The 259,125-nt window shown below is 41.7% G+C and overlaps 1 protein-coding gene across 6 annotated transcripts; it reads right to left on the bottom strand.

Moving 5' to 3' along the window:
- Positions 1-29,801: 29,801 nt before the first annotated feature.
- OSBPL3 (oxysterol binding protein like 3) lies at positions 29,802-204,447 on the bottom strand. Of its 6 annotated transcripts, none has more exons than XM_058724797.1 (24): positions 204,136-204,447; positions 157,578-157,699; positions 116,691-116,929; positions 95,297-95,413; positions 95,063-95,116; positions 93,973-94,086; positions 90,504-90,671; positions 89,825-89,948; positions 87,862-87,965; positions 87,581-87,673; positions 86,380-86,536; positions 75,934-76,064; positions 72,295-72,402; positions 64,784-64,918; positions 63,779-63,872; positions 59,904-60,154; positions 56,824-56,961; positions 47,058-47,121; positions 42,827-42,905; positions 41,276-41,420; positions 37,973-38,117; positions 36,156-36,282; positions 34,168-34,290; positions 29,802-30,247 (listed from the first exon to the last, which is right to left on the bottom strand). In XM_058724797.1, the coding sequence occupies exons 3-24, from the start codon at positions 116,781-116,783 to the stop codon at positions 30,151-30,153; spliced, it is 2,661 nt and encodes an 886-aa protein (XP_058580780.1). In that variant the 5' UTR covers positions 116,784-116,929; positions 157,578-157,699; positions 204,136-204,447; the 3' UTR covers positions 29,802-30,150. The 6 variants fall into 6 exon arrangements, with proteins under 6 accessions (XP_058580780.1, XP_058580781.1, XP_058580779.1 ...); XM_058724798.1 differs by lacking the exon at positions 157,578-157,699 and adding an exon at positions 136,287-136,461; XM_058724796.1 differs by lacking the exon at positions 157,578-157,699.
- Between the last annotated feature and the right edge of the window lie 54,678 nt (positions 204,448-259,125).

Raw genomic sequence — 259,125 nt, 5'->3', positions numbered from 1 at the left:
ATGGCTGGAAGGCAGCACTCAGCTGGGATTATCAAGCATATCTCCCTACATGTGGCCTCTTTATCATGGCGGTCTCTGGGAAATTAGACTTCTTATATGGAGGCTTGGGGCTCCAAAAGTGAGTGTTGCAAGAAACAAGACAGAAGCTATGTTTTATGACTTAGCCTCTGAAGACCTGGAATGCAACTTCCACAACATTCTACTGTTGAAGCAAGACTAGATTCATAGAGAGAGCAATTATACCTTACCTTTCAATGGGAGAAACAGCGAAGAATTTCCAGACACCTTCAATATATCACACTTGTATTTATGAAAGAGAATGGCATTGGGGCTCCAGGGTGGCTCAGTTGTTTGGGTGTCCGACTTCAGCACAGGTCATGATCTCATGGTTTGTGATTTGAAGCCCTGCGTCAGGCTCTGTGCTGACAGCTCGGAGCCTGGAGCCTGCTTCGGATTCTGTGTCTCATTCTCTCTCTGTCCCTCTCCCACTCGTGCTCTCTCTCTGTCTCTCAAAAATAAATAAATGTAAAAAAATCTTTTTTTCATTTAAAAATTTTTTTCTAAGTTTATTTTTTGAGAGAGACAGAGCATGAGCAGGGGAGGGGCAGAGAGAGAGGGGGGGTCACAGAATCCAAAACAGGCTCCAGGCTCTGAGCTGCAGGCTCTGAGCTGTCAGCACAGAGCCCAATATGAGGCTCGAACCCATGAACTGTGAGATCATGACTTGAGCTGAAGTTGGACGCTTAACCGACTGAGCCACCCAGGCACCCCCCAAAAATATTTTTTAAAAAGAAAGAGAATGGCATTAAATAAACAAGTTAGTAAACACTCCTATATTGTTGTCTATTTTTCATATATCCTTATCAACATTAGAGATTTGCAGTGAAGACCAGGAGTCATCCACCAAGTGTCAGGTTTATAGAAACATTCAAGAATGGTGCAATTCAGCTGTACAAGCTTTTCTCACCCCATATCATTGTTCTTAAAGATTGTCCAGCATCTAAGTCAGCTACACCCAGGACAGAGAAAGGCAAAGTCCATGCATCCAACATTTTGTTACTGTAACAAATATTTGTTAAGGATGTACTATATGCCAAGCCCTATATTAGATACTGGGGATATAATGGTAAGAGGGAAATGTAGTTCATGCCCTATTAGAGCTTGGGAATATATCTGGGAAGGCAGACAGATAAGCAATAAGGATAAAAGATGAGAAGTTCAACAATCAGGTACCATGGAGGGCTTGGTGAGAACATCTAACATGGTGGAGGGAGAAAGGATCAAGTAAAGTCAAGTAGGATAAGCTGAACAAACAACCCCCTAATTGATAATGGCTCAAAATGATAGTAGCTTAGTTTTTTTTTTTTTTTTTAATTTATTTATTTATTTTTTTATTTTTTTGGTCAATGAACAATTAAAGACAGTTTCAGAGTCTGGGAGGTGGTGATAGAGGAGGGTAGTCTCTGTTCCTTCAGGAAGGTGCTGCCATTTTCAGCCCAATGGTCCCCACATTGCTTGGGCACGGACATCTCCAGCAGGCAGAGAAGGAAGGAACCTGGAGACTCTCTCATGGGAGGTATTTCATGGGCCTGGCACTTTTGCATACGTTCTTTTGGCCAGAAATTAGTCATAGGTCCCTCTAACCACAGGGAAGGCTGGAAAACGTAATTTTTGTGCCCAGAAAAAAAAAAAAAAAAAAAAAAGAAGGCAGTTGGTTTCCAAGAGCAGGAGCAGACTCTGCTTCTAAGTGCTTTTAGAGGACAAACCGGTGTTGGCCATGTTCCCAGTTCCTAGAAAGAATCCTAGTAAGGCCAACCCAGACAGCTAATAAACCCGTTTTAGTTTAGATAATTTATTTTCAGATTATACAACACATACTATGAAAAAAGTCAAACCTTTCTCAATCTACATCTGGTTTAAAGGATATCTAAGAAAACAGGGAGAAACTGATGATAAAGTGGGTGAGGGGGGATTTTCATCTTCAACAGTTATTACTGATAAAACTTCTTTGCAGAGTTTTAATTGAAGGGGGAGAATGGGAATTGTATACACACTTTTTTGTTTGGTAAGGTTCTTAAAAAGGCTAATTACAATGGAAAAAGCAATTTGGCAAGAAAAAAAATTATCTTGGCATCTGACTCAATCTTGACTGAATACAATAAATTTGTTAGTCTGAAAAATAGAAGAGAAAATAGCTTCAGAAGTTCAGCCCCTGCCAAATCTGTGCACCTTTCACACCATGAAAGATTTTTACTTTGTTTGAAACTGTTGAAACAAAGTTTCTACAGGTTTTTTTTTTTCTAACAGTCTACTTTGAAATCTTCAAGCTTCACTTTTCCCCCAGAAGAACTGTACCTGTCACCTTCCTGCAAGGCTAGTTTTCTCTGAGGAATTAGATGGCCAGTAGGACACAGCTACATGGGTACTTCATAACTCAAGTAGGGCCCACTTTCTGAAAGTAAATCTATCTTCCTCTACTAAAATTCTCATATTAAAAACAATGAAAACATCAGGGGCACCGGGGTGGCTCAGTCGGTTGAGCATCTGACTTCAGCTCAGGTCACCATCTTGCGGTTCGTGAGTTTGAGCCCCAAGTCAGGCTCTGCGCTGACATTTCAGAGCCTGGAGCCTGCTTCAGATTCCGTGTCTCTCTCTCTCTCTGCCCCTCCCCCCTTCACACTCTCTCAAAATAAACAAACATTTTTAACAAACAAAAAACATCAACACTGATGGTTAATTTTATGTGTCAGCTTGACTGGGCTAAGGAATGTCTAGAGAGAGACATTATTTCTGGATGTGTCTGTGAGGGTATTTCTGGAAGAGATTAGAATTTGAATCTGTGGATTGAAGAAAGTCGATGCCTTCATCGGTGTAGGTGGGCATCCACTAATCCCTTCGGGCCCTGAACAGAACACGAAGTGGGAGGAAGGGTGAATTTGCTCTCTCTGTTTGAGTTGGGACATCCATCTTCAGCCCTCAGACACTGGCTTTCCTGATTCTTTAACCATTAGACTCTGACTGAATTACACCACTGGCTTCCCTGGTTCTCTAGCTCATAGACAGCAGATTGTGGGACCCTCAGCCTCAGTAATCATGTGAATCAATTCCTAAAATAAATCTCCTCATATATAGATATAATCCAGATGTCTATATATAGAATAAAACAGAACCAATAAGGCAGAACTATATACATCTGTAGTTCTATAGAGTTATACAGAAAAATTCCCCCCCCCCCAAATTTTATATGTCTATACAAATATATATCTATGTATATTTATGTAGATATATAGTTGACCCTTGAACATGGGTTTGAACTGGGCGAGTCCACTGATACACAGATTTTTTTCAATAAATATACATATGGTACTATAAATATATTTTCTCTTTCTTATGATTTTCTTAATAACATTTCCTGTAGCTTACTTTCTTATAAGAATACAGTACATAACACATATATAAAATGTGCATTAACCAATGGTTTATGTTATTGGTGAGGCTTCCAGTCAATAGTAGGCTACTAGTTTTTGGGGAGTCAAGAGTTATTTGCAGATATTTGACTGTGCGAGGGGTGAGTATCCCTAGCCCTCCCTGCCACCCCCGAGCTGTTCAAGGGTCAACTGTATCCTATTGGTTTGGTTTCTCGGGAGAACTGTAATACACACACTAAAACCCAACCAAATAAGCATATCCCACTGTCAGTTTGGACAGCTAATCAAGAGGCTTCAGAAGCTCACAACTATTAGAGCATTGACTTGCTGGAAAAAGCTTTTAAAAGAAACCACTAATTCTGATTTGGGAGGTGAAGTCATGTGGAAATGTATTTTGGACCAGAACCTTGCAGAAAAGGATCCAGAGAATCCTGTATTTCTTCTATCTCCCTCCACACCAGAACCCTTGCCTGTGCAAGGGTAGTGCCAAACATTCCCTCCAACAATGACTAGCCTCACATTCTAGAATTAGAAATAGGCCTCAATGCAAATATCCCCAAGGGAATTCACTCTGCAACAATCACATAAGGCATAAATATTGATAACGGAGTCTTTCTGAATAGCAGGGTTTGAGCAAGAAGTTTAAAGATACATGGAAGGGTTAGGAAAAGGAAACCACTAGTTATTTCACAACTTGGCTACTTTTAGCTTAGTTAGAATGGTGGGCACCAGATTAGATATGCATAATTGCTACATCCTTTGAAGGCTTACTTTGTGTCCAGCATGGTCTTTTACGTACATTATTTCAGTAAGTCTTTGTACAACTCCGTAGAGTATTATTATCCCTATTTTATCGATGAGAAAAACTGAATCCTAGAGAGGCAGCCTGTAAGTCCGGCACAGTTGATATTAGGATTTAACCTCAGGTCTGAGTCTAAGCCCTAACTTTTGACTGCTGCCTAATGAGTGAACTTGGGGAAGAAGTCAAACATTTAAACAAAATACTGAAAGTTCGCCTTCAGGTAAATTAATAATCAAAACAGCTTATTACTTCTGTTCCTAAAAGTTGTCTGGAATACTGACTCCTAAGACAACCCTGCAGGCCAGCCTAGTGATTTTGATTGCCCTGATAGTAAAATGTAGAATTTTTTATGTTTTCTAGAAATCTCTTTTTCTAGGAAGTGGGCAAACTGGGTCACCTGGCTTTGGCTGAAGTTTTAAGGGAAGAAGTTGTAGGACCTCCCTTTTGTTTATTTTAAAGCTTTTGTCATTGCTTCTAAAATTGCCATATAATAGTCAATGTAGGGCTAAGAATTCTGGGATAAAACTAAGTTTAAAATCTTTATTATCCATAATATCTACAAGAACCTGAAACATTCTTTCAGATCACAATATAGAGGCTGATTTTTCCTCTTTTATGTCTTGTCTGATAATTATCTATTATTAGGGAGTCCCGAAAAAAATTGTTTTTGATGACTCTCAGGCATGTTTGTATAATACTTATTATTTATACATTTTAGTAAATGCCATCTGCTTTTGCTTTATTGATGTTTTATTAAGGACCATCTGGTAGTTGCTACAGATCATATAGGCTCTCCAATGAGTAGGTTCTCACCCATGAATAAATTATCAAGTGTCAGGATTAGCAAAAGAGAGATTAAACCGGGTAATGGAAAGAACAGGAGACAGGACACACCCATCCCTAGGCTGCCCCCAGACCGTGGACAGCACCATCCCTCTACCTCTCTGGGCTCCATGCGTTTCAACTAAAAATTGAAGGTTGGACTCAGTCTCTGAGATTACTTCAAAATTTAAAGAAGTAAAATGCAGTGCTGTGGACCAAAAACCCAGGAACACAGGAGAGGGGATACTGCTGGGGTGGAGGCAGCGGTGGGGGGGGAGGGGGGAGGGGAGCCTGGTAAACACTTCCTGGCTGTGGCCTGGGACCTAACAAATTCGGATGGGTAGGGAGAGGGAAGAGTAGAAGCAAGCACGTGTAGCATTATGTAAGGTTTGGGGCAGGAGTGGGGAACCGAGACTGGAAAGATAGGCAGAGAGCAGATTGGGGGAGGGCTGATAAGAAGAATTGTCAGTTGGATCTTTACCACCATTTTCCCCTTTCTTGACCTTGGCTCTCTTTAGTCCCTGGAAACCATTCAAATAGGTCTATCTAGCCAAACAGGTTGGTCTCTTTAGTGGGTTGAATACTACCCTTAAAACAGCATTTTCCAAATGGCACAGCATGTGGTGATGAGTGGACCTAGAAATCAAGACCTTCAGCCCTTGAAATGAGTCACTGGCTGGTTATTACATACTTGGTTTTCTGTGTGTGCCATGGTATGGTCTAGACTGGGAGCACTACCCTGAATTAACCGGGTTCACCAAATTAATTTGCTCAGTAAATGTTTTTCATCAGCAGTTCAAGCATAAACAGCATTTATATTAAATTGCATTATTGCTTGTATCGCTATACAAGCAATTATACAATTGTACAATATATTAAACTGTGTCATAGACTGAGTATTTGTATCTCTCCCCAAAATTAATCTACTGAAACTTAATTTCCAGTGTAATGGTATTTGGAGGTGGGGCCAATGGGGCCTTTGGGGGTAATTAGAAAAATGTTCTACTGCTTCCAGCAGGGAAAGGATAAAAGTAACCATCTAAAAATACACCAGGGCATCCCATTCTTCTTAACATCTTAACTGTCTTCAAGAGAAACTCTTTCCCCAAAGCCTAATCTGTTGAGGCTTTATCAGAGCCTAATTGACCTGTGTAGAGGAGAAACACCCAATTTCAGCCCCTCTAGCCATCCTGCCCCACCTTAGGGGGTAAGGAACTGGGAAGCTCTTGTGAATTTCACAGCCCATGTGCATAGGCCCACTAAAAGACTGATATCTAATCAGAAGTATCCAACACTTGCCCTCACCCACACCTTACCATCACATTACTAAAGACCTATTGACCACAGTTTCTGTACCCAGTACATACATAATGACCAGCTTTAAACACAAAAGCACAAGACATACCAAAAGGCAAAAAAATCAAAAACAAAAACCAAAAATCCCAAAAAACCCACAGTCTGGAGACAGTGCAAGCATCAGAATCAGACATGAATATGTCAGGGGTGTTTGCTATGAGACCAGGAATGTAAAATAACTATGCAGGGCACCTGGGTGGCTCAGCTGGTTGAGTGCATGACTTTGGCTCAAATTATGATCGCATGTCATGGATTCGAGCCCCATGTTGGTCTTGGCGCTGACAGCACAGAGCCTGATTTGGATTCTCTCTCTCCCTCTCTCTCTAACCCCCCTCCTCTCTCTCTCTCTGTCTCTCTCTCAAAAATAAATAAACACTAAAAAAAAATGAAACAACTATGCTGAGGGTTCCAGTGGAAAAAAAAGTAGAAAATGTTCAATAACAGATGAACAATTGTAATTTAGGAAGAAATATTTGGTCTTTGTCGCTGGTTGCTGGTAGAGAACTCCTAAAACTCTTGGAATCTCCTGAGCAATGGGTATCTCTGGTGTGTTAATGAAATGATTCTTGGTTGAGGAGCTCCTAGAAAGCTTTAGGATAAGAGCTGGTCACCAGAAAAACCATACCATGTGGTTAAAGGGATGGAAAATTCAACCCCACTCATGATCTCTGGGATTGAGAGAGGGACTAGAGATCATTTCAGTCACCAATGGTTGATCATTGGTGACCATTCAGTCACCACAATGGTTTAATTATGCCTATGTAATGGAACTTCCATAAAACCCCATAAGCAACGGGGTTTGAAGAGCTTCCAGGCTGGTGAACACAGTGAGGTGCTAGGAGAGTGGTGCATTGGCCAGGATGGAGGCTTAGGGCCCCTTACCCTATACCTTGTCCTGTGCGTCTCTTCCCTTTGAATGTTCCTGAGTGGTATCCTTTATAACAAACTGGTGATAGTAACTAAGGTGCTTTCCTGACTTCTGTGAGCTGTTCTAGTGAATTATCAAAACTGAGGAAGGAGTTGTGGGGATTCGCAAATTTATGGCCAAGTCAAACAAAGGTATGGGTAACCTGGTAATGCGATACTTGTAACTAGTGTCTGAGGTGGGGGGGCAATCTTGTGGGATTGAGCCCTTAACCTGTGGGGTCTGTGCTACCTTTGGGAGTTGGTGTCAAAATTGAATTGAATTGTGGGACACCCAACTTGGTGTTGAAGAACTGGTGAACTGGTTGGTGTTAGAAAATAATCCATAAAGAATCTGAGAGTAACATAAGCAAAGAGATGGAAGCTCTGAGAAAGAATTAAAAATACTAGATACCAAAAACATTGTGACTGAGATGAAGAATGCCTTTGATAGGCTAATTAGATGGACATAGCAGAGGAAAGAATCCCTGAGCTTGAAGATATGTCAACAGGGGGCGCCTGGGTGGCGCAGTCGGTTAAGCGTCCGACTTCAGCCAGGTCACGATCTCGCGGTCCGTGAGTTCGAGCCCCGCGTCAGGCTCTGGGCTGATGGCTCGGAGCCTGGAGCCTGTTTCTGATTCTGTGTCTCCCTCTCTCTCTGCCCCTCCCCCGTTCATGCTCTGTCTCTGTCTGTCCCAAAAATAAAATAAAAAACATTAAAAAAAAAATTAAAAAAAAAAAAAAAGATATGTCAACAGAAGCTTCTAAGACTAAAAAAGCACAGAGGAAAAAGACTGAAAAAAAAAAGGAACTGAATGTTCAGGAACCATAGGACAATGACAAAAGGTATAATATATGTGAGAATACCAAAGGGACAAGAGAGAGGATCAGAAGAAATATTTGAAGGAATAATGACCGAGAATTTCCCTAAATTAATGTCAGATACCAAACCACAGATCCAGGAAGCCCAGAGAACATCAAGCAGAACAAATGCCAAAAAAGAAAAAGAAAAAAACCTTAAAAAAAAAAAAACAACAAAAATAAACAAAAAAAGAAAACAAAACAAAACAAAAAACCCAAACCAGACAAAGAATAAAACTGCATCTGAGCACAGCATACTCAAACTGCAGAAAACCAGAAAAAGAAAACAATCTTGGAAGAAGAAAACATAAAGCATGTTAGGTAGTAGCAAATGCTAAAGGAGAAAAACATAAAGAAAGGACTAAGGAATTATATGTGGAGGAGGGAGAAAGGTTTGCGATTTTCCATAGAATGGCCAGGAAGGCCTCCCTGCAATGGAGACCTTTTAGTCAAATTAACTGTGAGCTTTTGAATTCATGGACACAATAATAATGCTTTGGTTTAGGGGCGCCTGGGTGGCTTAGTCAGTTGAGCATCAGACTCTTGATTTCAGACTCATGATTCCTGTGTCATGGGATTGAGCTCCACGTCAGGCTCTGTGCTGAACATGGAGCCTGCTTAAGATTCTCTCTCTCTCCCTCTGCCCTCCTCCTTCCACTTGCATGCTCCCAATCTCTCTAAAAGAAATAAATAAAAATAAAAACAAATAATAATGCTTTGGTTTATTTGGAGTCTCTAACAGTCCCCTTGGTGCAATTGGAGGAGTATAAATAGACTGATGTCCTGGTTCTTACAGACTGTGTGATCTTGGGCAAGTTACCTGACTTTCTGGGCCTCCAGTCCACATCTACAGCTGAGCTCCTTTCTACAGGACCTACATCTGCAAGGACCACTGTGTCCCCAGCTCCTCGTGTGGCTGCCCCTTGCTTATCTTCGGGTCTCAGCTTAAACTTCACTTTCTTTTGGCAGCATTCCCTGACCCACAGCTTTAATGAGGTCTCTCTTAATTATTCTCACATCTTTCTTCCTAGTGATTTCCTTAATTGCAATTAATTAATTGGTGTGTAAACTATCTCATGTCTGTTTTTCCTGCTAGAATGTAAGCTCTGTAACAGGGAGAGCCATGCCTACCTCTGCTCACTGCTACATTCCCAGAACCTCTAACAATGTCTAGCACAGAGCAGGCACTCCACAAATAGTTTCTGAATGCATAAATGAATGAACAACCAAGTACCTGTTGCTTAGAGATAACTCTAGGTTAAGCAAATGATACAGTTAAGCAATTGGCATATATTTGGCGTCTGATAAATGATAGCTGTTGAGTTCATGGGTGTATTTCTCAACAGATGCTAGTAGTTCCTACGACTAGCTTGGTTTTATGTCTTTGCAAAAGCTGTTGGGATTTTAGGACTGGGTTTCCATATAGTTCAGTAATTTTTCAGAAATCCAGGTCACTAGAATTTAGAGAGGTGTTCTTTTCTGGTTTGTTGCCTCTCCTTCTGTATGCTAATGTCTCTTATTAAAAAAAAAAAACCATGAGAAGAAACTTAATCTTAGAAGATAAAGACTCCAATAGCCAGGAACTTGGGTTATTTCAAACAATAAAACACCCAATAATGTTCAAGAACCTGTGGGGATGAGATAGAGGCAGACAGTAGGTGCAGGTTAGGTCACAGGATTTAACTGTTATAGGATACCATGCTCTTGAACCCTGAACTGCCTTTGTGGTCCGGGAGGCTACAGTCAGCACCAGTGCAAGACAGCATTCAGCAACAGAATAAGCTTTTTCTTTCCTCACCCCCATTTCTGAAGGGCTTGTCTTGAGCCCCCTGGAAACCCATTAGCGATAATAAAAACATTTTTCAGGGCATCTGGGTGGCTCAGTCAATTAAGCCTCTGACTCTTGATCTCAACTCAGGTCATGATCTGATTGTTTGTGAGTTTGAGCCCTGTGTCCGTCTCTAAGCTGACATCCTTGCTTGGAATTCTTTCTCTCTGCTCCTCCCCCACCTGCTCAAGGGAGTGCATGCACGCTCTCTGCCTCTCTCTCAAAATAAATAAACATTTTAAACAATCTTTTTCATCTTATTTTCTTCACGAACTCAATTCCTTTCAGGCACTTATAAGTTCTTGGGTATAAATGAACTCGATGTTTAGTTTTACATCACTTTGGAATCATTTGAGCTACAATTCTGTTTTATGATTTAGACATCTCAAGTTATATAGCCAGTATTGAAGCACATTGAAAAAAATTAAGTTTGATAGCTTAAGATAAAGTGCTATTATTATTCCTTCATATTTTAGTGCAAATCATAAATCCATATATCCATGGCCTTCATTTTAATGTAGTTTATGACTAATTCATTTTAATCGTGTTCATCTTTGATGGCAATTCACATTGTTCTGCCATTTACTGATTTGTAATTGGTTCTTGTTTTCGTATAGTTTATGGAGACTCTCAGCTTCAGATATATTATGCAGATCTAAAAAATTTTTAAGACTATCATAGTCATATTGTAATTTGTCAGTATAGCTCCCTCTCTCCACCACCTTTGAAAGTTAAAAGCTTTAGCAGCTTTTCTGTTCCTTCTGAAATAGTGATGTCATGGGCCCTTGGGTTTTGCAGAGCCAGGGAGCTTGCGTATATAAAGACAAAAACATCTCTTGGAAGGAACAGTTTCTGAAATCCAGTACATTCCTTCTGAGTTGGCATAACCCCTTTGTCGGCTGTGGAAAGCTCTGTGACTCCTACTTCCTGGGGTTTCCAGAAGATTTGAATGCCATAGCCACATTTCTTGTTCCCAGTGCAACCATCCCCTTGCTTTTTCTTCATGGTTTCTGATCTCTTTTTATCTTTTTTTAGTTTATTTATTTTGTCTATTTTTGAGAGAGAGAGAGAGAGAGCACAAGCAGGGGAGGCGCAGAGAGAGAGAGAGAGAGAATCCCAAGCAGATTCCGTGCTGAGAGTGTAGGGCTCAAGCCCACAAATGGTGAGACCATGACCTGAGCTGAAATTGAGAGTTGGCACTTAACCCATTGAGCCACCCAGGCGCCTCCCCTTTTTATCTTTTAATTTTTTTGTGTTTACATAGATGTGTGTCTCAGTTGCACAAACCTCTTGGGAAAGTGTGTGGGATCTAGGTTATAAACAAATCATCCTGCTTTCTTTTCTTTTCTTTCTTTTTTTTTAAATGTTTATTTATTTATTTTTGAGAGAGAGCATGCACAGGGGAGGGGCAGAGAGAGAGAATCCTAAGCAGGCTCCACACTGTGAGTGCAGAGTCTGACATGGGGCTTGAACTCACAAACCGTGAGATCATGACCTGAGCAAAAATCAAGAGCCAGTTGCTTAGCCAACTGAGCCACCCAGACATCCCCATCCTGCTTTCTTTAGGAGGTGAATACTCTGTCTTTCTGAAAGACTCTTGTCTTGTAGCAGTCTGAGTATTGAGTGGCTTCCGGGCACTGTCCATCCTCTGTCTCCCCCATAGCTCCACCATGACTTCTTCAGGGATGCTCTCTGCAAGTCATTTCCTGGCCGCGTCACTCATTTGCCACTTGACACAAACAATATCATGGTCACTTGCTTGACTTTTTAAATGAGTCATATTTCACCTGGAACCCTCAAGCCAGAAAGAAGCAAGACCTTCCAAAGATTTCACGCATTTCCCAGGATTTCGATCTCATTCTCACATCTGCTTCTGAGATCCTGGGTCTGCAAACTTGCTTATGCTTAGCTGTCTTTGGAGGTGATCCAGTTACGGAAGTTAGTCCGTGTCTTTCATTTACACAAATACCACCCCACAAGGCATATGTGTGCGGAAGATGCTACTAAAGACTTAGGGAAATTAGAAGAGCTTACAAGAAAATAAAACAAGCAACTATAAATTATGCAATAGTGACCCTGGCATTTTGCTATCTTTGTGGTGTGTCTTCTGCCAAGCCATACTTTTGCTGTGTCACAGTATTTTTTCAAATTAATTTTCCCAATGAAGACAATTAGCCTCAGTAGAATTCCAATACCAGGTTTTATGGTGATTGTTCTCTCATCCTGTTACACAATATTATATGGACACATTATCTTCTTGCCTCTGTTTTAAGTCTAGAAAGGTAAAGACCTTCTTTCAGTTTTCTTAATAACTCAGGAAAAGGGAAGGGCATGAATAATGGCCACCCACTGCGTGTCAGACATCCTGCTTGAGAATTTTTCATAAATTGTTTTGTTTACTTCTTATCTTCATTGCACTGACTTCACAACCAAGGCTCAGAGATTAAATAATTCGCCTAAAAATCACATTGTTTAGAATGCAAAATTGATACATTTTGCGAAACACCTAGAAATCCGTGATTCTTCAAGCTTGCAAAGGGTTGCTCAAGGTTGCTTTGCCCTCCCTCCACTGACCCCAACCTCCCTCTTGGAATCTTTGCTAAGGATGCCTCGTGGCAAGAAAGAGCTCCTGGGTGCTGGCCATGTTGGTCGTGGTGATTAATCTTATGTGACTAATACAATAGTCATGGTAGTGGTGTTTCTGAGAAAAGAGAAGTCTCCAAAATGGGAAGATGGCAGGGTTTGAGTCAGATTTTGTCTCTCACTGTAAGCAGTTCCTGAGTTTAACTGTTGCTTGTTTTAACTTTTTATTATGAAAAATATGAAACCTTGGGGTGCCTGGCTGGCCCAGTCAGTAGAGCATGCAGCTCTTGATCTTTGGGTAAGTTGGGTGTAGAGCCTACTTGAAAGAAAAAAAGAAAGAAAGAAAGAAAGAAAGAAAGAAAGAAAGAAAGAAAGAAAGAAAGAAAGAAAGAAAGAAAGAAAGAAAGAAAGAAAGAAAGAAAGAAAGAAAGAAAGAAAGAAAGAAAGAAAGAAAGAAAGAAAGAAAGAAAGAAAGAAAGAAAGAAAGAAAGAAAGAAAGAAAGAAGTCAAACTTCTATTAAAAAAAGATAGAATATGGGGCGCCTGGGTGGCGCAGTCGGTTAGGCGTCTGACTTCAGCTCAGGTCACCATCTCGTAGTCTGTGATTTCGAGCCCCGCGTCGGGCTCTGGGCTGATGGCTCAGGGCCTGGAGCCTGCTTCCGATTCTGTGTCTCCTTCTCTCTCTGCCCCTCCCCACTTCATGCTCTCTCTCTGTCTCAAAAATAAATAAAAATGTTAAAAAAATTTTTTCAAAAAAATAAATAAAAAAAATAAAAAAATAAAAAAAGATAGAATAGTATAATAAACTCCCATATCCATCAACCAGCTTCATTGATTACCAACTCACGGACAATTTTGTTTCATCTATATCCACCCCCGCTCCCACCCCGCCACCTCCATTTTATTTTAAAGCAAACCCTTGGTTTCATTTGATAACCAGGTCTTCACCACCTCACCAAGATTTGCTTTTAGGTCATTAAAAATTTCAACTAAAAGCAAAGCCTTGGGGCGCCTGGGTGGCTCAGTTGGTTAAGCATCTGACCTTAATTTTGGCTTAGGTCATGATCTCACAGTTTATGAGTTCGAGCCCCATGTTGGGCTCTGTGCTGACAGTGCAGAGCCTGCTTGGAATTCTCTCTCCCTATCTCAAAATAAATAAATAAACTTAAACTGCTATTACACAAAAGAACCCATGAGGTAGACACTACAAACATGCCTTGTCAGCTTAGTGCTGGCCTCTCTTTACTGTTTCTTAGGTCACTTTTCTCACCTTCTGCCCCAAAGATGATGATTTACTTCCCAAACCAACCTGATGCAAATTGTGTCCTTTTATTTCTTAAAAGACCACAGATTTATTTATTTGTGTGATACAGAAATGTGTATAATAGAAGTAGTGCTAAAAAGTGAAAAGTTATATGCCAAAACATTAACAGCATTGTCTCAGAGTAGTATAAACTCAGGAAATTTCCAGTTTATTCTTGCCTGTTAGCTTATAATCATTTAAATTTTTTTCTATTTCTAGAATTGTTTTTAGGATTAGAGAAATGAACAAAAATGTCCACCCTGAAGAATATAAATCCCAAAGAAGCTTTTATGGAAAAGAAATATATTGGGCTCCCTCCACAGGTTGAACGCTTCAGAATACATGAAAAATGGAAAAAATATTTTAATCCATCGACAAAATGTGGACACCCTGGCAGTTTTCTGCAGTTCTGTGCTGTGCTCATGGAGAGATCAAAATGTGGCTCTGCATGTTATCTGAACTAAAACCATAGCCGTGGCCTGACAGAGGCCCCTAGGATTACTGTAGGGAGCAGGAAGTGATGGAGGAAATGTAGTTGGACGTTGGAGGAATCCCACCATTGAGAGTTTGGGGGTTTTTTAGATGGCCCTTTGGGACAGAGGATAGGATTCTTGAAGCTAGGGCTCTCCTGGAAATCCCAGAGATACAGAGGAGGGTCACTGACTTCTGTGGGGCCATCCCTGCAGATAGCTTCTAGAAAAACAATGTCATACTTGTCTGTGAGCCTGAAGGCCTCTACTGCCAAGAAGCATAACTCCCTCTCTCACTCCCAAATAACCAGAGCAGCTCAAGTACCTTTGATAGGAGAGTGGTAGCAAAGGAGATTAAATCCTAATGAGCTGTATTTATTGTTTGCATTTATTTTGTCTTAAAAAAAAGTTTATGGAACCAAACTCCATCTTCTAATTTTTCTTTTTTTTTTTTTTTAAATTTTTTTTCAACGTTTTTTATTTATTTTTGGGACAGAGAGAGACAGAGCATGAACGGGGGAGGGGCAGAGAGAGAGGGAGACACAGAATTGGAAACAGGCTCCAGGCTCCGAGCCATCAGCCCAGAGCCTGACGCGGGGCTCGAACTCACGGACCGCGAGATCGTGACCTGGCTGAAGTCGGACGCTTAACCGACTGCGCCACCCAGGCGCCCCCATCTTCTAATTTTTCTACAAAGAACATGTATGATGTGATTTAAAAAAGAAAACAAATTTATTTTGCCCTTGAATCCACTTCAGCTTCCCATCTGTTCCCCACAAAGGCTCCCTCTGAAAGGCTGAGTATCATAAAAGGGTAAGGGGATGAGAGTAAGAGAAGAGGAAGAGAGAGAAAGAGAGAAAATGTATATGTGGATGTGTGTGTAAATTCATGTGATTGTGTGTGTATACGTGTGTGTGTTTATGTAGGGGAGTTGGCCTGGACTAATCGATAGGTTTCAAAAAGTCACTTCCTGCTAAGAAAGGTAAAGAGAGGGACAAGATTAGAGCCAGAAGATGATCAGGCCTCAGCCTCCCCAGGAGGCTCAGTAATGAGAGACTGGACATGGGCAGACCAGACAACAGGGTGTGGGAGCCCAGCCAAGGAGCATCAGACCTCAGGTTGAGCAGCAATGAAAAAGTGGTCAACAAGGATCTTTAAATCAAACATGTCTGTATTTATTAGGAGACAGGAGAGGGTGATGCAGACAAAGAACTCCCCCCCTTTACCCCCAGTACAGTTGTTTAATCAAGATGGAAGGATTTTGCTTTTTGTTTGTGTTTTGTTCTCTCTCAAACAAGAGTTCGAGTAGGTGCTCCAGAGCTGGTGTAGCAGCTCGACGGAGTAGGGTGATCAGCTGTCCAGGTTGTCCAGGACTCTAGAGATTCCTGGTTTGCAGGACTTTCAGTGCTAAAATTGGGAAAGTTTTGGGAAAATCAAGATAAGTTGGTGATCCTGGGTATCAGTATTGACCTTACTGGTTTGCCAACATGCAGTTTCCACCTTGAAAGGTAGAATAGCTGCTCTAGTTGTCATCATTATGTCTATGTGCAGCCAGCAGGGAGGCAGAGGGCACATTCCCTCTTAAAGACACATCCCAGGGGCGCCTGGGTGGCTCAGTCAGTTAAGCATCTGACTTCAGCTCAGGTCATGATCTTGTGGTTCGTGGGTTTGAGCTCTGCATCAGGCTCTGTGCTGACAGCTCAAGCCTGGAGCCTGCTTCAGTTCCTGTGTCTCCATCTCTCTCTGCTCCTCCCCTGCTCATGCTCTATCTTTCTCAGAAAAAATTAACATTAAAAAAAACAATAAATACACATCCCAGATATATCGCCTCTGCTCACAACTTTATAGTCAGGATATAGTCACATGGCCGTACCTAGCAGGACTCTGGGAAATGTCATTAGCTGGTAACCATGTACCCAACAAAAACTTCCACTTTTTGGATTAAGGGGAGAATAAATATAGGTAGGACATCTAGCAAACTGCCATAGTACTGAGCAGATAATACTTCATAATGCCTGTTATAGTCCACACCCCTCTTCTAAGTGGTTTTCTGCATAAGTTGTCATACTGGTACCACGTGACCCTCTGCCCAGGCTCTCTCTGAGTAGAGGAGGGCTGGGCCTATGACCCAAGTATGGTCAGTTATAGTGTCGTCAGTAGTTGATGAGATGGCCTGAGGTGACAGTCTTACCCACCAGGATGTGACCTTTTCTAGAAAAATTGAATTCTGGATATATTTAGTTGCAGAAGTTGAAAGATATATAGAGAGAATTTAGGCTGTACAAACTGAACAAGCAGACGCCATGAGAGAGAGAAAAGATAGTCAGGTAAGAGGTTGTTGGTAATGTTAGAATGGCAGGTGTAGAGGCAGAGAAGCGCTCAGGAGGGATTCACTTGTCCTTGAAGAAGAAGAGATGATCTTATTTTTTTTTAACATTTATTTATTTTTGAGAGAGAGAGAGACAGAGCACTAGTGTGGGAGAGCAGAGAGAGGGGGAGACACAGAATCCGAAGCAGGCTCCAGGCTCTGAGCTGTCAGCACAGAGCCCGATGCGGAGCTCGAACCCACGAACTGTGAGATCATGACCTGCAGTCGGACGCTTAACTGACTGAGCCGCCCAGGTGCCCCAAATAATCCTATTGATGAAAGTAGGTGGGATGCTGTATAATCTTCCAGTTCCATAAATAGGTTCCAGTTTCTAGAGCCCCAGGAGTAAGCTTGCTCCTACATTCCCTGTGACACCTTAATTTCAGTTTCCAGGTTGGGGAAGTGACAACATGGTATGTTGTGTTTGTGTGTGTCTGCGTGGGTGGGGTGTCGTTCGTGTGCATTCAGCTGGAAAAAACAAACAACAAAAAATGGCCTAAGGTATAAGGACATCTGTCATTTCACACATCAAGATGTACAGAGATAGGGCAGCTCCAGGAGGGCTGATTCAGAGACTCGACAACATCATCAGCAGCCTAAGCTCTGTCTGCCATTTCTCACTGCCAATCTCCGCCCCCTGGTATCATCCTCAGGCTCACCTTTTCCTGGCTCCAGGATGACTGCAGAAACAATCCACACAAGTGATGGGCCAAGGCTGGAAGGGTCCTTACTTTACTCCCTTTGTCAAACTAAGGAAAACATTTCTAAAGCTGCCAGCAAATCCCGTCCCTGCCTCATCTCGCTGCCCAGAACTGCATTCCATGTCCATTCCCAAGACAGTCACTGGAGGAAGAATTGCCATATAGACTTCACCTCATCAAGACACTGGGGCCAGGGATGGGGCTTGGCTTCCTTTCAAACACAAGGCTGCCCATATCAAAATAGAACCCAAGTTCTGTTAGTAAGTAAGAAGGAGGATGAACACGTGACTTTGGGAAACCATCCATAGTGTGTGCTACGGGTCTGAAGGTCAGATGGCTCTTTTGGCTAGCCTCATGGGGGAAAGCTAACCTTCCCCCTTCACGTGTCTTGTGAAATCACATTGAATTCCTTAGTGTTGCAGGTTAGAAATGTAATTTTGCCACCTGATACTGTCTAGAGTAATTGACACATCAAAGGCCAGTATAAAACTTGGGATATCAGTTAACTTATTTGTAATGCAGAATGCACAAAATGTCTCTCCAATGGCTGAAAAACTCATGTTTACTATCCAAGACAGAGTAGCTAAATATAGCCCAATTAATATCCAGAAAGTTTCTTGGTTGAGCATAACATCAAAGCAAAGGATGCAGGATGGTCTGTGTCCTTCTATATCTGTGCGACATGCTTCCATGTTTCTTTTCCATTGCACACATTATTTTTCTTGCCTAGAACACCCTTATTGTCTTTCCCTGCATAAAAATGCCCATTCAAATCAACTCCAACATCACATCTTCTGTGAAATCCTCCCCAATCCCCTTCCCAATAGATCCAAACTCCCTTTGTTAAGCTTCCATATGTGGCCAATATTCCTTCTAGACCATTTCCTCTCCCAGTGTAGTATAATTCGTAGTCATCTTTGTCCGATGGCAGAGTGGCTCTTCTGGAACCTAGAAGTATCTAGAAGAGCGGTTCTCAGACTTTCGTGTGTATAAGAATCACAAAATCAACACAGGACTTTCTTTTTAAAAATCATATCCTTGGCTAGAATATCCACTATACACTATAAAATAAAATAAAACTGGCTGTCTTTGACATCTAAGCTTATTTCTAGTCCAACAAATTAGGGGAAACAACCTACAGCTGACATACAAACCGTACCTATTGTATTAATGATTGGTGGCAGTTCGAAGAACATATTTATAGAATGTAGTACTAAATACATTCATATTTTTCTACACAGCTTTATTGAGATGTAATTTCCATTCAATAAAATTTGCCAAAGTAAAAAGAAATCATACTCAGGGGCACCTGGGTGGCTCAGTAGGTTAAGCGTCCAGCTCTTGATTTCAGCTCAGGTCACGATCTCACAATTCATGAGATCGAGCCCTGTATCAGGCCAACACTGAGCCTGCTTGGGTTTCTTATTCTCTCCCTCCCCTTCTCATGCTCTGTCTCTCTCTCAAAATAAATAAATAAACATTAAAAAAATTTAAATCATATTCTTAGGTCCTATTCCCAGAGTATGACTCAGTACATCATGGATGGGGGCAGGAATCTGCATATTAACATGTACCTCAGTGATCTGGTAGCCAGAGTCTAGGCCACATTTTGGGAAACACAGGCTTGGCTGATGATCTTCCTTGCATATATTGTTCTAGTGATGGAGAAATCACTGTTCATCCGGAAGGAGGCCTTTTTCTCAAGTGTACTGAACGGGCAGTCACAAATCTTTCTCTGTAAAACCTTTCCAAGGAAATCAACAAAATCTCCAAGTTTCTGCTCAAGTCAGTGTGGTTCAGGGGAAAGACCACTGGACAAGGAATTAGAGCAGGAGTGTCTAACTCAAGACAGTCATCTAAAAGGTGTAGCTGGTTGAGCTGAGGCCTCAAAGAGAGAAGGTGTGAGTTTGGTAGATATGGCAGAGTATCCAAGGGCATGGGGACCCAAGGTTGCACATAGCTCAGGAGAGAATAGTGCATGCAGGGCAGTGATGAGACGACTCAGGGAAGTCACAAGTCGGCAAATCTGTTATTCATTTACAGAGTCTTATAAAATAGTAAATGTGATCATTTACTGAGCCCTCGTTCTCCATTAGACACTGGGGTAAGCAATGACATATATTCTGTACAGCTTAGTGCTGTGTTTCTCAACACCAAATTTGGTCTCAAGACCAAATATGCTCTTAAAACCGATATGTTCTCCAGAGAAACTTTATACTCTTGAAAATTATAGAGAAATCTAGAAAACTTATATTTATGTGGGTTATACCTATTGACATTCACTGGCAATAGAGAAATTTAGAAATTTAGAACTGAGATATTTAGAAATATGAATTAATTTAAAATATCAACAATAAACATACCGTATGTTGACCTACAAACATACTTCCAATGAAATAGAACTACCACTGCCAAAGCAAACAAACAAACAAATACAGGGAAGAATAGCATTGCTTTACATTTTTGCAAATATCACTAAATATCTGGCTTAATGGCAGACAGCTGGACATAGCATCGGCCTGCTGCATTCTCATGTCTTGTAGCTTCTGGAAAAGTCCACCGTACACTCATGAGACAATGAGAGTGAAAAAGGCAAATGGTGTCTTAATATTATGATGAAAACATAAGATCTCGCACTTCCCCTGGACGGGTCTTGAGGGTCCACAGGGGGGCCCAGACCACTTTCAGAGAACTGCTGGCTTAGAAGCTAAGAGCACCTGAATCCTGGCTTTATCGAGTATGAAGTTGTGCCTATACTCTAGTTACCTAACCTAAGTCCCAATTTTCTCTTAGGTAAAGCAGGAATGCCAAAGGAGAGTTGAACTAGTGACTGGCACAGAGTAAGTGCTCAGCAGACGGCAGCAATCTGGAATCCTCATAGCTGCCCTGGGGGTTGACTCCAGTTTAGAACTGAGGAAGCTGACACTCAGAACAGCAGAGTCCCGGGCTCAAACCCTAGTCTCTCTGACCCCAACGTCTGGTCTTATGACCACTGCGTTACACACACCCCATGCTGAGGTGTTCTGAGCAGAGAAGGATTATAAAGAGATTAATGATATGATCAGACTTTAGAAAAATCACTCTCTTTGCGGCTTGGAGGATGGATGGGAAGGAGTTGGGACTGCAGACAGGGGCTCTGTTTGCCAGACCGGAACTGACAAGAGCCTGACCTGAGGCAGGGGCAGTGGGGCTGAGGACGAAATTCACAGGTAGGCTGGGCAGGACTCAGTCTCAATGTGTGGGAATGAGGGAGACGGTGGAGTCTAAAATCTCTTCCAGTTTCTCAGGGAACACATCCCAGCAACTGTGTGTCAACATATTCAGAGTATTGTCAACCAGGGAACTTGGTGTCCAGGCTCAGTCCCAAAGGCATGGAACACCCATGTAGCTGACCGTGGTTACTTAGTCTCTGACTTGCCCAGAGGTCAAACTGATACAGCGTAACCAAAGTCCCCACTATATAACATTTTGAGCATTTAGCAGGGCCAAGGTCCCAGGTATACAAACCACTCTTATCAGGAGGGATATTCCAAAGGCTTGGAGGGCATCTCCCAGGAGATGGGCAAGGGCCAGTCTTTGTTCACACGTGCAGGGTTTAAACAAGCCAAGCCTGCTGCATTACCCTTTACCACACACCTATATCCAGTTGCCTACTTAAGAGTACCTCTTGGAAAAAATCACCGCCTAACTTTTTTTACCAGAGCACCCAGATCGACTCTGTCCCTAGCATTCCTTATCTCAGCTCATGGCAACTCCATCCTTCTAGTAGATCACAACACAGAACTTGGAGTTGCCCTTGACCTCTCTCCTCACACCTCCCAAATCCAACTCCTCAGCCAGTCTTACTGATTCTATCCTCAAAGGATCGCCAGTTTCTTACTGCTTCCCTCTACCTTCACCACTTCTGCCCTGGTCCTAACCACCACTGTCTCTCTCTGGATTGGGCTCTTGGTTTTGCCTGTGCCTGCTAGTCTCCACCAGGCAGCCAGATCATAAGTTAAATCGTGTTCCTCTGCTCAAAACCCTTCACTGACTTTTAATTTCACTCAGAGGAAAAACCCAAGCCCTCTGATCCCCAATATCTCCCAGCCCTCATTTTGACTTACCATCCTGCCCCCTCCACTCATGGCTCCACCTGCACTGGCCTCCCTTGCCACTTCTCCAATAGCACCAGCCACAGCGCCTCGCTTCAGCCTTATATTTGCTGTTCCCAGAACTTTCTTCTGCTTTTCCTCTGCATTCACTTCAAGTCCCTTCAAGTCCTGGACTAGTGAAACCCTCTCTCACCACTCCCTGTAACATACAGTAGTAACACCCTCCAGGCTTGCCTCTCTACATCCTGGAGAATCTTGCTCTGCAACACTTTCGTGTCTGTCGCATCACACACTTGTCCATTTACGTGCCACCCCCACCCTCTGCGCACTAGACTCTAAGCTCCAGGAGAACAGAAACTTAATTTTTTCTCTCTCTGCTGCATTCCCTGTATTGTTGGCTGGATGAACATGTAGAGACAAAGGACCATCTCGATAGGTTTGTGACAACTGCTCACTCTTGGATAATTTTGATTCTACAAAAGCATGATGATTCAGAAGCTGGCAGCTTTTGCTAAATATGTGATCATCATTGTTCCATACAGCCAAATAATTCCCACTTTCAGGATAAAATAGAAAAGAATATTTTTTAAATGTTTATTTATTTTTGAGAGAGAGGGAGAGAGCATGAGTGGGGGAGGAGCAGAGTGAGGGGAAGACAAAATATACAAAGTGCGCCCTGCGTTGACAGCACAGACCTGATGTGGGGACTCAAACTCACGAACCATGAGATCGTGACCTGAGCCGAAGTCGGATGCTTAACAGACTGAGCTACCCAGGCGCCCCCAAAAAGAACACTTTAAAACAAATTCTGCAATTTGTAGGTAAGCTCTATGAGGACAGGGACTGTGTCTGGCACCTATTTGGTGCTCATGGATATTTGTTGATTGACCAAAGAACATTTCCCCCTGTTCTTGAGACCACACAGTGGCAGCATAGAGAGAAACTTAAGAATAATCTTTCCATTTACTGTTGGTGTTGAAAGAGACTTGTATAGGGTAAGTGACCTACCCAAGGTCTCACCACTAACCAGAATTAGGTTTCCCAAGTCCCATTCCACGCTTCTTTCCCATCCTTGAATTGCCTGTGTCAGCCTCAGAGACCTGAGGAAAGCTTTGGAGAACAAGTTCTCATTCTTGGAAGGGACAGGGGTGTTGGGGTCCCATTGTTTGCCTCTCATTCTGTAGCAGAAGGAGCTGGATTCAGACCAGAGCTTGCTTATGTCCCCATCCTGCTATTAACTACTTGTGTGAGAGTTTGGTCAAGTCGCTTAACTTCTGGTCCTCAGCGAACCATTCTGTTACGCAGGGATTACCTAAATGGGGCTGCCGTGAGGCTTCTGCAGTACGGCTGCAAAACTGTAACCCACGCTTCCACTTACAAGTGAGGAAAACACAAGGCTTTCATCTTGTCAGTAACTGATCTGGTTTTCCTCATGAGCCCTTCAGTGATTCATTGGCAAGAAAAAATTAAGTCAAGATCCAATTTTGTGTAAAGCTTAGTTTAAATGGGTACAAATTCCAGGACGAGACAATGAAAAGGTTCTGGAGATGGGGAGTGGTGATGGTCTGACAACATGAATGCCCTCAATGCCACTGAACTATACACTTAAAAATGGTTACAATGGTAATTTTTATGTATATTTTCCACAATAAAAAATTAGAGGCGCCTGGTGCTCAGTGGGTTAAGCATCCGACTGTTGATTTCAGCTAGGGTCATGATCTCACAGTCATGGGATAGAGCCCTGAGTCAGGCTCCATTCTGACAGCACAGAGCCTGCTTGGGGTTGTCTCTCTCCTTCTCCCTCTGCCCCTCCCCTGCTCACACATGACCTCTCTCTCTCTCTCTCTCTTTCAAAAACAAAAAAAACAAAAAAAAAACGCTTTATCTATTCAGATAATTCACATGCTCTACTCTGGTAATGCTTAATCACTCTTGGAAAGATGATCAACCCCTCAGATTCCTCAGGCTTAGGCTTGCTTTCCCTCACTAAAACTGTGTTTGGTTATGTAAGTGGGTGAGTGGGTGCGGGGAACCACTGGAGATGGCAGCTTACGTGATCTTGCAGCAGAGGAGGAAGAGTGAGGTCCTGGCATATGACTTCCTTGGCCTTCTTCAATCCCCGGGGGTCCCTGGAGGCTGCCTGCCAGGGCTCACCACCCTTTGTCTCATAGCTCCTGGCTGAGGAAACCCCAGATATTGCTACACATCAAAACTTTCACTGTGGTGTTAGTTGGGAAGCTGAGTTGTGGCTTAACTGGCATGGAGAGGAACCGTGAGTCACATGTGTCATTTTCCCCACCCTCCAGCCTCCACCGTTGCCAAGTCCTCTCGTTTTCTTCGCTGTCTGAGGTCTGTCCCTCCTCTCAGGGCACACCTGCCGCTCCCCTAGTCACTTGGGCATCCTCTGTACTGAGCCTTCTTAACCACACTGGTTGTTGACTGACCCACTGGCTTCCCACTAGACTGGAAGCTCCAAGGTAGAGGGAGGACTGTATATTCCCAGTGTCTGCAACCATTCCTGGCTCAGCAAATGTTTTTCAAAGAATCCCTCACGGCAGCTGCTGGTTGCTGCCTCTGTGGAAGCCCTTTTTAAAGCACCCATCAGGTGTCACAGGAGAAAGAAGTGGCAAGGCCCTTACCTTTACATTTCGAAGAAGGTATAAAAGCAATATACAACATTTCGTGAAAAGAAACACGCAGCTGTGGGCCACCTGGGTGGCTCAGTTGGTTAAGTGTTCAACTCGATTTTGGCTCAGATCATGATCTCATGGTTTGTGAGTTTGAACCCTGCATCGGGCTCTGCACTGACAGTGCAGGCCTGCTTGGGTTCTCTCTCTCCCTCTCTCTCTCTCTCTCTCTCTCTCTCTCTGCCCCTCCCCTGCTCATGCTCTCTCTCTCAAAATGAATAAGTAAACTTAAAAAAAATGTGACAACAACAAAAAATATCACAGAGAACCAGAGTTGTTACAAAGCATAACTAACCATAATTCATCCTTGGTAAAATAACTCAGAGTCAAAATGATTTAATAAATTCTATCCTCTCAAAAAAGAAAAATTGGCTCTTAAGCCTGTTTACTTACTGAAAATTCCTCCGAAAGCCCAGATGTGAACTCCTCCAGTGAATATAAGGTCCAGGTGCTTGTATTTCTTTTCTTTTTTTAAAATGTGTATTTATTTTGAGAGGGGGCGCTGGGGAGAGGCGGAGAGAGAGGGAGAAAGAATCCCAAGCAGGCTCCTTGCTGTCAGCACAGAGCCGGAGCTCATGACCTGAGCTGAAATCAGGGGTCGGAAGCTCAGCTGACTGAGCCCTTTAAGGGCCCCCTGCAGGTGCTTGTATTTCTGTTCGCCACTGCCCTCCCCCTGCCCCAGCAGCTGAACTCTAAGAACTGGGGTTGCCTGCTTGCTTGGGTTCAGCCACCAGGTAGGATGGAGGCCATTGGAGACTGAGGTTGGGACAGTTCTTCCTTCCTCTGGGCTGGATCTTCTAGCAGAGCCATCCCTCCACCACAGCTCCCCATGGCCCGATGGCCCCTCCCTCCTCTGAAGCTTCGGCTCCCTCAGGGCGGCAGTAACAACTTCCTGCTGTTGCTAACATGCCTTTAACCTGTGAGAAGCCCTTCAAGTAACCCCTTCATTTTCGTCTCTTTAAGTACTGGAATTAGATTTGGTTTTCTGCAGGGACCCTTAGTAATAAGTCCATAATAAGAAACCCTTACCTGAGTGTGCAAAGGACAGTGATGTCCTGAGGTGCAGGGCACTGGTGTCCATTCATCACGTTAATGCTGGTATTCTATTGGTACAGCTAGAAAATAATAGGACTAAGTTTGTAAACCAATGGCCTGGAACTCGTAGATTCAAATTTTATTGCCTCCTTGAAGTCGACACTTCTAGATGCTTTAAGACCTATTTCAGCAATGGCCAACATGTTAAATGGCCAACATGTTAAAATATTCTCAGGTTGCTTTTTAAGATTTCCGTTAGTGTTCATAACCCATTATTTTGAATAAGGTTGGTAAATAGTCCTCCTTTGATGGCAGATTTGATTCAGATCAACAGGCAATATCAACAACACATATTTGAAAATTAGCAATAATTTCATTAGACTTCTATCCAATTTTCACTAATTATCCTCAAAATGTCTTTTATAGCTTATTTTTCTTTTAAGCCAGGATCCAACCAAATTTCATAAATTGCCTTTGGTTGTCTAAGTATTTTTAGGGATACAGAGATGTGAGTTTATGCACATAACTGCGATCCAGTGCCTTGTGTAACATGATGTATTTATCTTGTCAGTGAACCAGGTGGGCCTTTAGTGAAGACGAAGAATGTTCCTAGCATTGCAAAGGACACAACTTGGGTATGGGAGGAGGAGAGGAGCCAGTCACTCATAAGGGCCGTTAAATTGGTGTAAGCAGTCAGCACTTTCCTTTTTCATGTTAGGGCCCGCAGAAAATCTTATTTCCATAGTGTGCTGGGGTAAACACAGGGCTCCCTTGTCCTGAGGGCTGGGGGACCTACATTTGTAGTACATCCTGAAAATGTGCGGCAACTTTTTGGGTTCCCAGTTTATGTCTCAGGGTATTCTTATTTCAAATCTCTATCATTTTAGGTAACCTGGTGTGTTTCTTCCTCCAAAGAACCTAGTTTAGAGTCTTACTCTGTCCCTTTCAGCAGCCACTAATACCCATTAATCTGGAAAAACAAAGACAAAGTTGGCCTTTTTCCATGTTGTTTATTCCCAGTCAACTAGCTACATGAGGGGGATAAACAAATTAGTAGGAGCTTTGTGGAGATAATGAGGTATGGGTGGAAGGGTGGGATTTAAACAGAAAATAATCTTATACACAGCTAGATATAAGATTTACAGACATCCTTTTTTTTTTTTTTTTAAGTATCCTCTGAGGGTAACAGAGGAAGATAAAACCATCATGAGTAAAATAAATTAGCAACTTTTTATCATTGTATAACCCAAACAGAAGTCTCAGGAAGTGGTTTGCATTTTCTGTCATGATTTACAGATCCTTATGTGATACATATTTCCAACACAGGGAAATAAAGACTAACACCGAATAACAGATTCATATATGCAGCATGAAAATAGCTATCATCCGGTAGCAAAAATAGATTTATGCTGATGTTAATATCAAAATTAAAGACATTCAAATAAATTATGCCAATACATTGGAACTATTATTCCTAACATCACAAGAACAACTTTATTGCTCCTACTCATAACTTTAAAAAAAAGGTCTGAGAAAATTATACGATAGTTTGAGGGCATGATAGAACTTCTGGAATATGTTAGTAAGCCTACAACAAAATTCAACAGCGAAATAAAAACTTTATGGTTTTTCTTTTAGGGTTGACACTGTTAATGGTCGAACAAGACCACTCATCATAAATCTGGAAAATACGGATGAGGGACAATACTTGAAGTTCAAGTAAATGATTTACTGATGGTAATTATAAGCAGAATGTGAGAAAGGCAGCAGCTCAAATGAAATAAACAATCAAGTATTTTTGAGGTTTGTTTTTCTCTTCCAGAGAGCCCCACAGGAAGCAAACAAAGATTGTGGGCTATTGGGGTACTTTCCTTGATAGATAACTGGACTGTTGTCCTAAAGTGAACTCTGGTTAAATTAGTACCAGAACTGGCCTGACTTTTGGGAGGCAAATGGCATGGAGAGCCGCCCTGTGATTCTGATTATTACATTTGACTCGGGAAATACCAGACTGTACTTTGGGGTCAGCAGAGGGAAGCCATGTGCTGTCTGGATACCCTGGAGAGTGCTGGTTTCTTCCTGAATGAATCACCTGCAACTTGGGGTAATCGATAGTGGCCATAGGAACTTCTGAAGTACAATGTGGTTGACGGTGCAAAGTCCCATTCCCAAGAGTATCTGTGTAATTCCCCGTGGATTTGGGATAGAATCATCAGGAATAAAATGGAGGTTGGTTACAGCATATCTTAGATGGTGCAGTGACTGCAATTGTTTAATTGGGATTTTCAAAGTTCAGAAAGTCAGATTCTACTTCAATTCTTCCCAAAGAATGCCATGTTTGTTTTCTTTATCTTAAAAATATGAAATACCCTTGAGCTACAGATGACATGGGAAGGTGCTTTTGAGAATAGGGACTAAAGGAAAAAAGAAGCCATTTCCCCTTCAAGGTACTTTTAAGATTATAACAGTATGACTCACTAAGCTGTTTAAATTTTAGAAAAGCCCTTTACAGATGCTGGTACTAATAGCTTTTTAAATTTGCATATAGTTCTGTACTATATTCTAATTCACCTCTGTTTCCATCTCAAATAAGAGGACTACAAAGGTGATATTTTGTCCATTTATCTTTGTGACTCCAATATAAAGCATAAAATCAATTGAAATAACAGCACGGGGACAATGAAAAAATTTCCAAATACTATATAACAATGCTGCACCCATTCAGGCTGCCCATCTTGGTTTTGTTGTTGTTGTTTCTTTTTTGAGCCAGCCTCTGGAGGAGGCCTATTTCATAGTGGGTATGGCTAAAAGTCCACATTTTCCTTCACATTGTGAAAACTAGGTTTGTTTTCCCCTAGAGTAGTATCCTTCCATCTACAGCCTGCTTCTTCCTCTCTGCGAGCAGACTTTGGATATATGCTTGAAAAGAAAAGAACAAAGCACGTACCAAAGAATCTGATTGTGTCCTTTAACTGCTTAGAAATGGAAATGACATTCACATTGTGTTCATCTTGACTTCTTGATAAAATGGAATGAATGAATGTAATATTTAAGGAATCATTTGTTGTTTTAAAATGCTAATCATCTGCAAATTCCAAAAGGCCACGACTCACTTTCAGTAACTGTACATTTTGAAAGAGCAATACTGTCCAACTAGTTGATTATCTGGTGTAAACTGAAAAAAATCATGTGTTCTTTTTTTCCCGATACTTATTCTCCTTTTCATTCCTGGAATTCTACATGCTCTGAAATTATTTAAATATCTGTAAGTGTTTTCTGGCGAAAACTGTTTAACACACCATTATACTTGATATTCCATAGGACTGTTATGGACAATAGAGTCAAAGACTTAAAAATTACGCTTTGGTTTTAATGTAATCTGGGCAGAAGTTGGAACTACTTTGATAACACACTTCAACTACTGCACAGATTCTATTATCGTACTTTAAAATAACATATTTAAAAAGACAAAGTTTCCCCTTTCAGGAGTTATAATCTGTATTATTCAAGACTGCTGCAAGACTCACAAAAGAGGGAAATGAGTAAGAAGAAAGTGTAGGAAAGAGATAAGACAAAGCTTCATCAGAACACAACACAAAGGAAGAACATCAATTCTCTACATTTGTCTATAAGGCAGATGGTCAAACTTCTTATACAAGATCTAAAATATGGTGTTATTAAGAGGTAGAAAATACCAAAACAGTATTTAAGAAAAAACTGTTGAGTTCTTGAAAACAATCAGTTATTTTGCTAAACTTTTAGAAAGTCAAACTGCTGTGTGGAATGCACCATATGTTTTATGCTAAACTGGAACATTCCATACTCAACAGAAAAGTAGGGAGTGGGGAATCTAGGGGTGGGGCTGGGGGGAAGCAGAAAACAGTTTCTTGTCAAGAATTTGGTTCTCACTAAGGAGAGATTTCCTACTGTGTCTCTGGGATGCCATTATAGTGTTTAACTAATGGGCATTTCTCAGATTGACAATTTCTCTGAGTAACAGGTACAGTTTTGCACATAAGGCAATAAGAACTCTAGGGAGGGATGAGCTCAAATGCTTTTCCTCTTCAGGAAGGTGCCGTATCTATGTCACATAAAAACGTACATCCTACTAATCTCCTACCAGCCTCCCAACCACCAAAATGGAAGTATTCTTCGGACTCCAGCACCAGCAGAATTGTTCTGGATGAGCAATTCAAGAGCTGTCGGAGGCAAAAAGATATCTGAGCTACCAAATTAAACTTGGGTAGCTTACGCATGAGTGAGTAACCCTGGGTATTCTTAGTTCTTAATGCACCTGGGAGAGATAAATTTTTTTTCTCCAACGTAATTTTATTTTTTTCAACGTTTTTTTTTTTTTTTTTTTTATTTATTTTTTTGGGACAGAGAGAGACAGAGCATGAACGGGGGAGGGGCAGAGAGAGAGGGAGACACAGAATCGGAAACAGGCTCCAGGCTCCGAGCCATCGGCCCAGAGCCTGACGCGGGGCTCGAACTCACGGACCGCGAGATCGTGACCTGGCTGAAGTCGGACGCTTAACCGACTGCGCCACCCAGGCGCCCCTCCAACGTAATTTTATAAGGCATGAATTTAATTTGAATTTTCCTAACCTTTGGAAAATTAGTGTTAAAGCTTCTTTTTTAACCCACACATTAACATTCAGTCTTTCATTTTTATTAAATAGCTTATATATAAAATGAAATATCAAGGTGTTCTACATTCATATAAACAATTGTGATAACATTTGAAATTATAAAGGAAACTATTGAAGAAAATACATACTTAAATACAATGCTAAGCTAAGCACAGGTAATCATTCTAGATAATTTCTTTTAAATATATAGACACAGGTTTGTGGCTTCAGAAAGCAAACACAGGAGAAGTACAGGTGTATCATTCTTCTTTCCTTTTTCACCACAAGACAGGATGGTCCAGTTTGGAAAAACCAAGATCTTTTCTAAGTTCCAAATAGGTGCCGTTGCTCACCCAACAGTCATCATTGGATTTCCTGTGAAGGATAAAAGAATTTCTTGAAGGCTACTGAAAACACTGTCATATTCTCTCCTTCCCTTTCCCTCCTTTCTTCCTCCCAACCCTGGGCCAGGCTATCATTCTTACAGACATACAATGTCCCTGATAATCTCATATGGGAACTATGAGGGAACAGGAAGGCTGGAGGCCATTTTGTCACTTCTGACTTTGACTTCTCAAACTTAGAGGCTGTGAAAAAATGGTGCTTGAGGGAAGCATGGATAAGGGAACAGTTTGTCATATATAAAACATGGCTGGGATGACAGCCACACCTTGGGTGTGACTATGGAAAAGCTACAAATCAACTAGATTGTTCAATGAAGTGATAAGTTAACATTAAAAACAAAAGGAATTGGAAGACATAAGAGTCAGGAGAGAATAGCCTTGGTTCACTATCCTTTGAATAGATAATATATTAAATAGATGAAAATTCAAAAGGTACAAAAGGGTAGATAGCTAAAAGTTTTCTTCTTATTCCTATCTCCCAGATTTCCAGTCCTTTTCTTCAGAGGCAATGATGATCTTATAAGCTTCATTCTTTCAGAGAAATTTCATGCATGTGTGAGCACGCATGCATACACATACATACTCCACTCCTCTCCCATTTCTTCCACAATGACAGCACTCTATGGTGTCCTACCTTTTGAGTTTTTGACATAACAATATATATTGGAGATCATTTTCTGTTGTCACAGTAAGTTCAGCAAACTACAGCCCAAGGGCCAAATCCAGGCTTCTGCCTATCTTTGTAATGCTGTTTTTTTTTTTTTTAAGTTGAAGTATAATTAACATAAATTGTTATATTTGTTTTACGTGTACAATATATTGATTCAACAATTCTGTACACAGCACTACATCAGTGGTCACCATAATAAGCGTAGTCACTGTCTGTTACCATACATTATTACAATATTATCAACTATATTCCCTATGCTGTGTTTCTCATCTCTGTGACGTATTTATTTTATAAGTAGATACCCTTTAATCTTAATCCCTTTTTATTGGAACACCACCATGCCCATTTGTTTAACTGTTGTCTATTGGTGCTTTTATGCCGCTCAGTGGGATGGAATAATTACAACTAAGACCTTATGGCCTACAAAGCTAACAATATTTACCATTTGTATTTTATAGTCCCCAAAAGTTTGGGGACTCTGTGGCAATAGGGAATCCTGATTTTTTTTTTTAAGTTTATTTGTTTATTTGTTTATTCTTGAGGAAGGGGAGGGGCAGAGAGCAAAGAAGAGAGAGAATCCCAAGCAGGCTCAGCACTGTCAGCACAGAGCCCGACCTGGGGCTTGCACTCACAAACTGTGAGATCATGCTCTGAGCCGAAATCAGGAGTCAGATGCTTAACTGACTGAGCCACCCAGGTGACCCTGATTTCTTTTTATTTTTTTTTTCAACGTTTTTTTATTGATTTTTGGGACAGAGAGAGACAGAGCATGAACGGGGGAGGGGCAGAGAGAGAGGGAGACACAGAATCGGAAACAGGCTCCAGGCTCCGAGCCATCAGCCCAGAGCCTGACGCGGGGCTCGAACTCACGGACCGCGAGATCGTGACCTGGCTGAAGTCGGACGCTTAACCGACTGCGCCACCCAGGCGCCCCGACCCTGATTTCTTTTTAAACAGTCGCATGATATTCCATTGTAGAAATGGACCACAATTTAACAGGTATCTTACTGGTGAGCCTTTAGGAGGTTGTTTTTAATCTCTAGCTATCACAGACATATGTTAATAATAATATGATAAACATATAACAATATGTAATTTTATACATATGTGAGTATAGTCACATTAAAAATTCCAGTAAGTAGAACTATGTCAAAGAGGGTGTACATTTATAATTTTGACTGATATTTCATATGCTTCAAAAGCGTAAGTGGAGAGTGCCTGTTTCTCCAACCTCCCAGGAACAGGGATTCTTACCACACTTGTTTCCCTATTCTAATAAAGGGATGTGTCTAAAATAAGCCAGTCTGCATACCCAGTACTTGACTATGAAACAGAGGAGCCCAGTTCTATAGGAACTGTAGTTGCCACTTGGAATTTCTGTGGACACTTCCCTTGTTCCTACATTCCTCTGTCACCTCTTTGCCAGGACCACTACTGCTGAAGAATTCTTGCCTTTTCTCCAGCTCTTTATTTGCCACATCTAATAGCGTGATAATTTAACAGACAATCAAGAGGAAAAAGAGCCACCTGGCTGCATCCATGTTCTGTCCTTTTCCATTCCAGACATAATTCTAGATGGTTTCAACAACAGCTTAGATAATGGTTTATATTTTGCGTTTAAATGTTAATTTATTTCCCATAGAGCTCCACAGACTTTGTGGACTTTCACATTAGGTAAAATTGATGAATCTCCCTACCTAGTTCTTGAGACAGTTTAGTTACCTACAGTTTTTAATGATCCTGAATATACTGCAATGAACATCTTTATAAATGTAATTTCCCTTGTTTAAAAATGACATGAGGTGCGCCTGGTTTGCTCAGTGAAGTGTCTGACTCTTGATCTCAGCTCAGGTCTTGATCTCAGGGTTGTGAGTTCAAGCCCCATGTTGGGCTCCATGCTGGCCGTGAAGCCTACTTAAAAAAAAAGAAAACAAAAAAAAACCAGACACAAGACCCTAGATGATTTATGAAAGAAAAAGAAAAAATTAGCCTACTTAAAGGTATATGTGTATATCTATCAATTGATCAGTAAATCAACTGATCAGTCTGTTAATCTATCCATTTATCTATCTCTTGCCTTTAAAAAATAGTTAAAGATGTCTTGTTTTTAAAATATTTAAACAAAGTTATGAATATTCTGGGATGAAACTCTGGTTGATCTTCATTTGCTTATCTCCTGAGTCTGGGGAAATGATCAAAGGGATCTGGCAAAACCCACATTGACTCTAGGGGGAAAAAGCATTATATTGTGGGGATGAATAGTACTTTTTGCTATTTTGGAATACAGACTTTATTTCTGCTGCTGACAGATTAGTAGCTAATTCCTCCTATAAGTGTTCATGTTATCCATTAAAACACAATGGCAACCAAAACAAAACAAAAACAGAAAACAAAAAACCGAAAAACCAACCAACCAACCAACCAACCCCAAACAAAAAAACCCTGGCTTTCCTGAAAGCAAGACTGGGGTGGAAGGGGTAGGGCAGAAGCCTGTGGCTTTTCTATGTGCGCCTGTTTTAATGCTGATTTTTTTTTTTTTTTTATTAAACCAATAAAAAAGCCCCTAAAACCATACAAAGCCCTGGCCAGTAGTCAGGAGAGCCAGGTGCCAGTCCAGGACATTTCACTGGGGCCTCCTATGTTCCCTGGGCCTTTGCTTCTGCCCAGTTAATATAAAAGAGGGGGTAAAGGGCTGATGATCTCTGATGCCCCTTCTAGATCTTTAAGTCTATTTTTAACAGGACTTTAATGCCAAGTTATTTTAAAACTAATAGTAAATGTTCCAAATCCAAACTGAAGTGTTTTGTAACTTCTGCAATTCAAGAATTAGACCACTTGCAGGGCACCTGGGTGGCTCAGTCCGTTGAGGACCTGACTCTTGATTTCAGCTCAGGTCATGATCCCACGGTCATGAGATCGAGCCCCATATTGGTCTCTGTGCTAAGTTTGGAGCCTGCTTAAGATTCTCTCCTCTCTCTGCCCCTCTGCCCAACTTGTGCTCTCTCTCTCTCTCCCAAAAAAAAGAAAATAAAAAAAAAGAAAGAATTAGACCACTCAGAATTTCCATTTTCCAGGGGAGAAGTTTCTGCACTCTGAAGCAAGAAAAACACCAAGAAGGCTCTCCTTTGGGGAGGGGACAGCCCATTTACTCTCTTCATACTGGAAGCATCAGGTGTCACCAGTACCTATCCACCAATGACCCACACAATATGTGCACACACCTGAAAAACCGCGGCTGGTGTTCCACATTATTTTCTTCTAAGACCCGTCGCCTTTCTCTCTGTAGCTGTTCAATCCTCTGCTTTTGTATTTCAGCTTCTTCCAAGTTCCCTTCTTCTAGGAACCTGAGGCATTAGGGAAAAAAAGCAACACAAATTCCGAGAAAATACTGTAATCATTACTTCTAGAATTCTGTATCTAAGACTGGATATTCAAAATGCTTCCCTATAGGTAAGAACCCCCCTTCAACCTTTAAAACAGTATTTTGGGGTAGTTAGGGAAGACATCATCATCATATTATTATTATTATTATTATTTTAAATGTTTATTTATTTTTGAGAGAGGGACAGAGAGTGAGCAGGGGAAGGGCAGAGAGAAAGAAGGACAGTGGATCCAAAGTGGGTTCCGCACTGACAGCACAGAGCCCGATGTGTGGCTCAAACTCATGAGCTGCGAGATCATGACCTGAGCCAAAGTCGGACGCTCAACTGACTGAGCTACCCAGGTGCCCCAAGATATTATTTTTTGAACTGGTGACATATACATGGCTCAAAAAATCAGATCTATAAAAAGGAATTTGTCCCTTTCATCCCCATCTCTCATCCCACCTGTTTCCTCACCATACCTTTTGCCTGTAGCCTCAGAGTACATCAAACTTTTGAATCTTGCTACCTGATATATTAAGAATTAGTATGTCTAGGGGCGCCTGGGTGGCGCAGTCGGTTAAGCTTCCGACTTCAGCCAGGTCACGATCTCGCGGTCCGTGAGTTCGAGCCCCGCGTCAGGCTCTGGGCTGATGGCTCGGAGCCTGGAGCCTGTTTCCGATTCTGTGTCTCCCTCTCTCTTTGACCCTCCCCCGTTCATGCTCTGTCTCTCTGTGTCCCAAAAAAAAAAAACAAAAAAAAAAAAACAAAAAAAAAAAAACGTTGAAAAAAAAATTAAAAAAAAAAAAAAGAATTAGTATGTCTATATATTTTTTAAAAATATGCATTTCTTGGGGCACGTGGGTGGCTCAGTCGGTTAAGCATCCAACTCTTGATTTCAGTTCAGGTCATGATCTCACAGTTCGTGAGTTTGAGCCCCGCATCGGGCTCCATGCTGACAGTGCAGAGCTTGCTTGGGTTTTTTTTTTTTTCTTTTTTTTTTTTCTTCTCTATCTCTCTGCCCCTCCCCTGCTTGCTATTTCTCCCCACCCCAAAATAAACTTTTTAAAAAATTTTTGAAAATATGCATTTCTTTCAGTGGGACTAAGCATCTTTTCATATGTTTAAGGGATATCTGCATTTCCTACTTTGTGAACAGTTCATTTTCCTATGTCTTTTTTTTTTTTTTTTTTAGTGAGTTAATCTTGATTTTTGAAACTAATTCATGAAATGAGTTGAAATATAGATTTCCCAGTTTGTCGTTTGTCTTTTTGACTCTGGGTATAAAAATATTTTTTTACTTTGCCATGAAGAAGTTTGGTTTTTTTTAAATAAAGTCAAATATATAATTCTCCTTTTTCCTTTCTGGGTTTTGAGTCTTAATTAGGCCCCAGGGCAGAGATAATTATTTCTATTATACAGAATAGGAAACTGAGACTAAGAAAGATGACACAGCTTGTGGCCAGCAAACCTAGAATGAGAAGTTAGGTTTTTATGCACCAAAATAATTTAAATCTGAAGTGTAAAGGAATTGGGTGTTTTTCACTCTTTCAAATACACAGTTATAAGTTCTATATTATTATAGGCAGTAAAACTCTTAAAAATAAACACTTTGGGGGGATATTTCAATAGAATTAAGCCTTTACTGATGAATAAAGGCCAGGCCACACATAGAATTAAGCTGGGCTCCATACCTCCCATGACATGATTGTTTACAGTCCTCCTAGACCTCTACTCCTAACGACATTGTCTCTCTCGGGCTCCTCTGATGGCCTGGGAGTTGTTAGTAAGACTCTTTATAAAGAGTTTTACATCTCTGGAGATAAAGATCTTTAAAAAGTCCTTACCTTTGGTCTGGTCTAAATCGAGTGTCAGTAGGTGGTAATAAAGACTTTGACAATGGATCCATTTCATTTAATTCTAGGGCAAACTGTGTGAAGCCATAATATTGCTCATAGCCTTTTGGCATGGGATCTAAAAGAAAAAGAAATCATTCATTTCCAACTTCCTTTCATTTACATTACATTTTAATTCCTTCACCTTTTTCATCTCAAACCAGCTATTATTTTTTCTCTCTCAGCTCTACATTCTTCCATTTCTATTAAAATATTCTGGCTAACAAATAGGTGTTGAATGTTCCTCCATAAATCTTTTTCTCTGTAAGTTTTCTTCTACCTACAAGGATAAGACCTCTTTTGTGTGGTCAGATAGGGAATTTATGTAATGCTGTGAAGTTTTTATACTGTGCAAGTTATAAAAATAATTTGTTACAAAAATAAACATGTGAAAAAGAACTCTGGGTCCATGTTTTCCTGACTAACAACACTCTCACTCTGGAGAATCCATTTTTCATTTAAGAAATGTCAAATCCTCCTGGAACTCTGTCTAGTACCTAAAATAGTGTTGAACCCATAGCAAGTGGTCAGTGTTATTCTTTTTTCCATTCCTGCCCTTCCTTTTACCAAGTCGTGTCCCTCCATATCTTACACATTTATATTTAAAACTAACTCAGTGGAAGCCGGGAATAGATGTGGGATTATACCGGCAGAAATACCACCAGCTGGATGTCAAGGGGACCGAATGAAGTAAGGCTGTTGGACCACTGGCATTTTACAGGATGCTTCCATCAAGTTACCCAGCTGCAAACATGTGTTAACCCTCAAGCAAAGGGAAGAATGAGTGGAAAGGTGATTCAGAGATCATCAGGGCTACCAATGCCACCACAGGCCCAGACAACGAGGCCCAGTGGGGGAAGGATGCCTCCACCCTTCAAAGGATGGGGCCACTGCCACAGTTTCAAGCTGCCAGGCTGCCACCACCCAGAGCCTTGGGCCCCTGCAATGTATCACTGCTACATTGGGAGTGACAAAATGTGTCCTCAATGGTCTGTGCTCTTGACACAGGTAAGTTGCCTGTATAACAAACACAGGCCCATCCTACCCCTTCCTTGTTAAGTAATAGCACACATCCTAATGATTTAAGTCACTATTAGAATGGTTTTGTTTTATTTTGTTTTGTTTTGATCAGCCCAAAGCATTCTCGTGGTGGTATCTCAAAATGATGGTTTTATAATATGACCAAGACTTAAAAGATGGACAAATGTCTTAAAAGGTTTTGGGGGACATATTATGAAGGTTTGGCTTCCCTAGCCCTTTCTCCCCACAGCTGCTCAAGGGCTATTTTTCTAGAATTACAAGAGACATCAGAGTGGTTAATGGTATTGAGTGAATCCGGGAGACCCCTGACTTTTGTAGAAGCCCCAGGTCACTCTTCTTGTCTAATGACAGTTTCCTCTTTATTCATTCTTACTCTAGAATGACTTCCTGTGCTTCACTAACACTCCTTAGTGCCCAAGATAGGCACAGGAGTGATGTGTGTGGCCTGGAAGATTTCCTCAGAGAGAGTGACCACGGATTAAGTGACCAATGGCTTTGTTCCAGGATTAAGAACCCAGGACCTAGCAGGCCAACTGAGGTGTTGTTGAGAAGCATAAGGATGAGGCTGAGATAATGATTACTGAATGAAAGAAGGGCTGGCTGCTCGAATGGAGTTCAAAGCAGGTAGAGGCTAGAGGTACGAGACAGACACTGCTGCCAGCCCGCCTGCGGTTCCTCTGGCCATGTCCCCCACCCCTGGCCCAGAATTGATTAACCCAAATACTAACTTGCTCTCCAGACACAAGTGGACGAGGAGGAGCCCCCACAGTAGATGCTTTCGTGCCATTTCCCGAAGAGCCGATGCACGGCTTTTCCATTCTTGTCAAATACCGTACCTTCAATCTCACGGGCATTAGTGCTCCAGTATTTTGCCTAGGATTCAAATATAAGTTATCTGTTTAGTACTTTGGGGTCAACTTATTACAGATATTAAGAGGAAAAGCAAAGGAAAGAGAAAAAAACCACAAGAATGATTCTGCATTAAAAAAAATAATAAAATAAAAAAAAAGAATGATTCTGCATTGTATATAGTGTGCTGGTTCTGGGTTCTGGCTTTTTAAACAAATCATACTTTTAATTACTTCATAGAAATTAACAGCTTACTCTTTATTTACAGTGTGCAACTGAACAAGCAACATTTGTGAAAGATACGGGTTTTCTCCCTACTTCTGCTACATGCAACGTCAGAAGGAAAGTCTCAGGTCTCACACTTTGGCCAAATAAAGCGGTTGGCCTCTAAGCCCCTCCTCTGGAATAGCCATTCCCTGGATGTCACTGTGGCTCTGACTACTGCAATTTAAGAGAGAAATAACTTGTATTTTTTTATTTTTCTAGATGGGAACTAGATAGCTTTTTGTAAACCAAGAAGGAGGCTCCTTAAAATTGGTCATAATAAAGCAACCAATTTTCAGTTTCTCCGATTATTTCTCCCCCAAACTAGATTTGTTTATCCAATCCATTGGAACGTTAGGCAACCCTTATTTACACTGTGGAATGGTCCTGGGCTGAGAGAGCAGCTCAGCTCAGCTCAGCCTTGTGGGTTTTATACAGTACCACAAGGTGGCCAGCAGAGGGTGGTCTAACTCCCTAGAGTTGTGTGGGTTTTTTTTTTTTTTTTTAATCTCCCCATTACCTGGCTGCCCCGAAAAAATCTCTAAGAAAGAACGGAAGGCATTACTTCAGAAATCAAAACTCCCAGTGCTATTTTCAGCCAAAACAGAATCCATATTTGGAAACCAATAAAGCTGAGTGGCATTTTGGGGCCATATTCTGGTGGTTTGGTTTCCCCCTCCTGTGTCTACGAGGAAGATGGAAGGAAGGACAGAGTACAGCAGCATCACACAGCTGAATCAGAAATGTAAACCTGAGGTCTCTACTCAGGTAATAATGGAGGAAAGTGGCAACAGATACCGTCCAGGCTCTTAAGTGTATTCTGAAGCAGAAGTCTGGTTTTCTATTATAGACATTTGCTGACAAATCCCATGCTGGCAATACAAGGGGATGCCACAGAGGAAGGGCTGTGCTCCATTGGGAAGGGCCACATCTGCTTTCAGATTCTCTTTCAACACCAGAGGTACGTCCAGTGTGCCAATCCCCTCATTTCTTGTAGCCACAGAAATCTATTCTCTGGCCCTAAGTGTGTGAGTACTAAGTAGATAGTAGAAATGGGATTCAAGCACATTTCCTTGGGGAAAGTGCTGAGAAACAGGTGGCCTTCACCTGGCTCAGGGTGTTGAGCTACATGAAGTTTTCAAGGCAGAGTCATTTTTATATTACCTCAAACATTACTAGTCTGATTTATAGGATATAATAAAGACCTCCATCTATCTCTCCATAATATCCCCTACAGGCTACAGGTGGTGTAGAGAGGTCCTGCATGAAATGCCACAATTAGAGCCTAATCTCTTGGCTTCTGATTTTTCAACGTTTTTTTTTTTTGTTTTTTTTTGTTTTTTTTTTTTTAATTTTTGGGACAGAGACAGAGCATGAACGGGGGAGGGGCAGAGAGAGAGGGAGACACAGAATCGGAAACAGACTCCAGGCTCCGAGCCATCAGCCCAGAGCCTGACGCGGGGCTCGAACTCACGGACCGCGAGATCGTGACCTGGCTGAAGTCGGACGCTTAACCGACTGCGCCACCCAGGCGCCCCTCTTGGCTTCTGATTTTGATCATAATTAAATGCAAATGTTCCTTTAAGACCATGTTAAGTACATGATAATTTTAAGGGGAAGAGGAATCTAAGGGAATTGAGGCACTTGGAAAGGTAAGCAGACTATTCCACACTTTTGCCTTTGGCCAATCTGTTCATTTACCCTATGAATGTTCATGAGCCTTTCCAGACATCAGCCTACAGCAGTGAGCAAGATTAGACCAGGCTTTTGCTTCTCCAGAGTCACGGATGGTGAGGCGGGTGTGGGGAACAGGAGATGAAAACACACAAGTAAACCAACAGTGAGCAAGCTAACTATAGATGGGAATAAAAACTTTGAAGAAAATGGGATATGATAGAGACTGACTAAGAAGACAGGGCTGATGATGAAGGATCTGTGGAGAAGGGCTCCAAGCAGGAGGAAATGGAAAGAGAGAAAGGCCAGTGTGGTCAGAAGGGGAGGAAGGGTTGGTGGAAGCTGAAATCGGAGAGGAATGAGTGGGTGTGTGTGTGTGTGTGTGTGTGTGTGTGTGTGTGTGCGCGCGCGCACATATCCATATAGAGGCAGGTATGTGTGCATGTGCGTATTCATATATGTGCGGCCAGCTGTGTGTGTGCAGGTGTGTGTGCATGCAGGTGTGTGTGCAGGTGTGTGTGCATGTGTGTGTATGTGCCAGTGTGCGTGTTTGTGTGCATGTGTGAACATGGTGGGGGTGGGCAGTGCATAGTGCACAGGGCCTTGTGGGCCATTGTCAGGAGGCAGGCTTTTACTCTAGGAAAATACAGCGTGACTTTTGTTTTTTTCATTCTAGTAAAACATAAATAACAAAATGTACCATTGTGATCATTTGTAAGTGTACAATTCAGTGACGCTAAGCACATTCACTATGTTGTGTAACCATCATTATTTTATATTTCTAGAGCTTTTTCATCTTCCCAAACTGAAACCGTGTATCCATGAAACACTAACTGCCATTCCCCAACCCACCAGCCCCGGGCATCACCATTCTACTTTTTGTCTCTATGAATCTGACTGCTCTAGGTACCTCAAAAGTGGAGTCACACAATACCTGTCCTGTGTCTGGCTTATTACACTTAGCATAATGTCTTCAAGCTTCCTCCATAAGGTAGCATGATGAATTACATTGTATAAGAGTCCCTCTGGCTGCTACAGTTGAGGACAGACCACAGGGGAGTAAGAGTGGAAGGAGGGAGGCTCGAAGGGGCCACAACCCTGGTCCAGGTGAGAGGGGTTGGGAGGGGGGAACACCAGGGATCCCCCGGCATTGCTTGCCTGATGGCACAAGGGTGAAGGTGAAAAGTTCCCTGGGATGTCCTGTGCCCGAGGCCCTGCTCTGCCAAGGCCTTTCTGGCGGTTACCTTTATGAAATTCACTTTGCAGTGGCAGGAGTCATCATTCAGGTTCTTGATGACAATCTCCCCATAGTGCTCAATCCATCTCTGCCCACTTAAGATGTTATGGATGCAAGAGGTCACTTTGTTCCACTCAAAATGATCTCCAAAGCTAAAAAGGAGGAAATGGTGGCATTAACAATTCCCAGAAGAGCCAGCAGCAAATGCAAACAGATGTTGCTATTTAAAAAAAAAAAAAAAAAGTCACATAATGAATTACTCCTTCCTTCATTTCCAGAACCAACTGGGTGCCTAAGCCATGCTGGGCATTCTGACTTCCACGCCCCCAGGAGTCATCCGTGTCACAGAGGGGAGCAGCAGTCAGAGACGGCCACTCTGGAAGCTGACAGGGCCTTCACTGGAAGCTGGTGATGTCCTCGAACAACCCACTCTCTCCTTTGACAGAGGAGAAAACTGAGAGCCAGAGGTGACTTGCCGAAAGTCACCAAACTAGAAAACGGAAGAGGCAATGGGGAAGGTGGGGGCATCTTCTACAATCTGCTCTCTACACACATACGCACATGCATACACACATATGTGTATATATGTGCACACACATACATATGTGCAAAGACACATATCTATGTTATAGATAAATCTTTCTTTAAAAATTTTTAATGTTTATTTATTTTTGAGAGAGAGACAGAGCGCAAGCAGGGGAGGGGCAGAGAGAGAGGGAGACAGAATCTGAAGCAGGCTCTAGGCTCTGAGCTGTCAGCCCAGAGCCTGGTTGCAGGGTTTGAACTCACAAACCACAAGACCATGACATGAGCGAAAGTCAGATGCTTAACCAACTAAGCCACCCAGGCGCCCCTATTTTATATATAAATCTTACACGTATCTTAAATCTTTTTACAATGAGAAAGTATTCAGACTTACAGAGTCATATAATAATTACGAGGATAATGATAATAAGACCAAACACTTACATGGCATATACTATTTGCCAAGTACTCTTTAAAGTGCTTTATGTACATTATTCCTTTAATCTTCATAAACCCTGCAAAGTAGGTGGTTTATTTCTCGTGTTTTATAGATGAGGGAACTAGTGATCAGAATGATTAAGTAACCTGCCCAAGGCTTTGCAATTAGTAAGTGGCAGGGTGAGTACATGAGTCCTATTAGCCCAGTCCCAGAGGCCACACTCACAGCCATTTGGCTTTATAAATGAGTACCAATAATCTCTGTAGGATCAAGTCCATATCTTTCTTTAAAGGAATTCTGACAGTTAGGTAGGACAACAATGTTAAGGCAAACCACCATTCTTAATTTTGTTAGAAAGTGGAAACGAGTTTTAAAAGAGCTTTTGTTCAATGAACTTTGGTTTCCAGGTGGCATTTCTGTTTGAAGGAGAGAAAATGTGAGCTTGTCAAAATGAGGTACATTTGAACTTACTGTCAAACCAATGAAAAGGGAAAAAACATATACTCAACACCATGGGGGACAATGGGAGTCCCATTCCTAAAGCTGTATCTTGGCCCTAAATTCTATAAAGTTCCTAAGCACAGAAGAACTTACGCTGGCAGAATCACGTGGGTGGTGCCAATGGGGACAATTTCCATGGATTTGCCCCAGAATTTGTTTTTCCATCTCACATCTGAAATGAAATACCAATTAGTACATATTTAAAAGGAGAGCCATACAGATCAGAGAATTCTTAGGCTGCATGAATGATCAACCACTATATAGAACCTCTTCATAATAAAATTCATTATTATACAGGATAAGTTTTCATTCAATACATGTACCAATTGAGTATCTGGAAGAGAATCGGGGAACTGAAATTATAAGGTAAGTTCCTTCCCTTAGGAGAACTCACAGTATGAAAGGGAGACAAAAGTGAAAACAAGTAATGCCCACAAAGAGAGTCACAGGCTGTAACTGAGTATATTTAAGAAATGGAACCATAGAAGTAGGAATGACCAACATGCTTGGGGGAAAGCATCAGAAGAGGCCTGTCTGAAGGGGGCACTTAGACTGGGCTCCAAAGAATAAGCAGGAGTTCACTAGGCAGGAAAAAAAGCAAAAGAAGGCAGAAGACAGCTTGTTCAAAGGGAGAGAGGTATAAGAGAACATGGTGTGGTTCTGTCCCAAAGGTCTTGGATTGTTCAGCAAGACGAGCTGAAAGACAGACTGAGTACAAAAACAATGGGCTCTAGAAGCCAGGCTAAGACATCTGGTGTGTATATGCTGGGGGAAAATAAGATGTTTGGTTAGACAGAAAACTCATGCGATTAGATACAGACTTTGCAGAGGCAATTGGGACCAATACAGAAAATGGACCAGGAGCACAAAAGATGAGAAGCAAGGTGACAGGTTACAAGGTTGCTGTAATTGCTCCAAGGATAAGTGAGGGTGAAGTGACCTAAGGCCATAGCAGACAGAGTAGAAGGGAATGATCCCAAAACCAGGAAAGAAGTAGGAATAGAACTAGCTGACAAATTGACAAATTAGATGCCGATTGTGACAGACAGGGAGAATTTGTAGATGGTCTCATAGTTTTCTCATTTGCATAAATGGTGGCACCAACTGGAAGACACAAATGGAAAAAGAACAGAGTAAAAACAGAATTTTTAAAAAAAGGAATAGAAAAACAATGGCAGAGAGGGTAATCCCTCTGACTGCTGCATGACAATACACAGACCATAGGGGAGCAAGGTGAAAGGAGGGAGGCTGGTAGGGGGCCATGGTCATGATGCAGGGAAGTGATAGGGCTGGGAGCAGGCAGCCCTTGGCCACATGATTTCATGTCTGTAAAATATTCCTAATAGGCAAATCCATAGAGATAGAAAGTAGGTAAGGGATTGCCTAAGGATGGAAGAGGTTGATGGAAATTAGAAGCTGGGGTGGGGTAGGTACTGGTAGGTAGGTGGAGGTGGTTTCTTTTGGAGTGATGAAACTGTTCTGTCGGTGGGAATGCAAACTGGTGCAGCTGCTCTGGAAAACAGTGTGGAGGTTCCTCAAAAAATTAAAAATAGAACTACCCTACGACCCAGCAATAGCACTACTAGGAATTTACCCAAGGTATACAGGAGTGCTGATGCATAGGGGCACATGAGCCCCAATGTTTATAGCAGCACTTTCAACAATAGCTCAATTATAGAAAGAGCCTAAATGTCCATCAACTATGGATGGATACATACAATGGAATACTACTTGGCAATGAGAAAGAATGAAATCCTGCCATTTGCAGCAACACGAATGGAACTGGAGGGATTATGCTAAGTGAAATAAGTCAGTCAGAGAAAGACGGATACCATATGCTTTCACTCATATGTGGATCCTGAGAAACTTAACAGAAGACCATGGGGGAAGGGAAAGGTGGATAAAGTTACAAATAGAGAGAGAGGGAGGCAAACCATAAGAGACTCTTAAATACAGAGAACAAACTGAGGGTTGATGAGGGTGGGGGAGAGGGGAAAGCGGGTGATAGGTATTAAGGAGGGCACTTGTTAGGATGAGTACTGGGTGTTGTATGGAAGCCAATTGGACAATAAATATTAAAAAATATTCTAAAATTGATTGTGATGGTAACTGGACAACTTTGTGAATATACTAAAACTCAGTGAATTATACTTTTTAATAGGGGAATTGTATGACATACAAATTTTATCTCAATAAAGTTGTTACCATAAAAAGATAATTGGCTGTTTAAAGCAAAAACAGTAATGTTGTATTGTGGGGTTTATAATGTACGTAAATAAAATGTTATGTTCACAGTAGCACAGAGGTCACAGGTTAGGAGAAGGGAAATGGAGGTATACTTTTGTAAGTTTATTACACTATATGTGAAGTGGCATATTACTTGAAGATAGGCTATATTAAAGATACATAATATAAACCCTAAAGTAACAACTAAAATAATGAAACAGAGGTTTTAGCTAATAAGCCAACAAAGGAGGTATGATGGAATCATAGAAAGTACTCAGTCCCAAAGAAGGCAGAGAAAAAAACAAGGTGAACAAAGAACAGATGCAACAAACAGAAAACAGATAATAAGAGGCCACATTTAAACCCAACTTCATCAATAATCATAATAAGTGTAACTGGTTTAAACAACCTGATTAAAAGGCAGAGAAATGTCAGATTGGGTTAAAAAGCAAGAGGGGCATGTGGGTGGCTCAGTTGGTTCAGCGTCTGACACTTGATCTGGGGTCAGGTCATGATCTCACAGGTTTGTGAGGTCAAGCCCCACATTGGGCTCTGTGTTGATAGCATGGAGGCTACTTAGGGGATTCTCTCTCCCTCTCTCTCTCTCTCTCTGCCCTTCCCCTGCTCTCTCTCTCTCTCTCAAAATAAATAAATAAACTAAAAAAAAAAAAAAAAAAGCAAGATTTGGGAGTCATGAGCCTATGGGAATAGGTGGGATTGCCCAGGAAAAGGCTGATGAGAAAGGAGAATGGAGGCTGAAGAGAATACTGTTGTATAAGGTAAGGGGCACACAGAAACTACTTGGGAGAAAATCCTTCCCATCACATAATACATCACATCATCATCATCATAATATGCTTCCGTGGTCAGTGACTCTTAGCAATTAGGAAGTTAGAGATCTTATAAGAATTCTTCCCAGAGGGTTTCAGTGAAAGTTAGAGAAGTTTCTAATCAAGCTTCAATTCTAAACTTTACTGGCAAAGATTCCGAAAGGGAACTATGGTACTTGCAACCTAAAGCGTATTGTCTCCAGAGAGAGGAACTGAGTGGCTGGGCGTTGGGGTGGAGGGAGGGGATTATTATTATTATTATTTTTTGCAAAATATTCTTTTATATCTTTTAACTTTTACAGAGTTTTTTTGAAAAGGCAATGTGGTAACTCAGGTGTTATCACTGTGAACAGAGAAAAATGCTTTAAAAACTGATGTGTGCTCATTGTTTGAAAATCATTGTTTGAAAACCCAGGATGTTCAAATTCTCCTCCTAAAGTACACTCTGCCTTTTGAATACATATATAACTTAACAAAATTAATTAATCCATTTAGGAAATATTTTCAGTCTTATTTATTCTTCAGAACAACCCACCCTCCTCCCAAATCCAAAATATAAACTGAATATAGGGACAATAACTCCCCAACTAAAAAAAAGTCAGAAATATAAAATGTGATGTTTAGGGGTGCCTGGGTGGCTCAGTCGGTTAAGCGTCCGACTTTAGCTCAGGTCATGATCTCACAGTCTGTGAGTTTGAGCCCCATGTTAGGCGCTGTGGTGACAGTTCAGAGCCTGGAGCCTGCTTCCGATTCTGTGTCTCCCTCTCTCCCTGTCTCTCCCCTGCTCATGCTCTGTCTCTCTCTGTCTCAAAAATAAATAAAAACATTAAAAAAATTTTTTTTAATAATAAAATGTGATGTTTAGAAAAAAAATTAAATTTTTCAAAAGCAAAAAGAACGCTGTTGTCTAGACTCATAAATGCCTGTAAGTATTTAGTGTCTCTTGAAATACACAAGGCATTTCAAGTGGCTGTGGAATTAGAGAAAAAAGTTACAGGAATAAAATGGTGGTGGCCTAGACATAGATGGAAAAAAAATTTTTTAAGGGAACAACTTAAATTATCCTCCTGAATCCTTAATTATGAAGTAGACAAATATCAGTAACTGTTCAGAGATGAAGGCATGAACACCAAGTGGTGTAAATCCATCTGACAAAGCCCAAGTCCAGGGCATACTTTTGATCTTAACAAGCACTTGCCATAGTTCTGGTTAAAACAAATCTATAACATTACAAAAAATGATGGAGGCCAAATATATTAGCACATTACCTTGCCAGAAAACAAAATTTCCAGACTCAGCGTGACATGCAGAGATAGGTGGATGGTGGCTGACCTAATGGAAGTAAAATCCAGAAAACAAAAAATTAATTGACTTTCGTGTCTCATAAAATCCATTCCTTCACCCTTGGCCTTGAGATGTAACAGTGTGCAGTGTCAAAGCGAATGAGAAGTTTAGTTTTCCTTCAACAAGTCTGTCCTCAAGAGGGCGCTCCTGATACACTCAGCCCTGATTTGCTCAAATTCCCCAGGCCTAAGAAGAAATCAGGCGATGGAAGCGTCTGGAAGCTCTGGGAAAAACAGCCAGAGAGGCAAATGTTGAGGATAAAGAGATGTTTTGGAAAGTGTGAAGCAAAAGCAAGGCATGCAAGGGCGCCTGTTCATAAACCATATAATCTGACACTGGCTACCAATGTCAAAATCTCTATTAGCTGTTGCGAAAGTACCTGCAAATGTCTTAATTAAGATGTCAGATAATAGATATTTTAGAAGGCTACTTCTGAGCCACACTAAAATGTCTGGCTCAGATTTTGCTCCTTTGAAAGCTCTGTATCACAAAGCCCAGCCTCTTTCCAAATCACCTAAAAGACTGATTGATCCAAGATAATTTTTTAAAAGAATAATGTTTCTATAAAAAAAAAAAAGAGCCAGGGCACCTGGGTGGCTCAGTCGGTTAGGCATCTGACTTTGGCCCAGGTCATGAACTCGCAGTTCGTGAGTTCGAGGCCTGCATCAGGCTCTGCGCCGACAACTCAGAGTCTGGGGCCTGCTTCAGATTCTGTGTCTCCTTCTCTCTCTGCCCGTCGTCCCCTGCTCTGACTCTCAAAAATAAAACAAAATGTTAAAAAAAAATTCTTTTTTAAAGAGCCAAACAATCATTGAAGAAATGTTAGCCAACTGCTAAGATACACATTTTATTCATTTTCTGTCAAGATAAAAATATCTTCAGTAAATAATGTAATTTTGTTCTAGGAAAGAGAATCCCCTGGAATGGAGACTATGGCACATCCCCCTGTGTTCTGTCACTGGGGTCATTATTTCTGTTTTATTCACTAATGAAGAAGCTAAAGGAAACATGGCTCCTGAGTTAGATTTCCTTGTTATCTTAGTAACTCCAGGCATGTGAGTGGCGAATGTACCGTTACTAGGATTCAGTACCAGTGAAACCAGAGTTATATATATAATGGAGTACAACTCGGTATGAAAATGAATGAAATCTTGCCGTTTGCAACAATGATAGAACTGGAGGGTATTATGCTAAATGAAATAAGTCAGAGAAAGCTATCCCATGATTTTACTCGTTTGTGGAATTTGAGAGACTTAACAGATGATCATAGGGGAAGGGAAGGAAAAAGAAGATGAAAATGGAGATGGAGGCAAACCATAAGAGACTCTTAAATACAGAGAACAAACAAAGTTGATGGGGATGAGGATGTGGGGGGTGGGTTAAATGGGTAATGGGTACTAAGGAGGGCACTTGTTGGGATGACCACTGGGTTTTATATGTAAGTAATGAATAAAAAAAATGTAGCCCCACTCTGTGCCTATGGGATTTTTCAGGTCAATTTTTACTTCCAGCATGCTTTAGAAGCCTAACTCCTAAAATGCAACTCTCTGCTGGCCTTCATTGTCTTCCTTTTTATTTTTTAATATAATTATTTTTTTAATGTTTACTTATTTTGAGAGAGAGAGAGAGAGAGAGAGAGAGAGAGAGAGAGAGAGAGAGAGGGAGCGCGCATGAGCAGGGGAGGGGCAGAGAGAGAGGGAGACACAGAATCCGAAGCAGGCTCCAGACTCTGAGCTATAAGTGTAGAGCCCGACTCTGGGCTTGAACCCACAAGCCTTGAGATTACGACCTGAGCCAAAGTTAGATGTTTAACTAACTGAGCCACCCAGGTGCCCCATTGTCTTCTTTTTTAATTGAACTCCTTTGGAGATACTTTTTCTCACAAAATGTTGCAAACCCATCCCTTTTTCTCCCCACTGCTTCCACACCCCTGCCGACCCCACACCCACTCCGGACTATCAATGAAAGCAGTGGAGTTAATTTTTAAACCTTGGGATCATAGAAAACTAAACGAGGCAAGACAACACCCACACCCTACTTCTCCCCTCCCTTCCCCCTGTAGCAGGTGAGGAGCTATGGAATGTTCCCCCCTCCCCCATAACGTAGGCATATGTTAAAGTAAATTATTAAAAGGCGATCGTATTTATTCCTGCAGAAACAATGTAGTAAAAAATGTAGGATTCACAGTCTTGATCAAGAATTTGGCATTTTGTAGGTGGGGCCAAATGTAAACATTAAAGCAAAATACAGTATATACAAACTATAAACCTCTTCTGTAATAATTTTAAATCCCAGAAAACAGGGATAAATATACTGTCCACATGAATTACAAAAGAAGCCCTATCAGTCCATAAAGCATATATATGTCCCATAAAAAGGCAACCTCGACCTTTTAAAACTATTATGTCAGATACATGAATCAGGGCTTCGCAGAATGACTTTACATGGGTTCAAAGGATGTTTCCTGAATGACTAAATCTCAACATTCACAGTATCAATGATTTTGCTTATTTGTTTTTTTTTCTGGCTTAAAAAGGCCTTTGGGAGTGATTTATTTGGTGCACATTTCTTTTAAGAAGTTTACAAAGCTTCTCAGGAAAATGAAATTGGTGTCTTCGTCTTCTTCGATATATTTCCTGACAACAGGTATTTATTCATGAAACATTTCTGGAACATCTGCCATGTGCTACACTAAGTGTCAGGGAACAAGGGAGCACTTTTGGGGTTCCATAGATATAGGTCCTAACCAGGCAACATCATCTACTGGCCGAATGGCCTTGAGCAAGTTTTTAAACATCTTGGGCCTGACTTACCTCATCTGTAAAATAGGACTAATGCCAGTGACTTTGCAAACAAAAAGAAGACACAATTAACATGTCAGGATCATCCACCGGTATGAAGTGGGCGGAGACTAAATTTTAGCCATTTTTCATGAGTAGTGTTTCCACTTAGTTATCATGGTAACCTTGTGTCTTCATTAGCCTTATTTTATAAATTAGGAAACAAAGGACCTGTCCAATGCTACACAGTTACTAAGTGACAAGGGGTGGTGCTTTACACCAAGGTCTTCTGATTCCAAATCCAATGCTCTTTGCTTTATGTCCTAGCTGCCTCTCTATGGCTGTTCTCAAGGCTGAGCTCTGGTCACTTCCCAAAGCCTCCGCACACCATTAAGTTCCCATCTCGAGGATATTTAGACAAAGAATCTTTGGAGTCTGACCTTCTATTCTGAGTCTCATTTATTTCTTCGTAAAATGAGGTTTGAGGATCCCTCTGACTTCAAAATGCTCTAAATCTAACATCTATTCCCAATGTCTTCTTCAAATCCCAGCATCAGTGGATGTCAGCCAAATGGAAAAAGATTATACCAAGTCTGAGACTAACTCAAAGGGCCCATGGAAAGGGGGTAACTCAAGGTTCGTAATTTAATCTTTGTTGATGGCAATCTTTCTAAAATCTACTGGAGTAGAGAATGATGGGCACAATCTAACCTTAGTATGGGATTTGATTGAGTTTCTATTCCTGTTATATCTTAACCCAGATGTAACCCAGAAAGGCATTGGATTTTGAGTTTCAGTCTGAATTGACCCAGTCCTGAAGCAGACACTGTCCTGTCTGTCAGGCTACTGGATAAATCCAATTTAAAGGGGTTCTTATCATCCCTCTCCACCATCCCAATCAAATAAGAGCACTTTCTAATTGGTAAAGCTTCTCAAACATTCAGGAAATTAGTATATATGGTTTTTATTGTGCAGGTATTTATATGCATCTTTCTTTCCACAAGCCCAAAACCAGTGAGTTCCCCTAGTGGTTGAAGATTCTTATAATTTATCTGTATATCTCAAGACTTACCTAATCATTAATCATTTCTGATTAGAACCTAATCATTTTTGATTTATGTTTTTAATGTACTTTATAGAAGAGGCAAGTGGTATGGGGAGAGGCAGATGGAGAAAGAGTATATTTCAATATTTGTGTATTTTTGTAAGTATATCTTTTTTAAATTTAGAAAAATATCCCTTAGATACATCACTTCTACAGCTGTCCAGAGACCTAATTTTTCAGTCTTCCTAGCTCCTGACTCGCCTCCTATCTTGAAGGTCAGCTTGTGAAAAAGAGGACAAGTGCTAGGTAAGAAATCATGCAGAGAGGGACCAAGTGGCCATTCTTCCCACAGCATTCGTCATTTACTAATCAGTAAAAAGAAAGAAAAAAAAAAAAGAAAATGCATATGATATGTCAGGCACTGTCCTAGTTAGTCACTGGGGATACAATGAGAAATAAAAGAAACAAAAACCTTCATGATTGCAAGATAGATAATAAAGAAATGAGTACATAATTTTTCAGTTGTGCCATGCGTTAAGAAGAAAGCAAGGCGTGAGGATGGGGGGATGGTAAGCGGGAGTGCTATTCCAGACATGGTGGTAGGGGCAGGACTCTACAGTGGAAGTGTCTGGGGCTAAGAGAAATAAGGAAGTTAAGCACGTGGAAAACTGGGATAAGTGCATCCCAGACAGCACGGGCACTACTCAGGGCTGGCAAACACTCCGTATGTTTGAAGAGGGGCAAAAAGTGCCTGGAGCTGAATGAGCAGAGGTGGGACAGGCATGCTCTCTGGAGCTAGCATCTTGGTGGGGCTTTGTGGGGCCATGGCCAGGAGTTTGGATTTTATTACAAGTGACAAGGGAAATCACTGGAGGTTTTAGAGCAGGTGTTACTTGCATTTTGAAGCAATCGCTCTGGCTGTTGGGTGAGGAATTGGCTATGGAAACAAGAGACCAGTGAACGAGTCTATCACAACAATCCCAGTCACTGATTGCCTTTGCTTGGGCTTGGAGGCTAGCCCCAGTGGGGGAGGCAGTGAAAATGGCTGGCTTTGGAAGGAAGACCCCAGGATTTGCTGATAAATAGGATATGGATTCTAAGAAAGAGCTATTAAGGATGACGCCAAGGCTGCTGGCCTGATCTTTGGGAGAATGCAACTGCCAATTATTTTCTCTTCCCCCATGTTCAGAGTTAATCACCTGGTTTGACAAGCACGTGGCTTCTTGCCAAAACAGAAACAAAAACACGTGAAGCGAGGACTTGACCCAGACGTGAAAAGCACTGGTTTACTTGCCTTGTATTCCATTTATTGCTAGTTTTATTTGAACAGCCTGAATTTCCTTTCTGATAACGTCTTTAAATAAGATGCCACTTTAATCAGTAGTAACTAACTCTGCCTACTAGTAGATCAAAGAACCACTGAGGGGTGACGGGCAGGGAGAGAAGTGATAGGAGTGGTATTTATAAGTCTGTCCAAGAATGTATGTTCAGGGTTCTCTTGATGAGTAACCGAAAAGCAAGAAGGGCTGAGTCTGGAGATCAAAGGAAAAAAGACTTCATTTGAATCTCTTACATTTTAGTAACCTTCAGTAACTCCATTCAGCTTTTCTGTCACGAACTCTCAACAGTACATGGCTGGAGGAGGAGGGTCCGGGGGGTGGGATAAATGGTAAAAATGACTCGAACAGTGATCAGACAGCTGAAGTTCCAGATAATCAGGGATAGCCACTTTTAGGTAATAGCTTAACTGCATATGCTTTAGATACCAAACCTCTCCCAAAGGTATAAAAAGAGAAGCAAAGTTAACTGAAACAAGTTTTCTGACCTGTCCAGTCCCTGATGAAGCCCTGAGCCAGCTTGCTAGCCCTTTGCCAGGCAGCAGGGGAACTGAGTAAGGAAGAACCTGCCAGCAGGATGCTTAGTCCCTGAGGAGAAAAAGGGGGAATTCAGAAAGGACTTCAGAAAAAGGAAGTCATTTTTGAATTCCCCTTTTTCTGAGCTTATTTAGACAACCGAGGCTGAATCACATTTCTTGGCACAAAGCAAACTCCTCCCCAGAGAAGGTAGAACTGCCAGGGGTTAGAACACAGGACAGGAATGTTTATGACTTACTCCTGAATGTTGCTCATTCACAAAGGCCACTCCCCAGACCACAGTGGGAGCTGGGAACAAAGTCCTATGTGGGTTTGGAGGATGAAAGGTGTAAGTGACAATGGCAGGCAAAGTCCCAGAGTCTGATCGGCGCACATAATGCTCTATTCCCATTGGTAGCCAATGGCCTTGGCAGCTCTGAGTAATTACACTTACAAGAGACTCCAAGAAAGGTGAGGCAGGGAGGCCACCGGAATGGAAACATTCCAACATTTCTGGTGCAGGGCACTGGGAGATGCTAATGTTCCAGGCCTCCGTCTTCTTGCCTAGAATTGATCCTCACCTCATCTGCCACACAGAGGGTACTTTGAAGATCACATAAGATCCTGCACAAGTCTGAAAAGCATAAAGCACTCCGCAAACCTAACAGTTCATTTTTCTGAGGAAAATGTGAACAGCAAATGCTTTCTCTGGTTTCTGACCCCATAAGTCATTTTCATATTGCATTTGGGGGTTGCTTAGGTGAGAAACAATACAGAGGAGCAAGCTGTGATGCAGCCAAACTCTGCGAAGTAGCAATTACTTCAAATTTTTTGGCCACTGACTGGGTCGAACATCCACACCCCCAACCAAACCACAAAGCAACAACATCCAAAGGCTTCCGGAAAAGGACAGACACTGCTTTTCAAATCTAGAAAACTCAGTGGAAGAGCTGAGTTACCCTAGTTTCCTTCCAGGTCCTTTCACTTGGATACATGGTTTCTACCGAGGTCCTTGTTAGAATAAACTTCCACCCTAAAATACTCATTTGGAGGTCCTACCCAGTTTATTAATCATTCGGTAAACTCTACTCACTGTGGAGAGGTGTAATAAAGCAAAGAAGGCCCCAAACTCTGAAAGCTGACGTATTATCACACGTATATAATGCATGACGGTAGAGTCACGCTGTCTCCATAAAGGGAGACTGTCTCCTAGGCCGGAAGCAGAAAGGGCCATCCTGGCAGGTGCCGGCATGAGACACAACAAACACCCTGGCACCCTCTTTAGATGTGTTAAATTAGGTCTTCTTGCACAACGGGTCAGCTGGTCATCATAAATAAGGGTGAGAGGGGGAGTGCAGGAGGCTGAAATGAAGAGTCTCCTGGTGGCCCGGAAAAGGAGCCCTGGACAAAACCCTTTCCACTCCTGGGGCAACAGGCAGCAGAGCACATCAAATTCCACAGCCACCTCCCCTTCTTATTGTACACATACCTGGTGATTAAATTCCGGGTTCCCAAGTGATCTGTTTATGGCGAAAGTATGCTGGGTCATGCGACCAAGGCCCTCTGATCCCCGTAAGAGGTCTATTTTTTTATAGTAAATGCACAGAACAGCACTCTTGTTTATATATCAGTTTCCTAAAGGATTAGCTAGAGTGAGTCTGTGCCTGAACGACTCATCCATTCTTGGGTATCTGAGGCCATAGGCTAAATTCCAGACGGGTGAAGTGGCTCCATCATGAGCAGGACTGCTGGTGCTACCATAGGGACGTCAGCTGTGAGGACTCCCGGCCGCCTCGTGGCTGACTTTCTGTCAGAGACTCGCCAGTGACAGGATGCCCTCTTCAAACCACTTGAATTAGTGGAATACAGTATATCTTATTTACTATTCTTGACACTGCATATTAGAAAGCACTTTAAAAGTTGCCTCTAAATATGAGAGCAATAACCATGTGCTGAACGTTTACTGTCTTCAGTGCAAGTATTTTATATCTCAGTGTATTATTTCACTAGAGCCTTACTGCGACCTATGAGTCGCAGCTAAGCACAATCATTCCTATTTTATAAAGACGCTACTGAGGCTCAGAAAGTTTAAGTAGCTCGTACAAGGCCACACACAGAGCATGTGGTGGGGTTAGGGTTGGAAAGCGGGTCTACGTTACATCGAGCACACCTTCTGCTACTAGCAATGACTAGATCTCTTTCTTGCTTATTTCTTTGGGATCCATTTCACGGAACCAAAGACGAAGTTCTGTAATGCTCTTTCTGTCTTTGTGCCCATGTGCCCAGGAGCTCTGCTTTCTCTCTCCATGGCACCACTGGAGGTACACAAGCAGATCCGGAATTTGGCCCTGCCCTGTCAGGGGCTCGTGGGATTGAAGCTCAGCTTTACACCAGCTCACGTTACTAACTCTTTCCTTATACCGCTCATCCTGTCCTGATTGTCTGCTGTAGTCTGGGCTATTTTTGGCCTTTATTTTTTCGCATGAACGCATATAATGCCATGGTAACCAAATTATATTTTCATTTATTCTCATTCCATTTTAGCATTAGTATTTAAATAACCCAGTTGAATCTGAATCTAATTATCTTATCCTTTTAACTACTGATTTAACCCCCCACATCCCCAATATCAGTGTTTAATTTCCTGTTTTAGCCTCTAATTGGCAATCTACTAAAAATGTGCTTTGGGATTATTGCATATTCATTCTCCTTTGGGTTTCAGAGAACACTGCTTGTAATTTCTAGTGGAGACAAGCACCATACTCTTAAGTCTGTCAGCTATACCAGCTTTCCTTTCCTTTCCTATCCCCCAAATGCAAATCCACTGATAAAGGGGGCAGCAAGACAACAGGAAGGAAAGCAATATTCTAGCAACCCACCCGCTTTTCCTCAGTTTTCTAAGAACTGGGAGGAGAGGAACGTAGCGAAGCAACTGTGTTTCATGTTCCTGGGCTAACATTTAGGGACATACAGAGGGCAGACGTGTCCAGTCGCTGTCATAAGCAGGGGTGAGAGGATTATTTTTTATTTTCTGTATCAATGCATCCTATCTCAGCGAAATAATTCCATATTGACAGATCCTTGAGAGGTTCCCAATATTCCGCTATTACCAACTACGCTGTCATGATAATGACAGCAGACACTCATCTAAGGCTTTATACTCCATGTATCAGACACCGTTCCGAGTGCATTGTAGAGAGTATCTCATTTAACTGTCACAAAGCCGTCTGAGGTCTGTACCACTGTCACTATTTCCACTTTAAGTAGGAGACTGAAGCTACGTAATTTGCGCTGGGTTACAAACAAACCTGTTGAGAGCTAGAGCTGAGATTTGAACCTAGGCCAGCACCAGAGACCCTGCTCTTTGTTCCTAAATATTATTACCTGCTAATGCTTAGGTGGGCAAGTCTCATGGAACCTCAAGGAACTCAGGCTACATAAGTATAAAGTATGTTCATCTATTAGAGGAAGACTGACACTGACCCCAGCCCCCAGCCCACTGCAGTCTCCCCACACCTGGAACAAGGCTGGATATGTGTGACATGCTCGGGAAAGATTCAGTGATTAAATAAATACATGAATGAATGGTTCCTCTTAAATGGGATCAAGAATAATGCCGTTATTTGATGCTATCCATTCTGATGGGGGCATTCATCCTCTAGAAGGACAATGTCAATGAGTAAGGGGGCATCTTACTTTAAACCTTAAATCACAGTTTGAAAAGTTGCCTCACTATGACTTTACACAAAGGGTGCTGTTGATGCCTATGGTCAAAGGCTCGCTCAGCTCTGCTAGTACCTTCATGTGCCTGGGGGCAACTAGGTTTCAGGTGAAGGGAAATCGTTCCTTCTCTTTATGTGTAAAAGCACTGTAATTATCTAAGTTGCTTAAAGCCAGTGAAAAGTGGACAATAAATATTTCAAAAGCAGATGTAATAGAAGGCGTAAGCGACTCCTCTAGCACCAGTGGACGAAAAGGGTGTACATAACAAACAGAAAGGGTACATATCCACCTGCTCTGAGAAAAACCGGAAGCCTTTGTCCTCGCGGATACACTCATAGGTTTCTCCAAGAACAGGATTGAAGGGCTTGCTCCCAGCTCGGAAATAGCTAGATGCATATGCTGATACAGCAAAGGCTGCCACGTACACCTGAGGAGAAGGAAGAAAGAACTTTATTATTTCTTGGTCTCCAAGAAATCGTTTTACAAACACATGAACAAAATAAAACCTTTATTTCTCTCTTTATGGTTTGTTTTGGAAAGCCAACAATTTGTCTCTGGTTTAGAGACCACCAAACCAACTTTGGCTTAAAGTTGCAGGTTTAAATAATGTCCATCTTAGCCTAGAGACCAGTGAACCAAACATTTTCAAACTGTCCATCTGTTCTGATGCCCAAAAAGAGGCTTTCAAGAGCATGATATTTATCAAGGGATCTACCCTGTTTTTGAGCTGTTAAGTTCAGTACCTCTAAACCTGATGAAATCTGAGAATCCTGATTTTCAGGAAGGAGAAAGAAGAAGAGCATAAAAAAAGCCAAACTTCCCCAAATCCAGGAACAAGCAACCCTTCCTAATTTGATACTGTAGAAACCTACAAACTCATTTTGACAAAAGAAAATCTGTGATAGTAATTCCCTGTCTGGGTAACAAGTCCCAGGACAGGGCACAGTGCCTTTAAAAGTGTCTTGCTTTCTGGGAGGAAAAATGAAAAATCAAAAGATAAAGGAAGGAAAAAACTATAGGTAAACATGAAATAAGCACTCACCGTGAGGCTGTCACCATCAAGTTCTCCTTTTGGGGCACCAAGGAGACGCGTTATTCTTTTTGCCTTTTTTGGCAAAGGGTGGGGTGCAGAACATTGAACCTAGTTAACAATCCCAATGTCTCCCCTTCCCAGCACATTTCATGAGGTTTCTTATATTGTGGGGGGGGGGGGGGGGGGGAGGGGCTGGGGGAGGGAGGGAAGCTGAGTGTCTTTCACTAGTCATATAACTTTTCTTAAGCCTTCTGCAATAGGACCCACCTTAACCACTCACAGTATAGAATACTGCAGAGCATCTGGTTAGCTTATAAAAACTCAGTTCAGGAAGCTCAATTCTGTCTTTGTTCTCAAAGTCCAGGTATCTGCTCTTCTCTTTGCTTCCCCATATGTGTTCTACTGGCTGAAGAAAGTTCACACTGTCTCTCTGGAATGTTGGACCGACCCTGAATCACCTTCACAATTTAAAATGTAACAACAATGGGGCGCCTGGGTGGCTCAGTTGGTTGAGCATCCGACTTCAGCTCAGGTCACGATCTCACGGTTCATGAGTTCGAGCCCCGCGTCAGGCTCTGGGCTGATGGCTCAGAGCCTGGAGCCTGCTTCTGATTCTGTGTCTCCTTCTCTTTCTGCCCCTCCCCATTCATGCTCTGTCTCTCTCTGTCTCAAAAATAAATAAACATTAAAAAAATTTTTTTTAAAATAAATAAAATAAAATGTAACAACATTTATGACAGAACCTCGTGTCATCCATAATGCTGGGTCGGGGGGAGAAGTGAAGGAGGGAACAGGCACAATGAAGCATCCTCCTTTGAGGCAACATGAGAGAGAATCTATTCAGGGGCATGAGCTGACCTGCAGGGCAGTAAACCACCCAGGGACGGGGTTGCTGCACAATGCCTTCCTACACTTTCCCTTCCAGATGCATTGTACTTGAATGCAAAGCCTTCCCTCAAACTCCTTCTCAAGGTCAATTCCACCAATCAATCAGCTGACATCCTAAGGGGCTCTCAATCACCACAAGAATGAAACACCTTGAAGAATATTTTCATCTTCAAAGCCAATCTTTTCTTTAAAGAAAAGAGCTGTCCACGAATGTTGACTTTTCACACTTGCTTTAGAAGCTACTTGCCTCCCTTTGTTCAGCAGAAATTCTCTGGGAAAGGGTAACAAAGAAGATAAAACACACACACACACACACACACACACACACACACACACACACACAGCTTGTTTTTTTCTCTCCTCTTATTATCATTAGGATCAAGAAAGTCTCTTTGATGGAGAAGTCCCTGGAGACTGTGGACCTACAGCAGGATGTCTCTTTCATCCATAGTTAGATTTCCTCTTCATCTTCAAATCACTAAAATAATGAAGTTTTAATGAGGGTCAAAACTAGGGACTGCTTAGAATTTAGAAAAGAATGGTGTCCTCCATCAGTGCGAGGATGACTTAGGGTTAGGTCCATGAAGCTCAGGGGGTGTGCCGACTCCGATATGGCCCATCAGTAAACACCCAGGACAGAGACTCTGCATTTGGGGGAAGACACTGAAGTCCCAGCCTCCCATCCAAACAATGACCTTACTGTGGAACAGGTAACATACAAGGGAGCAAAAAGAGGAAAGAATACTCATTTTCAAAGAACAAATTCAGCTCGTCACAGAAAGGGCTGATTTGGCCATCATCTTATAACCATGGTCCCCTTATCTCCACCCCATAAGACAGGAGAAGGATGAGAGACACCACTGTTTCTAGGCTCTAAGTAGAGCTTTTGAAAAAAAACAAAAACTTACTCTACAGAATACGAGTGGGGGTGGAACAATGTTTCTTACGTAAAAACCCCGAATGTTATTTTTCAAAAATCTAGTTGCTAGTGGGACAACTCCCAAAATAAAAACATTCTCAAGGGAAATTTATCCTGGAAAAGAAAAACAGCACAAGAAATTAAATTCTGTCCACCCGGGATAGTAAAAATAAACACGCAGACAGCCCTCAAGACAATGTTTTACAGCCAGGCATAACAGAACCATCACTTGGAAGGTTCTGGAGAAAAAGGAAGCATAAAACCACAGAGCAGAACTACCCACAGGCACCAACTGTCACAGAGAAGCTCCCCCACATGGCAAATCCTATCGAGGTGACTGAAAATAACCAGGCACAGGGGAACTAGATGTTGGTGAGAAATGAACCCATTTCAAGGATAATCCAAACGAAAACCAGAGGAGCCAGGGAGCTCTGACCCTGCCCATCTTAGCTTTGCCGGGCCCCCCTCGATGGGCCGGGTGACTCCGGAGCAGGGGCCAGACAGCACAGCCGGAAGAGTGACTCCTCACCATCCTTTCCAAGGCGCTGGGGACTTGTGCGGCCTTGTCCAGAAGCTCGCTGTACTCCAGCTCCTCGCAGAGCCGCTGCAGGGTGTTCAGCGGCTCGTTCAGCTCCACCGGCATGGCCACCTTGGACAGGTCCTTCCCTATGTTGTTCCTCAGGATGTTCCACAGGCTGATGTTACTGGCATTGGGACACGGAGCTGGCAAGCAACTTCTTCTTTTGGACTTTGCGTCCCCACCGCTTTCAAGCACAGGCCCTGAAAGGGACATCAGCCTCACTGTCTCTAGAAGACTTTTCATTTTATTATTTAGGTAAAATCAAACAAACTAACAACAAAACAAAACCGTGAATAAAACCTGACCCGACAAGTACTCAAGTTTACTATTAATCTCAGTTATCTGGAATATGACCAAACGTCAGAAAATAAAAAGAATTCTGCACGGCTAAATGAAGTACCCAAAATTACACGCACTAAAACTCACGGAGTTTATTCGCAAGGGAAGTCTTCAAGTTCCTGCTCAGACGCTAGTGACTCACCGCTTATATACACTTATGATAAAACTGGAAACTAGATTTCTATGCTCACAGCAGTTTACTATTTATACCTTTAAACTCTTTAAATTTTTAAAAAGCACTTGAAACCCTGCTTAACAACGCTTTTAAGCTCTTTTTAAAAAATCACGTCCAATTCTGATAAAAAACAATTGTGCTTACTACAGAAAAATGATAAGGGAACTAACAGTCATCCATTATCCCACTACCTGCACATAATGGCTGTTTACGTTTTGGAGTGTTTTCATGTAGCATTTTCTCCATCCATATAGCTCATATAGCACGTCTAGTTTTATGTTCTGCTTATTAACATAACTATTTCTCCATGCTATTCAAAATTCTTCCAAAATACCATTTGTAATGACTGTAAAAAAAAAAAATTCCATGCTATAGATATGCCATAATCGACTGAATCATTCATCTACTGTTGGACTTTTAGATTTGTTTCAGTGTTTTGCTATGATGCAAAAAAAAAAAAAAGTATTCAATATTTATATTCTTGATATTTGATTATATCTCTGAGTATTTGCTTAGGATATATAGACATGGAATTACTATGTCAAAGACTATAAACATTTTTAGACATCTGATTCAGATGATCAGATGGCTCTTCAAAAAAGGTACATTGATTTCCTTTTATCAACAGCATATGTGTATCTATCTCCTGAGGCCTTTTCAGGCTTGTCATCATTCATGTTGAATTTTTGGCAAATTGTTGGGTGGACGGTGTTATTTCCTTGCTTTAACTTGTATTTAAAAATTCCTAGTAATTCTTTCATGAATATTTCTTCTTTTCTGCATCATCTGTTTTCCTATTTACATATTAAGGCATAAATTTTTTGTTTTTATATTTGTTTTACAATCAAATCCCCATTTGACACTGATCTTTAAATTTGGTCCATGTGGTTACCTGACACATAAAACACTTACACTTTAGGTATTTACATCTATCAATCTTTTCCTTTGTAACAACTTCCATTCACTCAGGCTCTGAAATTCTTTTCCCATCCCAGCTGAGCCTATTTTCAAATAAAATCTTTTGCATTACGCCAACACATGAGAAACAGGCATTTTATTTCTACATATTTATTTATTTAAAATGTTTAACATTTACTCATTATAAAGCCAATCACTCTGAATAAAGAGGCTGCTCTGAGGAACAGAAAAGTATGAAACTGGGGTCACACCTTATAGTCTCATGTTAATCTAAGCATCCAATTAATTGTTGAATTGGTGTAAGCAAAAGTCTGATTTACCCAAGTAAACAGCTGCAAATGATGGTAGTTTTTAAAAACATTCCATGTAATCTCAAAATAGTTTCTTTGATTCTGCTAATCCAGATTTTGAAACAACACTAGATGAGTGACTACTACCAATGAATGAATAATACCTATCTAGCAAGGCTTCAAGCATTTTACATATATTATCTATTTTTACATATACTTTACATACATTATCTCTTAAGTAACTTGCACTAGAACACATAACCAGTGAGTGCAGAGCTGAGGTTAACCAAGGAAGTCCGGTCATGAATCTATATTCCTAACCCCTGAACCTCCCACGGCACCCATCATGGTGATAGATCCCAATATTTGCCTCCTGATTTGGGGAGGAAGAAATTAACAGGAATCACTCTAAATATCTAGCATTTACTATAGGTTCAGAGAAACTCTAACATCATAAATTATCAAGAACTTGATCCAATCCCTATTTCCTTTTGTAGGCAAAGCTGTGTCGTATGATGCTAAGGTTAGGTCTACATCCAATCTTTTCAGTAGAGTACTGATGTGTAGAAATCTAATCTTCCACAGAGACAGTTAAACTGAAGGACACCTATTTTGCCTCCAAATTCTGCTGACGAAGAAAGCTGGGTTTGGCCCAGTGTTTGTTGAAGCCAAGGCAATGCACTGATCACCATTCCAGCCAAATGGCTGTGGAATAAGATAGAATGAGCTTTGACTTCTATGCTTTTCCTGGCTGATGTCACCTCAGCACAGCTGGAGTCTTAGGGCAAGTCTTCTGTTTCTAACCTTGACCTCTGAACCTTCTATTCCTGTGCTCCCCTTGGCCCCTCTCTCAGGCCTCAAAGAGAAAAAGACTTCAGCATTTGTCCATCTTCCTCATCCATAGTGGGAGTGCCATTTTAGTGTGTGTGCTGTTTGTCAAAGGGGTGTGATGTTTCTTGATTTCTCTTTCAATTCACCTACTTGTTTTTCTAGAAAAACAAGGAGCTCCTACATTATTGGTCTTCTCCTTTGAACCATTGGACTTTTCCACCAAAGTTCATCTCTCTGGAAACATTTCAAGCAAGATAGAGCAAAATGAGCATCAGACTTCTAACAGATATGATGCTAAAAGGATGTACTTCCAGAAAATGGTAAAATTACCTGCCTTTTTTGTGGTCCCCAAAGTGTAGGCTCTTTGGCATTCATATAAAAATTCATCATCATATTTCACACATACTTTCTGAACTGGGAAGCACTAAATTACAAAAAGCCCCGACATGGTCCCTATCCTCTGGGTATATATGAAAATAGGTGGTGCTCTGGGTACCCAGTATGTGGCACAGGCCAACCTGGAGACCCCGAGGCACACTGAGTACCAAGACTGGGAATGTCTGATGCTACAGGACCCATGCAGAAAACTGTCCAATGGGCCAATTCTTCTTAAGCACATTTTCTGAAACAGACTTCAGTATGCTTACTGAACTCCTAAATCAGAGCTGTTTGGGGATAGGCAGACACTCTAGGTACCCCACAATGCAAACTAACATTTCCTCGGCATTGTTTTGCTCTTGGGATCAAACAGTAATAAAGGGATGTCTTAGATCCCCTGACAGCCCATCCCTCCCTTCTAGGAGGTAGCCATTTGTTACTTTTAAATGTGTTATCTTAAAGAATCTGAGGTTGAATCACCACTTAGATCAGGTGTTCTTATTACATAAGCCTTACAGAATTCCTAAAGCATGAAAACCACTAGATATCTAAAGGCAAAAAGCTATATTGTAATGTGTTTGCTGAGAGAATGTTTGACCATATTAGGGGTATCTATTGCACTAATTTTTGGTATTTATATGATAACTGGTATACCCTTACTTTATAAAATCAAATTTTTCATGGGCAGACAAATTTATTTGAATGAATATATATTTCACATGTCAGTGCTGATTCCCCACCTAGATTATATAAACCTCAAGGATGGGGACCATGTCTTAATTTTCTTATATAAAACATGTTACAGTTCTATACCTGCAGAAGATACTCTATTAATGCTTATTAGTATTCACTGAAGATGCAATCTTTCAGAGATCAAATAATTTAAATCTTACCCAAGGTCTGTCTCTCATTATCTAAATCATTACTGAGATTGTCTAAGGAAAGGTTATCACTTATGTCACTGACATAGGAGTCATCCTCAGAAATCTATGGGAAAAGAAAAATACATTTAAGTAAGAATAAACAAACCAGATTTTCATTAAACCTTTACTCCAAATCATCAAACATTTTGAATCCCATGTTAAAAACCTACAGAAATAATTTTGGATTACTTTCATAGAGGTCCAAACGCCAGTCTGCCTGAAAGCCGTTCACGGCAAACACCTGTTATTAAAATTTTTATACTTTCTTGAGCAGTTATCACAAAGAAAACACTCAAGATCTTAGTTATTACAAAAAATTCTTATTATTTCAGACTGCACTTTCAGAATTTGCTAGTGTTTGCACAGAATAATTATAATTTGTCTTTCAACTATTTGTGGGGGAGAAAAAGGATCTTCCATGGAAATTAAATAAGATTAGTACTTCTATATGAAAGGTGTAAAATTATCAATTCACATTTTCACAAAGCAATGCCAACTATGATACTTGCTTATTTAGGAAAGTATGATTTTTATGCATCAATATAAAACCGTATTATTATATATTATAAATTAATTATTATAATAGCCATATTAAAATAATTATAGTAAAATAATTGCATGTTATAAATTAATATTGGTCAAATTCAGTGATTAAAAAAATAAGATACTAATTTCCAAACCTGTAGTAGAAATATTACATTATGAAATAGCTAATAGTCAAAATCATTAACCACTAATTGAAAAGAGGTATAACAAATCAAGAAACAGAAGTGAGGAAGTACCCAACACCTTCTACTTTTGCAACCTTTTCCCTGAGGTCTTGTTATCTTTTCATGTTCTCTGGGGGGGTGGGAGTTACAAGAAGATCCTCAGAATGAAACGGCAGAAAGAGCCCACCGAGTTTAGTATTTCTAAACAAATGAGTAAAGCAACAAAAGAGATTTTGAGGCACCTAACTGAAAACAGTGCTCAAACCTCATTTTCTGAAGAGCTTGGAGATAACAGAACTTCCTGTGCATCAAAAAACTCTGAAAGGGAGTCAGTGATGGAGAGTCTACTTTCATTGGAAAGCTGATGGACCAGAGCTCGGTTGTCATCTCTGGAGTTTTCCTATTTGAAACACAAACACAAAAATGCATATAATTAGAAACAGTCTTAAGAGAAGCAAAAATAAACAAGTGATTTCGCTGCATGATACACAAGGTCACAGGTACATGCAAACAAGCAGCTCAAAGCAGAGGTCAGCCCCAAAGTCAAGGAGAAGCAAGCCTCACACAAAACAAAATGAAAAACAAAAGTGTCCCCCACACGGACACCTCACTTTATAGGCACTATCACTGCTTAGGCACCTGCAACAAATCTCAAAGCAAAAAGAAACTGTCCAAGGTCAGTCTCGGTTCCAGTTAAGAGGGGGAAAATTCTAACACTCTCTGAATCATATCCTCTTATTCTCTACCACTGCAGGATGTTTCTTTTCATCCTAAAATTTCCTCTGAATTGTACTCAATGTATGTCCTTGCGTGGCTGATTTGCAGCCACAATGCCTTTTTCTGCCTCCACGCTTTCCCAGAAGCCAATATGCTGTTCTCGAGGCGTCCCTTGACAAATACACAGCGTGTTTTGGTCCAGAAGTGCCCCTGGTGGCAGATCATTCATTATTCATGGATGAATGAGATAAATTCTCTTTGTCTCTCTCCAACCACAAATGACTCTGAGAGGGATGGAAACTCCCAATCCCCTTTATAAACCTCTCTACAAACAACATAATGGGGTATCATGATTTTTCCATCTTGCATGGCCCTCCCTTCCCTACTTCACTGGGTCTAAACTTCCCCGAGGGGAAAGTCCTAAATACTTTGTTTGGAAATGTGCGTTCTATTCAATTTGCAAGTGAAAATTTAATACAACTCAACAAATTGAGCAACTGCTTTATGCTGGCTTTGGAGAGATATAAGGATGCACTGGCCTGAAAGAGTGGCGCAAAGAATGCACTCAACACATGAGACCAAGACTGTAGAAGAGAGGGAACTACAGAAGGGAAGAGGAAGGTGAGGCTGATTCTATTTCGGGCTTTGGTCTGGAGGGAGAGGTGACACCTTGAGGAATGTTCCCCAGTCTAAATTCCTTCAATTCAGAGAAGATTGTTGCCCTGAACTTCCCTACAGTTCACAATTCTCATGGGGCTGATAAAGGAACAGCTTCTGCATCATACGTATGTCATAAAGGAGTCTCAGAATATTTGGAGAGCAAAAGTTACAGCAGATTATGTCTTTTCCAGAAGTTTTATGAGTTCAGGATACGCTCTTCCGTCTCATAAACAAATTATATCCAAGATGGGGGTGCGATAACAGAAGGACCATAGCAGATTTTTATAATTAGTAAAGGACAAGTGGTCCCTTTATGAAATGTTTACTTCAGGAACACATTTAAATGGGTATCCCTTCCTCTTGGATTCTTCCTATGTAAGACACCTGGTCATTCAAAGGTCTTACCCATTTTAATACCCATAAAGCCTTGCGAAAAGCAGGCTTCTTTTCTGCCCTGACAAAGAGACCGCATTAGGCTCTATAAACAAGTGCCATAGCTGTCACCTTCAAGGGAAAGGAATGTCTCCTCAAAACAGGAGACACCATAGTGAATGACTGAGCTCCTTTAATGCTCACTGAAACAGCAGAATCTTCCTGTGTCTTTTGGTGTGTCGCTGCCACATAAGACTCTAATGATTTATTTACTTGTTCTGTTCATTAATTCATTACTAGTCGCTCCTGCTCTCTATCTTCCTTCTCCTAGTTGGATGGATCAGAAGGATTTCTTGGCTCATCAACAATGAAAACAATATACCTAACGTTAGCCCCTTCTGACGTTCTACCTCCAGAAACGTCCTATCAATACCCACTGAAAAAAAAAAAACTCAGTGGGACTGCAGCAGCCCCAAGCCTCAGCATACTACCTTACACACATAGGACCGCACTTGTTACATATCAACCTGCTCGGTTCACTTCAACAATTTCCCCACGAGGTTGGAAGGCCTCCATGGTTGTCTATCATTTTTTTTAAATCAAGAAAAGATAAACAGAAAAAAAGGGAAGGAAGGGAACACTCATAATCCTATCACACTAAAACTACTATAAGCATTTTTTAAGGAAATATAAACTTGTTATTTTTTAAATTTTTTAAATTTTAATTTTTAAATTTACATCCAAATTAGTTAGCATATAGTGCAACAATGATTTCAGGAGTAGATTCCTTAACGCCCCTTGCCCATTTAGCCCATCCCCCCTCCTACACCCCCTCCAGCGACCCTCAGTTTGTTCTCCATATTTATGAGTCTCTTAGGTTTTGCCTCCCTCCCTGTTTTTATATTATTTTTGCTTCCCTTCCCTATGTTCATCTGTTCTGTGTTTTAAAGTCCTCATATGAGTGAAGTCATATGATTATTTGTCTTTCTCTGACTGACCAGTTTCACTTAGCATAATACCCTCCAGTTCCATCCACATAGTTGCAAATGGCAAGATTTCATTCTTTTTGATTGCCGAGTAATACTCCATTGTGTATATATACCACCTCTTCTTTATCCATTCATCCATCGATGGACATTTGGGCTCTTTCCATCCTTTGGCTATTATTGATAGTGCTGCTAGAAACATTGGGGTGCATGTGTCCCTTCAAAACAGCACACCTGTATCCCTTGGATAAATACCTAGTAGTGCAACTGCTGGGTCGTAGGGTAGTTCTATTTTTAGTGTTTTGAGGAACCTCCATACTGTTTTCCAGAGTGGCTACACCAGTTTGCATCCCCACCAACAATGCAAAAGAGATCCTCTTTCTCTGCATCCTCGCCAACATCTGTTGTTGCCTGAGTTGTTAATGTTAGCCATTCTGACAGGTGTAAGATGGTATCTCATTGTGGCTAAAACCACTATAAGCATTTTGATACATTTCTCTCCCATCCTTTTTATACATATAGCTTTGCTTTAAAATAATTGTGTGTGTGTGTGTGTGTGTGTGTGTGTGTGTGTGTGTGTATAAACTTATATAAATATATAAAACTGGGGCAAATGGAACTGAGTAGTGAACATGTTCCCCAGTCCATTGATTTATATATAATATATATTTATAAACTTTCCCTAAACAACATTGTACCATAGTCATTTTTTCAAAATTAACATTTATCTTGAGGATAAGAGTAACATGTTTAAAATGGAAAATAAAGAAAAATGTAAATAAAATACCTATCACTTAAAGCCTCATTGCCCAGATGTGGCCCCTATTAACCTGTTGGTGTATTTTTTATTAAAACGTGTGTGTGTGTGTGTGTGTGTGTATGGTACATATATGTGTATGCGTGTATATATATTATATAAAGATACAGATTTAAGTTTGAAAAACTAGATCACACTGTAGTCTTTATATAGTCTGCTATATTCATTTAACATTATATTACGAACTTTTTCCCAGGATGTTAGCTTCTTGAGGCATTAACTTTAGTTCATAGATAATACTTTGTTATATATGTGTCACAAAGTGACACTTCTATGTATTAGAAATTAAGGGCATTTCCAAATTTGTAAAGATCATGAGCATGTTTGCAAATGTCTCTTGTAAACAATGAGATAATACTTGTATCTCACTATTTCTTAGAATCAGTCCTCAGAAGCAGAATTATTAAAAATGTTAGAGGTAATACATATATGATTTAATCACATTAACACAAGAACCTCTGTTTTCTCCATATCTTTAAGGGCATAGAATACTATAATTTAGAAAAGCTGTATGTTAAACAAATTGTTGTAATTTGCATTTCTTTGTTAAGAATTAGGTCTAACATTTTTTTCTTAAAAAAATAAAAAACCTATAGAGATGTTGACATTAGGGGAGGGTACATCAGGGTGGATGGGACCTCCCTCTGCATTTCTTTGCACTTTGTTGTGAATTTATAAGTATCACAAAGTCAAAAGTTTCAAAAGAACTGTATGTATTTGGGTTTTTTGGTGAATTGGGTCCCTTTCTTCATTTGTTTATTGGGGTCTTAAGTTGCTTATTACTTATTAATTATTTACATATTAAAGACATTATCACCTAGTTAGCATTATCTAAGTCTGTCATTTTCACTGAAAGTATTTTTCCTAGTTTATTATTTGTCTCTCATTTTTCCATATACACCATTTCTTTCCTAAAACAAAGGTCAGATCTCGTTAATGTGTCTTTTGCAATTTTTCTATTGCTCCCAAATTTATAAAGTCCTCCCTACTCTAGCCATTTGATAAATATTTACGTCAATGGATTTCAGTTTGAGTTTTTATATTTAACTCCAATTCACTTACAATTCATTTTAGTGTGCAATGTGAAGATTTAAAGTGCTCAGTCAAAAGATTGCCTTTGAGCTGTGCCAAACAAATTTGTTGAATAATCCATCTCCTGCCCATTGCTTTTTTCATTGCTTTTATCATGTGTTTGTTTCTTTTATGTGAAATGGTGTTTACGTCTGAGATAGTTTTTCAGTCCATTCTCACACCATCCCCAGCATATTTCCACTACTGGCCTGGCACATTTCCTCACTATATAGCAGGTGTGATGTTATTGAGAAAACACTGTGCTTTGGGCTCACCAGATGTGGACTGACATCCCAGCCAGGTCTCTTATTAGCAGTGTGCCCTGAGGGAAGTTATTTAACCTCTCTGGTTTCCTTGTCTCTAAAATGAAAACTACCATCACCTACCTCATAGAATTGTGGTTAGGTTTTCGTGAGTTAACGCATTCAAATGCACATGGAATAGAGCAAACAGATAGGCAATTGAAAGAATTAAATTCCCTGCTTCTCTTTCAGATGTATCTTCAAAGTTCTTGCCTACTTAAGTCTCTGAAATGGACTGTAGATTAAATAGAGTATTACCACCCAAAGTCACCTAGCCTTTCATTTGGAACCTAAAATAATATAAGAACTAATAAGCTGAAAGTATTAAATATTCACATTCAAAAAGATAAAGTATGAGAACTTACTAGAATGTGGGAGTCATTTCGATGGGAGATGGGTAATCTGAGCAACTCGAATGGAAGGGAAGGGAAGGGAAGTACAGAAAACAGAAGGTCCTAGGTTGACCTCACTGTGGGGACTGCCATTCCTTAACAGATTGCTTGGGGTGTCTGTGAGCTACCTAAGAAAAATAAACAGGAATAGAATTTCTAAGCTCTTGGGGCGGCCACTTCCAGTCACTCTCTGGTTTCCTGAAGACAAGAATGGCTTTTCCATTTCTGGGAAAGTGAGCCTGAGTCACTCAGTGAAAAGCAGGATAAAACATGGAGAATATAAAATTACAGAAAGAGGAAACAGCAAGGACGACATGCCATCAATTCAAGACTTCAGTCTAGTGTGGAAAGTGTGAATTTGGGGGACACTACTGCTCCTCCTCCAGGACAGTTTACAGCATTTAAGCCTTCGGGTACATTCCTTGCGAGATCAGTTTAAAAACATGCATTTAAAAAAAAATTTTTTTTTAACGTTTTATTTATTTTTGAGACAGGGAGAGACAGAGCATGAGCAGGGGAGGGCCAGAGAGAGGGAAACACAGAATCTGAAACAGGCTCCAGGCTCTGAGCTGTCAGCACAGAGCCCGACGCGGGGATCGAACTCACGGACCGCGAGATCATGACCTGAGCTGAAGTCGGCTGCTTAACCGACTGAGCCACCCAGGCGCCCCAAAACATGCATTTTAAAAAGACTGATTCTGGTTTCCTTTCCAAAACACAAATAGCCCCAAGTATGTACACTGAGCATAAGTACATAAGAACCATAAATGAAGTGTCAACTTGCTTAAATAAATGTAGTTGGTGGAAATGCTATTTAAAAGGTAAGCACTGGGGCACCTGGGTGGCTCAGTCGGTTAAGCGTCGAACTTCAGCTCAGTCATGATCTCATGGTTCGTGGTTTCCAGCCCCACGTCGGGCTCTGTGCTGACAGCCCAGAGCCCGGAGCCTGCTTTAGATTCTATGTCTCCCTCTGTCTCTGCCCCTCCCCTGCTCAAGCTCCATCTCTCAAAAATAAGTAAATGTGTAAAAAACTTTTTTTAAATAAAAATAAAAGGTAGGCATTGCCTCCCAATAGACATAGAAACCCCACAGAATGCCAGTGTTTGGTGGCAAAGAACACCCATGATGGCCAGTCGTGGAGACTGAGCCCTGCTTCAGCTACTGTGCAGATTCAAAAGAAAGCCCAACTGGGGAGCACATTTCTTTGCCCAGGCCTAAAATGAATGTCACCACAGGTCATGTTCGGGTGCTCAACTTTAAAGACCATTCAGTTCAGGTATGGGTTTAAATGGCTGAGAAGATCTCTTGGTGGGGAGGGAGTATGTAGAGGAATGTCGTGGTCCACCACTGACACACATCTCAAAAGTAGCAGCAGGCCTGGGAGCCTCTGCAGAGAGAGGGTAGGTCCCTTGTCAGAGAAGAGGGTCCCCTTGGCATGCAGCCACATGACTGCGGATGCCCCGGCCTCACCCTCGGTGCTGACCAATTTCAACCCCTAGTCTTCTCATTGCCTGTACACATGGCTTCCCACAGAGTAAAGAACTATGTGGGGGTTTTGTTTTCTTTGAAGACAGGAAAAGGAGGAAGAGGGATTAAGCTTCAACGTTGGAAACTCCTTTTATTAATTTACAGACAACACTCACGTACACACACACACACACACACACACACACACGGACATACACCCCTTGTATATTACCTTCCTCCCCTTTTATTTCAAATGTGCTCAGTCCAATAGATTTGTTAATAAAAAATTTAGCAATTCTGAGACAGGCATATAAATATGATAGCTAAAAGCAGTTTTAAGCCTTATTATCCCTTTTTTACTTATTTTCTGAATAATCCATTTATATTTTTCTGCAGTTTCTCATTTTAAACCTTCAAAGAACATTTTAGATAAACATCCTGTCTTGAGAAAAGACATTTTTAACATACTATTAGTGGACCAAGACACTTCAACTGTAATACAGTATTTTCTCCCTCAGAAAATACAGCTGTGCTTTTTGAAAGACAAAAAAAAAATCACAGGAGAGGGAGAAGGGAAAGCCACAAAGAAAGGGGAAGGGGTTCTCACAGAGGGAGCAAGGGATACTGGCAGGGAATTAAGATACCGTAGGGCAGAGAAAATTAGGTCTCTTCAGAAGTAGCAGGAGAAAATGTTTGTCTTTCCCCATTCCAGCAAAAATCTAGTAAAAGGTGATACTTAGGAGGAAAATGGGGTAAAGAAATACAAAAGGAAGAAGACTTCTTGGGGTAGGGAGGGGAGGAAGCAGTTTAACAATGCAGGAGGCACATATTCCAGAAAGCCTTCAGGGGCTCCCAGACCCTGCAGCAGCTGCCGGAGGTGGGCAGAGATGTGAGCACCGCTCCCGAGAGGGAAACAGGGGCGACATGACAGAGGATGTCAGGTGAGGGGGTGGCGGTCGTGGAAACATTCCCAGACGAGAAGCCTCACCCACCTCTGCCAGACTGTCACCCGACTTGGCAGCAGCAGGGGAATCGAGGAGCAGAGACTCAGCATGGATTCTGCATAAGCGTTCTTTAAGGTCTGTGTTTTGTGCTAGGGCCTGGAACATGTTAAAAATAGTGGGGCTCTGTTAATAAACGGATGTATCAGAAAAGCACAGCAGTGGGCCCAGTGGGATGGAGCCTTGAGTGGGGCACTTCCTGGATTTTCTCCTTGAATGCTATCCCACAGGATACTCGTTCGGAGATGCGAGGGGGATCAAAGATACTAAACTTTGGGGGCGCCTGGGTGGCGCAGTCGGTTTAGCGGCCGACTTCAGCCAGGTCACGATCTCGTGGTCCGTGAGTTCGAGCCCCGCGTCGGGCTCTGTGCTGACAGCTCGGAGCCTGGAGCCTGTTTCCGATTCTGTGTCTCCCTCTCTCTCTGCCCCTCCCCCGTTCATGCTCTGTCTCTCTCTGTCCCAAAAATAAATAAAAAACGTTGAAAAAAAATTTAAAAAAAAAAAAAAAAAAAGATACTAAACTTTGGAAGTGGTGTCCCTTCTCTAGTCTCACTTCTGGGGATGGAAGAAAGGGTTGACGAAGCTTTCCTTTTGGTGGAGAAGGAAATCACCAACACCTTCAGCTCTTACTGAGGCCAGGGGTTTCGTGGCCCCTCATCCTCCCCAGATCTCTCCCTATGATCCCACGCTTCTGACGCTGCTCCCACCCCTTTTGATTGGATGTCTTTAAATGCTATCTAATTTTCACACCAGTTTTACTGGATCTTGGGAAGTGTGCTTAAAAGCAGTATTCTGAGGAAGATTAATTTTATTATTTTCCAATACAGGTGATGATGCTTTTCTTCATTCTTCATGACTAAGACATTTTATTGAAAACAACAACAATGTACTTTCACTTACCTGGATAAAGGCTAGGAACCAGGGTCCTGGGAATGGGGGGAGGGATGTGAGCACACACAAATCCACCCCTGGGCAGGTCTGATTCCCTGTCCTAACCTCCCAGTGGGAAGCAACTGGCTTGAAGGTAGAGGGAGATGTTTCCAAATGATCTGTCTTTGGAAAGGAACAAATGTGCCTGATTGTGACCCCCAGACACTCCCACAATCAGCTCCTTGGGTGCTTGCACAAAAATCGGTCCTGTCTGTCTGCCTTCCAAGGCTCTATTCCAAGAATCTCAGATCCTTTCCCACCCATTAGTGCCCACAGGGTCTACCTGCTGAGACCACCAAAGGATATGGCACTGTCTGGCCTACTGCCTGGGTCTCAAACAGGAGGTTGGTTTTATTTTTTAATACCCAGGAATAGAATGGGCTATTTGGAAATACTGAGTAAATGTTCTTAATTCACCCAAGTACATGTAACAATCTCTATGGGTAGTCCCTTTTTCCTGACCAACATGTTGCTGGTATCTAAGTGTAAGTGGCTAGAATCTATACCAGTGGCTAGAATCTTAGTATGGCCTGAAAAAAAATGTGTTACTTTAGCAGCTTCTCTTTCCTTCATAAGCCACGGGCAGAAGGAGTATACTAAGACTGCATATACAGCCCAAACATATCCATTCTGATAGCCTTGAGATGGCACTAAAAATTTTATTTTTAAAAAACAAGTCTTGGGGCACCTGGGTGGCTTAGTTGGTTAAGCATCTCTTGGTCACCAAGCAACTCTTGGTGTTGGCACAGGTCATGATCTCATGGTTTGTAAGTTTGAGCCCTGTGTCAGGCTCCCTGATGACAATGCAGAGCCTGCTTGGAATTCTCTCTCTCTCAAAATAAATCAATAAACTTAAAAAAAAAAAAAAGTCTGGAATCTAATCCAGGATCCAAGCTGAAAAGAGGAAAGAAAGGATCATTCTGTTATATCTTAAGTTTCCAAAATGCTGGACATGGGGGAGAATTCCTTATCAAAGGTAACAACTTTGGCCTAGGATAGCCTGCCCACTACCAGACAAGCAGACTAACAAGATGAGGCTAGACCTCCAAGGGAGGAGGGCAGGAGAGAGGAAGACCACAGTGAAAGGAATTCTGGGGAGCCCATTAGAGGAACCTTTTGAATGCATGAAAAGTCAACCTACCGGGAACAGCAAAAAAAGCTTTTTAGCAGTAAAAAATAAACTCAAAAGAGAACTCACTTTACTTTTCCCAAACCAGAGTAGCACCCAGTATGGCTGTCCACTACAATCCAAAAGGGGGTGTTTCTATTTCTGACCTTAGAAAACCCAGAGTTCCTCAGGGTGGATGACATTGAGACTCTCTACATAGACTAAGCCCACATTATTTTTTTTATTTCTTTCAAGGGTAATATACTTGGAACTTCCACCGGCTAAATATTCCTCAAGTATGTTTCAAGAATATGTACTACTGCTAATGTATTTCCTATTAATGTCACACCAAAATCATTACTTTACTTTTCTCAGTAACAAGATGAATGGATATTTTCTAGTTCTCTCAAAGCCTGAATTAGCCTCTGAAAACAGGATCCTAAAGTCCATCTGCCCAACCTGACCCTAAATAAAAAGTTCAGTATTGCTTCATCTAGTAATTTTCACTTCAAAAGTGCACACACTTTCTCTTTACAATAGGAATTCTAAAGGACAGCAAAGATCAGGAGCAAATAAGTATGTAATTTTAAATTTTCTCCAGCTTTTCAATAGATACAGAGTGAGCAACCAGACAACATCCACTATTCAAAGTAAAATCCTAGAATACCGTGCTTGAATGGAACCCAACTGGAATCAAGGGGAAAAGTAGAGAGAGTGAATAACAGAAGGGCTTAGTGAAAAACATCTGAAGCTTGGCAGTGATTTTCGTTGTTACGAAAACACAATGGTTATCTGACATTCCATATGACTCATCTCTTTGTGCCTGTACAGGAAAAAGAAGCTAAATGTTTTATATTACCCAAATCAAATAAAATAACTTCCAAATAACTTTGAAAGGGTGGTAAACAGGATGAGTGCTGTGCAGCAGAAAACATAAAAGTGAATTCGAAATTGTCCTTCTGCTATCTGTCATTTGCAAAGCCAATCTAAGCATAAGAAATCTTAGGTACATTGGGCCCCTGGGTGGCTCAGTCAGTTAAGCCTCTGACTTCAGCTCAGATCATGATCTCACTGTCTGTGGGTTCGAGCCCCGCTTTGGGCTCTGTGCTGACAGCTCAGAGCCTGGAGCCTGCTTCCGATTCTGTGTCTCCCTCTCTCTCTGTCCCTCCCCTGCTCACGCTCTCTCTCTCTCTCTCTCTCTCTCAAAAATAAATAAAGATTTAAAACAATTAAAAAAAGAAAAAAAGAAATCTTAGGTACAGAAATCTCCAAACTGTCGGATTTTATATCAACAGACAAATGTCTGTAAGAGTCAAGCAAACACACAACAAAAGCTTTACAGAAACAGAAAAAAAATCAAGATAAATAGAAGGAAACCAAACTTAAAGTATCTAATGCTCAATGAAATACTAGCTACTAAGATTTGAGTATACTCAGTTTTGGTATTCAGAATTAGCAAATCTGATGAAAGGTTAAAATATCATTTGGATAATTTGTTCGGTTTTCTCATGAATTTTCAACACAACCATGGAGTTGGAAAATACAAATAAATAAATAAAATCATGAGCCTGGCCACATGACATGCAACTTACAGATGACAGGGCGTGCTTCAGACCAATGACCTGGGCCGAGGGGGAGGAGGAGACATCCTGTTCCATCAGCTGCTTGAGTTTTTCTCTCTCCGTTGATATGGTATTAAAAGCTGACCTTAAAGTGAAGTAAACTATAAAGATATAATCATTATAAAAAGGAATAAAGGAAGAGGCTTAATTAAAAACAAGATAAAGAGAGATGTATTTCTTTTTTTTTTAATTTTTTTTTTTACATTTATTTATTTTTGAGAGACAGAGCACAAGTCGTGGAGGGGCAGAGATAGAAGGAGACACAGAATCCGAAGCAAGCTCCAGGCTCCAAGCTCTGAGCTGTCAGCACAGAGCCCGATGCGGGGCTCAAACTCACAAACAGCGAGATCATGACCTGAGCCAAAGTTGGACGCTTAACCAACTGAGTCACCCAGGCGCCCCAAGAGATGTATTTCTTACAAAAGAACTTAGAAAAGTAACAGCCCTGAATAATGAACTGAATTATGCAGCAAATGCACACTAATTGACTTTTAAGAAACACATCTGGAAGGCACAACACCAAGTGGGAACTCTAACTTAAACTATGGACTCTGGGTGCTAATGATGTTTCACTGTAGGTTCACCTGTTGTAGCAAATGGACCATGCTGCTGGTGGAATGTTGACAGTGGAGGAGGGTGTGTGTGTGTGTGTGGGTGGGGGGGGGGGTGGTATATAGGAACTTTGTACTTACTGCTCAATTTTGCTATGAATCTAAAACTGCTCTCAAAAATAAAGTCTATTAAAAAATTTAAAATCATACACATTTGTCAATTCCAGCCCCCCTAATCCACTATAAAATCCCAAGAATTTATGATTTATCAAGCTATTTTGAGACTTGAAAGATTTAGTTTTGTTTGTATTCCTCAAGACTGCAAATATTTGAAAATAAAGCTCATTCCTTGTTGGGGGAAATGGTGACAATCCAGCCAAGAAAGTAGACAGCACCTTAACCAGGTGACCAAAATTAATCTCCCGTGAGGCTCAGCTGGACTCCAGGTGTAATATCTTGAAAAAGATATACCTTCTTTTTTGTTGTACAGCAACCAGGGACAGACAACTCCAAAATGAGGAACACCTTATTTTTAAAAATTGACCTGATTCTCCAAAAGTATCAATTTCACCAAAAAAAAAAAAAAAAAGAAAAAGAAAAAAAGGTTGAGGAACTGTTCCCAGTTGCAAGACACTGAAGAGACATGACAATTAATGCAGTACATGATCATGGACCAGATCCTGTACTGAAGGGGAAAAGTACCATTAAAGGACATTATCGGGACCACGGACAGCATCTGGACATGGAAAATAGAATAGACGAAAGTATTGTTTCAACATAAAATTTCACAACTAAACTGTGGTTAAGTAACAGACTATCCCTATTCTTAGGAAATATACACTACGGTATAAAGGCATACAGAAAGATATCATGTAGGATTCCTACTCTCACACGGTTCAGAAAAATAAACACATGCACGCATGTGCACATATCGTGTGTGTGTGTGTGTGTGTGTGTGTGTGTGTGTGTGTGTGTGTGTAAAGAGAGAGATAAAATATATGTGGCAAAATATTAACAAATGATCAATTTTGGTAAAGGATACATGGGACTTCTTTGTATTCTTCTTGCAACTTGTCCGTAAATTTAAAATTATTTTAGGGTGTTACCTACCCTCTTTCTTATCAGTCTTCCAACTGCTTGACCCAGAATCCTCCAGCTCTAAGCCTGGCATCCAGCCACTCTGTTCACTTTAGTGAGAGCTTAGCACCTCTAGGAGCTCAGAGGCCTGAACTAAAGTTTTTAAAAACCGCTAACACATATGACAAAAAATTCGTCAAATTTTGACCACATTGAGTTATCTCCTAGGGATGGGGAACCACCATCTAAATTATTGATCATGGATACCCTATTTGGGTATTATCTTTCCAGTCTCCTTTACTATATTTTGTTTTAGAAAGGTAGCAAGGAAGAGACAGAGACATACTTCTTCTCAGATGGCCTGGCATTTTATTGAATTCCACAGGGTTGCATTTTTAGAGGCATTGTCATTCAAGAGTGGCCTATTTAGTATCACAGAAACTAAATACGTATTATTGACTTACTTCCCTCATTTCACAGCCACAAGGACAACTGCACCTCCCTATAGGTTGTTGCTGAACTTGTCTGAGGCTGTGGTGTTCAGGGATGGATTTAGACCATCTTCATAAAGTCACGGTACAAATAAGCAATTTGTTTAAACACACACACAGTTTCCTAGGTCATTAGTACAATTCATGTCTTCTCTTTTGTCAACAGAAGACAAGGTAAATAGGTACTAAAGGCCAATAGGCATCAAGTTTTCTAACAATGTCTACGAAACACACTCAACTCTGATTTAACCAATTTCGCTGAGCAAAATAATGGGCAGTACAAGCAAGTAAGCAACAGTGTGGGCTCTGAACCAGCCCTGGATTCTTCCCAGCTCTATCACTTATTCACTGCATGACTCTGGACAAATATATGCCATTCCCGAACCCCAGTTTCCTCATTTGTGAATAAGGGTCATAATAGTGTTTACTTTGTAAGATGATTATGGGGATTAAATAAGGTAATGCAGCAAAAGCAAATGACCCAATGGATAGCACAGAATAAATAATCAATGTTGCTGCAATAATAATAGTGATGGCGATAAAAGCAACATGGAGGCGAGCAGTGGTGACTGCATTCTCTTGAAATATGGCAGCAGTTTTAAGGGAGTCCTTGGGTCTCTTGCCGGGGCAACACTGGTAAATAACTGCACACAGGGTGCAGGGTCTATGAATGAGGGAATGACCAGCGTCTGTTCGGCAGAAGAACATTCTCAGCTGGCGGGCAACAAACCCCACAAGTAACTCAGCATTTTACGTCCTAGTAGATAGACAAGCCCCCCAACACACACGCTCCAGAAGACACCCACGCCCATCTGAGAGGGCCCCCGGGGGAATACCTCTTCACTGTCATGGTTTCATTGTTGTGTTTTGGTCTTTTTTTAAGATTGATTGGTTGATTGATTGATTGATTGATTGAAAGCAGGGGCAGAGAAGGAGAGAAAGAGAATCTGAAGCAGGCTCCACGCAGCACAGTGCAGAGCCTGACACAGGGCTCGAAATCATGAACCACGAGATCATGACCTGAGCTGAAACCAAGAGTTGGGTACTTAACCAAGGGAACCACCCAGGTGCCCCTGTTTTTTTGTCTTTGGCCTAAGTTTCCTTAATTTATTATGACAATTAAGTTGTTCTCTTTAAATTGGGGTATAACTAACATCAACATTATATTAGTTTTGGTGTATACCATGATTCGGTATCTGTATCCACTGCAAAATGATCACCACAATAAGTCCAGTTAACATCTGTCACTTCACATAGTTACAGAGGAAACATTTTTTCCCCTACGTCACGTGTAGTGCTTTAAATGAAGTAAATGTGGCACTCAGCTGGCTGGCACTTTAGCAGATCAATTCCTCTGGCTTTCAGATGGCCTGCCGTAAAGCAAGGCTTTCAACCTGATGAGAACATTCCATTTAAAGTTGGCAGAATATATACCACTTGGCTCAAAATGGATAGCTGATAAGAGTGCAGTGGGCATAAAATAAGCAGAAAGAAACTCAGATAGTCACTATATTAGGTTTTAAGGTGTGAAGGGCTTTGTAAACCACCTGACAAAGGAGCTTGGAAGACCAGACCGCCATGCACTGAATTTCTTAAATGACTGTTTAGGCCCACTCAGAGGTCATTCACAGCATAAGGATCCAGCATAAACAGAGGGACTGCTAGGGGCTGATCACGGGAGACGATATGTATATTAATCATTAAAGACACATGATCCCAGAAATGAGGAATATTCTCTGTGACAGAATGTTTTCTTACTAATTTCTAACATGATGCTAGAGAAAAATTAAAAGATTTACAAAGAGAGAAAATCCAAATACATATATCACATTTATGGATATCTGACAACGAGCAAAACCACACAAAAAGTCTTCAATGCTCAGAGCCACAGAGAACCCCAAAGATCACTAAGGCCACGTGCCATATAGGATGACCAACTCCTCTCCATCTCCAAACTTTCTTGTCAGTGGTTTTGGGCCATGTTTGCCAGAGCATTTGCTGTCTCCTACAGCAGTCTGTTCTGCTCCTAGACTCTGATGTGGGGAAGGAAGCCCTCCTGTTCCCAAGTCGAAATTTTCTCAGGGCCTCCTCATTGGCAAACCGAACTACCTCTTCATTCAAGTGGTGTTCAAATATCGAAAGGCAATTCTGACATCTCTATTTACACGTCTTTCCCAGACTGTCTTTAGCCATTCCTCAGACCTCCTCACTGTACTAAAAGAGTGGGACGCAGGTTGAGTTTTGACAGAATGGAACGCCATAAGCCTCAGACTATTGACACTTGGTGACCACTACCTTTCCCGTTTCTACAGGCTTCCATGGTATTCTTTTATTGAGTTACACGGTAAGAGTACGGTTAGCACGTTTGGATGGTGAAAGGTGGTACTTAAGGACAGCTGTCGTCTTAATTTACCTGAACTCTATTGTTTAATGTGTTCCTTCTCCAGGAGTTTCTCAGCATCACAAAAAAATAGGTCTTGGGGAAGACAGTTAGGAATACCATGGACACCACTTCTATGGAGGCAGTGTGGTCCAAAGGAAAGACATTTTGTAATAAGGCAAATGTGAACTGAAATCCTACCCCTACCTATTTGTTGCCATTTAGATTTTGGACAAATCCTTGGTTTTCACATCCGTACATGTTTCTAATGCCCACATCTCAAGAGTGCTTTAAGGAATCAGTGAGAAAATATGCTATCATATAGCACCCAACCCAATTTTTCATTCCCTTTTTAATGAAAAGCACGCATATGAATTTTCTTTAAAATGATAACACATCTAAAAGATCAGACTTGATCTTCTGAAATCTGCTTCCTCTAATTTTCAAACCTCATAGGACATCCATGGTTCAAACCTCACAGGCTATCTAACTGATATTCTATCCAAATGGTCCTTTCATTTAGATACAGTAGGTAATTTGACTGAATGGTCCTACTTACTTTCTGATAATTTACATAAATACAATTGCTCAGCAGATTTTTATGCTGAATCCTAAATTATGTTTGATAAATGATCTGGCTTTTCTTTAAGTTCTGTATATCTTCTGACTTTTAATCTGTGACATGCTTGGCTTTTTATCCAATGCTTCCATAAACTCAAAACAGTTCAGAAGATGATCCTTCAACAAAAACTCAGCACAGCAAAAGAATCAGGAACAAAAGAATACTAAAAAATAAAATACAGTTTAATTTTATTCTACTTTTAACCTTTTCATTTGCAAATGAGGATTTCCCTCACTGAAAATGCCCTCAGGAAGTATCATTAAACCTAACTGCAGCGGCGCCTGGGTGGCTCAGTCGGTTAAGCGTCTGACTTCGGCTCAGGTCATGATCTCATGGTCCGTGAGTTCGAGCCCCGCGTCAGGCTCTGTGCTGACAGCTCAGAGCCTGGAGCCTGCTTCAGATTCTGTGTCTCCCTCTCTCTCTGACCCTCCCCCGTTCATGCTCTGTCTCTCTCTGTCTCAAAAATAAATAAACATTAAAAAAAAAATTTTTTTTTAAACCTAACTGCAGAAGTATCATTAAACCTAACCTTTTTCATCCACAGTAGAACAGAAATGGCCACTTCCAGGGGAGCCTGGGTGGCTTGGTCGGTTAAGCGTCCGACTTCGGCTCAGGTCATGATCTCACGGTCCGTGAGTTCGAGCCCCGCATCGGGCTCTGTGCTGACAGCTCAGAGCCTGGAGCCTGTTTCAGATTCTGTGTTTCCCTCTCTCTCTGACCCTCCCCTGTTCATGCTCTGTCTCTCTCTGTCTCAAAGATAAATAAACGTTAAAAAAAAAAAAATTAAAAAAAAGAAAAAAGAAAGAAATGGCCACTTCCATACCCTGGACCCTGTTCTTATCCTATCCCTTGCTTTCCCACCCTAAAACTGTTCCCCATATTCAGTCATTCCTGTTTTGGCTACTAATAGAACCCTGTCTCATAAAACCTTCTTGTATCAATAAGTGACAACATGAATTCTTTCTATTCAGGACAAAATAACCAGTCAGAGAAAAGAGTTACAGAATCTGAGACCCAAGTCAGTAGAACTGCTGTAGGACATTTAATGGATGAGGCAACCAAGGCCCAGAGATATTAACTGGTGAGATCAAAATTCCACAGCTGATCATAACAGACTGGCCTAGAATGAATGCCTGTCTTCTGACTCAGACAATACAGAGGATTAGCTCCAAAAAGGTTTATTATTTACCATGTTTCCTGCATTACGTTTCTCAAGAACTTTAGTTCCTGAGTGCCAACAGCTACTAGGAAGTGGGGGGAAAATCACTGACTTGAACAAAACTAACAGACCTCTTTGCTGCAGGACTTCTCAGCGCCTTTAATATTTACTATTCTTGTGTAAATTCACAGGGGACCATAGTCAGCAGTGTTTTCCCAACATTTTTAATCATGGAATTCTTTTGTTTTTAAAAGCATTTTATGGGCAAAGTGTTCCACGAAATATATTTGGAGAGATGTAAAAGTTAATATATGCAATGTAAATTCCTTAAGGACTTTTAAGTTTTAGTACTTTTTGTTCTCTATTTGCTTACATGTGTGTCAATTCTGCATGCAAAGCCAGACACATGAACCAATGAAAACTATTTCAACGATACGCCGTTAAAAGTCAAATTTAGTTTATAATATGTAAGAAGGACTTTTTCAACGATGATGGGTATACATTAGCTGTCTACCCTTTGATCTAATCTTCTACAAAACAGGCTTCAGATGCATTTAACAAATTAAAGGAAAAGTAGGTTACAGAGACTATGTTACAACATCCGTGGAATTCTTACGTTTAGTTTACTTGCTCCGAATCACAAGTAATCAACAGATTAGTCATACAGTCAAGAAACTGCAATAAAAACCATCAGTGACAAAATCAGGCTCACACAAGGCAGACAGGTCAAGATGCTGTGAGCTTGAATGCATGGAAGTGAGAAAGCACGCAAGGTCACAGGACTGAGGACAAACCTGAGAAGTATCTCTATTCCACGAGGCCTCTGAGTCCCAGCCTGTGTAAAAGGGACTCCCAGAGATCTTTTCAGTGTGTGCAAGTGTACTTTAGAACCACAGCAATGAAACACAGCTTGTTAGGCTCCCTGTGGAATTCAAGTCTGTAAGCCCATGGGGCAAAGGCTGTTGTTCAATAAACGCGCCTGGTCTTTTCTCAGAGCACAAACCTTGACCTACTCTAGGTATGGGGCAGCCCTGCAGCCAGCTGTTTTGAACAAAGCCTGAAAGACAAAACAGCTGGCTGGAGCCCAGTGTAGACTTTCTGCAAGGTCGAGCCCTCTGCAGGAGGAAAGGATCAGCGGATTGACTCAATACGGCAACCTCTCTCTGTTCTGCTGAGGAAGCAGCTTCTTCAACGTATAAAATTCAGGATATCCCTTCTCTGAGGAGGCATTATCTTCTCAGTAAAAAGACAGTTTGGGTTGTTAAAAAGTAGTGCTCTTTTGCAGCAATTCCCTCTCACAAAGCCTAAAATGCAATGCCGTAATTGCACTCAACCCTTTAATACTAGAGAACATGCAAGAGCCTGTGTGAAGAGCTTTGAAGGGGTCGGGGGAAGCAATTCTTCCCATTTCACAGGTCGTACAACGGTATTGCGAACAGTGACAGTTCTAATGGCAACTAGAACAAGGGTTTGAGGTGGGAATTTTTATTTATTTTTTATTTTTATTTATTTTTTTTTTAATTTTTTTCAACGTTTTTTATTTATTTTTGGGACAGAGAGAGACAGAGCATGAACGGGGGAGGGGCAGAGAGAGAGGGAGACACAGAATCGGAAACAGGCTCCAGGCTCCGAGCCATCAGCCCAGAGCCTGACGCAGGGCTCGAACTCACGGACCGCGAGATCGTGACCTGGCTGAAGTCGGACGCTTAACCGACTGCGCCACCCAGGCGCCCCTTGAGGTGGGAATTTTTAAAGGACATGACGTGGTTTCCTCATAGCCACACGCTTCATGTTTGGGGGGTAAGGGAAAAAAAGCTGAAAGAATCAATAAGGTCATGGGAGAAAAACATGGGGCTGGGAGAAGAAGGCAGCAGATCTAGTACCTTCTTTTCTCTCACTTCAAACACTGTCCCCCCGCCCCCATTTAAAACTTTTAAACCCATTTTCTCCTTTAAAAAATAACACCCCGGGGCACCTGGCTGGCTCAGTTTGTTAAGCAGTCTGACTGCTGATTCCGGCTCAGATCATGATCTCACGGTTCTTGAGACTGAGCTATGTGTCGGGCTCTGTGCTGACAGGATGGAGTCTGCTTGGGATTTTCTCCCTGTGACCCTCTCCAGCTCTCGCACACACGCTCTCTCTCTCTCAAAATAAATAAATAAACTTAAAAAAAAAAAAGCAGTAAGAACATAATAAGTACTTATAACTCTAGCCTCCATCACTAAAATGCTGGTGTGGATCCTTCCAGACTTTTTAGTATGCCTATATATGCCAGATTTATAAAGTTGGGGTTTTTTTCTAAAAAAATAGAATCATACCTATATCGTTTTGAGACCTGTATTTTTACACAGTGGTATGTTGTGAACTTCTTCCTGTGTCTATAAAAGTAGCCCTGGTCACCCTGTCCCTCAGGGTGGTGAGACACAGGTAAGGAGCATAGACTGTGGGCCAGGGAGGATAGGATACAAGTCTCAGGTTGTCCACTTTCTACCACTATCTTACACAGGAAGCTCTTCAGCTTCTTGAAGGTTCAGCTTTCTTATCTGTGCAACAACGATTACAATAACATCTGCTCCATAGGTTGCTTCTAGAATTAAATGAAACAGTGCATGGAAAGTGCTTAACAAATACCTGACATAATAGCTATGTGCTCAATATGAGGTTGCTATTTTTATTATTGTGGCTGTTGAGTCTTCTACGGTGTAATTATACTACATTAAAAAATGCCATTTCCCTATTGTTTGGCATTTAGGTTATTTCTAATTAAAGAAAAAAAAAACTTTCTATTTTGAAATCATCATAGATTTACAGGAAGTGGCAAAAGTAGTATAGGGAAGTCTGGGGTACCCTGTATCCAGTTCCCACGAGGGTAACATCTTACGTAACTATGCTACAATATCCAGCCCAGGAGAACTGACATCTTATTCAGCCATCACCAGTTTTACATGCTCTTGTGTGTGTAAAATATAGGTCAAGGCAATTTTATCACATGCATGGGTTCATGGAACCGTCACCACAATTAGGATCAGAACTTTGCATTACCACCAAGATCCCTCCTGATACCCCTTCATAATCACACCCATACTTTTCCCCTTTCCCTCCTCCCTCTCCCTAAGCCCTGGCAACCACTAATCTCTTCTCCAGCAACACCATTTTATCCCTTCAAAAGTATTAATAGGTGGAAGCGTACACTATGTCACCACTTGAACCTGGCTACTTTCACTCATCATAATGTCCTTGAGATCCATCCAAGGAACTATGCATATCAGTATCTGTTCGTTTGTATTGTTGAGCTGTATCCCACTGCGTGGACGTCCCATAGTTTGTTTAATCATGTGCCTGTTGAAGGACATTTGGGTCGTTCCAATCTTTGGCTAATAGCTAATACAAATAAACCCGCTCGGAACATTTGTGTGTAGGGTTTTGTGTAGACTTAAGTTTACATTTCTCTGGGATAAATGCCCAGGAATGTGAATGTGGAGTTATATGGTAAGTGCATGTTTAGTTTTATATAAAGCTGCCAAACCACTGTCCAGAGTGGCTGCCCCATCTCTCATTGCCACCAGCAATATATGAGAGATCTAGTTTCTCCGTGTTCTCACCAGCATTCGGTGCTGTCTTGTTTTGGAGCTATAATCGGGGTATGGTAATCTCATCCTGGCTTTAATTTGCATTTCCCTAATGGCTAATGATGTTGAACATCTATTTCTAATTTTTGATATAAGCAGTGCTACAATGGGTATCTCTATTTGGGTGAATTTTAAATTAATTCCTACGAGTGAATTCTTCAAAGTGGAATTGCTGGATAGATTTTTTTTTTTTTTTTTTAACTTGAAACATAACGTCATACTGCTCTCTGGAAGAGTACCAATTGATAGCCCCCATCAGCAGCATGTGAACCACTCAGCTTTTAAAGAATACCTAACACTCTCACTATTTCCCCTAAGGGCTTAAAAAGAAACTTCTTGTCAATACATTCCCTAGTACCCAAGAAATAAAGTAAAAATTAGATTGCCCCAAATCCTAACAGAGTAGAAAATGAACCAATCAAGATTCCCTCTCCAAGGACATCCCACATCCAGACATGCATCTAACATTTTCATCAAACACATTAGGAAGAAAGAAAACTCATTTACCTTTATGAGCAATATGACACAGTTCTTCTTGCATTTTAGAAAACTCTGAGGAGGTTTCAGAGCCATCAGAATAATTTTTCTCTTCTCCAAAATCTAATGTTGACAAATTAGGGTTGGAGGAATGTAGTCTTACTGGGCCAGGAAAAGGTTTAGGGACCTAAAGTGACACCAAAGGGAGACATTTCTTTTCAGATGCAAATGGCTTAGAATATTTACTGTTTCTAAGATTAGAAAGTAGTGCAAGAAGAACATTTTCTAGGTACATCTTTCTGTTGAGATAACTTAAAAATAAATGAAAACCCAGGAAAGCACTTTCTCCAGCAACTTGCTCTGGCTTCTTGCAAAAGAAAAATGGGTGAGAAATCACATGTTCTTTTGGAGATGATAGAAGCATTAAAGCTCTAGGTTGAAATGACAGCTAAAGCTGCCAGGCTCTTTCCCGTTGATACTCAATTCCTTCCTCCTGGCAATAATCACCCAGTATCTATGTTGTTAACAGTGCATAGGTTTAAAAATGTTTCTTTAATTTGCATCTGGTGCTTCTACAAAAGCAACTTCTCACATGCTTGTACACAAATCACTCTTTGCTTCAAAAGTTCTTAATCTCCACCCCTAAGGTGCTTTGAACAAAGAGTGTATAAGAGTATAGCAGATGACTTATCCATTACGCTCCTGATTTATTTGACCCTAACAATGTCCCAATTTAATATGCAATGGCTAAGCTGCAAATCTTGGCCTCTGGCTCGGCTGTGCACTGGGAAAGTAGGTGGCCAGTGCAACACAGTGAAACTCTGATGGGGGTTTGGGAGGTTGGAGACAAGAGACAAGAGAGAGTCTGCACAATGTCCCATTTCCAGAGAACTCAGTCAGTGGGCTCAAAGGGATGAGTTATCCATGGACCGGCAGGAGAACAGTGGGTCAGAGCACACACACACAAGGAGGGAAGAGGGCAGGCAGGCCAAGCATATATAAAGGGGAAACCAAAGTCCTAGAAATGGCTGCAGCCCCTCCAACCTCATACCATTTTCCCCTTACCCAATTCTACTACATGCTGATCCTAGTATCCAGAAAATCTAAGTGATTAAATTTCCCTCTGCCCAGGGTATTTATGAGAACAACTATAGAAAATCCACTTGTCTATTCTATTTGAGTCCAAGCAGCCCCCAGCATGCGGCATGGAGAGCAGGGAAGCGATGGTTACCTGCAGTGTTCCTTTAGCATCTTTGCCAATAGCTCTGGACCGCCACCTCCTGTGTGATCTTTTTTCCTTTTTAGGACTTTCAAAAGCTCCACCCTTTGTTTCAAAACAGGAAAGAGAGCACAGAAAGTAAGGGAAAACTGCAAGCAAAGTGCCCACCTCCATCCCCTTGAATTTGGCTGAAGCAACCGGCCAGATAATGTCCTACTGTTAGTACGAGGCTGGGGAGGAGAGAGGAAAGCAGGAAAACACCAGAATGCACACAGAAGAGGGATCTGGCTGACCTGGATGGCGTTGATAGCTGGCGCCGAATAGGTCCGATGCAGGACGTCCATACTTTGTAGGAGCTGGCTCATTTCCACCAGGTAGGCATGACAGTGTGCCAGGTCTGGGGGACAGGAGCAAAAGGAAGCTTCATAGCTCTTATCTTGGCATCCAGGTTTCGCTATGCTAGTGCCAACTACTTTCTGTACTCGTCTATACTATTTGATTTTCATCAGTACGGGGAAGAAATTTTATTTCCTTTTTTACAGAAGAGGCAGTACACTGTCACGGTTAAGCGCACAGATTTGGAGCACCAGGCTGCCTCAGTTTGAACACTTCATGAACTGTGAATCTTGGGTGAATTCCATAATTCACACACTTGGGTATGCCTCAGTTCCCTCATCTGGGAAAGGGAGATAATTATATACCTGCTTTCATATGTTGAATGGTTGACATATGCAGCATGCTTGTAGAGTGCTGGCATACTGTGAACACTAAATAAATCAGCTATCATCATTATTACCACTATTTCAAGTATTACATCATCTGCTTATAAGGACTCCAGACAGGCTAAATGAATAAAACAAAATGAAGGTTATATTGGTCTCTAAGGAAAACTGTGGATCAGGGACCCATATAAGACTTTGATGATCCTCTGCAGGTTGACCTCAGAGGAACTAACCTAAATTCTCATACCAATTCCTCTGTCACTAACTCCAAAGATAGTCCTTAATTTGCCGCTCACTGGATGATGCCTTAAGAGAGTGGCTTTCAAACTTTGGCATCACCAGAATCAACTGGAGAACTTGTTAAGCCACAGATCATTAAGAACCGCCCCCCCCTCCCCCCCCCCCCCCCGCTCCAGTTTCTGATTTGGTCTATCTGGGTTGAGCCTGAGAATCTGCATTTCAAATAAGTCTGCAGGCCAGGCCAATGCTGCCAGCCTAGAGGGCACTTTAAGGACTACCTGTGCCAAAATGTCAGTCCGTGAAGCTCTTGACTGTGAGGGCCAAACCTATATGGCTCCAGGTGTGACAGTATCTGCATTCAACAGGAGAAAATGCAATTTTCAAGGCCACCACCTGGTATAGTGGCTCTCAATCATGGCTCTGCTTTAAAATCAATGGGGGAAATTTTTTAAATTATCTATGTGCAAGTTCCATCTCAGATAATTAATTCAGAGTGTCCCCAATCCCACTGGTGACTTGTTTTGGTTTTTTTTAGTTCCCTGGGTGGTTCTGAGCTAATTAGGGATGAGACCACTGAGCTTCCTTATGGAAGAGTTCTTAATCCTGACTCTTTATCAGAGTCATTTGGGAAACTTTAAAAAATCAGTCATACCAAGACCCCAGTCCAGGCCAATTTAAAGACACTCTTGTGAACAGTGGGTACTCTTGCATTTTAAAAGCTCTCTTGGGGCACCTGGGTGGCTCAGTTAAGCGTCTGACTCTTAGTTTTGGCTCAGGTCATGATCTCATGGATCATGAGTTCAAGCCCCGCATCAGGCTCTGTGCTGACCATGTGGAGCCTGCTTGGGATTCTCCCTCTCTCCCTCTCTCTCTCTGCCCTCCCCCCTGCCACCTCCCCCAGTCTCTCTCAAAATAAATAAATGAACTTAAAAAAAAGCTCTCTTGGTGATTCTAGAGTACAACCAGGGTAGAGAACTCCTATTTTGTGGGGATCTCCATTTGGTTCACCCACTCACCTTTAGAAGTGACTCCCAATCTTAGATGTGCACCCGTGTCATTTTTGGCACTTAAAAGAAATAGCACCCTTGAAGACTGTGATCTAGTAGGTCCAAATGGAAATCAGACCTGAGTGCTTAAAGAATATGAAAAGCAACCTGTGTGCACACACACCCAGGCACGGATGTCAAGTTCAAATGTAGACCACTGATAGGGAGACTCATCCAAGGTGTAAATACTAACCGAGTCCAATCTACAAGCCACGAATGAAAGAAGCAGAGTTTTCAAGTCACTTTACCTTTCGAGCACTTTTCCATGTCCTCTGAAGACTGTAACCATAATGGAACACGGGTCTCACCACCACAAGAAAATGATAAATTGCTTCCAGTTTGAATTGAATTCTGCTTTGATATACTGCTACGCTGTTGCACAGATGACAAAAGCACATTATAAATGAAAACAGAGCCCAGTGAGAACACTTTAGGGTAAAGGACAACAAAGTCAGCTAGTCGCTAATGGAAGCCATCTGCCTGTAATGGGGAAGAAGCTTCCACAAAGCGCTCCACTAGAGACTTTAAGCTCTGGCTGTCACCTCAGCCTGGCCAAACCATGCTCTCGTGCCTTGGACTGTGGTCCTTAATTTCTTCTTCTGTCAAATGATAATCATGACAAAATAATAGCATAAATGTTGGGAAATTTTGTAATCCTATATGGCTATAAACATACTTACTGCATTTTACAAGTAGATAAGAAAACCAAAGTCAAAATGGTCAAGGGAAATCTGGAAGAATCAGGACTATTAAATCCCTCCTTATGTGCTATTCTTCAGTTACTGTCCCAGAGATAACGGATACTCCTCGGACCCTGAGTCTGACCAACTGGACAAACAGATTTCTCCCCACAAGCTGTTCTTCCTTTAGTCAGAGCCCCCCATTTGGGACACCCCCACACAAAGCCACTCCCTTCCTTTAAATTACCTTCCTACTTGAAATAGAGTCTAAGACACCAGACGCAGAGTCTGTGACCGTGGATCCTTGGAAATAGTGATTAACGTCATGTGGAAACATGGCGATTTCATTCTGACGATACATTCTGTGGTGGCGGAGTTTAGATACCCACTCATCAAAGATTTCTTCTGACTTTACCTAAATGATATTAAATTGAAAGAGGGAAACAAGAGCGTCACTCACTCAAAGAAGCAATTATTCATCAAACTGAGATACCCTCTGTTTTCATGTTGGCACATGTAGAAATGTAGAAATACCAGTTTGCTGATTTAGTTTATATTTACGTGATTTATAGGAGCAAGTTTGAGGAGGAAATGGAGAATAAAAATGATCAAAACCTTCACTTAGGCTTTCAATGAAAGGGCCCAATTGTTATGCTATTATTACAAAAGCAAAACATTACTACTTATATTAAACAAATCAACTAGAATTCACATTTATCTGTCTCTTAAAGCATTTCCAAGTTCACATGTCCCCACTCCTCGTATTCTTACTGAAGACACTAGCACTTTTATAATTCAGACTTTTCAAATCAATCTTCTCTGAACTGGAGCAAATTTGTAGATTCCTCCTAAAATATTTAACTTGTTAACCTTCTCTGACAAAGAATACATTGCTCAGGAATGCGAAGGTTATTTTGAAACACATTTCTTCTGTCCTTGGAAATAGGAAAAAAAAAATCTGGAAAAGTATTATTGGTGATTTCTGAGATTTTTCAAACACACCTACACAAACATTTAGCCATTTCTCCATAAATGAGTATCTATCAAAGTTTACTTCCCACGAAGAATAATGTTTATAACTAGCAACTTTTATTATAAAGTATTTCATAAAAGCACTAAACAGAATGTAACAAGCACCTATACAGTAGATATTTCTTAGTAGTTAATGCTTTGTGTGTATAAGGGTATATTAATATTTTCAAAATGAAAAATGATAAATATCTATATATTAGAATAGAGACTCATGAAGTGGCAACTTAAAAATCACCCAAAAGGATGCATGGTAGGTTAACTTCCAAAAAGAAAAATCCAGGTCAATCTGTTAAAATCATCACTAATGCTACTGCTGAGAGCAAGGATGTGGAAATAAATGTCAGCAGCCATCACTCATTTAGGAAATGTTACATCGGCTCTTAGGTTTATTGTGTTGATTAGAAGTACATACAAGACTTAACCCCCCCCTCCCCAGGTGCTTATTGAATAGATCATTTATAAGAAAAAGCAAAACAGACTTAGATCTTTTTGTCTCCCCCTAAATCATGTTCTCAAAATGTATTTCATTTCCCAGATGTGGTTACAGCAGGAATTTTACAGGAATCTTCTGTCATCCTTTGCACTGATCTGTTCTTAGAGGCCCTTAAAAAATCGGCACCCAAAGTATTCATCTTGACTCATTTTTTATTGGTTAAATGAGGCAGAATAAAAGTACTTTATTAAATAACTGTTCAGGGTTCTGTTCCAAACTCACAAGTAGTTATAGGACTATAGGGAGACACCCACTTAACCTCTCAGCCGCCCAGACTCTTCATCTATAAAAATAACAGAATGGGACTGGATGGCCACCATTTAAAAACTGCCAGACTCGGGGCACCTGGGTGGCTCGGTCGGTTGAACGTCTGACTCCGGCTCAGGTCATGATCTCGCGGTCCGTGGGTTCGAGTCCCGCGTCGGGCTCTGTGCTGACTGCTCAGAGCCTGGAGCCTGTTTCAGATTCTGTGTCTCCCTCTCTCTCTGCCCCTCCCCTGTTCATGCTCTGTCTCTCTCTGTCTCAAAAATAAATAAACGTTAAAAAAAAAAAAACAACTGCCAGACTCTGAGGCTATTAAGGAGGACCCTCAGATGACCACACATATCCACACTAACACAGCTGATGGTCAAATAAATGAACAAGAAATACAAACAGAACTTAAAGTGAATCAACACAGAGAAATATTAAACTGTATTTATCATGATATCAGTATTCAATGTTGTTTTAAGGCACTCTGGTTCTTTAAAAATTAGGAATTAATCATTACTTTTATTCTGTTAACTAGAATAAGTGGATGAACAAGAACCTCTTAATTCCTGACCATGTCATAACAGTAGTAAGAGTCACTGGAAGTACGTGGAGAAACTGAAACTATTCTAGAGGAGAATGATCTTTGGAACAGGGGGTGGGTGGGATATTCTTTCTTAATTTTTTTTTTTCAGTCATTTTCAACCAAGGAACATTTGGCAATGGGAGACTTTTTCTGGCTGTTATAACTGAATGGGGCTTGTTACCAATATCTAGTGGGTAGAGGCCAAGGATGCCCCTCAACATCCTATAATACACAGGACAGGCCCCACAGCAAAACCTTCTCCAGCCCATGATGTCAGTAGTGTCAAGGGTGAGAAACCCTCCTTTACACAAGTAACTAGGGGCTAAGGCTAGGAAACAGTATAGATTTGACCATCCTGTGCAGTCAATCAAGCACCTGTCTTGTGCATATGTCGGCATAAGCACCACATATATGCTATGGGGAGAGTATGAGGCATCTTAAGATGTGGAACTCATCACCTCATGCTTTCATTTTTCCACCCCCCAGCTCTAATTCCCAATATTCCAAGTAATTTGCACAGGTAAGAAAAGAATCTTAACATCTTCTCAATTAATTCCTAACATTCGGGTACCACCTAATAATCATACACGAAAACTAAACCTATCGAGCTTACTGAAGGCTGGGCATTATGCCAAGATTCCTACATGCAGCCTTTTCTACATGGGCACTATAATAATTCCCATTCTGGGGAAGGGTGGTGAGGAAACGGAGACTTTCAGGGATTATAAAATGTGCCAAAGGCCAACAGCTAGCAAGTAGCCAGGTCCAGATCTGGTTCAGAAGCTCTTCTATCATGCTTAGAACCACCTACACCAGCTGTAGGGGACAGGGCAGAAGATGGTAGTTAAGCAGCTCTCAGAGGTCCTACTTAGAAGCCCATACTTAAGGAGAAAAGTTCCTGACATCCGCTGTAGAATGAGAATTTTAATTAGCTGAAGTGGGAAGACTAAATATTCAATATGGTATTTCAGGAAACATACGTTAACCTTTGGTAAATGGTTCTTCACTAAAGTAGGTACAGTCTGGGGGAAGGAGGGGTTATTTGGAAACATGAGGATTTTTTTTATTATTGATTGTTGTCACAATCATGGTATGTACGTGGGGGGGATACCTAGGGGATAGGGGACAAAGATGCTAAACCTTTGGCAGTGTGAGAGACAGTCCTGCACAATGAAGAACCGTCCCATTTAAGATCAATAGCATCTGTTAAAAATACTCTCACAGTGAAGATCTTCTACACGTCGGTTGGATCATTTGAAATATTCAAAAGCCATCACCAACAGTACTATAACTGACATCCCTTTGCAGCACAAAGAAACTGTGCAGTAGGAGGTAGCATCTGGGAAGCAATCTCACCTTCAGATGGTAGATGTGCTCTTCGGTATCAAGATCTATGCATTTTGATGACTTCTTCACAGACATCACTGAGAGCCCAACGTCAATGCAGCCATGAAGCTTCTCTCTCTCTATCTGCCGAGACGCGGAGAGGGCCACTTGAGGTTCGTGGTGTTAAAAACAGTAGTAACATCCCTGATGTTCCTTTCCTCTAGCCTCACTTTCAACATCCACTAATATAAGTATAATAACTATGACTTATCAAGCATCTGGTGTGAACCAGTACTGAATTAAGTGCTGCACATGCATGATCCGTTTTAGTCTCTGAGGGGTTCGGTAACAAGTGGCTTGCACAGCCAGTGAGTGAGAAAGCGAGAAAGTAAGTGACTGACTCCCACAGCAATGGATTCACCGGTTAGCTGTACTGCCTTCCACAGAATTAGTTTCTAGTATCTAAATTCATTTGGAAGTGATTTAAAAAGAGGAGTAAAGGCAGAAAGCTAAGACAGGCCACTGTGGGTGAGGCATTTTCTACAAATTTTCTACAAGCAACCCTACAAGACAAGAACTCGAGGAGTTAAGGGAAGTGAGAAAGAAGAGAGAAGTGCTGGGTGAGAGAAGGACCCGCACAAGGGGCAGGACCAACAGTCATTCCAGCCCTCGGGGGCTATCTGCCTAGTGTTCACACAACAGGGAAATTCACATCACCTTCATCAAGGGCCTTCTCCACCAAACCCCCTTGGCCACTGTAAGAGTGGGAGTGATACTTGTTGTATGTTTTGCTCCGGTTATCTCAGGAGGAAAACATGTTTTCCCACCCAGACAACCCCTCAGCCCAAACCTAAGACCAGAAAAGACCCCTGGATGTGCAGTTAGGTGTGGAGAGGAGACCTTCACCCTTCACTTGGTGGGCAAACTGAGCCCACCCAAAACCCAGGGCCGGGACACCGTGGAGCACACACCTCTGGTCCATGTGAAAGAACTATTCCTCCCTATGGTTTCCAGTTCAGAAAAAGGCCATCCCCAAATGTGTATGATTTCATCCATGGGGTGACAACAATTAGCCCTGCAGAGTACTTTTATAACATATTTGATTAATAAGAAGACTTACATCGGTTTGGCTCTTGGCATATTTCAAGATTCCCTTGTCCAGATAGAAAAATCTCTGTGGGGAAGAAAGTAAAATTCACTAAGATGTTCCATTTCAAGATCCATCCTTCCCTGGGTCCCAATTTTCAACTTCAAATTAAAGGCAAGTGCCTGAGAATCGACTAAGTACAGCACCTAAGTACTGATGAGGGCAATGTGGGAGCAAATAAAGGTAATGTCAAGGCCAATGTCTTACCTTGTGCCAGCCTTTCAAGGGCCATTTCCTCTTTTTCAGCAAGAATCCTTTCTGCATGGGCGGCTCCTGGGTGTAACTCATCTCTCCTCTCAGCCCTTCCACCACCTCCCAGCTGTCCTGTTCCAATAAAACGGCTCGTGTTTAAATGGCTACCTTTAAAAATAATAACCATGTTCAGAAGCACTGTGTCCTAGTGGGAAATCCATCCAAGACGGTGAGCTTGGCTGGGTTTGTTGGGGAGAATAAGTTAAAATTTAATTTTCATACAGGTCCTAGACTTCATGGATTTAACACTGTAATTTAATGGCATCAAATTTGATTTTTTTTTTTCAAAAAAAAAAACATTGCCTAGAAAGAATGTTTCTCTCTTTTGGTGCTTGAACACAGCTAATGGTAAAGCTTTTCCTCTAAATTCTATTTTGGTTACCTTTGACATCATCACACATTTACTGTTTACTCGCCACGAGACTTCAGTCTGAATTTTAACCAAAAGCTACATAAGTCAGGTGGGAATATGAGGAAACTGGCTTAAGAACTGGCTGAAAAGTATGAGATGGAATGCAAGTTGGTAAACACAACAATTTGGTCGAAATGATGATTCAGTTGCAAGCTAATCTCTTCAAATTCCAGATATTTAAATATTGGAAAATGTAAAGCATCAAAAAGGTGTTTTTGAAACAAGTATTTTTACCCTTTATTCCCAGAAATGTCCTCCACACCCTTCTTTTGTTTCAAAAACTTTTGGAGGGAGGGCAATTTTTGCTCTACTGAGCTGTTTGTAATTTTGAAGAGGGACAGTTATTACAACCAATCTTCTGTTGTTGGCTATCTAGGTTGTGTCGACTAATTGACTGAAAAAGGATTTAAAAGGGAAACACTAAAGAAAAACACTAAAGATTCTGAAAATTTATTTTTAAATGCTTAAAAATGCACAAACTGTTGCCAAACTACCAAGATAGACCAAAATTGACAATACTTTAGAAGCTGAGATAATGGATTTTTATTTTACTAATGGATTAGCATACATGAAATATACAGATCTTAAGAGTACAGCCTGATGACCTTCAACACCTCTACCATCAGTAACTACCATCCAGATCAGACAGAAATATTTCCAACACAGGATAAATAAGTTTGGACGAACATGTCCTTCCCCAAACCCTCCAGCTTTTCTCAGATATTACTGGCCTATAACACACGTAAGTTGAAAGTATACAATGTGATGAATTGATACACCTCCATCCTCCCCATCACTACCACATTTGGGGGGGGGAGCAGTGATAACATTCCATATATACTTTCTTAACTTTCAAGTATATAATATGGCATCGTTCATTACAGCCACCATACTGTACATTAGATCCCCATTAGATACTGTACATTAGATTTATTCATCTTAGGGCCAGGAGTCTGTACCATTTGACTAGCATTTTCCCAGTCCCACCCCTTCCCACCCCCGTGAGAGACCATTCTACTCTCTCTTTCCAAGAGTTCAGCTTTCTTAGATTCTGTATATAAGTGGCAACACACAGTATTTGTCTTTCTCTGACTTATTTCACTTAGCATTACGCCCTCAATGTCCACCCATATTTTTGCAAAGGGCAGGATCTCCTTTGTTTTAACGGCTGAATGATATTCCCCTCTTGTTTGTGTAAGTCATTTTTTTTTAATCCATTCATCCACTGATGGACACTTAGGTTGTTTCCTTGTTTTGGCTACTGTGAATAAAGCTGTAATGAATGTGGGGTGCAAATATCTCTCTTCAAAAAACAAACCTGTTCTTTTGGCCAAGATTTCATGTTGACTAACTTGCTCTTCATCAAATCTCCAGACTGTAGGCAAGGATTACAGGTAGAGGCCAGAAGAATCAAGGGATGTGACAGTAAGTCTGGACCAGAACCAGGCAGCAGAAGTATTATGATTCAAGTCTCAGGGAACAGTCTAATGGGAGGGCACGGGAACCACAGGGGTCCTGGGTGCTTTGGCTCATTTTTCTGTATTGTCAAGTTCAACACGTGGGAAACACCTGATAACAGGAACACTCCTCTATTTTAGCCAGTGAACTCTTTATATAACAATCCTGGCAGATCTGCCTTATATCTGATTGCACTTTACAGTTAAAAGGTACAGTTAAAGGTACATTCCAGACTTTTGAAATGTGGTAGTGGCATCCCAAGATCTGGAGTTGTAAAAGGAAATTCTTCAATGGAAAAAAGCAAAGCTTATCTTTAGTTCTTAAATTAGAGGACTTTTTCAGAAAGGTAGTGATGTCAAATGAGATTTCTTTATAGCATTACCAATTATTCAAGGTAGTTATATCCAGACAATAAATGGAGAATTCATATTATTAAGTTTTGAGAAGCCACATGCACACACATGCAGGTGCACACACACACACACACACACACACACACACACACACACACAACTTCTGTTCACATGTATTTCAGCTTAAAAAGCCATTCCTCAAAATTTAAAAATGTTAATGAATTTTTAAGGTTAAGTTAAAAATTCTACCTTCTTTAGGAAGCCTTCTTCAAAGGAAAGTAGTATTTCATCCTAGAAACTCCATCAGCATTCCATCTTACTTTTCCAATGGTTCAGTGCTTACTTATGATAGTATATGTGAAATTTTATCATCCCTACTAGACAACAGACTCCTAAAGGGTGTCAAATGTCTGGTTCACTTCTGATTTCTTCACAATGCCTGACCTGCTGTCCTGTGAATAATATGCTTCTGATCGGCAAATAAGTAAACTTGGTCTGGGAATAACACTGCACACAGATTTATGTTCTTGGAATATCAAATATTGGTATGCATTTGAAATGTGCCCAGTATCTTTGGGCCAAATGACTATTTACAAATTAAATACAGCACATTCATATTTGTGAAAGAGGGTGTACGTGTGCGTTATCATTGTGAAATGAAAATCTATGGCTCAAAACCTTTTGGAAAGTACTCTAAGGGGGACTAGGTTTTTTCGATTTGTTTTAAGATACCCAAGCAGAAGGCAACATGCAGTGATAATACTAGACAATCACACACATCTGCTCAACACATTCAGTTGTGCAGAATGCAAATGCCGAGAGGGATTAGACGTTTATTGCATACTTTACAAAACTGAAAAAAAAAAACGGAATGAGATCATATCTGTAGTTGAAAGAAAAACAAGAATTAAATTTCAAAAATGTTTCAAGGATTCATGTTAGAACTAGATCTCTCCTAAATTCTTCAGACATAATACATTCCTGCCAATGAGCCAACGTGGAGGGCAGGGAATTATACTACATTTGTTGGCATTTAAAGTAAATAAGCCAGAAAGGGTTTGCATTTATTCTAAACCAAGTATCATCTTTTTTCCTCACTTTATTTCTACCTGGGCTCAGAACTTAAAACTCTTACCAGGTTGGAAAAGCCAGATTTAAAGTATTTAAGAAAGTGAAGACTCTTCTTGACTGAGGAAGAAAGCTCTGTAGCCAACTCCTTTTCTGGGCTTGCCATCCAACTCCTCCCCTCCCAACTTCCCTGTCTGTCACTGTCTTTGAGTCATGCTGAAACCTGAGAGCCAACATGCAGCCAGCCTTCTCAGCGGGCAGGGGTGGGGGGGACAATACTCTCCCCTCTGCGGCTGCTGGAATCATGGGGGCACTTTTAGTTATCATGGTATCTCTGGTCTAATGGCCGAGATCCAGGAATGGTAAATGTCCCACAATGCCTCAGTCTTTTAGACAATGAAAAAGCTGTCCCACTCAAGACTTTCCAAAGTGCCAGTGGACATTTTTGTTGGTGAAACCAGTTTATAATTACTTGAGCACAGAACTTGACTCTGTCTCACATCCATACCAAAGTATTTCTGTATAGTTTTTATACACTTAGAATTCTTGGTGATGCAACTACCAGATAACTGAGGGAAGACTATATATCTCCTTCTGTTTGAGACTTTAACAAGCATCACACGCCATTTTGGAGAATTGTGTCACTGAAGGCGATGTCACTTGTGGTATTTAAGCTATTAGCACAACACACCTGTATGGGTCTGCATCAGTAGCTGCCACATTTTATATACATGTATATCTGACCACATCATTATATCTTCTGGTATAATCACATGGGGGTTTCCATACCTTAAAATAAATATTTTAGTATGAACCACTTTGAGCTTTCCTTTATATTATAATAAAGCATTATATTAATATTTTCAAAATTATGTGTGCAGATGTTAATAAATTAATAACATAATTTAATAATAAATTTCACTTGAGGGGAGTAAAGGGGTTATTAAAATAATGGTCATAATAAGGGGACATTGTTTTGGTGGAATTAAGAACCACTGCTAAACCTGACACAAATTCTATGAGAAGAAACGCCAGGCCAGGACATGGCATAGCGAAATTGCTTTGCAAATGGGAGGGCTTAGTTAATTTCTCATAAATAAGTACAATTGGTTTTATCCTCAAAATGTTTATCTTCTGTGTCTCTTCTGTGTCCCTTCTGTTCCCTAGGCACCACCCTGACCCAGGCCGTCATCCAACGTGGTTTCCCAAGGCTCTCCACTTCTATAATCATTTATGGCGCTCCATTATGCCCTACCCTCCATCCAATATAAAAATGAATATAATGTAACGCTTGTCTTCGTTTCCACTTCTGTGGTACATTTATATTGTTCCAGCCTCCCAGAATCTTCTCTTGATCTTTTCCACCTATGCAAACGCTTCAAAATTTTAGTTCAGTTTCTGAAATTTTCCTACCTTATCCAAAACCCATCAATCGTATACTCCTGTAAATACAGTAGCAATATTACTGTCTGCTACCAGATAACTCAGGGTTTAATTAATTCATCATTTTTTTTCACTTTTATCCCCAAGGATAAAAGTTTCTGAAATGGTTTCTCCCTGACCATCTTTTCAACTTGCTCTCTAAAACCCCAGCAATGAACTAAATATGCATAAATAAAAGAATTCTCCTGGGCTTATTAATTGTTGGGGTTTCAAACCAGGAAATGGATTAAGTTCTCAAGCCAAGTAAACAGTACTAGGTAGTTGGTTAACAAGGAAGAATTAAGTTGTATCCACCCTTTAATATAGCCTGCCATTAAAATTTTTTTTATTGTTTATTTTTGACACAGAGAGAGACACAGCATGAGTCGGGGAGGGGCAGAGAGAGAGGGAGACACAGAATCCGAAGCAGGCTCCAGGCTCTGAGCCGTCAGCACAGAGCCTGGTGCGGGGCTCGAACTCACAGACCGGGAGATCATGACCTGAGCTGAAGTCAGATGCTCAGCCGACTGAGCCACCCAGGCGCCCCTATAGCCTGCCATTTAAAACACAAAAGGGTAGTGCCCCAGGAAATACTATCAAACGGGTCTACTAACACAACACATAAATACAACAATGTAAACAATAATAACATAAAATAACTGGAGAACACTTTCTAGCTCCATGAAAGCAAGAACCTTTTCTATCTTGTTCACTACTAATAGGGCACAGTAGATATGAATCAATATGTTGAACAAATAAATGAAACACGATAACTAAATATATTAAGCATGTACTATCTGCCAGGTAATATACTTACATTATTGCACTTAATCCTTGAACGAGCCTGTGAGGTTGGATTAGTATCCTTATTTTTGGAACGTGGAAACTTTCGGAAATTTTTGGAATGAGGAAGAGAGCATCAGATAACTTCCCCAATGCTATAAAGCTACCAAGTAGTAAAGCCACCTGATTTCAGAACCTACATTTTTAACCATTCTGCTACGTTTTATAATATATTGCATATTCTGCTATAATTTAAATATATAAATTCTGATGATGTACCAGAGTAAATGCCAAGCAGTGGCCAAGATCCTGAAGCAACTTGAAGAGGTTAGGAAGCTTTGCCCTATGGATAGAAGACAAGCAAGTTCTGGGGTACTGCTCAGAGCGACCACGTTTCCTATCCTATAGTCCCACCAAACTGGGGCAGGAAATCAGCCTGTACATTTTAACTCAGCCAATTCTTTGCATATTTTATATTTCGAACGTCTTCGCCATCTACTTCTTAGCCTGCGAATTCTCACTTGCCCCAAACCTTCTCCTTAGGGCACAAATTCTCTCCCTCCTCAGCACTTACGCAAATCTCAAATGAGTCTCTCTTTGAGCCAGAAGAATGTGGGTTCTGTGAGGACAGGGACAGGGTCCTCTTTGTAGAGATCTCACTACCGGGGACATAGGGGTCCTGAATAAATGAGTCATTGATTGAATGAGTCTGAAGAACAAGGCGGGTATGAAAAGGGGCCAACAGAGCCCTCAGGGCGAGGGATTTTAATCATGTGCGCTAGAATGGGGTGAGCGGGTACTCAGGGCAGAAAAAATGCCAAGATGCCGGCTTCTCTGGACTAAAGGGACCAGGTGTCCTGAAGTGGCTGTTTGTGCTCCGCACACCTGGTGACCAGGAGTAGGATATGTACCTTGAGCTGAATGCAGCACAGGGTGGACTTGGGCCCCCGAAGATCAAGGTCCTGCTGACGTAGCCCAACACAGCTGAGCCGATCTCCCGCCCTGGGGGTGTCAGGCTAAAAGCTCACCAAGAATACAAGGTAGAGAAATGTGACAGGGTGGGGGGGCGGCTTCTTAAGGTTTTTGCTTCAGTTTAACTGAAGACAGTCTGGCACTGTCGTCCGGCATTAAATTCAGTCTCTTTTACTGAATGTCAAAAAAGTGCCAAATATAGAAAGCTGCTTTGTGGCTGGAAAGGCAGCTAAGCATTCATCCATGCTCAAGCGCTGGCACAGTTCATTTCCATATTGCTGACTGCGTGAGTTGAAAGCGCTCCCCCTCCCCCGCCACCCCTCCCCACAGCACAGCTGTCTCCACAGTGTATGTCTCCTCTGAAACTTTCAAGGGCTGGATTCTCTGCGCTGTCCTTGTAGTGATGTCAGAAATAGAAAATGTCTTAAAAGTTCCATTCTTCCTGCAGCTGAAGACTGCTGCGGAAGGAAGTTTGGTGGCTGCCTCTCTCTATCTGGCATGACTGGGAAGTAGGCTGTTCTGATTATTTATTTAATCTGCTTATCCGGTTTTTAAAATTCACAAAGCAGTACCCAGCATTAAATCATATGGAGCATAATTTCACATGTCTTTAAGGACTCTAAGGGCATTTCTGATTTTGTGAAGACTTGGGATCATCAATATCATCTTTTAGGATTGTACTGTGAACGTATGGAAATACCTGTCAATAGATTTCCAGTTAATATAATGACAGCTTTAACTGATGCCAGATCAATTCTGTACTTATATTTCAATCGCTGTGAGTTGGGGTTGTTACTTCTTGTCCAACTGTTTCTTCCTCAACTAAAAATTTTTGAGCAACTTCAGATTCTGTGTGTCCTCTCTCTGCCCCTCCCCCGCTCACGCTTTGTCTCACTCTGTTTCTCAAAAATAAATAAATGTAAAAAAAAAAATTTTTTTTTTTTTTTAAATTTTTTTTGAGCACCAGCAAGCCTGATAACAATAGCAATTAAAAGAACAAATTAGGGGTGCCTGGGTTAAGGGTCCAACTCATTCGGTTAAGTGTCCGACTTCAGCTCAGGTCATGATCTTGCGGTTTGTGAGTTCGAGCCCCGCACGGGCTCTGTGCTAACAGCTTGGAGCCTGGAGCCTGCTTCGGATTCTGTGTCTCCCTCTCTCTGCCCTTCCCCTGCTCATGCTCTCACTTGCTCGCTCTCTCTCTCTCTCGCTCGCTCGCTCTCAAAAATAAATAAACATTTAAAAAAAATTTTTTTTAAAGAATTAGTGGGGGTGGGATGATCTAATGCAGTGCTTCTCAAAGTGTAACGTGCATACCAATCACTGAAGATCTTGTCAAAATGCAGATGTCACGTCAGTAGGTCTGGGGCGAGTTCTGAGCTTCTACACCAGCACAGGTGAGGCCCCTGCGGCTGGACCACAGGCCACTTAGAGTAGCCTCGCTCTAGGAGCCCAGGCTGTCTTGAAGAATTGGGGTTTCACTTGATAGGCTATGAGGGCCAAACCAGAACTAATGGGGTGAGAACTATAAGGCCCCAGATCCCACCTCTGCATCAAGGACAGATCATCCAATATCTAATAATTAGCACTATGAACAATAACAAAAGTGACACGGGCAGCTCTATGAAAGATCCAGTTCCCTAATCACTGGAGACCTCCATCAGAGGCTGGCAGAGGGACTACAGAAGGATTCCTAGACCAGGAAGGAGGTCAGAATAAATGAGCCATAAAATCCCTTCTAAATCTTGTATTGCAAACTCATGTCATATAAAATGGGTACGAAGCCTCAGTTATTCAGAATGAAAGTTCTAAAAATCGGCTGTACAACACTATGCCAACAGTTAACAATATTGTCTTGTGCGTGTAAAAACTTATTAAGATAGTAGATCTCTTGTTAAGTGTTCTTACCATAATAAATATATAATAGAAATGAAATAAAATAAAAATATTGACTGATAAAGCCTACTAAAAGCAAATAAAAAACCAGTAGCATTCGCTTCTAACTAGTAACCTCAGGTATAATCCCTGATCTTAGGATCTAAGTGAGAAGGCTGAAGAAAAAGGGAAGGCTGAGCAGGGAAGAGCCCACTCAGACTCAGAAGGCTACGCGGGGAATAGAGTCATGACCTGCCAATGGCCATGTCTTTCCTCTCCTTTCACCCCCAGACACACAGCTCACCAACCCACACCTGGGCAGGTGAGGAACACCCAGATGACTTCAGTCTCCCAAATGTGTTAAGTCTTAATTACTTGGGTAGTCACAGACCAAAACACTGATGCCTTGATTGCTTAGATAATGGAGCGTATGCACTCCGTCTTGGGGGTGAACTTTTGAGATAGCACAGGAGGTAAGGGAAAGAAAAGGAAGGTCATTGGCAGCAGATGACATGGACAAGGTGGAGAAAAAAAACATGTGAGCTGTCAGCTCTGTTGCTGACTCCACCTGAGGTCCAAATAAGAGAAAAAATCCACCTGTGCTAACCACAGATGGATTTATAATTAAAATAGTATTAATAAAAACCTTTAATGTATATATAAATATTATTTCTACCCTGTTGAGCACTCAGCAGTTACGGCTGCAATTACACTGGTAGTTTTTTAGGATCTTCAAGTAGATTTGTGGGTTATTAATATCTGTTAAATATCCCCCTAATTGTATGTAAGCCATTCAAGACTCTGGCCAGCATCTTCTATGCACTCTTTTCTCTGTAATGCTCTGCTCTGTCAATGAGGGCCTCTTGAGAGCTACAGTGACCATTAAAGATGGAGACACCCAACCCATAAATGTCACTGTGCTCTGGCCATGCAGCCCACCAAAAGAGTGAGGCGATTTATCGTCACTGTAGTAGTGATGATAGTAATACAAATAACAACTACTACTTGTTGAGAATCTTCTATGTGCCCCCAATGACTTTATAATGGAGGTATTATGACTCTGATTTTACAAATAAGGAAAATGAAGGGGCGCCTGGGTGGTTCAGTCAGTTAAGCACCTGACTTCGGCTCAGGTCATGATCTTGTGGTTCGTGAGTTCAAGTCCCACATCGGGCTCTGTGCGGACAGCTCAAAGCCTGGAGTCTTCTTCGGATTCTGGGTCTCCCTCTCTCTCTGCCCTCCCCCATTCACACTCTTTCTATCTCAAAAATAAATAAATATTAAAAAAAATTTTTTTTAAGAAAATGAAGCTCCAAAGCAGTCTACCCAACATTACAAACTATTAAGTGATAGACCCCATTTGTGGGCTGCAGACCACACGCAGAACCTCTCTGTTCAACGTCCACCCTGGATAAGATCACCTACAGTACATTAGAGTCCATCCAAGGCCACCTACTGCCCTGCCAGTCCGGCCCCTCGCCCCCAGCGCTGCTACCTCTGGCAGAATCGGTCTATCTCTGGCAGGACATTCCTGCACTGAATAGGCACGCATGTTAGCCAGTGAGGACAGAAAGACTCTGTCTACTCAAGGGACTCAAGAGTCTCTTTTGCTTTTTTTTTTTTCAGGGTGCAGAAGTAACGATTTGTGTTCCCTCATAGAGTCGTGGAACAGTTCTTCTAAACCTCCAAGTTGGAAAGAGAATATGGAAGTCACCCACCCAGCTCTTTGATTTTAGAGACGAGGAATCTAAGATAAATGGTTTGCATAGGGCCACAAAAAATGAGTGAAGGACTTCTGAGGACCAGGACCAGTCTTCCAACTCCAACCTAGTGCTCTGCCCACCGCCCCTTTCTAAGAATTGCCTCCCTGCCTCAGTGGCAGACAGCCTCATGGAGGAGCCCCAGGGCTCACTCATCACACAGGAGCAGGTGCACGTGACGACCAGGAGAATCTCCCATACAGATTGCTAGGTGAATGGAACTTGGCCAGAGGCACAAAGGAGGGGAGTTGAATACCTTCCAGCATCATTTTAATACTTTATATTTTATACCTTTTCATTAAAAAAATCATAGTGTCTTTGGCATATCGTAGAGTGTCTGAGCCTGAAGAGAATCACAGACTGTATTCAGACATAACATTTTGCACCTCAATTACAGGGCACACAACTCCTGAAGAAAACCCACCTCGTTGCTGGGTGGCGCTAGCTGATAACAGTGTTTTCTCTGACAAGTGTGCTCAAAACTGTTTTTTCAGAGCTAATTGAAATTTGCAATCAAAGTAGAGACACATTTTGGCTAACTAATGCACATATAATTTAGAATCATAGGAGTAGGCGCCAGAATAAACTCTTCCTGTTCTGATCCAAATCATCAGTGATTTTTTCCCTCAGTCTGTAGAAGAATAACTGTTCTCATAACGAGAACCTAGCGACAGGATAAGATCCTGGAGAGCCTTATGACTCAAGGAAGGAAAGATTTTGCCGTTAAGTGAGTTATATTCTGGTTTATCGCTGACCTTCTATTTAATAGGGCAGTCTTCTACTCAAAGGTCTGAAGCTTAGCACCAGGTACTGGAGATTAAAAGATGTAAAACCAGTGCTGGCCCTTAAGAAGTTAGCATATATTAAAAATAAAAAGATACCACGAAGCTGAAAACCTGAAAATGCTGAATGGGAGATTCCAAGAAATACGCTGTAGGAGTTCTTGAGCACAATCACACGAGCCAGACCCACCTAAGGCGGAGAGCTTGAGCTGGCAATCAAAGGAAAATGGACACAGAGTGAGGAGCAGGGTTTCTGAGGCTGCCTTAACAACCGGGTGGCTTAGCACAAAAGCAATTTAGTCTCTCACAGTTCCAGAGCCAGAAGTCCAAAATTGAGGTATCAGCAGAGATTCTAGAGCCCCAGGGGAGATTGCATTTGTATTAGCTAAGGTTGGTATGATAAAATACCACAGATTCAGTAGAGGCTGGGTAGTCCAAGATCAAGGTGCTGGTAGATTTGATTCCTGGTGAGAATCTTTTCTCTGGCTTGTAGACAACTGCCCTCTGGCTGTGTGCTTGCGTGGTCGTGTGTGAGAGTGAGCTCTGGTGTCTTTCCTCTCCTTTAAGGGCACTAATCCCTTCAGGAAGGCACTACCGTCATGACCTCGTCTACACCTAACTACCTTCTGAAGGCCCACCCCTCAATAGCATCATGTTGAGGCTCAAGGCTTCAACATATGCATGGGCCAGCAGGGAGACACAAACATGCACCCCATAATAGCATGACCTGCCTCTTCCAGTTTCTCATGGCTTTTGGCATTCCCTGGCCTGTAGCCACATCACTCCAATCTCTGACTCTGTGTTCACATCGCCATTTCCTCCGTGTCTGTATTTTCCTCTGTGTACTTCATATAAGGACACTGGTCATTGAATTTAGGGCCAACCTGGATAATCCAGGATGATCTCCTCATCTCAAGATCCTTAAATTAATTACACCTGCCAAGACTCTCTTGCCAAATAAGGCAACATTCACAAGTTCCAAGAAACAGGCTGGACGTACCATTCAGGAGGTGGGGACAACATTCAGCCCACTACCCGGCAGTAGGAACTGCTAAGCCAGAGTTGTGCCAGGGATGTGCTTCCTCTGGCGTGGAACAGAGAGAAGGAGGTTTTAGTTGCGCTGTGGGATTGTGTACAGATGCGAAGGGAAGACACAACTGCATTTGATCGTGGAGTCAGCATATGGAGGACTTCAGGAGGACGTCAGATTATCTAGAGAAGTCTTCTGTTTTGCCTCTGTCCTACTTCTTATACTGTCATTTCTGGGCCTTTAGCATATTAATATCACCATATCACTGAGGTAGATTTAGACTCTCTCCTTCCTAGGAAAGGGCTGTTGAGTCCGTTCAGTTCATATCTGCATGTATAGCTCCTAGAAGCTATAGCAGTAAGCTGCGTTCTCAACAAAAACCTGTGGGTTACCATTCAGCTTCCATGTATCCTGCACTATGGCTGATGCCAACCATAAATAAATACATGGACTTTCTTAAGGCACCCCATGTAGTTTCTACTAAAGTAGTGGTTCTCAAACCCGCCAGCAGATATTTGCTGAGCTTGTCATCCTGGGATTGCATAACAGCACAAACAGGTCAGCAACTTCCAGAAGGGTTTCAAGAGTTCAATTTCTCCTGCTCTTCAGTGTGGCATGTAGCTGACGATCTACTGTTTGCAGACATGGAGAGTAACAAAGAGGTCCCAACAACTCAAATATGTCATTTTAGCTGACGTCTTCCCCTCTCTCTTCTTCAATCAAATGTTTGTTTGCTTTTTCCTTCCAAGACTTCGAGTGGAAATGTAATGAGAATTGAGCCTTGTATCTTTGCCCTCCCTACTTTCAGTGTATCACATCCAGTGTGACTTGTTTAGTTATGACCGAAAGGTAGGCAGTAAGACATAAAAGGCCCAGAAAACAAAAACCTGGAAAACTAAGACAGAAACATATAGCTAATTATTTTTCTCTGTTGGGCCCACCAGAAACACAAAAAACAAAGAAACAGCTCTAGACAGACACCTCAGGGATCCTAAGGCCCCTTCCCTCATGGATGTTATTCTTATCCCTGCATTCACAGAGATGTTAGCTCATGGAGGTTTGTTTCAACAGCAATCATTGGTACATAAGGCACCTGGAACTTGAATGAACTTATAAAGAAGCTTTCTAGTACCTAAAGAAATCCAGTTTTCTCCTAATACATGGTTACCTGCTCCCCTACCACTTAGGAGAGGTGTGATGAACAAGTCGGTTAATGTCTCTGAGCCATATTTTTTTTCCCAAAGTGTAGAAAATAATATGGATCTCGCTGGGTTGTTTTGAGACTCCAAGGGATAGTGTGAAAGGATAGTACAAACTGTAAAAATGCTAACAGATAACTGGTCATTTCTAACGTCCCTTGCTAATACTCTTCCTCTCAGAGCAGCCCAGACAGAAGCAGCCAAGCCATTTGACTGCACCTTATAGCTGAAAGGAGGAAGCAGGGAAGCAGTCACCATGTGGTATTGCTGGAGGGCTCCAGGGCCTCCTGCTTATGGAAGGAAGGTGAATGGTTTATGTATCCGACACTCACACCACCTACTGAATGCAGGCTTTCTTCTAACGAAGCAGTTTGCACAGTCTTATAAGACACCAAGGCACAAAGGGATTAAGTAACTTGTCCAAGGTCAAACTGTTTATAGACGACCCAAGATTTAAACTCAGGCCATCCAGCTCCCAAGCAAGTTCATGCTTGTTGCCTGTCACCTTTTGTGACCATCCCAGAACAACTGACACAATCATGACATCGTCACATGCCTCCTCCTTGACTGGCCCTCCTGGTGGTGTTTATACAGCTGAGACTTACAAAAGGCAGCTGTCAAATTGCAGCGTCTCTAAAGACATGATTATTTAAAAGGAAGAAGTAGGACTAAGCATTTTCAATGCCCAGACAGCTGAAAATATAAACACCTGAGCATTGTAGCTTCAACTCACTTTTCACCCCTTGGCATATCCTCTCCCATTCGGCCCCCTGTCTTATGGGTTCTGGCACCAAACACAGACAGCCTGGGCTCCCTGAAGTACAACATAATCTAATAGCCTGCCTAAATAAACTCTTACCGGGTGACCCTGGGAGAACTACACCACCACCCCAGATTGGCCCAGGGGCAGGACTGTGGCAAGAGCAAACTGCATAATTGTATGGAGACTTACCTATTAATGGCTCTCTCCATTTCAAATCCCCTTGAATCATGAGTGAGGCCCTTGCCAAGTATTTTAAAAGAATTCACTTTCTGATTTCCAGCTTATTATACAGCAAACACTAACAACACATAAAGAAGAAAGGAAGCATGCTCTCTTTACAAAGCAGTCTTCCCAACAGAGGCAATTTCTTTTTTTTCTTTTTAATTTTTTTTTTTACATTTTTAATTTATTTTTGATGGAGGGAGAGACAGAGCACAAGTTGGGGAGGAGCAGAGAGAGAGGGAGACACAGAATCCGAAGCAGGCTCCAGGCTCCGAGCTGTCAGCACAGAGCCCGGTGCGGGGCTCGAACTCACAAACTGCAAGATCATGACCTGAGCTGAAGTCGGACGCTTAACTGACTGAGCCACCCAGGCGCCCCGCAATTTCTTAATTATAGTGGTCTATTCAGCTGTCCTGTCCTTTGTAGCTTCACAAATCCCTGCCCAGGGTCTTTTAATAATAGCTTCTCAATACATATTGGCCGAAGAAATAAAACTTGGGCATGTAGGACCTCTTTCGATAAAGACAAAACTTACTCATTCATCTTTATCTAGCTCAGTCTGGCTCCTGAAATGTGTTATTTTGAAAGTTCTAGGAAGGAAATGTAAGGGGGCAGTGGGAAAAAGACGAGAGGAAATTACTCATATTTTACAAGTTTGGAAATAGCAATTCTCTCTCCCACTTAGGTATCCCTTAACCTACTTAATATATCCACAGAGCTTTGCAAACAGTCATCTTTCAACCTAGCAACTGCATGCTTATTCAATTCATTAATCCACACTTACCTAATGTCTACCATGTGCCAGCCTAGGTATTTCATATTTATTATTTCATGTAGTTCTCCAAAGTAAGCACAGTGATCCTAATTTCACAGCTGAAGAACGGAGACTCAGAGGTTTTATATAACATGGCAAGGTCACCCAGCTAGCAAAAAGCAGAGCCAGTGAGTGGGAATGCAGGTCAGTTTCGACAAAGACAATCTTTGCTTCTGTTCCATACCTTCCAATAGAGTGCTTGTGCAGAGACCACGGGTATAAAAAGCATTTAAGGATTTCATCGTTTGGCAGAAGAAACTCAATGCCGAAGCCTTTGTTCATTTTTGAAGATCCTCACAATATGTCACTGGAGGAGGGGAGCTCAGGAATTTGTGGGCCTTTGCTCCCATTCCCCATGTATACCTGGCCATATATTCTAAAGCTACCCTGTTGGATATTTGCTGCTGGCATTCAGTAATTTGCATCTGCCATGTGCAAAGCCTTGTGCTGGGTGATGTGAGAACTAAAAAGATGTGTAAATAGAAACCCAGGACTCTGAAAACTATACACTCTTTCAACCAATGAATTAATCAAAAGAGGGTTATCCACGTGGGGAGAGAAAAGGGCAGTGGGTAGGTAGCCTGGCATTCGTCAGGCTCAAGGTTCCCACACAGAACATGTGTGAAGGCCTCTCTCAAATCCCGTCTGGAGGCCCGGTAAAGTTGGGGTGCCCTCTTTCTCTGTTCCTCTTCTGTCATGAATGAGCTCTAATCCGCCTTTCACACCTACCTCACCCACTAGACAATGCCACCAATGACCTCCACAACCAACAGTCATTCTCAGGCTTCAGTTTATGTGATCTATCAGCAGCCATTTAAAAGTAAATGAATTAGGGGCGCCTGGGTGGCTCACTCAGTTAAGCGTCCAACTTGGGCACAGGTCATGACCTCATAGTCTACGAGTTTGAGCCCCGCGTCAGGCTCTGTGCTGACAGCGCAGAGCCTGGAGCCTGCTTCAGATTCTTTGTCTCCCTCTCTCTCCGCCCCCTCCCCTGCTTGCACTCTGTCTTTCTCTCTCTCGAAAATAACTAAACATTAAAAAAATTTTTTTTAATAAATAAAAGTAAATGAATTAAAGTACTGCACTTTAACATAGATTGCGTGTGCCTCAGCAGTGATCTAGAGTGAGCATATATTATTTTTATAGAAGTTATTTTTAAAGTGCTACAGCAATAAATGAAGATTCTTTTCCAGAAAAAAAATCACAAAATTCAAAAGGACAGAACAGTTTCCCATGGATCAGTCTAGCTAAAGGGGTAGCTGAACCAAAGCCCGAGACAGGGAAGGAATGCCAAAGCAAAGACTGACGTAGAACACTGTATAAATAGGGTATGAGTGCGACAGTCAGCCGGGGACTTCCTCAAGGAGAACAGGTTCCTAGCATATAGGTAAAGAAAGGCACTATATCTGAAGGATGCTCTGCTCTTCTTCAAAGACATCCACTTCTTCCACAGACTATCAGGGTTCTGGAAACAAGACCATTTCCATTCTGGCTCTGGAGCTGGCCTGGGTTCAAAGGGAGATGATCTGTGATTGTAAGAGTGGCTTAAATTTATAGAGGATCTTTCTCCCAAGAGTTTCAACAGTTTTTTGGTCAGTAAAAACACTCTGTTTTCTCTCACAACAACCCTGCATAGGAAGCAGGAGGAGAGCTTTGTCTCCATTTTCTGCAACAAGAACGGAGGCAAACTGCACTTGCCTAAAGTTCCTGCAAGTAGCAGAATCCAGAGACTATAGCAGAGATGACTTGATTTCAATGCTCCAATGTCACTAGGGGGTGACCAGTGTGGCACCTGTGCTGCCGTTCACCCTGCCTATGGGAGCCAGAGCTAAAAGCAAGGCACTCTCTCCCACTGAACTCAGACTCAACTGTAGAATCCTTCTCAACACAATGCTCTAAGCAGCTATGACCAATGGACAGTTGCTGGCATGGGAAGAGACAAAAAGCATTTACATCCAGAAAGGACAAGCCTCAGTAGAATGGAATAATAGCGTTAAGAATTCACCAACTCTTTTCACTTGTTTTAGGTATGGATTATGCCAGGTATTGACGATATCAAATGCAGCCCCTGTGTTAAATATTCTATTACATTCTTCTCTAGAAGCATTTTGTTAATGTGTATAAAGGAAGGCACTTTTTATTTTAAGCATATATATTCATATGTACATCGTATACTTCTGTGGGCTTTTGTATACTCAAGAGGTATGGGTAGGCACATGTATGACACCTGTACAAGTTTCTGGGGCAAAAAGCAGATCTATTTGCTATGAGCACTTATCTTTTTATAAATAAGAATGAAGTTCAAGTTAATGTTAACTATAATAACAAAAATAAGCGTTAATATTAACTCAGCACCTAGTTTGAGTCTGACCCTGGATTAAATGCCTTAGTTTTTTTTAGTTTTTTATTTTTTAATGTTTATTTATTTTTGAGAGACAGAGGGCAAGCAGGGGAGAGAGAGGCAGAGAGAGAGAGGGAGACACAGAATCCAAAGTAGACTCTAGTTTCTGAGCTATGAGCACAGAGCCTGACGCAGGGCTTGAACCCACGAATCACAAGATCATGACCTGAGCCAAAGTCAGACGCTCAACTGACTGAGCCACCTGGGTGCCCCTAAACGCTTTAGTTTCAATCTTCACAATAATCCTATGCAAAAAGAACTCTTATTATTCCAATTTTACTGAGAAAACGGAGGCTTAAGTTTCAGTGTTTAAGGTGAGAGAACCAATGAATGGGTGGAACCCAGACTTGGGAGTTCAGGTTCTAATCACCGCACATACCTTCCTCCCCAAATTATCTGGGTAAGATTGTATTTGCAGGTTGTTTCCATACTGACAAAATGAGGCATACTGCATTTAAAATATCAAAAGCCCTAGTATTTAAGTTAAAAGATGATAGAACCCTTCTCCTTGGGTTTTCATGGTTCCAAGCTGTAAACTCTGTCTTAGGTCACATGTAAAAGCAAAGACACCAATCACAATTAACGCCCAGGTCTCGATCATTCTGTCCTTCAAGGAAGCAAGCTCTTCTAACAGACATTTAGATAAAAGACACATAAAGGACTAGCTCCTTGAGATCTTACATGAGGAGGCTCTGGGACAGGAAGGACAAGTTCAAATTCACTTCAAGAAATAAGGACAAGGGTAAAGCCAATGCAAGGAACCGAAAGAAAGCCAGTGTGGCTGGAGTATAGAGACTCTCCATGTCACCTGGTGATGACGAAGGAGAGTTTAAGACAACCAAGTTTTTCAGCCAGGTCTGTATTGTAAGTTTGCAGTTAGTGGCCCTCTCCGATTACCACCCTAGCTCCAAACAGCAAAAATATACAAAGTTACAAGCATGTAGGGTGTGTGTGTGGGGGGGGGGGGGGTGTGGGTGTGGGTGTGTGTGTGTGTGTGTGTGTGTGTGTGTGATTTAAAAAAACAACAACACAAGATTAAACATCTCTGTCGCTCAAACACAAAATAGAAAGGCAAAGGATACTGTAGACAGACATGTCCAGGAGCCCTATTTTTGTGGGTGAATGAGGCTAAAAATGTCCACAGGAAAAGGCTGGGATCTGAGCTAGCCTCACTGCTGGAAATAAGCAAATAAGGAGGCAGAGCTCCACACCACAATGAAAGGGGGCTTGAAAACTCCTTATCCTGGGAGGTGGCAGGAGGCAGACCACCACCAGACTTGGCCCATGTGTGCTGGCTGCTGGTGGATCTTGGATATTCGATCATCAACGTGGAACAGAAACCCCAAACTGCAAATACAACACTTGGCTCTGAACCGGGGTCCCCAGAGGTAAGAAGCAGGAAATAGTAGATCCCTAGATACGGCAGGGTGAGTAGCAGAGAAAGAACATGGAGAGACAAACTCAAGATGACACTCTAAACCATAATTCCAAAGCACATGACAAAAACCAGCCTTTTAGAGGGTCAAGTACAGTCAACATCAGACTTCTGCACCACTCCCCCATGAAGTGAAAAGAACAGAACTAGCTAATATTGACTTTAAACTGGGGCTTTAAAAACAAGTAGGTTGGGGGCACCTAGATGGCTCAGTCAGTTAAGCATGTGATCTCTGCTCAGGTCATGATCTCATGGTTCATGAGTTCAAGCCCCATGTTGAGCTCTGTGCTGACAGCTTCAGATCCTGGAGCCTGCTTCAGATTCTGTGTCTCCCTCTCTCTCTGCCCCTTCTCCGCTAATGCTCTGTGTCTCTGTTTCTCTCTCTCAAAAATAAATAAACATTTAAAAAATTAAAAAATGGAAAAATAAAAAAAATAAAAACAAGTAGGTTGTTGCACAGATTATCAGATTTCAACATTGCTCACATTAAATTTCTTTTTTGTTGTTTATTTTGTGAGAGAGAGAGAGAGAGAGCCCCTCCTCTTAGTCTTTATGGCATAAGCTCAAAAGAGTCCTTTGAAAACCGAAACTAATCAATTCAAATAACACAGTAAAAGAAGTTTCTGTGGTATTCAATCGTAGGATGTCACTGCACTGTTCCAATTCCTCTGGTGTTATAAGCACTGGCCATTGAAATGAATCATGTTCTTGGAGCACCTCGGTGGCTCAGTCGGTTAAGCATCAGACTCTTGATTTTGGCTCAGGTCATGATCTCACATTCATGGGATTGAGCCCTGCATCGGGCTCTGCACTGACAGCATGGAGCCTGCTTGGGATTCTCTCTCTCCTCTCTCTCTCTCTGCCCCTCCCTGCTCCTTCTCTCTCTCTCTCTCTCTCTCTCTCTCTCTCTCTCAATAAATAAATAAACAAATAAATCATGTTCTTTCTCCTTTTATCCAAGAGGGAGATATCAGCGGATGCTACTAGGTGCAAAGGGTGAGGGAAAGATCACATATTCAACCTCTAATCCCAATCAGAATTTTGGCCAGGGAGAGAACCACCCCCCTACCCCTCCACCCCCATGGAAAGCTGGCAAGGAGGGTGAGCATACAGCCACCCTTACGAAACTAGAACTCCAAAAGGAGTCATGATGCATTAGCCAAGGACTAATTTTAGTCTTTTTTTTTTTTTTTTAATCAGAGACAGAAGTGATTACTGTGCTGAAAAAATTTTTCTTCCTAAACCCCTCACAGGAGATCTTGGAGGGCTCCGTGAATGTCCAGCCTCAGGCAAAATCTAATGTGTCTACAATCACAGATTCTGATGACATGAAGCAGCACCATGAGGTGGCAAGCTCCATGGCCCAGGCAGTGTTTCGACGGAGAGACCCGTGATGATGTGTCATAAATGTGCGGACGTGCCTGCCGTGGGAGGTCGCCTGATCGGTGCTTCCAAATCTGGAACCAAGAACTCTCTGGGACAATTCCTAGGCCAGCACTTCCCATGAGGGAAAGATAATGCCAACACAGCCAGCAGATGCTGAAAAGGCTCAGAGACCATTTTGATTGTGAAGCCACAATCTTGACACAACTTCTCTCTCTACTGAACTTATGGTGGTAGAATTATAATGATTCATCTGCATTTACCGCCACTGACCTAAAACCCGCGAGTTCTGCCAACAGATTTATTAGAAAGAAAACCAAGAAACGACATAGAATTACAGCTGACAGTTATTTAGGAGTTAATGATTCAGTTCTTTGCTTCACTTCTTGCTTCTTCCTACTTAATACCTTTTGACCACTGCTCTGTGGATTTGATTCCCTCATCCATGGAGAAATAAAGCAGGTGAGACTCAAAGTCACCAGCAGGGCAATCTGCGCTTGGAAGCGGTCGTAAATGACTTATAAAGGGAAGGAAGAAGAGGGCAAGAGGATATTAAACTTACTGGAAAAGTGATTGTGGGGTTTTTTTGTTTGGGTTAGTAGGGTACAAAGGAAAGTGTGGACTCTGGAGTCAGACTGAGCTGTGGTTTCTTATTCTGCTACTTACTAGCTGTGTATCCTTGGGCAAATAACTCAGTTGGTCTGACTCAGCTTCCTCATGGAAAAAAAAGAGATATTAATATCTGTGTCAGAGGGCAGTTCCAAGGATTGGATGAAATAATGCAAAAAGCCAAATACAGTTCCTTCCCATGTGGTAAGCACTCGAGCTGCATTATTAAAATTACCTGAAGTTTGGGGCGCCTGGGTGGCTCAGTCGATTAAGCATCTGACTCTTGATTTCGGCTCAGGTCATGATTCCATGGTTCATGAGACTGAGCCCTGCATCAGGCTCTGAGCCTACAGTATGGAACCTGCTTGGGATTATCTCTCTCCCACCACCCCCCCTCAGTTCCTCCCCTGCTTATGCATGCAAGCGCTCTCTCTCTCTCAAATATTTTTAAAAATTACCTAAAATTTACTCTTCTCATATAATTAAGGTATGACTGAAAGCAAATGCTATTACACTGAATAGTAGAGGTTCCCAAGTAAATGTACACATCTTAATCTGCAAATTTCTTGGTATATATTTGCATCTTAAAATTTGCATTGGTTAAACTTTACCTGTCGACTTCCCTGCTTGGAGGAGCAGCTACTGGTGCTCCTTGAAGGTGAGACCAGTTTTTGAGACACCCCAAGGTTCTTCTCATCACTCATCCTGAACAGCAGGTCACTTGGCCTCGATGAAAATCAAAATGCCATCCGAAGACAATACAGGAGAGTATGGAAGTCCCACACAGGCAGGTGGCTCAGTTCTTATCCAATATGTTTTAACAGCATTTTGGATGACCCGGAGGAAATCTCTAAAAGCAAAAGAAAAGGATTACAGAAGGGTCAGAGGAATCAGACACCATCTATGATTAGCCACTGATTCTCTACAAGTGGTTTGTCTACACTACACATTACAGAGCCATGCTTAGCCATGTCAGGAGCTGTGAAGGAAAAGATGTTTTACACCCATCTTTTATTGGAAATTATGTATAGGTGGTTCATCATGTAGCTTTGCGGTATGACAGAATTACGAACACTAGTAAGAAAAACATGGGTCCAGACCCACACAAAATCAGTATATACAAACCATCCCAAACCACTGTGAGATACCTAAGCATCATTTTTTAACTGGAAAATAACAAGTGCTGGAGGAAACTGGAACCCTCAGCATTGTTGGTAGGAATATAAAGAGGTACAACAGCACGGCTGGAAGCAGTTTGGCGGTTTTTTTTTTAAGTTAAACACAATCATCTGATCCATCAATTCTATTCCTAGGCACATACCCCAAAAAACTGAAAACAAATATTCAAACAAAAACTTGTACAAAAATGTCCATAGCAATGCTATTGGCAATAGCCAAAGGCAGAAACAACACAACGTCCATCAAGTGACGAATGGATAAACTACCTATGGTATACACTATGGTCTGAATTTTGTGTCCCACCACCCCCACCCCTGCCCACCACCAAATTCCTATGTTAAAAATCCTAAGCCCAATGTGATGCCATTAGGAGGTGGTTGGTGGGCAGCTAGGGCCTGAGGACACCGCTCTTATGGGTGGAATCAATGCCCTTATCAAAGAGACCACACAGAGCTCCCGAGCAGATACAATAAGTCTGCAACCTGAAGAGGTTTTGGGCTCCCAGCTTCCAGAACTGTGGGGAATAAGTTTCTGTTGCTGTCTGTAGTATTTTGTTATAACAGCCCGAATGGACTAAGGCTATATATCCATACAACAGAATATTACTCAGGAATTAAAAGGAATGAGGTAGTGATACGTGATATAACATGGATGAACCTTGAAAACATTATGCTAAGTGAAAGAAGCCAGACACAAAAGGCCATATACATATGTTTCTGCTTATACGAAATACCCACCGTGGGCAAATCCTTAGAGGCAGAAGGCCAAGTAGTGGTTGCCAAGGGCTGGGGGAATCGGGAAAGAGCGTATGACTATGGGGTTTCCTTTAAGGGTGATTAACTAGAACTAGATAATGGTGATAGTTGCACAACACTGCGAATTACTAAATGTCACTAAATTGTACACTTAAAAATGATTAAAATTGATTTTATGTGCATTTTACTACAATTTAAAAAAAAATCTCTTGTTTTTTGAGGGGATGGGGTGGAGGATTTGTTCTGCCAAAGGTTTCGGAGACATCTTCTCAAAACACTATTTCGTGGTGTGACACAACTGTAATGGCAAACAGAATTTCCCGTATCATCTATTAGTATACTAGTAATTGAAACGATAATCATCTGTGGTGTCCACACTACTTAACGGCCACATCCTAGAGTAAGAGTTTCTCATAAACATGATCTTATTTAATCAACCGTTTGATGGGAGGGGATTATCTCACTTTTCACAGTAAAGTGAACAAATCTTAAGCACACAGACATCTATCAGAAAAGAAACTGAGTCTCTGAGAAGTTACATAACTTGCGCAGTCATGCAGCTGCGAAGAGACTGAATTCAGGCTAGACCCCAGGGCTTTAACCTTGCTGTCAGAAGTGAGCGTGCTTTAATAGTCAGGTCTGGCGATACGCGCTACTGCCCAACTCTGCGGCCTACAGAACTGAGGAGCTGACCGGAAAGACTCTGGAGGAAGCATGTCATAAGCCAGCTTTGCAGAGGTACTGCCCCATTCCTTTCCCCAGCACTGTACCAATCTCTAAGATGGCAGCGTGTCTTCGGTGGAGAAGGGGACAGACCAGGGCAGACACAGGGACACCCTTACAAGTAGCTAGCTGGGTTGCCACCTGCCACCTGCCGCTCTTCAGGGGTGAACCTTCATCCACAGCCCTGAGTTAAGCGTGACGGACATGTTTGGTTTTGCCTTCAGCAGGCCAGCCTTTTATGTGACGCACTAAGTTCAAATAAACTGTACAATTTTCCCAGGCATGTTAACAACAATAAAAAAAAAAAATTACATCCAATCCAAAAACAAATTTTTTAACATTTATTTATTTTTGAGAGACAGAGGGCAGAGCATGAGCAGGGGACGGGGAGAGACAGAATCCGAAGCAGGCTCCAGGCTCTGAGCTGTTTGTTCGCACAGAGCCCGACGCGGGGCTCTAATTTATGAACTGCGAGACTATGACCTGAGCTGAAGTCGGACGCTCAACCGACTGAGCCACCCAGGCACCCCCACGTAGTCTAATTTTAGAAGAAGGATGTTACATAATTGTCTATCAGCTAGATATTATATCAAACCTTTGGTTAATTATTAAGTGCATAATCTCCTGTGCCTTTCATTAACACCAAGTTCTTTAAAACTGAGTATACTAATAAGCACCTGGTGTTGTACGGAAGTGATGAATCACTAAATTCTATACCTGAAACCAATATTACACTGTCTGTTAACTAACTGGAATTTAAATAAAAGCTTAAAAAAGTGAATATGTTCAGGTGCCTGGGTGGCTCAGTCGGTTAAGCATCTGAATTCGGCTCAGGTCGTGATCTCACAGTTCGCGGGTCTGAGCCCCACATCATCGGGCTCTGGGCTAACAGCCCAGAGCCTGGAGCCTGCTTCGGATTCTGTGTCTCCCTCTCTCTCTGCCCCTCCCCGGCTCACACTCTGTCGCTCTCTCAAAAATAAATAAACATTAAAAAAAATTTTTTAAAGGACTATGCTAAAGCCATCAACTACAACCAACACAATGAGAAATATCAACATCTCAGAAAATAAAGGTACTTGTAGCTGTAGAACTCAATTCCCATGTTGCTTTCATAGAAACCCCCCCAAATCTCTGTATTCATTATTTGTTAGATCCAACAGTAACTAAAACTAAAACCAAACCAACCCCAGCTTCTTCATAAAGTTAGCTTTACTTGTGGGGCACGACTAATTGAAGTCAGAAGCCAGTGCAGTCGAGTTCAAAACTGCCAAGAAAGGCTGTACAGATATATTAATAGTTTGTTTAATAGCATGTTGGCTGTTGCTGTTTAAGAAAGAGAAGAGGAAAAGAACCATGACGGGAACCCCAAACGATGAACTCTGCGTGTTGGGGGTAGGGGGTGGGGGTGCAGCCATTGCCATGACAACTGATTCCACAGTGGATTGGGAATACCAACCAAGGGTTTCTGTTTGTGTGTGACAGTATTCTTTTTGTGTTTTAAAACGATGAGGTTATGACAGGGAGAGTGCAGGATGAGGGTTCTTGTATAACAGGTGCAGCAAGAACAGAAAGGAATCCTCAGGGAAAAAAGAGTCACAGGAATCCTGAAACTGCCAAATTAGAAACACAGTAACCCTGTCCCAGAGTCAACTGATATATAGGGTCATCTTTGTCTCTCAGCTCTGCTGCATTTCCCCTTGGAGGAGAGAGCTACCAAGGCCAGGGCTGTGAGCAGGCCAACCACCATACTCATTTAAGTCGGTACTTACAAGTAAGGCTTCTCCTCAAGTACAGAAACCCTTCGTGGTGCCTCCTTTTCTCCTCCAGAGAAATAAGAGGGTGGGACTCCAGCCCCTCCCACATCCATCCGGAGTAAGCCTGGGATTATCACCTGGGGAAATATGTCTTGTTTCATCAGCCAGAACCTTCCTGCCTCGAGTCATCAGAAATTCAGTTAAAATCACTAGTTAAAATTCAGTTCACTTATGGGCTCAAAGGAAAAAGAGGTCAAATTCTGGGGAAAGGACATACTTAAAACACGGTAGGTAGGTCAAAGTGTGAGGGCAACAGAGGCCTGAGACTAAGGTGCCCTAGGAGCAAAGTGGTCATGGGGGATGAGGTCGTTATTGTGTCCCCCTAGGGGACCCCAAAGGCTGGCCCGGGTCATCGGAGGGAAAACCTTGATGGGAGTCCCAATACAGAGGACCTTAACAAAGAGGGGTCACACTGAAGGTTGGTGTCTTCTACTCCAACTAGCTGCCTTCACGCTGCTGACCTAGTAAAATGGGGAAGACAAAGCCTTTAGGGGCGACAGATATAGGCCAGGGGCTGCTGATTCAGGGGTGTATGGATGATGAGGCGGGTACATAAGAACTTTGGTGCTTCCATCTCTCCATGACCCTTCTGTGGAAAACCTCTACCTGAAGGGGTCTGTATAAAATATAATAGTTTCCCTGCTCACACGCTGTGAACATGCTGTGAAGGATAATAATTTATTTCCTCCTTTATTTTTTTTTACTGAGGCATAACTTACACATAGGAAAGTGAACAAATCTTAACCACGCAGACAGCTCTATGAAATTTTACATTTGCAAATACTGAAATAATCACCACCCAGATCAAGAAATAGGACTTGTGCAGGGGCACCTGGGTGGCTCAGTCCAACTTCAGCTCAGGTCACGATCTCCAGGTTCATGAGTTCCAGTCCCCGCATCGGGTTCCATACTGACAGTGCAGAGCCCGCTTGGGATTCTCTCTCTCTCTCTCTCTCTCTCTCTCTCTCTCTCTCTCGCTCTCTCTCTCCCACTTGCACTCATTCTCTTTCAAAATAAATAAACTTAAAAAAAAAAAGAATGTCTGCAGCCTCCTCAGAAGTTTCCTCCATCGCTTGGGCATTGATCTGACAAGTTGGGGGAGGGGGGGCTATCCTCCTGCTAAATGCTTTGTACCTGCCCTCTCTGGCAAGTACCTGTCTGTGCCCCAGGGATGGGCAGCTGGGGCTTCTATCTAATCCCCAGGGAGAGACTGCTGGGACTTCCTGAACTTATAGTAACAGCTTGTATGACTGCTCATACAACTGTGATGCATTACAGATTTTAGTTTGGGACCTGCTTTCATTTCAACAAACCACCTGTTGCCAAATCCAACAGGTGTGAAAAGCTCAATGTGCTTAGGTCAATTTTAAAAATGTCCTTCCATCCGACTTCAGCTCAGGTCACGATCTCGCGGTCCGCAAGTTCGAGCCCCACGTCGGGCTCTGGGCTGATGGCTCAGAGCCTGGAGCCTGCTTCTGATTCTGTGTCTCCCTCTCTCTCTGCCTCTCCCCCGTTCATGCTGTGTCTCTCTCTGTCTCAAAAATAAATAAACGTTAAAAAAAAAATTTTTTTTTAAATTAAAATGTCCTTCGTGTGCTTCTGAGATGAGCTAGGTCCTCTCTCACCATTGCTCCTCACCTTAGGAGCAGAGGGGTCAGGCCCAGGTGAAAATGGGTTCCAACTAAAAGTCCAATGGGCATGAGACACACAAGCATGGGGCTTCTATTAGGGAAAACAGAATTCTGATTTCCACCAAGAATGGGGAAGAATAAATGATCATGGCACTGCCATTCCTTTTGGAAACAAGGCTGATTTTAAGATTTATTTTGGCCATTTTCCCGTAAAAAAGAATACATGGTTTAGGAAAAAATGCAAAGGAGACGTACACAGCAAGATGTAGGTGCCTTGGAAGCAGCCAGACCTAGGTTTGAATCGGTGCTCCCTTATTATAAACTGTGTACCCTGACAGATGTAGTAACCTCTCTGATCTTTAGGGTTTTTATGGAGGAAATGGGGCATCGTGAGGATTAAATGAAAAATGAGGACGAGGTGTCTGGTGTGGACAGACTAGATACTCCACCGATTTTAGCTCCGTTTCCTCCTCTCCTGGCTCCCTGAAAGTGGCATATACAATACCAAATTAGATCCTATACTTTTCTTGCAACCAAATAAATAAGTACAAACAAATAAGGACTCTATGAAATTTTAAAACATATTAACATTTCCCCAAATCAGTAACACAAGTGTGAACAGATTTTGCAATCAACAAAGCAGCATGCTTACTTTGAACAAGACATAAATGCAAAAAGATAAAAGCCACATTATTAAAAGAAAGAAAGAAAGAAAGAAAGAAAGAAAGAAAGAAAGAAAGAAAGAAAGGAAGGAAGGAAGGAAGGAAGGAAGAAAGAAAGAAAGCAAGCAAGCAAGCAAGCCACATTATTCATCATTGGCTTTCCAAGAAACCAACTTAATATTAACTAGTGGGTTTGAAACAGTGGCGTATAACACAGCTATTTTTTATGCTATTAGGCCTGGGGTCTGCACTCACACACTTGGTCATGTTTGGCTGAGAACCAGGTTTTGCTTCCATCCTTGAAAACAACTCGCATGAAGACCAGAGGGCATATAGTTCTAGTTAACTTAAAATTTCCCGGTAAAATATATCGAAAAATTATCTCCGGAATTAACACCAGAAAAATACATACTGGAATATCCATTTCTGATCTTCTTTCTGGTCTTCTTTGGTAAAAGAAAATTATTCAAATCCTAGGTGTTCAAATCCAAATTATTCAAATCCTTAGAAATGATGCCCACTGAAACACCTTGATTTTCAAGACGTTACATGATCAACAGTAGGGCTTTGGTTATTTGGCTCTAAAATCCAAAAATTGATCAGAGGTTTCTGGAAGTGGGTTCTAACCACAATGCCCTCAAATAGCTGATCCCGGACCTCTGTGTTTAATGCCTGCCAATCTGACTACCTGGACGGCTGGCCTGATGCTGGGATGCTGCTGACTATCCCTGGGGGAGGGATGAGTACTGAGGCTCACGAGACAACCTCATCTCCAAAGAAGTCTGTCCTAGAGGGTTTTTCATGTAGAGTTGAAATCTGTCTCAGTAGGACACATTGTTCCTAGACCTGCCCTCTGCCATGACAGAGGACGAGATGAATAATTTCTTTTTCATCAACACCTGCATTGGAACCAGCACCATCCCTATCCTATCCAGCAAACCTTTTCCTCTCCAGAGCACACAGTCACATTTTCATCCGCCATTTTGTATGTCAGATCATTATGATCAGACACCCAATTCTGATTAGACTTCAGTTTGTCTGTGCTTCCCCAAAAATGGTGCTCAGATCTCACAACAAGCTCCAGGTGTGGTCTGGCTCAGAGTAGGAGAGAGGGGAACACTCGCCTCCCTTGCCATGTGCACACAGCAACTGTGAACCAATGCCTAAGTTTGTCTTAGCTTTGGGGATACCTATACCTCTTCCTGGCACTTGCTGTCTGGACAGTGCTCTCCAGGACTCTGAAGTGATAGGGACTGTGGAGAAGCTGGGCTTTTCTTTCTGAACAAGACTCCTTCCTTTAGCTGAAATTCAGGACTTGACTATTCTTTTTTATTATCGTCTATCCTTATATTAGTTTTGACCCATGATTCCAGTCTGTCAAGACATTTCTGGGACCAGTCACCATTCAGTGTATTTGGCCGGCTTTTCCTCTGTGGAAGCATTCACAGACTGCGTAGGCATGTGAATTCTGTCTTCCATCTAATAAATTATACCGGAAGACTTACTAAGAAGAGCATGAAGGGCATTGAAATCCTCTCCATAGCTTGATGTTAATTTATCCCTTAATTCACACTTCTGGGTTCAAATGTGTCAACCCACTCTAACCCTCTAATGGTATGGTCACATCCAATTTCTCAAAGTGTCCAGATCCATCTTCTTCTAAGTCTCCTGGATTTTCGTTTAAAATGCAGACTTTGGAAGCTCTACTTTGGATGGATCAAATCAGAATACCTGGGGATGGGCCTGCTAACCTATACAAGTAACACATTCCTCGTGGGATTCTGTGCATGACACAGCCAGTAGTCTTTAACCCTTCTTATTTTACTGAGCCAATCTTTCTATTTATGTGTCTGTGATAAGCAGAGTGGATAGGAAGCCCAAAATCCCTTTTATTATTTTAGACCTGTGGTTTTCAAAAAGTGGTCCTCAGATCAGCACCATCACATGGGCTTCTCAGAAATGCAAATTCTCACACCCTATCAAAGACCTGCAGGGTCAGGAGCTAAGGGTGGGACCAAGTAACCCATTCGTACTAAGTTTTCTATGTGATTTTGATACACAAGTTTAAGAACCACTGCCCTAGGTTAATATGCTACCCATGGCATAGATCCTTGAGGCCTCTGGTATCTATTTGTCAGGAGACTGGAATGGACCCTGAGCTCTCCTCTGAGGAAGATTCTGTCCTGTTGCTTAACTATTCCTTTAAACCAGAGATGGCAAATGCCAGATACATGTGCTTCCAGTCCCCATTCCCATGCTTACTCACCATGGCAAATTTTCTTAAACAACCCTTCAAAAAACTTAAAGGAGAGAATAGGCCAGATAGATCCTATCCTGCTGAGGCCCACATGGGCATGATGGGGTACGTGGAGGTCCCTGCATTCTTTTCTCCCGATTAGGAGCCTTCATTTCATGAGACACTAACTGCCGTCTGATCACAAAAGTCACCATATACTCATCTGTCCTTGATCCTCAACACAAAATATCTACGCTCGAGGCTCTTGCCAGATATCATAACCTCGAATGCTGTATTGTCCAGACTCTATAGAGCCGTGGATCTCAACTCTGACTACACATTAGAATTATACGGGGAGCTTTTAAAAATGCTAATGACCAGGCCCTATCCATGATCTAGTATGGTGGGGCTAGACTTTAAAAGTCCTAAAACCTCCACAGGTGTCTCTGATGCAGATCCAGAGTTGAGAGGCATGAGTTCTGATCCAAAAAGCTAACACAGTGTGTGCACATAGCTCATGCCAGATCATCACATAGAGGAGTTGGTCAAACGGCACTGCCTCATCTCGGAAGAACTTCTTTGCCAGCAGTGCCCTCTGGGCTATGCCCTTGGCCTACAATGAGAGAGGTCAAATATACAAAAACGAACAACCCACCCTCTGATCTTGGGAAGCTTTATGGAATAGTGTGATAATTAAAGCCACAAGCTCTGGATTCAAACTGCCTGGGTCCCCAACCATCCGTATTAAGTGGCTTTCAGCAAATTTTGAGCCTCTCTGTGTCATCAGTGTTCCATGTGACAAATGGAAATAATGAAAGGGTCGCCCCAAAGGGGCTGTTGAGGTGATTAGAGGAGCTAAGTGCACAGAAACACATGAAAGGTGACGGCCAGTGTATGAACGATGTTGTTGTTACTCTTGTGCACAACATCACAGCGGCTGCTTTTCTCTTAGCATCAGAAAAATAAAAAGGATATTTATAAATATCCATATTCTGTGGGGCACCTGGGTGGCTCAGTCGGTTGAACATTCAACATCAGTTCAGGTCATGATCTCACAGTTCGTGGGTTCTAGCCCCGCGTCCGGCTCCGTGCTGACAGCTCAGAGCCTGGAGCCTGCTTCGGATTCTGTGTCTCCCTCTCTCTCTGCCCCTCCCCCACTCACATTCTGTCTCTGTCTCTCAAAAAATAAAGCATTTTTTAAAAATTTATAAATATCCACATTCCTATCCCCCCAACGTTAATAGGTCTCCATCCTTATTTATACAGTATTTTATTTTTATATCTACCATTTTCCTGGCTTTTAAAAAACTTATCTAATAATATCATAGCATACATTTCTTTCTCCAGCTGGCTTATTTTCACTTACAGTCATTACACCTGCACACACTCTAGTTCATTCCTGTAACACGGTTTCATGGTATGAGTCTCCTTGTTGAACTTACTCTTCCTTCGGGTTGTCTCTTTGCTCTTAGAAACAGTGCTGCGGGGTCCACCCCTTGTGAGGCCGTGGTGTGATTTTCTAAAAGAGAGAGGACCTTCACAAGAAAATTTCCAGGTCTTGGTGCCACTTCTAAATGACAGGCATGTTCTCCGCTTTTGGACCCTGGGAACTTATGTACGAGAACATACCCCTCTTTTTCTGGGGTAGCAGGACGGACAGAGTCAGGCTAATGGCACGCTGCTGCTGAACGACGGTGGCCAAGAAGGGCATTTCTGTGCCTGGCTTACCTTATTGTCACTGTGTTCTAATTCTCTCAACCTCCCACTATTTGCCTGGGTAGTGTGTGTATTCTTGGGAACCACTTCAAGTACTTTATGAAATAAGACAATATTTATATTTAATTTTTATTTTAAGCTAGAAAGTTACACAAGCTGCTGTTGGCAAGATGTCCTGATAGTGGGCAGTTTTCTACTCAGCTCTCTAGGATGCCTCCGTGTTGTCTTTCGGGGGAGCTGCAGGCCTCAGCCTGACAGTCCAATTGCCTCGAGATGCTTGGAACAAGTGAGTGGGGAGGGAGGGAAAGACACACAATAACCCCCAGCTCACAGGATTGGAAAGGAGCATATCAAAGGTACCCGCTGGTGAAGAAAGGGAAGAGGACAATTGGGGGAGATCCTGGTGGCCACGGCTGCTCACGCTAGCCTTTCCAAAGTGTACAGATGGACGACTCAAAGCTGGCAGGGCTTCTAGGACAGAGCACCTGCACACAGATATGGGGAAGGAGGTAAAGGTACCTGCCAAATGATTATTATGAAAAGTCCATGTCCTACAACCTAGATGAATCCCATCCCTACACCTAGTTGAATCCCCTCCCAAAAGAGAGCTTTGGACTCAGACCTTAGTTTTCTGCCTGATTCACAGGGATCAGGATAGTGGCTTTTACTGCTGGCATGATTTCATGAGGCTGTGTCCTCCTCCCCAGCTACCACATTCTCACTATTTTGCCTCCCAGGTGGTCCCGAGGTGGTGGATCACATGTATTAGTCCGTCCCAACCCTCCCAGAACAAGTTCCTGAGCTCAGAATGACCCTCCCCCAATCCTCACATATCAACTGGCAGAAAGAAGATCTATCATATCTGTGAGGTTTTTAATTTTTGATTCATTTTTATGATCCAGTAACCAAACCACAAGGGGAAACTAGAATAATTCAGGATGACTTGTCTTAAGTAAACCCACACTGACTCCTTTTCTAAAGGTAAAACGTTCACCTGATTAGGAATACTACATTAAAGAATTCTGCCGTGGATGGACAGAACTCATCTGTATGCAGTTGGGATTCTGACCCCTGGGTGCTTGTGGGAAGATCCTACAGGGTGGTATCATGTCCTTAGCATGCTTTAATCATAAATGTAGGGGTAGGACCTGGGCAGCAGTGGTTTGGTAAGAGTTCCCCAGGAGATTCCAATGTGCAGCCAGGATTGAGGACCACTGCTCTGGAGTTTCCAGAAATTTCCTCTCTTTCTAACGATCTTGACAACATCTACCCATTTTTAGGCTTCTGATACCTATCGCAATCCTTTTCATCCGACACTACTTACTCTCAGAGGTTCGAGAAGACCGAAGTAATTCCGTTTTGGTTTTAGTCTGAACTGGCATCCAGAACCTGTTTCACAGGGCTAGGTACCTATTTCCTATTCCTTCACCTGTCTTGGTTTTCAATTTCCTCTTCTCTATGTGTATTCAGTTCTTTTCATAGTACTTCTCCTTTTGAAAATAGAGGTAGGGGGAAAAAAGTAGAATTGGAACAATTGTTTTCACTCATGATGTTCTGCAAAGAGCGAGTTTCCACACTCAGAAGCTCACTTTTATTTGTTCATCTGGCTCTGGATATACGTTTTGTAGCTTTTAGCCACTTTTTGAAAGCCTCAGCTATTTCCTGACGTTAGTTCTGCAGACCTTATTCTAGCATGCTCGTGTAACACTCTTAGTTCGTTCCTCTTAGCTTTCAAGTGTGGCTCCCTAGCTCCTGTTTTTCTCTCCAGGCACATAGGCATTGACTCAAGTTTGGTCCTTCATCCACTTCCTTCTGTGAGCTTTAGTTCTTAATCATCTCACCCATGCCCCTGACTTTAGCAAGGCAGCTGTCTACCCACCCTGCTATCTTCACCCTCCTCCAGACCACAGCCTGGTGGATGGCCCCTGGATTTGTCACTGGAACACGAAGCCTACTGCTTACTTCGAGAGCAAACTCATCCATCCTTCATGCTGATACCTGGGCTGAGTTCCCAGAAATCCAAATACCTCAACCCTTGCATTATTTTCTCAGTCTTAAAAATTAAACAATCATCAAAACAAGTCCAAAGTTTATCAGAAATTAGCGGAATGAAACTTCCAGTGCTTTTATCAGCACATGTGGCAGCCCCTCTAGACTCACAGTCTCTGGGGAGAAAGCATCATCGGTCTAGTAATCCATAATATCGGTCCTACTACAACAACATTTCTGTGGCTTTTTTCTCTCTAACCCAGAAATTCACCTTTAAGGTCTGGATTTTCATTCGTCTACTTCTTTAAAGCAAAATATTCCCTTCTAGAATCATAGGTTAGCCACGAGAACCACCCTCACCTTCTTGATGAGATGAATCAGACCATCTTATCTATGTCCATATTTTAATGTTTCCCGTTTATTTTGCTTAGTCCTCATAGGCTGCACAGAGGCCGATAATACACAACCACCCTGCTTCCCAGGTGTGTTTATGAATTGCTAAAGTTCTCCTCTGTTACCGCACTCCCCCTTTGCTATGCCTATTGTTCTCCATCCAATCAAGTTTTAATGTTTTTTCCATGACATTAAATTTCAGTTGAACTCTATTGATCAGGATGGCAAATCTCTTGCCAAACACGCTCATTCTCAAAGATGCCGTGAGGCTTCCCCATAAACCAAATCTGTCTGTCAACACCACCTGTGCTATGGTTATTTGTCCACTTTCTATATCCTCTTCCAACTCACGGGCTACCTTCCTCTGAAAGGTAGAAACACCACATGGCCCCCTCGAGACCTTCAGTTTCCTACCATGACATTACAGCACTAGACATTCATTTGAATTTTTGACAGTTTAGTGTATTTTTAACCAAACCAGTGAACAGGGGTGATAGTTGGTACATCTACTATTTGGGCAGGTTATTATGCATCACTTGGGTTACTGCTCACCGGTATCCATTCTCTCTTTGTTTACTAAGAGAACTCTCAAGCTGTACTTGGCCACAAGGTCATCTGAATAGAAGCTACACTTCCGGCCGTCCTTGCAGCTTGGTGAGGGCTTATGACTAAGTTCTTCCAATGAGGTACCGTGGAAGCTGTGCTAACAAGAGATGTGCACACACTCTCTGCCCTTTCCCCATTTCTGAGGGCTGAGACACGGTGACAACTAGACCCAGAAAATGAAAGTCATTGGTGGAGGATGGTATTGTCACTGTGCCAGCTCAGGAATAACCATATCTGGACGGTTACATGAGAGAAATAAACTTCCATCTTGTCAAAAACCACTGAATTCGGGGATCTCTCGGTTACGGTGGGTTAGTGCCAATAACGTACGCCATCATTATGTCAATGATGTAGCATACCTAAAAATTAGGAATCTTGGTCACCTCTGTACCCGTCAACAGAAAGGTACCAACCAGCCATTCCCTGGTCAGCTTCCTGGGCCAGAAACAGGGGCCCCTGAAACACCGGCAGTGAGAATCCTCACAGTTTGACAAAGTAAAGAAAGCTACTGTTTTCCAGTTCTAGGGGTATCTTCTCCTGGAACAACCCCATATTCTTGGGCTTTCGGGCAGAGATCCACTCCCCCAAGCGTTTTTTCTTTCTCCAGCCGGACACCCCGCTTCACGTTGTATGTGCCACTCACCCACGAGGTCCCGAGAGCCGCTCTAGAACAAGATGTTCTGTGTGGAGAAGGTGGAGTCCACAGGTCAACCCCTCCATGCCTGAATGGCGCAATCAGAAATGGGCTGTGCTTCCTCCTCCTACAGTGTGGCCACTCTTACTTGGCATGCCACATCTCAAAGAGAAGAAACACTTATGGATGCATGTGAAATAATAAAGTTACAGTGAAAATGCAAGAAGCCAAAGGAGAATGGCTCCACTGATGAAAATCCAACTCAGTACATGTCTATAAAGTACATACTGAACATCCACAGCTGTGCTAAACCCCGAAATGATGGAAACTGAGTGACTGAAGCTGAATGCAAGGAGGAAACCACTCTGATCAAAGAGATAAGATGTGCATAGATGAAACAAATGAGAACCCAGTTCAGGGCGGGATATCAAGTCGGTGTTGTGGGCAGTCACTGGTGAACAGCTCAGTGGGGTTGGAGTTGTGAGCAAAAGCTTGAAAGAGATGGCCTGCAGGGAGCAAAATGGGAATAGGACCCGACCAGGTAGAGGGGAAGGTGGAGGCGGAGAGGACACCTCATGCAATAGTGCTCAAGCCCGGCTGCATGACAGAATCACCTGAGGGAGTTTTCTACAAAATACCAGTGTCACCCCACTCAAACCAATTCGTGCAGGCTCTCTGGGATGAGGTCTCGGCCGAGGCAAAGGCTTCTGAAAAGCTCCCGAGGTGATTCTGATGCACAGTGAGGGTAGAGAACCACTGCCCTAAATCTTGCATCCAGAAATGATAGAAAGATTTACTCCACAGAACTGCCTTCCTTTATTTTGGCACTAAATTTCATTTTAGTATCTAACGCCAGACCTACGTCTACTGCATCTAATTTATAGCAAATTAAAATGCAAAACAGGATGTGACTTAGCAGTTTGAAGGGTAAGAAGAGAGAGCGCCACCCAAGAACTTAAAATAACATCTGGTGGTTTGAATTTTATCAGTGGGTGTTGTTATCCATCCTTAACTGACAACTGCCGGGGGAAGCGGGGTAGAGTTTTAACAATTGGCAACCACAGGCTGCGTTTCAGTATTTATCTAAAAAGACGATCAACTGAGTCACTGTGAAATGTGAATACACATTTTTAAAACTTCTCTATCTCCTTTAAAAATCTACTAATTGTCTTTTCAGAAATGTAAACATGAAGCTAAACGTAAACACGAATAATGCTCCAGAAGCACTAGCCGAACCGACTCAAATGACAAGAAACTAAATACCTAGTGGCTGGTGTATCAGATGTGCACATTTGATGTCCCTTTGTCGGCCCGACTAAAAATAACCCTAGGATGGAGAATCTAAGCTTTAAAAAAAATTCTATGAAACGAATTTCTCGATAGACAGTTTGGGGGTGTCCTTCCAGAACTGCAATAAAATAAACAATGCCTTGTAAGAGGCTCGAAAGAAAGCAAGAAATCACTAAATTAGTGAATGCAGGCAGGGAGAAAAAGGGACATAGGAAATTTTTACACACTCCTAGGGGAAGGACTGTTGCAAGAAAATGAATGTGCAACACATTTAAATTGTGCAAGCTGAACAAAATTACAAGGAGAACTGGATGGGAAAGGCAGAGAGAACAGATTTTTAAAAACTGGGGTGGATATCAGGAGACTAGAGCTAAAAAGGGAAGAAAAACGTAAAAGCACCTCTGTAACTAATGCTGACAAGGCCGCGGTTATTTTTTCTCTCCAGTAGTGCACAGACCAGAAGCTATTTGAAGGCAGTGTCTTATTCTTTTTTGGTTTTATCTTCTAAATTGCCTACAACTGGACAGAACCTGGCACGTGGCAGGTTATTTATCAAATTGATGGCCTGGGTGTCCTCTCCCCCATTACATTAGCCACTAGGAGGTTTTTACTGAAATTTATTTTAATCTCAATACTGGAAAAAGATACAAGTATCCCCATTTATCAAATGTAAGAATGTGGGGTGCCTGGGTGGCTCAGTCGGTTAAGCGTCTGACTTCAGTTCAGATCATGATCTCACGGTTCATGGGTTTCAGCCCTGTGTTGGGCTCTGTGCCGATAGCTGAGAGTCTGCAGCCTGCTTTGGATTCTGTGTCTCCCTCTCTGTCTGTCTCTCTCTTTCTCTCTCAAAAACAAATTTAAAAAAAATTTTTTTTAAACCCTTTTTTAATAAAAATTAAAAAAATAACGTACACATGTAAGGCTGAATGGATCCTGTTTAGAAGCTTGTATCTTATGAAGGCACTATGAAAGAGTAGTACGTAATAGAAATTACAAGAAAACCTAAGTCAGAATGTGAGGTGTAAATAATGTATCAAAACTCTAGCTGGATTCCATTAAATTAATGTTAGAAATGATTGTCAGCAGCCAGGATCCCGCTCTTCATCCTGAATTCCCTTGTGTTGTGCAGGGAGGTTAGCACACTGAAGGTATTTCAATACCCTACTTTGTATTCGGATAGCATCTCTCATCAAAGAAGTCCCACTGCTATGCAAATAGCAATCCCCCACCAAAGGCAGGGCAGCTCCAGCACCCAGCAATGACAATCATCTCCTGAAAAGGAGAAGTGCCCCAGTTTCTAGACACAGGTCAGATCTCAAGCCTTATTTATGGCTTAGAGAGAGCTCATGCCAATTCTGATTCATCATTACCGGGTGTGGAAGACATATTTTTCAAAGATGACAACACAAACATACATTTCATCTCCAAAGATTCCTTACAAAGTAACACTGACACCACTCCATTGATTTCTGGGGTCTATGTTCCCTTCCCTTGAACTTCAGTGGGCTTGTCATTATGGCTGAAGTGACACTATGTGACTTCCAAGGTTACTTTAGAAATAGTAACACATGGGGTGCCTGGGTGGCTCAGTTGGTTCAACATCTGACACTTGATTTCAGTCCAGGTCATGATCCCAGGGTTGTGGGATCAAGCCCCATGTCAGGCTCTGTGAGGAACATAGAGCCTGCTTAAGATTCTCTCCCTCTTGGGCGCCTGGAAGGCTCAGTCAGTTAAGTGCCCAACTTTAGCTCGGGTCATGATTTCACGGTTCATGGGTTTGAGCCCCTCATCGGGCTCTGTGTTGACAGCTCAGAGCCTGGAACTCACTTCGGATTCTGTGCCTTCCCTCTCTCTCTTCCCCTCCCCTACTCATGCTCTGTCTCTGTCTCTCAAAAATGAATAAATGTTAAAAAAAAAAAAAAAAGATTCTCTCCCTCTCTCTTTGTCTCTCTCTCCCTGTGCCCCTCTCTGCCTGCTCGCACATGCTCACTTGCTTGCTCTCTCTCAAATAAAAGAAAGAAAGAAAGAAAGAAAGAAAGAAAGAAAGAAAGAAAGAAAGAAAGTAGGTTAACACAGCTTCCATTTGATGTTGTGTCTCTCTTGGGATGCTCACTCTACAACTTAGCCATCATGACATAAGGAAGCCCAGACTAACGCTTGGAGAGGTCCATTTTGAAAAGAAGTGAGGCCACACTCCCACAGCAGCTAACAGCCACCACTAACTCTGAGGCATGTGAGTGAGTCTTCAGAGGTTCCTACCCCCTGCCTTCTCACCATCCCAATCGACAATGAGTGGAGTGGGATCCAACCTCCCCCTCCTCCCGCCCTCGCAAATCCTGTTCATATTGCAGGTTTGAGGGCTAAATGTCAATGTTTTAACCCACCAAGTCTTGGGGTCGTTTGTCACATGGCATCAGATGACTGTAACACTAGGTGGGAACCCCTGGCAGACTCCCCTCCAGGTGGGAAGCATGAGAACATGGGGTCAAAAGACAGTTCACTCAGTGGTTATGTCTCCTTCTTCTGACCCTCAGGCCAGCAGGCTCCTCCTACCAGAGCATCCTGCTCCTGTCGTGTAGGTCAGACTTAAAAGAGGGCTCCTTGGTCAACAAACCCAGACGTCCCCTAGAAAGTCACTTATACAAAGTACATAGTATAGCGTATGGGCCAATTAGCTGATCAAGGTGGGTATGTGCCTGATAGTGAGAGACAATAAATGGGACACTGGGATCTAAAGCTAGGCGCAAAGATGAGAAGACAAACCAACCCTTAAAAACCCCCTAAATATACCTTTTAGCACAAATCTTAAAATTTCTCACATACATTGGGCATTTATCAACTGCTTAAGCAGTGAGTGGCTGGGAGTAAACTCTCAGCTTGCAAATGAGCCACACAGAAATTCTTACTGAGGTCATAGGGTCAGCATGGGCATATTAGGACAGAACCCAGGGCTGTACTCTCCATCAAGAGCAAACATCCAGAGACTAAGAGGAAAGTGAAGTAAAAGTCCTAAGCAGATACGTTTAAATATTTCTTTTTTTTTTTTTTTCAACGTTTTTTTTTTTTTTTTTTTTTTTTTATTTTTGGGACAGAGAGAGACAGAGCATGAACGGGGGAGGGGCAGAGAGAGAGGGAGACACAGAATTGGAAACAGGCTCCAGGCTCCAAGCCATCAGCCCAGAGCCTGACGCGGGGCTCGAACTCACGGACCGCGAGATCGTGACCTGGCTGAAGTCGGACGCTTAACCGACTGCGCCACCCAGGCGCCCAAGTTTAAATATTTCTAAAGAGCGGTTTTATTGTTAAATTAGAGAGTCAAAATCCCAAGAACCATTGAATCCTTTGGTAAGAACACTGACTACAACTAAGAACTCTTGGGCCTTGGCCAGAGAGTTGTCCAGCTGACCCTTCAGAGCAACGATCTAATCTGGGCCACACACAGGGTTCCCAGAGGGCACCAGCGAGGCAGTAAGAACACCGCCTCGCCATCTCAGCTGGAGCATATGAATGACTGAAAGCAGAGGGAGGGAGGAAAAAAAACCAGAAGACCAACTCATAAGGGCTATAATGAGCCCCGGATGATCATGAAATCATGATCAGCATATAAACCGAAGCTATCCAATAGAACTTTAGGTGCTGCCTGATACCACAGTCTCTTCCCCTCATGTGGCGGTTGAGCACTTAAAATGTGGCCAGTGCAACTAAGACACTGAGTTTTAAACTTTATTTAACTTTAAATAATTTAAACTCACATAGTCCCATGTGGCTGGTAGCTGCCATGTCAGAAACACAGCTTTACCACACCATTCTGAGCGGCTGATTTTTCTCTGCGCTTTCCTTTGGCACAGGACGAGAGAACACCTCGGGACGTCTGGCTCCTGAAATCCTCCAGATGTGTGCTCACCCATACCAACTAGAAAAAGTCAATGGCTGGTATACAGCTGAGTCACCATAAAGGATGATGGCCAAAATTTAAATGTTGTAACTCATCTGGGAAATTTTCCTTCCCATCCTCTCCATCGTTTGGAGAGAATGAATTAAAAGGTGAGATGGGCTATTAGTTTTCTACATAAGATCAGAGGGGAATTTTAGTAAGAAGCCCAACAGGTACTTCAAACTATGCCAGTACAGAGATGAGCTTCTTTAAAAAGATCAGATCCTCAGGGCGCCTGGGTGGCTCAGTGGGTTAAGCATCTGACTTTGGCTCAGGTCATGATCTCGCGGTTCATGAGTTCGAGCCCCGCGTCGGGCTCTGTGCTGACATCTCAGAGCCTGGACATCTCTCTGCCCCTCACCCACTCATACTCTGTCTCTCTCTCTCTCTCTCTCTTTCAAAAATAAACAAACATTAAAAACATCAGATCTTCCAACTCATAAAGCTTCAGTTGAAAACCATTAGGAATGTTACAAAAAGTTGTAAAAAGTTCACATGTCATTTAAGGAATGGCTTGTAACGGCTGCTTAGTTTTAAGGCAATAGTCGGTGATAGGAAAAAATCATATTTCGGAACAACAACAACAAAAAAGTTAGTTCACACAACTATCAGACACCAATTTTTTTGGTAGATAAAAATATTTACCACTTGCTACTATCTTCAGAAGGCATCAAAATCCACTCTCCACCAGCCAGGTGCCTTTTCACAGAGTGGGGAGTGAATGTGAGAAGCCTTTTAAGAGTGGTCCTGCACAAGTGACGAGGTCCTAGAAACAGTTCCACAAAGCTGTCCAGTAGTTACCATCTGGCCCGCAGGAAAGCTGTAAATGTGGCAACCAAATAGGAAATTCACCAAGAAAACAGCCAGTCTCCCAACAGTCAAGGGCTTTTATAATCTGATGTCTAATTTATCAACTTAAACTTCTCAGCCACTGCCCAGTATAATAATCACGACCATTTCAGGCAAGCAGACATTCCTAAAAGTTCCCAATTCATGACAGGCATATTCTCACAAACTGCAAGGAGACTGTAAATCAGCACTACCTCTTCAGAAGACAATGTGGCCACAGCAAGGTTGTCCTTCAAAAATAAAGGCAATAGGCAACAGTTTCCAAAAACAACTCAGAAAATATGGTATCCACAGGCCCTTCCCCCGCCCCCCAAAAAGAAAAACCTTAACGACAATGAAGCCCACCAAACGTTAAATTACCAAGAACGACAAAGTCACGGAGAAAAGACCAATGGTTAACAGTGCACTGATTAGGATTAAAGAAGCAGGGGAACAACCAGGGGAATTAAAGCTAGTGAGTGTTAAAAGTATAAATCCTGGGGCACCTGGGTAGCTCAGGCAGTTAAGTGTCCGACTTCGGCTCAGGTCATGATCTCACGGTTCGTGAGTTCGAGTCCCACATCGGGCTCTGTGCTGATGGCTCAGAGCCTGGAGCCTGCTTCGGATTCTGTGTCTCCCTCTCTCTCTGCCCCCGCCCCCCCCACTCATGCTCGCGCTCTCTCTCTCTCTCTCAAAAATAAATAAACATTAAAGAAAATATTTTAAAAAGTATAAATCCTAACAAGATTAAAAATAAAACAAGTGACAGACACCTGAAATCAGGGAGGGACACCAGGCAAAAGTGTCAGATTGTTTATTATATTGCCATAGTGTGTGCAACTCATTGGACTCCCAAGCTGTTGGAGGTGTTCGTCTTTCTTCTGAACTAACAGAACTAACCTCTTCGGATAAAGGATAACTTTTCAGAAGATCGGCAATTTATTTTCCTTTTGTTAAATGTAAGCAAGATCAACTAGAATAGTTTTCCTGTATAACTGTTTAGTTGGACCTCAGGCTTATACAATTATTTCTGCCCATTGTTGATCTATCCATCCCCCTCTGTCCATCTCTCTCACTCTATGCATAGAGGCAAGCCTGAAATCAACGTCAACACTGGTTATTTTCTGGTTGAGATTTTTTGGGTAATGTTTTAATTTCTCCTTCGAATCTTTTTTGTTTTGTTTTGCTTGATTTTTAAAAATAACGAACACGTATCAGGGATATAAAAACGAAACAACAATTACTTTTCTTATTTGCACGGTCCATTTTCCCCAAACGGTCACCGGATCCATGCTTCTCTTATTTCCCCAATACTCACCAACCTCAGATTTGGACTCGAATACCCTCAGCAGTCCTTCATCTCTGATCCTTCTTTCTTTCTGGTTATGTCTCTGTTTGTTTGAAAAACATTCTGCTCCTGGACAGGGAACTTGCCTGGGTCATACCCTGCCTCCACCGTCATCAAGGAGGGCAATGCAGAAACGCCCAAGAATGTAGATGAGAAAAAACAGTGGTGCTTGGGTCTTTTAACTAGAGGTCTGACTGGAAACCGTTGACACTGGAAATCTCATCTGGGCTGCTGTGCCACCACAAGGGTGACATACCAACCCACGGGATTTACCAGAAGTGAAGGTAGCTATACCACTAAGTCCTCTTCTAACCTCTATCTCTTTCTCTTTCTCCCTCTCTCGCTCCGCTCTTCCCCACCCCTTCACCCCCTCTCTTTTAAAGACAGTTAAATAAATAAGCCCCCATCAGACTTGGAAGCAAGAAGGAAGGGTGGGTGTTTGGGTGCAGGGAGGGAAGGTAGAAGGGGAGGATCCGAGTCTCCTGCATCCACATTGGTGACTGGATACAGTCTGCTCTACCCCAGAACTCCGGGAAGGCATCCAGTCGTAACAAGCTGGGTCTGACAACCCAGAACAAGGTGGCTGTCCATGCTTTGTTTATGCCATAGAAGTCAGTGGCCTTGTTCTCTAAGGGTCCTCTTTCCCCTGCATCTTCCTGTCCTTTACCTTAAGGGGTATGTATCAGAGCAAAAAAGCTGCAGAAATTAAATTTGACAAATTCATCAGATCAGGGATTAATAGGCATTAACTAAACCAAGCTATGCATGTAACAGATTAAAAATAAATAAATATTTAGATCCTGGAAGATAAGGTATTTTATAAATTTTATGTACATATATATGGGTTTCAGGAGTTTGATTAGAGCTCCTAGTTTAAAGGCTGACTTTTTTGGACAGGCCTCTTAGTAACACAACAGACACAATCAGCTTCTACGTATACCAAAGTCATGACTCCCTAGAAACAGCAACTCAAAAAGAGTATAAAATCAGAGTTCATGTTTAAAAAATTAAGGTGTTACTCTGGATCATAATTATTCAAAATGTGCTCTGCTAAATACCAGACCCACAGGATTCTCTGTGAAGAGAAAAATAAGTCCCCCCACACCAGTCACCTTGGGAACTGCTGCTCCTACCTTCCCTCTTGAAGACACAGTGTAATATATGTGGGCACATTAAAGGCTCTGAGAAGTCCTGCAGTTAAAACAAATACCAAATCTGTTAAACAATTTTGTTGAACCTATTCCAAACCTATTTGACCATGGAATGTCTTCTTTGAGGTGACACTTAAGATATTCCCTCAGCCTGGCAATCCTGTCTAGCTTTAAAACTCAGTTATCCTCTGAGTGTATGAAATGATTTGAACCTTTACCTTTAAAGGTTGGTCTATCCATCATGCATATAATAGCTTAACATGCACAGACACCATTTCTTGGTTACAATTCAGGCTCACAACAGCCAGTAAATAACGTTTAGATATTCTTTGCTTATAATTTCATGTCTAGACTTGGTCTAGAGAAACCACAAGAAACCATGACAATCATATAAAAAACAAAAGCAAGTCTCAGAACTGAGAACACAGTTCCCTATTTGACCCAATTTTCCCCTAAAAGCCCTTCCCTGTCTCTCATTATCACATACCTTCCCCCAAACCCAACTTCCCAACTCCTGTTCCCCTATTGCTTTCTCAAATTTATACTCGGGACTCAGTCCTTTCAACTTCAGTCTGAAACTGCCCCAAAGAGGGGACATCTGAATGGGAAGTATGGCATCATTTGGAGAAAAGAAGTAGCATTCCAGAGAAAGGTACTGTAAATTGACTGGACAAATTGCTAAAAGAAATCTTGTGGAAATTATCTCAGAAAGTAAGCACTTATGCCACTGTTATGCAGGCTCACTTAAAAACACATCTCCAGTAATCTGCACTGTATTTACCCAAATAAAGAAGAAAATGGGATCAACACTTAGTATTTACTTAACAAATGTTTACTGAGCACTTACTATTGGTCAGGGACAATCCTAGACGGCGGGGATCAAACAGTAAACAAAGCCTGAAACACTTGTACTACAAACAATCCTACAGACCAGACTAGGAAGCTTAACCATATGATAACCTTGGGGAAAACAGTTTCTAAACTGAAGAAGGCTGATTTTAAGGAAGACCTTAAAACCATCTCATAAGGCACAAAGAAAATTTTCTGGCATCCATGAAAAGGGGACAGGAAAGGCAATACATACTTATTTTGGACCTTTTATTTCCCAGACACCATGCTAGATGCTTTTACATATGTTAGGATATTTAATTCTCAGAATGCTGCCTTGACTTAGGCTTTAAGCTTCATCCTTACAGTTAAGAAACCGAGACAAAGCTAGTGGTCAAACTTTTGCAACATGCCCGATTCCAAATCCATACATTTCATACGTGGATAGTGAGACTCAACCAGAAACAGAATTCAAGGCTGCTTCAAAGCAACATTTCTCATAGCACTTTAAGATGGCAGAGAAAAGATGTATCAAAACGTGTGATGTAAAAGAGTGGACATCAACATCGTATCAAGAAATAATCTTCACAAATCTGTAGGAATCACAGTTTCCAATTTTAAAACTTACTACAAAGCTACAGGAATCAAGCCAGTATTCAGTGACTTAAAGGGAGGCATACAGATGTAGGGAACAGGATTGAGAATGCAGAAATTAAACCCACAACTTGGTCAATTCATTTGGAACAAAGGTGACAAGACAACTTAATGGGCAAAGAACAGTCTTATCTACAAATGGTGCTGGAAAAAAAGTGGATATTCTCATGTAAAAGTGGATATTCACAATGTCATACCATATAAAAAATTTTACTCAAAATAAACTAAAGACCTAAATGTAAAAGCTCAAACTCTAAAATCTTTTAAAGAAAACACAGGGATAAACCTTCCTGACCTTAAATTAGGTCATGCCCTATTAGCTATGACCCCTAAAGCAAAAGCAATAAAAGAAAAAAGTAGTAAGTTGGCCTTTATAAAAATTAAAAACCTTTATGCTTCAAAGGATAACATCAACAGAATGAAGAAACAATCCAAGAATGGGAAAAATATTTGCAAATCATATACCTGAGACAGGTCTAGTATCCAGAAAACATAGAGTTCTTACAACTCAACAGTGAAAAAGCAACCCAATTTTTTTTAAACAGGCAAAGGACCTGAAGAGATACTTCTCCAAAGAAAACAACACAAATGGTCAATAAGCACATGAAAAAAACACTCAACCTCATTAATCATGAGAGAAATGCAAATAAAAGCTACAAAAAAATACCACTTCACACCCTTTAGGATGGCTACGATAATAAACAAAGAAACCAACAAGCCCACAGGCATGTCAGCAAGGATGTAGAGAAATTGGTGGGGATGTATACATTGGGAAACCGTCTGAGGGTTCCTCAAAATGTTAAACACAGTTACCATATGAGGCAGCAATTCCACGCTCAGGTATATACCCAAGGGACTTGAAAACATATGTCCACAGAAAAACTTATACAAGAATGTTCACAACAGCCTAATTCATAAACATTAAAAGGTAGAAAATCCACGGGGTGCCTGGATGGCTCAGTCGGTTAAACGTCTGACTTCAGCTCAGGTCATGATCTCACAGTTCGTCAGTTCAGGCCCCACGATGGGCTCTGTGCTGACAGCTCAGAGACTGGAGGCTGCTTCAGATTCTGTCTTCCTTTCTCTCTGTCCCTTCCCCATTTGTGCTGTTTCTCTCTCTTTCAAAAATAAACAAACATTAAAAAAATGGTTTTAAATAAAAAAAAAAACTTTAAAAAAAGCGGAAAATCCTATGTCTTATCAACTTACCATATGAGGTATTTCACAATTTTGTGAATTTACTGAATGGATAAACAAAAAGTGGAATATCTATATGTTATGTGTTGAAAGTGTTGTCATCCCAAAATTCATAAATTGAAGCTTAATCCCCAATGTGATGGTTATTTGGAGGTGAGGCCATTGTAAGCTAATTAGACCATGAGGGTGGAGCCTTCATGAACGAGATTAGTGCCCTTATAAAAAAAAAAAAAAAAAGAAAAGAAAGAAACCTTGCTTCTCTCTGCTGTCAGCCACGTAAAACTATAGGAAGACCATAACCATCTACAAGCCAGGAAGGGGGCTCTCATCAGACACTGGATCTGCCAGTACCTTGACCTTGGATTTCCCAGACTCCAAAACTGTAAGAAAGCAATGCCTACTTGCTATTGAAGCCAACCAGTCTACAGTCATTTGTTAGAGGAGCCCAAACTGACTAAGATACCATATAATGGAATATTATTCAGCTATAAAAAGGAATAAAACATTGAGGCATGCTACAACATGGATGAGCTTTGAAAACATGCTAAGTGAAGGAAGAGAGATTAAAAAAAAAAAAAGGCCACATATCATAGGATTCAATTTACATGAAATGTCAGAATAAGCAAATCTACAGAGACAGAAAGTAGATCAGTGGTCTGAAGGTGGGCAAATGGGGAAGGACAGAATTTCTTTTGGGTGACAAAAATGTACCAGAATTAGATGATGGTGATGGTCACACAATTTTGTGAATTTACTAGAAAAAAAAACAAACAAACAAACAAAAAAAACACTGACTTATACACTTTAGAGGGGTAAATTTTTTGGTATATGAATTGTATATCGATAAAATAATCCCCGCTCCTAAAAATAACCTTTGAATAAAACAGAACCAGACACCCAGTTATCCATCTCTCCACAACAACCACTGGCACGAGGTAAATCCACTTTTGCTGAGTCAGATATGTGACACTGGGATCTAGTCCTAAGACCCAAAAAAGAACTATTCTGTATTCTGAAAGAGACGACGCTTCGGTGGGAAGTTTTACGAACCCCCTGCCGTGACTGCTGTAACGCAGGATATTCAATTACAAACACATGAGCAATGTTAATATCAACATGGGAGCCTATCACTTCAGATCAGTCTACATGAGGCCTCTGAATCTAGATGCTCTAGTGAATGCACTAGAAAGGAGAGAATGAAAGAGCTAAGTCAAAGGTCAAAGTCAACTCCAACACATGGAGACACCATTACAAATGACAAGAGTGGCCCACCCTGCATGCCTCATCAGTCATCCTACAAATCATGAACAGATCACGGACACGCCTCCTCAAGTGAGAGGCTGCTGACAAGCATACCCAGAAGTGAAACACAGGGTCTTCCCTCCAAGATCTCGAAGCCGTTCTTCTCTGGAAGGCAGTACCAGCCTCTCCCACCAAGGGCCTATTTACAAGCAATCAGGGGTCTAACGAAAACCCTCACCGAATGATTAAAAGCCAAATCTGGATATGGTATTACAATGACTTTCAAGCTCTGAAACAGTTGATCTTTGATCTGTACACCTGCTTTACATTTAGCAATGATTCAGACCCACGTCACAAAAAAAAAAAAAAAAAGAAAGAAAAAAGTTTACTATGACTTTAATTCTCAGAAATACCGCCATGTAGGTTAAAATAGATAACGTGTACACACATAGTCACATGAGCCAACCCATCACCAGTCAAAAGAACGCCAAGCTAATGAAAAGCCTGAATCCCATTGTCTACAGTAAAAGAGCAGGATAAAATTGAGCAAGCACAAGTAATTCCAACTTTTGAGAGGTTATGTTCTGAAAGGCAGTTGTAACTCAGCTGTTTGAAACTCAAAACATTTTTCCCTAGAAAGCTGTTAGCTTGTGATCATATACTCAGGCTAGCCCAGAGAGACCTGTGCAATGCACTTATAGTAGAGAGACGATGGCACTTCTTACAGGGAGGGAAATGCCTTCCAAGTTCAACTCCAGAATGCAGCTCAGGAGCAGCACCCCAACCTCAGCATCCAGAAATAGGATGGGAATGCTCTGGTCCCATCACTCCCCAGATGTTCCAAACTGGTGGACAAATACAAGACACAGTCCACAGTGGGAACCCCTTCTTACTCCCATGCAGACACAAGAGTCCTTCACAAGGACCTCTAAGGCTGGGTGAGTATGTGGTTCTTTGCTCCTCTCCCAAAATTCTAATTTCAGTAAATGTCTGCTTATCCGGAAACGAAAGCAAACCAAAGAATTCACAGTGCAAGGTTTTTTTCAACCTTTGTTGAACTTCAACATTCATATAGCAAGTCATATTGCTGAATTTTTAAAAATACATGTTTTAGGGGCACCTTGGTGGTTGTCGGTTGAGCGTCCGACTTCGGCTCAGGTCATGATCTCACGGCCCGTGAGTTTGAGTCCCGCGTCGGGCTCTGTGCTGACAGCTCGGAGCCTGGAGCCTGTTTCGGATTCTGTGTCTCCCTCTCTCTCTGACCCTCCCCCATTCATGCTCTGTCTCTCTCTGTCTCAAAAATAAATAAACGTTAAAAAATTTTTTAAGAATAAATAAAAATAATAATAAAAATAAAAATACATGTTTTAGAGAAGATACATGAAAAGTGATGGATTTCAGCAACTTCTCCAATGTTTCCACGGTCACTGTAGATTCCGCTTTTCATCACTCCTGTATCCTGCACCTAGTAGAGAGGCTGCATATAGCAAACACCGCAAGGACACCCATGGAATCTGTACTATTAACATCATCAGTATTGTACATGTCATTTACTTTTAAAATACCCTAGCATTTGTACACTGTGACAGGGACTAACAGGATTGGCCTGGCCTCAGAAGAGATATCACTTCGGTGAAAAATAGAAAATAATGATTAAAAAATAATAACTGGCCACAAATGCTATAGTGTCTGGGCTGTGTCACAAAGAATTCCAGGGGTGCCTGGGTGGCTCAGTCAGTTAAGTGTCCGACTCTTGATTTTGGCTCGGTCATGATCTTACAGTTGTGAGACTGAGCTCCATGTCGAGCTCTGCATGGACAGCATGGAGCTTGCTAGGGATTCTCTCTCTCCCTCTCTCTCTCTGTCCCTCCCCCTGCTCACTCATGCACATTTTCTCTCTCTCTCTCTCAAAATTTAAAAAAAAAAAAAAAAAAGAATTCCAACAGGAAGCAGTGAGATACACTGGGGGAAGCACAAACTTGGGTGGTAGAAAGGCAGGCTTGACCTCACCACGGCATGACTTTGAAAGAGCTCCCTCTTTGTGCCCCAAGTTCCTCAACCACAGAACTAGTCTCACTCAGGGAATTGTGTGGCTGAGTGGCCAAGGTGGGAGGGAAATTAAATTTTCAGTGGATACCCTTGGTGACTTCAGAATGTGGTTTCACAAATTTGAACCACTCATTGAACAACTGAAGAAACAGGATGCAACAGGAGACTGACCGTTACAACAACCCCACATGAGAACTGGGAAGTGTGGAACAGCTAAGGCCACCTGTCCGAAGCCCTTCTCTCACCACCTCCTGGCTCTCCTCTGATGTACCCTGAGCTGCCGGCTCAGCCCCCAGTTTAGTCTGACCTCATTCTAGTCTGACCACCTGGTTCTGACTCACAGCCTTGCCGTTCACCCTCCTGGCTAATCCCCCAGCCCCGCTTCAGGTTTTCAGGTCAAGGATCTTTGTCTCCGCCACACTAACCACAACCTGCCATGCGTGCACTAACCTGGAGCTTCTTGGGTAAAAGTGACAAATTGCCCTCCTTATAGAAAGCCACAGGGTCGATTCTGAATACAAAGTGAGCTTATTACCTTAGGGTCAATACAGAAAGAGGAAAAAAAAAAAAAAGGAAAGAAAAAAGAAATGGCAGGGATGAGTTAACACTTCTAGGAGCAGAAAAAAAAGAAAAAGAGAAAAGCAAACCTGTTTAAGTAGGACCATCAGAGATACTCTGCAGTATACCCCATCTGCCCATCCTGCACACATGGGGTCAAAGATGGGCCAGCCGAGCAAATTCTTCTCCACTTCAGGGACAGCAAATCTCATCCTAAGAGATAGTTTCCATCAACTGTCATAGATTACCTTTCAAGAGAGGGTGTGCAGTAATCTTTCTTGGATAGGCCCACAAAGAACACAAGACACGTTTTTGAGTTGTCTTTGCAGAGAGGAGCTCATCACAACGGGGGTAATGGGGGAAGGTGGTGTCAGGACTATACAGAGTCTGGGGTGACTGTGGCTCAGTCAGTTAAGTGTCTGACCGGCTCAGGTTACGATCTTTCGGTTTGTGAATTCAAGCCCCGTGTCGGGCTCTGTGCTGACAGCTCAGAGCCTGAAGCCTACTTAGGATTCTGTGTCTCCCTTTCTCTGTGTCCCTCCCCTGCTTGTGCTCGCTCTCTCTCTCTCTCTTTCGCTCTCTCAAAAATAAATAAACATTAAAAAGAGAGAGAGAGAGAGAGAGAGAGATGACTATACACAGTCTTACGATAGGCACCAAGCAAACATGAGAGCATCACAGGGCAGGGTAGGCAGACAGAGAGGGACTGAAAGACGAAGAGAGACAGGCTGACCAGAAACACAGAGGAATGCAGAACGAGGCTCACAGAAAGACAGACAGACAACACACACAGGCAACAAGACGCAGCCAGGGGCAAAGTAAGAGAACAGAAGAGACAAATCAGATGGAGAGGCCGAGCGGGGTGGGAGAGCTGGCGGGAGAATGCAGACTTTGGTGGATTGCTGCCAAGTTCCAGCTGTGCTTCCTATGGCCTGCCCTGGGCATGACCCGCCACCCCCCCAGTCATGCAACAAAACCCTCCTTACCTGACCCAGTTGTATGTTCTATTTCCACATGGAAAATTAGAAAAGTAATTTAAAATGTCAATACCCAATGATGGGAAGGACTGGAAAATTTTGACACCTATTACTGATAGCAGTATAAATAAGTAAAAATATTTGGGAAACCTATTGAGCAATTGTTTTTCAAAATGTTATAAAATATTCTCACTCAATATTTATAATAGGGAAAAAAGTAGATACAATCTTAAGGCCCAACAGTAGGGGGAAAGTTAAGCAAATTAACACTAGGATATATTATTTCATGTGAGGAGTAATACTGCCTCTAAAATAATCTGTGAGGAATGTAATCTGTAAATCGTTCATGTTAAAAGAAACATGCTAAATATAAAAGTGCAGAAAACTAAAAATATAAGTTATAAAGATCATACACTTAACACTCAAAGAGATAATGGGAGACTACATTTGGATGGCAAACTGAAGGGGTTTTTCCCTTTCTCCTTCTTATTAATGTACTTTCAACATTTTAATAAGAATATATTCAGGGGGCGCCTGGGTGGCTCAGTCAGTTGGGCGGCCGACTTCGGCTCAGGTCATGATCTCGCGGTCCGTGAGTTCGAGCCTCGCGTCGGGCTCTGTGCTGACTGCTCAGAGCCTGGAGCCTGTTTCAGATTCTGTGTCTCCCTCTCTCTCTGACCCTCCCCCATTCATGCTCTGTCTCTCTCTGTCTCAAAAATAAATAAACGTTAAAAAAAAATTAAAAAAATAAAAGAATATATTCAGGATGATATATCTGATCACTTAAAATGAGGCAGAGGAAATAGTGAGAATCTATTCCCTTCCACTTTTGCACTTGATTTTCTCAGGCTGTGACTCACCCCTATTGCTACGGTCTCGGTATGGATTCGTGCAAAGAACCGCTACTCCAAGAACCAGGGTCGCCCAGTTAACCTTCTTGCCAATACTGTTATGTGGACATTTATTTACTACACATGCCTGCCCACCTTGTATGAAACTGAGTTTAACTGGTGCAGATACACTGATGGGGCGACTTCTTACTTTCCGAAGCAGCCATTCCACTTTTAAATGTTTTGATGATGTCAATGATGTCCAGCTTAATCTGCATTCCCGAGGCTTATGGGAGAGGCCTGTCAACCTCCCGGAAGTCAGGAGACTATCCCGTGTCCCACAAGGTCCCCTCTCCCCCCAGATATTGAGACTTATAGCTGTGCTGCTCAAAGTTCTGCCCAGGGAATCAGACTTGTCCTGGCTCAGGCTCGTCGTTGATTTTCCCTTCTTTAGGGATAATTCAAAGTAGCTACATACAGTTGTCACTCATGTCCCCTTTTTCATTTCTTTTTTACGTACATACGTGCATACATGCAAAGGGGACAAGGGAGGAGGCATATAGTAATTTACTGTTTTTACATATGCCTTCGGGTCTTTACAACGTAAGAGCACAGGAGACCTATACATATAATAGACATTCAAAAGTGTTATTAACGATTACTAAATGGCAAAAAACAAGTAAGTAAATAAAGATTACTAAGTGCCACAGAATTAAAGATTTTAAATCCCACATAGGTGAGCATGGGGTCTGAGTAAAAGGAGCCAACAGATGAAACATATCACCCTGGTAGGTCACCCCTTTTAACATGCAGCCCAGAAGCATGGGTAGATGGAAGGTAGTAAGGTCGGTGTATTTACCTGACTTTCTTATTTGTCATCTAGGCCTTGGAACCCTAGAAAGGATGCCTACCTATTGTCATAATGTGGCCGGATGCCTTTTCAAGACTGGAAGTAATATCCTAATTCCGGCCCAAATACTCCAAGGCCCAAGGCATTTCCTACACCTCTCCTTGCTGGGCCTCTCAATTAATAACAAAAACTTTCTTCCTTCCAAGCGGCCAGGAGGCAGGCCTGCTTGAAGCGAGTAGTACCGAAAGGTATCAGATGATTTCTACAAGGACGGCTTTTCTTTCAGATTCAATTCCTGAGGATGGAAAACTTCACCGCAGGAGCAATCGCTAACTTCTCGGGGCTACAAATGCATTCAGCAGTTCCTACTCCCATGGGAATGTTCCACTGCCCTTCTCTGTCAACTGTGGCAAACAGTATTGCTGGTTTGCAGAGAAGAGGAGAAAACAGGAAGAGAGCAGGTTCTACTAACAGTGTGTTTAAGTCAGGTTTTCTCCTTTATGCTTCAGTGTGGCTAGAGGCCAGAGAGCTGGCTGGTTTGACATGGACAAGCCCGCAGCCATGATCTTCCCCGTATCTGTGACACGAAAAAGGTTGAGTGGAACAGCTGTTTCGGCTTCCGTGGATCACTTTTAAGACAGAGTGACACTTTTAAGACAGAGTTTTAAGATATAAAACTTACTCTGGTACATTAAAATGATCCTTAAATAGCTCTAGAGTAAAACCTTGTCAGCCTTCAGGGTTGCACCCGTGTGGTGAAGAGGCAGACAAGATTGCTAGGTGGACCCCTCTCATTTGGGACGAGTGGCCACTGGAAACTGTTACATCTTTACGACTAGAACAATGACCCTCTGAGGGTTCTGAGTTGAGGGAAATGATAGTAACTATTCACAGCTATGGAAATAGTGTTTACGAGATGGACACCCTTCATATAAAGCTCTGCGGTACTTGGTTTGAACATGTCAGGATGTGTCATGCCCCTGTTCAAACGTCTTCAGTGGATACTCATGACCTACAAATAACTGACAATCTGGCTGTAAATCAGAATCATCTGTGCACATTTAAGAAAACCAAACATGCTCAAGTCCTCTTCCTGAAGATGCTAATTCAACATTCTTGGGATCTAGGTATGAACATTTTATTTATTTATTTATTTATTTATTTTTAATTTTTTAACGTTTATTTATTTTTGAGAGAGAGACAGGGCATGAACAGGGGAGGGTCAGAGAGAGGGAGACACAGAATCCGAAACAGGCTCCAGGCTCTGAGCTGTCAGCACAGAGCCCGACGTAGGGCTCGAACTCACGGACCGTGAGATCATGACCTGAGCCGAAGTCGGCCACTCAACCGACTGAGCCACCCAGGCGCCCCTATGAACATTTTAAAAACAAGTTTTCCAGATGATTAAAACACACTGGATCGAGGGCTACCGGTTTACAGAAAGAGGTCTCAAGCCTTATGTGCTACACACAAGCCTCAATTCCCATAATTAGCCACCTCCAACTTCACCTTCCAAGGACACCAAACCACGTGCAGTTCTGCACAAACTGTCCCTGAGCCTTTGCAGGAGCCACCCCTGCCCCCATTGTGAGTATGAAAGATTAGCCACCATCCAGGTTGCAGCTCAAATGAGGCTTTCTGACCATCCCTCCCTAACATTTTCAGATACACAAAAGATACAAAGGAATGTAAACATACCACTACAGAAATCATCAGATCACAAAGGAAGAGAACAAGAAAAGAATAGAGGAACAAGGGAATTACAAAAGAGCCAGAATATCATTAACAAAAATGGCAATAAGTACATACCTATCAAAAATCACCTTAGATGTAAATGAAGCAAATTCTCCAATCAAAGATGGAGTGTCTGAACGGGTAAAAAAAAAAAACGACAGAAGTAAAGACACATCGACTAAAAGTGAAGGAATTAGAAAAAGATATTCCATGCAAATAGAAATGAAAACTTGGATAGCTATACTTCTACCAGACAAAATATACTTTCAGGCAAAGACTATAATTAGAGACAAGGAAGGTCATTATATAATGATAAAGAGGTCAATCCAACAAAAGGTGTAATGTGTGTAAATATTTATTATGCACCCAGCATAGGAGCACCTAGATGTATAGAGCAAAGGTTAACAGATCTAAAAGAAGAAATAGGTAGCAATACGACAATGGCAGGGGGTTTTAATGCCCCACTTCTGTCAATGAATAGATCATGCAGACAGAAAATCAGTAAGAAAACATTGGCCTTAAATGACAAGTTAGACTAGATGGACTTAACATCCCCAGGCTGGCATACACCAGACAGCCCACCCGTGCACATAACTTATGCTAGCAATCACATTTGTCACAATGCAGTATTTATTTGCATGCCTCCTTACTGAACTGTGAGCTCCTGGAGAACCCACATTACTCTTTTTCTTCTTTATATCCTGCTGTCAGGAAACATACCTGTCATATGATAGGTACTCAATCAATTTTTGGTGAATGAACTAATAAACGCACCCCTGTGAAAGTAACATAACCAAAAGTGTAACAAAGGATCCTGTTGGCATTCTTTTGTTTCAGTTGAGGAAAAGAAAACTTCAATAAATAAAAATCACATTTTTATTCAATTAGATTCTCCATAAGGTGCCTTGGGTTCTAAAAGTTACTTAAATATCCTCAAGCACACTAAAGGGAAAGCTCTTGGGAATCTCACTCTGCTAGAAGCAATGCGGCTTTCATCTTATGTCTAGAACTCATTTCAAGGGGACTCCTATGACTTCATTTCTAGTCTCAGATATTGCTGAAAGAAGTCTCTGAAAGAAGCTTGCAGGAGAATTGGCAAGACAAAGATATATTGTATATGCAGTAGAGACTTTTCTGAATAGCATTTTGCTAAGCTACAGGCTTACAGAATTTAAAATAGGACTCAGAACATCGACTGTGATGCCAACATTTCTATTTTTAGATTTTTTAGCAGAGAATATGGCTATAAATTCAATCTACTCAGTCTACAAATCCTCTAAACTTCCTCCTAGAGAACAGAAAAGCACTTGGCATTTCTCCGGGTATTATTTTATTTGCATATGTAGTTATGCTGGTAAAATTTTGGTAACTAAAGAAGAATTAATAACTGAAGCTCTAAATGATTCCCATGATTACTGCTTAAGTTGGCAAAATATCCTCAAGCACAGAAGAAACTTGCTCGTGGAAATGTACATGGGTGGATTGTTCAGTTTTTTTCACCATGGTAGGCTTGCTTGTAGTTACATCTGTGTTCTCAGACAAGTGCCACAGGGACCATCACACAAGGACCACAGATATTTTGAGAGAGAAAATGGGACCACAGAAAATTCAATGGCATAGTCAAAATATTTTATGCTTTATACCAAGTGTGCTTTGCTGTTTGACACCCTGGCTTCTCATGATCCTATTTCTTATTTTTTAAAAATTCAACTACATTGAGGTATGATTTATATACAACAAAATCCACCCCTGTTAAGTGTATAATTTGGTGATTTGGACACAGGTATACACCTATGCCAACTACAGAACACCTCCCTCACCAAAAAGTGCCCTTATGCAATCAACTCCCACACTCACTCACCCCTCGGATTTCTGTCACTTTCAGTTAGTTTTGTCTGTTCTAGAGCTTCATATAAATGAAATCATGCAGAATTTGCTTTTTGTGTCTGCTTTTTTCCACATGGTTTTGGGTTCCAGCTACGGTATATCAGCAATCCCTTCCCCTTCTTTGCCGAACTAGTATTCCATTGTATAAGTATATACCGCAAGTTATCTGTTCACCAGCTGATGAACATATGAACTGTTTCCAGCTTTTAGTTGTTATAATAAAGCTGCATTGAATATTCGTATATGGGCCTTTCTCTTGGGTAAATGCATAGGAGCAGAGGTGTTAGGCCACAAGGAAAGTGTGTTTAACATTAGAAACTGCCAAACTGCCTTCCAAAGTAGCTGTGTCTTTCTCTACTCCTACCAGCCATGCCTCCTGACCTCTCCAGTTGCTCTATATCCTAGTCAACACTTGATATTGTCAGTCTTTTACAATTTAGCCATGCTGGTGGATACAGGTGTACCTCATTGTGGTTTGATTTACAAGGTATGAAACCTGTTTCCTTCAGCATTCAGTCCTGGAACTGAATGTTACCTTACACGGAAATATGGTATAATAAAAGATCACTGGGTCAGTTTCTGGAGTCTTGAATTTTATCACCAACTTTGTCCCTAAACAGTTGCATAATGCTGTAAAACCCATCCATCCCGACCTCATTTATCCCCCTCTCCATAAAATGGGTAAGTCAGCCCAAATAAGTCTTAAATTCTTGCTCTAAATAAAAATGAACATAAGTGAGTTTTATCAAAAGCAACAAATTCCTTTCAAAATATTTATGCATTATTTTTACATAATGTCCCACAGTTATCAAAGAGAATTTGTATCAGGGCGCCTGGGTGGCTCAGTCGGTTGAGCGTCAGACTGCAGCTCAGGTCATGATCTCGCAGTCTGTGAGTTCAAGCCCGGCATCGGGCTCTGTGCTGACAGCTCAAAGCCTGGAGCCTGCTTCGGATTCTGTGTCTCCCTCTCTCTCTGCCCCTCCCCTGCTCGCTCGTGTCTGTGTGTGTGTGTGTGTGGGAGTGTGTGAGTGTGTGTGTGTGTGTGTGTGTGTGTGTGTGTGTATGCAGTGTACTTCCAAAGGCCTTTTATCTATCAAGGGGAAAAGGAAAATAATCCACCTGCTATCAATTCAGTTGATCATTAGCCTTTCCTGGGTCACTAACATCTTTAAAAGTCTAATGAAAATTAGACATTCCAGAAAAACAATCCTATGGCTTTGCATAGCCCCAAGAGGTTCAGCACCATGAAGGCCTTCTGTGGAGCCTTAAAGGCTCAAGGACCCCAGGCTTAGAAGAAGGGCATGATTAAATAAATTCGTCAGTGTGATTTCTGCTGACAATAATTCAAACATAGCCTATATATCCAAAAAGAAGGCAACAAACCTCTCCTAATCCAAATCCCCAATATATACATGGTATAAGCTGAAGATTTTTTTGTTAATTCCAAAAAGTATTGAATATTCTCTCAAGAAGTATATGTTCAGAGGTAGAAAGTGAGTATTGGGGATGCTCCTGGACATCCATTCCCCAATCATGGCCCCTCCAACATCAGAGTAAGCCAACAAGTATGCATAGTCATTTGAGTGGGTGATGTCAGTGCCTTCTGTTTCTAGAATAGGTTTATTCTAAAAGGAGGAATTCATTATGGGGCACAGAGGAAGGAGAGTAAATGGCTAGAAAAATGTATGTGAACAAACTGATATGATTTAATGTTGAGACATTCAGAAATCTGGGTGAAAAAAAAGATAATTTGAGAATTCTGGCTCATAAGGCAAGTGTCTGTGGTAAGTGGAATAACAACCCCCAAATATATCCACAGTCTAATCTCTGGTACCAGTGAATGTTACTTTATATGGCAAAATGGACTTTAGAGATGTGATTAAAGTAAGGCCCTGGAGACGGGGAGATTATTCAAGATTATCCATGCAGGGCCCATGCAAGCACAGGGTCCTTACAAGAGAAAGGCAAGAGATCAGTTAGTAGACAGCAATTTATTGAGATGCGAGGATGGAAAATGAGATGTGATTGATGTGGGGCCACGAGCCAAAGAACGCAGGTAGTCTATAAAAGTTGGAGAAAACGGGGCGCCTGGGTGGCGCAGTCGGTTAAGCGTCCGACTTCAGCCAGGTCACGATCTCGCGGTCCGTGAGTTCGAGCCCCGCGTCAGGCTCTGGGCTGATGGCTCGGAGCCTGGAGCCTGTTTCCGATTCTGTGTCTCCCTCTCTCTCTGCCCCTCCCCCGTTCATGCTCTATCTCTCTCTGTCCCAAAAATAAATAAAAAACGTTGAAAAAAAAAAAAATTTAAAAAATTAAAAAAAAAAAAAAGTTGGAGAAAGCAAAGAAGTACATTTTCCACAAAAGCCTCCAGAAGAACACAGCCCTGCTGACAAACTGATTTTAGACTTCTGACCTCCAGAACTGTAAGGGAACAAATGTGTATTGTTGGAAGCCACGAAACTAAACAATTTAGTTCTGTTATAGCAGCAATAGGAAACTAATACATTTTCCATCTTTTTTTTTAGATGGTAAGGAAGCAAAGGGAAGTATGAAACTGCATATGAAAAAAGTATTTTCTGATGAACAACAAATACCTCCATTGACAAGGCTAAGAATAGTTCAGATGTGGCTCTGAGCTAGCAATACATGAGAAAGTTATGTGAAAGACACTGAACTAGGAGTTAGAAAATATGGATTCTCATCCTCGCTCTAAGTACAGCTATGTGTCATCAGGCAAGCACAAACTCTGGGTCTCAGTGATTGACTTTTTTTTTTTTTTTTAATTTTTTTTTTTTTTTTTACGTTTGTTTATTTTTGAGACAGAGAGAGACACAGCATGAACGGGGGAGGGGCAGAGAGAGAGGGAGACACAGAATCGGAAGCAGGCTCCAGGCTCTGAGCCATCAGCCCAGAGCCCGAAGCGGGGCTCGAACTCACGGACCAGACCGCGAGATCGTGACCTGAGCTGAAGTCGGACGCTTAACCGACTGAGCCACCCAGGCGCCCCTATCCAAGCATTTTATTTTATTTATTTATTTATTTTTAATTTTTTTTTTCAACGTTTTTTATTTATTTTTGGGACAGAGAGAGACAGAGCATGAACGGGGGAGGGGCAGAGAGAGAGGGAGACACAGAATCGGAAACAGGCTCCAGGCTCCGAGCCATCAGCCCAGAGCCTGACGCGGGGCTCGAACTCACGGACCGCGAGATCGTGACCTGGCTGAAGTCGGACGCTTAACCGACTGCGCCACCCAGGCGCCCCTATCCAAGCATTTTAAATGCCAGACATTCAAGAATGAACTTTCTGGGATGACTTTTTAAAACAAAAGAAACCTTTCAAGACACAAGGTGGCCTCAGAGGGCAGACACCCAACTGTTCTATAGAATAAAATGCTATGTCACAAGCCAGTGAAACGTCTTTCCTTCACATTCAAATTCCACACTGGGCCTACACTGCTGCAGCCACTCCAGTCTTCACGGTTCACAGGAGGAGAATGGAAAGGCTGCTGCCCAAAATAGTTTAATAAGGCCAGCAATGATTCATGGAGTAATAACAGGCCAAGCAGGCAGATGCCTGCAGAACTGGGGCCCAGCTGAGAGGGGAGTTCATGGCTCAAGGTTACAACAAAGAACAAAGAGGACAGTCATTACACATGTTCAAGGAGGGAAAGATCATTAGTACCACCTGCAAAATCCCAAAAAGGAAGTCAAATGTGAGGTAATTCACCTTGACAATTTATTAAGGCCGTCCTAGAGGTTAATGGCTTTGTTTGTTTGTTTTGAGAGAGAGAGAGAACATGAGAAGGGCAGAGAGAGAGGGAGACACAGAATCCGAAGCAGGCTCCAGGCTCCACGCTTTCAGCACAGAGTCCAACATAGGGCTTGAACTCACAAACCGCGAGATCATGACCTGAGCTGAAGTCAGATGCTTAACCAACTGAGCCACCCAGGTGCCCCAATGCTGTCCTAGATTCTAAAAGCAATAGACTCATAAAGGTCAAAAGCAACCATGCAAACAAAAGCCTTTAGCATGTCTTCTCTCTCAAAGGCTCTCTGATTTAGTCTCAAAATTTATCTTCTGTTTATGAATAGTTGAAAAGAAACAGAAGATGTCAAGGAGAACAAAACTACTCAGAATATTATAAAGATACCAACAATCATAGGCCAGTCTAAAAACCAAACTTGAATAATGTCCCAGTACAGAACACTTAGGTCATTAATGATATTTCTGATTATACTTCTGTTCCCAAAGAAAACTAACAGTTGAGCAAAAGTTTAAGCATGCTATGCAAAAAAAAAAAAAAAAAAAGAAAAGAAAAAGAAAGAAAAAAGAAAGAAAGAAAATTGGCTTTTCGATAATTAATCTATCATAAATTCCAGTTGAGGCAAGTATTTGCACATGCTTCCAGTTCTGATCTGAAGTCAATGTTTACATAATTAGCTATTAGACAAGTACACAGATGGGTAATTCACAAAATTAATCACTATCTGCTTTTGCTATCAGAATTTGGTACTTCAGCCAAAGAGAGTCAAACATACCTATGCAAAGATAACATATAAGAGTTACATACAGCACAAATGGAAAGGGTAAAAGAATAAACACTAAAATTCATTGGCATTACAGTGGTTTAATCTAGAAATAGCAGCATGGATAAGACGAGAAAAGCAAAGTTTAAAAGAAGGAAGAGACAGAATGTGATGAAGCGGATGAGAAAAAGCAGGCCATATGTGTAATTGCTCTAAAATGGGACTCTGAGAGAAAGTCAATTTTCTCAGCTGGTGTCAAAAGCAAAGAGTCTGGAAGTGATGGAGGAAAAAGGTCATGTGAGAGCAGTTTTTTACATGTGAAAAGGTAAATCTCACCACTTCAATGAGTTTTTCTGCCTGCCTCCGGTATAAAACACCAACATCCATGACCTCAACACGTTTTTATTCAAATGCTAACAGATAACCACAGCATGCTCAACACTGATCTCATGGACAAGTAGAAGTCTTCTTTGTTGGACATATGAGAAGCAATAATCTTTTCATTATATTCCTCTCCTGTGTCTGAGTTAGAAGCTTTAATGACAAATGACTGAGTTCCTGAGATCAAAGACAAAATTGCCCAGTAATAGAAGTAAAATGAAAACAACTGTCAAAAGACAACAAGAAGAAAAAAATACCTACAGCAAATATTAGAGTATAAGGTACCTGCTGAGCCAAAATGGAAAACAACCCTCATTTAACAGGTACTTTGCCAAAAAATATATCTTTGTTCCCCCTAAGCACTGAGGAGTAAGAAGTACATAATGTTTTCCAGAAACCTGTGTCCAGGCTGGTCTTCTTAAAATCAGATTCAAAATCAGGATGAACAGAGGTGCCTGGTTGGCTCAGTTGGTACAGTATGCCACTCTTGATCTTGGGGTCATGAGTTCAAGCCTCACGATGGGGTAGGTAGAGCTTACTTTTAAAAAAATCAGGATGGGGACGCCTGGGTGGCTCAGTCGGTTAAGCATCCGACTTCGGCTCAGGTCATGATCTCACGGTTCGTGGGTTCGAGCCCCGCATCGGGCTCTGTGCTGACAGCTCAGAGCCTGGAGCCTGTTTCAGATTCTGTGTCTCCCTCTCTCTCTGCCCCTCCCCCACTTGCGCTCTGTCTCTCTCTGTCTCAAAAATAAATAAACATTAAAAAAAATTTTAATAAAAAATAAATAAATAAATAAATAAATAAATGAGGATGAACACCACCAGAAAAACTTAGTATAACTACTCAGATGGTTTTATCCTTCAAAGACTATAAAACTGAGTTTGCCATGCAACTCACCTTTGAATTAATCTTCTAGAAAAATTTCACCCTGGAGAAGCAATGTAATGACCTATGTTTTAGACAGGATGTACTTTCATTTATATCTTCTATTCCTTGGTGCAGAGTTTAATATCCCTGGGCTTTGGGCAGATGGAAAAAACAGAAGTTACAATTGTGCTGAAATGCCTTCTTCCTGAGAGAGTTAAGCGTCCCCACCACACAGGGTTGACTCACTTTATGTAATGCATGATCTTGAAAATTGTATGTAGTCATTGAAAAGTGATTTTTAAGAACATAGTAGTAGCTTTTTCTTTTTTGAGATAAGATCCCTTTCGAAAAATACGTACAAGTTCGCTCATCACAAAGTTATTTGTATGAATAAAACCTCCAGAAAATGAATGGAGAATTGGTTATATAAACTATTGTATATCCATAAGGTAACCTGTAAGACACCCATTAAAATAGTAAAACAAGAATGAGGAAGATTTCTTTAACTTAAAAAAAAATTATTATAGGATCACAAGAAGTTGCCAAAACAATGCAGAGTGTTCAGTGTACCCTTCACCCAGCTCCCACCAATGGGACTAGTTATATATAACTAGTCAAAATCAGGAAATTAACATTGGTACAACACAATTAGCTAGACTAGAGCCTACTCTGATTTCACCAGTTTTTACATGCACTTATTTTGTACGCATGTACACGGTTTTCTATAAAATTTTATCACATGCATATTCATGTACCCATCACAACTAACCTACAGAATTGTTCCATCACCACAAAGGAACTAAAACAGAGAGCCTTTGGAAGTACGACTAAGTGTTAACATGTCTTAATCTGGGTGATGGTTAACACCATCTAGTGATATGGGTGATGCTTAACATTTATGTGTTCTAGAATGTAAGTTATGCCTGAATTTAAAAAGAATGATGATGGGGTGCCTGGGTGGCTCAGTTGGTTAAGCGCCTGACTTCGGCTCAGGTCACAATCTCAACAGTTTGTGGGTTCAAGTCCTGCATCGGGCTCTGTGCTGACAGCTCAGAGCCTGGAGCCTGCTTCAGATTCTGTGTCTCCCTCTCTCTCTACCCCTTCCCCTGCTCATGCTTTCTCTGTCACTCTCAAAAATAAACATTAAAAAAAATTTTTTTAAGAATGATGATAAAGCTTTATTGATTGACATGGACAAATATTTCAGATTAGGTTAAAACAAGTTATAAAACAGTCTTTATGAGAGGATCCCGTTTTCGTATAATTAAATGTCTCTATGTACCCAGAAAAAGAAATCCCAAAACGCTAAAATTTAATTATCTTCTAAAAATTATATCTCATGTTTCTGAATATTTATTTTGTAATGTATAAGAATTACTTTAATAAAACAGAGGGAAAGACCCCCCCCCCAAATGCATATATTTTCAAGGAGGGAATCTTTTTTTTTTTTTTTTTGTCACCACCTAATTCATTCTTAGGTTTCTCCTGGTTGAAAAGTTAACTGTTATACCTCCAATACAATCCTTTTTATCACTCCTCTAAAATGCAATGTCAGTCAACTTTACAATGAATGGGCCTCAGGCTATCAGTTCTAGTAAAAGATGAACTTGAAAAGGCCTTCCTCCTGAAGCTCAGTGTTAGAATATGTCGTGATTTTTCAAAGGAACCTGACACATTAAATACAGACTATTTAGGGCTAACTTTTCCTCTCACAATTTACAAATACAAAACAAAACAAAACCACTACATTCTTTAGATACAAACTTCAATGATCACAGACCATGGGCTAAATTATACAAAAGCGTTCCACGGACTTCAAAATGCAGAAGACAAATATCCTGCTCTTAACAAGGTCAAAATTGCAATTCAATAAGCCAAGTTCTATACCACCAGCAAGAATAAAGTCATGGGATGGGCGCCTGGGTGGCTCAGTCGATTAAGCCTCCGACTTTGGCTCAGATCATGATCTCGCAGTTCGTGAGTCCCATTCCCCTTCCATTGACTGGCTTAGGCAAGGGCATGTGATACAATCCTGGTCAATGGGAGCCCAGGGCCAGTTTGAAGAGGAAATACATCTACCATGCTATGAATGGCAAGGAGGACAGACTGAAGAAATGGGATCCTAATGATGCTGTCAAACCATTACAATAAGCTAATCTGAAACTGCCCTACTTCTAGACTTCTTTTATGTAGCCTCTAATTTATGCCTCTTGTGTTTGGGTTTTCTGTAATTTAGGCCAAAATCATTCCAAATGATGGAACAGTCAACAGTATCAAACTTATAGACAGGCAAGATGTCATTGGGAGGCCCTGGGACATGGGATTTAGAATGGAATAACACAGTTCTGTCACTGAGGGGGGAAAGTATCAATAACTCTGGGGGCTGCATATAAAGTTGGGAAAATTGCTCCTTAGTGACCTATTTCTAGATAAAATGAGGGTAAGTTCAAATGCTGAGAACGAGGTGGAAGAAAGTTGCATCTTTTTTTTTTTTTAAGTCTATTTATTTTGAGAGAGAGAGAGAGAGAGAGAATGCATGCAAGTGGGAGAGGGACAGAGAGAGAAAGAGAAAGAGACACAATCCCAAGCAGGCTCTGTGAGTGCAGAGCCCTATGTGGGGCCTGAGGCAGGGCTCAAACCCAGGAACAGTGACATCATGACCTGAGCTGAAGTGGGCCCCTTAACTGACTGAGCCACCCAGGCGCCCCAAAAATTGCATCCTTAAAGAAAATAATAAAGGTTTAGAACAGCTGCTACAGAAAATGGGAAGGGGTGCAACTTTGGACCAGCAAAAAGATTTCCAAGTAATCTCTTAACTTCTGTTAACCTTAAAATCATACACTGGGGTAAGGAAGCCAGCGGCCAGTTATAGAGAGTTCAGAGTTAGAAGAGTCTGTGGTTTCAATTCAGAGATGGAAAGAGAAGTGAGTACTTCTGTAGAAGGCCAATCGTGAAGAAACTGCTGTTGACAGTGACAGTCATCTGCCAGTGACAGATAATCAAAACTATTGACTATGCCGTCCAGGTACACCAGGGAAAAAGTGAAGGAGTGGGGAAAGTAAAGGCCAAACACAGAAAACAGGGTGGGGATCAAGGGAATAAATACACAGACAGTCTGAAGAACAGGTTTAGTGAGAGAACGCAGACAGGAAAGGTAGAGGCTCTGATGGAGGGAAAGGTATCTCAGAAGCGAGAGTCCTAGGCCACTGAGTGGGTTGTCAAGGTGGTGTGGAGAGGAAGGGCACTGACACCAAGAAGACGGGGCACAGTGAATGAGGACATCAGATTAGTCCCCAAAACAGTGCAGCCCAGGCCAGGAGCCCAAAGGAAATCAGGAGACAGTTACAAACTGAGAGCTGATACCCGCCCCAAACAATTCTTCTCATGTTTCTTCTCGTTTCTGGACACTTAACGAAATCCAAAGATTCTTTTAAGAAGGAGAACTCTTCTAGCCTAGGCAACGGTTTCAGGCAGGTAGCTTTTTACAGATGTATACAAAATGTGACCATGAACCCTAGGTAAATCCTAGAAAACCCAGTCTATTACCAGATAAGTCCTCCTAATTGGGTCTTCCTTCCTACCAATTTAAAATGCCCTTTTAAATTGATTCCTAGCAGGAATCAAGTGGGAAAACTGCATTTAAGATGTTTCTTAAAGTTTCTGCTTCCAGCATTTCCCTTTTTTCTTTTCCCACTGCCACCTGACAGGCTCGGGTACAAATTACTGCTCCTTGCCTAGATGACTATAATAAGCTCCTGCCTAGCTTGCCAACCGCTGGGCGCTCCTCGCTCAAACCAAACCAGTCCTCTTAGAGTAGCTCTGTGATCACATCTCTCCTCCCTGCAAATATCTGCAGTGACTCATCATGGCCCAGGGCACTGGCTTTCAAGGTTGAGCTCTTACAGCCACTACATTCCCTGAGAGGGTTCCACGTGCTCCCACCATGGAAATCAAATGAGGCAATCTTTTCTCAAACTGAAAGAAGAAAAAAAATAATAGATGTAACAGATACTTTTCTTCCATTTTAAGTTTCTCTCTTTTTCACCAACTCCCTCTTGTCCGCATTACCATCTAATAGAAGAGATACCTAATGTAACGTAATGGATTTAGTTACTTGAAGCATGAGTACATCATTTCATAGAACTCTTCTGTGTGCAAATCTTGCAAACAAATGATACACAAAATAAAGTCTATCTATGTACAGGTGGTATTTGAGGCCCTCCCCAGTTCTGACCCAACCAACCTCCCTTTCCAATCTTATCTCTCACACTTTAGTCTACTTACCCTAAAATGCGAAGCAAGCTGGACCGGCTTCCTAGTTATTTATATCCACACTGATCTCCCTAAGGACACAAGCTGCGTATTGCTCACACTTATCTATGTCACATAACACAACAGGAAGGAAAAAGCTTTGCTCTGCAGGCCCGCTGCTTATCTGCTTCACATACTTTGGCCACAACCATAAATGAATGTTGAGTCCACCTGACTCAAGTAACCTTACCTTAAAAATCTCAGGAATTTATTTTATGAAACTTTAGAAAGAAAATAATGGATTACCTGAAAATAACAGAACTTGCAGAGTATGGAATACTCTATGCCAAATTTATTAAATAGTCCTGGTAAGTATAGACGTTCTCATATACCACGATAATAATGAGTGCAGAGATCAAAATAAAGAGAAGAGCCGCCCCTCCTGACACAGCATTAAGTTCACTAGAAGCCGTGGGTGACTAAACTCATGACTGTCCAGCTCCTATCCAGACACTTTGCTGCTTTGTTCCCTGGATTTAGATCCTTCACAGGCCTCTACTCTGCCGCATGACAATCCACATATGCCATGCTGCTGGTCATCGGAATAGGAACGTCCTGGTAGCAGGTCTCATTTACTAAGCGAGAGAAAATTCAAAGTCCCGAAATGGGAAATTAGGACAAATGCGAAATACAAATGTTTCTGTGCTTCTAGGATCGTGGCCATTCTTCTTCCTGTTGGGTGCAAGTCTTCAGTCCCTTTGCTGAAATCTTTGAGGCCAGAAATATATAGAATTAGTTTTGTTTTTAATTTTAGAAAGGTAATATGGCATGTATGTCATATAAGAACAGCTCCAGCAGGACCTGGAATGGCATCTCATGGTCCAACACATTAATATTTTTATAGCAAAATGTGTGAACGTTCCTATTAACTCGAACAAAGACCATACATAAATAGCTTCAGGCCAGACTTGGCCATCAAATGAGCTATAAAACAAAACAAAACAAAACAAAACAAAATAAAACAAAATCAAAACCTGTTGCTATTCAGATTCACAATTGTGGGAAGAGACCGGGCTATAACTAACTGTGCAATGCTGAGCTTAAGGAGGTGACCATTGCTATTGTCCCTTCTGCAAAGTCAGCAGGCTGTTATGGCAATGCCTGCCTGGAAAGGCCATCCTCTGTGGCTCAGGAGAGAACTCGGATTCAGGGACCACAAGAAATTTCCAGGTCAGATGGATGCTCAGAGGGCTCCCCCATAACTTACAAATTTCCTCAATTTATTAGTTATTTTAAGCGCCATATATCACTAATATGTATCCTGACTGTGGCAGTGCAGGGTGTTAGGATTTAACCGATTTATGCCACTTTCATAATTGCACTAGGCAGTGCTGTATGGCAATATTCACACCCAAGAATCTGACTCATTCCACAGTGCTCTGGTTCAGATCATAGCAAGTCATGACACAGTGAGCCACGCAAGAATGCTTATGTCACAGAGGCAGCTTTACATATCTGCTTGTTACTCCTACAAGTTCAAGGAACAGAAAGGAAATAAGTCAGTCTGTTCATTCATTCAGTCATTTCATTCCAAAACAAAAATCACAAAAAAGGACTCCAGCTTCTCAACTGGCCCCTCTCCACCAAAGATTATTGAGCATGAGGACACGCCCATTTACAACTTTCTAGGACCCAGCTTCCTGGTATTTAGTAATCAGCAAGTTCATCAGCATAAAGTTTAAACAGGAAATAAACAAAAATGAGCCAGAAAAAAATGGGCACATGCATACCCAGGGATATAAATAAAAGTGTTTATGTCAATTTGTCTCATTATTTATGTGTGATATCAGTTTGCATTTCCACAGATTAGGTTTCGGCATAAAGGCACACCTGTATTTGACATAGATTGGAGGAAACATAGCCCAATATTAAAACCAAAACCAAAACCTATATTTCTCTATATTCTCTATATTTCTCTAAAGTCTTCAAAGCTTACAACTGAGAAAGGAGAATCCTTTTTCTCATATCACTAAATAGGAAATGCTCACTCTCTTTCAACAGTCCTATGAATTGCATAAGTTGCTGGGATGGGGCTTGGGATTTGCCAGATACATGGATCCACATTATCTGCTCCTTTTGGAAGACCTATCTGTAGTGACACCTAAAAATGCCATTAGTTCCCCCCATCCATATCTCCACCTTCAAAATCACCCCTACAACAAAATACCAAACTCACAATGAGAAATGTAGCACCTCAAATCTCATCTTCATAGCTTCTATATTTGCTTTTCTAGACATTTTAATGACCTAAATAAGAACATACTTTTCTAAGAGGGCCATTAAAGAAGATCAGGGTTAACACCATAAATCTATATCTATGCATATCTCCAAGGAAACCCATCTAATATTAGAGCCATGCTAAGAAACAGATTCAATTTTGAAAGAAACCAGGCAAGTAGAATTTAATAAAATGGAAATGTGACTCTAAGAAGAGCTTTCATGTTCCCTGATGCTGACTGTATCCTCACTATGACACAACTAACTTGGGATGAACTACTGAAAATGTCACTAACCAGAGTCAGTATTATAAACAGATATGACTTTGGCTGGTCCATTCTGAATCTTCCTTCACACTCATCATTGTGCTCTGGGGTAATCCGTGACTGATGCTTACCTTGTGTTTCAGGTTAAGCACAAACTAGAAGAGGGAATAACAGTCAAATTAAGAATCCTTTACTCAACCAGTCTTCCCCACACGAATACGAAACTATAAGTAGTCAATAATTTCCTTTAAAATGCAAAAAAAAAAAAAAAAAAGGAAGAAATTAAAGTTTGTCAATCTGAAGTCAAGAATAATTCAAGAAAATAATTTTGGGGCGCCTGGGTGGCTCAGTCGGTTGGGCGTCCAACTTCGGTTCAGGTCATGATCTCGTGGTCCATGAGTTCAAGCCCCGTGTCAGGCTCTGTGCTGACAGCCCAGAGCCTGGAGCCTGTTTCGGATTCTGTGTCTCCCTCTCTCTCTGACCTTCCCCCGTTCATGCTCTGTCTCTCTCTGTCTCAAAAATGAATAAACGTTATAAATAAATAAATAAATAAATAAATAAATAAATAAATAAATAAAATTTTATTGGGGAGAAACCAAAGATTAAAAAGCTATTTGACTTGGAGGGATAATGGGGTGATCACATTCTTTATATTCTAAAATACCACTTTCTGGTTACAAATGTGGCTGTAACATCTTACTTACACTTATGATGAAACTTTGAGCAAGAGCTTTTATTTTCTTATTTGCATTAAACTTACCTGACTCAGTTACTTAGATTACAATGGTGATGCTAAGAAGAAGAAATTTCATGTGTTAACAATGTCTTTAAGAATCAAAAATCTCAAGGCACCTGGGTGGCTCAGTCGGTTGAGCATCTGAGTCTTGATTTTGGCTCAGGTCATGATCTCAGGGTTCATGAGATTGGGATTCTCTCTCTCCTTCTCTCTCTGCCCCTCTCCCACTTGCACCAGGCATTCTTTCGCATGCTCTCTCTCTCAAAATAAATAAACATCTTTTTAATATAAAAAAAAAGAATTAAAAGTCTCAATAAACCTGACCCCTCTCTCCCTCCTAAAAGACAAGGAATGCCAAGGACTCTTCTGTAGGCTCTATTTTATCCAAAGGTTTGTACCACAAAATGGTATTTGTATTTTTCTCATCTGGGCAAGGTACGTAACTCCACTGTGAGGCCATTCTTATTTTCTTTAACAGTGACATATAAATTAATGAGCAACCTACATCTACACTGTCATCAAAAATACTTTAGAAACCACAAATAACCAGCAATAACTCTGGCCCAGTGAGTCAACATCTAATTTTTTTCCCCGAAGTATTCCATGGTTAGCTTATTTCTTATATTTGAGCAAGCAACATCCATAAGCCAAAACAGCCACCACCAAGTTACTTGATAAATTCCACTGAAGGCACTATTCGATAATAAAGAGACAAAAGAAAATCTACTTTATTTCAAATCAAGCACCATTTCTCTTCCACATGACAAGCTTTCCTCCCTTCAAGCAAGTCTTCTTTTTCCAGGCTGAGCATCTCCATTTCATTCACTCATTTCCCACAACAGTTTCCTGTCTCTTCTCCATCCCTGCCACTCCCCTAAGGACAGAATCTGTTGTGAGCACATGTTCTGACCACCTGACATAGTGTCCTGTATCTACTCACTCAACAAACGCTTAGTGAGCATCAAGTGTTACTCTAGGAATGGGGGATACACCCCTGGCAAAGTCACTGCCCTCTCCAAGCTTAGCATCTCATGGAGCACCTAGAACAATGCTTGACACAAAGTAAGCACTCACTAATTATTTTTAAAAATATCTCTCATGAGGGGCGCCTGGGTGGCTCAGTCGGTTAAGCGTCCGACTTTGGCTCAGGTCGTGATCTCGCGGTCCGTGAGTTTGAGCCCCGCGTCGGGCTCTGTGCTGACAGCTCAGAGCCTAGAGCCTGTTTTAGATTCTGTCTCCCTCTCTCTGTCCCTCCTCCATTCATGCTCTGTCTCTCTCTGTCTCAAAAATAAATAAACGTTAAAAAAATTTTTTTAAAAATATCTCTCATGAAATGTAGTACCTGCATTTGAACACGATGATTCCAAATGTAAAGTTTGTGTTAAAAGTGGCATACTTTTATATGTGTTATAGTGACATGATTACTGACAGCTAGGGAAAAGAAAAAACTAGTAGTAGGTACAAGACTTTGAAAAGCTTATCTGTCTAGACTTTCTTTGCAACTCATTGTATAGCTCAAGGACATAACTACGTTAGTCACAGTGTAAGATATAAGATGTTCATGGTTCATAAGAGGTTTAAATTATGTCTGCACTCTGTTCAAAAGTGCAGATAATACATTTTAGAGAGTTGCAAGACACAGATGATTTGAAAAACTTTATTTCTTTGTACTTGTTCCCATTACTATTGCTATTTACATTAGCAACTTTGAACAACTATTTTATATGGCTCATAATTCAGAAGGATCAAGAACTTAGGAAAGGCTTGGCTGGACAGTTCTAGTTCAGGGTCTCAGATGCTAGATGGGGCAGATGTCATCTGAAGGCCCAATTGGGTGGATGTCAAGATGACTCCCTCACAAGGCTGGGAACTAATGCTGGCTGTTGGCTGGGAGCTCCTTCACATGGCTTTTCCAGCATGGAAACCTCAGAGTAGTCCTATTTCTATACCACACTTAGCTTCCCCAGAACTAATATCCCAATAGAAGTAGGCAGAAGTTTGATGGCCTTTTATGACCTAGTATTATAAGTCAAATAGTGTCATTTCTGCCATATTCTATTGGTTGAACCAGCCACAAGCCAACTCATATTTAAGAAGAAGGGTACACAGGCCCCACCTATCAATGTCAGGAGAATCCTGGCCACTTTTTAAAAACTGCCACGGTTCTTAAGGGATAAGTTTCAATTATTTTTAAAATGTGGCTAGGGGGGCGCCTAGGTGGCTCAGTCGGTTAAGCGTCCGACTTCAGCTCAGGTCACGATCTCGCGGTCCACGAGTTCGAGCCCCGCGTCGGGCTCTGGGCTGATGGCTCAGAGCCTGGAGCCTGCTTCCGATTCTGTGTTTCCCTCTCTCTCTGCCCCTCCCCCATTCATGCTGTGTCTCTCTCTGTCTCAAAAATAAATAAACGTTAAAAAAAAAAATTTTTTTAAATAATAATAAAATAAAATAAAATAAAATAAAATAAAATAAAATAAAATAAAATAAAATAAAATAAAATAAAATGTGGCTAGGTAAAATACTGCATTCTAGATATGAGTCATTATGAGGGAAATATTATCTGTTACTTTGCTCAGTCCAAATGTCTTCTTTTGTTAAATGAGTTAAGCTTACCCAATTGATTTGCTAACAAGAGAGTCACAGAACAGCTTTCAAACTTTGGTACTCCTAAGCAACAAAAGGCCACAAGAGCACTGAAGTCCTGCTCGTAAGGACTTCTTAAGGACAGGCTCCAGGCCCACCTTACCCACTCCAAGTAGCAATGATTTCTCCCTCCTCTTCTCTGCTCCCTTCACTTCTCATCATGTACTTGGAATTGATGAGCTACAGAAGCAGGTGGGAGCAGAGGCAGTGAGAGAGAGACAGAGAAGAGACTCCATCTTTGTGATTAGTTTTGTAAGGATAAGAACTATCTGAATTCTTTCTATCCCACAGCATCTAGCAGCCACCCAAAAAAGGTCTGCTCTTTCACCTGTGTTCAAAGTCTTAGTGTTCATTATTCTTGCCCCATTCATACCTTTAAATAACTGAAACAAAGAAGACAATCTGGATGACAGAGGCTGGACTACTGAGTTCTAGAGAGGCTTAGAGCTGTCTAAAGCAAAGATGGGGAGTTGCCCATTGCTGACAATGGTCAAGTCAAGTGTGTAAAGAGGAGTAAAACACCACAGGGAGATTGGACTCAAAGACTCTCAAGGGCCTTTCTGAGCAAGAGCTCCATAACTCCATAATATAGGATTTATAAAATAAAAGCAAAATTGAATTCCGATAAATGTGTTACAAATTAACTTCACTATCCTTCCAAAAATGTATTAAAAATAGAGAAAAAGATGGTTAGGAAACTCTGAATAAAACATCTTAGTTGGGAGGGCATGGGGGGAACTCTCTGGAAAACAGCTTTTCTAAGATGTGTATGGAGAGTATACGGTTGCATATGATTCAGCAAAGGAAACCAGTTGTTCTTAGTGGCGGTATCGCCACTTAGTCAACAGAGCAGTAATTAACTGAACAATATTCAGGAGAAAGTTTTAGACGTGACTGTCATGATCTGCCATTGAGTTACCGAAAGACACCACAGTCACGATTTCTCTGGGGCTCCATTTCTTCCTTGTCAATTTCTTGGCACAATATACATTCTCACTGTGAAATATCATTAGGCAATCTCACACCGGGAAGAATTAATGTTAGCAGCCCGGTGGGAATCCACCTAGAATTTACGGATCTATTTATTTACATTAATGGAATCATGTTTTACATATTGTTGTATGTAATGTATACTGCAGATTTCATTTAACAACACATTCTGGGTATCCTTCCATGATACATACAGACCAAAGCATAGCTTCATAGTATTCATTATATACTGTGTTTCACCAATTTTAGGAAATGCTTTTTCCTACATTTTAACATCTCTGATATTAGGTGTGCCTCACATTTAATGGCCACCATAGTTTACTTGGCAGCATATTTTTCTTCTTTAGTGGTACATTTTCTTTCTTAGTGACACATAAATTAATGGTGGATCTTACTATTAACAGCCTTTGATTCAATGATATAGTCAGCTGTACTTCACACGTACTTTACATAACCAATCTACTTTTGGTGTTGGTGTTGACAACAGATACTCTTGATGCCCCTTATCACATTCCCCCAGCCTAGTTCTGATTTTGGCCATAGCCACGGTAGGGAATTCCAAGTGGGGAAGATACAGGCTGACGACTCCCACCACAGGCAATACAAGGACCTCCTTTGTTTTCCAGGGTCATCTCTGAAGCTAAACACCAACTAAGTCTGACGACAGAAGTATGAAGGCATTCATAGCCTAGATTACAACCTCAACCAGGAGGCTGCAGGGAAGCTGTGTAAGTGCACTAGCCTCCTTCCTTTCCAAAGGAGGAATCGGGGGGTAGGATCAAGCCCCAATTGCCTATAGTATCAGCATCATTACACATTCTAATTTTGGCTTTTCCTCCCACCCTACCCCTTCCCCTGTTCCCTCAATACTGCTTCTTGAGATTGTCTCCCAAATAAACTACCACGCACACAACTTCTTCCTTAGGCAGTGTTTTGGGGGAAATCAAAACTAAGGCAACTAAGTCATTTCGGTTATCTCTAAGTCATTTCGGTTATCTCTAGGTCTGTTTCTTTATCTATAAAATGAGAAAATGGAACTAAAATCCCTTCCAACTCTCACATTCTTAGACTCTAAGGGATCTCCTTCTTTATATCATAATGAGGGTGACCTCTTCAACCCAGAGGAGCAAACTGCTTCTTACTTTCTTCTGAAGCTTGGTAACCCGTCATCACACCAATAAGCTCTGATATTCCGAAACTTAATCATGAAACTTTTTGGTAAATATAGGACCAGGCCTTTGAAGTAGGACAAAGAGGAAGCATGAACCACTCTTAGATGCCATAGTTGATGAGTGATCTGCTTCAAAATGGTGATAATCCCATTAGCGAACTCACTCGACAAATCATTAACACAGAGAAATATAAGCCTAACAGGAAAGCCGACCTTACTGACTACTTAAACAGCCTCCAATTTTCTAACGTTTTATGTTTCAAAAGTATGTTTGTAAATCAACTGCTCAGCATTTGCAATTTACTTTTCCCTCAGAAATGCTATAAATGATTAGGCTCCCAAGCCAAGCCATTGAAAGTATTTATTCTGCAAAAGCACCAGCAAAAAAGTTCCTAAGGAAACACATAGTTTTACCACGCTTCATTTCTTAACCACAGAAAGTATTTAGTTATGCAACCAAGACTCCCAGAACAAATATTCACCCCACCCCAACACAAAGACTACAAACACACATTCTGGTGAAAGATGATTTCTCAAGAATCAAAATGCCTATACCACGTTCATTTAAGTCCTTATAATTGGTGTTGAAGTGAAGGTAAATCAAGGAAAAAACCTTACTCTCACCAGAGCTCTCAAAGGTGAAAACAGAGACAATTAAGTTCAATAAAACATGTAAAACTTCTTGGCCAAAGACAAGAGTAAAAGGAAAGAAAAAGGGCCATTCAGAACAAGTGTGCTCAGAATTAAAGTGGTTATATAATATGGAACTCAGATCACCACAAAGGACTGTTTAAAGTCAATGCCCAACAGCTGAAAACCAAGTTACAAAAATCACAAGAGACCAAATCTGAGTTTAAAAAAAAAACAGTTTCATATTTATATAAGGTTAAGCCTTAAATCTTAATTAATAGATCAAAATTGCATCTATATGAAATTCTATAAAAACCATACAAATAATATTTGTTCACTTAACATTTAAATCAACCACCAACCACCACCACCCACCCTCATAAAAAGACTCTCCTGATACTTGCAAATCACATATCTCACAAGGAGTCAATATCCAAAATATAGTAAGAACTCATGCAACTCAACAGCAAAAACACCAATCTGATTAAAAATGGGCAGAGGATCTGAATAGACATTTTTCCAAAGAAAACATACAGATGGTCAACAGGTACATGAAAAGATACTCAATGTCACTATTCATCAGGGAAATGCAAATCAAAACCACTATGAGATAGCACCTCATCCCTGTAAGAATGGCTATCATCAAAACGACAAGAAACAAATACTAGCACGGATATGGAAAAAAGGGAACCTTGTGCACTGGTGGTGGGAATGTCAATTGGTGCCACTGTGGATAGTAGTGTGGAGGCTCCTCAAAAAATTACAAATAGAACTACCACATGATCCAGCAATTCCACTTCTGGGATTTATCTGAAAATGAAAACACAACCTCAAAACACTATCTTTACCTGCATGGTGATTGCTGCATTATTTACAATAGCCAAGATATGGAAACAACCCAAGTGTCCATTGTTGGATGAATGGATAAAAAAAGTTGTGGTATTTGTATACAATGGAATATCATTCAGCCATAAAAGAAGGAAATCTTGCCATTTGTGATGACAACATAGATGGACCTGAGTGAAGTAAGTCAGACAAAGAAAGACAAACACTATATGATCTCACTTACAGGTGAAATCTAAAAAGAAGAAAGGAAGGAAGGAAGGAAGGAAGGAAGGAAGGAAGGAAGGAAGGAAGGAAGGAAGGAAGGAAGGAAGGGAGGGAGAGAGGGAGGAGGGAGGGAGGGAGGGAGGGAGGGAGGAAGGAAGGAAGGAAGGAAGGAAGGAAGGAAGGAAGGAAGGAAGGAAGGAAGAAAAACAATGAACTCATAGGTACAGAGAACAGATTGGTTGTCAGAGGTGGGGATTGGAGGGTGGGCAAAATGAGTAAAGGTGATCAAAAGATAAAATCCTCCAGTTATAAAATAAATAAGTCCTGGGGATGTAACATACAGCATGGTGACTACAGTTCATAATACTGTATTGCATATTTAAAAGTTGCTGAGAGTAAACCTTGAAAGTTCTAGGAAGGAAGAGGAGGAGGGAGGGAGACTGACTTTCCTAACACCAATTAACTGATAACTGGGGCATCAGGGAATAGAAAGTGGATAGGAGAAAAATGAAGAAATCTGGGATTATGGAAATTGTCAAATAAATTACTCATAATCTTATGTAAAAATCTTTTTTAATGCCCTAACATAAGTGGATCCTTAGGTGATCTTTTTTCAAGTTTCTTAAAAATAAAAATGCTTTTAAAGGAAAACAACTCCTTGATCAAGTAAAAAGTAAACCATAATTATTTTTTCAATTGTGCACAGAGGATTTGTATTTAATTTCATATCCCTTCCAGTCAAAAGAAGAGAAAAATGAAAGGTAAATGCAAACCAAAACCATCACAAAGAGATATTAACTATATATATACAGCCCATGGCTAAAAATGTGGATACCAAAACAAAAAACACTCCCAGAGGCAGGAAAAAAAATTTGATTACAAAAGCCAGAAGATTATTAGTGCTTATGACCTAAATCTTATTATTGTACATGTTCTGTTTTTGTTTTTTTTTTTTTTCTTTTCCCCCAAGTTCCCTAGTTTACTGGTAAAGACATAAGAGTTGAGCTTAAAGAAACAATATTCTTTCACTTTTTTCTCCCATGTAAGGGCTGACAAAAAACACCACAGGGGAGAAACCTGTATTAATCATCCTCATGGTTTGCAAGAAAAGCTCTTTATTAATTTCTGTCTAAACAAATACGAGTAAACAGAGACAAAACACTCTAGACACTACCTGCTGCAAAAGCTCTCAGAAATCAGACATAACAGCCACAGTACATCTTTCAGCTTGAATGAATAAACACTTCTAGCAAGACCTCAAATGTTTTCATTTTCTTAAAACATAAAAGGGAGTCATGTTAGTTAAGCATGAATGGGACTGTAGAGAGCTTTTATATTGTTGATAGCAGCAATTCTTGGAGATACTATTAACTGGATTATATCTCCGAATAACTAAAAGGAAGAACATTAGTGAATGTGGAGGGGCCTCCTCCCAGCCATTCTTTGAATGCTTTGAAAACAGAGCTCAGGCATGGATAGCTTTAGAATGCAGCAATCAAGAGGCACTTGAACTACCCAGGTACCAAAATGACACACAAAATTCTATGAATAAGGCTAGTATTTGATTGGGTTAGGATCAATAATCTAAACAAAATTAAGGAAAAGAATTTAAGAAGCTAATTAAAACATAAGTAGGTCCGCCTTTTATCTTAGGGGCAGGGAAACTGAGGCCCATAGATGTGACAGCAACCATATAGCTGTTTATCTAGGTCTATCTTGTGACTGCTTTGACAGTCAGTATGATGCACTATAGCAGATAGAAACCTCAGAAGATAAGCTCTAATGTTCCCTGTCTGAAAAATTATTTTTAACATCCTTTCACTTTGTGTGTGGTTTTTGTTTTTTGGTTTTTGTTGCTGTTTTTGTTTGTTTGTTTGTTTGTTTGTTTGTTTGTTTTAAGCAAGTTCTAGGCCCAAAGTGGGACTTGAACTCACAACCTTGAGAACAAGAGTCGCATGTTCTACCAACTGAGCCAGACAGGTGCCCCTATTTTTAACATCCTTAAACAGTACATACAATTGGGTGACATTTTTGGTGTCATTCTACTAATTAAGGAAAGCCTCCCTGAGCCATCTCAAGCGACTAGGTGTTAAAATTTTTCACCTAGTCCAACGTAATTCATGCCAGGCAGACATATATTTATAGACAAAATTTTACAACATTCTTACTTCTATGTTCTTAATTCTATTCTTAATTCGACCCTAAAGAGATTATGCTTAGGTAATTTCCGGGATTCCCCCACCCTAACAATCTGCAAACCACCATCTACATCTATAAATAAGAGTACCAGGGGCGCCTGGGTGGCGCAGTCGGTTAAGCGTCCGACTTCAGCTCAGGTCACAATCTCGCGGTCCGTGAGTTCGAGCCCCGCGTCGGGCTCTGGGCTGATGGCTCGGAGCCTGGAGCCTGTTTCCGATTCTGTGTCTCCCTCTCTCTCTGCCCCTCCCCCGTTCATGCTCTGTCTCTCTCTGTCCCAAAAATAAATAAAAAACGTTGAAAAAAAAATTAAAAAAAAAAAAAAGAGTACCATTAAGAATACCGTCAGAGTTCCCAGATCTAAACATCCCCCCAACAAATTCCCTCTCCCCTCCTCCATCTCACCCAAAATAACTCTGCGCTTTTTCAAACGCAATACCACCCTAAAAGGTGAAAACCTTAACTCACTTGAGTAGTGTGGCTTCATCAATCTAACTGTTCTGGTGACCCATTGACAGCTCGATTCCCAATACCCAACCATTTGTCAGCTCTGCCAGGGAATCAGTCCGTATCTCTCCAAAGCAGGCAACTCTTCCCCGGGTTTTTTTTGTTTGTTTGTTTTTGTTTTTTTCAGGGAGAATTACACCAGCAAGTTCTAATTTCCCATCCCTGAAGGAAAGGTTGCTCAGAGCTTGAGTTTTAATGCCCCTTATTGAAGTATAGCCTGCCTGCTGATTTACGACCAAATTTTCAATCATCACCTTAAATAGGAGTTTATTAACTGAGCACCTGTTATTATTCTCAGTATGACAGCCAAATAGATTAACAGAAAAAGGATTTAGTGAATTAAAAAACAGTCAGATGGTATCACTGATTAAGTACTTTGTGGCCATGGCCAGAAGCTTGCTTTACACAGAAGCTGCAGATTTATATCCACTTCCCATTTCAGGACCTGGCACAACAGATCCTCAGTAAATGCTGCATGAATGAATGAAGATAAAACCCCACATCACTTCACACCAAGTCACAGCCGAGGCTCCGTTTTATAGACGGTCAACGCCATCTGGCACTGCATTACATGCTCAATGGCATGAACTAGAAGGATGCTGCATGTAGCCCAGGATACCTCTTGCTAAACTGTTAGATACAACAGTTCACAAAGAAAATAATCTTCATGCTAATCAACGTGGCAACAGTGATAGTCGGAAACACATCCTCCGTCGTTGGGACAGGCTTTAGAAACACACTCAGAGAAAGGGTCTGGGTAACACCAGGGAGAGCAGCCCCAACTAAATCACATGATGCTTTTTTCCACTCAAGACCATTCTTCCTCTTTCATTGTATTCCGCTCTACTACCTTCCCCAAAAATTACAGTTTTCATGTAGGCAAGCAAAGGAGCTATGAGGTCCAAATATACAGTCACTCAACCCAAAACACTGCCCTGAATCCCAGGAATAAACTAGCTGCTTTATTAAGTTACAAAAAGTCTTTCGAGTCAAACATTTTGGATTGTTCTATTTTTATGAATTTATTATTTATTGTCTGTACCAAGACAGACCGTTATTTTTTAATCCTTTCTCCATATGGATGTCAAAATCTTTCAGCCTCAAGGTAAGGCCTCAAACCAAAATGGCTTTAAAAGTCCCATATAATTTAAAAAAAAAAAAGTCCCATACAATTATAAATGTTGTTACAGCTACTCTTATGCCAAGAATCATGTTACACCACTTGAATTCATATAAACACATTCCCTGGAGACCCATTTAACCTGAGCATTTCCTCTCCAAAGACAGTATTTAGACAAACAGCACTCTCACCATTCCAACCATATCATTCAGTGCTGCCTGGATAATTTTCTCATACAGATCAGGAAAAGGAGAGGAGGGGATTTGCAAAAAGGGAAGTCCTACAATCCTTCTCACCCCACCTCCTGTAGATAAACTTAGGTTCTGTCCAAAGAGCAGAGTAAAAAGAACTTAAAACTTCACCCCTAAACAAAAACAAAAATAAAACAAAACAAAAAATCATTCTGCATTGACACATTCTCTTTGCATTCAAACCTAGAAAAATTTTTGGCAGGACTATGGTGGCCAGACCATGTTACCTAGAAATAGTAAGGGTAGAAGACACATCAAAAGGATTTTTTTTTTAAGCATAAGAAATATCATACTGAGTCTGGTAAGTGGTCACTCTGACCAAGGGTTCTTGCCAATGGTACTAAAGGGGATGGAGTCAAGGATAAAGCAATTGGGCAAATAAGGAAAATGTTATTATGCCCTCCATAATCAGGACTTCAAAGACCCATGATATCCTCTGATCACCAGAAGTTTCATGAGAATAGGGATTTTATTTTGTTTACTGCTATACATAACGCCAGCACTTGAACAGTGTCGGCCCCATAAGAGGCTCCCAAAAAAAACTACTTCTGAATTAATACATTGTTACAGTGCAGGTACTCATGAATTTGCTTAAAGACGATAGCACATGAATTTACCAATTAGCTCCCCAATAATAAGGCAAAAAACACTTAAACCTTTCCCGTAAGACTGGGTGCCACCAGGTCATTCAGGGATTCATTTATCCCTGCAACAGAGATACACTGAGCACTTGCAATGTGCTGGGAGCTTTTCTCTACTCTGGCTTTATTGCCCACCTGCCTACTCCACGTACTTGTTATGAAGAACTGAAGAGCAAAGACTAGAATACCTGTTGCCTTCTTCCTGTCTTCCTTCTCTTAACTACCAAATCAGCATCTTCTTTGGTCTTCGTCTTGTGCACAGGATGCGTCTTTCTCACAGAAGGTGTTTTTGTTTATAAAGCCGGTCTTATTGTTCTACTTTAAACTTCTGGATTTTGTGTATTCTTCCTTGTGAATCTGGCCCTTTTGCTAAATTTTTTGGTTTTCCCAACTGTTTTTAGGCTACCTGCGTAATTTCATTTTAATAATCAAATTTTATTTTTCAGTGAGTACATACTGTTTTGTTCCTCTACTTTTTAAAAACTCTTTTACTCTCAGCTATTACTCTCTTCTCACGGAGTTCCTCTGGTATTGAAATTTCTTTTTACGATAGATTCCCTCTGCTCTACTGAATTTCTAGTTCCTGGGTTCATGGCTGGCTCCACCAATTGAAGTAGTGCGATCTTGGGCATGTCCTTTCACATTTTTTTTTCCTCCTCATCAATGCCTCCCCCAATCCAAAGCTCCAATGTTAAATACTCAACAGAATGTTCTAACTGCATATCAGTGTAACTGGAATAAATCATGTCCTATCTGTCTCACCTGGCACCTGGTACTTGGTCAAATAAGAGCAACTGGATAGGAATGGTTTCTCAAACCATTCTAGAAAGTTTGTCTTTATACTTGAATAGGCCCTTTGCTTCTGACAAAAGAGTAATTTAATACTCTGAAAGGAAGGGGTCCAATCCTACTGAAGCAACATAATTCACTCATGTGGTCTTTGTTGAGATCATGGCAGAACACACACACACACACACACACACACACACACACACACAAAATTCACCCTCATCAACTAAGATTTGTGAGAAACAAATGCTTCCCATCGATACAACAATAAATCCACAGGTTGCATTAAGCAAAGTGTTATCAAGCCTTCAACCACCTCCTTCTTAATGAATTTCAACTTTTTCACCCAGAGATAGTTTGAAACCCAGCTCTAATCCAAATTGAACAGCTGAGATCTGATCACAGCACTAACAGTGGATGCAGATAAAAATTGCTAAAAAAACTTCTCAAATCACAGCTTCAACTACTATTATTCAGAACATATTCTTTCTGCCTAAAACTACCTCCACATTTCACCTTTTGCCCTTTTATTAAAATTCTAGTAAAAGAAGTAATTTCTTAAATAATATACTTGATGGCCTCAAATCTAATATCAGCCACTGAAAGATTTTGTGCAAATCGCTTAAAGATCTAAGTCTCAGGTTGCTCATTTGTAAAACAAAAATAAATTCTGCTTCTTCACTTGGCTATTGTAAAGATTAAAAGAGGGAACACATGAGAAAGAAGTTTATAAACCCTAACAGAATACACATAAGCATAGTTTTGAGACTACACTTCAAAGTACTCTGTGATCTCATTTCCTATTGGGGGGGCAGGGGATAATTTTTCTTATTTTGAATGAGTAATACATTCACTCGGTTCAAAATTTAAAAGTTGCCAAAGGGTGTATAGCAAAAAGTCTCCCACCTAATTCTCTTGTCAGGGAGCAACTAATGTAATCAACTTCTTATTTATTTTTTCAGATACCTGGGCATTTTCCTTCAATTTTTAAATAAAGGCTATTGTACTATTCACCATTTCACACCTTTCTTCCAACTTAACAATACATCTTGGGAATTGTTTCGTTTCCATATATCCATTGAGAGAGAGAGACAGCCATTCTTTTCACTGGCTGCACAACAAGCCATTGAGTGGAGGAACCATGACTTATTTCCCCATCTCCCACATTTAGGTTATTTCCAATCTTTTACTGTTATAGCCTTTTGCTCATATATAAACATATTTGTAAGATACATTTCCAAAAGGGAATTGCTGGGTCAAAATGTATATACATTTTCAACTTTGAAAAAGACTGCCAGACTGCCTTCCATAAGAGCTCATAGCAATTTATTCTCCTTCCAGCCATAAATGGAAACAATTTCTCCACATACTTGTCAATACAATCTCTTGTCAAATACTGTTGTTAAGTCTCAGCCAATAGGAGAGTAAACAATGGTATCTCTGTGTGTTTTAATTTGCTTTTTCTAATGAGTTGTTTTGGTCCTTTATTGATTGATAGTCGCTCTATGAATATTAAGAAAATTTATTTAACTTTCCTCCTCTATATCCCTCTGCACATTTTAAGACTCAGGCACTCTGTGCTGCTTGCTACCCCTAAATGGGCCACATTTTGGGAAATGCCCATTCCTTCCAGTTCTACTCACAAAATGTTTTGACAGTCAAGTTTAAAGGCATTTCATTGGTTATTCCTCCCACAGGACTTAATTCCTCCTTCCTTAAGGAGCCCAGGGCGCAGTGTTAGAACTTTATATAGCATCATTTCAGTCTGCTATGTACATATAGGAGCTTCTTAAAGTTTAACACCAAATTCTCCATCTTAGCATCCCCTATGATGTCCAACACATTTGCTCAACTAATGTGAGATGAAAGATTGAATTAGAAATAGAAACTGTGGGAGTGCCTGACTGGCTTGGGCCGAGGGGCATGAGACTCTTGATCTCAGGGTCATGAGTTCAAGCTCCATGTTGGGTACAGAGATCACTTAAATAAACAAACTTAAAGAAAAAAAAGAAAGAAAGAAATAGAAACCATGAATTTCTAATTGTATGTGTATCCTTAACCTTCCAAAACAACATTGTAAATCTAATGATGGGGATAATAAAATAAAGATCTAGAGACTTGTTCTTTGGCCTAGAACATCACATAACAACTTAATAAATGCTAGTAAAGCCTTCTTCTAAGTTTTTTGTTTAATGTTTGTTTGTTTGAACACCAAAATCCTGGCTGTGACTTAAATGACTAAAGAACATAAGTAAGATCAAAGTATTTTTGTAAAGCAATATATTAATTCCCAATAAGCCCAAGGAAAGGGAATTGACTTCTTTATTAATCAAGGAAATGCAAACTAAAAATCACAAGATACCATTAAACAACGAACAGAATGGCTGGAATGAAAAAGACAAAAAATGTCGAGTGTGAATATAGATCAACTAGAACTCTCATATACCACTAGAGGAAATGTAAATGAGTACAGCCATTTTAGAAAACTGTTGGGGGAAATCAATTTAAGCTACATATATGCCAGCCCTGTAACCCAGAAATTCTACCCTAGGTATATACTCCACAAAAGCACACATGCTGCTCACCAAAAGCTGTACAGCAGCATTCATCGTAACAGTCTAAAATGGGAAAAACCCAAATTCTATCAATAGAATTGATAAATTTCGGTACGTTCATACAATGGAATTCTAACAGCAATGGAAATGAACAAACCACAATTTCACACCAGAATATGAGTGAGCCTCACACACTCAAAGAGTCTATACGATCCTATTTATATAAATTACAGAAATAGGCAAAGCTAATCTGATGGTGCTACAAATCAAGAAAGCCCTTTGGAGTAGGCATAGGGACTGGGAGATATATGAGGGAGCTTTTGAGTAGCAAATAATATTCTGGTTTTCCAGATCTGGATGCTGGTTACACAGATGTGTTTACCTTATGAAAACTCATTAAACTATACACTGGTGCTTTGTATACTTTTCTGCACATGTATTCTACCTCAGTAAAAAGGTTACCTAAAATACAAGCAATAGGCTAACCCTCCAAAAGAGAATATATTTCTCCCAAAATATCTTTCATGAATAAATGGGTTCTTTTTAATGTCATGGTGATTACCAGCCACTTGGAAACCCACATGATGTGCATTGGTTTGACCCAAGAGCCTACTGCTAAGAAGAGAACCCAGAAAAAGCAATTTTCTATTTCTGAAACAAGGCAGGAGCTGCAAATGGTATTCAGAATTGTTTGATTAAGGAGAAAAAAAAATGAGATGACCAAAGGAGATCAGCTATAGGGAATGAGCAAAGATTGCAGAAAAGATGAAAAGAAACAGAAGCTCCTTAAAATGCACAAAAATAGCAATTACTCCTAAATGAGACTTCTGTTGAGCTACTAAGAAAAAACCAACTATTTATTCCAATGCAGATACGTGCCTCAGAACCCTGCTTCTGTCCCAGTATTATTTTAAAACACTGCACAACAGACAAAGAAAGAGAGAGTGCCATGGGAGTAGTAATTAATGGCAAATGCAGGTGTCTGAGTAGAGGAAAACCAAGGGAAATGAAACACAAACCCTTCCACTTCATTAGTGTTCTAAAAATATTCTCGTAATACAAAGGCATGCCCTGCATATGCAGTATATATACATGAATGAGAAACCTAATCAAAATGGTTTTTGTGAATCTCGACCATAGCCCAGATACAAATACTTTAGAGATTCAAAATGGAAATTAAAAAATTAATGGCACGGAGCCAGTCAAGCAGTGCTTCAAGTAAACACAGAAACAGACAAAATAAATGTAAACTCAATTGTCTGTGCTAATGAAGGCAGATTTTTAAAAATCTTTTTTATTTGGAGGTGCCTGGGTGGCTCAGTCGATTAAGCATCTGACTCTTGGTTTCAACTCAGGTCATGATCTCACAGTTCATGAGTTCGAGTCCTGCATTGGGCTCTGTGCTGGCAGCGTGGAGCCTACTGGGGAGTCTCTCTTTCCCCCTCTCTCTCTGCCCCTCCCCAACTTGCACTGTTTCTGTCTCTCTCAAAAATAAATAAAATTTAAAAGAAAAATCTTTTCTATTTGGCTGTGAAATATAAAAATAACACACACTCCAAGACTGATGAACAGACACAAACCCTTATCCTCTTCTGAATTTGACATTACTTCATGTTTAACTTGACCTCAACAGGACTCAAGAAAGCAAAGAGAAAGAGCTGAAGTCCAGGCAACTAGTAGAGGGAGGTGACTTTGCAGTCAACATTCAAACTCCTGTTGTAAAACTAGACATGAGAAAGATGATTAAGTAGAATTCACATAATCCATCACAGTTCATGTTGGTCAACGTACAAACTGGTTCTGCACAGAAACTTCGCCAAGGAGGTAGCCCTCCAGGAAAAAAGAAAAGAAAAAAGATGGGATGCTGTCAAAGTTTTAATTACATAGATTCCTTGATCTTATCTTATCTACCTTCAGGCAAAGGTGCTAATAAGCAGTGAAATTTGAAGAAGGCAGGTAGCAACAAGGAAAACAAGCAAGAGATTTGCATAATCAAACTTTCAGGTAAGTTTTTTCTTAAACCTGGAACTAATAATTCTTGGCTCATGGAGGGGCGCCTCGGTGGCTCAGTCAGTTAAGCGTCCGACTTCAGCTCAGGTCATGATCTAGCAGTTCGTGGGGCTCTGTGCTGACAGCTCGGAGCCTGGAGCCTGCTTAGGATTCTGTGTCTCCCTCTCTCTCTGCCCTCCCCCACCTGTGCTCGGTCTGTCTGTCTGTCTCTCTCTCTCTCTCAAAAGTAAATAAACATTAAAAAAATTTTTTTTATTATAATTCTTGGCTCATGTAATGATAAAAAATAAAAACTGGTCTCCCTTTATAGAAAGAAGGACTGGAAGTAACTACATTGATCTGAGCTAGAAATAGCAGTAAGGAAAAAAAGATCAGAAGTTACCTCTCTTCCCCCAATAGCAAAGCAGATTTATTACAGGCATCTATGCTGACTATTCTGCCAAAACCAATCATAAATTGTTTAGCTTTGACATAGGTTCAAAGAGAGGATCACCATCATCTAGCCAAGACCAACTGAAACTGGCCTTGAAATGAGCAAAAACAGCAAGAAGAGTATTTGCTGAAGGCCTAACGAGGGCTGGTAGTCAAGTTAGTACATTAATCAAGGAATGACTAGGCAGTCTCCCTAAAAGAACTCACAAGTCCAGAAAATAAATGAGTAGCTTGAGAAGGGACTAAATCAACAAATGTATAGAGAGCATGAGAGCTGAGCATTTACTCACCCACCAAGCATTTACTCTAGGGTTAAAAACACTATGAAGAATGGACATCCATTATTTTTGCTTGTCCAGCCAATTCATCTGTCTGGTACCAGCACCTAAACTTCCCCTTCCCTGTTCCACAGGAAACACCAGACACGCACCTGGCCAATGACAGCCCTGATAACTCTGGTTCCAGTCACTGGCTCAGAACTAGGAGCATGACGAAAGGCAGGGGCAATCGGGGGCAATAAACGTCTGCAGAATACAGTTTCTTGGAATGTAGGAAATAAGCCAGTAGCTGTTAAGAGCTACTCAGGTGCAAAAATTCTGCCTGAGAATGAGGCCAGATAAGAACAGGGTGGAAGTTGGCAAGAAACAGGGCCCTGATGACATGGTTTGAGCCCCTAGATCCAGCCATGCCTGAAGGTAGACCTACTCTTGGACTTTTTGCAACATAAGCCAGCACATTTTCTTTTAAATTGTCTTTAAGCTCAATGGGTTTCATTACTTACAAACAAAATGCCCTAATGTATCACTACTGCCCTAGTCCTTTAAACCCCTTTGTAGGAATAATTTTTCAGCAAGAGAACTCACCCTCAATTATTAAATTTTTTTAATTTTTTTTTTAACATTTATTTATTTTTGAGACAGAGAGAGACAGAGCATGAACGAGGGAGGGTCAGAGAGAGGGAGACACAGAATCTGAAACAGGCTCCAGGCTCCAAGCTGTCAGCACAGAGCCCGACGGGGGGCTTGAACTCACAGATCACGAGATCATGACCTGAGCCGAATTGGACACTTAACTGACTGAGCCACCCAGGCGCCCCTCAATTATTAAATTTTTTAAAAATACCTTTTGAAATGAAACATTCTGAGAAATGGATATGAAATAAGTTTGTCCCTTATTATTCCCTACATTTTAGGAACCTTTTGGTGACTGGATTATTTCCTCCCACAGAGGAAAATAAGGTTCTCAGGGTAATTGATTATTCACACCAGCTCCTAATAACAGGTTGTTTGGGCCTTTAGAACACTGAAAACCTTTTTGTTCAGCTATTTGTGCATCCCAGGAGTTCACAGGATGAAGTAAAATTTGAAGGTTTTTGCTGCTTGAATTCAATTCTTTCTGCCCCCTCCATTGAAAGGGGAGAACTCCACTGAAGAGTGCATGAATTCTATGAACCTCCCCTTCTGTCTCCACTTCCCCAGAGAACAGAAGCCAGTCATGTGATTGAACCTCAGTTGCTAAGTGCTAATGTCAGCAGTAACATACTATTGGTTTGTAAGTTGTCCACCATTACAAAATCCCATTCTAATTGGAAAACACACACTTGCCATGGCAGTTTCCACCAAGAATCTGGCCAGTACTCTCTTATATCTATTGTGAGTAGACAGCAGGACATCCGGTTGAGTTCACATCTGACTATCTACGCACAATGTGGGTGAGGTGGGACTGTGCTGAACTAGGTTCTGAGTGGAAAATCTGCCAACATAAAATGATAGAAAAGACCCAGGACTGGAAGTCTAGAGGACCTGGACCTGGTCCTGGCACCAGCTTTGCTTCCAACTACGCATGACCCTGGATAAGCCATTTCACTGTTTAAGATGCTGATTTCCTTACTTTTCACACGTGATGGGTAGAAATGGATCAGTGTTTTCACTGCGGATGGTGACTCAGGTAGCAGATGATGAAATCAATTTAGTGGATCAAGACCAACATTAAAAACACTATTCTAGGGCTGAGGCAGGAATCACACAAGATGAATCTACAGCATCTTGTAGTTCCAAAAAGTAAGAACATGTTAAAAAAAAAAAATCGACAGCGATGGGTTTATGTCAAAGAACACAGGAAGGGTGGCTGGGTAGCTCAGTCGGTTGAGCATCTAACTCTTGATTTCGACCCAGGTCATGATCCCAGTGTCCGGGGATTGAGACTTGTGTCAAGTTCCATGCTTAGCCTGGAGCCTGCTCAAGATTCATTCTCTTTTTCTCTCTCTCGCTCTGCCCCCTCCTCCACTCTCTCACTTTCTAAAAATTAAAAAAATAATAATGTTAAAAAAAAAAAACAAACACAAGAGCCAACTGAAAGTGCACCTACTAGTCAAAGCTGGTACAATTATAGTGACAAAATAAATAAAGCACTATTGGATTATAGCCCAAAGTGTAAAATAAATATCCATGAATCCACACGGATATAAATACTGCTTAACTGAATAAATCAATAAATGGAAGACAGACAAACCTCACATGCAGAAAATACCAAACAATGTATGTAGATATTCCACCTTCAAGGAGGTGAACATAACCCCCCACTCCTTCCATGTGGACTGCACATAGTGGGTTGGGGAAAGAGTGACGGGACAGTGGAGAAACCTGGCAAACACTACCTCAACCAGGTGATCAAGGTCAACATGAACAGCGATAAATCATGTTGACAGTATGTACCCTCAATATGATGCGGGAAGAATGGCACCTCACCTCTGTAATCTTTCTCCCAGAAACCCATTAACACTAATCTAATCATGAGAAAACCAAGACACAAATCCCGAGTGAGGGACCTTCTATAAAATGCCTGGCCAGCATGCCTCAAAACTGTCAAGAGCATAAAAAACAAGGAATCCTGGAACAGAAATAGGATAGCAGGTAAAAACCAAGGAAATCTGGACAAAGTAGAGACTTGGGTTAATAATAATGTTTTAGTGTTAGTTCATTCACTGTGACAAATGGACCTTCAAAATGTCCAACAGAATTGACAGAGGAAATTGAGTGTGAGGCATAAGGGAACTCACAACTTTTCTGGAGATCTGAAACTGTTCTAAAATAAAAAGCTATTTTGGAGTTGGAGGGTGACTAAAACAAACTCTGAGCATTATCAGAGCAGCTAATCTCTAAGCTTTTCAGTGGCTTTAAAGGCTAGTGAAACTAGAAGGAACTCTAAAGCTACAGTGAGAAAATCTAGACGCAGTCTCAGCTCTGCAATTCGCACTCAACTTACCAAGGTGCTCAGTCTGATTTTCCCCAACTATGCAACAGGGTTTCATACCTGTCCAGCCTACCTCACAGGGTTGTTTTGTTGTGAGAAGCAAAGTATATATGTGAGTTACAAATGTGGAAATACCATATAAGATATGGGGGTTATGATAACCTAACCATGATGTTAACCAGAATTATCTGGTCCCTTCCCAAATCAGAGCAGACTCAGGGTTACTGAAACTCGGTCTTCTGCCTACTGAACCAGTATTTGGGTTTTCAAAGGGGTCTCCAGACCAACAGCAGTAGTATCACCTGAGAACTTGGAAACACAGTATCTCGGGCTCTACCACAGATCCACTGAATCAGAAACTCTGGGGGTGGTGGCCAGTAACCTCTGTTTTGACAGGCCCTGAAGGTCATTTTGGAGCTGCTGAAGCTTGGACCCACCTCCCCAGAGAAAATGACAGATAATCGTGATAACTGTGAGGCCCACTCACATGGGCCACATTCCTCTAGCTGGCTTCCTGCCCAACTAGCAACCATGCGACTCTCCAGAAACCCCCTCACATCTACTAGCACTTGACTAATTCTCATAACTCCTGAGAGAGTGGAGGAGAAACAGTATTATCCACAGGGATGTAGGGAAGTCCGTGATATGCTAAACCTCAGTGTGAGTTAACTAGCTAGAGCAAGACACAAGTACATGGTTATTTTTCCCAAGTAATCTGTGAAATTCTTAGCCATAAAGGAAAATCAGGGCACCTCTCGGGACCATACACCAGTTTACAAACACCCAAATTCCAACATTCTGTCCTTCTGGTCCCAGGCAAATTTGTCAAACAAGGTGTCTTAATCTATGGATCAGAAAAGGTAGATAAACATCCATCCACCCTATCTATACGCACCTATGAAAACAAAACCTTTAAATGCCAGAAAACAAAAGAGACTTCCAGGCCCTTAAGCAAGGCACAAAAAATGCAGAATGAAAAGTAATAAACAAACTAGAATACTACTAGAAAAACAGGAATTACCAGTCAAGAGAGCCGCATGTTAGCAGGTTTGCATGAAGTCCATACAATCCTTTCCGGAACCACGTTTAGGCCACAGCTATTACCCTTTTCCTTGTTAACTCATTATTGATATTATTCCCAAGGATACACATACAATAAACGTAAGACAATACTGGGCTAGAAAAAGATGGAGTTAAACACCTAATTAGGGTGAATTTCACGCTGCTTGTGCACAGGTATATTTACAAGGTAGGAGAGCTGCTGGCACGAACAGTGTCTCTCAGAAGAACAGACACAGGACTTGCTTGTGTCTGGAGACAGAAATATTATGGTTCAGCACAACTGACAAAGAAAACATATGCTTAAACATATATGCCATCCAATAATCATTCCTTCATTCACCTCCACTTTCCTTATTCCTCATTGACAGTCTTCTGGAAAATATAGACCGTATCCCATAATTTACTGACGATGAAAAGAAACAAGATAAATGACATGCCTATCACATAGGTAAATTCACCCTGACTGAACCATCACAGCTCCTGCCTGCAGATACTCGGAATACCTGTATTCATTCATAGACCATCTACATGAGCTAGCTTCTCCTGTTTCCCACCATCCCTCCTCCCCACCAATGAACACACAGTAACACAGCATTTGAATACCAGCCAGACTAGTGAAAGCATATTCCCTAGCTCAGAAACACTCTGTGGCTCTCCGAATGCAGAAAACGGGTAGCCTTGCACTGCCCTCAAGCTTCCCTGCATCTCTATCCTCCAGCTACATCAGACAGCATCTCCTTCGGCCATTGCTCAATACTCCCTCTGCCTGAAATGTCTTGACCTTTAAAATCTTACCACCTGCTCTATTAACATCCCCCCCCAGGAGTTCTCTCCAAGTTTACTCTTTCGAATTACTCTCCTGCCTTCACTGGCAATCATGGAAGTAACACTCCCCTCCCCCTGCCATTGAGTGGTTCCAGGAATTAAATCAGGTAACATTTTTTCAAAAAGTACTGAGAATAGTGTCTCACTTTTTGTAGATAATCCATTAAAGAAAGCTACTGTTATTATCATTATATACCTCCTACCTTATGACTAGTTACCCTTCCCCAACCTACCTACCTCTTAGCTGGCTTTCCCCAAGGGACCACATGCATCCATCCCCCATTCTCTCCGGACACCTGCCCAAAAGGTTGTACAGCTGGGGCCTCCCTTGGAAACCTCAACTGCCGTAATTTCAACTAAAACCGCAGGCTCACAGAGGTGATCACCAGCTTTACCCTCTCTTCTGAGTTACCTGCTGGATATCTCCACTGATGTCACCCATATACTTCAAGCTTAGTCTGTTCAAAACCAAAAGCATTCTTTTTCCCTAAAATCTATTCATCTTTCTATTTTCCCTTATAGTGTTCATAGCACCTTAAATAAAATAGTCATATAGGCCTGAAATTCTAGAGTTACTTTTTTTGTTTGCTTTAATATTTACTGCAGAATAATACATTTATGTGGAACCAAATTTGAGAGATACAATTTCAGTCTCACACTTGTCCTTTGCCACCTATTCTCCCTTTCTTGGGGAATCTGATGTTACCAACCTCTTGCTGATCCTTCAAAAGATATTTTATACTTCTGATACACCGTGGGTATGTGTATCAGAATACCTGCTTACCAACCAGTTCTCTGGAAAAACAAAAACAAAAGCCCTGATTTATTGCCTTTGCTGATTTCCATGGTGTAAAGACTCCCACCATGGCCAATGTCAAAACAACCAATGCAAAGTCATTGACCAAGGAATTAAAAAGAGATGCACACAACTGGTTCTCACAAGCTGGTAAAAGCTGACTTCAGCCCACCAGTTTAGGACTGTGTGTACAAAAGCATAAATATGTACATGTCTATGTATAGATAGATACAAAATATATTCTCAGAGATTGTTCCTAATCAGCAACTGTAGAGCTGCCTCTTTTTTAACTGCTCCGTCATTTATTAACCAGTCCCTACTGATGGACAATTAGATTATTTGCAATTTTTTATTTATTTGAACAATGCTGCAATAAATAACTTTCCACATAGGTCATTGTGCACATACACATATCTGTAGGATAAAATTCATAGAATTGTTATGGCGGGTTCAAAGGGTGCATGCATTTGCAATTTTGATAGATCCTGCCAACAGCGCTACACAGGGCCATTTTCACTTCCATCCACCCTAAATAGTGAGTCCTCAAATAGGTTACTGCCAACAGTGTTAACACATCTCATTATATTTGTCAATCTGATAGGTGGGAAACAGCATCTTATGAAAGTTTTAATGGGCATTTCTCTTTTTATTTATGAGGTTAAGGTTCTCATATGTTTAAGAGTAATTGTGTGCTCTTTTGTAAACTGTTCATATTCTTTGTCTCTATAGTAACTCTTCTTTCTCTTACTGATTTGTTGTAATTCTCTATATACTTAAAAAAAAAATTTTTTATTTACTTACTTTGAGAGAGAAAGCGTGCATGCGTGCACACCAGTGAAGGGCAAAGAGAGGGAGAGACAGGATCCCAAGCAGGCTCCTCGCCATCAGCACAGAGTCCGACACAACTCTCAAACCCACAAACTTTGAGATCATGACCTGAGCCAAGATCAAGCAGGACACTTAAACTGAGCCACCCAGATGCCCCTGTAGTTCTCTATATACTGATGAAATTACATCTTTGTGACATGTATTGAAATTATATTTCTAAGTTTATTGATTGCCTTTGACATAGTTTTCTTTTTTTCATTTCAAGATTTTATTTAAATTCAGGTTAGTTAACATATATGGTAAAACTGGCTTCAGGTGTAGAAGTTAGTGATTCATATAACCTACATATAACACCCAGTGCTAATCACAAGTGCCCTCCTGAACACACATCACCCATTTAGCCCATCCCCTGCCCACCTCTCTCCATCAATTCTCAGTTTGTTCTTTATAGTTAAGAGTCTCTTATGCTTTGCTTCCCTCTTTTTTTCCCCTTCCCCTATGTTCGTCTCTTTTGTTTCTTAAATTCCACATACAAGTGAAATCATATGGTATTTGTCTTTCTCTGATTTATTTCACTTGGCATAATACACTCTAGCTCCACCCATGTCATTGCAAATGGCAAGATTTCATTCTTTGTGATGGTGAAGTAATATTCCATTGTATATAAATATCACATCTTCTTCATCCATTCATCAGTCAATGGACATTTGGGCTCTTTCCATAGTTTAGCTATTGTTGAAAATGCTGTTATAAACATCGGGTGCAGGTACTGCTCTGAATGTGTATTTTTGTATCTTTTGGGTAAATACCTAGTAGTGCAATTGCTGGATGGTATGGTAGCTCTATTTTTAGTTTTTTGAGGAACCTCCATACTCTTCTCCAGAGTGGCTGCACCAGTCCGTATTCTCACCAGCAGCACAAGAGGATTCCCCTTTCTTCACATCCTCACCAACACCTGTTGTTTCTTGTGTTGTTAATTTTAGCCATTCTGACTGGTGTGAGATGATATCTCATTGTGGTTTTGATTTGTGTTTCCTTGATGAAGAGTGATTTTGAGCATCTTTTCATGTGTCTGTTAGCCATCTGGATGTCTTCTTTAGAAAAGTGTCCATTCATGCCTTCTATCCATTCTTAACCAGCTTGTTTGTTTTTTGGGTGTTGAGTTTGAGAAGTTCTTTATAGGTTTTGGATAGTAACCCTTTATCAGATATGTCATTTGCAAATATCTTCTCCCATTCCGTTGGCTGCCTTTTAGTTTTGTTGATTGTTTCCTTCTATGTGCAGAAGCTTTTTATCTTGATGAAGTCCCAATAATTAATTTTTGCTTTTGTTTTCTTTACTGCCAGAGACCAGTAAGAAGTTGCCGCAGCCGAGGTCAAAGAGGTTGCTGCCTGTGTTTGCCTCTAGGATTTTGATTCTTTCTTGTTTCACATTTAGGTCTTTCACTTTGAATTTATTTTTGTGTATGATGTAAGAAAGTGGTCCAGTTTCATTCTTCTGCATGTAGCTGTCCAGTTTTCCCAGCATCATTTGTTGAAGTGATGGTCTTTTTTCCATTGGATATTCTTTCCTGCTTTGTCAAAGATTAATTGACCATATAGTTGTGGATCCATTTCTGGATTTTCTATTCTGTTCCATTGATCAAAGTGTCTGTTTTCATGCCTTGTCAAAGATTAATTGACCATATAGTTGTGGATCCATTTTTGGATTTTCTATTCTGTTCCATTGATCTGTCTGTTTTCGTGCCAGTACCATACTATCTTGATTACTACAACTTTGCAATACAGCTTGAAGTCAAAAATTGTGATGCCTCCAGCTTTGCTTTACTTTTTCAAGACTGCTTTGCCTATTCAGAGTCTTTTGTGGTTTCATACAAATTTTAGGATTGTTTGTTCTAGCTCTGTGAAAAATGCTGGTGGTATTTTGATAGGGATTGCATTAAATGTGTAGATTGCTTAGGGTAGTATAGACCTTTTAACAATATTTGTTCTTCCAATCCATGAGCATGGAATGTTTTTCCTTTCCTTTGGGTCTTCTTCGGTTTCTTTCTTAAGTGTTCTATAGTTTTCAGAGTATATATCTTTTTTTTTTTTTTTAATTTTTTTTTCAACGTTTTTTATTTATTTTTGGGACAGAGAGAGACAGAGCATGAACGGGGGAGGGGCAGAGAGAGAGGGAGACACAGAGTCGGAAACAGGCTCCAGGCTCCAAGCCATCAGCCCAGAGCCTGACGCGGGGCTCGAACTCACAGACCGCGAGATTGTGACCTGGCTGAAGTCGGACGCTTAACCGACTGCGCCACCCAGGCGCCCCCAGAGTATATATCTTTTACCTCTTTGGTTGGGTTTATTCCTAGGTATCTTATGGTTTTGGTGCAATTGTAAATGGGACTGATTTCTTGATTTCTCTTTCTGCTGCTTCATTATTGGTGTGTAGAAATGTAATAGATTTCTTGGGGTGCCTGGGTGGTTCAGTCAGTTAAGCGACCAACTCTTGATTTCAGCTCCAGTGATCATCTCAGGGACGTCAGATTGAGCCCCCAGCTGGCTCCACGCTGCGCATGGAGCCTACTTAAGATTCTCTCTCTCTCTCCCTCTCTCTCTCTCTCTCTCTCTCTCTCCCTCTTCCTCTCCCTCTGCCACTGCATCATTGTGTGTGTCTCTCTCTCCAAATAAATTAATTAATTAAACAGAAATGCAATCGATATCGGTACATTGATTTTATAACCTCCAACTTGGCTGAATTTGTGTATCAATTCTAGTAATTTTTTTGGTGGAGTCTTTCAGGTTTTCTACATAGCATATCATGTATGCCTTTGGACGTAGTTGTTTGTTCTGTTTTTTTTTTTTTAAGTTTACTTTATTTATTTTGAGGGGTGGGGAGGGGCAAAGAGAGAGGAAGAGAGAATCCCAAGCAGGTTCCGTGCTGTCCAGTGTGGAGCTGGACACAGGGCTCAATCATGACTTGAGCCAAAATCAAAAGTCAGACACTAAGCCGACTGAGCCACCCAGGCACCTCTTGACATAGTTTAAAAAAAAAAAAAAAATCTGGCCCTGCAAACATTATATGTAGTCAAATGATTCAATCTTTTGTTTTATAAGGTCTAGATTTTGTGTCATATCTTGAAAGAATTTTTTAACGCCATTATTATTAAAATGACATTTTGGTTTTTTTCCGAGTTATTTCAAGGCTAAGGTTTGCATCCATGTGGAATTTATTTTAGTGGAAGTTACGAGGTAAGGCTCTAACATTTTTACCTGATTGTACCAACTCTGCTTATGATCTCCCATTGGATCCTATTTGCCTTCTCCCTCAACCCCGTTCCTCAGATCCCTGGAGTTCCAAGGGGCCGTCATCCTAACCTTCCAGCGTTTCTGAGTGATCTTTCATTTCTTCTCCATTATTACCACCCCAGTTCGGGCTCACCGTGCCAGCACTCCTAGCCTCTGACGTTCTCCACCAGCTATAGAATACTTCCTCAAAGATAGCTCCCACCATGTCACCTCCTTGTTCACTGTCTACAGAATGAGACCAGGATCCACTCCAGTTGGGCCCCAACCTACCTCTCCATTCTCATATCCTGTCACTTTTCCCATAAAAAACAGTCTACTTTTCCTTAAAACAGTCCTTATCATCATACTAGAGGGTTCCTCACTCCTTAAAAATGCTACACCCTGACTCATCCAGCATTCTCGGCAGGCTGTGCTTTCTACATAGTCCTCTGTTCCCTTCCTTTGTCCCAATACTATGTGTCCTTTGAAGGCTGGCTCAAATGCCCACTTCTCTGCAAAAGCACCTCACATTGCTCTTTCTGCGCTTCTCTAGCATGGCAATACCTTGTTCACAGCAAGGACCACCCCTCCTTGTCTCTCACAATGTTCCTTAAGAGCAGTGGCTGTGACCAATTAATTTTTTCATGCTCCCTGCTTCTACGTAGCACCTCATGCACAAGAAATTGTTTTTAATGAAATGAAAATGCCTTTAGTGTATATCAGAATCACCGAGGGGCTCGTAAAAACACAGATTGCTGGGCCCACCTGCAGAACTTCTGATTCAGTAGGTGTTGGGGGGGAGGCCCAAGAATCCACATTTCTAACAAGCTCCTGGGTGATGCTGATACAGCAACTGCTAGAACCCACTTTGAAAACCACTGCCTCAAACCACATCACAAACCTCAAATTGAAAGCCTTTAGAAACTAGGACACAGTATGTCCAAAAATCTCATGGAGAAGGAAATCTTCTCAAGCTGGGTGTCATTTAGATATGGGTAGATTTTTTCTTGTCCATCCAGTTCATCCTAAAAAGGTAGTGAATGGCCCATGACCACCAAGGTAGAGACACTGCTATGATTAGATCCATTCTCTGGCTCCCAGTCCAGTGCTCTCCCCGCATTGAGGGGCCCTCTGGTCAAGGGCCTGGCATTAGAAGCAGAATGACCAGACTGTTCCTTTAGGGACTGTAATTAAACTACTTAAGCCACTCTAGGCCTGTGACGGTCAGGGTTGAGTGGAAGCAAAAGAAACCAGCCTGGCAAATGAAACCGAACACAGTATCTTGGAAAACTACCAGTGTCATGAGCACGCTATGCAGGCGCACATACAAGTTGTGTCTTTCCACCATGGCGGTTTTATTCAATCCTAAAGCAAAGTTAATCATAATTATAAAGCAGGTTCAGGATTCCAAACTCAGTGACATTTCACCATGTGATTAAACCTGCCTTCTTACACAGCACACAGAGCAGAACCTAAGACAAACCACACAACAGACAACAGAAGGGTATAGGAAGTTAACGAACCAAATGTGAAGTCAATCTGCGAGCATGTAGTTGAGATAAGGCCTTGGGCAGGCCCAGGTCAGCTCTGGGCACTAACTGCTTATTATGTTCAAGCAGGAAGGATCTCGGTTCTTTTCAGCAGCAGTTGTCTTTTTTTAAGGGGTTAGGACTGAAGGATCTGACAGTTTGCTGCAAAAATCCTCCCCTTTTTAAAGGGACTGAATCGGTCATGGGCCCCTGCAGACCTCCTCTGTTTCTGTTTGTTATCAGTTCTGGGGTGTCAGCTGATGCTGGTCCCGGAGATACCTCATAGCTGCAGTACCTTTAACTCTTTGCGTCATTGCTTGACTAAGGCCCCTGCTTGACATGTGAGACTCCATTTTGCTCTCTACAACCACTTTAAGGAATTTAAGAGGAGGCTGGAGAGGCAAGCACTGGCATAGCTTCCTGGGAATGGAAGCCAAGCCACAACAATGTGGTACAGACAGGAATGGACCCGTCAGGACACACCGTCAGCAGCAGAATCTCCATGGCCCTTGGCACTCACCCAGAGTCCAGCAAGAGGCATGTGACTGGCCTGGCTCACAGGGCCACCCATGGCCAAGGAGAATGGAGCCCTGGTTCTGGACTCAGCAAACTATAGGCAAAGAAGTGATTCCTCAAATGGAAATCAGGAAGGGTAAGTGGATGTTGGACAACTAAAGAGCAAGTAATCGCTCCTGAGCCTCTGTTCAGTCATTGGTAAACTAAGATGATGATAGCCACCTTACAAGTTATTGAAAATCTAACAAGATAGTATAAGCAAAGCACTTGGGCTGGCACACAGTTAAGTGCTTCACAGTTACTAGGTGCCATTGCTATTTTCATTATTCTTTGTAATTACATGCCTTTAAAGGCAGCATGGCTCCAAATTCCCCAATGACTCCAAAGGACACCTCAGTTAATTCTATAGACAGCAGAAATCTTATTGAAGCAGTCCTGAACCTGTGAGGAAAAAACCCACATGGGTCTTCCCCATATTCTTTGAGGCTTTCAAATACCCCACACTCACTGCATCTCAGATGCTAGACAACGGAGCAACTCTAGAATTTGAGCCAGCAAATGACTTTAAGCTACTTTCATGGCTATGCTAGAGAACAGATTGTTATATCTCATTCAGTTTCAGTTACAAAGGTGGTAAAAACTCAACTTTGGATTCAATTCCCAGCAGCAAATAAACAAACCTTGTGTAGCAACAAAGAAAGCAATTCAAAAGCTCAGGACAGGCATTAAACCCCTCCTTCTAGTCAGTTCCACCTGGCCTCTGGCAAGCAGTACAAAGACACAAAAAGGGTAAGATTTTGCTTGGACCATCATCCTCGGAGGATCCCGAACCCCATTCTCTCCCCTCCTCCTTCTTCAGACAATCAGCAGCCTGAATCATGACCTACAGAAAAATAGAACTTTCCTCCCCAGGGCCCCAATTAAAATCCAGACTCATTCCCTTTGAGCCACATATCCCCACTGTAACAAACAAATTCTCTGTGATTGTTTAATATCTCTGTCCCCTTTGAAACTGTAAGCTCCTCGAGGGGAGGTTCCACGTTTGGACAGTTCATCACCATATCCTATGTACACAATGTGGTACCCGACATAGCGTGTGTCCTCAATAAATAGTTCTTACGTGTCTGAGCAGAAATCATATTCCATGTTTTCATTCCAGGGAGGCATTTACTTCAAGTTTAATAACGTCTGTGAGACTAAAAACATAATATTATTTAGTGAGATTTAAAAAATAACTCTTGCTTCGAAACATGTAAGATCACTGCCCACTCACAAATGATTTGGGGAAAGAAATTTGTTTTATTAGACTTACACTGTAACTTTACATTTCCTGTATTATAACATTTGATACCAAGAAAGAAAATAAGTGTGGGAATCTTTAATGGCACTATATTTTAATACATATGTGGAGAAATGTTATATTGAGAAAAGTGACCCACACATTTTTGAAAAATCAGGTTTTAATATGTTAACTGTAGAGAGTAAACAGAATAATAAACTTGATTTTATACTGACAGTCACAAATCCCTTGATGATCTCTTGGGCTGTTCATGGTGATTTAATTCTGTTCTGCTTACAGTAAAGCTATTTTTCAATTCAGGTCCACTCTCTAGGAGTAAACACAGACATTCAGAGAGCAACATGATAATCATCTAAAAAATTTTATATGAAGGCAATGTGTTTCTCAGCTGTAAATACATGTATTGCTATTTAAGAATCATATTCCACTCATATTTCAGGGGTATTGGGGAGCCTAGAAACAATCACATTCTGACTCACAAACAAACAAATTTAGGCAAAGTGATTATAAATCAAGTCCAGAAAATTTCAACTTCAGGCTATAAACACTATGACTAAGAACAATGAAGTTACCATTGCATTTTCTGTATTTCTCCAAGATGAAGGAAATATTTAATCAACTTTAAAACAAAAGAATCAGATAAATAACTAAAGGAACAACTCCCTCATGCTGCTATTCCATCTATTATAAAAGAATTTTTAAATTTTCACATACAAGCAGCCCAGGAAGGGCTGTACAAGGCTACAGTCTGCCTGTTGTAAGCTTCTACAAAGAATGATCTTTGAATAAATCCATATTTATCAATCTTTTCACATAAGAGGAATCATTTCCGAAAAATATTTTACTTCAGACTTTTTTTTAAATTTTTTTTTAATGTTTATTTAGTTTTGAGAGACAGAGAAACAGAACCTGAGTGGGGGAGGAGCAGAGAGAGAGGGAGACACAGAATCTGAAGCAGGCTCCGGGCTCTAGGCTGTCAGCACAGAGCCCAACGTGGGGCTCGAACCCATGAACCGTGAGATCATGACCTGAGCCAAAGTCGGAGGCTTAACCAACTGAGCCACCCAGGCGCCCCTACTACAGACTTTTAAAAAAATTCAAATGTCTTTGATTTTAACTTACAAAAAATCTCCAACATATGCAAAAGTATACAGCAACACTGTCTCAAAAGAAATGTAATATGACCCATATATGAATTCTAATTTTTAAGAAACCAGTTAAAAAAAGTAAAAGAAAATAAGTAAAATTTGTTTTAATTATATATTATCATAATATATCCAAAATATTATCATTTGAACATATAAACAAAAAATATTGAGATAATCTTATTCTTTTTTGCACTCTTTGTATATTACCCATACTGTATATCTCAATAAGGATTAGCCACATTTCAAGCGCTCAACAGCCATTTGTGGCCCATGGCTGCCCTAGTAAACAGCTAATATAGACAATAGTACTAAAAATCTCATGAATTCTCCATACAGCTAACAGACACATGAAAAAATTCTCGACATCACTCATCATCAGGGAAATACAAATTAAAACCACAATGAGATACCACCTCACACCAGTCAGAATGGCTAACATTACCGACTCAGGCAACAAGAGATGTTGGCGAGGATGTGGAGAAAGAGGATCTCTTTTGCATTGTTGGTGGGAATGCAAGCTGGTGCAGCCACTCTGGAAAACAGTATGGAGGTTCCTCAAAAAAATTAAAAATACAACTATCCTAGGACCCAGCAATTGCACTACTAGGTATTTATCCAAGGGATACAGGTGTGCTGTTTGAAAGGGACACATGCAACCCCATGTTTACAACAGCACTATTGACAATAGCCAAAGTATGGAAAGAGCCCAAACGTCCATCGATGGATGAATGGATAAAGAAGATGTGGTATACATATACAATGGAGTATTACTCGGCAATCAAAAAAGAATGAAATCTGGGGCGCCTGGGTGGCGCAGTCGGTTAAGCGTCCGACTTCAGCCAGGTCACGATCTCGCGGTCCGTGAGTTCGAGCCCCGCGTCAGGCTCTGGGCTGATGGCTCGGAGCCTGAAGCCTGTTTCCGATTCTGTGTCTCCCTCTCTCTCTGCCCCTCCCTCGTTCATGCTCTGTCTCTCTCTGTCCCAAAAATAAATAAAAAACGTTGAAAAAAAAATTAAAAAAAAAAAAGAATGAAATCTTGCCATTTGCAACTACATGGATGGAACTAGAGGGTATTATGCTAAGAAAAATTAGTCAGAGAAAGACAATCATATGACTTCACTCATACGAGGAATTTAAGATACAAAATAGATGAACATAAGGGAAGGGAAGCAAAAATAATATAAAAACAAGGAGGGGGACAAAACATAAGAGACTTAAATATAGAGAACAAACAGAGGGTTACTGGAGGAGTTTGGGAAGGGGGGTGGGCTAAACGGGTAAGGGGCATTAGGAAGACACTTGTTGGGATGAGCACTGGGTGTTATACATAGAGGATAAATCACTGGAATCTACTCCTGAAATCACTGTTGCACTATATGATAACTAACTAGGATGTAAATTAATAAATTAATTAATTAATATTTTTTTTTAAAATCCCATGAATTCATCACCCAACTTCCATAATCATTAACTCATAGACAGCCTTGTTTCCTCTAAACTCTCTCCCCAACCTCAGATTATTTTGAAGCAAATGCTAAAAATCATAGCATTTCATCCATGTTCAAATTTCCTTCATCTTTTTTTTTAACAGTTGTACATTTGTTCAAATTGGAATCTAAACAATCAACTATGAGGATCTCTTTTTAATGACATTTTTGATGACACCAACATAACAGGAGTTGTACTTTTAGTAAAATGCTTCCTTCATTCAGATGTTTATTCCACATCTATCTTGCGTCAAACACTGGTCTAGTCCCAAGACACAACCACGAACAAGACTCAAAGGAACTTGTGGCTTAGTTCCTGCCTGCACAATAGGACCACTCAAGGAAGCTTTAATAAACAATAACAGTTCCATCAACGGGCAAATGGATAAATAAAACATGGTATTACATACAATGGGGGCGTTATTAGGCAATAAAACCGAATCAAGTACTGATTCATGCTGTAACAGAGATGAACTTTGAATACAATATGTTTGCTGATAGAAGCTACACACAAGACCACAGAGTATGATTCCAATTACATGAAATGTCCTGGATAGGTGACTCCATACAGACATAAAGTAGGTTAGTGGTTTCAGGGTGAAAGAAGAGACTGCAGATAGGGACGGATTTCTTTGGGGGGTGATGAAATGTTTTAAAATTAATTATGGTGATAGTTACACACCTGTGAATATACTAAAAAATCATTGATTTGTATACTTTAAGTGGGTGAATTGTATAAAATATGAAAATCTCCATAAAGCTGTTATTTAAAAATAAGTAACTAGATAAAGTATGTTACACACAATGGAATACTATCCAGCTATAATACAGAATGAGAAAAGTCCTTTAAAACAAAATAATTCCAGTGACCAACCCTCCTTACCCCCAGCCACCTGATCCAGAAGCTTAGGGAGTGGGGCCTGGGTAGGGAAAATTTTTTAAAAGATCCCTAAGGGATTCTAATGTAAGTCAAACAAGAGTCAGCGGTTTCAAGGAAGATTCAGTCAAGTGATCAACAGTTACAAAACGGTATGATAATGGCTCTCTATAAAATGGGTAGGCAGAGTGGCAAGAGTGTTCTCCAACTTTAACTTGGAGGTGGGAGAGGAAGACTTCTTGCAAGTGACATCCACGCTGAAATGTGATGGACGAGTAGGAATTAACCAGGTGAATATGGGTGAGAAAGAAGAGATTACAAAGAAGACGTAAGTTTGTGCAAAACGGGGAGGCCAGAGCACATGATGCATAGCCCTGGGGATACAGGCAGGGTGCTGCATTTAGTTCAATGTGACTGGAAACCACAGAACAAAGTGATGAATGATGAACTGTGAGCCAGAGGTGATTCACAAAGGTTCTGGTAAATCAGGTTACAAATGTGAAATGCTCATTTATCAATAAAAAATTGACCAAAATATAGTTCAAATTCCATCAGTTTTAATTCATTTTTAATAACACCACCATATATATGAAAAAATAGTGCATATAAAAGGCATTTGTTCTACAATGTTTATTTGTGAATGGGTCTGAGATCTCCTTACAATATCTCCAAGGTGAAAACAATCAGAATAGGTACTTCCCCAGGGATTTAAATAACTAGGATTTCTTTTTTTTTTTTTTAATTTTTTTTTAACGTTTTTTATTTATTTTTGAGACAGAGAGAGACAGAGCATGAACGGGAGAGGGGCAGAGAGAGAGGGAGACACAGAATCGGAAGCAGGCTCCAGGCTCTGAGCCATCAGCCCAGAGCCCGACGCGGGGCTCGAACTCACGGACCGCGAGATCGTGACCTGAGCTGAAGTCGGACGCTTAACCGACTGAGCCACCCAGGCGCCCCAAGGATTTCTTTTACTTCATCATAAGTTGATGAAGCCATTACAATATTGTGGATCAAAAAGTAGGAAACAAAATGCCACATTCCAATTACATTTTTCACAGAATATTCTAACAGAATATAACCAAATACAATCCTTTCATATTCTCTTTTTAATTGAGCACCTGCTGTGGACAGGATACCACACTTAGTGATCTGAGGAACAGAAATATGAGGAAAGTGTACTAGCTGTGCTTTTAAGGCATTTACAATCTAGTAAGGGAAGCAATACATTTGAATAAATAACTAGGCCAGGAGGCAGAGGGGTAGGGGGATTGCTTGGGTGGGCGGAGGTAGGAAAGGAACAAAGTACTAAAGGAAAGAAAGAAGCCAACATATTCAGTGGTCAGAAACTAAACTGAGGGCTCATTTTTTTTTTTTAAATGCTGTGAGAGATTAAGTTCAAAGACATTATTGTGGCAGAAGTGGCTTATGAGTTCAGCCTTTAAAGAGTTGGTTTTTCACAGCTAGAGACAATGAAAGAGCTTTCTAGGCAACGAGAGTGTATGGGCCAAGGCAAAATGCTCAGTTGCTGAATAAAGTGCTCAGTTGCTGCCGGTGCACAGAGTTGGGGAACGAAGGGGGAAGGCGACCCTGAGCCCAGGCTGCAGAATCCTGACTATAGGCTGGGGACTCTACACTTAAATGGGAAGAGAAAGGACTTGGCATTTCAGGCTCAGATCCACCTGTATTAGCTGTGAAGCAGCCTCATCTGGAGCACAACTTTTCCAACCCTGACCCGGAATTATAATAACAGTGCCTGCTCTGGTGTTGCTCTGAGGATTAAAGGTAGTAACTCATATACGGCACGCATGACAATAGGGCACAAGACGTTTGGCAACTACTGCTGCTGCTATTAATGTTATTACTATTAACTATAGAAGCCACTCAGGAAGTTTTAGCAACATAAGGACAGTACTTAAAGCATTGACCTGAATGTGATATGAAGGAGACACTGTAGGAGGAAAATCTGCCTGTAAGTAATGGTAGGACAGTGCAGCAGTCCCTAAGACCCCGGACTGAGATGGTGCAGGGGGAATGGGAATGGATCCGTGTGAAAGGTGCTGAGGAAGAGAGGGACGAGAGTTGGGGTGAGCTTAAACGTGGCCTGAACAGTAGTGACTGGAAAGTCAAGAGGGAATTTTCCAGAAGAAGGGGTTAAAAAGCAGATGAGTAAGATGTAGACAGAAAAGAAATTCACAGAGAACCAGACAGCTCTCAATTATGCCTGGAAGGCTCTATCTTCCTTCCTATGCACCTGCCCATCACTTCTGTGGACATTCTGGGTTGGAGGGTTCCCCAACCCTCACTGGAGTACTCCTAAAATGGAATTAACCATTAAGAAAATATAGTACTGCCAAGAGGCATATTATAAAACTGGATTATCCAGGCTCTCATGCAGGGAAAAATGTTATATTACCCCCTAAAATGGGAATGGAACAAGAAAAACAAATGATCGCAAATTCCTTTCCACCCTATTTTGCCATTAGCCCTTTAGGCATGGTAACCTTAAAACTCTTATCTAACTTCTCCTTGCCCTCAGTTTTATTACAAGAGTACAGAGCTGAAATGTAGTTATTTTACTAAAAGGTTGCTGCAGAAGCTTTTAGAATTAGTAGTGATTTCTGACTCTCCTCTGTTCTACATATGGGAACAGAGGAACTAGCTGTCTTTCCAGCACTTTCCTTAAGAAGCATAAAGCATTACTGCGTTCAAAGTTCATTTACCACAGTGAATAAAACCCATCAGATTTCTCTTCAGATTTAAGTGAAAGTTTCAATTTAGATTTAGGTGGAAGAAGAATTTCCTTCCCTTTTATATTATTAAAAGTCCCCCATCTACCAAGCCCACAAAACCATAAACCACAAAAATCAATGGCAGTAAGAGTCTCAACAATTCAGAAAATAGTACAACTAGACACTTGACATCGTCAGTGATAACTTTATAGCCCAACCTCACATGGTTTTAATATATTGTATCATTGGACCCTATCATAAGTTAACAACTAATTAAACAGTGGGAACAGGAGAGATTTCTATGTAGTAGAACGATCTAAAGATTTAGAGTCAGAAAAACCATTGACAAAACCGAGCTCAGCAATTTACTATTGACCCTGGGCATGTTCCTGAACCTAGGCCGTGGTTTTTTGATCTGAAAAAACGGAGACAACCTCACAACATTGCCTATAAGATGGTAAAAATTAAATGAGAGAATACAACCTACTGCAGCCTGGTAGTATCTGTCCTACAACATAACTATTGGCTATTATTGAAACTGTTACCTCAATGATAAAGCAACAAATATTCTTTTGGCTAAGCAATACAGTTTTGTCACAAATAAAGTTCAACAGAGGCACCTGGGTGGCTCAGTCCGTTGAGCGTCTGACTCCAGATCAGGTCATGATCTCACGGTTTGTGGGTTCAACCCCGGCGTCCGGTTCTGTGCTGACAGCTCAGACCCTGGAGCCTGCTTCGGATTCTGTGTCTCCCTCTCTCTCTCTGCCCCTCCCCCACTCTCACTTTGTCTCACTCTGTCTCTCAAAAATAAATAAATGTAAAAAAAAAAAATTTAATAAAAAAAATTAAAAAAAACAAATAAAGCTAAACATCTATTGGTTTTAATGGTGAAAAATACATTTTAATTTCTTGGAAGTGGTCCAGCACAACAGAAAACGGAATGGAATTCTGGTTCTGCCAGGATAATCCTGGGGAAATCGGTTAACCTGCTAGAGCCTAACGTCCCATCTGCTTAGAAATACCTAATAATAACATTACAGTAATGTTTAATGAGGTAATCAATATAAGTTCCCAGCACATATCCAGTTCTTAGTAAGTACTCAAACAATAGTAGTTACTGGTATTTGTTAATTTTCTGAATAGAAAAAAAAAAAAAAAAGGATAAAAAAGCATGAAAATCAAAACCAGCTATGTAATCACCATTCTTCATATTTTACAGAGAAGTTTTTATTCGTTTCTTGCAGGCACTGTTGTTGACTTTGGGGATGCAGCGATGAACATGACAAAGTCTTTGCTTTCCTGGAACTTCCATTCTGGTAGGGGAAGCCAGACAGTAAACAGCCCAAGGCGATCGTTTCAGAGCTATGAGGAACACCAAACTGGGAAGGGGGGTGGGTGCTAGCAAGCTGGGGGGGGAGGGGGGGGTGTTGGCGAGGGGGAATCGTCATTTAGCTAGGTGCATTTCTGCCCAGGCCTGCGTGAGTGGTCTCCTTTGGCCAGAAGGGGGAACTTCATCTTGTATGATGCTTAGGGGTAGAGTGTGGATATCAGAAGTCAGACCTACATTTTTTCCTGTCTGTGTGAGGATCTCTTTTGCAGCTGCAGCTTAAAATATTTCTAAACGACTCAACCCAGTTCTCAAAATCTGAGGCTCAGTGCAACATCAGCGGGGGAGGGGGAGGCGGTGGAGGCTTCGGATGGACTTCAGCACAGACCCCTTCAGATGCACAAACTTTACAGACCCCTCGGCTAAGGGGTTCCGACTGAGCCTGGTAATTTGTGAAACGGGGTTGGAAGAGTACAAGTGTGCAGAAGGTGGCTGGCAAGTTCATTAACCCGGTTAAGAAGTATCTGAACGATCTACCATTATGCCCTCCGATGACTCTAGAGGCTGCAAACGCTTCCCAGGACGCTGGAAGGCCCGAAGGGGCGGATGCCCTCAGCCGGGAAAACCGGGAGTGGGGCGGGCCGAGCCAGGGGACCCAGGCGAGCCGGGCGCTGCAAGGCCAGCGTCGCCCGCGTCCCCCCAGCACGCCCCATCCCGCGGATGTGGTAAGGCCGCGCGCTCGGCCCACTTAAACAGGTTTCCTGTGCCTCTCGCCCCGGCGCCGCGCCTCTCGGCTGCCCAGGACAGCCTCTCCGTGCCGAACCCCCCGGCGCCCGGACCCAGGCCCCGGCGCTCCGAGCCTTCTCGCCGTCGATCCTGGCCAAACCGTCCCTCCCAGGACGGAGCTCCAGGGTGGGCAGCACCCCGGCCCTACCTCCCCGGAAGCTGGCGCCGGCCCCGACAGCAATCTCTCCTGCTCGGGGCTGCCCCACCAGCCAGGAGCGACAGGAGGCAGACTCTGGTCCCACCGAGACTGTTGGCGCCCGTCAAACCGGAGTCCTTGCGAGCCAGCACCGCCTCTGGCCCTCACCACCCCAGAACCCTTCTGGCGAGCTTCCCGGCGCTTACCTGCACGCTCCGCCGTCGGGGACTCCGCCTAGTTCTCCGGTGCCCGTCTCCCGGCTTCGCCCGCAGACCCGGGAGGAGGCAAAGCCGGCTTCTCCGGTCCCCCTGCAACGCGCAGCTGACAGTTCCCGTGCCAGCAGCAATAGACGGCGGCGGGGACGGCCACTAGCGGATGGACAGCGGGGCCGGAGTTCGCGCCGCGTACTGGCCTCCGTGCGCTGGGGTCCCCGGCGATGCCACGATTGCTGGCGCTGCGGACGCGCAGCCGGTTCCCAGTACTTTGCCCAGAACTTCTCCGCGCCGCCAGTAGATTAGCGGGAGGAGCACCGCCAGGGGCGGGAGCGAGGAGGAGGAGCCTTCGGGGGCGGAGCCACACAGAGGAGGGCCGCGGGAGGCGTGGCAAAGTGACCACACTCCCACCAATCGGGAGTCGACCCGAGGAAGGAGGTGGGGCGATGGTCTCGTAAAAAGCGAGCGGTTTCCATGACGCAGTCGGGGCAGTTGGGACCCCTGGTTTTCCGCAGGTGGGAAGGGCGGAAGGAGGAGAGAGCTGCAGCAGCGTCAAAGAGGGGCTACTGGCAGCTCAGCGCGCAACCTGCGTGCTGTAGGAGCTCAATAAATGTTGGTCGAGTGGCATTTCCAGGACAGGGAAGGAGGGAGAAGAGAGGGCGGTGTGGGAGGGGCTTAAGGAGAATGTTCCTGGGGATACACGTGCGAACAGGCAAAGAGGACTCCATCTCTTGAGGAAGTCAGAGGCAAAGGGATTGAGAACGGAGAAAAAATGTGGTGAAGGGAGGCTTGCAGGCATTGGACGACCAAGAGCAGAATCGGTGTGGGACCCCGCCCAAGACAGTGACCCTAACATCCAGAGGCAGTGGTGCAGATTGGTGCCGGGGCCCCAAGAGAAGACCTGAGGGGAGTGTAGTTGTTTTGTTTTATGCTGTTCCTGTGCAAAGGGGAAGGAAGAGAGAGCAGCATCGTTACAATTAAAATGCCAGAGCCCCTTGGTAGAGAAGGAAGTCCACCCGACTTAAGTGCCCAGTCGCTCCTCGGCCTCCTTTGATCCTAGCGTGAATGCAGCAACTGCTCACCTGGGGTCAGTTTGGAGCCTGCAAGATGTGCGAGTGCCGCAGGTGGCGGGGTGGAAAAGGAATGACCAGTTACGGGGTGCCTGACTATGTGCGCCTGAAGCAGATGTGGCCTTGCTTCAGGGATAGCGGCACACCAGGTTCCTGCTCTCAAGGAGCTTACGTCTTGGTGGGGAGACATACCATAAACCAAGAACATACACAAATATAAACAAACGGGAAAGTACTGATGAACTATGAACACTGACGCAATTGCTAAGCAGAGTTTTCCTAAAGTGTTGATGTATGAGACAGGGAGCTGTGAAATGCCCTGAGGGCCTCTTGGAGGAGGTGGCTTTTTTTTTTTTTTCCGGGTAAGAGGTGCCACACCCCAGTCTCCGGGAAGAGCGTTCCAGGCAAAGGAAAAGGAAAACGTAAGCTGTTTAACTTCCCTGAAGACCCATGTAACTAACCTACCTGACCGAGCTGAACAAGGAGTGTGGCTCGCTAGGCTCCGTGCTTGGCACAGACTACAGGCTCCAAAATGTTAAATTCCAGCGCCACACATGACCTGTGGCCCTCGACGTATTTCCAGTCTCCCAACTACCCCAAACTGAAATTTTTAAGTCTCTTGCCGGAGCCACACTATTCACATGTCATTCGTAGCTCTCGGTTTTTCCGCTCTCTGGAACCGTCCCCGTCGCGGAATGTCTGGGACTGTCAGTTTTCGATGTGGCAGGCGGCGAGCGAGGTTGGGAGACCGGACACGCGGCAGAACGAACTGACTGTGCTGCTGCCCTCGTCGGACACACGGAGAACCTTAGCGGAGATCTCAAATCTTAGTGACTCGGGAATTCTTAAGTCACCCCCCTCCCCCACCGGCACCCGAGGAACGCCAGGTGGATGAACTTGTCTGGCAGGTACCCGGACCATTCATTCCGAATTCAAGGAAGCACCAGGCCCACGCCCCTCCCGGAATGTCTGAGAAGCCCAGACTTTGTTTTCCCAGTCCTTCCTCCATTTTTCGGTGATTCCTCTCCGACAGAGAAGCTCGCTCTTTCCTCCTCCTCCAAGCTCTTTTTCTTTTTTCTTTTTTTTTTTCTTTTTTCATTTCCTCTCTCCACCTCCCACTCTTCGCCCTGTTTCATTAGCATTGTTTTTTTCCCTGCGGGAGAGAAGCCTTAAATCCTAAAGGAAGTGATTTGCATAGGGCGTCATTGTTGAAACTAGCTTACTGTTCTTGGCTTTTTCTTCAATTTCTTCCAAATTCACCAAGTGTGTCTATTTGTTTTTTTCTATCCGTACTTGAGGCAGTTAATTGGACAGGATGAGAGAATTATTCATATTCATATTGTCCCCTGCCTCCAAGAAAAAAAAGGAATAGTACTGTGCCTTTTCATGGTTTCATTTCCTCTTCTCCTAAACAAGCTTCCAGGCTTACCAGCTCCTAAAACACAAAAAGAAAAAAAAAAAAAAAATTGAAGTTGAATACCATGCGGAGCTAATTATTCTTGAAAAAGCTCATTAGTGTCCTAAATTAGCTTTCTCCTCAGAGTTTTATTTTAAAGCAAGGACCTGAATGTCTACTCTGGTAGAGATCAATGGTGCCATAGTAAGAGCTTCTAAAGACCTTCTCCTTTGAACTGTTGAACAAATACTTGTTATCTTTGGAGACATACCCACCACGGTGGGAATTTTGCAGAGCTGGCTGAATGTTCTAAGCTTCTGAAATTCATAATAGGTAAGCAGACATGTCTTGAGCATACATATTTTGATGGTAAAGGAAGCTGGTGATAATAGAGGCTCATGGTGGGGAACTCCAGAGACCGAATCAAGACTACCTGGGTTCCTGTCCTGCATGGCCACTTCCTGACCCTGAGAGCACCTTTCTTCATTTTCTCATTTTCTTGCTGTGAAATAAAGGCATTGGACTAGATCAGGGGTGACATATTTTGGCTTGTTTGCTGCCACTCCTGTCCATGCCTCAAGCCAGACATCACTATTGAGTCAAGGCTGTCTTTCCCACTGAGTCCAAAAAGGAACTCAGAATCATTCTCAACACTGTGCTTTCAGAAGCTACGACTGATAGATCAGTGTCAGCATGTAGGTGATGCAGATTTATCATGCTGGGGTCGTATGATCTTTAAGTTTTTTAAGATTAAGATCTTAAATCATCATAAGATGAGAGCTTCAATCTTCTAGAATGGTGACTCTACGAGACCAATGTGATGAGAAGGAATGATAGGCCATCACCTCATCAATCCCTTTTATGAGGGAGAGGAAGAGTTTCAGCATCTTGACTAAAATCATACAGCCCGTGAGTGGTTAGAGGTTGGGTCCCTACCCTCTTAAAGTGTCTGTCCTCTTTTTACTACTGTCCCCGTCAATGGGAGGTGGAAGAAACACTAGTCCGAAGCAGTATGGCAACCCTCCCCATCCTGTACCCATTTTTTCTTCTCCTTCACTTTAATCTGGAGTATGAATCAAAGTATTTAGTGGAATAGTTACAACACATTCTAAGCATTCTTTCAAAGGTGTTAGTCCTCATGACTAAGGCACAAGAATTCACCAATTCCTCCATTAACTATAGATTGACAGCTTCCTTTGTAAAAGGATCCATTCTTAGCAGGCACTTTAAGAGATCCAAAGATGAATCAGTGGGTGACCTGCCCTCCATGTTTTTATAGTTTTGTCTATTGGACAGATCAGAAATGGATATATATAGCTCTGATACAGGCTGAAAAATGTACCAAAAATATGTTTAGAGAAGGAAGAAATTATTTTGGGAATTGGGAGCAAAGAGTCACTTCCTGCATGTCTTTGTTGACATTTTTAACTTTTTGACCAAAAATTCTTATGTATCACAGCCGAGTTATCCCCCGTAGAGGAAGTTGCGATGTTGTTAGGCTTCCTGGTTTAGACACAGTTTCTGCTTAGTTTAAGTGGATACTATCAGTGCAGCTGAAAGGCACAGTTCCTTCTGACTCTCATAGCATTTGTCATCAGATGTTTAAAATTTCTGGGATGTTCTAGAGGAAGACTGCTCATCTTTAATGACAACAGTCTAGCTTTCTCCCAAGCATCTGACAGAACCAGTTTTTCACCTGATACCTTGGGAGCATAGGCTAGTTGTAAAAAGGAACATAAAAGGAGTGAAGGGACATCAACGTCATATACATTAAGCCAGTATTTCCTTCAGGACTGAACTACCTGGGCAGTCAGGCTGAGCGTTCCATTATCCATTAAGTACTATCTTCATAGCACACAGACATCCAACAGTAAGTATTCTTTTTTGGTAAATACTAAGTATAATAACAGCCCACACGTATTAAGCATTTATGTAGCAGCCATTGCTGCAGTTAAGCTGCTAAGATGACTGTCACTCCTGCCACCGCCAGGAGGCTGCCTGTCAAACCAGAAAGGCTCGGCAGAACTGTTGGAACCACACCCCTCCCGCTACAAACCACACCAGCAAACCCCATGCCTCGAATCCTGCTTCTCCTTTGTTACCTCATTTCCCAGTTCATGCCTTGCTTAAAGGTAGCTGGTTGGTACACTCCAAATCCCAGTCACAAAAGTAGCTGCAAGGAAGGCTGGGAAATGTGATTTTTGGCTTTCCAGCCTCTGCAGTAAGGCACATCAGGAGGAAGTTGGGTAAGACTTGGAGTGAACCAAACCACAGCATCCACCGTGTCTTTTCCTTCAAAACTCCAAGAGTGTTGGCAGAAAAAAGATTTACATGTTATACCTGCTTTGATGTGTTTCAGTTGTTACAGAGTAACCCAGAAGGCCTACTCCTTTACCGATCCCCCTAAATATCCATCTCTGTCTCCACCAACAACACCACTGTTGTCCAAACCACCATCATTTCTTGCCTATATTTCATTGGGTGCACATCTTATATTCCCCTCTCGGTTATAAACCCTTTTTTTTAATTCTTCCAGGATGTATTCCCTTCTCATAGCACAGTGTTCCTCCCACAAAAGATGTGTTACAATTGTTTATTGAACAATTGTATAGACCTATTTTCCTCAAAACTATAATCTAAATTCACTGAGCAAGGTAGTAAAATTATATTCCTTTTGTCTGCTAGAACACTTTGGCTTCAATAGAAAGTTCTCTTTTTTCAAGAGAAAACCAATTCAAAATCACTTAAACAAGAAGGAGATGTTTTACCTCCCATAACAGGAAGTCTGTACACATAGTGACTTCAGTGTCGGTTTATTCAGTAGCTCAAACATGTCAGCAATAGACCCAGGTTCTTTCTGTCTTTCTTCTCTGCCAGGTTCGCCCTGAGGGCTTCTTCCTCAGGCTGGATGTGAAGCAGATGCCGCAGTTACCAACATCATGTTCAGAGGCAGAAAGAAGATCCCTTCCTTGAGTCACATTCTATAAGAAGCCTCTGCTACAAGTCCCCCAGCCAGGTGATCTTCATGTTTCATTGGCCAGAATTGGGGCACACGCCCATTGACACTTACAGCAGTCACTGGCCAAGTGTCAGCCATGATTGATTTAGACCACAGGCTCATACCAGAACAATGAAACAAAACAAAAAACTGGAGTTCAATCAGCAAATGTTGTAGAATGTGTTACATTTCACCAATATCCTCTTTCACTAAAACAGAATTATGATCCCCTTCCTCCCACCCACAACCCCATCCCTACCACCCACTGAAGAAGGCTCAGTCTTGGCCACATGACCTACTTCGGCCAATAAAATGACAGTAGAAGCTTTAAGAGCCAGTCCTTGCTTTGCTATGCAAACGTCCCCTTACCATAGGCACCAGCACTATTCCAGGGAGGGCCTCCATCTGCCTGGCAAGATAAAGCGGCAGGAGTCGGACCCAAGTGAGCTGAAATGCTCTCTCAGCACAAATGAGAAATAAACTTTTGTTGTTACATCGTTGAAATTTTGGAATTGTTACTGTAGCATATCTTAACCCCTTCCTACTGTGATAGCAGGAAAAAGTGGGAGCTAGACACTGAAATGCAACCCAGAGGTTGCTGTGTTTCCTTTCATTCCTAATAGAAAGTATCACCTGTATGAACATAGAAGTGACATGACACAAAGCAGTCCCTTGCGCACAGCAGCTGCCTTAGTTGTGCTTTCCCAACTCTCCAGTCACCAGTCACGGCATCACCGCCCTTCCCTTCACCAGAGTTCACGGCACTTGTTCTGAATTTTCCCTTCTCTTGCCAGTCTCTTCCCATTTGCTGTCAATTTGTCATAAAGGTGACTCACAGGCACATTGCTGCTTCTAAGCCCAGCCACCTGTCAAGGATAACTCCGCAATTCCTGCACAAGTATCCATGCTGGTCTTCCTGCTTACACTCAAATCCACTGGGCTCAGAAATGTTGGCACGCTCTTCTTCATTTACAGTTTTCTCCCCACACACAGTTCTACTTCTCAAGAAATAGCCCTCAAAGGCACTTGGGTGGCTCAACCAGTTGAGCATCCGACTCTTGATTTCAGCTCAGGTCATGGTCCCAGGGTCGTGGGATCGAGCTCCATGCCGGGCTCTGTGCTGAACATGGAGCCTGCTTAAGATTCTGTCTCTCTGCCTCCCCGCCTCCGCGCCCTCCCCCCCCCCCCCAGGTCCTGCCCCCCCACCTCGTGCTTGCTGGCTCTCTCTCTCTCTCTCTCTCTCACACACACACACAGACACACACACACACACACACAAAAGATTCTCTCTCCTTCTGCCCCTCTCCCCCACTCACACACTCACTCTCTGTCTTTAAAATAATGATAATAATAAAGACATTCTGTTGCAGGTCTCTGTAAAGCCATGTTTGTTTCCCATACCTAACACTAAGTTTTGATGGAAATGCATCAATGTGGTATCATAATCATCCCTGCCTTTTTACCCAGAAAATACTGACCATAGTTTCACTGTTAAACTTTCACTTATGATTCAGAGTCTCTATTTCTTACATTGATTGTTGAAGTGATACAATGATGGCCTCGAGAATTACTGGGATATATAAGGTTATCCACCCTGATGCACACTGATTCCTGGTGCTTTTTGAGTTCTTATATATTAAAAAATAATAATAAAACAATAATAAGAATTTGTTGAACTCTGACCATGTTCCAGGCACTATTCTAAATGGTTAATTCTCATTTAATGATAAGAGTCCCAAAAGATAGGTACTATTCTCACCACCATTGCAGAGAGTGGCAAAAGTCAGGGAACACATGAATGTTTCTAGCAGCATTATTCATAATAGTCAAAAAGTAAAGATGACCCAAACATCTTTTTTTTTTTTTAATTTTTTTTTTCAACATTTTTTTTTAATTTATTTTTGGGACAGAGAGAGACAGAGCATGAACGGGGGAGGGGCAGAGAGAGAGGGAGACACAGAATCGGAAACAGGCTCCAGGCTCCGAGCCATCAGCCCAGAGCCTGACGCGGGGCTCGAACTCATGGACCGCGAGATCGTGACCTGGCTGAAGTCGGACGCTTAACCGACTGCGCCACCCAGGCGCCCCCAAACATCTTTACACTGATGAATAGACAAGCAAAATTTGGAATATCTATCCAATGGAATATTATTTAACCATGAAATCGAGTGGAGTACTGATAAGATGTCTAGTGTGGTTCAAATTTGAGGAAAACTTATGCTGAGGGAATGGAGCCTTTTACAAAAGACCACCAAAAGAATTGTAAGATTCCATTAATATGGAATACCCAGAATACAGAAACCCATAGAAATCCATGGAACGCAGATTTGTGGTTGTCAGGGACTAGGGGGGAGGGGAGAATGGGGAGTAACTGTTTAATGAGTATGAGGTATGACTTTGGACTGATAGGAATGTTTTACTAGTAAGATAGAGGTAGTAGTTGCACAACACTGAATATTCTAAATGCCACTGAACTGCCCACCTTAAAATGGTTAGTTTTATGTTATGTGAATTTCACCTCAATAAAGTAATTTTTAAAAAGTCAGGGGACAGGGAAAGAGTCAGCATTTAAAAAATGCTGCCTAGAGAAACAAATCATAAAATAAGGAGTGTTACTTTCCCAAGGAAGGCTTTGATGTCTATTGAGAGCAGTTTTAGAGGTTAAAGACAGATATATATATATATATAGATAGATAGATAGATAGATAGATAGATATTAAAAATAAATGTACTCTAGGCCATGAGGGAAGCATACAGGGACTGTACAGGGACCTTTGTTTTTAATTTTTAAGTTTTTTCTGGGTTTCAGAAAGCTGGGATTACTAGATAATCAATCCTTCAAAACACACTTCTCTCTTCTGGCTACATTTATTCTACATACATCTCAATTGTACACAGTTTGAAGGCCAAGAATGGTTTCTCTACCTCTACTGCTCCCTGCTTCCTCAGACCATGCTATGTATACCAAAGGCTATCAGCAATGCATGTCTGTTTATTGTAGCTGGATCTGCCCTCCTGGCTAACACAGCTGCAGTCACCTCTCTGCCCATTCCTTAGTCAAAACAAATGAGTCACACAAAAGCCAGAAGCATTCTGGAGTTGTCGTTCCCAAAGTTGGACAGCAGAAAATTGCCCTCGATGCCTGGGGCTGCCAGGTTCTGGGCCATGTGGGCTCCACCATAGATGAGGGGAAATGGGTGAATCATGGACTGTTCATTAGCATATCTGACCCCAGACCATTTGGTTCCTGAATCTGTCCTGAGCACCCTGAGAATGATCCAACTGGTAAAAAAGTGCACTGAGAAATTCCAGGGTGTGGCACAGAGTTCCAGCTTCTGAAACACCTAGTCTGGATGAGAGACTCACTTCAAAGAAACCTCTGAGAAGCACATAATGGAAGTCCAAGCTTCAGCCAATAACTCCCTGAGGACAGTCAACCTCAGCTTCCTGTATACTCCTTGTTCATTATTCATTTTTGTTTCCCTTTCTTAAAGAGCTTTAGGTCATTCTCTAAAATGTCACGCCTCTGAAGTTTTGTTCTCTTCAAGCTTTGGGTAACGTTTGTATATATTTCTACAGCATCTATCACTTTAGTAAAAACAAAGCTTGGCCTAAATCTACGAAAAAAATTGAATTTTCCAAATGAGTTATGACCTGAGATCGGGTGCCACTTAACGGTTAAGGAGAAAACAAAACTGGCTTAATTAACGTCAGCTGGCCAGTCCCTGTTTTCCAGCACCCTCGTGGTTTTCTTAGTGTGTTTTCCACGAAAGGTAAAAATAGTCTCCCATTTGTTTGATTGACTTTTCCTGCTTGTAACCCAGAAAATTATTTTTTGTATAGTAGACTATATTCTATAGTTACCTCAATGGGAGTACTATCAGTTGAATGATGTAAAAGTTCCAATGAGGTCAAGCAATCAGTTTTGTAAGCATTTGGCTTAAAGAGTCTTTTATTTCTGCTAACAACTGCTTCTCTGTGTCAAGGAGCCCCGAGACCACCTCCACGTTGGAGGATTCGTTATGAGGATGCACAGGACCCAGCACCCAGCCATACTCATGGCTATGATTTATTCCAGCAAAAGGATGCGAAGCAAAGCCAGCAAAAAGAAAAGGCACATGGGGTGAAGTCTGGAGGAAACCAGCCACAAGGCACAACTAAGAATCCTCGCCCCATAGAGTCACACAGGACAGGACATGCTTAATTTCTCCAGCAATGAGTGTTGTGACAAGCCAGTGAAGGGCCACCAACAAGGAAAGCTAAGTGTCAGGGTTTTTACTGGGGGCTGGTCCCGTAGGTACCCCCTGCCTAGCATATGCCGCAACTCCAGATGCCCAAAAGGAGAGCAGGTATTGAGCATAAGCCACATGGTTTGTACCAATACTTCAGGCACAGTGAGCCACTCTGCAGTTAGGGAATTGTGGGAACTTTCCCCACATCTAAGTTCCCGATGCCAGCCAATAGTCAACCTCGAAGCAAGCCTTTCACAGGATAGTAGTGTGAGGCCTGTCATTAACTCTTTTCCGCACATCTTCTCTACACTTGAAGCGTGTCTTACCTACCCACAAACTTCCTTAAGATCATGAACTTTCTTTGCTTCTCAAGAGTGGGCGGAGCAGGTGCATTTTCAAGGACCTCTTTTCTGTCTTGGCTGTGTGTTCACGGCAGGACCCACACAACTGCTTTCAGCGAAATGAAGCAACGTTTTCCTGGGAAATGTGTAAAGTTAGACTGCGGGAGCTAGTGTGGAAGCCCTTCTAGGGCTGTTCACAGAACAGCCAAGACATGTCAGTGAGGCCTTGGCCACATGAGAAAATAATGAGTCCACGTATTCACTCTCATTTTTTTAAAGGGCCTTACTCTTCAGTGGCATATATAATCTTCACGTCCATCTTGTCCGTTCTCTTGTCTGCCATCAGTGTCATTGGTCATCATGAGATACAAACCAAGTAGTCATCTGTTTCTAAGCACTTGCCCTTATTTTAATAATGAGCAAGAAAATAAGTCCATCGTTGCCTTCGCTAATGGAAGGGAAGTCACATTTTCAAATGATGTTCATAATAGAGAAACGAAGGCCTCATAATGTCAGCCAACATGTCAGGGACATCCCACAGTGTCATGGTAGGGACATAGTAGCCAAGTCTGTGCGGCAGGTGTTGCCCCTGGTTTAGGAAGAGGATGATCACTAGCAATCCTATGGAGCCTTTCCTTCAAAGTAGTTGCAGGTTTGATTTATTTTCCCAAGTATGATGATGGATTTGTGTTGCTCAAGCTGTTGGTTGGGAGTGGCAAGAATAGAATGTTCTTCATTCTGCAGTGAAAAATCGGTATCTTGGCTTTTCGCAGTGCCTTTAATTTGCAACTGAGTGGACCATTGCTATGGATTGAATCATGTCCCCGAAAACTCGTGTGTTTAAGTCCTAACCCCCAGTACCTCAGACTGTGGCCTTGTTTGGAGATAGGACCTTTACCAAGGTAAATTGAGGTAATTATGATTGGTCCTGGTTCAGCATTACCAGTGTTCTCGTCAAAAGGGGAAATCCAAACACAGATACACACACAGAGAGAACACAATGTGGAAAGCGAGGCAGAGATTGGGATGGCATGTCTACAAGCCAAGGAATGGCAGAGATTGCCAGCAAACTACCAAAAGGTGGAGAAAGACGTGAAGCAGGTTCTTCTTCACCAGTCCCAGCAGGACCAATCCTACTGACAAATTGCTCTCAGACTTCCGGTCTGCAGAACCACGAGAGGATACGTTTCTGTTGTTCAAGCCACTGTGTTTGTGGTCCTTTGTTACACCAGCTCTAGGAAACTAAGAGGATGAGTCATTCAATTCAACAAAAGTCAACAGAGCCCTGAAAGGGCAGAGAAGACAATTAGGTGCCATGGGGGTGAAAACACTCTGTGGCATGCTGCAGGGGGAGGGAGAGAGACAGACAGACACCCAGGCGGACACACTGTGGGCTGCCGGGCACGCCTGCAAACTCCCAGCTTTGTTTTGTCTGTTTTTCAGGAGGATCCCTTTCTCCCCAAAAAGTATCTATAAGTAGTTTATACTGTTAGGTTTAACTAAATAATAAAAAACAAAAAACAGAAAAACTTAGTACTAATCAAGATTGCTTGGGGCGCCTGGGTGGCTCAGTCGGTTAAGCGTCCGACTTCAGCTCAGGTCACGATCTCACGGTCAGTGAGTTCGAGCCCCGCATCGGGCTCTGGGCTGATGGCTCAGAGCCTGGAGCCTGCTTCCGATTCTGTGTCTCCCTCTCTCTCTGCCCCTCCCCTGTTCATGCTCTGTCTCTCTCTGTCTCAAAAATAAATAAACCTTAAAAAAAAAAAATTAAAAAAAAAAAGATTGCTTAAGGTTCTAATCCATTAATAATATTGATGACCACAAAGCCTTCTTGAGGCTTTACACCTATGTAACATCTCATTTAATCTCACACAAACTCTGCAAGATGGCTCTCAATTTATCCTCATTTCTCAGACTAGGAAACTGGGGTTCAGAAACTTCACCTCTTATCCCAGGTTACACATTTCTCATGTGTCAGAACCCAGTATGGCTCCAACACACTCAACTCCGGACAGTGTTTCAGCGCATTTGGTCAGTGGCCCACCACATCAGGATCATTCTAGTCACTTGAAAGGATAAAGAGTTTGGGACCCAATCCCAGAATTATTGAATTACTTCATCCCTGCTCCTGAGAAATCTTTTTTTGTTTGTTTGTCAACACAAAATCTCCTGGTGCCTCTGATTGACAGGCACTAGGTTTTTTTTTTTTTTTTTAAGATTAAGAAAAATAATAGTCTCAACACCCAACATGGAGCTCAAACCCACAACCCCAAGATCAAGAGTCCCATGCTCCACTGACTGAGCCAGCCAGGAGCCCCTTGACCGGCACTAGTAATGCAGGAAATGAACTCTGCTACCTTTGGAGAACTTTCCTGCACTTATCCCTTTAGAATCAACTGAGTAGCTTTTAAAACTCCCAACCTCTCTTGTCCACCTGAAGCAGAGCCCCCATCAGTGGTCTAGGGAATGAGCTCTAAACATGCCCCAGGTGATTTGAATGAACAACCTCTACTGAGAACTGGTAGTGGGGCATCCATGCTTTTAATTCAAAATGTTGGACTCCACATTAAAAACCAAAAGGCAAATCTAAACAACAACCAAACAAACTTTGTGTTTTTTAAATTTTTTTTAATATATATTTTTTAACGTTTATTTATTTTTGAGACAGAGAGAGACAGAGCATGAACAGGGGAGGGGCAGAGAGAGACGGAGACACAGAATCTGAAACAGGCTCCAGGCTCTGAGCTGTCAGCACAGAGCCTGACGCGGGGCTTGAACTCACGGACCGTGAGATCATGACCTGAGCCGAAGTTGGACGCTTAACTGACCAAGCCACCCAGGAGCCCCCAAATTTTTTTTAATGTTTATTTATTTTTGAGAGACAGAGTGTGAGCGGGGGAGGGGCATAGAGAGAGAGGGAGACACAGAATCCGAAGCAAGCTCCAGGCTCTGAGCTGTCAGCACAGAGCCCCACGTGGGGCTCGAACACTCAAACTTGTGAGTCACAAGATCATGACCTGAGCCGAAGTCAGATGCTTTACCAGCTGAGCCACCCAGGCGCCCCCCCCAAACAAACTTTTAATAGCTAAAGGTTTAAGCCATCTGAAGGTAGAAAGACGATTCTGATGGAGAAAAGAAGACCAAGAAATCAGTGGGCACCTGAGGAGGGAGTAGACTGAAGTCAAAGGCGGAACACTAATAGATAAAAGGCCAAAGAGCAAAAGGGGGGAATTTAGGACAAGATGTTCTGACTTCACAATTAGCCTTAAATTGACTTCTGGAAATGCTGTTTCAATATCCAAAATGCATAGGACAACTTCTACAGCAGAGAATTATCTGGTCCAAAATTATTTGGTCAGTAGTACTGAGGCTGAGAAACCCTGGTTTAAACACTATCATGGCCTTGAGCTTAACCCCGCTGAACCTCACTCCATCTTCCCCTATGAAAAATCGGGCAAATAAAACCTATGGCACAGGAGTAATACCTAAAACTCTTAAGAAGAGCTTACTATGGGCCAGGCACAGGAAACCAAGTCATAGAAGCTGACGTTCAGAGAGGTTGGTGACCAGCTCCAGTTGCAAGGCTGGCCTCCTCCCTGAGCTCTAATCACAACGTTGTACGTCCATTGGCAACAATTTGTTCATCTGGAAAAGCTGAGGTGTCAAAACAAAACAAAACAAAAAGTTGTAGCCAGAAGCCAAGAATGGAACAGAACTGACGTCCGAGTATCTCCAGAGGGTGGTGATGCATTGCAATCAGTGAATAATAGTCTTGCTGAATGTAAATGGACAAACAATCTAACGTCACTTTTTCAGGAACAAAAAACCCTGACTCTAGCTTTTCAGAATCTTAGGGTATTTAAAATTTCCAACACTATGCCCTTTACTGCTGCCAAACCAACAGCTAAAGTGCTTTAGCTAGAAGCTTCTTACTCAAATGGGTTTCTTTAACAGACAATGATGGCTCCATAAACATAAGTAATAAAGGTCTTGTCTTTTCCTCTTGTGGATATATATTTCCATTGCTTTTCTGTCTTCAAACCTGCAACATTTATTTTTTATCCTGAGAAAGATTTTGTGAACATAGCTTACAAAATTCTAATATAGATATCAGATATGGCTCTAACTCTGGACATATTACCCAATTTTCCTGGGTTTAGAAGTCCAGATTTAAAGAAAATACATTCTCAGTTGTAAGTAATAATAACAGCCAATTATTGCATGTATATCATATCCCACGTGCTTGACATGTACTATTATTCCCATTTTACAGTTGAGGAAACTGAGACTGTTTCCTGACAATGGCTTGCCCCATGTCACAGGAAATGACAAACTCAATTTAAAACTGGGGCTCTCTGAATCTGAAACCTGACATCATGCTGGACACCCCAGCAATGACAAGTATGATGCAAGCACAGTGACCTACCATGACAGCCTCAAAGAAGAAATGGAAATTCCAAAAGTAGGATTAGTCATATGTCTTTAGAATGGGATTTTGTCTACTTTGCAAAAGGCAAAGGTGGTTAGTAGGAGAAGTAGGGAATTTGGAGTCGAACTAGACTTAAATCCCACTTAATGATGTGACATAATCTCATAGTGATATAGTTTTCCTTTGTAACTTTACCAAAATTATAATTTTATATTTATTTGTGTAATTATATGGAATTTCTCCCCTACATGCTCCAAGAAATTTGAAGGCCTGGGTTTTTTGGATTTGTTTTAAAAGTTTATTTATTTATCCTGAGAGAGAGAGAGTATGCAGGAGGGGCAGAAAGAGAAACAGAGAGAGAATCCCAAGCAGGCTCTGCACCACCAGTGGGAAGCCTGATTCAAGACTCGAACCCACAAACCGTGAGATCATGACTTGAGCCAAAATCAAGAGTCAGACGCTAAACTAACTGAGCCACCCAGGTGCCCCTGAAGGCCAGGGTTTTTTAAACTTTTTTATTCCCTGAAGCTAGTATAGAGCTTGGCACATAGTAAGTGCTCAATAAACATTTGCTAGGTAGGAATTAAGAGAGGGAGAGAGGGAGGGGAAAAGGTCACTGTTTGATTCTGAGTAAGTCCCTTAATTCTTCTCCCCTCAGTAACCTTTTTACAAATGCCCAAATTACCTCCTTGGGTTGATGCTGGACAATGTGATGAGTCTGTTTTCCACATAGTCCAGTCTCTGAATAGTGTTGATTTCAAAGAAATGTAGTTCATCCACAAAATATTAATTAAGAAGCATTTCCAATCCTTGTACCCACCTCATGAAAAGCCTTCAAGTTGCCCTAAAGCACTTCAGGGCACATACTATAATTCACAGCACATCCTATACTTTTCAAGCTCCTCTGGGATCTCTGGTACACTACATCACAAAACTTTCTTGAGCCTCAGACTCATGCGTATGCTTGCAGACCTCAGTCCTTTGCCACACAGGCCTCTCTACAAGGTTGCCTCAGGACATGGCAGCTGGCTTTCCCCACGGTGAGTAAGTGATCTAAGAGAGTGAGAGACAGTGTGTTCAAGACAGAAACCAAATCCTGTTTATAACCTAATCTTGGAAGTGACATCTCATCACGTCTGTCCTATTCTGTTCATTAGGAGAGAATCAATAAGTCCAGCCACACTCAGGAAGAAGGGATGACACAGGGACATGAATGCTAGTAGGCAGGGATTTTGGGGGGCCACCAGAGACTGCCTACTTTATTCCTTTAAGTTATAACACAGTATTCCAAAGTTTGGACAGACTATAATTTCTTAACTATTAGCCATGATTTCTTGTTTATTTTCTTGAATTTTCTTTTCACATCCTGCTTTTTGTTTGATTGGTTCTACTTTTTTCTCCAGTGTTTTGGAACTTATACATGGTATTCGTGTTGACTAATTGATATTTTTGTCAGGATCTGTATCTTACTACCTACCTAATAAGACAAGGCTCTTAGGATGCTTTTACTCCCCATCTACTTCTTTATTTTCTTAAAGTCATTTACACTCTTAGGTCTAGATGTGTGCTGTCCCATATGGTCACCCTAGACACATGGGGCTATTGAGCATTAAAATGTGGCTGGTCTGAATTGAGATGCACTTTGAGTATAAAATACACACTAGATTTCCAAGACTTAGTATGGAAAAAAAAAGTAAAATACGCCGTGAATAATTTTTATACTGATTATATTTTGATTATATTTCTGACTCTGGTGTGCAGTCAGGGTTGAGAATCACTACTGGCTTTAAAATACACAACAGTGGAAGAGGAAGAGGAAATGAGAACCTCTTATCAATAGCAAACATACCTACATTATCTGAAAATCAGAACAAACTAGTGAATGCACACATATACACACACCCTTTTAAAGCAGACATTAAAAAAACACAACACAATAGATTCACAGATATGTGGGTTGGTTGGCCAGAGTTTTGTGCTTAGAAATAGAAGATATGAGGAGTCTGAAATGGCTTTTTAAAATGATTTAATATTAAATTCTAAACCATAGCAAAGATTAGCTAGCCTAAGCCTGGCCCCTACTGACTCTAACAATCACAAGACTTTGTGACTTTGACCACAAGATTTCAAACCCTGTAGAAAAAAAAAAAAAAAATGTTCTTGATGCTGTCTCCTCCTCTCTGTCCATTCAATGGATGCTGCTGGAAGACTGAGGACATTGGGGATGAAGGGATTTGTAGTCTGAAGACCAAATGTTCTTAAACCCTAACTCTGACCCAATTTTCCAAACATGCTGAGCCAAACAGAAAAAAAAATTTAGACTCTAATGTCCAAGTGCTTGCAACTATTTTGGAGGGAGGGAACAGTGGAGAGGAGTTCTGTAGTAACTCTAACCATTGAAGGGGATTTCATAAACAGTCACTTGTTTATGTGCTAAAACTTGCCCAAACTAACACCCTTGAGAGATGACAGAAGGGTCTTACATATTTTGCTAGGAACCAGCACTCAGTTCTACAATGAGCTAGAAACTCAACCACCTGCAGGACTGAGACAAATGATCAAACACAGATGACACACTGGTAATGAAAGGCAGTGGCAGCTAATTAAATCTTGAATATTGATCACTGTGGTTCTCATGGTGGCCTTCCTACTTGACCATTTGTCCTTGAATTCCAACAGGCACTTTCCAATTTACTGCAAATACGTGGGATCTGGTTTTGTAGTTTATTATCAAAAGCAAGCACTGCAGCTATGTTAAAGCCTAGAGGGAGTGCGTGTGAACAAATTTCTTTTCTAATCTTTCGAAGCAGAGAAGTGGATATTTAAGCATCCAGAACCCTCAGGGTCTATATGTCATACCTCCCACCTACCGTATATCATCCTTTAGAACATGTATCGTCAAACACCTTTCAAAGTGCTTTCAAAGAACAATCTCTTGGGACAGGCAGGAAGTATTACTGACCCCAATTTAGGAGGCACCTGTCAGGAGAACTTCAGCAGCAAGTAATGGAAAACCCACTTTACATAATAAGAAACACTTATTATCTCACATAACAATTGCAAATAAAGACAAACTAGTTTTTCCACAGAGGAGAGGAAGTCAGTTACAATCACTACCTGACAAGATGGAATTTACATAATACTGGTTACCTACAATTTACAAAGAGTTGCAAAATAGCAACTGGAACTCACCAACTGCAGTCCTGAGTCAAAGTCGGATGCTTAACTAGCTGAGCTACCCAGGCGCCCCTCCCATTTCTATTTTAAACAAGGTTTCCTCTACTCATTTTCACACAACCAAAGAGAGTTAGCATCAAACTCAGACACTAACGAGAGTGTTGGCACATTGGGCCCAGAGTGATACTTGCAGAGAAGAACATGTCCCAGGGTCAGAATTTGAGCAAACTTGAGGCAGGCACAGGAGGGGTCTGAGCTTGAAAGTTGCAGAAACTAGATGGTGAGGCTAACTTCAGAGTCAGGTTGCTGGTGAACCTCTATTTCAGTTCTTGGAGATCTGAGCAAAGCAGTTGGTAGAAGACAAAAGGGTCAGGAGAAGTCTAAGAGCATTCTGGACCCAGTTTTGGGGCGCAAAGTCAGGGGAAGGGGATATTTATGGATCACCTACAGCATGACAAGCACTCTAAACACACATCCTCCTTAATCCACTAACGACACTAGCAAAATTATGCCTGGCATATTCTGCCTATGCCTTCAGAGCCACTCCTTACCATTCTCCACCTTTGCACCCGGACATCATCAATGGTTCTCCAAGTGTGATTCCCTGATGAGCTGGATCAGCATCACCTGGGAACATGTTAGAACTGTAAAATCCATCCCCCATCCGCCCCCATTGAATCAGTTTGTTTTTCAACAAGACCTGCAGGTGATTCTGATGCTGGCTCAAGTGCCCGAACCACTAGACTTCATCAGAAGGTCCTCTTGCCCTCTGGATTCAGGTTAGGTTCATCAACCAGGAAGCACGTGTGGCAGGTGAGAGGGAGGAGGTGTCTGAGCATAGGTTACTTGTTTCCCCAGCTGCTCACCCGTACGGTCCCATCAGTCTCCACAAAAGGTGTAGCTCCTGTCGGGTTGGCCTCTACAACATGTGCTTCCTCTGTGTTCTGGTAACTGATCCTCTCTTCTTACATGTAGGGGTGGAAATGACCTCCACTGTTTCCAGCCATGAGGTATGCACTATCTCTGTGCACCTTAACTTTGCCTGCAGACCCTTTATTACATTTTGTAGATGCAGTCTCTTTAATAATTTTACCAACTTCAGGGTGCCTGGGTGGCTTAGTTAGTTAAGCGATTAACTTTGGCTCAGGTCATGATCTCACAGTTCCTGAGTTTGAGCCCCGCATCAGGCTCTGTGCTATCAGCTGGGAGTCTGGAGCCTGCTTTGGATTCTGTGTCTCCCTCTCTCTCTCTCCCCTCCTCTGCTCATGTGTTCTCTCTCTCTCAAATAAATAAACATTAAGAATTTTTTTAAATAATAATTTTACCAACTTCTCAAATTATGTATTTAGAAGACTAAATGTTGAAGGTATGCTTCAAAAAAGGTATGTTTCAAAAAAGAAACAGCTCTTCACAAGTTAACTTATAATTTTAAAGTATTAGAATCTAGAATCTCAAAAGACTGTTTTGGAACTCAAAAGAGAAAGAAGATTCCAAAGTTTATTCATAAGGGTAAACAGACTAGTATAGTCAAAATCGTGTGTGAAAAGATGAAAATGATTGGAAAACATACCTAGCCCTGCCCACAAAAAGCCCACACATTTTTTAAAATTTAAATATATATTATTTATATACATAATTTTAATTTTAATTTATATCTGTATATACTAGAACTGGCATACAAACCAGTGGATCAGGATAGATAGCTAAAAAGCAAACCAAAGTATACAAAATGACTCAATTTATTATAAAGGAAGCCTTATAAATCAATTAGAAAAAGAAGAATCATGCCATTAATAAAAGGGAAATTGACTTAGGTATTAGTGGGAAATAAATCTATTTAGATTCTCACCTCACAATATCATCCAAATAAATCCTACATGAGTCTAAGAGCTAAATAAAAAAAAATAAATAAGATTAAAAAATCACCACAAAATTAGAGGAAAAATATTTGTCCTAAGACTTTTTATTTATTTATTTTTTTAAAATTTTTGTTTTTAATCCTTATTTATTTTTGAGAGAGAGAGAGACAGAGTGAGAACAGGGGAGAAACAGAGAGAGGGAGACACAGAATCAGAAGCAGGCTCCAGGCTCCGAGCTGTCAGCACAGAGCCGGATGCGGGGCTTGAACTCACCGACCGTGAGATCATGACCTGAGCCGAAGGCGGATGCCTAACCAACTGAGCCACCCAGGTGCCCCTCCTAAGACTTTTTAAACCTAAAGTAAATGGAAAATAGTCACAAAAGAAGAAATGATATGATTATATTAAAATCTTTTAAAAATAATTACAAGGCAGGGGCACCTGGGTGGCTCAGTCGGTTGAGCCTCTGACTTCGGCTCAGGTCATGATCTCACGGTCTGTGGGTTCGAGGCCCGCGTCCGGCCCTGTGCTGACAGCTCAGAGTGTGGAGCCTGTTTTGGATTCTGTGTCTCCCTCTCTCTCTGCCCCTCCCTACTCATGCTCTGTCTCTCTGTCAAAAAATAAACAAACATTCTTTAAAAATTAAAAAAAAAAGTTCAGTCTCATTGAGCATCAGAGGATGCAAATTTAATAAGAGGGGAATATGTTCAGGACCTTGAGGTGTACAAATTTTCTTTAAAAAGACACAAGTATTAACTATAAAGGGAAAACATGGATAAACGAGTCTATTGAAATGGGCATCTTTTGCTAATGCAAGGTATAGTGAATATAGATAACAATACTGTATTGTAATCATCAAACATGTTAAGAAACTAGACCATACTTATTCCAACCATTAAGGATAGATATGGATAGAAAGGATAATTATGTGACACTATAGGGGTGCTTATTATCACTACAATTGCAATCATAGTACAATATATAAATGTTTCAAATCAATATATTGCACACCTTAAATTCACACAATTTCGTATGTCAAATATATTTCAATTAAAAAAGAAAAAATTGACAGAGGAAAAAAAAAAAAAAGTAACCAAAACCAGACTCTTAACTGTAGAGAACAGAGGGGAGGTGGGTGAGGGACAGGGTAAAATAAATCGAGGGGATTAAGAGTACACTTACCATGATGGGCACTAAGTAATGATGTATAGAACTGTTTGTGCACCAGAATTATGTTATATGTTACCTATATGGGAATTAAAAAACAACACTGAATACATGCTGCTGCCCAATCGCAGAAAAGGAAAAAAAATTTTACTTAAAAAAAAGAAAAAAAAGCATACCTTTTGTTCATGAAAATACCACTTAAAGAAGAAGGCAGCAACCCAAAAGGTAGAAGATACTTGATACCTTACAAAGGATTTTAATCTAAAATATTAAAATTGTGGGGTGGCTCAGTCAGTTAAGTGTTCGACTTCTGCTCAGGTCATGATCTCACACAGTTCATGAGTTCGAGCTCCACATCAGGCTCTCCTCTCTCAGTGCAGAGCCTGCTTCAGATCCTGTCTCCCCCTCTCTCTTCCCCTCCCCAGGTCATGCTCTCTCTCTCTCTCTCTCTCTCTGAAAAATAAATGAACATTTAAAATAAATAAAATATTAAAATTGCTTATACAAGTCGATGAGACAATTTAATTTAAAAATGGGCAAAATAAGGGCTCCTGGGTGGCACCTGGGTCGCTCAGCCAGTTGAGCATCTGGCCCCAGATCTCACTCAGGTGTTGATCTCAGTGTTCTGAGTTGAGCCATTGAGCTCCACACTGGGCATGAAGGCTACTTTAAAAAAAACATTTTTTTTAAAAGGACAAAATACTCAAATAGACTATTTACAAAAGAGGGTATTTCTAAATGGTCACTAAACACATGAAAAATAGTTCAACTTTACAAATCACCAAGAAATTCAAATTAAAGCCACAATGATAAATCCCTACATAGCCCAGCCAAGAAGCTAAAGTGAAAAAAGACTGATACTACTTTTAAAATGTTTGTTTATTTTGAGAGAGAGAGAATGTGTGCAAGCAGGGGAGGGGGAGAGAGAGAGAGAGAGAGAGAGAGAGAGAGAGAATCCCAAGCAGGCTCCAGTGTCAGTGCAGAGCCCGATATGGGGCTCAAACCCAGGAACCATAAGATCATGAGCCAAGATCAAGAGTCAGATGCTCTATCAGTCAGATACAGCAGTCAGAAACTGATACTGTTTCTTTTATTTAAATTTATTTACTTATTTTGATAGAGAGAGAGAGAGAGAGAGAGAGAGGATCCCAAGCAGGCTCCACTCCCACCCTGCATGGGGCTCAATCTCATGACTGTGAGATCATGACCTGAGCCAAAATCCAGAGTCGGTTGCTTAACCCACTGAGCCACCCAGGTGCCCCAAGATTAATAGTATTAAGTGTTAACCAAAATTGGAGAAGCTAGAGCTCTTATATACTTCTGGTAGAAATATAAATTGACACAACCATTCTGGAAACTGCTTTCTGGTGGTATGTATTGAAACAGAATATAGGCATAATCTATGGCCCAGGAATTCTACTCCCCAGGTCATGCCTATCAAAAATGCATACATATAGTCACCAAAGGAAATGTACAGAATTGTTCTTAATCCCAAACTGAAAACTCCCAGATGTCCATTAACAGTTATGTACATTGTGATACATTGTAGTTATAAAATGGAATGCTGCACCTGAATGAGAAACCAAATGGGACTAATCTGTTGTTAGAAATCAGAATGGCGGTTATCCCTTTGTCAGTAATAACAGGATTGGGGGATGAGGGGGCTTCTGAAGATGGTGAGTGTTGTGGATGCTGATTACTTAGATGTGTTTGCCTTGTGATAATCAGACACTTTTCTATATATATCTTTATGCTTCAATAAAAGGGTTAAAAATAATAATCAAATCGCATTTTTTGTTATTTCTAAATTGATAATTCTCAAGGTTGGCAAGGGAACAGAAAATGGGTACTTTCATATACTGTTGGCAGAACTACAAATTGATTCTACCTTCCTGGAAAACACATTAAAAATATGCATAAATTTTTCTAAAGTCTATGCTCTTTGACCGATTAATTCCATCTACATGAATCTATCTTAAGGTGATTATCCACTCAAAAAACTGACAAGGAAAAAGATTGATGACAGGATGTAAAACTATGCCTAAAACGACGTACACACAATATAATCCCAACTGTTTTAAATACATTTAGAACAAAAAGAAAACACTGGAAGGAACCATGCCCAAATATGATTGTTATGTGTTGAATGTTTGTGTCCCCCACCTGCACACACACATTCATGTGTCAAATCCTAATCCCCAATGTCATGGTATTTGGAGGTGGGGCCTTTGGGAGGTATTTAGGTTAAGATGAGATCATGAGGGTGAGGCTCTCATGATGAAAGTAGTACCCCCCCTTTTTTTAAAGTTTATTTGTTTTGAGAGAGAATGAGCAAAGGAGGGGCAGAGAAAGAGGGGGACAGAGGACCCAAAGCAAGGCCTGAACTCACAAACCATAAGATCATGACCTGAGCTGAAGTTAGATGCTTAACTGACTGAGCCACCCAAGTGCCCGAAGAGTACCCTTTTAAGAAGAGATGTGTGAGCTTGTTCACTCGCTCATTTGCTCTCTCACTCGCTCACTCACTCTCGCTCTCTCCATCATGTGAGGATACAGTAAGAAAACAGCCATCGACAAGCCAAGAAGAGAGATCTCACCAGAACCAGACCATGTGGGCACCCTGATCTTGGACCTCCCGGCTTCTAGAACGGTGAGAAATAATTATTTGTTCTTGGAGCCACCCCAGTCTATGGTATTTTGTTATAACAGACAAATTAACAGAGCAAATTAGGGCAGTGATCAATAGTCAGATTTGGGTTTATGAGATTATGAATTTTTTTTTATCTATTCTTTTCATTTTTTTCAAAATGTCTGCAATCTTTATGAATTACTTTTTAATTTCTTTTTAAGATATATTTCTTTATTTAAGTAATCTATACATTTAAGTGGGGGTCAAACTCAGAACCCTGAGATCAAGAGTCACATGCTCCACTGACTGAGCCAGCCAGGCGCCCCTAAGTTTTTATTTCTATAAAGCATAATTATTCATTCACACATAACTGACTAAACCCCATTGCACAAGTCAAACAAGAGAAAGATAAAGTAAAACATAATAAGTCCCCTTTAACATATTCTCACCAATCCCCCTTCCCCAAGTTTGGTTTCTTAAAGATTAGGACCAAGAAAAATTTATATGTATCTTTCCAGGTATTTTATTTTGTATTTGTAAACATGCATACATATATAAGTAAATATGCATATCAGAGTTTTTTATTTTATTTATTTACTTTTATTTAAATTTTAGTTAGCATACAGGAGTAGAATTCAGCGATTCATCACTCACATACAACACCCAGTGCTCATCACAAGTGCCCTCCTTAATACCCATTAGCCATCTAGCCAACTCTCACCCACCTTCCTCCCTCCATCAACTTTCAGTTTGTTCTCTGTCAAGAGTCTCTGTGGTTTGTTGCCCTCTCTTCTTGTTTTCCCTCTACTTAGCATATATTCATCGATTTTGTTCTCTTAAATTCCACATATGAGTGAAATCATATGGTAATTGTCTTTCCCTGATTTATTTCGCTTAGCATAATACATTCTAGCTCCATCCGTGTCATTGCAAATAGCAAGATTTCATTCTTTTTGATAGCTAAGTAATATTCCAAAGTGTGTGTGTGTGTGTGTGTGTGTGTGTGTGTGTGTGTGTGTGTGTGTATACATACCACATCTTTATCCATTCATCAGTCAATGGACACTTGGGCTATCTCCATAGTTTGGCTATTGTTGATAATGCTGCTATAAACAGCGGGGTGCATGTACCCCTTCGAATCTGCATTTTTGTATCCTTTGGATAAATACCCAGTCATGCAATTGCTGGATCACAGGGTAATTCTATTTTTAGTTTTTTGAGGAACCTCCATATTGTTTTCCAGAGTGGCTGTACCAGTCTGCATTCCCACCAGCAGTGCAAGAGGGTTCCCCTTTCCCTGCATCCTCACCAACATGTGTTGTTTCCCAAGTTGTTAATTTTAGCCGTTCTGACAGGTGTGAGGTAGTATCTCATCGTGGTTTTGATTTGTATTTCCCTGCTGATGAGTGATGTTGCGCATCTTTTCATGTGTCTTTTAGCCATCTGGATGTCTTCTTTAGAAAGGTGTCTATTCCTGCCTTCTGCCCATTTCTTAACCGGGTTGTTTGTTTTTTGGGTGTTGAGTTTGAGAAGTCCTTTATAGATTTTGGATACTAACCCTTTATCAGATATGTCATTTGCAAATATCTTCTCCCAGTCTGTAGGCTGCCTTTTAGTCTCGTTGATTATTTACTTCTCTGTGCAGAAGCTTTTTATCTTAATGAGGTCCCATTAGTTCATTTTTGCTTTTGTTTCCCTTGCCTTCAGCAACGTGGTTAGTAAGAACTTGAGGCAGCCAAGGTCAAAGAGGTTTCTGCCTGTGTTCTCCTCTAGGATTTTGGTGGTTTCCTGTCTCATGTTTAGATCTTTCATTCATATCGAATTCATTTTTGTGTAGTGTAAGAAAGTGGTCCAGCTTCATTCTTCTGCATGTTGCTGTCCAGTTTTCCCAACGCCATTTGTTGAAGACTGTCTTTTTCCCGTTGGCTATTCCCTCCTGCTTCGTTGAAGACTGGTTGATCATATAGTTGTGGGTCCATTTCTGGATTTTCTATTCTGTTCCATCAATCTCCGTGTCTGTTTTTGCACAGTCCCATGCTGTCTTGATCATTACAGCTTTGTAATATAGCTTGAAATCCAGAATGGTGATGCCTCCAGTTTGGTTTTTCTTTTTCAAGATTCCTTTGGCTCTTTGGGGTCTTTTTGGTTCCACACAAATTTCAGGATTGTTTGTTCTAGCTCTGTGAAAAATTCTGGTGCTATTTTGATAGGGATTGCATAAAATGTGTAAATTGCTTTGGACAGTATGGACGTTTTAACAAAATGTGTTCTTCCAATCCAGGAGCATGGAATGCTTTTCAATTTCTTTTGTAAGTGCTCTACAGTTTTCAGAGTATAGATCTTTTACCTCTTTAGTTAGTGTTTTTTAAATTATTACTTACGAACAGCCTTCAGGAAACTGGCTACTCCCAGTATAGTGTTTTGTTTGACAGACATAATGATTTAAAAGGTTGCATAGCTACACAAATAGTACTCTTCTACAACATAAACAGCTTGGCACCTGTTGTCATGTACCTGGCCCTTCACAGTTTTAATACGTGCCTGACCTACCTAGGTTTTTGTCTTTGTCACCCTCATCTCTTTAACATATTGCTTTGTAAAATTAAAAAAAAACACACAAAAAAACCCCACAAAACACCAAATAATAAATATGTTTGCATATCAGTATATCTGCCTCATTCTTTTCCACTTAGCATTCCATAGTACCCATTATTTTTATAATCAAGATTTTGGAAAGCACATATTTTATTTTAAAGGAGTTTAGATGCAAATTTTCAATTTGACTCAAGTTTCCAGAATGTGTTCTTGTCTCACATAGCTCATTAGGTATGAAGCAGGAAGTCTTTTAGTGCCTGTTTAATTTTTCATCAAAGATGGTTTGTGAAAGGGTGCATCAGTGATCTGGAAGGCGTTCTTATACTGAATGCTACATCAAGAAAGACTCCTGTTTGCACAGTGGAAAAGCCAAATTATTATTTAGAAACTCCCTTGAGGAAACTTGCTTTTTGCACAGAATGGATTATTTGTCTAAATGTCAAAGGACTCTATAATTTTTGTAAATATTTCTCACGCCCAGAAAACAGTTGGTTGAATATTTTGTGATTCACAATTGCCTCTGTCATTCTAGATGTAGCTTAAATCTTTGATTATACTCAGTTCCATACATTTCTGCATACTGTCTTATATTATATATTCCAATCATTTCATTTAAATATTTAAGCCCTGAATCCCCCAAATATGGTAATTTCTTGGAGAAAAAGATTCTTGAATCTCTATGTAGACAAAATAAAACCCAGGCACCCACCTGGCTCTGTCTCAACAGGGAGTTGCAGACTGATTCCAGCAGTCAAGAGTAATTAGGAGTAATTCCAATCTTACTGGCATCTCTCAAATATCATTAAAGTGGATCCAAATCATAGCCTATGGTGACAGTTCTCCAAATGCTCTTTCCCTAGTCATCTGCATTACCTATCTTTCTCAAAAGTCTGGCTAAATGCCTTTCTTCCTGTAGCTCTCTTTAGTGTCTCCCTTTCCAAAGCCAATCCCCATCCTCACTTCTCTGTTCTTCCCAATGAATTGTCCCCGATGCATTCTTTGGAACCCTGGAGTAGGGGGCAGACAAGGAAGGGCACAATCCCATCAGACAACATCAAAATAAACCTAGCAGGAGGGGAGAAGTCATGAGAGATGCGATAAAGTCTAGATAGTTCTGCTTAATATATTTTTTGTGCATATTAACTAAACCTACCATGACTATATTTTTCAGATGAACAATTTATATGCACAGTCGACAACAGGGCAACATATTGAAGCTCAGGTTATTTTGGAAAATCAAGGGAGAGGTTTTTTGTGGTCTGTTTGTTTCTTAAGAAGAGGAAGAAAGTAACATGTATTGAGTGTAAGATACTGTGGAATGACCCATTCACATGTGATTTTGTTCAGCTGGCACAACAACCCTGAGAAGTACATTTTATATGTGAGAAATGTAACAGACACCTTTGGTGTATCTGTCCATCCATTTCCTAAGGAGCCCTGCGTTCTCCAGGGATTGTCCTGTCAAATTTCTGGTCCACAAAGAGACTGGCTTCTCTGGCCAGCTCTGACTGGTGTAAACATGTGACACAAAGTGGGCCAATCAGATATTCTCTCGCAGAAATTTGGAATTGCGATTCAGAGAGGGAACCAGAACTTGTAAGACAATTAACCCTCTCCGAGAGTGGGTCCTCATGTCTGGAGAATCGTTGTTGGAGGATTGCCATGGTGGGTCGGGTCGTGTGTTGAGAATTCAGTCAACTCTAGAAGCTGGGAGAAGTTCATGCCCCTGCTTACAAAGGGTGAGAGATGGGTAAGTCTGGTGGAGGTGAAGTGGGTGGGGAAGGGGAAACTCCGGGGCAAACTTGATGATGTGTAGGGACAAAAGAGAGGAGCCCTTGATTGGCGCGTTGCTGGGAAACTTCGGGAACACTGGAGAGATTTGGAAAATACCCTGGGCAGTGTGCAGGGTGACCCCTTCTCTGTCCTTCCCTTGAACTCCACAGTACAAGTGGCTGAGTTGCTCATGAGAGACTCCAGAGAGCAGGTTGTTTCCAGAGTGGTGCTGAGTCAGGTGTCAGGGGTGGGACAAGAACAGGGAGTGAACATGGGGACAACCTGCATTATTTGGGCTGAGTGGGTAAACTCAGGGGCTGTGGAAGGTCCATGTGGAGAAGGAATGGGTAAAACTGGATAACAGACAGCGAGGAAATCTGACATGAAAAGAGAAAGAAAAGGTGAGTAACAGTAAAAGTCTTGTTTTGTGGGTGGTGTTTTGTTATTCCCAGGTCTTGGTTCAAGTTCTTTCCTGCCCCTGCTTTCTGGATGACATACTGTGTACTTACTATAAATTCTCTTTTTTAGTTCAGCCTAGCTCAAAGTTGGGTACGGTTGTGGCTGAAAATCTTCATAATTACAAGGAATCTATGGTTGCTAGAGATTAAATTGGTTGAGAAAAGTTCTGTGGCTACTTAGTGGTAGGAGATGGGGTTCAGACCCTGGTGCACTCTCCCCCTCGCACTCTGCTGAGTGACACTGGCCAGACTGTTTATCCCACAAACACAAGCTAATGCCCAGCCTAGTGGGGTCCCTTCCCCCTGCCAAGAACAGGCTTAAAGGCCATTCCTTCATCGCATTTAGGTCTCAATTCAATTGTCATTCAGAGATACCTACCCTAACAACCTCACCTAAAATAGTCACTCTCCAGCCTCTTTCTGTTTTATTATGATTTTTTTTCCCCAACGCTTATCACTACCTGAATTTATGTTACATAGTTATTTCTCTATCTGCTCCCACCAGAATATAAGCTCCTTGGGGGCTGGGATCATCTCTTGTTCATCGTCATATTTTCAGTATGCTGGCTGGAATAGTATTTGACTTACAGAAGGCACCCAACAGATATTCGTTTAACCACTTCATTAAAGTACAATCTGTTTGGGGCACCTGGGTATCAGTTAAGTGTCCAACTCTTGATTTCAGCTAAGTTCATGACCTCACCGTTCATGGGATCAAGCCCCATGTTGGGCTCTGTGCTGACAGTGTGGAGCCTGCCTGGGATTCTCTGTCTCTCTGTCTCTCTGTCTCTCTGTCTCTGTCTCTCTCTCTCTCTCTCTCTCTCTGTGTCCCTCCCCCACCCCATTCTCTCTCTCAAAAATAAATAAATAACATTGAAAAAAACAACAACAACTCTGATCTGCTTCTGACTTCCATGCTATTTTCATGGTCTCACAGTGCATGATACAATTCTAGAACCACTGGATTAAGGATGAAATTCATGTCTGAAGGGCATGGGGAAAGTTGGCTCATCTTCACAAAGGGAAGTGCTGGCTATTCGCAGGGACTGAAGGCATGAGGGAAGTTGAGGCAGCATGCTATGGCCCAGCATTTATATGAACCGAACTGAAAGTTGGTAAATTCATCTCTAGCTGTTGTCTCCTAGTTAGTTCCCTGGCCTGGGCAAACAGAGCTCCAATGACAGTAAAAGTACTCTTGTTCCCATGGTGCCACATGTTAAATTGCAAACGACGTCTACTTTGCTCTTGGGTTAATATTATTTTCTGGGTCCGTTCCATAAGGATGCTCACGTTTGTCATTCTCACTGTCCCTGAGCTCATGTGTCAGCCTGAGGCAGGTTCTGGCTTGCTGAGGGTACCCCGTCCCTCCAGGAGGAAACCTCCTGGAGACTCACTTGGAAGCTGAGGGAGGAGGCAGACAAAATAGCCCATGCTGTCATCGGAGCCTCTCCAGGCTCTTTCACTGTGTAATTCTGAAACCGCACTATCAAACAGGGAGTCACTTTGGTTATGGCTTGTAGATCCTGTCCCCCACCCCTAACACACATACCAATGTTAATGATGGCTCCTAACTTGTTACCCTAACACATGTGTTGTTTCATCTATTGATTAGTTCGTGCCTGCACATTACTCTTAATGATCCTAATGTCTTCACTTTCACAGCACCTAGTAAGTAAGAAACTCACCATGATGAAATACATGGCTGGATTGGGTTCTTCAGCTAGTTAGTGTGGCAAGGCCAGAATTGAAACTCAGACCTCTAGGCTCCAAGATCAGGGCTCGTCCCACTGCACCTGACTCTCTATCTTTACATTCAAAGGATGGTTTTGCTATAATAATTATTTTTCATAACTATGTTGTGTTGCTAAATACGCAGAGTCTTTGAGGGCCACAACTTCAGGGAAAGCTAAAGAAAAATCAGCAGCCTGTAAAAGACACTTGGTAGCTTTTATTTGGTAAATTACAACACTAAATCAGACATTTACCCAAGTTTGGGTGATAGACTCATTTCTCCTGAGAGCTGAGACTGATGCAATGAAAAGATTTACAGCACCCATCACCACTGCCCCGGACGCAGTGCCTGGAGACTTCCTAACTAGCAGCGTGGAGTCAAAGTCCCCAACTGGTTCAGTTCCACAGATAGCAAAGGACACTTCGCTCCTTAACTGACTCCTACCAAAATTAAAAACCTGGCGTTGGAATGGCCGAGCAGATGTCTTTCTTTTACCAGACTCCTCATAGAAAATAAAGTGGTGAATTCAGTAACTCTCTACCTAATTCCAGCAACTTTAAAGGTGTTAATAATTAATTCCAATTTTCCCTCCCTTCCACCACTCACTCATGCCAGACAAAGGGGAGTCAATGTTTGTTTGAACTATCCAGATAATTGCTTATTCTTTCCACTTGCCTGAGCATGTTCTAAAAGCATAGATATCAATTACCACCAGGAAGTGGTTTTCCCCCTTACGTCTTTGTTTTATCATTTTTTTTAAAGTGTAATGTGATCAGACGGATAGTTCCAGTGCCCAGAGGCTGAGACATGTAAACAGATTGGGATGGCAGAAGGAGAAGGGCCCTGACTGTATATGGAGATCTATAGGTGGGAGATAGGACTTACATGAAAGAAAGACAGCAGGAATAAATGTCCTTACACTTTGCCTTTATTTTTTTCAATTTTTTTCAATTTTTTTTTCTAGTTTAGAGAGAAAGAGAAAGGAGAGAGGATCTTAAGCAGGCTTCATGCTCAGAGCAGAGCCCAATATGGGGCTCGATCCCACAATCCTGGGATCATGACCTGAACAGAGATCAAGAGTTAGATGATCAACCGACCGAACCACCCAGTCCCCCTAAACTTCACTCTAAAAATCCTAGTCTTGTACCCAGCAATTCCACTTCTGAGAATTTATCCTTCCATCAGCGGGGGTCTAACCTGAAAAAGAGCAATCTCTCTGAGGGGTTACAGCAGGGCTGTCCAGAGCGGAGCACCATCAAGAAGCCTCTCCAGCTCCCTAGCCGGAGAGGAAGTAGGTGAGAGGACCAGGGTCTAGAGTCACCTGATGGAAGCGAGGACCTCAATGCACCTGCCGGGCAGTGGTGGGACCACTGAGGAGAGAAAGACTCAGTGCAGGAGCCCAAGGCCCCTCCACCCTCTCCCATTCTTACCTCCCACCGGACAAGTCCCCCTGGAAATGGACGGACACAGGAATCTGAGGAGGCCAGCCTGCAGGGTCTTCCCACTGCCAGGGACACAGAGTCCTCAGGGAGGGCAAGAAGTGGCTCTGAGGGCTCACAGGCCCAGGAAAGCAACCTAGAGTGAAACAATATGTATTTTGATAAGTAAATTGCTTGCAAATGGGTAGGTGAGGTCATAGATGCCTGTCCCTTCTTACAAAGAGTTTAGATTTAAGAGAAACGAGATCGTCAGCACTCCAGGATAAGAGGTCCTGGAAATGTAACAAATATATGTGGAATAAAAGCTAGAGGTCAGATAGGTGAGAGTAGAATGCATATTTGTAAGTAATAAGAGACAGAGAGGGGAATAACCCTGGCCGAAACAGAAAACAAGCCAAGGCAAACTACACACTACGGTTTACTTTCTCACAAATGAGCTGGGCCTTACTCATAACAGTAGAGTGTCAAAGTAATTCCCTGCATTATGACGTGAGTGGGGCCAGTGACAAAGAATCATAGAAGGTATGATTCTCTATCTTGAAGTCTTAACTGCATGTCCAGGCACATGTTCAGTATCCGGAGACTCTGGACTTTATATCCTAATAAATGATCAGAAATAAAGGATGAAATGGACAAAGCGACAGTAACACAAGGGGTCATGATGAAGTTGGGGTATAGACCTCTAGGGATGTGATCAGAATGATTAAAAATCGGCAGGCAACTCAAAGGGAGGACTAACGGTGATCACCTAATTGTTATTTGGCCAAGAAAAGCCTAAACAAACAAACAAACAAACAAACAAACAACCTATGAACTACAAATACTGTATATCACTAAAAAATAGTAAGATAAGAAAAATCTTAGAATAAGGCCAGGCCTTTAGATTGAATACATTTAGATAAAATAACACTATGTTGTCTGATTTTTCTCCTTTTGCTACAAAGCTGTTTGGTAACTACCGGATTTTATGACCCCTGAATCTCTTCCTATTCCCAAGATTCTGTGATCCTGCCCTATTTTGTTAACACAGCTTGTTTTCTGTAGAAGGCACAAGCTGAACAGATTCCTAGAGTTAAGAACAGATTTATATTTAATTGATATCTTGCCAGATGATTCACTCGCCATCCATCACCACTATTGGCAGCAGGAGAATTGCTCTCCTCAAAGGAAAGAGGAAATGTAGCGGCCACACCCTCATCCCCTGCAGACCCCTTCACCATGTTTGTGCCAGAGGAACATAACTTCCTTTGGCTGCAGTTCTTTGGACCACATGCATCACTTGACCCCTGTGTAATCAGTGTCCAAGTTGGTCAGAAGTTCAGGGTCGGCCCTGGTGCAAGAAACATTGTCTAAACAGGGATGGCAATGGCTCTGCGGCCTCTCGTTCTTTTTGAGAATTTGACTATGAGATATATGTGGAGAGAATTTAATTTCCGATTGTTCTAGTGGTGGTACTGTTGTGAAGGTGGAGATTTCCTGATGCCAAGAGAGGTAGCAATTCTCTCAGTGGCTTACTATCTGCAGTGTGGCTTTGTGAGTGGTTCCTGAAAGCCTAGTCTTGAGCTTACTTTTCCCCTCCCAATGACTTGATAAGCCACGTAATATATCCGCAGTAAATCCTTTCCTGCTTGAACTGGTTGGAGTGGATTCTGTTCTCTGAAATTGAGCCCTGACTGATAGAAATGTAATTTCTGCATTAAAGGCATTGCAGCCTTTTGGGACGAGAGGCATGTGAACACGTCCCTGAGGATGTTGCTGTAATTCAGGTGCATATAGAGTACCCTGGACGCAAAGAAGAGCAAATATCTAAACTTGAGGGTGCAAAGGAATGATTCACTGAAGGCAGCACTGAAATCTGAAACACTGAGGAGGTTAGCAGAAGCGCAAGAAAAGGAGGGCATTGCGCACCAAGGAAATGGCAAAGATACAGATGAGAGGGTCGAGTTAGAGAGTTGAGTTGAGGGGCAAGGACAACGAGAGAAGAGGCCGGTCAGGTTGCAGGTGTGTGTGTGTTAGAGCTACAAGAAAGTTTGGATCTGTTCTCGCGCAATCCATTTATCTTACAGATCAAAAACTGAAGCCAGAGAGGTGACATTGACCAGGTCAAGACCAAAAAACTAGCTTCCATGTCCATGCTAGAGCACAGATCTTCTGACTCCCAGGTCAGTGTCCTTCTAGGTATTATGTGTTGATTCCTAAATGTATCGTGCAGTGGTGAATGTTCTAAACAACAGAATAGAGAAAGTGGGTGAGTGACAAAATGTTCAAAGAGCTGAGAAGGGCGAGGCTGTTTAGGAGCCCCTGTGAGTACCCTGAGACAAAGTGGCAAGAACTCTCTGACTTCGCTCTTCCGTGTAGCAGGAGACTCCTGTGGCACATTCCTGTCCATCAGCCCTTTGCCTAATGTATGCTTCCAGTGGTCCATGTAGGTCAGTCGTCACGGCTGTTCTGTAAACCAAAGACGCCTTGGTATCCTGATCGCTGGACATAAAGGAAGAAGACGAGAGAGACTCTCGGTCGGTAGAATCACTCAGATCTGTGCTCAAAGCTGCTTTTGGAAAAAATTGTGGGGATTATGCTCTCCCCTTCATCCTCCACATCCAAAAATCATTTATCAGTCTCTTTAACATCCATCCATCCACCCATCCATCTGTCCAACTGTCCATCCTTCCATCCCTTCATTTATCCACCCACCTATCCTTCTCACCACTTATCTGCTAATATTTCTATGTATCTATTTATTCATGTATCTACAGCTATAAAATGTCAAATCCTCACCTAGTGCTTCCCCTATGTCAGGCAGTGCACTTTATGTGAATGAACTCAGTTCCTGTAATCTTCACATCCCTGTGATGTATTATTTTTTTATAAATTTACTTATTTTGAGAGAGAATGAGTTGGGGAAGGGCAGAGAGAGAGAGAGAGAGAGAGAGAGAGTGAGATTTCTAAGTAGGCTTTGTGCTGTCAGCGCAGAGCCTGATGTGGGGCTTGAACTCACAAATCATGAGATCATGATCTGAGCCGACATCAGGAGTCGGTTGCTTAGCCAACTGAGCCACCCAGGAGACCCTGTGATGCATTGTTTTTATCTCCATTTTACAGATGAGGAAACTAGACACAGAGAGATTAAGTCACTTGCCCAAGGTCACACAATTCCTATCTATCTGTCTACCTTCCTTTGTGTTTACATCCCTTCTCGCTCCTTGAAGGGTGATTCATCCCACTGATGACAGAGTTTGTTGCTTCTATTTTTCAGTTACCTCTCCTTCTTTCAAGTCAGTTCAGGCTTCCTCCCCAGCCACCTGGCCAGCTCCTGATTTGGGATGATTGCAATAGTGTTCCTACCAGTCGCTCTGACTTCCTCCACTTCCTTTCCCTCCACACTTGACATGTTTCCCCGGAGGTAGAGTGATTTTTGTAAACAGTGTTTCCCCAGGGAGCTGTCCTGAGCATCGAGGATGTCTGGCAGGCCTGGTCTTGCACCACTGTTAGCAGAGGCACCCCTCAGTCACTGTGAGAAAGGAAATGCCCCCAGACATGTTCGGACATCAGCGTTGAGAACCTCTGTTAAAAATCCTACATTAGGGGCGCCTGGGTGGCGCAGTCGGTTAAGCGTCCGACTTCAGCCAGGTCACGATCTTGCGGTCTGTGAGTTCGAGCCCCGCGTCGGGCTCTGGGCTGATGGCTCGGAGCCTGTTTCTGATTCTGTGTCTCCCTCTCTCTCTGACCCTCCCCCGCTCATGCTCTGTCTCTCTCTGTCCCAAAAATAAATTAAAAACGTTGAAAAAAAAAAATTTTTAAATAAAAAAAATCCTACATAAAATCATCTCTCTTAAACCTACTTAAAATCCTTAGGTGGGTTTTAACAAACAAATATTAAACAAATATTTGTTAATCCCTTCCCATACCAGGCACTGGGCTAAGTGGTGGGGAGATAGCAGTGAACAGCCAGTCACGGCCCCATGCTCATGAAGCATACTATTTAGAGGGGATGCCGGATATTGAACAAATCCTCACGGATGAGTTCAATGTGGCACAGAAGTGCAGTCAGGGGGCACTGAAAGCCTGAAGAGCCAGGAAAGATCCCCTGAAGGATCAAAGATTTAAGCTATAACCCAAAGAGCAAGCAGGAGGCAACGGGGCACAGCGGGCAGCAGGGACAGGGTGAGCGTTCTGGGTAGAAGACCCGCATGGGCATAGTTCTCAAGGAAGAGAAAGGCATGTTGAGTCCTGCAACCAAAAGCCTGGTGAAGCCAGGGCAGAGCAGTTTGGTGAGATTGTTTGCCAACGTGGAGATAAACCACAGATTGAGTGTTTGACCCAATGACTTAGAGGCACCAAATGCTACCTATGAGATGGGAAAGAGATAGGGGAGTGGCTATAGATGGGTAAAGGATCAAGGAAGGAATTTTTATATTTGTACATTTATTTGCTACCTTTATTTATTTACTCGAGTGGAGCAAGATACAGTAAAACCATGGATTGTAAGTAACTTGTTCTGCGAGTGTCCCACAAGATGAACAAGCATTTCTAATAAATTCTAACTTGATAAACGAGCAATGTCTTGCAATACACATAGTTTGTGATGCCAAACGTCATGTGATCACAACTGAGCCAATGGTTCTTCTCTGTCTCTCTCCTTTCTCTCTCCCTGTGGGATTGTGGGTGATCATCTCCCATACTCGGATGCTTGGTCTCAGGCCACGGTGTTTAGCAGAAATCAGTGATGTTTCAGAACATTGGAAGGTGCCCACAGCTGGCACTAGTGTATTTTTTGTCACTTCAAAGCACCTATGGACGGTCCTTTGTTTTTCCATACAAGAGTAAGCTTAGGAATGCTTTGCTTCCTTCTAGGTCAGGCTGCCTGCAGATATAGACCATTTTTCTCTGCTGCCTTATTGCCAGTTACATTACATACAGTAAATGACAAAAGTTTACGAATACTGTATGTAGTCAACATCTGTGTGAGCATATCCAATGGCCCCCATCCAGAAAAAGATTCCATTGAGCTAAAAGATTGCAGTGATTCCGTTAGTGATAGTGAAATCATCCTACACAATAATTCTCCTCTCTCGTCTCCCTCACACCAGCCACGAAGGTTTTCAAAGGTAAGTGCAGGTTATTTTTCTTTGCATTTTGTATTTTCTTTATTTCATATTATATTACAGTATTATCATCATTTTTATATGAATATTTTTGGGTTGTGGAACGAATCATCTGGGTTTCCATTATCTCTTATGGGGAAATTGGCTTTGATATGCAAGTGCTTTGAATTACAAGCATGTTTTCAGAATGAATTATGCTCGCAAACCAAGGTTTTCCTGTATTTCCTTTCTGCTCCCAGCCACCTGACTTTTGTCCAAGGAGAGTGCAAACTCAGATGGGTGCCTGGAAGCAGGGAGATAGAGAGAGCATGTTTCCAGTAGGAGGAGAGGAACTAGAAAAGAGGAGGATGCTGCAGACACAGGAGCGAGGGGAGTCACGGGGGCGTCTGCTGGATGGGAGACTGAGAGCAGCAATCCTCAGTGATGCCTCAGGTCCTTACAGGCTTCTAGGGACAGAATTGGTGGGAAAGTCTTCTCACAGAAATGAATTGTGCCAATTATTCAATTACCTGCACTTATAAAAATTGGCATGATAGTTGGTGCCTGCAAGAGGCAGCTCAGGGGAAGCTGTAATTCAAAACTGAGATAGATTAGCTGAGCTCCTTGATGAGAATCTCTTTGACCTCTCCCTTCATTTAGTGGAGCTCTGGCCGTCTCCTTTTAGGAAAATTGATTTTGGTTGCAGTTGATGGCTCTCAATAGCATAGGCACAGCCCGTAGGTACAGAGCTGGGAGGTGGGGAACGCTCTCCCCGCTGCAGAAGACAGTCTTTCTACCTCCTCTACCCTCTGATCCCAAGGACGGCCTGCGGTGATGTTCTCTTTCTTCAAACAGTGGGAAGAGAACCAGATCCCCAACACTTCTGTTCCCAGGAAAGAACAGCTCTGCCAACGTTAGTATATTACATTGCAGACGATTATATGTTCTTCACACATAATTATGCAGATGCTATCAACATGTTAGACCCTGAAATTTTTTTTTAAAGATTTTATTTTTGAAGTAATCTCTACGCCCAGCATGGGGCTCAGACTCACGACCTCGGGATTAAGAGTCACATGCTCTTCCAACTGAGGCAGCCAGGTGCCTCAACTCTGAATTCTTTTTAAAAAGGGAAAGACAGTAGCTTCTCTATATCTCATGGCCTGTTGCTTACCTACCCTTTATAAAGCTTAACACATGATACCTAGTTCTCTTCTTTTCATGTTTATCATCCCCACTATTCTGTACATTTTCCAAGAGCATCCTTACGTTCCCAGTGCCTAGCACAGGGCCACTTACAGTGACAAAATACCACTGTTTAGTCAAATTATTTAAAGAATGTGTGAAATGTATTTAAGAGGAGAAAAAAAACCACACCAGTATGTAAACATTGGATATAACTATATATTGAGAAACGTGTCTTTAGCAAAATATCAGAAGAGCATTTGTAGTTAATTCATAAAATAATGAAATGTATTGTGGAGGTTTCCCTCATAAAGTTATGTCCATTAGGAATTTTAAAAACTTTTTTTCTTTTGAGGAGGACCTGGGTGGCTCAGTCAGTTAAAGGCCCTGACTCTTGGTTTTGGCTTAGGCTGTGATCTCACGGTTTGTGAGTTGGAGTTCTATGTCAGGCTCTGTGCTGACAGCGTGGAGTCTGCTTGGAATTCTGTTTCCCTATCTCTCTCTCCCTCTTCCCTGCTCACTCTCTTTCAAAATAAGTAAACTTAAAAAATAAGAAAAAAGAAAAAAGAAAAAACACTTTTTCTTGAATAACTTTAAACACACAAAGTTGCTCAACAAGGGGGCACCTGGGTGGCTCAGTCAGTTAAGGGTCTGACTTTGGCTCAGGTCATGATCCCATGGTTTGTAGGTTTGAGCCCCATGTTGGGCTCTGTGCTGACAGCTCAGGGCCTGGAGCCTGTTTCAGATTCTGTGTCTCCCTCTCTCTCTGCCCCTTCCCCGCTCATGCTCTCTCGCTCTCTCAGAAATAAACATTAAGAAAAAAAAATACAAAGATGCTCCCAAAAGTACAGAGTTTACGTATAGCATTCAAACTGCTTCCCCCAACGTTACCATCTTACATAACCTTAGTACTTGTATAAAAATCAGGAAATTATCATTAGTATAGTACTGTTAATTAAATTAGCACAGTGTTTGAAATCCACCCATTTCCTCCCTAATGTCTTCTTTCTGTCCCAGGACCCAATCCATGATCCACGTCATATTTAGTTGTCATGTTTCCTGACTTTCCTCTGATCTGTGATCATTCCAGAGACTTTCATGACCTTTACACTTTTGAAGAGTACTGGTCAGTGATTTTGTGGAATGGTCCTCACTTGGGGTTTGTCTGGTGTTTAATAGATTGAGATCCTACACTTGGGGGAGGAATCCCCCAGAAATGATGTTGGGACTTTCTGAGTGCATAGTATTGGGGGCACATGATGTCCAGATGTCTCGCGACTAGTGATATTAAACCTTTGATTGCTTGGTTAAGGGGATGTCTGCTGGATTTTTTTTTTTTTTTTTTTTTTTTTACTGTAAAGTTACCCAATATCCTAGAGGAGAGGCTTTGAGACTATGCTTACGTACTGTTTTTTTCAAGCTTTCACCCACTGATATTAACATCCAGGTGATCTTTCCTGCAATGGTGATTTGCTATTTTCTTCCTTTGTTCAACATTTTTAAATGAGAATTTTTCTATAAGAAAGACTCATCCCTGCTTTTCCTTTTAAAAGTTAATTAATTAAAATCACGGATTCATTTTATTTTATGGATTATAATCAATGTGGCATCATTTACTTTGTTGGTTAAATTGTTCCATCTTTGCCCTCTGGGAGCCCACTTTCAGTTGGTTTTATAGTTTTTTTGAGAAGCCCCCAAACTTTTTCAGGCACTTCTTTATTTTTTGGTACCATAAAATGTTCCAAGCTCATTGTGAATTTTTCCTACCCAAACTCTGGAATCAACCACTTCTCCAAGAAGCCTTGATTCCTTGTACTGGAAAATCATTATCGAGAAACTGACATCTGAGTGCTAAGGTGTTTTTGTTTTTAATTTTTTACTGAAGTATAGTTGACATATAATGGCTATGTTAGTTTCGGGTATGCGACACAGTGATTCAGCAATTCTTTTATTGTTTTTAATGTTTACTTATTTTTGAGAGAGAGAGACAGAGTGTGAGGGGGGGAGGGGCAGAGAGAGAGAGAGAGAGAGGGAGACACAGGATCTGAAGCAGACTCCAGGCTCTGAGGTGTCAGCACAGAACCCGATGCGGGGAACACGACGGGTATCCGAACCCAGGAACCATGAGATCCTGACCTGAGCCAAAGTCAGACACTTAACTGACTGAGCCACCCAGGTGCTCCTAATGCAATATCTTTTAAAAATAAAAATCAGTGCGAAATGATGAGCAAATGCCAAAGTTTTAAATAAAGAAGTGCCTTGCGGAGCCATATTAGAGCCTGAGGCAAAAGGAAAACTCAGTAACTCTGATCCTATCTTTATTTTAAAAATTTTGTGTTAAAATATTATCTTGATGACTGAGGCTTTGGCACCCCCTTAAATTCTGCCTTGCCCTCACCTGCCTTACCCTAGCCCTGGCCCTGGCTGGGATACTCCTGGATTGTTTAAGATACTATTGCCAACTTGCTTTTAGGTTTAGCTGAGGACAGCAAGCTGTCTTTTGTCGATGACACCAACCTTGCCACTCTTCAGTCTCCTCTTTTACAGAATGCTTTCGTCCTACTAAACCCTCGGAAGGTCCCAAATACTCTTTGCCTTTTCATACCTCTGTCTGGTGTATATGTTAAGCCTGCTGCTTGGAAGGCTCTTCTCCCGCTTGATAAATTCCTAGTCATTCATCCGCCCCAGCGGAACCATCACCTCTCTGAGCCTTCTTTTACATCTCCAATTAGGATTTACTATTTGCTTCCTCCTTCCAAACACACTCCATTGCTACTATTTATTTATCAGTGTATTAAGAACAAATGTTCGCTTTAAATTGGTTTCAGAATACCATTGGGGACAGAATTGTCTTTGTGTCCTCTTTGAGGGCACAAGCCATTTTTACTTAGATATTAAAAGCAAGGTGACTCCATAACATTGGAAGCTTTGGGGATAGACGCATTTTCATTTCCCAGGGGACTACTAGTTTCCCGAAGACAGGGATCGCGTCTTTCTTATCCGCTAGTAGGCACGTGGTGAGCTTTCAGTAACATTTTACTAGAACTTGGACTCAGCGTGCTAACACTGCTTCCATCACCCCGGTCCTACTATGGTTGGTGGTGGTATATGTCCATCAGTGGAACAACAGAAACAAAACATTACTATTAAGAGCTCTTCAGGGGCGCCTGGGTGGCTCAGTCAGTGAAGTGTCTGACTCTTGATTGCAGCTCAAGTCTTGATCTCAGGGTCATGAGTCCAAGCCGTGCTGTTGGCTCCGCATGAGATGAAGCCTTACTTAAAAACAAAACAAAACAAAACAAAAAAACCCAAAACCAAAAAACAACAAAAAACTAATAACTATGTGGAAAAATAACCAAATGTGAACTTAGTGGTAGAAATATAGTTAGTGATGAGACATAGAAACCCTGCAGCAGCAAAGGTCTGGAAGCCACAGAGGACAAGAGGCTGGTTAAGAAGACGGGGGCAGAGTTAATTTGGGGTGAAAGGCTTTAGGGGCATAGGAAAATAATCACTGCACTGCTTTCAACGGAATTCTTAGGATCAGAGATCTATTCTTTGGGGAAAGGAAAGGATTAGCAGCTGGCTATTCCCTTTTTCCTTGAGAAGCCACGGGAAAGAAACGAAGGAAAGAAGGAAAATAAAGGCAGTTGACTCTATCAAATCTCCTTGTGAAATTCTAACGATATGCCTCCTGGAAAGGAAACTAATAGGTACTTATTAATGAGAGAGCCCTTATCTATGAAAACTTTTTAGCAGGATGTACCTGGTCAATCTAGGGTGGCTTATGATAAACACGCCTGGAATCTAAGGATTTATGGGGCAGAGCTCTCTGGAAAATGACATGGAAACTATGTAACTATGTGAGTATAACACTGAGGTATTTCATGACCCATGTCGTTCTTTTTGCTTTAGTAATGACAACATGTATCACTTGAAGATCTCCTATGTTAAATCTGGGCCAGAGCAAATTCTAACATAGCAAGAAAGGACCCATAGGGCAGTTTTCACAGACCCAGGGTTTCCAGAATTCACCTGTACCCCATAATTACCTTTACTCTTGAAATTATTAGTAACTCTTATTACTGGGCAAGATCGTATCTCCTGTGAGTCTGATTTGACAATCTGACCCTTTGTGCTATCTTATCTTGAATATCCAAGTCTTATACATAGTTTGTATTTTCTTTATTTCCCTTATTTTTTTAGAAATATCGCTTTAGGTGAAATATTTGTAAAACCCTTGTGCCTGATGCATAGTACAGCATTCAATACTATTAGTTTGTCCTCTTTCTTGTTCTTCAGATGTGTAGGTTTGTCTCAGTTATGCTGATGGAAAACAGGAGAGGGCACCATGTGGCAGTGGCATGTGGGATAGAGTTGAAAGATTTCACAAATACAAACGCTCGACATGAAGACCTGTTGAATATCTATACAGCCTTCCTTTCCTTTTTGGAGGTTTTTCTCTATCAGGAGCTCTTCCTTGTTCCTAGAGGAGTTCCAAAAAGAAGCCCAGGGAACACTCATGGTAAGGCCATAAAGGTCATGAGCGGAAGGTCAGGGCTCATTCAGGCAGTGTGCCTTTCCTATTAACGCCTCTCTCACTGTGGAACACCGTTCTCAGGTCCACAAGCTCAGATACCTGATTTGTTAGTGCCTCAAAAGAGAATCCATCTTTTAGGGACAGGCTCACATTAACTAAACTCACAGAAGCTAACGTACACAAACACAAGCATGCCTGTTTTTATTTATATGAAAAATGCAGGGAACAGGAGATATCCGTGTCCTCTGGCTGGCACATTCTCTATAAGCAGTCTATTTGGAAAACAATACTGGAGTCAGAAGGTCACTTGGTGAGCAAGCATTCATTCTGAAAAATTTCCTTAGTGCCTATTAGGGGTACCAGAAACCTTTGGGAACAGAGGTTACAACCGGCAACAATGTTTACAAATCCCTGCCCATGGAGGGGGCACATTCCTAAGGATGAGGAGCCAAGAAACAAGTAAACAACAATTAAAACTATCTCCAGATAGAGGTAAGTCCTATAAAGAAAATAAAACAAGACGAGGAGATAAGGTGTACTGGGTGACGAGGGGAAGGCATGTTAGTTGGGAAAGTATGACAAGAAAAAGCCAGCCACATGAGCTGGGGCCAGGGAAATAAGTGCGAAGGTCCTGACGCAGACAGAGTTGGCAAATTTGAGGAACAGAGGGAAGGCCAGTGTGGCTATAGGAAAGTGAGCGAGGAGCAGAGTGGTGGGTGACCAAGGAGAGCAGGAAAGTGGAGGTCAGTCCTCACAGGGCTTCAAGGGCTACGATGAGGAGTTAGAGCACTGTTCTTTGTGCCATTGGAAGCAACTAGATGACTTCAGGCAGAGGACTAACTTTATAAACGACTGTAGGGCAGCTGGGTGGACAACAGATGAGAGGGCAGAGAAGAAGCAGGGAGACCAGTTAGGAGGCCACTGTAGCGGTCCCAGTGGGAGATGATGGGTCTGGGAAAGAGCCACAGTGAAGACCGGAAGATTCGAAAAACACTTTGGGGGTGCTGCTGATGGGGCTCCTTGACTGGATGTGTAGGAAAGGAAAGAATCAAATAAGCCTCCTGGGTTTGGATAGTCAGACAAAGGGTTTTAATGGTGCATGTTTTGATATCTGGCCGTATTATCCTTCTGAATTCTTCTTTTTGCCTGCCTCCAAGACCAGAGAGATGAGCCAAGACTGTCATTCTCCAGGCACAGGAGAGGTGATGGGGCACTGCCTAGTGCTGCCTTCTGATCCTCTTTCACTGTGCATCCATTCAACCCATTCAACCGGTATTTATTAAGCACTTCCTGCATGGCTAACACTGTTTTAGGTCTTGGGACTACAGCAGGAGGGAAATAACACCATCAAATATCAACAGTTTGTTGGGAGAGTTTGTGCTCTGTGGGAGACTTATTCGCCATCCCTCCCTTCTCTTCCCTCTTCCTTACAACCTCCCCACTGTGCCATAAAGCTTTCTTTGGGTCATCCCTCCACCAATCCACCCTCCCATCCAACCTTTCGGCCTCCATCCTCACTCCACCCTGGGCAGAGCCTCAGCGGGCTTATGCAGTCAGTTTCCCCAAGACGCTCTATTTTCCTTCCCCTACCTCCAGCTATGGTCACTCGGCTCTCGTGAGCCTTCCCAATCTAGCCTGGCAAACCAAAGACTGGTCATCTTGCAGATGACGCGAGGCTGGGTTTTCTTCAGACACAATCTGAGGGATGAACTGAGAGACTGCAGGAAGCAGCTGAAATCACCATGAGTTCATGAAACCAAGGGAATCCTAAACTACCTACAATACCTTTATCTCTGTGTCCTTAAAAAGTCCGCCTCTCTCTGGGTGCCTGGGTAGCTCAGTCGCCTGAGGAGCCAACTTCAGCTCAGGTCATGATCTTACTGTTCGTCAGTTTGAGCCCTGCATCAGGCTCACCGTTGTCAGTGCAGAGCCTGCTTTGGACCCTCTGTCTCCCTCTCTCTCTGCCCCTCACCCCCTTCTCAGCAATGAATAAACATTAGGAAAATTTAAAAAGCTCACCTCTCTCATTATCTCCTGCATCACATCAGAGCAGTGATTGGTACTGACCAGACCTCAGCTTGTTAATAGAGTGGTCTCTCCTGGACACTTTTTAGGTTAGTGTCCTCTCCTCATTCTCTATAAGAACAAGTCACTTTATAATTGTACAACATTTTGCAAGTTAAAACGTGCTTTACCTATCTGACAAAGCGTCACTTCATCTTTAAACAACCCTGGGGAAGCAGACAGTGCAGATATTGACATGTCCTCTGAACATGAAAATGGCTCGTCTGAGGCCACAGAGCCTTTCAGTCCAGTGTTATCATTACTGTGGTCACATTACCCTTTTGCTTAAAGCTTTAAAAAAAAAAAAAACGTGTTCTTTAGTAATCCCCATATCTCTATTAATATACACGTATGTGCTATATCTAAATATGGAAAATGCCCATAATCTGAATGTATGTTGCCCATGGTTGCTTTGCTCAAAGATATATTCCTGGAAACTATCTGATAAAGCCAATCCAAGTTTCCCGTAGAAAAATGTAATCTCTGAGAATTACGTTGCCAATGACCCAGTATCAACTGAATCACAGATTAGAATCAGAGTGTGTTGGAAAAGCAGTGTTTTATATCAAGTAGAAACTTCTAAAGCTATCTGATTTACCGCTTAAAGTGGCAAATAATAGAATTTTAGAGTTAGAAGGAACTGTGAGGTCATCTAACGCAGTTCATTTATTTTGCAGATAAGGACCCTGAGACCCAGAGAGGCAAAATGAACCCCACAAGGCCATGTATATATCTAAGTCAGGGAAGGGACTGAGACCAGAAGGAAGCTTCTGGTTCTTACCTGGTGCTCTTTCTACCACTCCACTTAGCGGTCTCCCTTTTAAAAGCCCTAATTTTGCCACACTGATAATTCGAAAAATCCCTGTGTGAGGGGTGGGGGTGGGGTTCTTGTTTCAATTCCTGGTTCTTTTTTCGAATCTTGAGATATAAATTATACACAGAGGTTTTAAGCAAATAGATTGATGAATCTTGACAAATAAAATCACCTTAAAAGTTGTATCTTGGAGTCAAATAATGGGTAATAGGGTAGATACATAACTTTGAGAGCTCCAGCTTCTCCACATCCTCACCAACACTTGTATGCTCGGTATTCTAAATTTTAACCAATCTAGCGACTGTATAGTGCTCTCTTATTACACTTTTAATTTATATTTAGCTGATGATTAATAAAATCCATCTTATTATGACCAATGTACTATTAAGCATATACAGAATAATTTATAAATCCAACCAAATGAACAAACAAGCTAAAGAGTGATAATTTTGTTAGTATCCTTAGACTTAAGGGCTTCCGCAGGAAAATGTGGATATTCTGGTTTTCTTCGCATGAACTCTCCAGGCAAGATTCAACTGACGGTTTCTTTGCTGTCGAACAAATTATTTGTAGCAAGCAGATATATTCAGGGGTATGCCATTAGTGATTCTTTCTAAAGTGGTTGTTCTAGCAATTAAATATTTGATGATTTCAGTAAGGAAATTAGTTACAAAAATTTAAGAAGGCATCAGAGGAGTATAGGGAACGTGTGGCCTTTGAAGTCATAGAGAACTAGATTTTGATCCTGACCCAGGTTTTGTTTTTCTCACCTGTAAAATGGAGACAAGAATACCTACCATATTAGTTTTTTACTGATGCTCTAACAACTTACACAAATGTGGTGGCTTAAACAAATGTACGTATCTGGAGGGCGGAAGTCGTGAGTGGGTCTCACTGAGTTAAAATCAAGATGGCAGCACGGCTGCCATCCCCCTGTGTCTCCTTGCCTTTTCCAGCTTCTAGAGGCTGCCTACACTCCTTGGCTGGTGGCCTCTTCCATTTTCACTCATGGCTTAACACGTGTTTTCCCAGGTCAGGGTCCTGGGAGCAAAACTGGCTACCATAATAGCAACCAAAGGGCGTTTTTCTGGGGAAGCCCCGGCCTGCAGAATTATAGGACCTCCAAACTATGCTCCCATCCCCACAAGAGCCTTTCAGTCCCAATGGAGACGTGGGGCAATGCACAAGCTATCCCTCTTGCAGATTACATTTCTAACCACTACTCCCTAGCAGTGGACCCTGCCTGTGCTCCCTTGTACGCAGCACCTCCCTCCATCCTCTGCTAATGTTCCGGCAGCCTCAGCGAAACTGGTGAGATTAGGGCCATGTCCTGAGCCAAGTCACAGCCGGACCCATGAACACCTACCTTCTCCAGGTCTCCACCTGTTACCTGGTGGGGGCCCCATGACAGGGTTTACACTGTTGCTGTTACCACCCACATGCCACTTCTGCAGGACTGTGTGCCCACCCAGGCCTGTCCAATGAGGTCCCCGAAGCCAGGCCTCATTACCGTCCCCTCACCCACTCCTCTGACCACACAGCGTAAATCTCTACAGCACCATTCACACCCCGGAGGCTGTACATATGCATGTCAATTATAAAAACACTCCAACAGATGGCAGTCTGGAGCCTTCAGGAAGGGATGCTTTTTGTTTTTGAGTATAGTTGCAGGGGTACAACATACTGATTCAACTTAAAAAAAATTTTTTTTAATGTTTATTTATTTTTGAGACAGAGAGAGACAGAGCACGAACAGGGGAGGGTCAGAGAGAGAGGGAGACACAGAATCCAAAGCAGGCTCCAGGCTCTGAGCTGTCAGCACAGAGCCCGACGCGGGGCTCGAACTCACAGACCGTGAGATCATGACCTGAGTCGAAGTCGGACACTTAACCGACTGAGCCACCCAGGCGCCCTGGTACTGACTCAACTTTATACATCACACTATGCTTACGAGTGTAGCTACCATCTATCACCATACAGCTCTATTACAATACCGTCAACTAGGGACATCCTTTCTATTTCACAAAAAGGTACCGGAAGGACTAGCCGCAGTGTCCCTGACACAGAGGGGCCTCGAGAGCTTACTATCCCCCTCCTGAAACATGTGAGGCAGATTCAGCCCTGTGGATCCTGTGCTTTCAATTGCTGATATCAGCCCAAAGGATCGGGAGAGCAAGTGCTAGCATCACTAAGCACGAAGGTGCCCAGCATGCCCTCCCACCCAGGTTAAAGGAGAGGAGTGCCCCTGCTGTGCTGCCCCCCCAAGGACCTTCAACCCCTTTCTGTCCCTGGAGAAGAAGGCCTCTGTCTGAAATGCAGGCAGGATGAAGCCTAGTACTCTCCCTTTCTGCCCTGCCCCCAGCTGCTGCAGGTGCTACCTCTCAGATGCAATGGGGGGGGGGGGGGGGGATTGGTTTCCTTTGCCTGGGTAGCAAAAGTTTCTCCTTTCCTGCTCCGTGACTCCATTAGGCATTGCAAATGAGGGGGTGCCTGTACACGTCTTAAAGAGTGACAGTCAAGGGTCCCTTAGGTGGTCTTGAATGTGCTCAGAGTGAAACCAGAGGCGTGAGAAGGCTCAGGCTGTCTGTTTGGATAGAATGAGTCACACTGAGCAGAGGGTGTGAAATATTAAACAGTTCAGCCCAGAGCACTCTGATAGTTTAAATGCCAGTCACTGCCCCAGGAAGCAGGGCTGCGCTGCGTGGGGTGGCAGGAAGTCGCAGACACTGAGGCTTAGGTGACCAGGGCCAAGCAGACTGTCACCACAGAGAAAACAAGTTGTCAGTTGCCCATTATGTCAATTAGTGGTTGCGTGGGTTGGTGGAACAGGTGACACCAGAGGAAGATGATTTCTGCGAAGGACCCAGTCTGTGTGGGGAATGAGCTGGTTAGAGACTGATAAAGAAATTAGTGATGAAGTTAAGGGTGAAATTAATGATGAACTGGCCATGAGTGGCAAGTCAGCAAACATCAGCAAAGAGATTTCTACAATGGAAAAACTTTCCAGACCCTCTTCGTCCTTTCTTCCCAAGACTAGGAGTGGAAAGACTAGGAGCGGATGAAGGGGCACATGTGCACACAATGCACATGCATGAGCATGCTCAGTGAAGGTGAGGGTTGGTGGGGAGGGGATTCTTCAGTCTCCTTATGTCATCTACACTGTGGTCAGAGAGCAGTTTTAGGAAGATAGCTGTGTTCTCCATTTCCGAGCTTCTTCTCTGAAATGGAGCAAGTCTCAGCTAGCCGCCGCTTTCCAACCACTGCTTTCTGGAAAGATGAATAGTTCTAACAGTGATATAATGAAGTATAATAGTAGTAATAATGATATAATAATATCATCTGACTCTACTTTAAAATCTTTCTTATGCATTACCCCATCTGAAGCTATCAGTATTAGGGTGCTGTGAAGAAAAGTAAATAAAAGTGTTGCAAAGTACTTTGTAAATAATTAAATATCTGTCCTTCATCCTGGTAGTATTTTTTTTTAACAATACTTTTTACATTTAAAAAAATACCATGAAATGCTTAGGTGTAAATCTCACAAATTACGTGCGAGCCTTACACTCCAAAAATTATAATATTGTTAAGATAAACTGATAAAAGCTAAATAAACGAAGATGTCATATCTGTGCCCTGGAATACTCATCAACCCTAACATACCATTTATCTACGCATCAATCAAGAGTTTCAATTGAATCCCAAGCAAAATCTACAAATTGATTCCAAAAGTTATATGAAACTGCACAGGATCTAGAAAAACAAAGAAACAACTTTGAAAAAAAAAAAAAAGGTTGAAGAACTCAGATGTTCTGATTTGAAGGCATAATATCAGGCTACAGTTCTGGAGATTGTGCTTTTCGGGGCGAGTGCATTTCATCCCGAAGGGGAAAGGAGCCTGAGGCCATGTTAGGGGCTTTCACCATAACTAAGCCACCATAAAATCTGTTAACAGGAGTCCCCCCTTTAAATTGTCCTTCTGTCTTTTAAAAATGTTGCTGTGCTAAACCATAAGGAGGAGAGCAAAGGTTTCAAAGCAAGTGGATAGAATGGCTTCAAACAGGCTCCTTAGCCAGGAACAGAGTGCAAGATTAACATTTAATTGCACCAACCCCTTCACAAAGTCATTTTATGATTTTTTTTTTCTTGACCTTTTAGCCAATACACAGAGTCATGCTTCTCCTGGGGGGACCCACCCCCACCCCACCTCAGACCATCTCACCCCCTGGTAGGAAACGTTACCCAGGAGATATTTTTTTCCATTACCCTTTTAACAACGGTGTAATTAGCATATAATCTAAAAGGTTAAGAACCACCTACATTTTGATTTACTTGTTTTCCAAAAGAACAAGCCAGGTATAATAGTTAATTTTTGTTGCTTGCTTTCTGGCTCTGAGGTAATACTACCTTACTTCAAAGTTACACATTTGCAGGTTAGTGGTGACCCCCTGTCTTTAAACAATTAAAGGTAGTTTGTACTTTTTGTCATTCTGCTTTTTTGGCTTATTTGATATTTGCCTGAAAACCACTGATGATAACATAATAATGGGCAAATTCCCTTACCCCCCAGGAATGTTACATATATGAAATGGTCTGAGGTTTGAGGATGAAAAGAGAGAAAGGATTCCCCCGACTGTGGACCCCAAGATGCACAGGTCAGGGTAGAGGGGATTCTCCAGGACATTCTTGGGCTGCAGTCGGTAACCTTCTGTGGACCCAGCCACCTTGGTGCTGATGGGATGTCTCTGGGGAAAAATGTGTGTGTTTGCACCTAAAGAGATATGTCATTAAAGGGCTATAGTGTTGGCCTGAAGTGCCCATAGTGACCCAGGACTCAGAGGCATGATGGTAGGCCAGCAGTCATGAGCTCATCAGTGGTTCTAACTCATCAAAGCCTTCACTTGGGTGAACAGAGATCATATCAGACTATACTATCAACAGGTATCGGTGGTGAAATCTGCCTAAATCACCACAGATGATCACACGGTGACTGGAAAGAGGGTATCAGGTGACTGGCTGGCCCCGTTTATTTTTTTACTTTTTTAAATCTTTACTTATTTTTGAGAAGAGAGAGAGACAGAGCGTGAGTGGGAGAGGGACAGAGAGAGGGAGACACAGAATCTGAAGCAGGCTCCAGGCTCTGAGCTGTCAGCACAGAGCCTGATGGCCAATGTGGGGCTTGGATTCATGAACTGTGAGATCATGACCTGAGCCAAAGTTGACGCTTACCCAGCTGAGCCACCCAGGCATCCCCGGCTGGCTCATTTATAGGGATCATTTTTACCCTGGACAGGACGCTTTGAAAATGTTTGCAGTGACAGTTTAGGGATATTATTAGTGAGTTTGTAAATCATACCAAAAACGGTGTGAATTTATAAGAAAATCAATTACAATTGTTTTCTATTGACTATTAACAATAACTAAATATTTAAATGCAATAAATTTCATTGATTTTGTGAGGATGTTTGGTAAGATGATGTCAGAACTGTGGACGGCTCATTGGCTGTTGGAAGTGTCAGCGTGTGAGAGGATTTAAATGTTGGAAGCATTAGGGGTGCCTGGCGGGCTCAGTCAGTAGAGCATGTGACTCTTGATTTAGGGATTGTGAGTTTGAGCTCCGTGTTGGGTATAGAGATTACTTAAAAAAAACAAACATTAAAAACAAACAAACAAATAAATAGTTGGAAGCATTTATGTGTGGCACTGACAGTATGTGGGGAATACATAATTTGACTGGCTGGCTTCTGAGGCCCAGGCACAATACAGGTCAGCACCAGGTAATGTTCTGGTTAACGCCCCAGATCAATATATCCTGGCGGAGCCAATTCCAGCAGACTGCCCCCACTTATAGCCGGCTTCCCTTCCATCCATTGTTGTAGTAAATATCTACTGATTGGCCTTTCTATCTCAGCTATTAGTCTGGGTGCTGGAGAGAGAACACTCAGCAAAGTCCTGACCTCACGTACCTTCCATTTGTAGGAAGGTACCTTCCAAACAATAAACAAATATGTTAACATATAACCTAATGTCAGGAGGTGATGGGTGCTCTGACAAGAAATAAAGCAGGGCAGTGGGGAGGGGTATGTCATCTTAGATAGTATGATCAGGGGAGGCCTCCCTCATGAGGCCACCTGGGAGCCAGGTCCTGAAGGGGGAAGAGGACTCTGAACATACGTGGCCAGTGAAAGGCCCCGTAGTGGCTCCTGAGGCTGTCAGAAAACTCCCGTGTCATGAGGGAGGTGAGTACATGAAAGAGCCCTAGGAGCTACAGTGGAAGAGAGAACCAGGAGTGAGGTCAGGTAGACCTAGGCAGACCCTGGTAAGACATTTGGATGTCGTCTTCAGTGGAATGGAAGCCACTGGAACATTTTGATCAGGGGAGCGACCTGATCGAATCTACCTTGTTAAATCAGTTTTCAGGAAGAAGTTCCCTGTTTGTCATGCAAAAATTGGCTTGCAGGTGGTGGGTAAGGTCAGGACAGCTGGGCCAGTCCTAGTTGTAAGACAGTGGTGATGTGTCTTGTGGAGGTGTGATAGTGGAGATGGTGAGAAGTGATCTGTTTTGAAGCTGAAGCCAGTAGGAGTTCCTGTTGGGTTGGATTGGATTGGATGATGGAATCTGAGAGAAAAGAGCATAGGATGACTCCGCCGTTTGACCTGAGCACCTGGGTATATAGAGATGCTCTTCACTGAAATGGGTAAGACTTGAGGAAGAACAGGCTTTGAAGGGAAAGGTAAGAGTTAGTTATTGATAGGCTAAGCTTGCAACACCTGTTCAATGACAAAGTGGAGATGTCAAACAGGCAGCTAGATACGGAGGCTGGGGCAGAGGGAGAGGTCAGGAATAACATATTAATTTGGGAATTATAGAGTATAGATGATATCCAAAGTCGCTGGGCTGGATGAGATCACCTAGGGAGAGGCACAGCTAGAGAAGATGTCCATGGCCCAGCACTCCTCAGTGAGGGATCATGAAGGTGAGGGGGAGTTAGCCAAGACTAAGAAGGAGAAGCCAGGGAAGTCATAGGCAAGTCAGGAGAGTGCAACCTGGAGATGAGAGGGTTTCAGTAGGAACTGGAGTGTGATCAACCCTGACAATTACAATCACGATCGATGAGGACTATGAGTCAACTGACCATTGGATTGGGCAACAGAGAGAAAAGAGGGGTTTTCAGGGTACATAGTGGGCATAAAACCTGATGGGGGAAGAAAATGGGAGAAGAGGAAGTAGACACCCTGAGTGTAATAAACTCTTGAATTTTCCTCTGAATCGGAGCAGAGAAATCAGACAGAAACTGGAGGTGGTGTGGGGCCAAGGGAGGACTTTTTTTAAAATGGGAGATATTGTAGCATGTTTGTTTGCTGATTGGAATGATTCAGTAGAACAGAAAAAATGTGATGACACAAGAGTCCAAATGAATCCCAAAACAAATAACCCAGTTACTCAAAGCTTTTGGATCCCAGGATGTATGCTCCCTTCCTTCCCCACCTGCTTCACTAACATCAAGAGTATAAATTGGTAAGGGTCCCAGATCTAGAGCAGGTAGATGGTAATCATAGGTAACACATGTACTCAAATGTTCAAATTTCTCTTGTAAATTATAATCTTACTATATCTTGACATTTAATAACAGGATTATACATTTATGTTTACATTCTTCAATCTGTTCCTTTAAAAAAAAATCTCTTAAAACAAGAAAAAGAGTTAATTGGACCCTTGTAGGGCGGATAACTCAGGTTTCAATAGCGACACCTAGTGGCAGTAAGTAGCTCTAGCTGAAAAGAATTGAATTCCTGACTGAGCCAATTTTCCATTTTTTTCTTCCTCAGGTAATAGTAACTGAGACCGACCCTTTGTATTGAATAAACACCCATAAAGTTTCTTGAAGTCGTCTGAGGAGGGAAGTCCCCAGAGAAGGGAAAAAGCCACTTACTTGGTGGATAGGACCGGGGGGGGGGGGGTGTGCAGTTGAGAGTCATAATTTAATTTGAGTAATAGGAAAAAATTCTTCTGAGCTGAAATGCTCTTTGAGTAATTTTGGGGGTTAGGTTCTCCCCTGACCTGAATTTTCTGAGAAATAATTTGGGCTGTTACCTACAATTCGTATGCTAAATAAACTGAGCGGAGGGTTGGAATAGACTGGTCTACAGAAGGTCTCAATTTACGACTTCGAACTATGGAGTAGGGGCATAGCAGGTGTTCGTTTCCGATGAATTTTGGTTGGCTCTTCATTTACAGCTTCTCTCAAGAACAAGAGGAGCACCACAGTCAATTTTAAAGGCAGGGTTAAATTTCATCTTTTTTGCCATTCGCTTGACGCTGCAGAATGTCCTCAACAGTCTAAGATTCCCCAGATGCGAGAGCTCCTGCAATTTTATTAGTGTCACAGGCACATCATATTCTGAGTCTTTATTTTAAATAATGAATCGAATAAATTGTGCAAATAAATGAAAACATCCAAAATGATAAAGGAAGAAACTCACACAGCTGAAAAAATGTTTCTACCCTGAAGTATTTACCATAATAATACCATAAAAGATCATGACACATATGGGAGTATTACAGGGATTAGGAGATGAATAAAATTCACGGGATGAGCTTGGAAATCAACTTCTCATTTGGATTCTGAGGCAAAAGAAAAACACAAGGCAAAGTGCTGGTAACTCTCTAGATTTGCGGTAGTTTGGTTTTCAAGTACTTTGTGAAAACAGGTTGCTTCCCATTCTATTTCAGCCTGGTGTGTATTTTTATATTAGCTTCATTCTTGGCACTTTTAATATGTAGGGAAAAATTTGTGTTTCGTTGGAAATTGTATGCTGTTTATATTCTAGAGGATACCCCTCTGGCTGTTACAGGATTCTGATGACATGGAAGCCATTTTGTAACTTTGCAAACTGTAGATTATTGATAGTAATAATGCAGGAGGGATGCAGAGTAATTCTTATGAATAGACATGCAAATCCTGTCCTGTCTAGGAGAGGCTCAATGGACTTCCTACTCCTACAGTGAAAGGGGTCAGTTTTGCCTCTATTTGTACATTCAACATTCCTGCTCTTTAAATATTTCATTAAAAAAATCTTTTTAATGTTTATTTATTTTTCAGAGAGAGACAGAGATAGAGCATGAGCAAGGGAGGGGCAGAGAGAGAGGGAGACACAGAATCTGAAGCAGAGCCTGACATGGGTCTCGAACTCACAAACTGTGAGATCATGACCCAAGCCAAAGTCCAACACTTAACTGACTGAGCCATCAAGACATTCCTAAATATTTAATTTTTTTAACTTCTTCCTTAAACTCATTGTAAGACCCTTACCAGTTTCATGAAAAAAATCTTTTAACACATTTTCACTGTATATCTATATTTTATGTCATGGTTCTGCCTTATTTTGAAAATTATATTTTGAAATGATCACTTTTGAAGTTATGAAATTATTTTGAAAACAATATTTTTGAAAATTGTCATTGTTTCTATCTTTTTCTAAAAAAATCTTATGTTACTTTGATTTTCTATTGCCTTGCTATATTTTATATAATTTTTAAATTGCCTTAAATCCTTTCTGAAATAAGTTGGGGTATAAATGAATAAAGAGTAAGCACTTGACAATCAAAATGTTTAGGTGATCTCTAAAGTTCCTTCTTTGACAGTCTATTCATCTGGGAACAGGAAGTTCAGAGTAAACCTTTTTTTTCTGATACAACTTTTCTTTTGTTGTGGTAAAATATATGTATAACATACAATTTACCATTTTAATCATCTTTTAAGCCATATGCTTTTGAGAGAGAGAGCCAGCGAGCGCTGGGGAGGGGCAGAGGGAGAGGAGAGAGAATCTTAAGCAGACTCCAAGCATAGTGCAGAGCCTGGGGCAGGGTTTGATCTCAAGATCATGAGATCATGACCTGCTTGGAAACTAAGAGTCAGCTGTTTAACCAACCGATCCACTCAGGCACCCCTTAAGTCATATGCTTTAAAAAAAAGGAGGGTATGAGAATTCCCCGAGAATATA

The sequence above is a fragment of the Neofelis nebulosa genome, chromosome 4 (genome assembly GCF_028018385.1).
Source record: "Neofelis nebulosa isolate mNeoNeb1 chromosome 4, mNeoNeb1.pri, whole genome shotgun sequence".
NCBI classification, from domain to species: domain Eukaryota; kingdom Metazoa; phylum Chordata; class Mammalia; order Carnivora; family Felidae; genus Neofelis; species Neofelis nebulosa.
Note: the sequence above shows the minus strand (reverse complement) of the source record. Positions and strands in the feature narration are given on the sequence as shown.

Coding starts and splice junctions, on each gene's coding strand:
- OSBPL3 (XM_058724797.1), bottom strand. CDS start 116,783: ATGAGTGATGAGAAGAACCTTGGGGTGTCTCAAAAACTGGTCTCACCT. Junction 87,966..89,824: donor CATGGAAAAGTGCTCGAAAG/GTAAAGTGACTT, acceptor CCTGTCCCCCAG/ACCTGGCACACTGTCATGCC. Junction 34,291..36,155: donor CGATTTAGACCAGACCAAAG/GTAAGGACTTTT, acceptor CTAATGCCTCAG/GTTCCTAGAAGAAGGGAACT.